This window comes from Camellia sinensis, chromosome 11, assembly GCF_055761805.1.
Source record: "Camellia sinensis isolate YWXY chromosome 11, ASM5576180v1, whole genome shotgun sequence".
Taxonomy (NCBI): domain Eukaryota; kingdom Viridiplantae; phylum Streptophyta; class Magnoliopsida; order Ericales; family Theaceae; genus Camellia; species Camellia sinensis.
The window spans coordinates 26161528-26449885 of NC_138971.1; positions in this window are offsets into that span (position 1 = coordinate 26161528).

Consider the following 288358-nt stretch of genomic DNA (forward strand, 5'->3'; position numbering starts at 1 on the left):
CTACAGGGTGCCTTGGCCAGAGAGATAGTAGGAGCTTTGGGTATTCTTAGAGCTGGGAATCAGGCAGCTGAGGCAGGGCCTTCTTTCTTGAAAAGGGAGTTCTTCCGGTCAAATCCGGATGAGTTTGTCGGGGATCCGAAAGAGCCACTGAAGGCTGATGAGTGGCTAGAGCAAATGAATAAGACGTTCGAGATGCTTGGCATCAAGGACGGAGCACTGAAAGTGACCTTGGCATCTTTCCAATTGAAGGGAGATGCGGGTTAATGGTGGAAGTACGAGAAGGCTCGTGTTGGTGGTACTTGGGAGGCGTTTATAAATGCTTTTCAGGAGAGGTTTTTGTCTGCAGCAGCTAGGGAGAAGCTGAGGGATCAGTTTAGCCGGCTTAATCAGCAGGGCTTGTCAGTGGCCGAGTTTGAGGCTACCTTTACTAGTTTGTCCAGGTTCGCACCTGAACTAGTGGCGTCTGAGGAACGCCGTTGCTTTGAGTTTGAGCGGAAGTTGAGGCGGGGCCTCAAGTTGAGGGTTGGTGGGTCTTACATTCGGGAGTATAGACACCTAGTGGACGCTGCAGCTCATATGGAGCTTATGATGCAGGAGGAGGATGAGGGGCAGAGAGGCTCCAAGAGGAGCCAAGATGGCCAGGGTGATGGCAGGAGGCAGAGGGGTCCTAACCCTCAGCAGTCGCAGGGTGGTGTTGCTAGATCGACCTTCCCAGTGCCGAGTGCAGGCTCCGGGAGAGGTGGTCAGGGGGATTTCACTTGTTACAAGTGTGGCCAGCTGGGTCACAAAGTTTCTGTTTGCCCGCAGAAGGGTGGGGGTCAGAGAGCTGCTTCTTCTTCAGCTAGACCGCAGAGTCAGAGTTTGGGCAGGGGGCAGCCCTTGTCTTGTTATCAGTATGGACAGCCTGGGCACCTGAAGAGGTTTTGCCCACAGTTGAGTGCCACTTCAGGAGCGTCTGGTTCTAGGCAGACGCAGGGTTTTCAGCCAGCTTAGTCTGTGCAGGCCTCGAGGGCCAATCCGGGAGCTTCGTCATCCCAGTCTGTGCAGCAGTCTTTTACTCTGAGAGGTGAGCAGGTAGACCAGGGGCCTACGGGGCGCGTGTATGCTGTTACCGCGCAGGATTTAGTACCGGCTCCATCAGTAGTGAGAGGTACTTTTCTGTTTTGCAACTCGGTTGCTAATGTGTTGATAGACACGGGTGCATCTCATTCTTTTGTATCTGCTGCATTTGCATCGGTTTTGGAGTTGGAGTTAGCACAGTTAGCATCTCCTATTTGTGTGGTATCGCCTTTGGGTGGTGAGTTGATCTTGAAACAGGGTGTTAGAGGTTGTGATATAGAGGTCGCCGACTATAGGCTTCCTTTTCCGTTTGTTGTCATGCCCATGAAGGGTTTTGATGTTATTTTGGGTATGGACTGGCTATCGTCATACCGGGCTGTTATCGATTGCTACCGCCAGAGGGTCACTTTATGTACCTTGAGTGGGGAGTGTTTCCATTTCTTGGTAGACCGGGTTGGTAGTGTTCTGCCACCGGGGTATGATTCGCGAGGGCGAAGTGAGCTTAGTGGTCTACTTGCTAGCTTTGAGAGTGCTGAGTATAGTGAGACCCAGATTGTGTTGCCGAGGGTGGTTTGTGAGTATTCGGATGTTTTTCCCGAAGATCTTGTTAGTTTGCCACCTCACCGAGAGATAGAGTTCTCTATTGATTTAGTGCCCGGCACGGCGCCGATTTCTATGGCACCTTACCGTTTTGCTCCAGCAGAGTTGGTTGAGTTGAAAGTTCAGCACCAGGAATTGCTCGATAAGGGCTTTGTCCGCCCTAGTGTTTCGCCATGGGGAGCGCCGGCCCTCTTTGTTAAAAAGAAAGATGGTGCCTTGAGATTGTGCATAGACTACCAGAAGTTGAATCGGGCTACGGTTAAGAATAAGTACCCTATGCCCCGTATAGATGATTTGTTTGACCAGTTAAAGGGTTCCCGTTGTTTCTCTAAGATAGACTTGAGATCGGGTTACCACCAGTTGAGGGTCAGGGATGAGGATATTCCGAAAACGGCATTCCGTACGCGGTATGGCCATTATGAGTTTCTGGTGATGCCATTTGGGCTTACCAATGCACCGGCAGTCTTTATGGACTTGATGAACTGGATTTTCCGAGAGTTCTTAGACCGATTTGTGGTCATCTTCGTGGACGACATCCTTATCTATTCGCCTTTAGAGGAGGAGCATAAGGAACACTTGAGAGCGGTGCTTGAGTTGCTTAGAGCCCATAGGCTGTATGCCAAGTTTGGGAAGTGTGAGTTCTGGCTGAGGGAAGTCAAATTCTTAGGCCACGTGGTATCCGGGAAAGGGGTGTCTGTTGATACATCCAAGGTTGAGGCAGTGCAGGATTGGGCACAGCCTAAGAGTGTGTTTGAGATCCGCAGTTTTCTGGGATTGGCTGGGTATTACCGTCGGTTTGTGAAAGATTTCTCCAGGTTAGCGTCACCGTTGACGAGACTGACTCGGAAGGGAGTCAAATTTGTGTGGAGTGAGACTTGTGAAAAGTCGTTCCAAGAGCTGAAAGTTAGATTGACCACCGCTCCGGTGTTGATTATTCCGGAGAGAGGGTTGGGTTATGCGGTTTATTGTGATGCCTCACGAGAGGGTTTGGGTTGTGTGTTGATGCAGGAGGGAAAAGTGGTAGCTTATGGCTCACGTCAGTTGAAAATACACGAGAAGAATTACCCCACACACGACCTAGAGTTACCAGCAGTGATCTTTGCCTTGAAAATCTGGAGGCACTACCTTTATGGTGAGAAGTTCGAGGTGTTCTCGGACCACAAGAGTTTGAAGTATCTGTTTACACAGAGAGACTTGAATTTGAGGCAGAGGAGGTGGATGGAGTTCATCGAGGATTATGATTTTGAGTTGCATTATCATCCGGGAAAGGCCAACGTTGTGGCCGATGCCCTTAGTAGGAAATCCATTAGTGATGTAGCTTGTATAGCCATCCGGGAATGGGAGATATTGGGTGCACTTGGTGAGTTTGATTTGCTACTGGGTGAATCTGTTGAGGCTGCGGCCTTGTTTTCTGTTGTTGCGCAGCCTACACTTGTGATTAGAGTGTTAGAGGCACAGAAAGGTGACCTTGAGGTAGAATCCCTCCGAGAGAAGATCTTCAGTGGGAAGGTTGAGAAGGGTTTGACGGTGTATCCCGACCAGAGTGTGAGATACCGAGACCATTTGTTTTTACCGGAGTCTTGCCGAGAGGAAGTACTCCGAGAGTTTCACCATTCGCGCCTTGCGGTGCATCTGGGAGGTACTAAGATGTATCAGGATTTGAGTCGCCAGTTTTGGTGGCGAGATATGAAAAGAGATGTGGCTGTTTTCGTATCGAAGTGCCTTACTTGCCAGCAAGTGAAGGCCGAGCATCAGAGGCCAGCGGGTTTGTTGCAACCCTTGCCTATTGCCGAGTGGAAGTGGGAGCATGTCACTATGGACTTCGTTGTAGGTCTTCCGAGGACTCAGCGGGGTAGTGATGCTATTTGGGTGGTTGTAGACCGGTTGACTAAGTCGGCGCACTTTATTCCTATGCGTGTGAGGGATTCGGTGGATCACCTTGCCGACTTGTATATTCGGGACGTAGTGAGATTACACGGGGTCCCAGTGACGATCATCTCAGATAGAGATCCTCGTTTTACTGCCAGGTTGTGGCAGAGTTTGCAGAGTGCCTTGGGCACTAAGTTGACCTTTAGTACGGCCTATCATCCTCAGACTGACGGGCAGTCCGAACGTACTATTCAGATCCTCGAGGATATGCTTCGGGGTTGTGTCCTTGACTTCAGTGGGACGTGAGAGAGGCACTTGCCCTTGGTAGAGTTTGCCTACAACAACAGTTTTCAGTCTAGTATCGGTATGGCACCGTTTGAGGCCTTGTATGGCCGACCGTGTAGGTCTCCAGTTTGTTGGGCCGAGGTGGGTGATGTACCTTTGTTGGGTCCGGAGTTGGTTAGAGAGACGACGGAGAAAGTTGAGCTTATCCGTAGGAGGCTGGTTACAGCCCAGAGTCGGCAGAAATCTTATGCTGACCGTAGGAGGAGGCCTTTGGCGTTTGAGGTAGGTGATCATGTCTTTGTGAAGATATCACCTAGGCGAGGTCTGATGAGGTTTGGGAAGAGTGGGAAGTTATCCCCTCGGTTTATTGGTCCTTTTGAGATCCTTGAGAGGATTGGCGAGGTTGCTTATCGGTTAGCCTTACCGCCGCAGTTGTCCGGAGTACATGACGTGTTTCATGTGAGTATGCTTCGGAAGTATGATCCAGATCCATCACATGTGTTGGATTGGACCGATTTAGAGGTAGATGAGGATGCCTCGTATGAGGAGAGACCGGTTCGGGTCTTGGATAGGCGGGATCAGGTCCTGCGTGGCAAGACCATTCCTTTGGTGAAAGTCTTGTGGAAACATCACGGAGTGGAGGAGGCCACTTGGGAACGTGAGTTGGAAGTCCGCGAGAAATATCCGGACTTGTTTGTTGTTATGTAATCTTGTACTTACATTGTGAACTGTTGTTAAACTTAAGAGCTTTTATATATGTCTTAAGTTGTGAAACATTGAAAATGTTTTGGGTCGTTGGAAGTATGTTTTGGAACTTGCCTCATATGGAAGTTGATTGTGACACTATATGTGTTGAATGTATTGTTGAAATTGGAAAGATAATGCGTAATGTTAATGCATGTTGAAAGTACATATGTTGTTTACATATTGTGAGATGCCTCTTGTTAAATGGAGGGAATGACCGGTAATGGGTCGAAGTGTTGAATGTTAAAGTGTAACATTGTTTAAAAAAAAAAAAACTTGTTTTTGAAAACTTGTGTTTAATTTCGGGGATGAAATTCTTTAAGGGGGGGAGGTTATAGCGATCCCGGGTTTACCCTTGTTGAACAGTGATCTAGACATGTGCTCGTGGATGTTGGTAGTTGTTTATTATCTTGTTTGCATCCTCTTTACTTCATATTTGAGTTATAGGATGTGTTGGACAAGTTTGTTACAGGTTGGTTGTGTTTGGGAGCGTAGTGTTGCTGCCCAGACTTTTGGCCATTCGCTCGAGCGAGGAGTTGGTCGCTCGAGCGAGCGTTGAGTTCGTGTCTGGTGGGTCGAGCCGGAGTAGCTTCGGTCGAGCGAGCGCTTGCACCTGGTTCTGGACCTGAGAGTTGTGTTTCTTGGCTCGAGCGAGCTTTTCTTGGCTCGAGTGGTCTGGTTTGTTCTTCGCTCGAGCGAGGAGTTGGTCGCTCGAGCGTGCTTCTGGTTGCAGACCTGAAGGTTTGAGTTGTTGGCTCGAGCGAGCATTCTTTCGCTCGAGCGCACTTTTGAGTTTCTGGCTCGAGCGAGGGTTTCTTGGCTCGAGCGAGAGTTTCTGTGTCCGGTCGCTCGAGCGACAAAGGCTTTGCTCGAGCGAGCGTGTTTTATATCAGCGGACAGTAGCGTTTTTGAACTTAACTTTTTCATTTTCTTTTTCTTCCAAAGCCTAGATCCGAGACTCTCTCTCTCTACACTTATATTCTCTCTAAAAATTGATCTCCCTAGAGTGTGAATCTAGCCTAGGGCCTTTGTTAAAAAGATAGAGGGCATTGAGAGCTTTGTTTTAATCTGAAAAAGTTTGGATTTAGAGCACGTTGGTCTTCGAGTCTTCATCTCCTTTTTGGCTCAAACTTCGAGGTAGGGATATCCTACTCCTCTCTATGAGTTTTGTCTTTAAATTTTGGCATTTTGAGATGTTGGGGTTGGTTTCGTAATTTTGTGAAAGTTTGGGGGCTTTTGTGTAATTTTACAAAAGTTGGGGTTTTGTTCATAATAAACCTGAATGCATGTTTGGCATAGAGAAATGGAATAAATGTTAAGTCTGAAAATGGGACCTAAGGGTTGAAATGTTAATTATGGGAATTGACCTAATTACATTGTTTAATTAATTGGAATAATTAATTGAGAAGAATGAGGAAATGAAATGTTGATTGAATATCCATTGTGCCTTTATTTTCTATTTAGAAATAACTGCTTTGGGCTATCGGTGGAGGGTAGTCGTGATTGTTGTAGACAATGCATGATGATTAGGCAAACTGAAACTAATCAATGGAACGTGTCATGTAACTTGACGGTTGATAGAATACATTAACTATGTGTATTGTGTGAATGTATATAGAACCAATGTGTTTGTATACGTTACGTGTAGAGGAAGAGATGGGGGATGTACTCCGCGGTTTAGGGGAAGATGGGGGATGTACCTCTAAACCGGATAGTGTTGGGAGAAGATAGGGGATGAACTCCGTAGATACAGCTCATATGCTTGTCTAGAGAAGTGAAGATAGAGCTTATATGCTTATCTTTGTGAAATGTGGATATAGCTTATATGCTTATCTGTGGATATTGTTGAGATACATATCTGTTGTAGAATGTGGATATAGCTTATATGCTTATCTGTGGATATTGTTGATATACATATCTATTGTAGAATGTGGATATAACTTATTTGCTTATCTGTGAATGTGGATATTGTTGTTATACATATCAGTTGAGAATGTGGGTAGTGCTTATATGCCTATCCGTTGAAAAAGGGAAAATGAAAGGAAACTTGGACTTGTAGGTCGTATGACATAAATATGTGATTTATGTGATTGTATCAGTGTTGGCCATCTATCAATTGCTAATCTTTTAGTCATTGTTCAAGGTTGGTTTAGTATATTTCTACTGGGCTATGGCTCACCCTATATGGGAATATCATTTCAGGTACAGGAAGCATGCCACCTCCAAGGACATAGCTTGGGAGGCTAGAGGCGGACCTAATGTTGTCGTTTTACTTTTTGATGTATTACATGTAAATTCAAGCCAAGGGCTTAAGGTGTATGAGTTAGTACTCTTTTTGTTGTAACCAAGTGTTAACTTGGAAAAGCTGTAAGCCCGTAGGGCATTTGCTTTTGTTGTTAACATGTAATACTTATGTAATGGAACTCTCATGAAATGAATGAATGTGGAACTTTGTTATTAACGCATGTCTTATTTAATGGGTTTAATGTTATTATTTTGACGGCGTTACAAGCCAGTGCTACCCCCATTTAAATCTCGGTGTTCTCAGAATCCACTTTTCCACACTGCTCAACTTCAGCTGATGGGTCAGTCTGCTCCTCGGCAACATCATCCGTGAATAACTGCAGGCCAAAGAAGATCTGAAACCCTGGCAAGCGACGCTTCTCTGCATTCAACCATGGCTCTAGGAAGCCAAAGAATGGAAAATCCTCCCCCTCCCGGACAAAATGTCTGTTTAGGGTACCCTGGATGGGTCGATGCATAACTCAAAATGCCTCCCTGCCTGCTTAACTCTGGCTCTCCCAGCCATCTCCTTGCCTTTCCTTACCCAATCCTCTTTGGTGGGCAGATAACCCAAACCAAAGGTATGTGGCTTGTGCGGCACTTTAGCCGATACTGCAATGCCTTTCCGGCCACTCTTTCCTAATCCCATCCTAGGGATATGCTGGAGCTTGTTCATGAGGTACACTGACTGTGCGCTGACATATAACCCCTCATCAACAGCTAAGATGTTCTGTACGACCCGGGCCTCGGCTAGGGAAAAACCTGATAGGAACACATCCTCCGTGCCATGCTCGATTTCCAAAACCGGTGTAAACACTTCTGGCGACAGATGGATTGACGAATTCCCAAAAACAATGGCCACCCCTTTACGATGGGGTATTTCAATATTTGATGCAGGGTGGAAGAGACCTCCTTTACCTGGTGTAGCCACGGCCGCCCTAGGAGTAGATTAAATGTCGCGGGAACGTCCAAGACATGAAAGTCAATCTCATGATGTCCTGGACCAACCTTGGTCGGAATCTGCACAGTCCTCGTCACTTCTCTGCTAGTATTGTCATAAGCCCTTATCACCTAGGTAGTTGGCACAAAGTCCACGGGCTTCAACCTGATTGCATATGCCATCCTCGACGGGCACACGTTAATGGCAGATTCCGTGTCGACAAGAACTACCGGTACCCACTTGTCTCTACACTTCACAGAGATATAGAGCGGTTTGTTATGGTTTGCGCCCTCAGGCGGCAGTTCCTTGTCAGAAAAGGTCAATGTCGGGGAAGCTCCTCCCAGAAAAACCAATCCCACCAGCTGCTCAGGCGTGGTATCTATTGAAAGTTTGACCTTCTCCATAGCTGAAAGGACAACTTTTCTATGGACTCGTGAAGCCGTAAGCAGTCCCCAGATGGAGATGTCTACCTGTATCTTCTTCAGCTGTTTCAGTACAGCCTTCTCTTCGAGTAATTTATCCTTCTGCTTGTCTGTCTCCCTATCCTTTCCAGACGTTTCTGGTTGATCTAAGTACGGGGGCTTGAAATACTGCCCGCTCCTAGTCATGTGATCAACTTCGCCAATGTACCAGGTATTATCCGGCTGGTTACTCCCCCAGTTTTTATCTCTGTGGGCAAGACATAGATCATTATCTTTCCACCACATGCCATCGGCAGCCGACAAACACTTGTCCAGCTCCGTCACAACTATTCTTGTGCTCATAGCACCTTCTATTCCCGTGTCTACAGCAAGCTCTGCTCTTGTGCACACAGCACGTTCTGTCCCCGTAGGGGCTTTGGCCTTTCTGACCCTCTCAGAATCTTTGATCCTTTCTCGCTCAAACTGCTTTAGCGCAGCTCGCTGTTCAACATCTCCTATATTCAAATTGCTCAGATCCTGAGCGAAATTCTTAACACCGGCGTTCTCCGGTGATGCATCCAGATTCCCGTCCCTTTCGGCCATAGTTGATGTCCTCGTCCCTGACGGACCCTATTCTAGCTGAAGTTCTTCAAAAATATCCGACTGGTCGTCAAGCCACCCAGTAGACTCCGTTGCCATATCCGAACCAAACTAGTTAACTGTCACGTCTCTCAAGTCTTGTTCGTTGAAGAATTAAAGGTTCGCGATGTCCTCCTCCAGATCTGCCAAGTCATCTAGCCCCAGATTGAGTCCATCCTCCCGGACTACACAAATCTCTGCCCCTACTGGCAATTCCACATTCGGCCTAGCTTGGCCTACTGATGTAATGTAACCGCTCGGGTTGTACATGAAGCTTGCAGACCTCTCAGGCTCTGTATTTGCATTCTCGTCTGCCTCTGCAATTGACCCACTTTTATCTTCGACGGCTACCACCACCGTTTCAGGTTGGATTTGGGAGATGTCCAACACGCACAAGTTAATGCTGTTAGGAATGAACACGTCCGTCTTAGGTAGGTGAGAAGGGGTGATATATATACTAGGGTCGTATGGCACAACCCCAGTTTGGATCATATTGATGCGTTTGGGAGGTGGAGCTTGGTTATGTGGTGGGAGAGGGTTAGTTGTGACATTCGGTTTCTCCGGAGGCACGATCACCCTGTTGTCGACGAGATCCTGAATCTCGTGACCCAATCAAAAGCACTGGTCGCTATCATGACCATGCTGTCGGTGAAACGCATAGTACTTCGCCGGGTTATGGAAAGGGGGAAGTTTTTCTAGTAATGGCCGCGACTCTAGGGGCTTCAAGTGCCCTTTTCTGATTAAAACCCCCAAAGCTTTGGACAGGGGCATATATAGTGGAGTGAAGGTTCTTTGGCCTTTGGGTGCGTATCTGGCTGTTTGCGAGCTACTACCGGACGCACCGGTGAATGGCGTAGCTGCAAGGGCTCTTGGGGTATTGGTGGTGGTAACCATACTCACATCTGAAGATCTAGCAGCCGCAACACTGCTCGTGCTTGCATTCGTACTGCGGTTGAATGTTCTCTTGGGCAGTTCTCTCTCAATATCAATGAGGCCCTACTTCATAGCGTTTTTGATCTGTACCCCTATCTCATGTAAATCTGCAAAGGTGGGGAGGGGGAGAACGATCATCTTCTCCATAAGCTTGGGCTGGAGGTTATGCACAACCATCCGAATCTGATCTTTGTCAATAGGCCTGATGGTCATCATTGAGGCCTTAGCCCTCCATCAGGTTACAAAATCGGAGAAGCTCTCCTTCGGTTCTTGCCTGGTGGTTTCGAGATCATGAGTTGTGACCTCGATCTGTGTATTATAGGAGTATTAAGCTATGAAGGTCTCGGCCATCTCCTCCCAGTTTCTCTTGATGGAGTCTTCCAATTTCGCATACCAGATGGTCGCTACACCTGACAAGGTCCGGCCAAACAAAGAAAGCTTATGCAATCTGGATAGGCCCATTGGCCTCAGTATATCTGAAAACAACCGTAGGTGCACCATAGGATCCCCAAACCCGTCAAAGCGGTCGATGTGTGGCATTTTAAACCGATCTGGCAACGTCACGGCCGAGTCGGTATACCCATCCTCTATATCTGGAATGGACTTCACACCCTGGGATTTCTTGAACAGCTTTTCAAGCTTGCTCACTTTTAACGCTGTGGGGTCCATCTCAAACTTAAAGGGAGAATCTGGTAGGTTGGTAGGTGTTTTGGATAGCTGAGGTAGAATTGGGGGTGGAGGTGGCCCCGTTGGGTTGTCTGTATCCTCCTAGACATTCTGGACATTCGCCGTCTCCCCGGGTATTGGGACTCTTGGTGGGAGAGGAGCTTGGTGTGAAGCAGATGCTCTAGTTTGCCATTGTAGCCTAGCAATTAACTCTACCTGTTGAGCCATGACCTCAGCCTATTGTTTGGAAAATTTTGCTTGACGAACAGCGTCCTGCTGCATAGTTTTCATACTTTCTTAGAGTTTATGCATCATTTCCTCCATTCCTGCTATACTGCCCTGATCTAACTGAACTGCCGGTATATCTGCCTCTACAGTAGACTTGGAAATCTCAACCTGACTGCTCAAGTACCACTGATCTGGGTACCGCGGTACCGATACACTGTGCCTCACTGACCTCCGTCTAGCAACCGTGGGTAAAGAGTAGAACACTGGTCGTCCGCCTATTAGATCCTCAGATCGATGGAGTCTGCGACCTCTAGTCCAAAGTGCTTGGGGAATATCTGCTTGGTCGGAAGCAATTGTGCTAAACTACCTAGCAAAAAGATAAATAAAGCAATATAAGGAAACAAACAACCAGAAAAACGGACAGCATAACGGCTTAAATAATCACAAAACACAGTCGGTATGACAACACACAGTTGGCATTTGTAAGCTGAATATACTGTTCTCAACTACTGATCCTTGTTTCCAAACCACTGCCCCAAATCTGAATCTGATACCCGCGGATATAATTGATTATCAAAACACTGATGCCCTCAGGCCTGATGCCTAGACTTGCAAACTGATGCATGCATTCCTGTAGAGGCGCACTCTAAAAGCACATAGCAAGCAAGTGAGAGCCAAAACACCCCTATGGAGGGGTAGGGTTTCTCTGTTCTAGTTTCGTCAAGAACAAGGGTTTTACTACGCACACAGTGGTTTCAAACAACCTATAATCGGGTAAGCAACCTGTCCTAGTTTAGAATGGTCACTACAGATTCCGATATGCACTAGGTTGAATGGTCAAAAAGGGTGCCTCGGTAAAAACCGGGGTTTGTGTTCCCATCGTGGCAGAGCGCATAACCGGTCAGACTTATGGCACGCTTCTCAAAGCGAGCCTTCAGCAAACCGTTCAGGAATAACAGATGGCAAACACGGTGTCCTAGGCGCACCAATGCAAATGTAATGCCAAGAAACACATAAGTGTGAACAAAATAAGATATCATGAGTTCGAGTCAAGTTCTCTAAATCCCCAGCAGAGTCGCCAGAAACTGTAGACGCGCCTTGTGGGGCCTCATGCTACAGTTCAGACTCAAATGTCACAGTTCTGAATCTAATCTCGCAAACTGCAATGCAAGACCGATAAATCACGAAAGAGTCCAAATCCGGCAAATCATTTTGGAAAACTGATTTTTAAGAAAGAAGTGCCAAACATGGATTGCTTTGCTAGATACAGAGCTGCCACCTAAATATTTTATTTTGGGGGGATTTAGGAAACCCTGACTCATTGCCTAAGGCTACGTGTCCGTCATCACCAAAGTTGCCTCGGCTCGGGAACTTGGGTACGATTGGGGAAGGTCATCTATGAGCACCCTCACTCACCCGATCAAAGATCGGCCTGTACTAAGCATGATATTTTGTTTTGAAAACACATGTGTTCTTATTCCGGTGTATTAGCCTGGAATTACTATGTGATGCGCACAACACACAAGTATAGACTAGATCGCCTAAGTTGGAACAAAACATTTCATGTTTGTTTGTTTGAAAATGATTTGATGGTGTTACTCGCAAGAAGGCTAAGACGTGAATTTGCTACCCTCGAGTGGGCTTTGAAAAATATGATTTTGCCACTCTTAAGTGGGCTTAAAACACACATTTTGATGAATTGTTCCAATTTGAGTAATCTAACCTTCACCCACAGGCATTCAGGCAGTTTATATCACTTAAGCAGATAGCCTCATGGCAAGCATGCTAACTTGGTAACACTTACACTCATGCAAGATGTTAAAGCATAAAAGCTTACCTAGTACTCCGAGCAAAAACAAGAGACTAGTTAGAAATCATGCATGATCCTAGTTCATGTTAAGATGGCTAATGCAACACATGCAAAATGCAACTAGAATAGGCTCGGCTAATCTAAGAATGGCATGTGAAATGCGATAACTCGATACACGTATTCAAGTTAGAATTGACATACTATGCAATTAGTATATGCGCTGTGCCCGGTGCGTGCAGTACGAATGAATGTATGCAAACATGCTAACATAAGTATGATAATTGAAACATGACCTAAAACTAACCATCAAAAGCAGGTAAGTAAAAGGGGAAAAGACGTGGGGATGGAAGACATTCACACACGCACGCACACTTATTACAAATTCGCCTTCTCGACGGAGGGTCCGAAAGAATAATACAAACTGAATAATAAATCAACTATCCTAGCTAATTAATTATTACAAACTCTTAATTAATTAACAAATTAATTACAAAACAATCTAAGTATGAAACTAAAGAGGTCGCCGCAGCTTCACCTCAGAATGATTGACTGATGCATGTTCAGTTGGCTCGCTCGGAAACCCGTTGTCATGCCGCATGTTGCCTCTGCTTGCACTGTTTTGCATCTCTGAAAATTGTGAAAATCCTTAGGATGCTTTTGAAACACTCCCTGAGCACTGTGGGAGGTCACCGACAAACGATGGAGTCACCGGCCATGGGAAAATGGTCATCGACCAAAAGTGGAGCTCTCGGCCAGATTAAGTTAGCCGGCCGGCACTGAAGATGGCCGACCGGCCATCCCTTTTTGCAGAATGCTGTTTTTGCTGCAGCAAAGGACAGACAGTGCATGGCAAGGCGTTTACAAGACAATGTGTGCACGACCACCCTCCCTATCATACTATGAACTCATGGGAGTGTGGCTCTCGACCCTCAGACCACCAATCACGCATTTCAATGCATGATGGCCAAAGGTGCCAAGTGTGCAAATCAATGTGGAGTGAATGCCACAAAACACATGAATGCCTAGAACTCTATCATGTTTGACCAAGAGTGTCGGCGACCGAGGATTGAGGTACGTTTCGTCACTTCAAGTACGAACGTCCCTCGTTCCTCGTGTTTGGTTTGACACCCCAAACTGAACACAATGCAATGCATGTATGCCAAGTACAATGCAATATGGAAAAGCAATGCTATGCAACCTAAGCATGCCAAATGCAATAGAACATAAGTATGCACACAAGACTAAGGTAGCAAGCATGCCAAATGCAATGCAACCTAAGCATGAAATTTAAGGTAATGTAACATGGGCACGCCAAGTATACAACAATGCTAAGTAATGCAATTAGCTAAATAGCATGCGGCGTACCAAACATGCAAACATGATACAATACAAGCATGCAAATATCATGAAAGCAAACATGCTCAATGGCCTTAAACTGAAATGGGCAGACCTCAGCCGTGCCAAAACGGTGGCCAAAGTGCCAAGAAATGATGGACAAAACACACCCAAACATGCGCATGTAAAGGTCCAACACATAGGCACAAAAATGGTCGACTCTTAAGTACATTTAAAAGAGACAAATATGGACAAGTAACAAGCATGATAAGCTCTAAAAATATGCAAGGGATGATGCCAAATCAACCAAACCACGTAAGTAAAGCATACAAAGGGGCCTAAAACTTGAGACTAGCCAAGGGGCTCAAGCCATGGCTATATGAAGCAAGCCCCAAAGGGCCAAGGTCACCTGAAACAATCCCGAGGCAGGTCCAAGCAAGACCAAAAGTGAGCTCAAAGCTAGCCAAAATAAGCTAGAATACAATTCCAAAACAATGGGGCATGGAATGCTATCAAAGAGGTGTTATACTACGCCTAACACAACCAAACATGGCATGATTTAAGCAATGGAAAACAAAGTTATGGCATGTTGAAACAAACTCAAAAACCCACTTAGATGGTATCTAAATGGTCTAAGCATAGAGGCATGCACAATGGTCCAATCTTGAAGCATAAAACACAAACCTTCTAATGCATGGAGAATGTTATGAATGTGAATGCATGGCCACATTATATGGACTGAAATCTCATGTGAAATGATGCCAAATCATGAAAATGAGCCAAGTAATGTAATCATGCGACTTAGGCCTTCAAAGCTAACAAGCTAGGATGAACTAAGGCTATACAAAACATGACATATATGATCAAAATGACACCAAACAGAGATTTAACATGCTAAAGTCTGACTAAAAGTTCCTTTGGGTCGAGTCAAGATATGCAAGCATGATAGTCCAAATGCAAGATACATGTTATAGCAAATGAGAGGATTGCAAGACAAGTGTATGGAGTATGCATGAGGCCATCAAACCAACATGAAATAGAGGTACAACATGACCAAACAACACCAAATACTGGCTAAAATGGAGTTAAAACAAACTAAGTAAATATACTACCATTATGACCCCTTAAGGCAAGCAAATGAGACATAAGGAGAGAGGGGTGTCCATTCCCTATACAAGAACTCAAAACCACTTCTCCACCACTAAAAATCCTCTGGATTTTAGTGGTGAGAAGGTTGAAACAAGAAAGGTTCCAAAGCCAAAAGGAAAAGGCACAAAATGAGGCCAAACAAAGCCTAAGGGGGGGTAGACAACCCCCAACACAAAAGTGACCTTAATGAAACATCTCAAGCATGAAAATACAAAACTTTTTTATGTAGGACACTAAGCTTAAAACAGCATGCAAGTATTGCTAAAAGCTTAAGTAAAAATGGGGAATAAAATAGTAGTTTCTCACCCTTGAAGAACACTTTAAGAACACCAACTCCAGCACCTCCTTTTGATCAAAACCAACTCAAAAACTCTGAAATCAACTCCTTAGCACCTCAGTAACTAAAGGATAGTGTAACACTAGGTGCCTTAGTGCAAAAATATGAACAAAAACACCCTTTAGAACACTATTACACACACAACTATTTAGAGAGAGGAGATATAGAGAAGGAGTGATATATATGCTCTATATCAGATTCCTGAACCCCTAAAAGGGGAGGGGAGGCCCTCCTCTTATAGAAAATCAACTTCTAAGCTTCTTAGAGAAGCTAAGTGTAAGGATGAAATCCCTCCATACACGTGTATGGAGGGCAGAGTCTGTACTCACCAGCTGGCATGCACAATGCCTGAAAAAGGCAAAGAAAAGGCCTCGGCCAGAAAATGTGGCCAATCGACCAAAACAATGGCCGGCCGACCAAATACAGTGCTGATCGACCAATACATTTGGCCGGTGGCAAGAAAACAAGGCCGGTGGCCTCAAGGCATGGCCGGTGGGTTGAGAGATGGTGAACAAGGCACTTCCTGCCCTTAGGTGCAAAAATTACAAGTCCTTCATCCTTAACCAAGCACAAAATAGTCAAGTTGAGAGATCTTAAGGCAAGGCGCACAGCCGAGACTTCCTAGAACTCAAAATGAACACAAACATGGATGATCATCGAGTGTTCAAACGATGACGTCCAAGTCTTGAGGACGGTCAAAAATGGGGTGTCTACAAAGTGTTGGACCTTGGTTTGTTTAACCTAGTTCATCTCTTGGAAAACTTAATTCTAAATATTGTTTCTCACGGACTAGGAGTCAACATGCTCTTGAAAGTTTTTTCAAAAGGTTAACCGCGTTTTAAGTGGGACCAATGTGATCCCTCTAGTTTTCCTGGGAACATTCTTGACCATGTTCGATTCTAGGTTTAATGGTGAGACTAGTTTTGAATTAACTTTTCAACTGTGGAATTTTCTAGTGTTAAGCTTAATTTTTGGAAACACAAAGTGATATTTTGTTGTATTTTTTAGAAATGGCAACTGTTATCAATACTGCTACTATTGGTAATGTTGGTGGGGTTCTGAACCCCAGGGCAATTGGCTTGCCAACCTTTACTGTGGTGACCTCTATTGTCAATTCTGTTATTGTTCCTACTATTCCAGGAGGTCTGCTCAACCATCACGAGTGCTCAAAAAAGTCCACGTGAGTGAATTTCAAGAGGTGGCAGTAGAAGATGTTGTTCTACCTGACTACTCTAAACCTTGCAAGGTTTTTGAGTAATGATCCACCAGTCGTAGAGGAGAATGATCAAGACAAACAGAAGCTCATGGCTCTAGATGCTTGGAAACAATCAGACTTCCTTTGTCAGAACTATATGTAGAATTGCTTGGTAGATTCATTGTTCAATGTGTTTTATGCCAAGAAGTTGGCAAAGGAGCTGTGGGATGCTTTGGACAAGAAGTACAAGATCGAGGATGCTGAGGCAAAGAAATTTGTCGTTGGCTGGTTTCTGGACTTGAAGATGGTGGACTCAAAAAATGTCATCAGTCAGGTCCAAGAGTTCCAAGTAATTCTGCACGAGATTCATGTAGAGGAAATGTTCTTGAGCTAATCATTCTAGGCAACTATGCTGATTGAGAAGCTACCTAACGGTTGGAAAAACTTCAAGAACTACTTGAAGCATAAGCAAAAGGAGATAATAGTCGAAGAGCTCGTTGTCAATCTCCGGATTGAGGAAGACAACAGAAAGAAAGGAGAGAGTACCTCCACTGTGAAAGCAAATGTGGTCAAGCATGGCCAGTTCTCAGGGGTGAGGAAAAAATCACTGACAGGCAAAAGCTCATAGTTGAGGGCAAGAGGTAGTGTCTCCAAGAGGCCAGTCTACAGGCCTCAAGAACCTACTTTTAGATTCAATAGGAAGTGCTTTAACTATGGAAGCGATGGGCATCAGGCAGTTGACTGTCCCCAGAAGAAAAGACCCTATAAGAAGTACACTCCACAAAACAAAAGTTGTGCCCACATGGCTGAAATGGAGGATCTATCACAAGATGTGGATGACCTGCATTTAGCAGCTGTCGTCTCCGAAGTAAACATGATGGGGTCTAACCTGAAGGAATGGTGGGTGGACACTAGGGCCGCTAGCCACATCTATGCGGAGAAGAAGATGTTCACAAACTTCGAACCAGTTTCAAATGGTGAGAAGTTGTTCATAGGGAATTCTGTCACTTCAACTGTTGAGGGAAAGGGCAAGGTGGTCTTGAAGATGTCTTCAGGAAAAGAGCTGACTCTGAACGATGTCCTATTTGTACTGGACATTCGTAAGAACCTTGTCTCAGGATCACTCTTGAGAGTAAGCATGGCTTCCGCATGGTATTTGAGGCTAATAAGGTCATGTTGACCAATAGTGGGGTTTATGTGTGGAAAGGGTATATGTTGGGCGGCATATTTAAGCTCAATGTAATGACTCTTGTCCCGAAAATTAATGAGAAACTTCTTCTTTTGCTTATATGCTTGAGTCTCCTAATTTATGGCATGGTAGACTAGGTCATGTAAATTTTGACTCTCTGCATAGATTAATCAAATTAGATCACATACCATCTTTCAAGATTAATTCAAATCACAAGTGCGAAACTTGTGTAGAAACAAAATTGACATGGACTTCATTTGGTTCTATTAAAAGAAGTACTTAACCTTTGGATTTAGTGCGTAGTGATGTATGTGACTTGAAAGTTGTACAATCACATAGTGGCAACAAGTACTTCATCATTTTTGTTAATGATTGCACTAAATACTATTATGTGTGTTTGCTTAAAAGCAATGATGAGGCGATTGATAAATTTATTATTTTCAAGAATGAAGTTGAGAATCAATGAAGCCGAAAGATCAAGGCTTTACAAATTGACAGTGGTGGTGAGTATGAATCCCTGTTTGTCAAGACTTGTGCTCAATTTGGGATTATTCACCAAACCACATCGCCTTATTCCCCTTAGTCAAATGGAGTTGCTGAGCGGAAAAATAGGACGTTAAAGGAAATGATGAATGGAATGTTGATAAGTTCTGGGTTACCACAAAACTTGTGGGGGGAAGCGATTCTGTCCACGAATTACATTCTCAATAGAATACCTCAAAAGAGTGTAGACAAGACTCCATATGGGTTGTGGAAAGGACACAAGACTCCATAGTGTGGCTTTTACCAGTGTTCATGAGACTACTAAGACCCCTGAGGTTGAGTTTAATTTAGAGTCTAAAATGACGGCAATGTTTACCAAACAGTTTTTTTAAAAAAAAAAATTAAAGAAAAAGAAGCTAAATTTCAAGAACTCTAGTTCAAAAGATAAGGGTAATGAAAAATTCAAATCTTTTCCACCAAAAGTTGCTTCTAATACTGAGAAGAAGACTGTGAAGGGGCAAGGTGTCAAGTGTTATGAATGTCAAGGGTTTGGACATATTGCACTTGAATGTTAATAAAAAAACAACCGCAAGAAAGTATATACTGTGACTTGGGATAATGAAAGTGGGTCAAAGAAAGAACCTGAAGAAACTGAATCCGGTGAAGACGGAGATAGTACCTACATGGAATTTTGGTCTACTGTCACTCAACCATCTCCTAACCCAGTTGAGTTTGCTCGTGGTCAGAGACTGTACCGTGCTCCTACCTTTGATGGAAGTGATTACTTATTCTGGAAGATGTGAATGAGGATGTGTCTTAGAGCTTACGAGCCTAAAGGTTGGCAAGCAATTGTGAAGGATGCTGAAAGTACTGACAATCTGAGCAATCAAAGTGTTTTAACTACCATCCGTGAAACAATTTCTGAAGAAGAACAACAATGAATTGTTCACTGCACAAACGCCAAAGATGCATAGGACATTTTTACCCAAATGCATGAAAGAGAAGAGTCATTTGCATAACCATCCATCAACTTTCATGCCTTAGTTGCTCGATTGGATGAGGTTAAGGAGAAATAAAAGCAAAAAGAAGATGATGAAACCTTAGAAGACAATGATGACATTGTAGGTGATGACCTTCAACAAGATTATGAAAAGCTTTACAATGAATCCCTGAACTTGTCTAAGATCAATGACAAACTCATTCTCAAGTTCAAAACATTTGAAAGTAAGAATGTCAAGCTAAAGGGAGAGATTGCAATAGTAAAAAAGGATGTCATCAAGATCTCAAATGATAGGCAAGATCTATGTGGAAAACTTCTATCTTGTGAGACCAAAAGGAATGAACTTTTGAAAATCTATGCCACAAATGAAGTGAAGATTCAAATCCTTGAGATGTCACAAGCTGCATTAGAAGAGATGGTCAGTCAAAAAGAGGAAGAGCTCAAAGATGCTAGAGCCACAATTGCTATGTAAAACAAAGGGTCAAAGACTTTGGAAGACATCCTTGTGTCTCAACAGATGAGTTGTGACAAAAGTGGGATAGGCTATGGTAATGCAACAGTTCAAAGGGATAGGCCTCTACATCACATGACATTAAAACTCAAACAAATGGAAAGCTGAAGGTTCAACAGGGTGATCCCTCTTTTCATCAACCTAAAGGGGGTAAGATCAACCAAACGAGGTAAAACCTATTTTCGTTTGTCATCATTGCAGTAGGTATGGCCACATTCGTCCTTACTGTTATGAGTTGTTTGGTAAGGTGTCTTAAAAAATTAGAAATTCTAATACTTCATGGGTTAAGAGACAACCTTACATTTCTAGGCGAAATGGTGCTCATAACGCAAAGACAGTTACCAAGACCGCTAGTCCTATTTATGTTAATACCAAAAAGCTATGGGTGAGAAAAGTGGCTTAACTTGTTTTGTTGTTCACACTGCACTGAAAGCACATGACCCACACATGTGGTATCTCTATAGTGGGTGCTCTCGTCACAAGTCAGGTGACAAATCCTACTTCACATCTCTTCAAAAATATGAAGGAGGAATTGTTACCTTTGGAGATAGTGGCACTTCTAGAGTCATTGATAAGGGCTCTATAAGTGTGGCCGGTCTTCCAAAGCTCGAAAATGCCTTACTTGTTATTGGCCTTAAAGAGAATCTTTTGAGCATCAGTCAAATGCGCGATTCCCACCATGAAGTATTATTTTCAAAAAATAAATGTGAAATTTTGGATAAGAAGGGAAATACTATCATGCATGGGGTTTGCACATTTGATAATTGCTATGGGATTGTTTCCATAAATGATCTCACTTGCCACTCAGCCATCATAAGTAATCTTGACCTATGGCATCAAAGATTGGATCACATGAATTTCAAAGACCTAACTAAGATTGCCAACAAAGAGCTTGTGAGAGGAGTACCCAAAATGGGTAAGAAGGTGAACCATGTGTGTAGGCCATGTCAACTTGGGAAGCAAACTCGTACTGCTTGTAAAAAGTTGAATAGCTTCACAACCAAACGCCCTCTTGAACTGGTTCATATGGATCTTATGGGACCCACTCGTACTGAAAGCATTGTAGGTAAAAGATACATATTTTTAACTGTTGATGATTATACTCATTTTTCATGGGTTAATTTTTTAAGAAAAAAATCTGATACGTTTGATGCTTTCCAGGCCTTAGTCCTTAAAATCCAAAATGAACAGGGTGTTTCTATTGGGCGTATCATAAGAATCCAAACTGATCATTGTCGTGAATTTGAAAATAGTTCGTTTTCGGATTTTTGTGATATGCATGGAATTAAGCATAAGTTTTCAGTACTGATTACTACACAGCAAAATGGAGTTGTTGAGAGGAAGAACATGGTTGTTCAAGAGATGGCTAAGGTCATGCTCCTCAGCAAGAAAGTTCCTCCTAAGTTCTGGGCTGAAGCCTTAAATACCACGGTTTATGTTGTAAATTATGTCTATTTAAGGCCCGGCACTTTACAAACTCCATATGAATTGTGGAAAAGGTTGAAACCTAATGTAAAATATTTCAAAAATTTTGGGAGTAAATGTTATACTTTCAAAGATAGAGAGCTGTTGGGAAATTTGACTTCGAAGTGATGAAGGTATTTTTTCTAAGGTATTCAACCACTGGTAGAGCTTTTCGCGTCTATAACCTATGTACTTTATCTCTAACGGAATCAATCAATCTGGTTATAGATGACACAGGTTCTCCTATGCAACAATACATGAGGAAGAATATGGTGAGTCTTCAATCTTAGATACTGAACCACAAAGACAAGGAGAAGCACAAGGTCAAGCCCAAGAAGGTGAGCCGACACCAGCTTCAATGGTAAGTTTAAGTCCAAAAAGTGCACAAAGAGATACCAGCGCTGATGCTCCTATCACTACTAGTCCAGAGTTAAAACCATCAGCAAGGGTAAAACTGAATCATCCAGCTCAATAGGTGATTTGAAGTATCTCGGACAGAATGAAAACACGGAAACAAATTCGGGAAGAGGTATCTCATAAGTGCTATGTGTCGTTAATTGAACCTAAAAATATAAAAAGGCCTTACTAGATGATAGTTGGGTTAATGCTATGCATGAAGAATTAGGTCAATTTGAACGTAATAAAGTTTGGACTCTTGTTTCAAGGCCTAGAGATATGAATATGATATGTGCCATGTGGATCTTCAAAAATAAATCTGATGAGAATGCTACTGTGGTTAGGAATGAAGCGAGGTTGGCTGCTCAAAGGTATACACAAGTAGAGTGCATTGATTATGATGAGACGTTTGCCCCAGTTGCACATCTCAAATCTATTCATATTTTACTTGGTGTTTCATGCTTTCTTGGCTGTTCTAGGACTATTTTGGGTTGTCATGGTCATATCACTCATGTTTTGTATAGCTATAGTATAAATGCTTTGGCTAGCCTTGGGTTTTGAGGCCCCTACCATGCCATGCATGTGATGTTTCCATGCTTTGCCATCATCTTGAATGTTATTTCAGTCCATGAAATGTGGTCATACACCTACATTTGACATGCTTTCAATGTCTTAGAGAGTTTGTGTTTTATGCCTCATGAATGGATCATTGTGCATGCCTCTATGCTTAGGTCTTTGGGATGCCATCTCAGTGAGTTTTTGGGGTTATTATGCCATGTTATAACTCTGATTTTTGTTGGTTGAGTCATCCCATGCTTGGTCTTAATAGGTGTAGTGTAATCCACGTTATTTGCGTTGTATGCATCATGCCTCATACTCACCATGCTAGCTTGTTTTGGCTTACTTCCATACATGTTTTAGTCTCATTTTAACATGTTCTTGGACTGTTTTGGGTTTCCTTTGCCATATCCTTCATGGTTTGTATAGCTGTAGTGCAATTGGCCTTGCTAGCTTTGTGTTTTGATGCTTCAGAGCATGTAGCATTGCCATATTCCCACTTCATTCATGCTTTAAGTGTCTTTGAGTGTTGTGCATTATTGCCTAGTTTATGACTTAGCTTGTATGCTTGCGTGCCTAGGTATTTGAGCCTTCATCTCAGCATGTTTAAGTCTTTGTTTAGATCTATTTAACCTCTGTCCATGTTTGGTTCAATCATTTGTGCCATGTATTGCATGCCCTTTGTGTAGTCCCTTTGATGGCTTTGTGCCTTAAGTCCTCTTGCATGCCTTACTTGTGTTGTTTGAATGATTGGGTATCATTTCACACTTGATTTCAGAGCCTTTAGTGTTGTCACACTTCCATGTTTATCGCTTTTTTATCATGATTGAGGTTTGTGTTTTGAGGTCTAGTTGTTAAGCCATTGCATTGTGCATGCATGTATATACTTTCATGCCTTAGTTTTGATGCATTTTGGCCACTGATTTGGGCATAGTTGAGGTCTATCCATTTTGGTTTAAGTCCACCCTTGCATGTTGTTACATGCTTGTCTTGCATATTGTTGTATGCTTGCTCCATCTTTGCATATTGTTGCATGTTTGTCTCGCATGTTGTCGCATGCTAGTTCAATTACATGTTGCTTGCATGCTTGCCTTACATCGTATTCTATGCCATGTGCATTAGCATTGTGCATGCCATTAGCCTTGCTAGGTTGTTCATATTGCATTAGCATCGTGGTTGGCACATCTTGCATTGCATCATTGTTTGGATTATGTCTTAATCTGAGCACGAAAAACAAGGGACGTTTCATACTTCAAGGGATGAAACATGTCTCAATTCTCGGTCGCTAACGCTCTTGATGACACATGATAGAGTTTTAAGCTTTATGTGTTTATTCGTGCATTCATTTCACATTGATTTGCACATGTTGGATCTTTGGCCATCATGCATCGGGATGCGTGATTGATGGTCTTGGATCGGACTACGCCTCTCCCTTGATGTTTTGAGGTGATATGGGGTGGCATAGTGCATACATACCCTTGGGAGACCCTCAATTTTCTCTATTTTGTGCTCTGCTGCAGCTCGGTGTCACAGCACATCAGTGGCCGGTAGTCCTTCATTCTTGGCCAGCAGTGTACCATCTTTGGTCGGCAGGTGGTCGGCAGCATCTCTGCATGGCCGGCAAGCCACTGATGCATTCCCCAGACTGGTTTTGGTAAGTTCCAACAGCAAGGTCTCAAGGACACCCTGCAGACAGAGCCTCTAAAGAGCAACCAGAGAGCTTACCGGGATGGGAACCGAGCATGCATGTTCACCTTCTTCAACTTGCCGAGGCAGCATTGTTCAATTGCTTACTTGTTAGTTAGCATTTGATTTTGTAATTTAATTAAGTTTTGGAATAATTAGTTATAGCTAGTTATTCATTCGGTTATGTAATAGTTAATTAGCTTGTTAGTTAGTTAATTAGTTGGCATGTATTATTCATTCGAACCCTCCGTCGAGAGGGCGAATTTTGTAATAAGTGTGCGTGCGTATGTGCATGTCTTCCAACCCCACGTCTTTTTCCCTTTTACTTACCTGCTTTTGATGGTTAGTCTTAGGGCATATTTTATTTAGCATCCTTATGCTATGCATGTTTGCATCATTCATCTGTATTGCATGCACTGGGCTCGGCATATCATACTAACTACATTATATTTTAATTCCAAGTTGAATACATGTATCAAATGTTGCATCTCATATGCCATCTTAGAATAGCCGAGCCTATTTCTAGTTGCATTTTGCATGTGTTACATTAGTCATCTTAACATGAACTAGGATCATGCATTGATTACTAACTAGTTTCTATTTTGGCTCGAAGTACACTGTAAGTGTTTATGCTTTAGCATCCTTGCCTGAGTGTGAGTTTTGCCATGACAGCATGCTTGCCATGAGGCTATTTGCTTAATTGTTTTAACTGACTGAATGCCTGTGTGTGAAGGTTGGATTACTTGAATTGGAACGATTCATTGAAATCCATGTTTTAGCCTACTTGCGAGTAACAAACTTCAAACCATTTCTAAACAAACGGATATGCGATGCTTTGTTCCAAATTAGGCGATCTAGTCTATACTTGTGTGTTGTGCGCATCACATACTAATTCTAGCTAATTAACCGGAATAAGAACACATATGTTTTCAAAAACAAGATATCATGCTTAGTACAGGCCGATCTTTGATCGGGCGAGCGAGGGTGCTCATAGATGACCTTTCCCAATTGTGCCCAAGTTCTCGAGCCGAGACAACTTTGGTGATGACGGACACGTGGCCTTAGGCAACGAGTCAGGGTTTCCTAAATTTCTCCAAAAAAAAATAATATTTAGGTGGTGACTCTGTATCTAGCAAAGCAGTCCATGTTTGGCACTTCTTTACAAAAATCAGTTTTCCAAAACGATTTGCTGGATTTGGACTCTTTAGTGATTTATCGGTCTTGCATTGCACTTTGCGAGACTAGATTCAGAACCGTGACATTTGAGTTCAAACTGTAGCATGAAGCCCAAGGGCACGTCTACACCAAGCCTATTCTAAAGAGTCATCTTCTTGCAGTCAAACACATCATTAAGTATGTTAATGGGACATTGGGGTATGGGATTTTGTTCTCGACTAACACTACTGCCGAACTCACTAGTTTTTCTGATACCGACTGGGTAGGGTGTGTTGATGATCGTAAAAGCACATCTGGAGGGTATTTTTACCTTGGGAATAATTTGGTTGCTTGGCATAGAAAAAAGAAAAATACTATCTCTCTTGTGATCGTTGAGGCTGAATACATTGTTGCAGGTAGTTGTTGTGCACAAATGTTGTGGATGAAGCAAATGCTTCATGACTATGGTATAGACCAGAACATTATCACCCTTTTCTCTGATAATACAAGTGCCATTAACATTTCTAAAAATCCCATCCAACACTCTTGCACCAAACACATTGGCATTCGTCATCATTTTATTCGAGAGTTAATGGAAAAGGGCCTTGTTATTCTTGAGCATGTACCCACTGAGCATCAGAAGGCTGATATTTTTACAAAACCCATTGATCTTCTTAGGTTTGAGTTCTTTAGAAAGACCTTGGGCGTAGTGCTCAGTAACTAGAGTGTGTCCTCTTGCATGAGTGGGTGTTACTATATGACTGTTCGTGTGCTTGGATGTTATAATCTCATTACCATTGATTCTTGTCATCTTTGCGTTGAGACTTAATGAACACCTCTCATGTTGCTTGCAAGATTTCATTTATCTTTGTTCATAGTTCATTTTGAATACTCATGCTCATTGACTTCATGATCTCATTTTGTACACATCCTTGAGATAAACTGTTGCAGGGGTTTCCGCATAAGTGATCAAAGTTCTCTGTGGACCTCTAACAGTGTCTCTTATACATTTTTAAAGGAATTGACTTATACTGGCATTTCATGGGGGATGTTGAGTCTCTTAACCATCCACCATCTTGTTTCACTTCCCCGGTTTCTCCCTCCCCTCTTTGGTGTCTGGGCATTAGGAAATGGCTACCTCAGAAGCACCAACTAGGCCATCTTTATTGTTTTCATGCTTCACTAGTTTGGTCTCCATACTCTTGAGCGTGCATGCCACCCGTGAGTGCCCACAAGCAAGAAAAGTAAAAAATCATATGAAAAAAAAAAGGACTCATTGATTGAGGGGGAGTCTATGTTTTTACTCAACAAATACCATTTGAAGTCTAGTGGTTTGACTTTTCTCAGTGATGTTTAGTAACTCTTGCCAGAGGTCCAACTATTCGATCACTACAAGGATTAACTCTTGCTCTGTTGCCTCTCAAGGATTGCACACACGCACATTCATTTTGTGAGCTCTCATGTTTGTCTTTGAGTTGTGTATTCCTATGCAGCTTATGCTCATTGATCGATGTTTACCTAATTTGTTCATGATACTATGCTTCAAAATTGCAATTTGTGGGCTTCATGGTTTGTGAATTATCTTATCTTAGTTTCACATTCTTGCTATTGTGCTTACCTCTTTTTGTTCCAAGTCCCACTTGACAGCGTGAGTTGGTTTTATTTGCTTAGAAGGGTGCATTTTGGCTTTGTTGTTTTTTCTTTCCCTCTCGAGCGTGAACTCTTGTGCTCGCGCAGCGATTTCTCTTTTCCAACACTTTTTTAAAGGCACCAAACTTCTGAGGGGTTGTTTTTTGCGCACAAGCACATGAATCTTGGCTCAAGCAAAGCCACAAGCATACAGAAGCACACTCGAGCGTCAAACCCCTTGCTTGAGCAGACTGCAGTGTTTTAAAAACTCAGCCCTTGACCTTTCAATCCATTTTTCCCCAAATTTTCATCTTCTCTCTCCTAGGGTTCCATTAGTGCTCTCCACTTTCCCATTTGAGCTTTACATTGGCATGTGCGTCCTTGTCTTCATCGTTGTTTCTGACTACATCGTTTTCTTAGGTTTGTATTTCTTCTTTTTTTCATTTTTGATTTTGTTTATCTCTTTGTCGCTCTCGGTGTGTTTTTTTTTTTTTTTTTGGTGTCTTGGCTAGGTCCTTGTTTTTTTGGCCTTTACGTGTTTACACTCTCCCCAGAGTTTCTTTTTAGTTTTCATGTGTACTGGGTTGACTGGTAGTTGGATGTGCTTGGGACTTGTTTGGTTATGCAATGGTTTTATTCCTCTTTTATCATTCTTCTGTTTTTTTTTTTTTTTTTTTGTATGTCCATTGTTGTTACTAATTCTTGATAATGCTTAGAATTTTCCATCTATAGCTTTGAGTTACTACTGGGTTTGCTTTTGGTTCTTATTGGAATCATTGTGTTTTGTTTTTGGTAATATAAATAATGCTCTATTGGGATGTTGGTACCTCATAGTTTTTTGGGTTTGCATTTTGTTATTACTAACTGTGTTGCTAATTTTGTTTTTTATGCCTCATGGCTTTGCCTCTGGTTTTGGTTTGAGGGGTGGTGTTTGTCTTTGGTTGTCCTTGGGTTTAGATGTGCCTACTTCTAAATGCTGAAAGTCTACGGCTATTCGCCCACATTTTAACTCCTTCTGCTTTTCATCTGTTGAAAAAGCCAATTCTTTTAGAGAGTTTTACACTTCTAGGACTGTCCATCTTAAGCGTTATGTCCAGCCTAACACTTTTGAGTCTATACCCATTCGACTATTGTTTGATCCTTTGGGGGTTGACTTGGTTCTCTCTTTCTCCAGCCGTCAAAACCTTGACTGGGTCCGGGAGTTTTATTGTAACATCAACGGCATTGAGGATATTGGCCCTTCTTTTAAGACCTGGGTTAGGTCTAAGTCCATCACCATTACCCCCAATCTTATCCGTGAGCTACTAGGCATAGGACATGTCTTTCCGTATCACTATCCCTTCTTTATCCGACCCACCTATGACTTCAACGAGGTGGCCACTGCATTGTGTGGTACATCCTGTATTTGGATTAAGGAGGCCTTGATTAAACAACATGAACTCCTTCCTCGATTCTGTGTGCCCAACTTAATTGTCTGTGCCAATATCATCGTCACCACCCACAGTTCTGAGATCAATCAAGAACAAGGCTATGTTCTCTTTTGCATAGATCACCACCTCCCCATCAATCTTTCCACCCTTGTTATTCAAAAGATGATTGTTGCATTTGAGAGAAAATCTTTAGGGCTCCTTTATGGTTTCCTTCTTAACCATCTTCTTACCAAACTTGAGGTTTGTAACGCCCAAAATTTCTAGCCCAAATGATAATACAACAATCATGGCTCTTTCAAGGAAAACTGAATATAAATCTCCAAACTTACATTACATGATACAATCGTTCTTCATGCAACAATACATTAATCCAAGAACAAGTAAATAAACAAATAAATACCCCTAAGGGTTTACAAGTTTCCAAGGTTAGAGCCTGGTTACACTAAAAGGTTATTCAAACCCACACAAACGCAGCCCTTGGCTTACACACAGAGTCACAGCAGAATGAGAGCATTGTACTCCCAACAAACATACTTCCACGCCCCTAGTTGGATAGGATCATCATATCTTTTCCTATACAAAAATCCCGTAGGTTGAGCATAAAACCCAGAAGAAAATTCTTAACAAAGTATATACATTTTATACAAGTCTCAAGAGATGAAATGCACATGCCATGCTATGCCCTTTTTGAAGATAAATCACATTTTCTTCTTTTAAAAACCATCATCCTCAATGATATCATGCAATTTCAATTATTCAAAACTTAACAATTTATTTCAAGGGTGGTAAATACGACTTTGGTAATCCCTAGGTCGATGTTTGTAAGTAGACTATACAAGTGCTACCAATTTGTCATTTTTACCGGTATTAACTGGAAGGCTCGACGCCTATCTGCGTGGGTTTTCGGTCTTTCACCTCGTACTCTCAGGCTAACTTATTCAATATCATCTACACCACCTATCAAGACTTACCAACGTATTTACCCGAAAACCATTCCATGAAAACTTGTTTCTCAACATTCTTTTCCCAATGCAAGTTTTCAAATCAACTTTCAAAGTTTAATGTAATCAAATGAATTGATATGCCAATAACACAAGATGAATATAAATACTTTTATTCCAATTCATCATCTAAGGAATAACACAATTCCCTCTTCTCAAGTATCCTAAACAATTAGCCATTTCAAGACTAATTCAATGTTTTGAACAATAATTCTCATATTTCCTGAAATTCATTATTTATATAAATATAAATAAGAAAATTTCCAAAGATCCATTTATTTTGACACACAAAATAAATATAACAATATCATTCATGGATTTTCAGTCTCTTATAAAAAAATCCCCAAATTCTAGGTTTTCTCACTTGGATGGCCGAATGGATATCTTTAATGCTCAGCTTACTAATCTTGAGACCTCCACTGATGCCTGGCGCACTGCCTTGGAGGCCTCTTCCAGCCGCATTGAGGAGTCTGTTGCTCAGTCTTCCCAGCCTATTGCTTAGATCTTGACTCTGCTTCAGCTACAACAGCCTCCGCCGTCGCCAGATCTTTGATGCCTGTTTCTCTCTACTTGGATAATATTGGTTGGTTGTTCCTTTGGTTATTTACTTTGGTTTCGAACTGCTAGACATTTGTGTTTGCTAAACCACTGTTGGGCATGAATATTAGGGTGTATTGTAATAGATAGTTTTGGATATAGGGTTGGACATTTTGCTTATTCATATCTATTTATCTTTGTTGTCTTATTTCGTTCCACAATTTTGGTTTGTGTGGTATTTTTGTATTTTCCATAGGTGGATTGTTCAAAATGTTTCTAAGTGTTTCTCAATCAATTGAGCTTTTGTGGTTTTTCCATTTTTGTTTTTGCTAAGTTGGAGCTTGTGTATGTCTTGTTTAGTGTGTCTAGTGCATGTGTTTGTTAGGAAAAATTGTTAGAAAAATTTTATCTAGAAATTGACAAAAGGGAAGATTATTAGGTCCCTACTTTTTGCCAATTCCGCGAACAAACTTAGCTTAATTGAGTTGTAATGTTTCCTCTATTTTTGGTCTTCCCGCTTTGACTCGTCTGCAAAAATACCGTGAGGTGTGATTTTATGCTCAAGCATAAGTTCTAGTGCTCAAGCGTGAACCGTGGTTTGAAACACATGTTTTAGCATCACCGCTTGTGCGGAGATCGCGATTTCAGGTTCTATAAAGCGGTGGTTTGCTTCGAATCTAGGGCACGGGTTCCAGATCTTGTTTAAAGGTTCTACGGTTTTCTTCTAGGCTACTTTCCTAGTTTTCTTTGATGTTTGATTGAGTATTAAACTCACATGGTTTAATAAGCATACATCAAAGAGTTTGGTTGTTTGAGTGTTCTTCTTCAGTGGAATTTGGAGATTCAAGCGTGGAGAATTCGAAGGAGTTCGAAGTTGTGCACAGTCGTTGATTCGACATGGATGTTGTGGATTTAACATCATTCTGATCAATTCTGAGACGAAGGTTGCGGTGAAAGAGATACAGATTGTTGAAGACAAATTGGCAGAGTTTGGGTAATTTGTTTGGTAAATTTGTATTCTTTCTTTCATAGTGGACTGATTTGTGGCTTTTAGCCCGTGGCTGTTTAATCACAATTAGAGGTGCTCCAATTGTGGTTTTTCCACGTAAAAATCTATTGTGTTGATTTATTGATTTGGAAGCAACAATCTAAATCACTTTCGTATGTACTAGATGATTTAGATTGTTTGGGTATTGTTACAATTAATCTTGATCTGAATCATGAATCACTTAGGTTTTTCAAACATGTTGATAATATACATGCATTTAGCCGAGCATAGCATGGGTTTGACGCAACATAAAGTTCTAAAACCAATTTAATTAAAGAGAAAATTAATCCCACATTGGGGGTAATTAGTTGTTAATAAGGTGAGTAAAAGACCTAAGTGAATCCTATGGAGGTAGAAGGGCAGAATAATAGTTAGGTGTGCCATTGCTATTTATTTGGAAATAGATTTATTGTAATTATGTCTTAATATAGATGGGAGAACTTTGAACTTAGGTGTGCCATTGACCTTGCCAGGCCCCCTTTAATTCCTCCAGTGCATGAAACCTGTATATTCAAATAGACTCATTTAATTTTTTTTTTTATTTTGGGATTTTTATTGATAAATCCTATTTAAGAGTGTTCTAACCCAAGAATTCCATGAAGGAAATTTATAGCCCACTTAGACTCATGTATTTATACTTTTATTCCATAGGGTCCATTTTTTTCTTAATTTACACTATTTTCTTAGACTCTTATACCTTTTGAAAAATCTAGAAATCCCCTAGATGTTGATTTGTGATTATGTATCAATTTTAAGCAGAATATAACAATCCCAATCAAACAATCAAACAATCAGGACAAAGAGACACAAAGATTTTACGTGGAAAAACAACAATTGGACACCTCCAACTGTGATAAAAAAACCACGGGCAACAGCCACAAAACAATCCACTAAGAAGATTTAAAGGAATTACACAAGTATACTCTCAATTACCTAGCGAATCCACGCCTAATTGAACCAACCTCTATGTGCCTCTTCCAACTTATCTTCACCTCGGAATTGTCTTTACGATGAGCCACCTCGGAATCCACCAAAGCTTCAGGCTCGAATTCTTCAGAATCCACCGAAGAACAACTCTCTCTTTTGTATAGAAAACAAAACCTTTGATGTACTCTCTTTAAACCATGAGTTGAAGAACTCTTCTCAAAAACATCAAAGAAAACTCCCAAAGTATCCCGAGATATAAACCCTAGAACCCAAAAAGTAAATCTGGAGTAGTAATCCTAAAATCTGACCCAACACGCGAATTTATAGAATCTGTCCCGCGATCTCCGCTCGAGCCCCCAAAAGCCCGCTCGAGCGGCTTCAGCAAAATATGCGCGTGATATAACAGAGGTCCGCTCGAGCGCCAGAAAGCCCGCTCGAGCGCGAAATCACATGTCTCAGCTCGATCCCCGTCATAATCAGCGAAGTGGCAATCTTGAAAGCATTATCATCACACACTTCTCTGAATGGCACAATTCGGGTTGGATTCGCATCTAAACACTCATAGCCTCACTGAAATAAAAGTGCGAAAAGAAATACAACTGAAAGGAGTTTTGTCAAACGGGATTGCCAAGAATAAAACCTAACACCCTTATATTTAATATTGATATATATTACACAAAAAATTAAACATGGTTTTTTATTGATTGTTATTATGTTTTGATAGTTCCCTTTCATCAAGATATTGACTGTCATTATATTCGCATTAATTTGAAATGAAATTTTGTCATTGTGTCGTTTATTGGTATTAATATTATTCACACCTATATAATATTGAATGGTAAATATGTTTTTGCCGTGTTCATTACCATTGTGATAAAAATGATGTTAAGATTCACATCAACATTACATCAAATTACACAACCATAAGCCTCAACTTTCATTTTGACTATAAACGTGATGCGAATGTTCATACCAAAACATACGAATGTGAATGTTCACATGAATTCTGGAATATAGATAAAGACACTATGATCATGGTGACATGTGTGAAAGTTCGCATTGGGGAAAAAAATAGACAATATTAAGTAAGAATTGATACTTTTCAATGGTAATCTTCATATTATATCCACATACAAATGTTAATGTTCACAATGTTATATCAATATGATCATGGTGACATGTGTGAAAGTTCGCACTGGGGCAAAAAAATGGACAATATTAAGTAGGAATGGATACTTTTCAATGGTAATCTTCATATTATATCCACATACAAATGTTAATGTTCATAATGCTATATCAATAAGATCATGGTGACATGTGTGAAAGTTTGCACTGGGGCAAAAAAATGGACAATATTAACTAGGAATTGATACTTTTCAATGGTAATCTTCATATTGTACCCACATACAAATGTTAATGTTCATAATGTTAATGTCGAGATTCACGTTAACAACCCCGTTTTGAATATAAAAATGATGTTAATGTTTACATTGTAACTTACAAAGTACAAAACATGACAGCATCAACAATGCATTAACTACACACCACTATTTTTTTTTTTGGTATTAGACATGATGTGAATGTTCACATCACAACACTAGCTACACACATAGAAAATAATATATCAAACCACTATTTTAGTATTTTTTGAAAAAAAAAATAGAGAGTTCATATCCTTTTAACACCATCAACACCAATAGCAACAATCACAAAAAGGGAAAAAGTAACATATTATCACTGCTTGAAAATAAGAATGTTCACATATTGTGAACATTCATATCACTACATTATTTACACACATGGACAATATATCAGGCCACAATTTCATTATTTTTTGAAAAAAAAAAAAACAAACAAACAGGGGGCTTATATTTTCGAACACCATCAACAACACACCAACAACAACAATCACAAAGGAAGGAAAATGATAACAACAATATGAATAACATAGACAATAATATATCAAACCACTATTTTAAAAGAAATAAAAAATAATAAATAAATAGAGGGTTCACATCCTTTGAATACCATCAATACCAACAGCAACAACAATTACAAAAATGGGAAAAGTAACATATTATCACTGATTAAAAATAAGAATGTTCACATATTGTGAACATTCACATCACTACACTATTTACACACATGGACAATATATCAGGCCACAATATCATTATTTTTTGGAAAAAAGAAAAAAATTAGGGGCTTATATCTTTGAACACCAACAACAACAACAATCACAAAGGAAGGAAAATAACAACAACAATATGAATAACATGTTCGACTGATGGTTATTGTTCACAGTTTTGATTCTTCAATTCAGAGTATTGTTCCAAATGATCAACAGTGGTGATTCCGACAAAAACAGGGAACCACGGAAGAGCAAACCACACTTCTTCCAATGTAAACCTTCACAGCGGTGAGATGAAGTGGAATAGCAATGGGTGGCAACGGTGGGTGGCGAAGTATAACGGTGGTGACACGATGTGAAATCTAGGGTTATAGCTTGGGAGTTTTTTGGCCTAACGATGGGTTTTTTCAGGGGAATGAGTGTTTTACGGAGTGAAGATATGGCAAATAGGAATGGTTTGTTCTCAAAATGGAGAGAGGGTACTTTGGTCTTACTACACTAAATGGGACCTAATGAGATAATCAAAAATGATTTGGGTTTTATGGTATAAAAGTGTTAGAAATGGGATTTATGAAAATAGCTCCTTTTTATTTTTTTTACGTTCAACCCATCTATGAATTGTTCTCATTCCAGGAGCTCAATTCTCAAACATGTTTCTTGAATGTTCACTAGTTGTTCTAAAGATTCATAGATCTCGTAATGTGGATTTATTTAGGCTGTGAAATTTATATTGTTGGACAGCTTGATATATATTGTTGCGGCTAGTGGTGATCTAACATGGTATCAGAGTCCAGGTTGGGCGACATATTGGGTTCAATTCTCTCCAATTGCAATTGGTTCCTATTTACATTCTCTCTTCTCTGTATGTAAGGATGTCTATAGCTCTATGTGTTGGGTGTGATAGAGGGTTTCAGAGAGCTTGATATACATTATAGAGCACATTTCCCCATGTCAAGTGAAGATGCAAACCCAAAACACAATGATAAGGTCACTAACAGTTATAAACAACGAGTTTATATCAAAACCCAAACCAAAACATCATAATTATACATAACAGAAAATAGTATGTACACAAAAGGTGGAATACTGGTAAACATGCATCTTATGGGATGCTAAATAAATTTCAATTACCTGATGTTTGTGATCCTATGAAGTTTAGATCCCCATATGAAGGCAATAGTGTTGTAGGAGATGTAATCAATTCTTCTTGGATAACTTGTTTTTTAACGAATGCTTCTAATAGAAGGTGTTAATCATGTTGTTTAATTTTGATGATGTCTAAAATATTATTTGAAAATTTTGGATTTTTTAATATACATATTCTATATTATTTGACACAAAACATTATCTGTTTAAAATATAGGTTGTATGATATATTTATTAAAAATATTATTTAAATGGAAATATTTTGAATATATTACTATTCACTTTTTCACAAATTTAAAATTGATTAGTTGTATTATTTTTAACAAAATTGATTGATTGGTTGGCTGATCACTATTCACTTTTTGATAAATTCAAAATTGATTAGTTGTATTATTTTGACAAAATTGATTGATTGGTTGGCTAGTCACTATTCACTTTTTGTCAAATTTAAAATTGATTAATTGTATTATTTGGACAAAATTGATTGATTGGCTGCATTATTTTGACAAATGTGATATTGATGAATTATTTCCTTTTTCAATATATTTACACCGGATGATTGGTTATTTTTATTTGAGTCTATTTAATAATACCTTACATGTATATAATATTAAAATTATATAAAAGGCAATAGCAATGGAATTTGCATCATATTAATATAATATTTTGAAATAGGATAAGCCATATATCTTGTCATGGAAATTAGCAAGCACTTTATAAAATATAGTTTGAACTTCTTCTAATAAATATATGAGATTATTTCATTTTTACCCATATACTTTATCACGATTTTCAATGACCCCCCCCCCCAGACTACTCTTATTTTCACGCGTACCCCTATACTATTTAAGTTACTATCAATTTTTCCCCTACCGTTAGATTTGAAATGGAAAAAGTTAAAAAAATTACATTTTGGGCCCAAATTTCAAAAGAAAGATACAGACTCACCCAGCAAACCACCACTAGCAACTGCCACTTCAAGCCCTTCTATCTCCTTCGTCATCACTCTGTTTTTCCTTATTTTTACGTCGTTGGATTCAACTCATGGTCTAGTTTTCGTATCACATCTCACATGTCTCGTTCTTCCTCTTTTTACAAGCTATCGGAGCTCCAAAAGTTGATAAAAAAAAAACAGAGACTTTTCTTCTCGTTTTTGACTTTTCTTCAAGCCATCATTCGGACTTCATATCTTGTAACGCCCTCAAAATAAACCCATCAATCATATATTCTTGGCATGCTCAGACATAAGAGAATAAAGCATAATCACATTTCGTCAGAGTATTCATTACAAAATATACATGTTCACAACAAAAGTAAATGCCCTACGGGCTTACAACTTTCCAAGCCAACACTTGGTTACAAAAAAAGTGAGTACTAACTCAAAACAGATAATGAGCCCTTGGCTTGATACACATGTAATACAAAAATGTAATCACAAAAGATGCCCCAGCCACTAAGCCACTCAAGCTACGTCCTTGGAGGTGGCATGCTACTTGTACCTCAAAATGATGTCCCATATAGGGTGAGTCAACGCCCAGTAGAGATATGCTAAACATAATACGAGCAATAACTAAAACATTAGCATTTGATAAATGTTTAACTCACATTAATCAATTAATAACCCATTTTAATTACATGACAAATGTGTCCATGTTTCATTCCACTTTCCATTTCTTATCCAATTTCTCAATTCATGACTATGGCTCAGAACTTGGCCAAACAATTTAAATGTGATTACATCTCATATCAACAGTGCTTCCATTTCAATTGTGAAAACAACATAAATTAAACACTTCCTACTTCACAATAGATACACATAATTGTTGTATCGATGGAGTCGATCCCCTATCTCCTCCCCAACAATATCCGGTTTAGGAGTTCATCCCCTATCTTTCACTAAACTATGGAGTACATCCCATATCTCCTCCCACACAACACAATGTATATAAACACATATCATATACATAATCAACCAATACATGAATTTGATGTACTATTCCAACCGTCATATTCGATGACATATTCAATTGATTAGTTAGTTTGCCTAATCATCATGCAATGTCTACAACAATCAAGACTATCCTCCACCAATAGCCCAAAGCAATTATTTCTAAATAAAAAATAATGACATCAACAGATAATTTATCAACAATATTCAAAGGTGAGTGATTAATAAATCCAACTCCACTATTCCATCTCATATTATGCCAATTTCATTGATTCCAACTTAATTTCACGTTTCCATAATTTCCCAAATTAATTACATGGATTAATTTGTCATAACAATTTAGGGCTTTTTCCCTATTTTCTCAATATTGACCCAAAGGCCCAAAATAACTTCAATAACATTAATACTATCATTTTAAGACCCAAAATACACATTTATGAGCCAAAATAACAAAACCCCTCTTTATACATTTAGAAACCCTAACACCCAAAATCACCCAACTTCAACATTAACTCAAAATGACTAAATACTTATGTCAAAGACCATAAAAATGAGTAGTTATCCCTACCTCAAGAGATGAAACCCAAAGGAGATTATGAAGAAATCCCGAAGTGCTCCAAATCATGAAATTTTCAGATTCATAGGAAGCTCACACCAAGCTCCACACTTTTTGTAAAGGCTCAAGGGTAGGAGATCACTCTAACTTGATCAAATCCTAGAGAGACGGTAGAGTTTTAGAGTGAGGTGCTCTCCAACGGTGATTTTCGAAAAGTAAGAGAGAGAAAGGAAATCAAAAAGTGATCCAAAAAGGTGAAACTCGGACTGATATAAAAGTCACCCCGCTCGAGCGTGGAAATCCCCGTTCGAGCGTCAGACACAGACTCACGCTCGATCGTTAAAACGGTCGCTCGAGCGTCAGATGCACACTCACAAAAGTTTTGCAAACGATGGTCCCTGCTCAAGCATCAAACTCCCCACTCAAGCGGAGGAACAAAATCAAAAGGTCACGCTCAAGCGTCAAAACTCCCATTCGAGCATACGAAGACCTGCAGGGAAAAATACTAGGAGATGGAAATTCACGCTCGAGCGTCAAAACGCCCGTTCGAGCGGAGAAGCAACAACAAAGGGCCCGTGCGAGCGTCAAAAGCCTCGCTCGAGCATGGAGGCCAAATTCTGGGCGTCAACTTTTGGTTTCAAAGCACAACCAACCTGTTTCAAACCTGCCCAACACAACCCAAGACTCAAATACAAAGAGTAATGGATGGAAATGAGAATGAGACAACAACACATCCACGGAACCGAGTCCGGAATACAATAAATAAAGAGAGGAAAAACCAGGATCGCTATAACCACCCCCCCTTAAGGAATTTCGTCCTCGAAATTAAGTACAAGTTTTCAAAAATAAGTTTTTCTCAATTCTCAACAGTATTACAACTCAACATTCATCAACTTGGCCCAATATCGGTCATCCCATCTCTTTTCAAGAGGCATTTCACAATATATACTCAACATGCATTATTAGCATGCTTTCCCTTGAAATTTACCAATCTCAACACATATTTCATAGTTCTACGTCATATTCAATGTTCATGATATACTTCCATTTCTGCAATACATTCAACATATGCAATGTTACATTAAAATTCCATTTCAAGGCAAGTTTCAAAATACTTCCATAAATCAAAACATATATAATGTTTTACAACTCAAGACATATTTAATGCTCTTAAAGTTTATCAATATTACAAAATCCCAATGCATGGTTAAACATTTACAAACGAGTCCGGATATTTTTCACGGACATCCACCTCACGTTCCCAAGTGGCTTCCTCCACTCCATGATGTTTCCACAAAACTTTTACCGAGGGGATGGTCTTGCCTCGCAAGACTTGATCCCGCCTATCTAAGACCCAAACCGGCCTCTCCTCATACGAGGCATCCTCGTCAACCTCTAAGTTGGTCCAATCCAATACATGCGATGGATCTAGCTCGTACTTTTGAAGCATACTAACATGAAATATGTCATGCACTCCGGATAACTGCAGCGGCAAAGCTAAACGGTATGCAACCTCCCCAATCCTCTCAAGGATCTCAAATGGACCGATAAACCGAGGGGACAACTTCCCACTCTTCCCAAACCTCATCATACCCCGCCTAGGTGATATTTTCAAAAATATATGATCACCCGCCTCAAATGCCAAAGGCCTCCTCCTACGGTCGGCATAACTCTTTTGGCGACTCTGGGCTGTGACAAGCCTCCTACGGATAAGCTCAACCTTCTCCGTCATTTCCCTCACCAACTCTGGACCTAACAAAGGTGCATCACCCACCTCGGCCCAACAAACTGGAGACCTACACGGTTGGCCATACAAAGCCTCAAACGGTGCCATATCGATACTCGACTAAAAACTGTCGTTGTAGGCAAACTCCACCAAGGACAAGTGCCTCTCCCACGTCCCCCTAAAGTCAAGGACGCAACCTCGAAGCATATCCTCATGGATCTGAATAGTACGCTCGGACTGCCCGTCAGTCTGAGGATGATAAGCCGGGCTAAAGGTCAATCTAGTGCCCAAAGCACTCTGCAAACTTTGCCACAACCTAGCAGTACAACGAGGATCTCTATTAGAGACGATAGACACTGGGACCTCGTGTAACCTCACTATGTCCCGAATATACAAGTCGGCAAGATGATCTACCGAATCTCTCACGCGCATAGTGATAAAGTGCGCCGACTTAGCCAACCGGTCTACAACCACCCAAATAGCATCACTACTCCGCTGAGTCCTCGAAAGACCTACAACGAAGTCCATAGCGACATGCTCCCACTTCCACTCGACAATAGGCAAGGGTTGTAACAAACCCGCTGGCCTCTCTAATGCTCGGCCTTCACTTGCTGACAAGTAAGGCAGTTGGACACGAAAATTACCACATCTTTCTTCATTCCCCGCCACCAAAACTGGCGACCCAAATCACAATACATCTTGGTACCTCCCGGATGCACCGCAAGACATGAATGGTGAAACTCTCGGAGTACCTCCTCTCGGCAAGACTCCGGCACAAACAAGCGGTCTCGGTATGTCACACTCAGGTCGGGATACACAGACAAACCCTTCTCAGCCTTCCCATTGGAGATCTTCTCTCAAAGGCATTCTACCTCAAGGTCACCTCTCTGTGCCTCTAACACTTGATTCACAAGTTTTGGCTGTGCAACAATAGAAAACAAGGCCGCAGCCTCAACGGATTCGCCCAGAAGCAAATCAAACTCGCCAAGTGCACCCAACATCTCCCACTCCCGGATGGCTATACAAGCTATATCACTAATGGATTTCCAGCTAAGGGCATCGGCTATAACATTGGCCATACCCGGGTGATAGTGCAACTCGAAGTCGTAATCTTCAATGAACTCCATCCACCTTCTCTGTCACAAATTCAAGTCCCTCTGTGTAAACAGATACTTCAAACTCTTATGATCTGAGAATACCTCGAATCTCTCACCATAGAGGTAGTGCCTCCAAGTCTTCAAGGCAAAAATCACGGCTGCTAACTCTAGGTCATGTGTAGGGTAATTCTTCTCGTGTATTTTCAATTGACGTGAGCCATAGGCAACCACTTTCCCCTCTTGCATCAACACACAACCCAAACCCTCTCATGAGGCATCACAATAAACTGCATAACCCAAACCCCTCTCTGGAATAATCAAAACAGGAGTGGTGGTCAATCAAACTTTTAACTCTTGGAACGACTTTTCACAAGTCTCACTCCATACAAACTTGACCCCTTTCTGTGTCAATTTAGACAACGATGAAGCTAGCCTGGAGAAATCTTTCACAAACTGGCGGTAATACCCAGCTAATCCTAAAAAATTGCGAATCTCAAAAACACTCTTAGGCTGTGCCCAATCCTGCACTGCCTCTATCTTGGATGTATCAACAAACACCCCTTCCCCAGAGACTACATGGCCTAAGAATTTCACCTCTCTTAGCCAGAATTCACACTTCCCAAACTTAGCATATAGCATATGGACTCTAAGCAACTCAAGCACCACTCTCAAGTATTCCTCGTGCTCCTCGTCCGAAGGTGAAAAAATCAAGATGTCATCTACGAAAACGACTACAAAACGATCTAAGAATTCCCAAAATATTCGGTTCATCAAATCCATAAACATTGTCGGTGCATTAGTGAGCCCAAATGGCATCACTAGAAACTCATAGTGGCCATACCGTGTACGGAATGTCGTCTTTGGAATATCCTCCTTCCTGACCCTCAACTGATGGTAACCCGATCTTAAGTTTATTTTAGAGAAACAACGGGACCCCTTCAACTGGTCAAAAAGGTCATCTATACGGGCATAGGGTATTTATTCTTAACCGTAGCCCGATTCAATTTCCAATAATCAATGCAAAGTCTCAAGGAACCATCTTTCTTTTTAGCAAAGTGGGCCGGTGCTCCCGACGGCAAAACGCTAGGGCGAATAAAACTCTTATCTAGCAACTCTTGCAGTTGAATCTTCAACTCACTCAACTCGGCTGTGGCAAAATAGTAAGGTGCCTTAGAAATCGGCGCTGTGCCAAGCACTAAATCAATAGAGAACTCTATCTCTTGATGAGGTGGCAAATTTACAAGATCCTCGGGAAAGACGTCCGAGTACTCACAAACCACTCTCGGCAACTCAACCCCGGTCTCATCACACTCACTACTCATAAGGCTAGCGAGAAGGCCACTAAGCTCACTCCACCTTCGCGGATCATACATCGGCGGTAACACACTACCAACCCGATCCCCTAAGAAGTGGAAACAATCCCTGCTCAAGGTACATACTGTGACCCTCTGGCGGTAACAATCAATAACAACCCGGTATGACGATAGCCAGTCCATACCCAAAATCACATCAAAACCCGACATAGCCATAACTACAAAAGAAAATGAAAGCCAGCGGTCGGCGACCTCTATATCGCAGCCCCGATACCGTTGTTTCATAATCAACTCACCCCCAACAGGTGATACAACACAAATAGGAGATGCGAACTGTGCCAACTACAAACCCAAAATAGATGCAAATGCAGCAGATATAAAAGAATGGGATGCACCCCTATTAATCAACACACTAGCAATCGAGTTGCAAAATAAAAAGGTACCTCTCACAACAGATGGAGCCGGTACAAGATCCTACGTGGTAACAACATACACGCACCCTGAAGGCCCCTGATCTACCTACTCACCTCTCGGAGCAAAGGACTGTAGCATAGACTGGGACGATGAAGCCCCCTGATTGGCCCTTGAGGCCTGAACTGACTGAGCTGGCTGAAAACTCTGCCTCTGCCCAGATGCACCAGAAGTGTCACTCAACTGCGGGCAAAACCTCTTCAGGTGCCCCGCCTGACCACACTGGTAACAAGAGAGCGACTGGCCTCTGTCCTGACTCTAGCTCTGAGCTCGAGCCGAAGATGAAGTTGCTCTCTGCCCTCCGCCCTTCTGCGGGCAAGCTGGAGACTTGTGGCCCAGCTGACCACATTTGTAACAGGTGATGTCTCACTGACTGCCTCTCCCAAAACCCGAACTCAATACTAGAAAGCTCGATCTCACAAAAGCTCCCTGGGACTGCTGAGGGTTAGGACCCCTCTGCCTCCTACCGTCCCCCTGACCATCCTGACTCCTCTTGGAGCCCCTCTGTCTCTCCTCCTCCTCCTACATCATGATCTCCATATGGGCCGCAGCATCCACAAGGCGCCTATAATCCCGGGTCATAGAACCATCAACTCTCATCTTGAGCTCGTGCCTCAGCTTCTTCTCGAACTCAAGGCAACGACGTTCCTCAGACGCCACAAGCTCAGGTGCGAACCTAGATAGACTGGTAAATGCGGCCTCAAACTTGGCCACTGATAAACTCAGCTGCTTGAGCTGACAAAACTGGTCTCTCAGTTTCTCCCTGGCAGCTGGAGATAGAAACTTTTCTTGGAAAGTATCTACAAACGCCTCCCACGTGCCACCAATACAACCCCTCATGTTCTTCCACCACTGACCCGCATCCCCCTTAAGCTGGAAAGATGCCAAAGTCACCTTCAAAGCCCCATCTTGGATGTCAAGCATCTCAAACGTCTTCGTCATCTGTTCGAGCCATTCATCAACTTTCAGTGGCTCTTTCGGATTCCCCACAAACTTGTCCAGATTAGATTGGAAAAACTCCCTCTTCAAAAAGGAAGGCCCTGCATCAACAACCTGGGCCTGAACTTGATTCTCGGCTCTGAGAATGCCTATGGATTCCCTTATAGCTCATGCTATCTTGCGGGCTAAGGCACCTATGGCCTACTGACCCGCTGGCTCGGCCACATTTGCCTGACCAACACCCTCCTACTGCGCCGGAATATCATCCGGTAAAGGCATCTCTTGCCTACTACGCCTACCATGTCTACCTCCACGTCCTCGTCCTGACATCCTAATAAAGGTAACAAAGAACATTAGCACATTCACAAATGTGCCGAAGCTATAACACTCGCGTCCTAATGCACAGACAACTGTAATTCACTCCATGTAAGCACATAATCGTGTAAGCACTTACAAATTTCATTTCCGGATAATGATAGTCCCGAGGCGTTACTAGAGTTCCGGTTAGAAACAACATTGATCAAGTGCTTTTCCAACAAGACTCACAGAAACCCAAGGGTCCAATCAACATCCTAGAAACTAAATCCCATACCCAAGTAGTCACATAAGCATGTTATCACATAAGCACATAACATTACATCTAAGTCTCTAACAAGCGACACAAACCCATTGTGTTATTAAACACTTCCCACATACCCAAAGTATTCAAACCCAGTACGCTTTGATACAAAGTTGTAACGCCCTCAAAATAAACCCATCAATCATATATTCTTGACATGCTCAAACGTAAGTGAATAAAACATAATTACATTTCATCAGAGTATTCATTACAAAATGTAATACATGTTGACAACAAAAGTAAATGCCCTATGGGCTTACAATTTTTCAAGCCAACACTTAGTTACAAAAAAAGTGAGTACTAACTCAAAACAAATAATGATCCCTTGGCTTGATACACATGTAATACAAAAATGTAATCACAAAAGATGTCCCAGCCACTAAGCCTCTCAAGCTACGTCCTTGGAGGTGGCATGCTACTTGTGCCTGAAAATGATGTCCCATATAGGGTGAGCCAACGCCCAATAGAGATATGCTAGACATAATATGAGCAATAACTAAAGCATTAGCATTTGATAAATGTTTAACTCATATAAATCAATTCCTTACCCATTTCAATTACATGACAAATGTGTCCATGTTTCATTTCACTTTCCATTTCTTATCCAATTTCTCAATTCATGACTTTGGCTCAGTACTTGGCCAAACAATTTAAATGAGATTATATCTCATAGCAACAGTACTTCCATTTCAATTGTGATAACAACACAAATTAAACACTTCCTACTTCACAATAGATACACATAATTGTTGTATCAATCACAAACAAGACACTTCCGTACTTCATATATGACACACAAATTTGTTGTATCAATACTTCAATAGATACACATATTTGCTGTATCGATGGAGTCCATCCCCTATCTCCTCCCAAACAATATTCGGTTTAGGAGTCCATCCCCTATCTTCCCCTAAATCGTGGAGTACATCCCCTATCTCCTCCTACACAACACAATGCATATTAACACATATCATATACATAATCAACCAATATATAAATTTGATGTATTATTCCAACCGTCATATTCGATGACATATTCAATTGATTAGTTTTAGTTTGCCTAATCATCATGCATTGTCTACAACAATCAAGACTATCCTCCACCGACAACCCAAAGCAATTATTTCTAAACAGAAAATAATTACATCAACAGATAATTTATCAACAATCTTCAAAGGTGAGTGATTAATAAATCCAACTCCACTATTCCATCTCATATTATGCCAATTTCATTGATTCCAACTTAATTTCATGTTTCCATAATTTCCCAAATTAATTACATGGATTAATTTGTCATAACAATTTAGGGCTTTTTCCCCATTTTCTCAATATTGACCCAAAGGCCCAAAATAACTTCAATAACATTAATACTATCATTTTAAGACCCAAAATACACATTTATGAGCCAAAATAACAAAACCCCTCTTTATACATTTAGAAACCCTAACACCCAAAATCACCCAACTTCAACATTAAATACTTATGTCAAAGATCATAAAAACGAAACCCAAAGGAGATGATGAAGAAATCCCGAAGTGCTCCAAATGAAGAAATTTTCGGATTGATAGGATGCTCACAACAAGCTCTACACTTTTTATAAAGGCTCAAGGGTAGGAGATCACTCTAACTAAATCAAATCCTAGAGAGAAGGTAGAGTTTTAGAGTGAGGTGCTCTCCAATGGTGGTTTTCGAAAAGTAAGAGAGAGAAAGGAAATCAAAAAGTGATCCAAAAAAGGTAAAACTCGGACTGATATAAAAGTCGCCCCGCTCGAGCGTGGAAACCCCCGCTCGAGCATCAGACACAGACTCACGCTTGAGCGTCAAAACGCCCGCTGGAGCGTGGGATGCACACTCTCAGAAGTTTTGTAGACGATGGTCCCCGCTCGAGTGTCAAATTCCCCGCTCAAGCAGAGGAACAAAATCAAAGGGTCACCCTCGAGTGTGAAAACTCCCGCTCGAGCGTACGAAGACCTGAAGGGAAAAATACTAGGAGATGGAAATTCACGCTCGAGCGTCAAAACGTCCGCTCGAGCGGAGAAGCAACAACAAAGGGCCCGCTTGTGCGTGAAAAGCCCCGCTCGAGCGTGAAGGCCAAATTCTGGGCATCAACTTTTGGTTTTAAATCATAACCAACCTGTTTCAAACCTGCCCAACACAACCCAAGACTCAAATACAAAGAGTAAAGGATGGAAATGAGACTGAGACAACAACACATCCATGGAACCGAGTCCGGAATACAATAAATAAAGAGAGGAAAAACCAGGATCGCTATATATCTTTCTTGATTCTTGACAGTTCTACTTCATTCTTTTGCCATTCTCTTCACCTCACTTCCTACTTCGCCCTACACTACATTGCTTTCTCACATCTCTGTGTAATGGGTGGTTTTGGTATGCCAAAAGTTGTCCAAAAACTAATTTTCAAATTTTCAAATCATTCATCTTTGGTTTCTTTCTTCTCTATCTCCCTCATTCTTCTGATTCTTCTTCACTTATAACATGATGTGGAATATGGTTCTAGGTGGTAACGAAACTGGTGATGGTGGTGGTGGAGGTGGTGGCGGTCCGGCGATGGCGGTGAAGTTGGTGGTTCGAATAATGATCTTCTTCTTCTTCTTCAATTATATACATACATATCATCTTTCCCAATGGAATTTTCTCAGCACCATACACATTACATGCACTCAACCACTTACCTTGTCAATTGAACTCACTAATTAAAATGTTGAGAGAAATCTTTATGGGGACTGAACTTCCTTGACGCATGAGGACTACTACCGACAATGCCTCCTTCACTTTTCCCACGACACGAAGTGCTCGAATGATATTGTTGAAAGTGATATTTTTCGGGGCATATGCAATCTCAACCATAACTTCACCAACATCACCGCCTGAACCACCAACTTCACCGCCACAGAATCCCATTACCTCTACCATGAGCATTTCCATTACCACCACCTTACAGCACAAAACCCACCCTTTTCACAACCAAGTTCCATTACCACCACCATAAGCATTACCATCACCACTACCTTACAACACCAATCCCACCACCATTGTCGAACCGCCACCACCACCATCACCAATTCCGTTACCACCTAGAACCATGTTCCACATCATGTTATAAAGAAGAAGAAGAATGAGGAAGATGGATAAGAAAGAAACAAAAGATGAATGTTTTCAAATTTCTGAAATTAGTTTTCGGACAACTTTTGGCATACCAAAACTGCCCATTACACGAAGAAGTGTGAAAGCAAGGTAGTATAGGGCGAAGTAGGAAGTGAGGTGAAGAGAATGGCAAAAGAATCAAGTAGAACCATCAAGAATCACGAAAGATATGAAGTTCGAAAGATGGCTTGAAGAAAAGTCAAAAACGAGAAGAAAAGTCTTATTTTTTTTTTTATCAACTTTCGGAGCTCCGATAGCATGCAAAAAGAGTAAGAATGAGATATGTGAGATGTGATATGAAAATTAGATCGTGAGTTGAATCCAACGACGTAAAAATGAGGCACAATAGAGTTATGATGAATGAGATAGAAGGGCTTGAAGTAGTGGTTGCTGGTTGTGGTTTGCTAGGTGGGTCTGCATTTTTCTTTTGAAATTTGGGGCCAAAATGTAATTTTTTTAAAATTTTTCCATTTCAAATCTAACAGCAGGGGCAAATTGATAGTAACTTAAATTGTATAGGGGTACGCGTGAAAATAAGAGTAGTCTGGAGGGGTCATTGAAAATCGTGACAAAGTATAGGCGTAAAAATGAAATAATCTCAAAATATATTCATGGTGCGTATTTATTATATGATATATTTATAATAGGATAAAATATAATATGTAATTATGGTGATTGCAGGAGAAGATTTATTCTTTTCAAATCCTTGAAGATGTTTCATTTTGCTTGCATAAAGAAAAAGAAAAAGGTGCAAGTTGGCACAATTTTCATGTTGCGTTTGACTTCAAAGAACACCATAATAATGGAGCATTGTGTTGCCTCCACTTGATCTGAAGTAACGCCTGTCTCTCCAATAGGTATATATTTTGGTATAAATAGAAGTGTTTTGTGTGAAGAAAAATCAAAAACTTGAAGAGAAAAAAATCTGTCCCAAAATTTTGAGTGTGTTGTATTCTACTCTTTGTGAGAAAATTATTGTAAAAGAGGGTTAAAGTACCTCTTATTTTTATTCATTATTTTGTGAGAATTTTTGTAAAGGTAAGGCATTTATTGTTAAGTGAGGCTCACTCGATAAAAGTAAGACCTGTGTAAATTCCACAAGCTTGGTGAAGCCTTGGTGGTGTATTGATTCATTTTGATAGTGAAGAAATTCTCAAGGAGGTTTCATGGGAAATGAACGTAGGCCCGGTGTGTCGAACCACTATAAATCTCAATGTTTGATTTTCTCTCCCTATCTCTCTTACTTTTATATTGATAATTATTGTTTTTTTATTCTAAATATTGTGCTTATTATTTTTTTATTGTAAATTATTTTTTAATAACCCAATTCGCCCCCTCTTCGGTTGTCTAACTGGAATAACAATTGATATCAGAGCCTAGACTCTATTTTGTGTAACTTAACCGTCCTAGAGTAGATCATGGCAACCCCTAGTTATTCCTTTCCTGAGGGACAAGCATCTAATAGGCCACCACTATTTAGCATCACAAATTTTAGCTATTGGAAAACTAGGATGACCATATTTGTTTGATTTAATGATTATGAATGCTGGAAAATTATTTGCAATGGTCCAAAAATTTCTACCAAAATCGTAGATGGCCTTAAGGTACCAAAACCTGAAAATGAGTGGAATGAATCAGATACTAGAATGGCCCAAATCAATGTCAAAGCCATAAACATGTTGTACGGCGCCTTAGATGCCAACGAGTTCAACAGAATTTCCACATGTAAAACTGTAAAAGAAATTTGGGATAAACTTATAGTGACTCATGAGGAAACCGAACAAGTTAAAGAATCTAGAGTAAGTTTGCTAGTCCATAATTATGAACTCTTTAAAATGAAGCCTCATGAAACTATTCCTCAAATGTTTACTCACTTTACTGATATTATTAACGGTTTAACTTCTCTTGGCAAAATATATACTAATGCTGAAATTGTAATAAAAGTGCTTAGGTTATTGCCAAAAAGTTAGTAGAAAAAAGTCATTGCCATTACTGAAGCCAAGGAATTATCAAAGCTAGGTGCAGATGAGTTAATGGGATCTCTCTTAACTCATAAGCTCATAATGCAAGAAGGAAATGAAGAGAAGGACAACAAGAAGAAGAAAGGAATAGCCTTCAAATCCACCTCGAAACATCAAGAGGATGAGGAAGATGATTCGGATGATGAAGAGGAAATGGATTTCATTACTAGGAAGTTCAAAAGGTTTGTGAAAAAGAAACAAGGCATGCAAAAAATTTTCAGAAAAGACTTCAACAACAGGGATTTTCAAATGGGAGAAAATCACAAAAAATTTGAAGTTACTTGCTACAAATGCGACAAACCTAGACACTACAAATCAGAATGTTCGAAACTTAAGAAATAATTCAAGAAGGACAAGAAGAAAGCCATGATTACAACATGGTGGAGAAGATAGCAATGAAAGCGACTCAGAAACTGAAGTTTGCAAAAATGAGGATGCTAACCTATGCTCAATGGCACTTGGAAATGAAGATGAGTGCATGTTCGAGGCACATGACCGGAAATAAAACTATGTTTGCCACACTCCAACCAAAGGATGGCAAATATGTGACTTTCGGTGACAATAGCAAAGGTAAAATCATTGTTGTAGGTAGTATTGGTAAAAATCATTATCCTATTATTGAAAATGTTTTACTTGTTGAAGGTTTAAAACATAACTTGCTTAGCATTAGCCAACCGTGTGATAAAGGTTATAGAGTTATTTTTTAAAAAAACTCATTGCACTATTGAGAACACCCTAGAAAACAAAACCTTATTTGTAGGTTATAGACATGAGAATGTATATGTGTTTGATTTGCATGATTTGTCTTTGCATTTTAATATTAAATGTTTATCTGTAATAAATGATAATGGTTTTCTTTGGCATAGAAGATTAGGACATGCTCACTTTGATTTAATTTCTAAACTTTCACAAAATGAGTTAGTCATTGGTTTAACAAAAATTGTTTTTGAAAATGACAAACTTTGTGATGCATGTCAATTTGGAAAACAAACTAGAATTTCTTTCAAATCCAAAAACATTGTTTGAACTACTAGACCTCTTGAACTCTTGCATATTGATTTATTTGGACTATCTGGAACATTAAGTTTTGGAGGAAAATCTTATGCTCTTGTTTGTGTTGATGATTATACTAGATATACATGGGTTTATATTTGACATACAAAAATGAAGCTTTTTATAATTTCTCAAAGTTATGCAAAAGAATTCAAAATGAAAAAAGTCTTAATATTTGTAGTATTAGATGTGATCATGATAGATAATTTAAAAATGATGATTTTATTATGTTTTGTGATGAGTTTGGAATTTATCATAATTTTTCTACCCCTAAAACTTCTCAACAAAATGGTGTGGTTGAAAAAAAAAATAGAACTCTTGAAGAAATGGCCCATACTATGTTTTGTGAAAATAATTTGCCTAGATATATTTGGGCGGAAGCCATTAACACTGCATGTTATGTTGTAAACGGTGTTATGATTAGACATATTCTTAAGAGAACCCCTTATGAAATTTGGAAAGGTAGAAAACCTAATATTAGTCACTTGCGTGCATTTGGTTATAAATGCTTTGTATTGAATAACAATAAAGATAACTTAGGAAAATTTGATGCTAAATCGGATGAAGGTATGCTTCTTGGTTATTCAATTTCCAGTAAAGCATATAGAGTATTCAATAAAAGAACTCTACTTGTTGAAGAATCGGTGTATGTTGCTTTTGATGAATCTAACAACATTATTTCCAAAAATCTTGTAAGTAATGATATTGCAGAAAATCAACCAAGCATGTAGAGCATTTACATAAAAGAAAATGAAAAAAATCCATTACCCGAGAATGAAGAAGAAATGACAATAGAGAAACTTCAAGAAATATATGCTCTTCCAGAAAACAACTCAAATCTACCAAAGAAATGGAAGTATGCTCATGGCCACCCCAAAGACCTTATCATAGGTGATGCGGCGGATGGTATAAAAACTCGTTTCTCTATTAAAAATGTTTGTGGTAAATTAGGGTTTGTTTCACAAATTGAACCAAAATCGTTTTTAGAAAATGAAAATGATGAAAACTGGATTTTAGCAATGCAAGAAGAATTAAATCAATTTGAAAGGAATGAAGTTTGGTTTTTGACCCCTCGACCTAAGGATCATCCCGTTATTGGTACAAAATGGGTTTTTCGAAATAAAATGGATGAATCCAGAGTTGTTATTAGAAACAAAGCTAGATTAGTAGCTCAAGGTTATAATCAAGAAGAATGCATTGATTTTGATAAAACTTTTGCACCAGTTGCTAGATTTGAAGCTATTAGAATGCCACATGTTTTTGCATGTTTTAAAGATTTTAAATTATATCAAATGAATGTTAAAAGTGTTTTTTAAATGGGTACATTTCAGAGGAAGTTTATGTTGAACAACCTCCCGATTTTGAAAATCATAAATACCCGGATCATGTTTTCAAACTTTCAAAAGCCTTATATGGCTTAAAACATGCTCTTAGAGCATGGTATGAAAGATTGAGTAATTTTCTACTTAACAAAGGTTTTTCTAGTGGAAAAATTGATACAACTTTTCTTATAAAAACCAAAAAGGAGGATATGCTAATTGTTCAAATTTGTGTTGAGGATATCATTTTCGGTGCTACTAATGAAATTTGTACAAAGAGTTTGCTAAAGATATGCAGGGTGAATTCGAAATGAGTATGATGGGGGAGTTAAATTACTTCCTCGGTCTACAAATTAAACAAACCAAGGATGAAATCCATTTAAATCAAACAAAATATATCAAGGATCTACTCAAAAGGTTTGAAATGGAATCATCAAAACCTGCAGCAACTCCAATGAGCACATCAATAAAAATTGACAAAGATGAGCAAGGTAAGCCGATAGATGAAAAGAAATATCGTGGTATGATCCGTTTCTCACTCTATCTTACTACTAGTAGACCCAATATAATGTTTAGTGTTTGTATGTGTGCACATTTTCAATCCGCACCTAAAGAATCACACATCATTGCAATCAAGCGTATTTTCAGATATCTTGTTGGCACTCCAAATTGGGGATTATGGTATTCTAAGGGAAGTACCTTTGAACTTTTTGGTTACTCGGATGCCGATTTTTCGGGATGTAGACTTTATCGAAAAAGCACATGTGGTACTTGTCATTTTCTTGGACACTAACTCACTTCTTGGTTTTGCAAAAAACAAAACTCAGTGGCTCTGTCAACTACTGAAGCAGAATACATTGTCGTTTTTGGGTGTTGTGCACAATTGCTTTGGATGGAACAACAACTTCAAGATTTTTGACTTCACTATGATCATATTTCTATAAAATGTGACAACACAAGTGCCATTAACCTTTCAAAAAATCCTATTCAGCACTCAGGCACTAAACACATTGAAATAATGCATCATTTTCTAAGAGATCATGTACTCAAAGGTGACATTGAACTCGAATTTGTGCCTTCAAATCGTCAATTAGCTGACATATTTACCAAGCCTCTTAATGAAGAACAATTTTGTTATATTAGAACTAAACTTGGTATGATGAATACTCCTACATGATGTTTATTTTTTAAAAAATATAAATAAATAAAACTAAAACTAAAATTAAAATCAAAATAAAATTAAAATAAAAAATATTTTATAAATTCTCTCTCTCGCTTTGGTTCTCTCTCTCTCTCTCTCTTCCTCTCATCCTCAGATACCATCTTCATCCTCACCATTGTCCACCACTGGCTCCACCACCCACAACATCATCCATCATTTTCATCACTACCATCATCCACCCAAATCCCTCACCGATCTACCGAGATCCATCACTACTCTACACAAAATCTTCATCACCAATCTTTGACATCATTTTCGATTCATCAAGATCAATTACTGATCCATCAAGATCTGTTACTGATCCACCAAGATCCTTCACCGATCTACAAAAATTCATCAGCAATCTCCAAACATTCATCCCCGATTTTCTCCATTCTTTCTGATCATCAACATCATCGCCGATCAACATGTTTAAATTATTTTTTCACTTTGTTATATTTCTTATGTGGTGTTATGTGATAGAAACTCTATTGTCATACATGTGCTTTCAATTATCAAATATCTTATGTTGCAAAACTATCAAATAATTTGTTGATTTTTATTTTGTGTCAAATCCATACAAATATTGCCATCATAAAAAATGGGGAGATTGTTAATCATGTTGTTTAATTTTGATGATGTCTAAAATATTATTTGAAAATTTTGGATTTTTTAATATACATATTCTATATTATTTGACACAACATATTATCTGTTTAAAATATATGTTGTATGATATATTTGTTATAAATATTATTTAAATGGAAATATTTTAATATATTAATATTCGCTTTTTGACAAATTTAAAAGTGATTAGTTGTATTATTTTCACAAAATTGATTGATTGGTTGGCTGGTCACTATTCATTTTTTGATAAATTTAAAATTGATTAGTTGTATTATTTTGAAAAAATTGATTGATTGGTTGGCTGGTCACTATTCACTTTTTGACAAATTTAAAATTGATTAATTGTATTATTTTGACAAAATTGATTGATTGGTTGTATTATTTTGACAAATGTGATATTGATGAATTGTTTGTTTTTTTGATATACTCACATAGGACGATCGGTTATTCTTATTTGAGTGTATTTATAATCCCTTCAACAATTACAAAACTTTTAGAAGGGGTATATATATATATTTTTTATCTGATATGTGTGTGTGTATATATATATATGATATGATATTCAAAAGTGCGAATTGAATTTTATATTCAAAATATTGTTTCAACTTGTCTGCAAAAGTTCGACAAAGAGAGAAATACCTTACATGTATATAATATTAAAATTATATAAAAGGCAATGGCAGTGGAATTTGGGTCATATTAATATAATATTTTGAAATAAGATGAGCTAGATATCTTGTCTTGGAAATTTGCAAGCACTTTATAAAATATAGTTTGAACTCCTTTTAAAAAAAAATCTTCATCGTACATATTTATTATATTATATATATATATATAAATAATAATATCACCATAAGTTAAATTATCATATTCTATAATATCATTAGGGTGACTAAGTACATCTTTAATTTTATGGGCAAAAAGACTGGGTAATCCATTAATGAATTTTTCTTTCCAAAATGACTTGGTACAATCATCTCTAAGCATGACTCTAGAAGTAAAAACATCTTTACACCCTCGAAAATCACTTAAAGTAGGACAGGTGAGATTACTAAGTTGATCATGGATACGAGAATGAATATTAGTAGGTGTTCCAATAAAATGTTTAACTATGGTATATATTAAAGTATTAATACCATCAGGTATAGTGGAACCTATTTCTTCATCAAAAATGGGAAATCCTTCATCATTCATTTGAACAGCATATTGGATTGATTCTCGTTGATCAGTAGTAAGATATTTGTCCCACCAAGTTTTGAGGGTACTAGTAAATCCAGTAGTAATTAAAAGAATTATTTTTGGTTGAGTGTAATCAGGATAATTATTAAGATAACTATTAGAAACCATAGATAAATGATTGAGTTTGAGAAGCATTTGGTGTTCACTAAGATCATCAATATTCCATTCATATAATTTTTTAGCCGAAATAGAAAATTGATTACTAATATTGGTTTCTTCAAATTGGAGATCAGGAGGTGTGGGTTTATTATACCATTTTTTTGTGAGAGTAGCAGAATTAACTTTGGAATGTGTAATTTTATTAAGATGAAAAGGTTGAAATTGTTGGGCTAGATGATTAATCTCATTATCACTAGATGTGTCAGACGGAATGGGAAATTCTAAAGAAGGTTGTTGTGTTAAGACAATAATTCCCTTAGTGTAGGAGGTAGATGTGTCTTTACTAGTGGATGTAGATAATTGATTAAATATTTTTTCAATAGCATCAACAGTGGTATGGTCCTGAGTATTTAAACTCAAGCGTTTTCTATTACTAAGAAGATTAATAAGAGGTTTATCTAAAGGTTTACTAACAGAAGTATGACTAACTGAATATTCGTCAAAAGATGTTTCAGTCTTATCAAGTTGTTTGCCAATAGTTTTTAAACATTGATTTGTATAGTTATTTTGTTTAATTACTTTTTTAACTTCAGAGGATTCATCACCAGGGAGTCTGAATGGAGAAGCTGGGACAACAGTGCCATTATGTTCAATAAGTATTTTCTCTAAAGGGGGATGACTAGCGGAGACAACAGTATTGGAAGAAGTTTTTCATTTTGTTTTTAAAATTACATTTATGTTTCGGTAGTAATTTTCTAAATAATCAAAGAATTTAATTTCAATATTATGTTCTAGGATAAAGTTATACCAGATTTTGGTAATTTTAGATTGTTGTGTTGTATCATAAGTATTTCTGTAATGTTGTCATTTCAACTTATTTGCATTGGATTTAAATTCAGCATGAAACCTATCAAGATCTGGGGTAAAAGGTTTACTTAGAGTTAATAATTGTGGATTAATAGGAGGAACAACTTCAAAATCTGTTTGAGTGGTTGAATCTTGAGAAACAGTATCTTCTTCTTCAAGATGTGTGTAGGTAGAGTAAACTGGTTTACTAATTTGAGAGGTAGGGGAATTATCTATTCCTTTCATTTTACTATGATGAGATTGGGAGGTGGATTCATTAAGGTGAAGTTTTCTGTCTTTTCTAGTGAATAAAAGGGTATCAAAAATTTCATCATCATCAGTTTCTGTAGGTAAACTAGATGTACTACGTCTAGTAGATTGACTGTAGGTTCTATTAAATCTAATATGGACAGATCCATTAGTAAATTGTTGAATATGTTGAATATCTTGGTCATTAGATGATTGTTGGTTTTGGAAATAATTTTCATTGATAGGGACCCAATCCTTAGGAAGATTAATGTCTTTCCATTGAATCATTTTTGGAACAGCAATATTAGTTACAGTTGTACTACCTTGGATTAATAAAGTTTTATCCTTTGGACTTTTGGTTAAGGCTTGAACATTTAAATTAGTTTTAATACATTTGTAACAGATTCGATAAATTAAAGCAATGTTATGTACACGTTCTAACATATTTGTAAATTCTCCGAATAGTTGAATATTCAATGTTAAAGCTATTAATATGTGAGGATCACGTAAACTTAATGTAAAGTCAGGGAAACAATTAAAATGGACAGGACCTTTATGGAGGCCGGATTCCATCATACCCATTACACTTGTATTATAATTAATAAATCGAGCATCTATTAAACATAATAAAACAGAAGTATTTTTACCTTGTTGAGTTAATGGATTGATTCCTACTTGTATTAACCCTAAATGAATAAAATTATGACCAGCTTTGAGATGTTTTCTAATAGCATCTTTGGATAATAATTGGCAGGTTTCTCTTGGTTTACTTAGAACATAAACTTGTTCAACAATTTTGACTTGTAAATCAACATTAAATGTAGATTGTAAAAAACTAGTTTTATATATTTCCTTAGTTTTAACTTTAGGGATATTCCATCCTAAATCAATTTTAATATCTTGATACTCATGTTCTTCTTCATTTAATACTAACTCTATACTAGGTATAGGAAAAAAAGTTGTAGATCTAGAGCTAACTGAGAAATTACTTTTGAATAACTGACTCATTGTGATGTTATCAGATTAAATTCAATTTTCCAAATTGCAATTAGAACTTATCAGGTTTTCACATACGGTGTGTTCACTCATACCGTTTCTAGAAACCCCTATATCCTTCAATTGCCTAAACCTAGGGACTTACTCTGGATTGGGACGAAAGGTGGGTGGCTACTAACAAGGTGGAAAACAAGAGATAAGTTAACTGAGAATAAGGAAACTGGAATTTAATGGAACAAAATCACATGGGAAGTTTAGACAGAAGAAATAGCTCAAAACATCATAGATTATCAACAACATGGCTCTGATACCAAAAAGAGGGTGGGGGCGGCACATATAATTAAATACAAATAAACATATAAAATACAAATAACTTTAATTAAATACAAATAAATATACAAATAACTTTAAAATACAGAATACTCGACTTACAATTGTTTACTAGAGTGAAGCAAATAATTCTTCAAAATACATAGCTTGAAAATACATTTCCAAAAATTAAAATTACAGAGATTTTTCTGGAGATACTAGAACTCTCAATTTTTCTAACTCTGCCTTATTCTTGACTGAAAAGCCTCTTTTATAGATAAATGAGTTACTGTGAGCCTTGTGAAGGAATCTGACTGTGAAAGAAGCGCACGGTAGCTGTCTGCAACTTTCGGTGAGTGACTAAAGTTGAAGGTTGCCTTTCATTGTTCGGAATTTGTCGGTTGGATGAATTATGATGAATAATGAATAGTAATGTTGACTTTTTGATGAATAGTGAACAATAAATTTGACTTTTTCACTATTCATTTGAGGCATGTGACCAGGGGAATGAATATAGATATATATATATATATATATATCAGCAGCTTTTCTCAACAGAAGAGTATTAATTGAAGCTTATAATTATAGCTATATAGAATCCAATGACTGAATTAAGCATATGGTTCCTGAGCATCTTGAAACTGGGGCCCATAAGGATCCTGGTTAGTTGAACTGGAAGAAGTGTGTGCACCATTTGAACCTTCTTCTAAACTATCTTTATCAGATCATGACTTGGCTTGGGCCATGAGTAGACGGGCTATCTGCAGAAGCTCATCTTTGGATGACTTGGATTTGACTTTGGGCTTAGCCCGAGATGATGACTTTACTTTGGATTTGGATTGATCAAACGTGGGCTTTGCTGATTTGGGCTTTGCTGACTTGGGCTTGGAAAAACTAGAAGTTGGGCTTCCAACGTTGACTGGAGAAAGTTGGCTTCCTTGTGTTATTGAAGCAGTTGGGTTCTGCTGAGCTTTAATCATGGCAGGAGTAGAAGCATAGAGGTTGACTGGAAACTCAACTTGAACTTGTTTAATGATGCGTGGAATTTTAAAACTATCCCACCATTTAACAGAGTGTCGACGAAAGATTAAATCATCAGAAATATCATATTGCCATTTAAATATCCACGGGACTTTGTATTTGGATATAAAAATGAGCAGTGGAGGAAATTTCTTTCGTTGTGGACTGAACGAGAAAACAGTAGAAAAATAATTGACTTGTTCAATCATAATGGAGGGGAAGATATCATTAATAGCCCCATATTGAGTCCACCAACGATGAAACCAAGTGGGGAATTCTGACTTGAATTTATGATCAAATTAGAGGAACCAAAAGTGACTGTTTGACTCATTTTGATACAGGAGAACTTTGAACCAGGCATATATATATATATATATATATATAATAGAATATAATATGTAATTGTTGTGATTGCAGGAGAAGATTTATTCTTTTCAAATCCTTGAAGATGTTTGATTTTTCCTGTATAAAGAAAAAGAAAATGGTGAAATTTGGCACAATTTTCATGTTGCGTTTGACTTCAAAGAACACCATAATGATGGAGCATTGTGCTGTCTCCACTTGAACTGAAGGAGCGCCTGTCTCTCCAACGGGTATTTTTTTAGTATAAATAGAAGTGTTTTGTGTGGAGAAAAATCAAGAACTTGAAGAAGAAAAAAAAACTGTGTGCTCCAAAATTTTGAGTGTATTGTATGCTGCTCTGTCACTTTTAGATCTAAGTGTAGTCTTTGTTCTTACACTTTCATATCTACTCTTTGTGAGAAAATTATTGTAAAAGAAGGTTAAAGTACCTCTTATTTTTATTCATTATTTTGTGAGAAATTTTTGTAAGGGTAAGGCATTTTATTGTTGAGTGGGGCTCAATAGATAAAAGTAAGACATGTGTAAAATCCACAAGCACGGTGAAGCCTTGGTGGTTTATTGATTCATGTTGATAGTGAAGAAATTCTCAAGGAGGTTCCATAGGGAGTGAACGTAGGCCTGGCGTGCCGAACCATTATAAATCTCAGTGTTTGATTTTCTCTCCATATCTCTCTTACTTTTATATTTATAATTATTGTTTTTTTTATTCTGAATATTGTGTTTATTATTATTTTTTTTATTGTAAATTATTTTTTAATAACCTAACTCACCCCCATCTTGGGTTGCCTAACTGGGATAACAGAAAGGCCAATGGAATGTCGAGGAATTTCTATAGTGTCTCCCCATAAGCATATACTGATTATTGACCTTTATGCGACAAGGGTTCTCAAGTTTGGCAAGAATAGTTGCACTTTCCTACCAAAAGATGTAAAAGAAAATATACCCGTCTAACTTATAATAAAAAATGTAAAACAAAAACAAAAATAATAGATAACTTGTATAACTCATTCTAGGAAGCGCATTTGAAGGGATATGGGACACCATAACCACTCTAGAGTTAATCAAAAATTTTACTAAATTGTAATACCATTTTACCCTCTTTTCCATAGTCAACAGAAATCTACAAGCTAAGAAAGCAGATCAATAGATGAACAGTATATCCTTGACTTGGTTGCATAACTTAATAGTTCATGTCCAACTCTAGATCTAATGGAATGTATATTCTGAAATTAAGAACTAGAAATCAATGTTCTATACCAAGTTTGTGTTTGGGAGTTACATATCAGTCTATGTTACTATGGACTTGGGAATTGGTGTTGGCTATAGGTATGTAGGTATTGGTTGCTCACTTCCTAACGGCTTAAGCTTTTGGGACAAATGGTGACTTAACATAGTACAGAACTTAGGCTGAGAGAGACCTTGAGTTAAAATCTCTCTGTTGGCATTTGGTATTCGGTCCTCATTTGGTGTTTTCTTCTCTATTTGGTTGTCTAGTTCTCTTTTTGTTTGCCTTTCCATCTGCAAGACGAGTTTGAACGTAACGGAGGGTTTCAGATAACTTGATATACATTGTTGGGTAGTTTAAGCTTTTGGAACAATTGGTACTAAATAGTATTAAGTTCGTCAAATTCGTATGTCATAAGGACATCACGATGCAACAAGATTTTATATGTTTAAATACTTCTTTCTTTTAGGATAGAATGATGTTGAACAATTAACACAGAGATTTTTATTGCATACAATGGGGGGCTCATGGATATTTATATACTAGTAAACTTGACTACGTAAGTCATACTTGTTAGATGCATGTCCAACTAAATTTATCAGCCAGAAATCCCATGCATTTCTTAAATGTTTAGTGTCTGACATGGGTACTTTACAAATTATGTAACATAGATGCCAATGAATGAGGCCGTAGATGTTCTACATTGATTAGAATCACAAACTCCCAATATCATCATACTTGCCAAAAGATATCATCTGCTGCTGGATTACATTTGAGCACTATACGTATCTTTTCAGCTTCAATGAAGTAACAGAGTACCATAGATGATCATGTCACATACTCACGGCTTGCCAATTAGCACTTCATACAGGCTAAGAGTACTTCCATGGGTAAGTGTTGGATGTAATGAGTGCTTGTTTTTTTATACTCTTACTCGTCCACTACAAAACAAAAATTCACATTTGTGACATTGAAATTCAAAAATTGTAGTGAGAGATCTTAAATGAAATGAAATTTTATCCCCTAGATTCTAATTGGCCCAGGTAAATTGTTTAATTATCTTCACCACTCCATTTAAAATGAGCCAAATACCATCTTGCTACAAACCCTTCCTAAATTATTGAAGAAAAAAAAATCATATTTGCAATTTGGCACACCTACAACCACTACTCAACCTACAATTATGGCAACACCTTGCGTGGAGCTTCCAAACTGTGACCAAACAACCATGGCATACCCAAAACCGAGTATAGAAGCCACCCACAACCATGGACAGAGAGGTTAAAGAAAATGAAGAGAGTGAGTGAAAGAGACCAAAGCTCAAAACATGTGCTTTAATGGCACTAGCTATATTTGGAGAGAGAAAAATAAGTAAGGAAATGAATCAAGAGAGGGAATTCATGATCACACTATCTAGAGAGAGAGAAAGGGGGGCGGAGAATTCAATGGAGTATTGTGTTTATAATCACTTGCGAGTGGAGATCAAACAAGAAGTTTGTGGCTTTAGACATTGTAGACACCCCATTTTTGACTGACCTCAAGACTTTGATGTTATCGTTTGTGCACTCGATGATTGCGCATGTTTGTGCTCGTTTTGAGCACCCGAAGGTCTCGGCTGTGTAGAGACCCTCATTCCCCACCTTAGCCTCGAGAACGAGCATTTGTATAATCTTGTTGTGATAAACTTGCATTAGTGAATTTTCCCGACTTGCTTTGTCTAGAATAAGATTCTTGTCTTGGTTTGTGCTCATGTGAATTACTCGTTAGGTCTTGTTCCTCTTGGTAAGTCTAGCCGAGGTCACTTTAAAACTAAAACCATCTTGAAACCACTTAGGTTTACCTTTGTTTCTGTCCTGGCATATTGGTCGAGATGTCATTTTCAAGGCCGAGGTGTATCATCTAGGCCGAGATGTTAACCTTGAACCCAAGTGATCTTGTTCCTGGATTGGTACGACCTAGACCGAAGTGTGGCACAGCTAGGCCAAGTGTTGTTCGTTCTAGCCGAAGTCATAGATACCTTACCTACCGGAGTCGACGGTTTCGCCCGATGTCGGCGTCTTGCCAGAGCGCCCATACCGTTTTACTTGTTGAACACTCTATCGCCATGCTTTTGCCTGGCCTGTCAGCCATCTTTTTGAGGAAACCCAACCAGTCACTACCACGTGTCCCAACTGAGGATTAAGTCTGAAACCAGCCAAAGAACCTATCATTTTTGTATCAAGTCCTTGTCTTTTAGAGAGAGAAGCTCTAGGAAGAAGAAGAAGTTGTAGAGTGAGAAAGTAGATCCTTGAGATTGATTCCTAGAGATCAAACCGTTAGATTTGTGTCTTGAGGTTAGATTCTTGATCTTCTCTTGTGATTCTTTATGATCATCTAACTACATCGCATGATTGAATTTGATTTGCTAGCCATGCATCGATTAAAAGTCTGATTTTAGAAAGAATAAGTAGTGTTCATGAGTTCTTGAATAAAAGCCTTGTTTAATCCGAAAGTTTACATCAAGATTCATGCTTTTGTGTTTGTTTTCGTAAGATCTTCGAGTTTGGGTACCCAGGTCCATGTTTTGAAATTCATAGCATGAAATCCCAGATTTCGTAGTGACAAATCAAGATTGAGCATTCATGTGTTTCATGTTCTCCATGTTCTTCAGCAAAGGGAAACCCAGGTTTCCCGGCTTCATTTCCTTGGGTAAGGCCGCTGGGACCACACCTTGGCAAAGAGGTGTGGGACCTCGGCAATAGCCTGGTTGGTACCCAACATATTTTCCCAAAAGGAGAAACAGTATTTGTCTTGGTTCGACTTGGCTTTGATGAATGCTGAAATCATTTGCATACATGTAAAGTTTGTTGTTAGTGCATTCAATGGGATCCCTTGTGTATTTGTAGGCCTTGGACCTTTGCCTGTAACCCCGACATTGCAGAACTAGGTGAGTGGTATTTTTAATAAAGATATGTTCTTAAAGTTTTCATAAAGCTTTGCCTCGTTTTGATAAAAGTATTTGTTAGGCGTGAATGACCTCTCTATTTTATGTGACAAGTATAAGCCTTGTTTTGAATGGCAAGTTATCAAGTGAGCTTTGTTTTGGATGACAATCTTTGAAAGTCCGTACGTGCCAGGGGACTTTAAGCATTTGTGGCACAAGTCCGTACGTGCTAGGGGACTATAAGCATTAGTAGCACAAAGTTTGGAAGTCCGTACGTGCTAGGGGACTATAAGCATTAGTAGCACAAAAGTTTGGAAGTCCGTACGTGCTAGGGGACTATAAGCATTAGTAGCACAAAGTTTGGAAGTCCGTACGTGCTAGGGGACTATAAGCATTAGTAGCACAAAGTTTGGAAGTCCGTACGTGCTAGGGGACTATAAGCATTAGTAGCACAAAGTTTGGAAGTCCGTACGTGCTAGGGGACTATAAGCATTCGTAGCACAACCTTGCAAATATCATCCTTGGAACTTGGAAGCCTCGAAAGACTTGATTGACAAAGCTTGTTAGATTTGTAGAAGAACTTGATTCATTCCACGTTTTGATATAAGCTATGTTTATGCATTGTATTGTTAAGGATCTCGGATGTCATGCATGCAAACCCCTTTATTTCTTGTACTATTCACTGAGTCCCCAAGCTCACCCTCTCTCTATATATGTAGGTGATGAGCAAGAAGGCGATGAGGCCTAGATGTTTTGCCGATGTGTTTTTGGATGTATTGCCGATGTTCCTCGGATTCATATTTTGTGGCGTCTTGAAGATTATGCTTCTCGACTTATGCTTTTGTTGTTTTGTCATATGTCGGCTTGAGAAGCCTTTTGGTCAAGATGTATTTCGTATTTTATTTCTTTATGTATTCAAGTTCTAAAGCTATGTAAAGATGTATTCCATTTCATTTGACTTATGCACTGCTCTTATGGACCACTTGTATCTTGAATTATTGTTTCCGCATTTGTGAGCCCCCTATATAAATACTCTGATTGTGTGTGAATTTTGTAAGTTGGCCTTTGGTAATTACGGATTACTGGCCATCACGGCACCAAACTACTAGGGGCGGTTTGGGATCGTGACAGAATGGTATCAGAGCACGTGTTCCTTATTGTACGTTATTCTCACACTTTGAGTCCTAAAGAGCATAGGATGTTCCTTAGAAGAATGCTAGGATTGCATCATGTTGCTTGCTACTTGACAATGTGTCCTTCATCTCGGCGTGACTATTTGTTACTTGCATACCTGTTATTTGATCGTTTTGTTTTAAAGCCACATTTTGCATACTCTTAGCATCATGAGGAGGGGGAGACCACCAGTTGGCCGAGATCATTCCGAAGGCAGACTGGACAAATTGGAGAGATTGGTCGAAGGTCTGGTCCGTGAACTGAGACAACCTAGACCTTAAGACACTAGTACTACTTCTACTCAGGCCGAGCAGACAAATGGCCGACATGCAGTTCCGCCTCCGCCCCCTCCAGTACCGCAAGTGCCTCCGCAGCAGGCCTTATACGGGGACGGCACCATAGCTTTAATCAGAGAGTTCAAAAAAATGAAACCGCCGAGGTTCTCTGGGGGTATTGAACCGATGAAGGCCGAAGCATGGGTCTTGGAAATGGAAAAGCTATTTGAGATCTTTCCCAGTACCGATGCCCAGAAGGTGTCATTAGCAACATTTACCTTAGATGACGATGCACGAAGATGGTGGATGATGACCCGAGAAAGCAACCCAGGTCTGACTTGGGCCAGATTTTTAGAACTGTTCTACAACAAACACTTTCCCCTCAGCGTTAGGGACCGCAAGACCACCGAGTTCCAGACTCTAACACAAGGCAGCAGGACAGTGGCAGAATATGATCGTGCCTTTACCGAGCTGGCGAGGTACGCGCCTCATATGGTCGATGATGAATATAGGAAAGCCAGGAAGTTTGAAAGTGGACTGCGTGGGCTAATTCAGGATCGAGTCAACATGCTCAATATGCCGACCTACGCCGGAGTGTTGGACAAGGCCATCCTAGCAGAGGCTAACTTGAACCGATATCAGAATTCAGGAGAAAATCAAAAGAAGAGGCAGAACTATGATAATCGCCGAACTCCTTTTAACGCCAAGAAGAAGGCGAGCGTGGGTAGCTCCAGCAACTCGAACCAGGGAGATAATGCTAAGCCGACGTGTACTAGTTGTGGGAAACCGCATTCTGGAGTTTGCCGTTGGGTATCAGGGGCCTGTTTTGAATGTGGTGAAATGGGTCATCGCGTGAAGGACTGTCCGAAGACAAGGACGGACGATAGCAAGAAGGATGGAAACACCTCAGGCTCCGCACAGAGAAATAACATCGGGAGGACCCAGGCAAGACAGGGCAGAGTTTTTGCATTGGTACCAGGAGACACCCCGAATGCCGAGACAGTAGTGTCAGGTATACTTTCCATCTGCTCTCAAGATGCATACATATTGATTGATTCAGGATCTACACATTCATTTATATCTGTTAAGTTTGCTGAGAAGTTAAATAGAGAACAAGAACCCCTCGACTATGTATTATATGTGGCCACTCCATCTGGGAGAACTATGATTGTTGCATCCATTTTTAGGGCGTGTACTATTGTGATTGAGGGTGTGGAATTGCTAGTTGATTTGATGCCGTTAAACATGACTCACTTCGATGTCATACTGGGGATGGACTGGTTGGCGGCGAATCACGCCTCTATTAACTGTGTTTCGAAAAATGTTACATTGAAACCCCCAAACCAAGCCGAAGTTGTTTTCCAGGGTAAAGGAGTGGTACCCCCACCTTACCTAATCTCATCCATGAAAGCCTATAAATTGATCCAAAAAGGGTGCCGAGGTTATCTATGTAGCATACTGAGTGATTTGGAGGGAAGTATAGAGTTAGCCGACATACCTGTTGTTAAGGAATTCCCCGACGTCTTTCCAAACGAGTTGCCTGGCCACCTTGTTGATAGGGAAATAGAGTTTACTATTGACGTCATATCGGGAACCCAACCTATCTCAAAACACCTTATAGAATGGCCCCAGCCGAGCTTAAGGAGTTGAAGCTGCAGCTACAAGAATTGTTAGATAAGGGTTTCGTTAGGCCGAGCACTTCGCCATGGGGAGCACCTGTTCTGTTTGTCAAGAAGAAGGATGGCACACTTCGTCTTTGTATCGACTACCGAGAGCTGAACAAGGTAACCATTAAGAACAAGTATCTATTGCCGAGGATCGACGATTTGCTTGATCATCTTCAAGGGGCACGAGTCTTTTCTAAAATTAACCTCAGGTCGGGTTACCATCAGCTAAAAGTTAAGGCCGAAGACATCGAGAAGACTGCTTTCCGGACAAGGTATGGCCACTACGAATTTTTGGTAATGCCTTTCGGAGTGACCAATGCTCCTGCAGCGTTCATGGATTTGATGAATAGGGTCTTCAAGTCGTACCTAGACGAGTTCGTGGTTGTTTTCATCGACGACATATTGATCTATTCCAAGGGTGGAGTTGAGCATGAGAAGCATTTGAGGCTAGCCTTACAAGTCCTGAGAAACAAGAAATTATATGCCAAGCTTAGCAAGTGTGAATTTTGGCTTTCCGACATTTCGTTTTTGGGCCATGTGATTAATGAAGAAGGTATTTCAGTCGACCCAAGTAAGATTGAAGCCGTCGTGAATTGGCCGACGCCGACTAACGTGTCCGAGGTTCGTAGTTTTCTGGGTTGGGCCGGCTATTACAGGAAATTTGTGAAGGATTTCTCAAGGATTGCAGTACCATTGACACGACTTACTCAAAAGGGAGCGGCGTATGAATGGACCAAGGATAGGGAATCCGCTTTTCAAGAGTTAAAGGCGAGGTTAGTTACAGCACCGATACTTGTTTTACCGTCAGACAAGGAGGAATTTCAGATCTATAGTGACGCTTCACATAAGGGATTGGGCTGTGTGTTAATGCAAGCAGGTAAGGTTATAGCATACGCATCTCGTCAGTTGAAAACCAATGAAAAGAATTACCCCACCCATGATCTAGAACTGGTAGCTGTGGTTTTTGCTCTGAAAATATGGCGTCATTACTTGTATGGAACTTCTTGCCAGGTTTTCACAGACCACAAGAGTCTGAAGTACTTGTTCACTCAAAAGGAGTTGAATATGAGGCAGAGAAGATGGCTTGAACTACTAAAGGACTACGACATGGAAATTCAGTACCATCCAGGTAAGGCGAACTCCGTAGCCGACGCGTTGAGTAGAAAGTCAGCTGGAAATTTGGCGTGCCTGGCAATGATTTCGGTGGAGCCGACCATAATTGAGGAAGTGAAGACCAGGCAGATGGAGGATAAATTCCTCAGGAAGGTGATCGATGAATTCGTCACCAAGCCGAGGCCAGGATATACCATTGAAAATCAAGTGCTTAAGTTTGAAGGAAGATTGTGCGTGGCCGACGTCCCAGAGTTGAAATGAAAAATTTTGCAAGAGGCCCATAACTCCAAATTTGCCATCCATCCAGGAAGCACCAAGATGTATCAAGATGTGAAGCGGACTTTTTGGTGGCCAAATATGAAGAGAGAAATAGCCGAGTTTGTGTCCCAATGTCTATATTGTCAACAAGTGAAAGCAGAGCACCAGAGACTAGCAGGACTTCTCCAACCCTTGTCAATTCCTGAGTGGAAATGGGAACACATCTCTATGCATTTTGTGATTGGTTTGCCAAGGACGCAAAAAGGTATGAACTCGATTTGGGTTATAGTCGACAGATTCAGTAAGTCAGCACACTTTTTGCCCATCAAGACGACATTCAATGCCGACCGACTTGCTGAATTGTATATGAATGAGATCGTTAGACTTCATGGTGTGCCGATGTCCATTGTCTCAGACCGAGATCCGAAGTTCGTTTCTAGATTTTGGCAGAGCTTACAAGGAGCCTTGGGAACCGAGTTGAGGTTTAGCACAGCCTTTCACCCCCAGACCGATGGGCAAACAGAAAGAATGATTCAGACACTTGAAGACATGCTCAGACTATGTGTATTGGACCTTAAGGGAAATTGGGAAGTACATCTACTGTTAGTAGAGTTCGCTTACAACAACAGCTATCAAGCTAGCATTGGCATGGCACCGTACGAAGCTTTGTATGGGAGGAAGTGCAGATCGCCGATATGTTGGACCGAAGTGGGAGATAATGTTCTGATTGGTCCCGAACTGGTTCAGGATACAACCGAGAAGATCAAGCTCATTCAGCAGAGGATTAAGACTGCATAGAGCCGGCAAAAGAGTTATGCTGACCAGAGAAGGAGAGAGTTAGAATTTGAGATTGGGGATCATGTATTCTTAAAGGTCTCGCCGATGACAGGGGTTTCAAGATTTGGGAAGAAAGGTAAGTTAGCACCCCGATATATTGGGCCATTTGAAATTCTTGAGAAGGTCAACCCCGTTGCCTACAAACTTGCTCTGCCACCAGAATTAAGCCAAGTCCACAACGTGTTTCATGTTTCGATGCTGAGGAAATATAACCGAGATCCACTGCACATAATCGATTATTCTGGGATTGTGGTCGATGAAAGTTTAGGCTACGAAGAAAAACCGGTGAGAGTTATCGACAGACAAGAGAGACAATTGAGAAACAAATCGATACCTATGGTGAAGATCGAATGGGAGAAGCACTATGGCAAGGAGGCTACATGGGAAAAATAAGAGGAGATGAAAATCCGTTATCCAGAGTTATTTGTAGAGCAAGGTAACTTAAGTTTGGGGACCAAACTCCTCTAAGGAGGGTAGACTGTACAGACCCTCATTCCCCACCTTAGCCTCGAGAACGAGCATTTGTATAATCTTGTTGTGATAAACTTGCATTAGTGAATTTTCCCGACTTGCTTTGTCTAGAATAAGATTCTTGTCTTGGTTTGTGCTCATGTGAATTACTCGTTAGGTCTTGTTCCTCTTGGTAAGTCTAGCCGAGGTCACTTTAAAACTAAAACCATCTTGAAACCACTTAGGTTTACCTTTGTTTCCGTCCTGGCATATTGGTCGAGATGTTATTTTCTAGGCCGAGGTGTATCATCTAGGCCGAGATGTTAACCTTGAACCCAAGTGATCTTGTTCCTGGATTGGTACGACCTAGACCGAAGTGTGGCACAACTAGGCCAAGTGTTGTTCGTTCTAGCCGAAGTCATAGATACCTTACCTACCGGAGTCGATGGTTTCGCCCGATGTCGGCGTCTTGCCAGAGCGCCCATACCGTTTTACTTGTTGAACACTCTATCGCCATGCTTTTGCCTGGCCGGTCAGCCATCTTTTTGAGGAAACCCAACCAGTCACTGCCACGTGTCCCAACTGAGGGTTAAGTCTGAAACCAGCCAAAGAACCTATCATTTTTGTATCAAGTCCTTGTCTTTTAGAGAGAGAAGCTCTAGGAAGAAGAAGAAGTTGTAGAGTGAGAAAGTAGATCCTTGAGCTTGATTCCTAGAGATCAAACCGTTAGATTTGTGTCTTGAGGTTAGATTCTTGATCTTCTCTTGTGATTCTTTATGATCATCTAACTACATCGCAAGATTGAATTTGATTTGCTAGCCATGCATTGATTGAAAGTCTGATTTTAGAAAGAATAAGTAGTGTTCATGAGTTCTTGAATAAAAGCCTTGTTTAATCCGAAAGTTTACATCAAGATTCATGCTTTTGTGTTTGTTTTCGTAAGATCTTCGAGTTTGGGTACCCAGGTCCATGTTTTGAAATTCATAGCATGAAATCCCAGATTTCGTAGTGACAAATCAAGATTGAGCATTCATGTGTTTCATGTTCTCCATGTTCTTCAGCAAAGGGAAACCCAGGTTTCCCGGCTTCATTTCCTTGGGTAAGGCCGCTGGGACCACACCTTGGCAAAGAGGTGTGGGACCTCGGCAATAGCCTGGTTGGTACCCAACATATTTTCCTAAAAGGAGAAACAGTATTTGTCTTGGTTCGACTTGGCTTTGATGAATGCCGAAATCATTTGCATACATGTAAAGTTTGTTGTTAGTGCATTCAATGGGATCCCTTGTGTATTTGTAGGCCTTGGACCTTTGCCTGTAACCCCGACATTGCAGAACTAGGTGAGTGGTATTTTTAATAAAGATATGTTCTTAGGAGACCTCTAAAGACTTGATTGACAAAGCTTGTTAGACTATAAGCATTAGTAGCACAAAGTTTGGAAGTCCGTACGTGCTAGGGGACTATAAGCATTAGTAGCACAAAGTTTGGAAGTCCGTACGTGCTAGGGGACTATAAGCATTAGTAGCACAAAGTTTGGAAGTCCGTACGTGCTAGGGGACTATAAGCATTCGTAGCACAACCTTGCAAATATCATCCTTGGAACTTGGAAGCCTCTAAAGACTTGATTGACAAAGCTTGTTAGATTTGTAGAAGAACTTGATTCATTCCACATTTTGATATGAGCTATGTTTATGCATTGTATTGTTAAGGATCTCGGATGTCATGCATGCAAACCCCTTTATTTCATGTACCATTCACTGAGTCCCCAAGCTTACCCTCTCTATATATATGTAGGTGATGAGCAAGAAGGCGATGAGGCCTAGATGTTTTGCCGATGTGTTTTTGGATGTATTGCCGATGTTCCTCGGATTCATATTTTGTGGCGTCTTGAAGATTATGCTTCTCGGCTTATGTTTTTGTTGTTTTGGCATATGTCGGCTTGAGAAGCCTTTTGGTCAAGATGCATTTTGTATTTCATTTCTTTATGTATTCAAGTTGTAAAGCTATGTAAAGATGTATGCCATTTCATTTGACTTATGCACTGCTCTTATGGACCACTTGTATCTTGAATTATTGCTTCCGCATTTGTGAGCCCCCTATATAAATACTCTGATTGTGTGTGAATTTTGTAAGTTGGCCTTTGGTAATTACGGATTACTGGCCATCACGGCACCAAACTACTAGGGGCGGTTTGGGGTCGTGACAGGCTGAGTGCCTTGTCTCTGGGCCTCTAAATCATATGTGTTTTGGCCTTGTTTTTGGGCCAAACCTTGGTGCCACTTGCCTGGATGGGAGGAGGGTCTTGCCAGCCACTTTTTGCTATTGTCGGCCACTTTTCCTCCTTGCCAGCCACTTAAAGTGGTCGGTTGGCTAGGGGAGGTGGCCGGCCAGCCACCTAAAGTGGTCGACTGCCAATTTTCTCCTTTTTCAGATATTTTTTATGCCAGCTGTACCAACTGTTGATCACTGAAAGCCTCTCCCATACACGTGTATGGAGGGATGAAAGCAAGCTTTATGCTTGCATTTCTATATAAGCGGAGGTCCCCCCCTATTTTGAGGGTTCAGAAAATTTGTGAGAAAAATTTTACTCTCTCTCTCTCTTCTTATTTAATGGTTGAAAGTGAGTTTTCTTTACATTTTTGCATACAACCCCTTAGCCAACTTAGGCTACCTTGGAGCTGAGGTTCTTGGAAGTCTTATTTGAGCTTTTAAAAGCTGGTTTTGGCTCAGAAAGTGGCCATTTGTTGTTGTGCTTCAAGGGTAAGAACTTAACTCTTTTAAGCTTCGTTTTAATTCATTGTTTGGCCACCTTTGTGTGCTACTTTGAAGCTGGTTTTAACCTCTAAAAAACTCTGGTTTCAAGGTTTCAAAAAGATGGTTAGAGCCTTGTTTGGTTAGGGGGTGGTTTCCTCCTTTTGCTCTTTGGCTTGTAAAGCCTTTTGAGCCAACTTTCAAAGCTTTTGAAATAATATTTTCTTGGCCTTTTAACCACTGAATTCTAGGGGAATTTCAGTGACAAAAAGTTTGTTTTGAGGTCCAAAATAGGAAGGGGTGGCCTCCCCTCCTTGTATCTTGTTTGCATGTGTAGATGGCCTAATATTTGAGCAAGCTTTTCTACCCTTTTGTAGCTTAGTTCAAGCATGTTTTTGGCTTTATTTTGACATGCTTCAACTCTGTTTTTGGTTGGTTGGAATACTTCTTGCTTGCTTTTTGTACTTGTAGTGCAATCATGCTTACTAGTTTAGCATACTTGATGATTTAGCCTATCATTCTAGCTTGTGTTAGTTTGATTCCAGCATGTTTTTGCTACTGATTTAGCATGCTTTAGCTCTGTTTTGAACTGTCTTGGTTATATGAGATTCATCTTGTAGGGTTGTAGTGCAAAGACCTTCACTAGCTTTGTGTTTTGAGGCTTCTAACATGTTGTGCTTGAGATGGTTGCACGCCATAGCATCATTTCACATGTAATTTCAGTGCATGTAGCTCTGTCACACTCTCACATATTCCACTCTTTCATAGCTTTTGAGAGTTGTGCTTTATGTCTTGCTTGCAAGCCAACATGTGCGCATGATTTTATAGCTTTTTGTGCTTCAATTCCAGCATGATTTAGCTATTATTTTGGCATGTTTAAGCTTTGACCAGAGTTGGTTTGGTCATTCAAGTTTGATATTGCATGTCTTTGGTGTAGCACTCTATACTAGCTTTGTTGATTTTGGATTTTGAGCTTGTATTGCATGCATTGCTTGCAAGATTTAGTGTCTTTAGCATGCCATTTCAGCACTGAAAGTCAGCCACCTCCCCCTCTTCTTAACTTTTCAATTTGCTTTGAAAGTGGTATGAAGCCCGTTGTTGGCTTGAGTATGAATTTGAGGCTCTCATGCGTAATGGCTTTAATCCTCTCTTGAGGGTTTCTACTAGCCAACAACATGAGACCTCTTTCATGCTCAAGGCACTTGTGGCTTAGGCTATCTTTCCAATTAGAGGACTTTCGCATTGGACTTAACTAATTAAAGAATGGCTTGGAAATGCTAAAATGAGTAAAAAAAATTGAATCAAGTAAAAGATGACTAAGATAAGCATGTTGTTTGCATTGCATGTGTTTGGATCGGACGTTAATCCAAACACAAGAAATGTGGGACGTTTCATACTCAAAGTGATAAAACGTGCCACGTTTCTTGGTCGCCGACACCCTTGATCATGCATGATAGGGTGGCGGCCATTCGAGTCTTATGTGCGCATTCATTAAGCTTGTACAAGCTTGACTCTTTGGCCATCATGCATGAAAATGCTTGATTGGTGGCTTGAGAGCCAAGTGCCACACTACTTTGAGTTTGAGACATGATGTGGAGAGTGGCAGTACACACATTTCCTTGCAAAATACCTTGATGTGCCTTTGTTGTTCTCTGTTGCAGCAAAAACAGGAGTTTGGAAAAATCAATGGCCGACCGTCCACCTGAAGTAGCCGACCAGCCACTCAAACTAGCCGTCCAGCCACCAGTCCATTCTTGGGCACAAGTGTTCCTATTTTGGAGCAAAAGCAGTCTGGTAATTGGTATGATGTTCAGAGATCAAGGGAAATAAAAACAGAGGCAACAGAGATTAAGGCGATGGATTTTCGGGAGGATGCAATCGAGCATGCATATCTCCCTCGCCTGTGAGGCCACTTTATCGCTTTATTAGATAGTTGTAATTAATTAATACATGTGATGTAATTAATTAGTTTGATCTGTTTTGTAATATTTTAATTAGCTTAGCGTAGTTAGTTAATTTATTTTAGTTGTGTTGTAATTAATTAGCGACAATAGTTAATTAGTTCGTTTGTATAATCAGCTTAGCTTAATTAGCATAGCTAGTTAGCTTATTCATTCGGACCCTTTCTCGCGAGGGCGCAATGTTGTAATAAGCGCGCGTGTGTGTGTGTGCATGTCTTCCAACCCCATATCTTTCTCCCTTTTATTTACCCACTTTCGATGGTTAGATTAGGGCACGTTTCAATTAGCATGCCTTATGCTTTGCATGTTTGCATCATTCATTTGTATTGCATGCACCGGGCTCGACGTATCATTCAAACTGCATCGTATTTCAACACTTATTTGAATACGTGTATCAAATTGTTGCATTCATATGCCATCTTAGATAGCCGAGCATATTTAGTTACATTATTGCATGTGTTGCATTTGGCATTTTAGCATAGCTAGGATCATGCATATTTCTAACTACCTTTTGTTTTGGCTCAGAGTACACTATAAGTTTTACGCTTTAGCATACTTGCATGAGTGTGAGTGTTGCCATGTTTCGCATGCTTACCATGAGGCTATTTGCTTAAGTGATTAACTACATGAGTGCCTATGGGTGAAGGTTTTGTTGCTTGAATTGGAACAATTCGATGATTGGGAGTTTTAAGCCCACTTTACAAAGTGGCAACATCATGTTTTAAGCCCACTTGAGGGTGGCAAATCCGCGCTTTAGCTCACTTGCGAGTGGCACTTTCAAACCATTTTTGAAAACAAACATGAGTTGATTTATTCCAAGTCTTGCGACATAGTCTATAGTTGTATGTGTGCGCCACATAGTAAAGTTAGAATAATAATCAGAAAAAGAACACATGAGGTTTATAAAACAACATATCATGGTAGTAGAGGCTGATCTTTGATCGGGTGAGCAGGGGTGCTCATTTCAGGACCTTCCCCTCTCGTACCCAAGTTCCTGAGTCGAGGCAACTTTGGTGATGACGGACACGTGGCGTTTGGCACGAGTTAGGGCTTCCTAAATTTCCCAAAAATAAAATATTTAGGTGGCGATTTTGTAATCTAGCAAAGCAATCCAGTTTTGGCATTATTTGATCTAAAATCAATTTTCTAAAATGATTTGCCGGATTGGACTCTTTGGTGTTTATCAGTCTCACATTGCACTTTGTGAGATTAGATTCAGAACCATGACAGGAGTCTGAACTATAGGAGACTAATTCGCGCCTCTCCGAAAGGGAGGCTCGCGACGATAGTCGCGTCTACAGACATCAAAGATAAACTGCATAAGAATTTGGGTTCAAGCTCACTTTTCCTAAATCTTATATTTGAAACTCCTGGTCTAATGGATTGTTTAATCTAAGAGGGTTGCTTGTGGTTTTTCCCACAAGGATGGTTGTTCCTAGGGTTTTCCATGTATATTGCCTGTGTATTTTATTATAATTGAATTTGTGTGGTTGCCTTTGTGAAAAATCTAAAAATCCCCTAGTTATTGATTTGTGATTATATATAAATTTTAACCAGTAAATAGCAATCCTAATCAAACAATCAAAAACAAATTGACACAACAATTTTATGTGGATAAACCACAATTTGAGCACCTCCAATTGTGATAAAAAAAAAACCATGGGCAAAAGCCACAAAACAATCCACTAAGATGACAAAAGGAATTACACAAGTGTACTCTCAATTACCTAGCGAATCCACGCCCGAATTGAACCGACCCCTATGCGCCTCTTCCACCATGGTCTTCACATCAAAATCGTTTTGTCCAACATTGAATCCATAATGCCGATGTCGAATCCACGACGATGAGCCACTCCAGAATCCACCAAAGCTTTAGGCCCAAATTCCACGGAATCCACTAAAGAACAACTCTCTCTCTCTCTCTCTCTCTCTCTCTCTCTTTTGTATTGAATAAATAAAACAAACAAACCCTTGACATAATCCACTCAATTCATTATTTAAACTCTCACAGATGTCAAAGGAAACAAGTAAAGAAGCTCCAGATGAAAACCCTAATACCCAAGAAGAAGATCTGGAAGCCGTAACCCTAAAATCTGATGAACCACATATTTATAGAAAATAGATCCGCGATCTCCACTCGAGCGCTACTCGAGCGCTACTCGAGCGAACTGACTAAAATGCGTGTTTCAAAATAGGGTCTATGCTCGAGCACAGGAATGGCCACTCGAGCGAAAAAAAAAAAAAAATCCCAGGAATGGCCACTCGATCCCTGTAACCAGCCCGCGGGGGACCTCGCTACAGCTCGGGCTCGACTTTTCGTAGTCGCGGTTCTAAGTCTGAACCAAAGAGTCTAAATCCGGCAAATCGTTTTGAGAAAACAGATTTTTGAAAGAAGTGCCAAACATGGACTGCTTTGCCAGATACAGAGTCGCCACCTAAATATTTTATTTTGGGAAATTTAGGAAACCCTGACTCGGTGCCAAAAGGCCACGTGTCTGCCATCACCAAAGTTGCCTCGGCTCGGGAACTTGGGTACGATTGGGGAAGGTCACTTCGTGAGCACCCCCGCTCGCCCGGTCATAGACCGGCCTCTACTAACCATGATATCAATTTTTGAAAACATTGTGAGTTCTTATTCCGGTTATTAGCCTAGGTTACTATGTGATGCTCACAGCATACAAGTATAGACTGGATCGCCTGAATTGGAACAAAACATTTCATGCTTGTTTTTGAAAATGGTTTGCTACCCGCCGGTAGGTTTGAAACATTTTGATGATTCATTCCAATTCAGATAACCCAACCTTCACCCACAGGCATTCAGGCAGATATATCAGATAAGCACATAGCCTCATGGTAAGCATGTTATCATGGCATCCACTCACACGCATGCAAGGATGCTAAAGCATAAAGCTTACCGAGTACTCCAAGCCAAAAACAGAAACTACATTAGAAATCATGCATGATCCTAAGTATACAAAAATGATTAATGCAACACATGCAAAATGCAACTATAGTAGACTCGGCTATTCTAAGATGGCATATGAAATGTTACAACTAACATGTATTCAACTTGGAATTGAAAATACAATGCAGTTAGTATGATGCGCCGAGCCCGGTGCATGCAAAACAGATGAATGATGCAAACATGCTGTCATACTGTATGCTAATTTAAACATGCCCTAATCTAACCATCAAAAGCAGATAAATAAAAGGGAGAAAGACGTGGGGTTGGAAGACATACAACACACTCACTCACACTTATTACAGTTGTGCCCTCACTCGGAGGGTCCGAATAAATATACAGTCCAAATATTACAGTCCCCAAATAAAAGAATATTACAGTCCGAAATATTACAAAATTCTAATTAATTAAAGAATTAACTAAGAAAACAAGTAAAACTGGCATGCAAGCCAGGGACTGCCTTGTTTCTGGTGGATCATGCATGTCCCGACTGTCTTGCGCGGAAATCCACCGGAATGCCCCAATTAGCCTCTGTTTACACCTGTTATTTTTTGAAAAGCGTGCCAAGTCCCGGAAAGTTGCTGATTCCTGGTTTTGCTGCAACAGAGAGCAGGAAAGGGGCATAGCAATGTATTTGCACAAATATATGCATGTCTCGATCCTCGTGCCACCAATCACGCATACCGAGGCATGATGACCGAGGAGTCGAAATGCACAACTCAATATAGGATGAATGCACATGAAACTACAGCTAAAACCTAACTCCATCATGGATAATCCGGAGTGTCGGTGACTAGGGAATTGAGATATATTCTGTCACTCGGAGTACGAAATGTACCTCGCTTCCCGTGCCCGGGCTAACTCCTATTCCGGACACGATGCAATATGCATGATATGCATGAAATGCAACTAAGATGCAATCCTAACATACACAATGCTATGGAATGACCTGCCTCGAAATGCGTGCACACGGGTACGCAAACCGAGACGATGATATGTGTCTTGAAGTACGTGCACGCGGGCACGCAAACCGAGACAATGATAAATGCAATGAAAATGAGATGCCTCGAAATGTGTGCACACGGGCACGCAAACCGAGGCGATGGTAAATGCAATGAAAATGAGATGCCTCGAAATGCGTGCACACGGGCACGCAAACCGAGGCGATGGTAAATGCAATGAAAATGACTAAAATGGCATGGAAAACATAACATGGACTTATACTAACATGAGGGAACCTCAGCTACACTCACATAAGAAGCCGGCTGATGAAAATGAAGTGCTTCGAGATGCGTGCACACGGGCACGCAAACCGAGGCAATGGTATACGCAATGCAAATGACATGCAAACATGATATGGGCTGATAACAACATGAGCGAGCCTCAGCCACACTCACACAGGATGCCGTAGGATAAAAAATGGAGGTGTCTCGAAATGCGTGCACACGGGCACACAAACCGAGGCGATGCATACGCAATGCAAATGACATGGAAATGACAAATGGGCTTACACCAACATGAGTGAGCCTCACCCACACTCATATAGGATGCCGATGGCAGAAAATGAAGTGCCTCGAAATGCGTGCACACGGGCACGCAAACCGAGGCGATGACAGAATGATATGAAAATGACATGGAAATGACAAATGGGCTTATACCAACATGAGAGATCCTCAGCCACACTCACATCGGATGCGGTAGGATAAAAAATGAAGTGCCTCGAAATGCGTGCACACGGGCACGCAAACCGAGGCAATGCTAAAATGTGATGAAATGTGGCAAAAATGATGTGCAAGCATACTAATGGAATTTCAGCACTAAAATATGGGGGAAAACAGTTCCGAAATGAAACGAAATGACATGAAATGCAAGGAAACGTCCCGAAATGCAACATTAGGCACCCGAAATGGCCTATAGCTATGCCAAACATGCACAATATGGATATGCAATGCAAAGACAGAAGCTAGACGGTCCCAAAAGATGCACTTTCACAGTTATGAACATGGCCAAACAGCAAATATAGGTAGGGGAAAAATAGTATGCAAGAATACGGTATTTTCAAGAGGTAATGAAGCAAGTGATATAAACAAAACCCAAACTGGAAAATTTCCTTCTACAACACTGAAGATGGACGAAAAATATGAATATTTACAGTATATGGAAGCCTCAAAATCAGTATACAAATATGCTAAAAATATGATGCAAAACAAGGCTCAAAAGGTGCTATAACATGAAGTATGCAAAATAATCACCAAATAGCAAAAGACCCTTGATAAACTATGTAGAATGGACCAAAATAAGAACTTTTACAGAACTGTAAAATGGCCAAAAACCTAAGCATGGTAGGCTAACAAAACATGCAAGAAAACGAACCGAAAGTGAGATATAACATGAAGTGGCTTATGGAGGTCCCAAAACATGAAAGACCATAAACAAAACATGAAGAATGGACCAAAACAAGGACCTTTTCAGAACTGTAAAATGGCCAAAAACCTAAGCATGGTAGGCTGCCATTGCATGTAAGAAAGGGGAAGAAAAGAGGGGTATAACTACAAGTGACACATGGAGTCACCAAACAATGTTGAGCCCTTCTCCAATATTGAAGAGGGGCTCAAAATAAGCCTTATATCATTTTATAACATGCTCAAAAACAGATTGCTCATGGGCCAAAAATAGCATGCAAAAACATGACATACAAGATGATCAATGAAGCAAGTATATTATGGAGGGCTCAAACAAGGTTGAGCCCTTAATGAGAAGTGAAGATGAGCTCAAAATATGTCCCTTTTCAGTTAGGGCCGGAGCTTGAAACCAAAAAGAAGTGGGGCTTAGAAATAGATCAAGGAAAAGCGTCAAAAGGTTAAAAGTGTAACTTACCCTTGAAGATTCAAGCTTTTGTTGCTTCTTGGATGGATTTGCAGCTTCTTTTGCCTTCTAGAAACCTTCCTTGCTGCTGGAAGTGATGTGGTGGTGGTAGAGCTTGGTGGTGTAGAAGGAATGAAGGTTAGGGACTTAGGGTTTTTTGAAGAATTGAGAGGGAAGAAGATGGAGTTGGCTATGGAGCTTTTAAGAATAATTTTTCTAACCATTACAAAGAAGGCCACCAGTTGGTTATAAGGGTTCAAAATGGGGTGTAAAGGTGGGGGAGAAAGAGGGCAAAACTCCCCCACAAAATATCCCCCGGATAGAGAAAATATCTGGGGGATATTGCCCCACAGCTGTAAAGGGCACAGTGCAAGGAAGCAGGCCGGCCTCACACTTTTGCTGGAGGTGGCCGGCCGGCCACACCTCCTAGCCGGCCGGCTAGGGGTCAAAAGGGTGAAGGTGATTTTCTGGCCGGCCAGCTATTGGGGAGGTAGTCCTATGTGTGTACAACACAACCATGTAGTTGAAATTCCAAGAAAGTGGGCCCAAGGGGTTCAACAATGGCTCGAAAAGAGGGGGTCAAAAGGGTCAAGTTGACTTACTGGCCGGCCATGAACTTTTAGGGGCCTCTCATGTGTGTACATCACAGATATGTGGTTCAAAGTTCAAGAAAAAAGGTCCAAGGGGTTCAACATTAGCCCGGAAGAAAGGGGTCAAAAGGGTCAGGTGACCTTAATGGCCGGCCATGAACTTTTAGGGGCCTCCCAAGTGTGTAGATCACAGATATGTGGTTGAAAGTTGGCAACACTAGCTCCAAGGTATTCAACATTAGCCCGGAAGTGCGAAAAACGAGCGCCGGGAGGCTCCGGAAGAGAAATAACTGGTTGCTGCAACAATTGCTGGCCTCCCACCCTTCAGTGACCTTCCCTGTGATAAAACAGAGGTACCTGCCAAAAATGAACGAAAACCGTTGCAAAACGAACGTTCCGGGGCCAAAACACGCAGTTCGGGGTCCCGAAAATGGGCTGTTAAGCACCGAAAATGGTATTCGACCTCGAAGTGGGTTTCATAGCCCCCAGTGTCCCTCAAAAGGGATGAAATAAGATGTATGCCAAAAATCAGAGCAATAAGAGATGGTTAAGCGGTCCCGAACCGAGGCACACGACCTGACGGCTCCGAAAACCGGGAACCGGACTCCGAAATGGGCAAAATGGCCTACGGCCACCAAATGCAGCCTACGGACATTGAGAGATGGTCCACGGGACCTCTCCCTTCCCTCAGGAAAAGAAACAGAGAAAATCGAGTCTGGCTCGCAAACCGAGACAAGGCACAGAAAAGGGTTCGGAAGTCCGGAGGCAGGGCTCACGGCCGCGACTCTGAAACTTCTGAACGAGCATATTATGCAACATCACCTAACGCTCAACTGGTGACGTCTGAGTCTTAAGGTCGGTCAAAAATGGGGTGTCTACAGTTGCCCCTCTTTGACAGAACTCGGAAGTCACAAGTGACGGGAGTGAATGTCAAAGCCCAGAGACGACCCATTTTTGACAAGGCCGAAGACTTAGACAAACATACTGGATAAACAGAGATGCGCCCGCAGGCATGCCCGCAGGCAGGGGGGGCAAAATGCAAATGATATGCAAGAAGTCGAAGGTAACCCAATGATCGTGCAAATGCAGCAAGCGGTAATGAAGCAAGTATTCGCAAACAGATGCAACAGTTTTAAGCAAGAATGCAAAGTAACAACTACATTTCATGCAGTTAAGAATGCGGAGGATTATTCAATCCCCGCCACGGCTCACACGGAGAAGATACAATACCTGCGCGATTCGTCTGGTCGCACCAGCTTCAATTGAACCGTACATACAATATCGTGCCTGCAAAAGAGAGAAATTGCAACAAACACAATATGCTAACAATATGTATTTAATGTGACTTCGAAAATTCGACACATGCAGTGCCGGTGAGTGAATGCATCGCAATGCAAGAATGGAACATGCGTGACAACGCATGCTCAAACACGGAAGTATGATTAACATCAAGAAACGTGCATGTTAATGCAGGTATGTTCATGAAAATGGAAGATAATGTAACACGAGCAGGAATCAGGGCGCTTGTTTGTCATGAAACAACGAGTATGGAAATGCGCGTTTTGGCGAGGACGACTCGACCATGGCCTCCGATCTGCTTCCTTGAAAGGTTACAACTCATTCAAAAAGGATACACTTTGATTTTGATGAGTGAAGATAAGACACATGTCAGAACTTGAAACCGAAGTCCCGACGGAGCAATTTCGCGACCGGAAGTGTACTTTTCTTGAACTTTTTCAGGTCCCGGGAACTCCGATCTTCCTCAAAATTTGCAGAGAGCTAGGTGAGCATGTGAGGATGATGGCCGGCCGTTTATCTTCCCAAGGGGAGGTGGCCAACCGGTTTCCACAAAAGTAGATGGCTGGCCGGCCATTTCTGCAAAAAGCAGATGGCTGGCCAGCTAGAAATAGAGGCCGGCCGGCCATGCCCTTTTTCCGGGGGCATTTTGGTCTTTTTCCCTCCTTTTTGATGCTCTTGCAATCCAAGGCTTGAGGCCTATAAATGGCAGCCGAACCTCACTTCATTTCTTGCCTCTTTCAACACTTTTCTCTCCAGTTTTGAGTTTTACGCACGTTTTCCAACGCCCCGCGCAAATTGTTTTCGCAAAAACACTCAGTTTTAAACACTTTGGAGCGATTAAATTTCGGCTTCGGAGCTTCCTTTTGCATTTTCACCACTTGAGGTAAGTTTATCTTAATATTTGGAGTATTTTCTCAGGAGTTGACTTTTGTTGACTTTTTATTTCCCGAGAGTTGACTTTTGTTGACTTTTTCCAATTTTGGCCCATTTTGCTCATTTTTGCTCCCCTTTTGCAGATTCCTGAAAATGGCGGGTAATTCTTCCCATGGCGGAGGTTTTCCAGGTGCCGGAGATGATTTCGATCCCATGACTCTACCTCCGAGGACCCGACCCTTTATTCCTGAGAGGTACCGTCCGGCAGCTCACGTCCTCCCGCGTGCCGTCTTCCGTCATTTTACCAGCTTCGACGAGCGAGCACCCGTGGATCTACTTCTCAGAGAGCCGGAGCAGCATCTTTCTCACGAGGCCCGAGAGGTATTTACCTTATCTTCTGTATTTTACATTTCGCACCTTTGCCATGCTTGAATATGTAGTTTAGCTTATGACATAGTACTTTGCTTACATTTTGAACATGTAATTTCAACACTTGAATTTCTGAACACTCGGCTCATTAATTAATTGCGAACACACAGCCCACATTAGAACACATGGCTCAAACACTGATTTGTCGAACACAGCCCGAATTCGAAAGTGAACACACAGCTCACACTTTAAATGGAAGTCGAACACGCAGCCCAAACTTCAAATTTTCTGAACACGCAGCCCGGATAGATGGTGAACACGCAGCCCACAATTTAACTGAAAGTTGAACACGCAGCCCAAAATTCAAATTTTCTGAACACGCAGCCCAGGTAGATAGTGAACACGAAGCCCACAAATTAACTGAAAGTTGAACACGCAGCCCAAAATTCAAATTTTCTGAACACGCAGCCCAGGTAGATAGTGAACACGCAGCCCACAAATTAACTGAAAGTTGAACACGCAGCCCAAAATTCAAATTTTCAGAACACACAGCCCAGGTAGATAGTGAACACGCAGCCCACAAATTAACTGAAAGTTGAACACGCAGCCCAAAATTCAAATTTTCTGAACACGCAGCCCAGGTAGATAGTGAACACGCAGCCCACAAATTAACTAAAAGTTGAACACGCAGCCCAAAATTCAAATTTTCTGAACACGCGGCCCAGATAGATGGTGGATACGCAGCCCACAATTTAACTGAAAGTTGAACACGCAGCCCAAAATTCAAATTTTCTGAACACGCAGCCCACAAATTAACTGAAAGTTGAACACGCAGCCCAAAATTCAAATTTTCTGAACACGCAGCCCAGGTAGATAGTGAACACGCAGCCCACAAATTAACTGAAAGTTGAACACGCAGCCCAAAATTCAAATTTTCTGAACACGCAGCCCAGGTAGATAGTGAACACGCAGCCCACAAATTAACTGAAAGTTGAACACGCAGCCCAAAATTCAAATTTTCTGAACACGCAGCCCAGGTAGATAGTGAACACGCAGCCCACAAGTTTACTGAAAGTTGAACACGCAGCCCAAAATTCAAATTTTCTGAACACGCAGCCCAGGTAGATAGTGAACACGCAGCCCACAAATTAACTAAAAGTTGAACACGCAGCCCAAAATTCAAATTTTCTGAACACGCAGCCCAGGTAGATAGTGAACACGCAGCCCACAAATTAACTGAAAGTTGAACACGCAGCCCAAAATTCAAATTTTCTGAAGGTAGATAGTGAACACGCAGCCCACAAATTAACTGAAAGTTGAACACGCAGCCCAAAATTCAAATTTTCTGAACACGCAGCCCAGGTAGATAGTGAACACATAGCCCACAAGTTGACTGAAAGTTGAACACGCAGCCCAAAATTCAAATTTTCTGAACACGCAGCCCAGGTAGATAGTGAACACGCAGCCCACAAGTTAACTGAAAGTTGAACACGCAGCCCAAAATTCAAATTTTCTGAACACGCAGCCCAGGTAGAGAGTGAACACGCAGCCCACAAGTTAACTGAAAGTTGAACACGCAGCCCAAAATTCAAATTTTCTGAACACGCAGCCCAGGTAGATAGTGAACACGCAGCCCACAAATTAACTGAAAGTTGAACACGCAGCCCAAAATTCAAATTTTCTAAACACGCAGCCCAGGTAGATAGTGAACACGCAGCCCACAAATTAACTGAAAGTTGAACACGCAGCCCAAAATTCAAATTTTCTGAACACGCAGCCCAGGTAGATTTTGCAAGTAGCTTATTTCACTTCATCGGCACACAGCCCAAACTTCATTCCATTGGCACACAGCCCTTTTTCATTGCATTGGCACACAGCTCATTTCATTTCATTATTGACAGTGTACGGGGGTATGGTTCCACTGCCGCGAGGGATTGGTACGCTGAGCTCCCGGAGGGCGTCAGAGACTTGGTAGATTTGGCGGGGTTCGGCCCCTTCTGTGTCGGGTTGTCACGTTGTCCTGCCAGGAGGACGCTGATGGCAGCCTTGGTAGAGAGATGGTGGGACACCACCAATTCCTTTCATTTCTCTGCTACCGGGGACATGACCATGACCCCTTTTGACTTTGCTGTATTGACCGGCCTTGACGTCGGAGGTTGGTCCATCCCCTACGACGAGGACATGGGCGAGTGGGAGGCCGCCTGGATGTATTTATTGGGGGCTCACCCACCTGTTGACAGGGTCTCTAGGAGAGTCAGATACACTTGGTTCTCCTCCCATTTCCGGCGGGCGGAGATGGTGCCTGAGACTCCCGAGGAGACGGAGCAGTATGCCCGTGGTTTCTTGATGTTCCTCTTCGGGACTACCCTGTTCGCCGACAGAGGGAACACCATTGGGCTATACCTGCTGAGCGCTCTGGTTGACCTATCACAGGTCAGTAGATATGATTGGGGTGGCGCTGGCCTGGCTACCCTTTACTTTTACATGAGCGCGACCTCCCGCGGGCGGGGTGATTTGCTTGGCGGCTACTGGAGAGCCTGGGAGGTACTTTCTGTCCCCTTGATTTACATTTCTGCTTCTCATTACTTGTACATTGCACCCACAACGCACTTTTACAGTCTGTATTTTGCTCTCAGCATTTCGTACTTACATTCTGCACTGCTTCTCTCAGTTATGGGTTTATGTATACTTCCCATCATTAGCCCCAGAGCTGGAGGTGGTAGGGATTCCCGTGACTCCATATTCATTGATATTCGAGGGCCCGCACCGGTCGAGGCCTCGAGAGACCCTCCTTCACCTGCGACAGTATTTCGACACGGTGCGACATTCAGAGGTACCTCAGAACTTTCAGTTCTTTTCATTTTCATCTTTGATTTGCACTGTATATTCTTGATTTCTGATCGGTTTATGCATTTGTCATCCGCAGATTACATGGCAGCCTTGGGCACCCCTGGGTGATGATCTCCGACTTCAGTATACCGGAGCATCAGGCATCTCCCAGTATAGAGTCCTGCTTGAAGGGCCGGTTGGCAGGGCATGGTTCCTGGGGGAGCGCTTTCTGCGCCAGGTATGTGGGTATCTTTCTCAGGATATTCCCGCAGCACCCCCAGCTAGTATGCGGACCGCTGACAGGCTCTCTTACTCAGAGGTAGTTGGCGCCATGCTGGGTACTGAAGCCTTACTATATACTGAGGAGGGGGACTACGCCACCTACCGTCACATATATTTGATGCCCCCATTGACGGAAGCTCGTATCCCGATGATGAGGCCTGCCGGTACGTCATCCTCGGATCAGGCTCAGGCTCGAGCTACAGACATCCCTTCTTCTAGCAGGGCTGGCGCATCTAGAGGTGGGAGTAGACCGTTTCCTCCGACTCCATCGATTCATCCTCATGTCGGATGGCCAGATATGCCTACTGAGTTGATGGCGTGGAAGTATGGGGCTAGCTCTCCGACTCTGATTCCACTAGAGCCTCCGATGCCCAGTGATCGATACGCCATTAATCCAGACTCACCGCCGGTATGCTCCACTTCTTTTCATTTATCATTCAGATGTTTAGACACTCTTCTGTTCACTGATGATTATGAACTCGTTTTTGCAGCCATCGCGAGGATACATGGAGGAGGTGGTTGGACTGGTGGCCATACTCGAGGGCATGGTCCTACGCAGGGAGGCACAGTTGTCTGTTGCGGGCATTCAGGTACCCTTCAATTTTCTGGCATTTATCATACTTCTGATGACATGCTGATTTCTACTGCATCGATAGACTATTTGTGTAGAGCACATCTGACACACACCCCTCTTGTACACTGTATTTACATGCATTCACTTCATGTAGCCTTTGCTTGTATCTGCATCGGATGTATATATTTGAACTGATGCATTTGAATTGAACTTTTTGTTTTCAGATGCCCTCATGGTCCGGCCAGCCGCAGACTAGGCCATCCGGGCCTCATTGGGGAGCTGGGCCATCTCGGCCTTCCAGAGGATCTGGGCCATCTAGGCCTTTCCGAGGAGCTCGAGGAGGGCATGTTCGCAGACGCAAGGCTCGTGTTGTGGAGGTGGAGCCTGATGAGGAGGAGGAGGAGGCTACCGACCGTCAGTTCGAGACATCTGTTGAGGAGGGAGGCTCCGGTTTTGGCTCGGGGAACAGAGGCGAGGCTGAGGAGGATCCTGAGGATGACGGCTCCGACTCAGATGATGGTGTGGAGGTCGTCCCGCAAAAGAGGACGAGGCGTGCTTCTCGTTCCCGCTCCCGAGGACTTTGATGTTGTTATTTCCTGCTTCATTTTTTCTTTTTGCTAGTAGTTTGTAGCACTTTGCACATTGTTAGGCAGTTTTATTTTTTGTAAAACTTGTACCTTTGTATGTTGTAAAGCATGATGAAATGAAATAGCTTTTGAAAAGATGTTTGTATTTTTAGCATCGTATCGCATCAATTTATTTTGCACAAAAATGGAAATGCGCATTGTGTAATCACCCAGTCAGGTAGTGAACCGACGCAACAAACTAAGCAACTCAACTTACTAAGATATAACAGGACCTTAGAAAGTTTACAACTCGATAAGCAAAATGCAATAACGTAAATAAACAAGGCTTTAACAAAAATTGCTTAAACAGAGAGCAATGACTCAAAAACACAAAACACGTCCGCTCGACAAACAACTCGATAAGCAAAACAACTCAATAATCAAAACACCTCAACAAAGACAAAGTGTACTTCTGACGATCGGAACGCATCCGAAACGGAGGGAGATGAAGGCCTTTGATTCTCCCGCTGCCTGGAAATGCTTGGAACTCTCCCTCGAAGGGTAAAACAGGGTCAAGGAGATACACTGCAGCATTGCCAGCCATCCTTGGGAGCTGGCCGGCCATTTTTGGTGGAGAGAGACAGCTGGCCGGCCATTTCTGAAAAAGTAAATGGCTGGCCAGCCAGAAAAAGTAGCTGGCCGGCCATTCAGTCTTGCAGCCACCAGATTTTTGACACGTGTCCCCGTGAATAGTGTTTTTCATTCTATATAAGCCTCAACTTCGGGAACATTCATTTTATCTTAGTTTTAGGCAAAGATGGAGGCATTTCTTGCGGAAAATATCATATCTTGGATCTCTTCTCTAGATGGCTCGGAAAAGCTGAATTTCCGGAGTTTCGGCTTGAATGCACTATTCACGCTGAGCCGTACTCCGTTACATCTCCCTTTTCTACATGCCGCGGCAAGGTTCTGGAATCCAGTGACGCATGTTTTTAGCTTTGGCGGTCAAGAGATGTGCCCCACTTTCGAAGATTTTCAAGTTTTGATGGAGTCCGAGTGTTCTGAAGTGATCTTGCCCCAGTTCCGTTTTGGTCACGCCCAGGCTTTAGGGCGGATGTGTGGGCTCACAGCGCATGACGCTTGATCTCTGATCTGCAGTGGAGAGCTGGACATCCTCGGCTTGATCCACCGTTTTTCCGACGCTGGTGACCGCAGCAACCATTATTGGCAGGGTTTCCGGCAACACGCCCTCTGTTTATGTTTGTTGTCTCACTTTCTGCTTTCCTCGGGCTTCAGCGGGGCTAGCATTCGCCTGATTGATGTCGCCCAAGGTTTGAGAGAAGGAAAGAGCTGTATTGCCATGACCTTGGCCAAGACATTGATGGGTTTAGATTCTGTCTATCGCCGGGAGGCGACTAGGTTTGCCGGGAGTCCACTGCTACTACAGGTAATGTTTCCCACCCGACCTCACATATATATATTTGCTCACATCACTCGGCCCTCAGGCTCGGTTTTTCTCACAAAACCCTTTTCTTACTTTTCTCTCATCGTACATCTCTCTATTCTTTATTCTCTCATTTTCCATCCCTCCCCTAGGTATGGTTAATGGATAAATTGCAGGTTGTGGACTCTTGCCCTGCTTATTCAGCTCGAGGCTACTTCTTTCGGCAGCGCCTAGTCAATGCTCTTGACGAAAGGTGGTGGTTCGATTGGATGTGCAATTTGTCTGCAGACGGCATTGCTTGGCGTTGTCCTTGGCTCAACCTCCCGGCAATGAGCTATAGTATGTCTCGGCTGATTGGGATCCAACTGATTGGTCTAACCCATTGTGTATTCTATTTTCCGTTCCGGTTTCTGCGTCAGTTTGGCCATGATCAGACCTGTCCACCGGAGGGGATTGAGTACCCAGCTGCTTTCCCGATCCGGGGTGCACAGCTTGCCCGATATGCCACGGCATGGAGGACGAGAGAGCTCCTGGCCCCCGCTTCTTCTTTCAGTTGCACTTTGTCCGATGAGTGCGTGGATTGGCTCAATGAGGAGGCACAGGTTGGGCCCAGCTTGGCATCTGATGTTCCGTCCAGCTCTGGGAGGGGACGCAGAGATACTTGATTCAACTATGCCCCAAATTTATTGCTTTATTAGTATTTTCAAGTTTTCTTTATGAATGTACTCAAAAAAAGCAACTTCAATTGTAATGCAAGAGCAGGAGAACTCTATTTTGAAATCAATGAAATTGAAAGTTATGGTACTGAAAATTTTCCGCTTTTGGTCCAAAAATGGTCTTAGTCGTAAAAAGATTGATTTGAACAAAGTCAACTTTTATTAAAACTTTTCAAAACTATTTTCGATGTGGATCAGAATTGGACACGTCGGAGATCTGTCACTGAGATGCACAACCCCAGATCCCCGCAACTGGAAAGTTGCCCCTAGTCTGAAGAACAATGCGGCACTGCACGGCAACGGAAAGTTGCCCCTAGTCTGAGTAACTTTGCGCCGTCGCGGCAACGGAAAGTTGCCCCTAGTCTGAACAGCACTGTACCGGAGATCACGATAAATGCTGATGGATAGAGATGACTAAGATGATCAAGATGGACAGAGTTGATCGGGAAAAAGTTTATGGCTGAACTTCAAGGTGAAGTTGCCTACGTATCCCAAAGATGGGAATCAAGCCTTACGTAGTTCAGGCTAAGGTTCACTCGAGTATTTTCACTCTCCTTTTGCGCTCTAACTTTTGCCAAGGCCGCCCTTTGCGGGTTTTCAACCTTGCGAGCTCAGTTTTTATATTTTCTAATTTTTTGTGCTCTGAATTTTGCCTAGGTCGCCCTTTCGGGTTTTCGGCCTAGCGAGCCTCTCAAGGATAGTATTTCTTCAACTTGTCCATATTGACCGGTTGTGAGAACTCCAAGCCATCTAGATCCATCAGAACCACACCCCCACCTGACCAGATAGCTTTGATGATGTAAGGACCAGTCCAATTGGGTTTGAACTTGCCCCTTGGGTCGTGGATGGGAGCTCGGTTGTCTTTGAGCACCAAATCTCCTTCTTTCAGATTCCTGGACTTAACTTTCTTGTTGAAAGCCCGGGCAATTCTGCGTTGATAGCCTTGGATGTGGTACAGTGCTTTCAGTCTTCTTTCATCAAAGAGCATGAGTTCTTCGAATCTGCTTTGCTGCCAATCTGCCTCGGCTATTTGGCATTCAGCCAATACTCGTAACGATGGAACCTCAATCTCAATGGGTAGAACAGCCTCCATTCCATAGACTAATGAATATGGAGTTGCCCCAGTAGAAGTTCTGATTGAAGTCCTATAGCCCCACAGAGCAAACGGCAGCTTGTCTGGCCAATCTCGATAGGTTTCCACCATCTTCTGCAGTATATGCTTGATATTCTTGTTGGCGACTTCAACCGCTCCATTGGTCTGCGGCCTGTATGTAGATGACTTGTGAAAAGCCACATTGTATTTCTCCAACAAGTCTATCACTTCTTTCTTGAAGTGGGAACCATTATCTGAAATTATCTCGTTTGGCACCCCGTAGCGACAGATGATGTTGTTCCTGATGAACTTTGCGACATGCGACGCCTTCAACACTGCGTAAGATTGGGCCTCGACCCACTTTGTGAAATAATCTATCGCTACTAGGATAAACTCATGCCCGTTTGACCCCTTCGGGGTAACAGCTCCGATCACATCAATTCCCCAGACTGAAAAAGGCCATGGTGAAGTCATGTTGTACAGTTTTGACGGCGGGATGTTCATGCGGTTTGCATGAATTTGACACTTGTGGCATCGCCGAACAAAGCTAATACAATCCTCCTCCATGGTTGACCAGTAGTAGCCCTGTCTGAGGATCTTCCTGGCCAGCATTACTCCATTCATGTGTGCACCGCACTCTCCCCCATGGATGGCTTCCATCAGGCGTTTTGACTCTTCAGCTTCTACACAGAGCTTATGCATTCCAAGATGACCCCTTTTGTACAAATTTCCCCCGCAGATAACGAATTGAGCAGCCATTCTTCTGACAGCCCTCTTATCTTTGGCATTTGCCCCTAGTGGATATGTCTCCTTTTCCAAGAAGTTCCAGATGTCGTAGTACCAGGGGTTGCCGTCTTGAACCTCATCTATGGCGGAAATCGACTCGTATGCCGGCACGAACTTCTGATCAATAATGACTGGACGCATCCGGACTCCGGACGGGATGTCTATCATAGAAGATAGAGTTGCTAGTGAATCTGCGAACCTGTTGTTCTCTCTTACGAGGTGGGTGAAATTTAGCTTTTCAAACCGAGGAATTAGCGAATCCAAGGTTTGGTGGTAGATTATCATCCTTTCCTCTTTGACCTTCCAATCTCCTTTTGCTTGAGACACAACAAGGTTCGAGTCCCCAATGACGTCCACTCGTCTTGCCCCCAGTTCCAGGGCTGCTTCCAGGCCAGCAATACATGCCTCGTACTCTGCTTCATTGTTGGAAACTTTGAACCGGAGCTTGAATGCTAAAGGGATACGGGAATCATCAAGCGCTATCAGCAACACCCCTATCCCATACCCATACTGGTTTGACGCTCCGTCAAAGTACATTGTCCAAGTTTCATTTTCGACGTGCAGAATGGCTTCATCTGGGAATAGATACTCAATCGCTTCATCCCCCTCAACCGGGTGATCGGCAAGGAACTCCGCTACCGCTCTGCCTTTTACTGATTTGCGCGTTACACACTTCAAATCAAATTCGGAGAGCAACAGCAGCCATCGAGCTAGCCTACCCGTAAGTGCTGGTTTCTCGAAGAGATATTTGATGGGATCCAAACGCGAAACCAACATTACTGAGTGGGCTAACAGGTAGTGCCGCAGTTTGCTGGTTGCCCATACCAAGGCCAAACAAGCCTTCTCCAGCGGCGTATAGCGGGTCTCGTAATCCAACATCTTTTTGCTCAGATAGTAGATGGCTCTTTCCACTTTGTCTTCTGACTCCTGCGCGAGCATGCAGCCCATGGTAGTCTCAGTTACCGAAAGGTACAATATCAATGGTCTCCCCGGCTCTGGCGGCGACAACACGGACGGGTTCTGTAGATACTCTTTGATCTGCTCAAAAGTTGCTTGACATCGGCCGTCCCATTGGAATTTCTTTCCTTTCTTCAGGGGACCAAAAAGTGGTTCACAAGTCAAGGTTAATTTAGAAATAAACCGTCTTATGAATTGCACTTTACCCAGAAAGCCTCGCACCTCCTTTTCAGTCCTTGGTGGTGGCATTTCTAAGATGGCCTTGATTTTGGAAGGGTCGACCTCGATGCCCCTTTGTGTGATCAGAAACCCTAGCATCTTCCCTGCTGTAACACCAAACGTGCATTTCTGGGGATTCAGTCGCAGTCGAAACTCTTTGATCCTTTGAAAGAATTTTTGTAAGGCGGTGTAGTGGCCTTCTCTATCTTTGGACTTGACAATCATGTCGTCCACATACACCTCGACCTCCTTATGGAACATATCATGCAATATTGTAGTCGCTGCCCGTTGATACGTAGCTCCAGCATTTTTCAACCCGAATGGCATCACTCTATAACAATATGTACCCCACGGGGTAGTGAACGCAGTCTTCTCCCGGTCTTCGGGTGCCATCACTATCTGGTTATAGCCTGAGAAACCATCCATAAACGAAAGCAAGGCATGTCCTGCCGTTAAGTCTACCAATTCATCGATGTGCGGCAAAGGGAAGTCGTCTTTCGGACTGGCCCTGTTCAAATCTCTGAAGTCTACACAGACCCGAATTCTGCCGTCCTTCTTCGGTACCGGAACTATGTTGGCCAACCAAGTTGGATATTCAGATACCAGCAGGAACCCTGCGTCAATTTGCTTGGTGACCTCTTCCTTAATCTTGAGGGCCCAGTCCGGGCGAATCCTTCTGAGCTTCTGTTTGACAGGGCGGGCCTCTAGATCAAGAGGGATCCGGTGCTGTACAATCTCAGGATCGATTCCAGGCATGTCTTCATAGGACCACGCGAAAACATCTTTGAAATCTTTTAATAAAGCGACTAAGCGCTCGCGCTCCTCTGAAGACAACGTGGACCCGATCTGGACAGCCGCGGGTCCTTCTCAGTACCAACATTCACAGTAGTGATTTCATCCATTAAAGGTTTAACAAATCTTTCCTGCTCTTGATCAATTAATCGTTGCAAAACTGGGGGAATTTCTTCCTCGCTGTTTTCATCAAAATTTTGAAAATCCTGATTTAAGCAATAAACCAAAGGCACAGAAAAATACTCGGAAACCACATCCACATCATTCTCATTAAATACTTCCAAGCCGTCAGATTCCTCTGTTACAACAGACTCAAAAGAAAATGAAAAAGACGACCTAGACAGGACTGTGGTATCCGGGTTATCACCCCCAGGAATACCGGACTCAGACTCAGTCGAGCTGGAATCTGATTCCGACGCAGAAGATTCGGTAGAATCAGATTCCGGCTCACTACCTGACCCGGAACTGCTAGATAAAAAGCCTTCTTCATATTGCCAGATGAGAGAAGGTGCGATAGATGCATCCAAGATCGGCGCTGGAAAGCCCGCAGCTATTTCATCTCCAAGCACAGAAACTGAAGAGTTATCCCCCAAGCACTCTTGGCCGATCGGAGGATCTGATAGTAGACTCGCCAGTGCTACCCCCATTTCAAGCTCTGTACTCTCAGAATCCACTGCTTCACACTGCTCAGTCTCAGTTGGTGGGTCTGTCTGCGCTTCGGCAACGTCATCCCCAGATAATTGTATGTCGAAGAATATTTCAAAACCAGGCACGCGCGTCCCCTCCGCGTTTAGCCATGGCTCCGGGAAGCCGCAGAATGGAAAATCTTCCCCCTCCCGGACGAAACGTCCGTTTAGGGTACCCCAGATGGGCCTGTGCATTAAATCAAATGGCTTCCCGGCCTTCTTTGCCCTGGCCCTTCCGGCCATTTCTTTCCCTTTCCTTACCCAATCCTCCTTGGTGGGCAGATAACCCAGTCCAAAGGTGTGGGGGTTGTGCGGCACTTCGGCCAATACTGAGACGCCTTTCCGGCCGCTTCTCCCTAATCCCATCCCAGAGGTATGCTTTAGCTTATTCATGAGGTATATGGATTGTGCACTAACATACATGCCCTCATTCGCAGCCATGACATTCTGCACCACTTGAGCCTCGGCCAAAGTGAACCCCGACAAAAACACATCCTCCGTGCCGTGCTCAATCTCCAAGACAGGTGTTGACACCTCCGGCGGCGGGTGGATTGATGAATTTCCGAAAACTATCGCTACCCCTTTCCCGTGGGGGTACTTTAGCATCTGATGTAGAGTGGAAGAGACTGCTTTGACCTGGTGCAACCACGGTCGCCCCAAAAGTAGGTTAAAGGTTGCGGGAATGTCCAAGATATGAAATTCAATGCTGTGTTGTCCTGGACCAACCTTGGTTTGAATTTTAACAGTCCCCATCACTTCTCTGCTGGTATTATCGTATGCTCTGATCACTTGGGTGGTTGGGACGAAGTCCACGAGCTTCAACCAGATCGCATATGCCGTTCTGGTCGGGCAGACATTAATCGCAGACCCGGTATCAACCAGTACCACCGGTATCCACTTATCTCTACATTCCACAGAAATATAGAGAGGTTTGTTATGGTTTGTGCCCTCAGGCGGTAGCTCCTTGTCCGAAAAGGTTAATGCCGGGGAACCTCCTCCCGGAAAAACCAGCCTAACCAGCTGTTCAGGGGTGGTGTCTATGGAGAGTTTGGACTTGTCCATAGCAGATAGGACAGCTTCTCTGTGTACTCGTGATGCCATTAGCAGTCCCCAGATGGAGATGTCTGCTTGTATCTTCTTTAATTGTTTCAGCACAGCTTCATCCTCAATCTGCTTCTCCTTTTGTCTTTCTGCTTCTCTATCTTTCCCGGATGCTTCGGGTTGGTCCAGATGTGGGGGCTTGAAGTACCGCCCACTTCTTGTCATATCGTCCACTTCATCGAGGTACCAAGTATCATCCGGCTGGTTATTCCCCCAGTCTTCATCCGTGTGGGCAAGACACAAGTCGTCATCTTCCCACCACATTCCACTGGCAGCCAACAGACACCTGTCTGGTTCCGGTCCACTCGCACTCTCAGTGCTCTCTGTCCATATGCTCGCAGCATTGTTTGTCTTTGTGCACACAGCACTTTCAGTCCCCTCAGGGCCTTTTGCTTTTCTAATTCTCTCAACCTCCTCAAACTTTTCTTGTTCTAGCTGCGTCAGTACAGCTGTTTGTTCAACAGTTCCTACATCCGTAATGCCCATATCACGAGCGGAATTCTTTACACCGGCGCTCTCCGGTGGTACAACTTGGTTTTCGGCCGTTCCGGCCACAACTGATATTTCTGCCCCTGCCGGGCTCTGTTCTGATTGGGCTTCCCCCACTGCATCCGGTTGATCTTCGAGCCATCCCGTGGCCTCCTCTGATTCCTCATAATCATACCAATTAATTGACGCCTCCCCCAGTTCCTGGTCATCAAGAAGTTGCAGGTTGGCAAAGTCCTCCCCTGCAGTTGTCAGCTCATCTGTCCATAGCCCAGATCTATCCCCCCGGATCATGCATAGCTCTCCCGTCTCTGGCAATTCTAGACTTAGCCCAATTCGGCTCGTTGGTAGGATGTGCTTGCTTGGATCATAGGCTCTCCCGACAAAATTCTGTCCAGTTTCAGATTCAACAATCTCATTTCCTCCCAAAATCTGCCCTGCCCTGTCTTCGACGGTCACCACCACCGGTTCTGTTTGGGTTTTGGAGATGTCCACCATGCACGAGAAATCAGTGCAATCTGGAAGGAGCACCTCTGGCTTGGGTAGGTGGGTGAGAGTAATGTAGATGCTAGGATCGTAAGATGCGACCCCAGTCTGGATAAAGTTAATTCTTTTGGGAGGAGGAGCTTGGTTATGTGATGGGAGAGGGTTGGTTGTAACATTGGGTTGATCGGGAGGTGCGATCACCTGTTTGTCAATAAGATCTTGGATCTCATGACGCAGTCTGTAACAACGGTCGGTGTCATGACCGTGTTGTTGGTGGTATGCACAGTATTTTGACGGGTCGTAAGAGGGTGGGAGTGGATTCGGTAATGGCTTTGGTTCTAGGGGTTTTAAATGATTCTTTCTGATCAGTATTCCTAGAACTTTCGTCAGAGGCATGTATAGTGGGGTAAAGGTTCTTTGGCCTCGTGGTTGGAATCGGTTGTTGGCTTTTGTGTTGCTTCCGGACGCGCCGGAGAAAGGTGTGGCAGTCATAGGTCTTGGAGGGGGAGGGGGAGTGGTGGTGACCATACCAACTTCCGAGGCTCTCGTATTTGCAGCGCCGCTCGGGCCTGCATTGTTATTGCGATTGAAGGTCCTCCTCGGTTGTTCTCTGTCTTGGTCAAACAGACCTTGCCTCATAGCATCTTCTATTTGCACCCCCATATCATGTAAATCTGCGAAAGTAGGGAAGGGGACTACAATCATTCTTTGCATCAGCCTCGGGTGGAGATTGCGCACAATCATCCGAATTTGATCTTTGTCAGTAGGCCTTAAAGTCATCGTTGACGCCTTTGCCCTCCATCGGATCACAAAGTCCGAGAAAGATTCCTTGGGCTCTTGTCTCGTCGTCTCAAGATCACGGGTCGTGATCTCGATCTGAGTGTTGTATGAATATTGTGTGACAAAGGCCTCAGCCATCTCATCCCAATTCTTCTTCACTTCATCTGGTAATCTTGCGTACCAATGGGAGGCCACACCTGACAGGGTTCGGCCGAATAGTGAGAGCTTCTGTGGTCGTGTAAGGCCCATTGGCCGCAAGACATCTGCAAACAATCGGATATGGACCATGGGGTCGCCAGTCCCGTCAAAACGGTCTATTTGTGGCATTTTGAACCTATCGGGGAGTGTCACGGCCTCCTCGGTATATCCATCTCCGATATCCGGCATAGCCTTGGCCCCTTGGGATTTCTTAAAGAGTTTCTCCAATTTGCTCAATTTCAGAGCCGTATGATCAACCTCGACCTCGGATGGAGAGTCCGGGTGATTGGATGTATGAACCTTGGACAGTTGTGGTGGAATCAGGGGCGGAGCTGGCCCCGTTGGAAGACTTGTGTCCTCTTGTAAAATTTGGACAGTTGGTACAGTGTTCTGGGTATTCGGAGGAATATTCTGAACAACGGGTGCCTGCTCAGGTATTGGGGCTCCTGCCGGAGGGGGGATTGTTTGTGAAGGAGACGCCGTATTCTGTTGTTGCAGTTTGGCGATCAGCTCAGCCTGTTGGGCCATGACTGTGGCCTGCTGTTTGGAGAATTCCGCTTGACGGGCGGCATCATCGTGCATTTGCTTCATACTCTCCTGCATCTGGCGCATCAAAGCCTCCATCCCTGATGTATTCGGTTGATCCATCTGTCTAACTGGTATGTCTATTTCTACAGCAGTAATTGAGACCTCAGTCCTGTAGTCCTCTGATAAAGTAACCCACTGTTCTGACAATCTTTGTTCTGATGTACTGCGCCTTTTTGGCTTCCTTCTGGTAACAGGGGGTAGAGAACGGAACACTGGCTGTCCGTCGATTAGATCCTCAGATCGGTGGAGTCGACGACCTCGTGTCCAAGGTGCTTGGGGGATGCCTGTTGGGTTGGAAGCAATCGTGCTAAAACTGACCTAGCAAAAGATAAATAAAGCGAAAAGGAAATAAATAAAGAGATAAACGGACAGCATAACAGCTTAAAATAAAATGCAAGACGCACAGTCGGGCATAATCAACACACAGTCAATAAGCTGAAATACACACTGGCCTCGAACACTGATCATTATCCCTATATCATTGTTCCCTGAAACAGAATCTGATATCCGCAGATAATTAATCCTCAAATACTAGCTGATGCCCGCAGGCTTGATACCCGTAATACAAAACTGATGCCCGCAGGCCTGATGTCGACAATACTGAACTGATGCCCGCAGGCCTGATACTGTCAATACTGAACCGTAGCCCGTAGGCTTGATACTCAAACTCATATACCGATCTGATGCCCGCAGGCCTGATACTGACAATTCTGAACTAAAGCCCGCAGGCTTGATGCCCAAACTCATATACTGATACATGCATTCCTGTAGAGACGCACTCTAAAGCACATAACAGATAAGTGAGAGCCAAAACACCCCTATGTTGGGGTAGGGTTTCCCTGTCCTATTGTGTCAGGAAATAGGGTTTTACTACGCACGCAGCGGTTTCAAACAACCTATAAACGGGTAAGCAACCTGTCCTAATTTGGAATGGTCACTATGGATCCGAATATGCACTAGGTCGAATGGTCAAAGAGGGTGCCCCGGTAAAACCGGGGTTTGTGTTCCCATACTGGCAGAGCCCACAACCGGTCAGCCTTATGGTCATGCCTTGACAAGACAAGCCTTCGGCAAACCGTTCAGGAATAGCAGATGGCAAACACGGTGTCCTAGGCGCACCAATGCAAATGCAATGCAAAGAATCACGCAAGTGTAGCCAAAAACAGATATCATGAGTTCGAGTCAAGTTCTCTAAATCCCCAGCAGAGTCGCCAGAAACTGTAACCAGCCCGCGGGGGACCTCGCTACAGCTCGGGCTCGACTTTTCGTAGTCGCGGTTCTAAGTCTGAACCAAAGAGTCTAAATCCGGCAAATCGTTTTGAGAAAACAGATTTTTGAAAGAAGTGCCAAACATGGACTGCTTTGCCAGATACAGAGTCGCCACCTAAATATTTTATTTTGGGAAATTTAGGAAAGCCTGACTCGGTGCCAAAAGGCCACGTGTCCGTCATCACCAAAGTTGCCTCGGCTCGGGAACTTGGGTACGATTGGGGAAGGTCACTTCGTGAGCACCCCCGCTCGCCCGGTCATAGACCGGCCTCTACTAACCATGATATCAATTTTTGAAAACATTGTGAGTTCTTATTCCGGTTATTAGCCTAGGTTACTATGTGATGCTCACAGCATACAAGTATAGACTGGATCGCCTGAATTGGAACAAAACATTTCATGCTTGTTTTTGAAAATGGTTTGCTACCCGCCGGTAGGTTTGAAACATTTTGATGATTCATTCCAATTCAGATAACCCAACCTTCACCCACAGGCATTCAGGCAGATATATCAGATAAGCACATAGCCTCATGGTAAGCATGTTATCATGGCATCCACTCACACGCATGCAAGGATGCTAAAGCATAAAGCTTACCGAGTACTCCAAGCCAAAAACAGAAACTACATTAGAAATCATGCATGATCCTTAGTATACAAAAATGCTTAATGCAACACATGCAAAATGCAACTATAGTAGGCTCGGCTATTCTAAGATGGCATATGAAATGTTACAACTAACATGTATTCAACTTGGAATTGAAAATACAATGCAGTTAGTATGATGCGCCGAGCCCGGTGCATGCAAAACAGATGAATGATGCAAACATGCTGTCATACTGTATGCTAATTTAAACATGCCCTAATCTAACCATCAAAAGCAGATAAATAAAAGGGAGAAAGACGTGGGGTTGGAAGACATACAACACACTCACGCACACTTATTACAGTTGTGCCCTCACTCGGAGGGTCCGAATAAATATACAGTCCAAATATTACAGTCCCCAAATAAAAGAATATTACAGTCCGAAATATTACAAAATTCTAATTAATTAAAGAATTAACTAAGAAAACAAGTAAAACTGGCATGCAAGCCAGGGACTGCCTTGTTTCTGGTGGATCATGCATGTCCGGACTGTCTTGCGCGGAAATCCACCGGAATGCCCCAATTAGCCTCTGTTTACACCTGTTATTTTTTGAAAAGCGTGCCAAGTCCCGGAAAGTTGCTGATTCCTGGTTTTGCTGCAACAGAGAGCAGGAAAGGGGCATAGCAATGTATTTGCACAAATATATGCATGTCTCGATCCTCGTGCCACCAATCACGCATACCGAGGCATGATGGCCGAGGAGTCGAAATGCACAACTCAATATAAGATGAATGCACATGAAACTACAGCTAAAACCTAACTCCATCATGGATAATCCGGAGTGTCGGTGACTGGGGAATTGAGATACATTCCGTCACTCGGAGTACGAAATGTACCTCGCTTCCCGTGCCCGGGCTAACTCCTATTCCGGACACGATGCAATATGCATGATATGCATGAAATGCAACTGAGATGCAATCCTAACATACACAATGCTATGGAATGACCTGCCTCGAAATACGTGCACACGGGCACGCAAACCGAGACGATGATATGTGTCTCGAAGTACGTGCACGCGGGCACGCAAACCGAGGCAATGATAAATGCAATGAAAATGAGATGCCTCGAAATGTGTGCACACGGGCACACAAACTGAGGCGATGGTAAATGCAATGAAAATGAGATGCCTCGAAAAGCGTGCATACGGGCACGCAAACCGAGGCGATGGTAAATGCAATGAAAATGAGATGTCTCGAAATGCGTGCACACGGGCACGCAAACCGAGGCGATGGTAAATGCAATGAAAATGACTAAAATGGCATGGAAAACATAACATGGACTTATACTAACATGAGGGAACCTCAGCTACACTCACATAAGGAGCCGGCTGATGAAAATGAAGTGCTTCGAGATGCGTGCACACGGGCACGCAAACCGAGGCAATGGTATACGCAATGCAAATGACATGCAAACATGATATGGGCTTATAACAACATGAGCGAGCCTCAGCCACACTCACATAGGATGCCGTAGGATAAAAAATGGAGGTGTCTCGAAATGTGTGCACACGGGCACACAAACCGAGGCGATGCATACGCAATGCAAATGACATGGAAATGACAAATGGGCTTACACCAACATGAGTGAGCCTCAGCCACACTCATATAGGATGCCGATGGCAGAAAATGAAGTGCCTCGAAATGCGTGCACACGGGCACGCAAACCGAGGCGATGACAGAATGATATGAAAATGACATGGAAATGACAAATGGGCTTATACCAACATGAGAGATCCTCAGCCACACTCACATCGGATGCGGTAGGATAAAAAATGAAGTGCCTCGAAATGCGTGCACACGGGCACGCAAACCGAGGCAATGCTAAAATGTGATGAAATGTGGCAAAAATGATGTGCAAGCATACTAATGGAATTTCAGCACTAAAATATGGGGGAAAACAGTCCCGAAATGAAACGAAATGACATGAAATGCAAGGAAACGTCCCGAAATGCAACATTAGGCACCCGAAATGGCCTATAGCTATGCCAAACATGCACAATATGGACATGCAATGCAAATACAGAAGCTAGACGGTCCCAAAAGATGCACTTTCACAGTTATGAACATGGCCAAACAGCAAATATAGGTAGGGGAAAAATAGTATGCAAGAATACGGTATTTTCAAGAGGTAATGAAGCAAGTGATATAAACAAAACCCAAACTGGAAAATTTCCTTCTACAACACTGAAGATGGACGAAAAATATGAATATTTACAGTATATGGCAGCCTCAAAATCAGTATACAAATATGCTAAAAATATGATGCAAAACAAGGCTCAAAAGGTGCTATAACATGAAGTATGCAAAATAATCACCAAATAGCCAAAGACCCTTGATAAACTATGTAGAATGGACCAAAATAAGAACTTTTCCAGAACTGTAAAATGGCCAAAAACCTAAGCATGGTAGGCTAACAAAACATGCAAGAAAACGAACCGAAAGTGAGATATAACATGAAGTGGCTTATGGAGGTCCCAAAACATGAAAGACCCTAAACAAAACATGAAGAATGGACCAAAACAAGGACCTTTTCAGAACTGTAAAATGGCCAAAAACCTAAGCATGGTAGGCTGCCATTGCATGTAAGAAAGGGGAAGAAAAGAGGGGTATAACTACAAGTGACACATGGAGTCACCAAACAATGTTGAGCCCTTCTCCAATATTGAAGAGGGGCTCAAAATAAGCCTTATATCAGTTTATAACATGCTCAAAAACAGATTGCTCATGGGCCAAAAATAGCATGCAAAAACATGACATACAAGATGATCAATGAAGCAAGTATATTATGGAGGGCTCAAACAAGGTTGAGCCCTTAATGAGAAGTGAAGATGAGCTCAAAATATGTCCCTTTTCAGTTAGGGCCGGAGCTTGAAACCAAAAAGAAGTGGGGCTTAGAAATAGATCAAGGAAAAGCGTCAAAAGGTTAAAAGTGTAACTTACCCTTGAAGATTCAAGCTTTTGTTGCTTCTTGGATGGATTTGCAGCTTCTTTTGCCTTCTAGAAACCTTCCTTGCTGCTGGAAGTGATGTGGTGGTGGTAGAGCTTGGTGGTGTAGAAGGAATGAAGGTTAGGGACTTAGGGTTTTTTGAAGAATTGAGAGGAAAGAAGATGGAGTTGGCTATGGAGCTTTTAAGAATAATTTTTCTAACCATTACAAAGAAGTCCACCAGCTGGCTATAAGGGTTCAAAATGGGGTGTAAAGGTGGGGGAGAAAGAGGGCAAAACTCCCCCACAAAATATCCCCCGGATACAGAAAATATCTGGGGGATATTGCCCCACAGCTGTAAAGGGCACAGTGCAAGGAAGCAGGCCGGCCTCACACTTTTGCTGGAGGTGGCCGGCCGGCCACACCCCCTAGCCGGCCGGCTAGGGGTCAAAAGGGTCAAGGTGATTTTCTGGCCGGCCAGCTATTGGGGAGGTAGTCCTATGTGTGTACAACACAACCATGTAGTTGAAATTCCAAGAAAGTGGGCCCAAGGGGTTCAACAATGGCTCGGAAAGAGGGGGTCAAAAGGGTCAAGTTGACTTACTGGCCGGCCATGAACTTTTAGGGGCCTCTCATGTATGTACATCACAGATATGTGGTTCAAAGTTCAAGAAAAAAGGTCCAAGGGGTTCAACATTAGCCCGGAAGAAAGGGGTCAAAAGGGTCAGGTGACCTTAATGGCCGGCCATGAACTTTTAGGGGCCTCCCAAGTGTGTAGATCACAGATATGTGGTTGAAAGTTGGCAACACTAGCTCCAAGGTATTCAACATTAGCCCGGAAGTGCGAAAAACGGGCGCCGGGAGGCTCCAGAAGAGAAATAACTGGTTGCTGCAACAATTGTTGGCCTCCCACCCTTCAGTGACCTTCCCTGTGATAAAACAGAGGTACCTGCCAAAAATGAACGAAAACCGTTGCAAAACGAACGTTCCGGGGCCAAAACACGCAGTTCGGGGTCCCGAAAATGGGCTGTTAAGCACCGAAAATGGTATTCGACCTCGAAGTGGGTTTCATAGACCCCAGTGTCCCTCAAAAGGGATGAAGTAAGATGTATGCCAAAAATCAGAGCAATAAGAGATGGTTAAGCGGTCCCGAACCGAGGCACACGACCTGACGGCTCCGAAAACTGGGAACCGGACTCCGAAATGGGCAAAATGGCCTACGGCCACCAAATGCAGCCTACGGACATTGAGAGATGGTCCACGGGACCTCTCCCTTCCCTCAGGAAAAGAAACAGAGAAAACCGAGTCTGGCTCGCAAACCGAGACAAGGCACAGAAAAGGGTTCGGAAGTCCGGAGGCAGGGCTCACGGCCGCGACTCTGAAACTTCTGAACGAGCATATTATGCAACATCACCTAACGCTCAACTGGTGACGTCTGAGTCTTAAGGTCGGTCAAAAATGGGGTGTCTACAGTTGCCCCTCTTTGACAGAACTCGGAAGTCACAAGTGACGGGAGTGAATGTCAAAGCCCAGAGACGACCCATTTTTGACAAGGCCGAAGACTTAGACAAACATACTGGATAAACAGAGATGCGCCCGCAGGCAGTGGGGGCAAAATGCAAATGATATGCAAGAAGTCGAAGGTAACCCAATGATCGTGCAAATGCAGCAAGCGGTAATGAAGCAAGTATTCGCAAACAGATGCAACAGTTTTAAGCAAGAATGCAAAGTAACAACTACATTTCATGCAGTTAAGAATGCGGAGGATTATTCAATCCCCGCCACGTCTCACACGGAGAAGATACAATACCTGCGCGATTCGTCTGGTCGCACCAGCTTCAATTGAACCGTACATACAATATCGTGCCTGCAAAAGAGAGAAATTGCAACAAACACAATATGCTAACAATATGTATTTAATGTGACTTCGAAAATTCGACACATGCAGTGCCGGTGAGTGAATGCATCGCAATGCAAGAATGGAACATGCGTGACAACGCATGCTCAAACACGGAAGTATGATTAACATCAAGAAACGTGCATGTTAATGCAGGTATGTTCATGAAAATGGAAGATAATGTAACACGAGCAGGAATCAGGGCGCTTGTTTGTCATGAAACAACGAGTATGGAAATGCGCGTTTCGGCGAGGACGACTCGACCATGGCCTCCGATCTGCTTCCTTGAAAGGTTACAACTCATTCAAAAAGGATACACTTTGATTTTGATGAGTGAAGATAAGACACATGTCAGAACTTGAAACCGAAGTCCCGACGGAGCAATTTCGCGACCGGAAGTGTACTTTTCTTGAACTTTTTCAGGTCCCGGGAACTCCGATCTTCCTCAAAATTTGCAGAGAGCTAGGTGAGCATGTGAGGATGATGGCCGGCCGTTTATCTTCCCAAGGGGAGGTGGCCAACCGGTTTCCACAAAAGTAGATGGCTGGCCGGCCATTTCTGCAAAAAGCAGATGGCTGGCCAGCTAGAAATAGGGGCCGGCCGGCCATGCCCTTTTTCCGGGGGCATTTTGGTCTTTTTCCCTCCTTTTTGATGCTCTTGCAATCCAAGGCTTGAGGCCTATAAATGGCAGCCGAACCTCACTTCATTTCTTGCCTCTTTCAACACTTTTCTCTCTAGTTTTGAGTTTTACGCGCGTTTTCCAACGCCCCGCGCAAATTGTTTTCGCAAAAACACTCAGTTTTAAACACTTTGGAGCGTTTAAATTTCGGCTTCGGAGCTTCCTTTTGCATTTTCACCACTTGAGGTAAGTTTATCTTAATATTTGGAATATTTTCTCGGGAGTTGACTTTTGTTGACTTTTTATTTCCCGAGAGTTGACTTTTGTTGACTTTTTCCAATTTTGGCCCATTTTGCTCATTTTTGCTCCCCTTTTGCAGATTCCTGAAAATGGCGGGTAATTCTTCCCATGGCGGAGGTTTTCCAGGTGCCGGAGATGATTTCGATCCCATGACTCTACCTCCGAGGACCCGACCCTTTATTCCTGAGAGGTACCGTCCGGCAGCTCACGTCCTCCCGCGTGCCGTCTTCCGTCATTTTACCAGCTTCGACGAGCGAGCACCCGTGGATCTGCTTCTCAGAGAGCCGGAGCAGCATCTTTCTCACGAGGCCCGAGAGGTATTTACCTTATCTTCTGTATTTTACATTTCGCACCTTTGCCATGATTGAATATGTAGTTTAGCTTATGACATAGTACTTTGCTTACATTTTGAACATGTAATTTCAACACTTGAATTTCTGAACACTCGGCTCATTAATTAATTGCGAACACACAGCCCACATTAGAACACATGGCTCAAACACTGATTTGTCGAACACAGCCCGAATTCGAAAGTGAACACACAGCTCACACTTTAAATGGAAGTTGAACACGCAGCCCAAACTTCAAATTTTCTGAACACGCAGCCCAGATAGATGGTGAACACGCAGCCCACAATTTCACTGAAAGTTGAACACGCAGCCCAAAATTCAAATTTTCTGAACACGCAGCCCAGGTAGATAGTGAACACGCAGCCCACAAATTAACTGAAAGTTGAACACGCAGCCCAAAATTCAAATTTTCTGAACACGCAGCCCAGGTAGATAGTGAACACGCAGCCCACAAATTAACTGAAAGTTGAACACGCAGCCCAAAATTCAAATTTTCAGAACACACAGCCCAGGTAGATAGTGAACACGCAGCCCACAAATTAACTGAAAGTTGAACACGCAGCCCAAAATTCAAATTTTCTGAACACGTAGCCCAGGTAGATAGTGAACACGCAGCCCACAAATTAACTGAAAGTTGAACACGCAGCCCAAAATTCAAATTTTCTGAACACGCAGCCCAGATAGATGGTGGATACGCAGCCCACAATTTAACTGAAAGTTGAACACGCAGCCCAAAATTCAAATTTTCTGAACACGCAGCCCACAAATTAACTGAAAGTTGAACACGCAGCCCAAAATTCAAATTTTCTGAACACGCAGCCCAGGTAGATAGTGAACACGCAGCCCACAAATTAACTTAAAGTTGAACACGCAGCCCAAAATTCAAATTTTCTGAACACGCAGCCCAGGTAGATAGTGAACACGCAGCCCACAAGTTAACTGAAAGTTGAACACGCAGCCCAAAATTCAAATTTTCTGAACACGCAGCCCAGGTAGATAGTGAACACGCAGCCCACAAATTAACTGAAAGTTGAACACGCAGCCCAAAATTCAAATTTTCTGAACACGCAGCCCAGGTAGATAGTGAACACGCAGCCCACAAGTTAACTGAAAGTTGAACACGCAGCCCAAAATTCAAATTTTCTGAACACGCAGCCCAGGTAGATAGTGAACACGCAGCCCACAAGTTAACTGAAAGTTGAACACGCAGCCCAAAATTCAAATTTTCTGAACACGCAGCCCAGGTAGATAGTGAACACGCAGCCCACAAGTTAACTGAAAGTTGAACACGCAGCCCAAAATTCAAATTTTCTGAACACGCAGCCCAGGTAGATTGTGAACACGCAGCCCACAAATTAACTGAAAGTTGAACACGCAGCCCAAAATTCAAATTTTCTAAACACGCAGCCCAGGTAGATAGTGAACACGCAGCCCACAAATTAACTGAAAGTTGAACACGCAGCCCAAAATTCGAATTTTCTGAACACGCAGCCCAGGTAGATTTTGCAAGTAGCTTATTTCACTTCATCGGCACACAGCCCAAACTTCCTTCCATTGGCACACAGCCCTTTTTCATTGCATTGGCACACAGCCCATTTCATTTCATTATTGACACATGTATTCATTCTGAATGCAGGGTAGTTCTCGCAGTGTACGGGGGTATGGTTCCACTGCCGCGAGGGATTGGTACGCTGAGCTCCCGGAGGGCGTCAGAGACTTGGTAGATTTGGCGGGGTTCGGCCCCTTCTGTGTCGGGTTGTCACGTTGTCCTGCCAGGAGGACGCTGATGGCAGCCTTGGTAGAGAGATGGTGGGACACCACCAATTCCTTTCATTTCTCTGCTACCGGGGACATGACCATGACCCCTTTTGACTTTGCTGTATTGACCGGCCTTGACGTCGGAGGTTGGTCCATCCCCTACGACGAGGACATGGGCGAGTGGGAGGCCGCCTGGATGTATTTATTGGGGGCTCACCCACCTGTTGACAGGGTCTCTGGGAGAGTCAGATACACTTGGTTCTCCTCCCATTTCCGGCGGGCGGAGATGGTGCCTGAGACTCCCGAGGAGACGGAGCAGTATGCCCGTGGTTTCTTGATGTTCCTCTTCGGGACTACCCTGTTCGCCGACAGAGGGAACACCATTGGGCTATACCTGCTGAGCGCTCTGGTTGACCTATCACAGGTCAGTAGATATGATTGGGGTGGCGCTGGCCTGGCTACCCTTTACTTTTACATGAGCGCGACCTCCCGCGGGCGGGGTGATTTGCTTGGCGGCTACTGGAGAGCCTGGGAGGTACTTTCTGTCCCCTTGATTTACATTTCTGCTTCTCATTACTTGTACATTGCACCCACAACGCACTTTTACAGTCTGTATTTTGCTCTCAGCATTTCGTACTTACATTCTGCACTGCTTCTCTCAGTTATGGGTTTATGTATACTTCCCATCATTAGCCCCAGAGCTGGAGGTGGTAGGGATTCCCGTGACTCCATATTCATTGATATTCGAGGGCCCGCACCGGTCGAGGCCTCGAGAGACCCTCCTTCGCCTGCGACAGTATTTCGACACGGTGCGACATTCAGAGGTACCTCAGAACTTTCAGTTCTTTTCATTTTCATCTTTGATTTGCACTGTATATTCTTGATTTCTGATCGGTTTATGCATTTGTCATCCGCAGATTACATGGCAGCCTTGGGCGCCCCTGGGTGATGATCTCCGACTTCAGTATACCGGAGCATCAGGCATCTCCCAGTATAGAGTCCTGCTTGAAGGGCCGGTTGGCAGGGCATGGTTCCTAGGGGAGCGCTTTCTGCGCCAGGTATGTGGGTATCTTTCTCAGGATATTCCCGCAGCACCCCCAGCTAGTATGCGGACCGCTGACAGGCTCTCTTACTCAGAGGTAGTTGGCGCCATGCTGGGTACTGAAGCCTTACTATATACTGAGGAGGGGGACTACGCCACCTACCGTCACATATATTTGATGCCCCCATTGACGGAAGCTCGTATCCCGATGATGAGGCCTGCCGGTACGTCATCCTCGGATCAGGCTCAGGCTCGAGCTACAGACATCCCTTCTTCTAGCAGGGCTGGCGCATCTAGAGGTGGGAGTAGACCGTTTCCTCCGACTCCGTTGATTCATCCTCATGTCGGATGGCCAGATATGCCTACTGAGTTGATGGCGTGGCAGTATGGGGCTAGCTCTCCGACTCTGATTCCACTAGAGCCTCCGATGCCCAGTGATCGATACGCCATTAATCCAGACTCACCGCCGGTATGCTCCACTTCTTTTCATTTATCATTCAGATGTTTAGACACTCTTCTGTTCACTGATGATTATGAACTCGTTTTTGTAGCCATCGCGAGGATACATGGAGGAGGTGGTTGGACTGGTGGCCATACTCGAGGGCATGGTCCTACGCAGGGAGGCACAGTTGTCTGTTGCGGGCATTCAGGTACCCTTCAATTTTCTGGCATTTATCATACTTCTGATGACATGCTGATTTCTACTGCATCGATAGACTATTTGTGTAGAGCACATCTGACACACACCCCTCTTGTACACTGTATTTACATGCATTCACTTCATGTAGCCTTTTCTTGTATCTGCATCGGATGTATATATTTGAACTGATGCATTTGAATTGAACTTTTTGTTTTCAGATGCCCTCATGGTCCGGCCAGCCGCAGACTAGGCCATCCGGGCCTCATTGGGGAGCTGGGCCATCTCGGCCTTCCAGAGGATCTGGGCCATCTAGGCCTTTCCGAGGAGCTCGAGGAGGGCATGTTCGCAGACGCAGGGCTCGTGTTGTGGAGGTGGAGCCTGATGAGGAGGAGGAGGAGGCTACCGACCGTCAGTTCGAGACATCTGTTGAGGAGGGAGGCTCCGGTTTTGGCTCGGGGAACAGAGGCGAGGCTGAGGAGGATCCTGAGGATGACGGCTCCGACTCAGATGATGGTGTGGAGGTCGTCCCGCAAAAGAGGACGAGGCGTGCTTCTCGTTCCCGCTCCCGAGGACTTTGATGTTGTTATTTCCTGCTTCATTTTTTCTTTTTGCTAGTAGTTTGTAGCACTTTGCACATTGTTAGGCAGTTTTATTTTTTGTAAAACTTGTACCTTTGTATGTTGTAAAGCATGATGAAATGAAATAGCTTTTGAAAAGATGTTTGTATTTTTAGCATCGTATCGCATCAATTTATTTTGCACAAAAATGGAAATGCGCATTGTCTAATCACCCAGTCAGGTAGTGAACCGACGCAACAAACTAAGCAACTCAACTTACTAAAATATAACAGGACCTTAGAAAGTTTACAACTCGATAAGCAAAATGCAATAACGTAAATAAACAAGGCTTTAACAAAAATTGCTTAAACAGAGAGCAATGACTCAAAAACACAAAACACGTCCGCTCGACAAACAACTCGATAAGCAAAACAACTCAATAATCAAAACACCTCAACAAAGACAAAGTGTACTTCTGACGATCGGAACGCATCCGAAACGGAGGGAGATGAAGGCCTTTGATTCTCCCGTTGCCTGGAAATGCTTGGAACTCTCCCTCGAAGGGTAAAACAGGGTCAAGGAGATACACTGCAGCATTGCCAGCCATCCTTGGGAGCTGGCCGGCCATTTTTGGTGGAGAGAGACAGCTGGCCGGCCATTTCTGAAAAAGTAAATGGCTGGCCAGCCAGAAAAAGTAGCTGGCCGGCCATTCAGTCTTGCAGCCACCAGATTTTTGACACGTGTCCCCGTGAATAGTGTTTTTCTTTCTATATAAGCCTCAACTTCGGAAAATATCATATCTTGGATCTCTTCTCTAGATGGCTCGGAAAAGCTGAATTTCCGAAGTTTCGGCTTGAATGCACTATTCACGCTGAGCCGTACTCCGTTACATCTCCCTTTTCTACATGCCGCGGCAAGGTTCTAGAATCCAGTGACGCATGTTTTTAGCTTTGGCGGTCAAGAGATGTGCCCCACTTTCGAAGATTTTCAAGTTTTGATGGAGTCCGAGTGTTCTGAAGTGATCTTGCCCCAGTTCCGTTTTGGTCACGCCCACGCTTTAGGGCGGATGTGTGGGCTCACACCGCATGACTCTCGATCTCTGATCTGCAGTGGAGAGCTGGACATCCTCGGCTTGATCCACCGTTTTTCCGACGCTGGTGACCGCAGCAACCATTATTGGCAGGGTTTCCGGCAACACGCCCTCTGTTTATGTTTGTTGTCTCACTTTCTGCTTTCCTCGGGCTTCAGCGGGGCTAGCATTCGCCTGATTGAAGTCGCCCAAGGTTTGAGAGAAGGAAAGAGCTGTATTGCCATGACCTTGGCCGAGACATTGATGGGTTTAGATTCTGTCTATCGCCGGGAGGCGACTAGGTTTGCCGGGAGTCCACTGCTACTACAGGTAATGTTTCCCACCCGACCTCACATATATATATTTGCTCACATCACTCGGCCCTCAGGCTCGGTTTTTCTCACAAAACCCTTGTCTTACTTTTCTCTCATCGTACATCTCTCTATTCTTTATTCTCTCATTTTCCATCCCTCCCCTAGGTATGGTTAATGTATAAATTGCAGGTTGTGGACTCTTGCCCTGCTTATTCAGCTCGAGGCTACTTCTTTCGGCAGCGCCTAGTCAATGCTCTTGACGAAAGGTGGTGGTTCGATTGGATGTGCAATTTGTCCGCAGACGGCATTGCTTGGCGTTGTCCTTGGCTCAACCTCCCGGCAATGAGATATAGTATGTCTCGGCTGATTGGGATCCAACTGATTGGTCTAACCCATTGTGTATTCTATTTTCCGTTCCGGTTTCTGCGTCAGTTTGGCCATGATCAGACCTGTCCACCGGAGGGGATTGAGTACCCAGCTGCTTTCCCGATCCGGGGTGCACAGCTTGCCCGATATGCCACGGCATGGAGGACGAGAGAGCTCCTGGCCCCCGCTTCTTCTTTCAGTTGCACTTTGTCCGATGAGTGCGTGGATTGGCTCAATGAGGAGGCACAGGTTGGGCCCAGCTTGGCATCTGATGTTCCGTCCAGCTCTGGGAGGGGACACAGAGATACTTGATTCAACTATGCCCCAAATTTATTGCTTTATTAGTATTTTCAAGTTTTCTTTATGAATGTACTCAAAAAAAGCAACTTCAATTGTAATGCAAGAGCAGGAGAACTCTATTTTGAAATCAATGAAATTGAAAGTTATGGTACTGAAAATTTTCCGCTTTTGGTCCAAAAATGGTCTTAGTCGTAAAAAGATTGATTTGAACAAAGTCAACTTTTATTAAAACTTTTCAAAACTATTTTCGATGTGGATCAGAATTGGACACGTCGGAGATCTGTCACTGAGATGCACAACCCCAGATCCCCGCAACTGGAAAGTTGCCCCTAGTCTGAAGAACAATGCGGCACTGCACGGCAACGGAAAGTTGCCCCTAGTCTGAGTAACTTTGCGCCGTCGCGGCAACGGAAAGTTGCCCCTAGTCTGAACAGCACTGTACCGGAGATCACGATAAATGCTGATGGATAGAGATGACTAAGATGATCAAGATGGACAGAGTTGATCGGGAAAAAGTTTATGGCTGAACTTCAAGGTGAAGTTGCCTACGTATCCCAAAGATGGGAATCAAGCCTTACGTAGTTCAGGCTAAGGTTCACTCGAGTATTTTCACTCTCCTTTTGCGCTCTAACTTTTGCCAAGGCCGCCCTTTGCGGGTTTTCAACCTTGCGAGCTCAGTTTTTACATTTTCTAATTTTTTGTGCTCTGAATTTTGCCTAGGTCGCCCTTTCGGGTTTTCGGCCTAGCGAGCCTCTCAAGGATAGTATTTCTTCAACTTGTCCATATTGACCGGTTGTGAGAACTCCAAGCCATCTAGATCCATCAGAACCACACCCCCACCTGACCAGATAGCTTTGATGATGTAAGGACCAGTCCAATTGGGTTTGAACTTGCCCCTTGGGTCGTGGATGGGAGCTCGGTTGTCTTTGAGCACCAAATCTCCTTCTTTCAGATTCCTGGACTTAACTTTCTTGTTGAAAGCCCGGGAAATTCTGCGTTGATAGCCTTGGATGTGGTACAGTGCTTTCAGTCTTCTTTCATCAAAGAGCATGAGTTCTTCGAATCTGCTTTGCTGCCAATCTGCCTCGGCTATTTGGCATTCAGCCAATACTCGTAACGATGGAACCTCAATCTCAATGGGTAGAACAGCCTCCATTCCATAGACTAATGAATATGGAGTTGCCCCAGTAGAAGTTCTGATTGAAGTCCTATAGCCCCACAGAGCAAACGGCAGCTTGTCTGGCCAATCTCGATAGGTTTCCACCATCTTCTGCAGTATATGCTTGATATTCTTGTTGGCGGCTTCAACCGCTCCATTGGTCTGCGGCCTGTATGTAGATGACTTGTGAAAAGCCACATTGTATTTCTCCAACAAGTCTATCACTTCTTTCTTGAAGTGGGAACCATTATCTGAAATTATCTCGTTTGGCACCCCGTAGCGACAGATGATGTTGTTCCTGATGAACTTTGCGACATGCGACGCCTTCAACACCGCGTAAGATTGGGCCTCGACCCACTTTGTGAAATAATCTATCGCTACTAGGATAAACTCATGCCCGTTTGACCCCTTCGGGGTAACAGCTCCGATCACATCAATTCCCCAGACTGAAAAAGGCCATGGTGAAGTCATGTTGTACAGTTTTGACGGCGGGATGTTCATGCGGTTTGCATGAATTTGACACTTGTGGCATCGCCGAACAAAGCTAATACAATCCTCCTCCATGGTTGACCAGTAGTAGCCCTGTCTGAGGATCTTCCTGGCCAGCATTACTCCATTCATGTGTGCACCGCACTCTCCCCCATGGATGGCTTCCATCAGGCGTTTTGACTCTTCAGCTTCTACACAGAGCTTATGCATTCCCAGATGACCCCTTTTGTACAAATTTCCCCCGCAGATAACGAATTGAGCAGCCATTCTTCTGACAGCCCTCTTATCTTTGGCATTTGCCCCTAGTGGATATGTCTCCTTTTCCAAGAAGTTCCAGATGTCGTAGTACCAGGGGTTGCCGTCTTGAACCTCATCTATGGCGGAAATCGACTCGTATGCCGGCACGAACTTCTGATCAATAATGACTGGACGCATCCGGACTCCGGACGGGATGTCTATCATAGAAGATAGAGTTGTTAGTGAATCTGCGAACCTGTTGTTCTCTCTTACGAGGTGGGTGAAATTTAGCTTTTCAAACCGAGGAATTAGCGAATCCAAGGTTTGGTGGTAGATTATCATCCTTTCCTCTTTGACCTTCCAATCTCCTTTTGCTTGAGACACAACAAGGTTCGAGTCCCCAATGACGTCCACTCGTCTTGCCCCCAGTTCCAGGGCTGCTTCCAGGCCAGCAATACATGCCTCGTACTCTGCTTCATTGTTGGAAACTTTGAACCGGAGCTTGAATGCTAAAGGGATACGGGAATCATCAGGCGCTATCAGCAACACCCCTATCCCATACCCATACTGGTTTGACGCTCCGTCAAAGTACATTGTCCAAGTTTCATTTTCGACGTGCAGAATGGCTTCATCTGGGAATAGATACTCAATCGCTTCATCCCCCTCAACCGGGTGATCGGCAAGGAACTCCGCTACCGCTCTGCCTTTTACTGATTTGCGCGTTACATACTTCAAATCAAATTCGGAGAGCAACAGCAGCCATCGAGCTAGCCTACCCGTAAGTGCTGGTTTCTCGAAGAGATATTTGATGGGATCCAAACGCGAAACCAACATTACTGAGTGGGCTAACAGGTAGTGCCGCAGTTTGCTGGTTGCCCATACCAAGGCCAAACAAGCCTTCTCCAGCGGCGTATAGCGGGTCTCGTAATCCAGCATCTTTTTGCTCAGATAGTAGATGGCTCTTTCCACTTTGTCTTCTGACTCCTGCGTGAGCATGCAGCCCATGGTAGTCTCAGTTACCGAAAGGTACAATATCAACGGTCTCCCCGGCTCTGGCGGCGACAACACGGACGGGTTCTGTAGATACTCTTTGATCTGCTCAAAAGCTGCTTGACATCGGCCGTTCCATTGGAATTTCTTTCCTTTCTTCAGGAGACCAAAAAGTGGTTCACAAGTCAAGGTTAATTTAGAAATAAACCGTCTTATGAATTGCACTTTACCCAGAAAGCCTCGCACCTCCTTTTCAGTCCTTGGTGGTGGCATTTCTAAGATGGCCTTGATTTTGGAAGGGTCGACCTCGATGCCCCTTTGTGTGATCAGAAACCCTAGCATCTTCCCTGCTGTAACACCAAACGTGCATTTCTGGGGATTCAGTCGCAGTCGAAACTCTTCCCTGGTGTAGTGGCCTTCTCTATCTTTGGACTTGACAATCATGTCGTCCACATACACCTCGACCTCCTTATGGAACATATCATGCAATATTGTAGTCGCTGCCCGTTGATACGTAGCTCCAGCATTTTTCAACCCGAATGGCATCACTCTATAACAATATGTACCCCACGGGGTAGTGAACGCAGTCTTCTCCCGGTCTTCGGGTGCCATCACTATCTGGTTATAGCCTGAGAAACCATCCATAAACGAAAGCAAGGCATGTCCTGCCGTGAAGTCTACCAATTCATCGATGTGCGGCAAAGGGAAGTCGTCTTTCGGACTGGCCCTGTTCAAATCTCTGAAGTCTACACAGACCCGAATTCTGCCGTCCTTCTTCGGTACCGGAACTATGTTGGCCAACCAAGTTGGATATTCAGATACCAGCAGGAACCCTGCGTCAATTTGCTTGGTGACCTCTTCCTTAATCTTGAGGGCCCAGTCCGGGCGAATCCTTCTGAGCTTCTGTTTGACAGGGCGGGCCTCTGGATCAAGAGGGATCCGGTGCTGTACAATCTCAGGATCGATTCCAGGCATGTCTTCATAGGACCACGCGAAAACATCTTTGAAATCTTCTAATAAAGCGACTAAGCGCTCGCGCTCCTCTGAAGACAACGTGGACCCGATCTGGACAGCCGCGGGTCCTTCTCAGTACCAACATTCACAGTAGTGATTTCATCCATTAAAGGTTTAACAAATCTTTCCTGCTCTTGATCAATTAATCGTTGCAAAACTGGGGGAATTTCTTCCTCGCTGTTTTCATCAAAATTTTGAAAATCCTGATTTAAGCAATAAACCAAAGGCACAGAAAAATACTCGGAAACCACATCCACATCATTCTCATTAAATACTTCCAAGCCGTCAGATTCCTCTGTTACAACAGACTCAAAAGAAAATGAAAAAGACGACCTAGACAGGACTGTGGTATCCGGGTTATCACCCCCAGGAATACCGGACTCAGACTCAGTCGAGCTCGAATCTGATTCCGACGCAGAAGATTCGGTAGAATCAGATTCCGGCTCACTACCTGACCCGGAACTGCTAGATAAAAAGCCTTCTTCATATTGCCAGATGAGAGAAGGTGCGATAGATGCATCCAAGATCGGCGCTGGAAAGCCCGCAGCTATTTCATCTCCAAGCACAGAAACTGAAGAGTTATCCCCCAAGCACTCTTGGCCGATCGGAGGATCTGATAGTAGACTCGCCAGTGCTACCCCCATTTCAAGCTCTGTACTCTCAGAATCCACTGCTTCACATTGCTCAGTCTCAGTTGGTGGGTCTGTCTGCGCTTCGGCAACGTCATCCCCAGATAATTGTATGTCGAAGAATATTTCAAAACCAGGCACGCGCGTCCCCTCCGCGTTTAGCCATGGCTCCGGGAAGCCGCAGAATGGAAAATCTTCCCCCTCCCGGACGAAACGTCCGTTTAGGGTACCCCAGATGGGCCTGTGCATTAAATCAAATGGCTTTCCGGCCTTCTTTGCACTGGCCCTTCCGGCCATTTCTTTCCCTTTCCTTACCCAATCCTCCTTAGTGGGCAGATAACCCAGTCCAAAGGTGTGGGGGTTGTGCGGCACTTCGGCCAATACTGAGACGCCTTTCCGGCCGCTTCTCCCTAATCCCATCCCAGGGGTATGCTTTAGCTTGTTCATGAGGTATATGGATTGTGCACTAACATACATGCCCTCATTCGCAGCCATGACATTCTGCACCACTTGAGCCTCGGCCAAAGTGAACCCCGACAAAAACACATCCTCCGTGCCGTGCTCAATCTCCAAGACAGGTGTTGACACCTCCGGCGGCGGGTGGATTGATGAATTTCCGAAAACTATCGCTACCCCTTTCCCGTGGGGGTACTTTAGCATCTGATGTAGAGTGGAAGAGACTGCTTTGACCTGGTGCAACCACGGTCGCCCCAAAAGTAGGTTAAAGGTTGCGGGAACGTCCAAGATATGAAATTCAATGCTGTGTTGTCCTGGACCAACCTTGGTTTGAATTTTAACAGTCCCCATCACTTCTCTGCTGGTATTATCGTATGCTCTGATCACTTGGGTGGTTGGGACGAAGTCCACGGGCTTCAACCAGATCGCATATGCCGTTCTGGTCGGGCAGACATTAATCGCAGACCCGGTATCAACCAGTACCACCGGTATCCACTTATCTCTACATTCCACAGAAATATAGAGAGGTTTGTTATGGTTTGTGCCCTCAGGCGGTAGCTCCTTGTCCGAAAAGGTTAATACCGGGGAACCTCCTCCCGGAAAAACCAGCCTAACCAGCTGTTCAGGGGTGGTGTCTATGGAGAGTTTGGACTTGTCCATAGCAGATAGGACAGCTTCTCTGTGTACTCGTGATGCCATTAGCAGTTCCCAGATGGAGATGTCTGCTTGTATCTTCTTTAATTGTTTCAGCACAGCTTCATCCTCAATCTGCTTCTCCTTTTGTCTTTCTGCTTCTCTATCTTTCCCGGATGCTTCGGGTTGGTCCAGATGTGGGGGCTTGAAGTACCGCCCACTTCTTGTCATATCGTCCACTTCATCGAGGTACCAAGTATCATCCGGCTGGTTATTCCCCCAGTCTTCATCCGTGTGGGCAAGACACAAGTCGTCATCTTCCCACCACATTCCACTGGCAGCCAACAGACACCTGTCTGGTTCCGATCCACTCGCACTCTCAGTGCTCTCTGTCCATATGCTCGCAGCATTGTTTGTCTTTGTGCACACAGCACTTTCAGTCCCCTCAGGGCCTTTTGCTTTTCTAATTCTCTCAACCTCCTCAAACTTTTCTTGTTCTAGCTGCGTCAGTACAGCTGTTTGTTCAACAGTTCCTACATCCGTAATGCCCATATCACGAGCGGAATTCTTTACACCGGCGCTCTCTGGTGGTACAACTTGGTTTTCGGCCGTTCCGGCCACAACTGATATTTCTGCCCCTGCCGGGCTCTGTTCTGATTGGGCTTCCCCCACTGCATCCGGTTGATCTTCGAGCCATCCCGTGGCCTCCTCTGATTCCTCATAATCATACCAATTAATTGACGCCTCCCCCAGTTCCTGGTCATCAAGAAGTTGCAGGTTGGCAAAGTCCTCCCCTGCAGTTGTCAGCTCATCTGTCCATAGCCCAGATCTATCCCCCCGGATCATGCATAGCTCTCCCGTCTCTGGCAATTCTAGACTTAGCCCAATTCGGCTCGTTGGTAGGATGTGCTTGCTTGGATCATAGGCTCTCCCGACAAAATTCTGTCCAGTTTCAGATTCAACAATCTCATTTCCTCCCAAAATCTGCCCTGCCCTGTCTTCGACGGTCACCACCACCGGTTCTGTTTGGGTTTTGGAGATGTCCACCATGCACGAGAAATCAGTGCAATCTGGAAGGAGCACCTCTGGCTTGGGTAGGTAGGTGGGAGTAATGTAGATGCTAGGATCGTAAGATGCGACCCCAGTCTGGATAAAGTTAATTCTTTTGGGAGGAGGAGCTTGGTTATGTGATGGGAGAGGGTTGGTTGTAACATTGGGTTGATCGGGAGGTGCGATCACCTGTTTGTCAATAAGATCTTGGATCTCATGACGCAGTCTGTAACAACGGTCGGTGTCATGACCGTGTTGTTGGTGGTATGCACAGTATTTTGACGGGTCGTAAGAGGGTGGGAGTGGATTCGGTAATGGCTTTGGTTCTAGGGGTTTTAAATGATTCTTTCTGATCAGTATTCCTAGAACTTTCGTCAGAGGCATGTATAGTGGGGTAAAGGTTCTTTGGCCTCGTGGTTGGAATCGGTTGTTGGCTTGTGTGTTGCTTCCGGACGCGCCGGAGAAAGGTGTGGCAGTCATAGGTCTTGGAGGGGGAGGGGGAGTGGTGGTGACCATACCAACTTCCGAGGCTCTCGTATTTGCAGCGCCGCTCGGGCCTGCATTGTTATTGCGATTGAAGGTCCTCCTCGGTTGTTCTCTGTCTTGGTCAAACAGACCTTGCCTCATAGCATCTTCTATTTGCACCCCCATATCATGTAAATCTGCGAAAGTAGGGAAGGGGACTACAATCATTCTTTGCATCAGCTTCGGGTGGAGATTGCGCACAATCATCCGAATTTGATCTTTGTCAGTAGGCCTTAAAGTCATCGTTGACGCCTTTTCCCTCCATCGGATCACAAAGTCCGAGAAAGATTCCTTGGGCTCTTGTCTCGTCGTCTCAAGATCACGGGTCGTGATCTCGATCTGAGTGTTGTATGAATATTGTGTGACAAAGGCCTCAGCCATCTCATCCCAATTCTTCTTCACTTCATCTGGTAATCTTGTGTACCAATGGGAGGCCACACCTGACAGGGTTCGGCCGAATAGTGAGAGCTTCTGTGGTCGTGTAAGGCCCATTGGCCGCAAGACATCTGCAAACAATCGGATATGGACCATGGGGTCGCCAGTCCCGTCAAAACGGTCTATTTGTGGCATTTTGAACCTATCGGGGAGTGTCACGGCCTCCTCGGTATATCCATCTCCGATATCCGGCATAGCCTTGGCCCCTTGGGATTTCTTAAAGAGTTTCTCCAATTTGCTCAATTTCAGAGCCGTATGATCAACCTCGACCTCGGATGGAGAGTCCGGGTGATTGGATGTATGAACCTTGGACAGTTGTGGTGGAATCAGGGGCGGAGCTGGCCCCGTTGGAAGACTTGTGTCCTCTTGTAAAATTTGGACAGTTGGTACAGTGTTCTGGGTATTCGGAGGAATATTCTGAACAACGGGTGCCTGCTCAGGTATTGGGGCTCCTGCCGGAGGGGGGATTGTTTGTGAAGGAGACGCCGTATTCTGTTGTTGCAGTTTGGCGATCAGCTCAGCCTGTTGGGCCATGACTGTGGCCTGCTGTTTGGAGAATTCCGCTTGACGGGCGGCATCATCGTGCATTTGCTTCATACTCTCCTGCATCTGGCGCATCAAAGCCTCCATCCCTGATGTATTCAGTTGATCCATCTGTCTAACTGGTATGTCTATTTCTACAGCAGTAATTGAGACCTCAGTCCTGTAGTCCTCTGATAAAGTAACCCACTGTTCTGACAATCTTTGTTCTGACGTACTGCGCCTTTTTGGCTTCCTTCTGGTAACAGGGGGTAGAGAACGGAACACTGGCTGTCCGTCGATTAGATCCTCAGATCGGTGGAGTCGATGACCTCGTGTCCAAGGTGCTTGGGGGATGCCTGTTGGGTTGGAAGCAATCGTGCTAAAACTGACCTAGCAAAAGATAAATAAAGCGAAAAGGAAATAAATAAAGAGATAAACGGACAGCATAACAGCTTAAAATAAAATGCAAGACGCACAGTCGGGCATAATCAACACACAGTCAATAAGCTGAAATACACACTGGCCTCGAACACTGATCATTATCCCTGTATCATTGTTCCCTGAAACAGAATCTGATATCCGCAGATAATTAATCCTCAAATACTAGCTGATGCCCGCAGGCTTGATACCCGTAATACAAAACTGATGCCCGCAGGCCTGATGTCGACAATACTGAACTGATGCCCGCAGGGCTGATACTGTCAATACTGAACCGTAGCCCGTAGGCTTGATACTCAAACTCATATACCGATCTGATGCCTGCAGGCCTGATACTGACAATTCTGAACTAAAGCCCGCAGGCTTGATGCCCAAAATCATATACTGATACATGCATTCCTGTAGAGACGCACTCTAAAGCACATAACAGATAAGTGAGAGCCAAAACACCCCTATGTTGGGGTAGGGTTTCCCTGTCCTATTGTGTCAGGAACTAGGGTTTTACTACGCACGCAGCGGTTTCAAACAACCTATAAACGGGTAAGCAACCTGTCCTAATTTGGAATGGTCACTATGGATCCGAATATGCACTAGGTCGAATGGTCAAAGAGGGTGCCCCGGTAAAACCGGGGTTTGTGTTCCCATACTGGCAGAGCCCACAACCGGTCAGCCTTATGGTCATGCCTTGACAAGACAAGCCTTCGGCAAACCGTTCAGGAATAGCAGATGGCAAACACGGTGTCCTAGGCGCACCAATGCAAATGCAATGCAAACAATCACGCAAGTGTAGCCAAAAACAGATATCATGAGTTCGAGTCAAGTTCTCTAAATCCCCAGCAGAGTCGCCAGAAACTGTAACCAGCCCGCGAGGGACCTCGCTACAGCTCGGGCTCGACTTTTCGTAGTCGCGGTTCTAAGTCTGAACCAAAGAGTCTAAATCCGGCAAATCGTTTTGAGAAAACAGATTTTTGAAAGAAGTGCCAAACATGGACTGCTTTGCCAGATACAGAGTCGCCACCTAAATATTTTATTTTGGGAAATTTAGGAAAGCCTGACTCGGTGCCAAAAGGCCACGTGTCCGTCATCACCAAAGTTGCCTCGGCTCGGGAACTTGGGTACGATTGGGGAAGGTCACTTCGTGAGCACCCCCGCTCGCCCGGTCATAGACCGGCCTCTACTAACCATGATATCAATTTTTGAAAACATTGTGAGTTCTTATTCCGGTTATTAGCCTAGGTTACTATGTGATGCTCACAGCATACAAGTATAGACTGGATCGCCTGAATTGGAACAAAACATTTCATGCTTGTTTTTGAAAATGGTTTGCTACCCGCCGGTAGGTTTGAAACATTTTGATGATTCATTCCAATTCAGATAACCCAACCTTCACCCACAGGCATTCAGGCAGATATATCAGATAAGCACATAGCCTCATGGTAAGCATGTTATCATGGCATCCACTCACACGCATGCAAGGATGCTAAAGCATAAAGCTTACCGAGTACTCCAAGCCAAAAACAGAAACTACATTAGAAATCATGCATGATCCTAAGTATACAAAAATGCTTAATGCAACACATGCAAAATGCAACTATAGTAGGCTCGGCTATTCTAAGATGGCATATGAAATGTTACAACTAACATGTATTCAACTTGGAATTGAAAATACAATGCAGTTAGTATGATGCGCCGAGCCCGGTGCATGCAAAACAGATGAATGATGCAAACATGCTGTCATACTGTATGCTAATTTAAACATGCCCTAATCTAACCATCAAAAGCAGATAAATAAAAGGGAGAAAGACGTGGGGTTGGAAGACATACAACACACTCACGCACACTTATTACAGTTGTGCCCTCACTCGGAGGGTCCGAATAAATATACAGTCCAAATATTACAGTCCCCAAATAAAAGAATATTACAGTCCGAAATATTACAAAATTCTAATTAATTAAAGAATTAACTAAGAAAACAAGTAAAACTGGCATGCAAGCCAGGGACTGCCTTGTTTCTGGTGGATCATGCATGTCCGGACTGTCTTGCGCGGAAATCCACCGGAATGCCCCAATTAGCCTCTTTTTACACCTATTATTTTTTGAAAAGCGTGCCAAGTCCCGGAAAGTTGCTGATTCCTGGTTTTGCTGCAACAGAGAGCAGGAAAGGGGCATAGCAATGTATTTGCACAAATATATGCATGTCTCGATCCTCGTGCCACCAATCACGCATACCGAGGCATGATGGCCGAGGAGTCGAAATGCACAACTCAATATAGGATGAATGCACATGCAACTACAGCTAAAACCTAACTCCATCATGGATAATCCGGAGTGTCGGTGACTGGGGAATTGAGATACATTCCGTCACTCGGAGTACGAAATGTACCTCGCTTCCCGTGCCCGGGCTAACTCCTATTCCGGACACGATGCAATATGCATGATATGCATGAAATGCAACTAAGATGCAATCCTAACATACACAATGCTATGGAATGACCTGCCTCGAAATGCGTGCACACGGGCACGCAAACCGAGACGATGATACGTGTCTCGAAGTACGTGCACGCGGGCACGCAAACTGAGGCAATGATAAATGCAATGAAAATGAGATGCCTCGAAATGTGTGCATACGGGCACGCAAACCGAGGCGATGGTAAATGCAATGAAAATGAGATGCCTCGAAATGCATGCACACGGGCACGCAAACCGAGGCGATGGTAAATGCAATGAAAATGAGATGTCTCGAAATGCGTGCACACGGGCACGCAAACCGAGGCGATGGTAAATGCAATGAAAATGACTAAAATGGCATGGAAAACATAACATGGACTTATACTAACATGAGGGAACCTCAGCTACACTCACATAAGGAGCCGGCTGATGAAAATGAAGTGCTTCGAGATGCGTGCACATGGGCACGCAAACCGAGGCAATGGTATACGCAATGCAAATGACATGCAAACATGATATGGGCTTATAACAACATGAGCGAGCCTCAGCCACACTCACATAGGATGCCGTAGGATAAAAAGTGGAGGTGTCTCGAAATGCGTGCACACGGGCACACAAACCGAGGCGATGCATACGCAATGCAAATGACATGGAAATGACAAATGGGCTTACACCAACATGAGTGAGCCTCAGCCACACTCATATAGGATGCCGATGGCAGAAAATGAAGTGCCTCGAAATGCGTGCACACGGGCACGCAAACCGAGGCGATGACAGAATGATATGAAAATGACATGGAAATGACAAATGGGCTTATACCAACATGAGAGATCCTCAGCCACACTCACATCGGATGCGGTAGGATAAAAAATGAAGTGCCTCGAAATGCGTGCACACGGGCACGCAAACCGAGGCAATGCTAAAATGTGATGAAATGTGGCAAAAATGATGTGCAAGCATACTAATGGAATTTCAGCACTAAAATATGGGGGAAAACAGTCCCGAAATGAAACGAAATGACATGAAATGCAAGGAAACGTCCTGAAATGCAACATTAGGCACCCGAAATGGCCTATAGCTATGCCAAACATGCACAATATGGACATGCAATGCAAAGACAGAAGCTAGACGGTCCCAAAAGATGCACTTTCACAGTTATGAACATGGCCAAACAGCAAATATAGGTAGGGGAAAAATAGTATGCAAGAATACGGTATTTTCAAGAGGTAATGAAGCAAGTGATATAAAAAAAACCCAAACTGGAAAATTTCCTTCTACAACACTGAAGATGGACCAAAAATATGAACATTTACAGTATATGGAAGCCTCAAAATCAGTATACAAATATGCTAAAAATATGATGCAAAACAAGGCTCAAAAGGTGCTATAACATGAAGTATGCAAAATAATCACCAAATAGCCAAAGACCCTTGATAAACTATGTAGAATGGACCAAAATAAGAACTTTTCCAGAACTGTAAAATGGCCAAAAACCTAAGCATGGTAGGCTAACAAAACATGCAAGAAAACGAACCGAAAGTGAGATATAACATGAAGTGGCTTATGGTGGTCCCAAAACATGAAAGACGCTAAACAAAACATGAAGAATGGACCAAAACAAGGACCTTTTCAGAACTGTAAAATGGCCAAAAACCTAAGCATGGTAGGCTGCCATTGCATGTAAGAAAGGGGAAGAAAAGAGGGGTATAACTACAAGTGACACATGGAGTCACCAAACAATGTTGAGCCCTTCTCCAATATTGAAGAGGGGCTCAAAATAAGCCTTATATCAGTTTATAACATGCTCAAAAACAGATTGCTCATGGGCCAAAAATAGCATGCAAAAACATGACATACAAGATGATCAATGAAGCAAGTATATTATGGAGGGCTCAAACAAGGTTGAGCCCTTAATGAGAAGTGAAGATGAGCTCAAAATATGTCCCTTTTCAGTTAGGGCCGGAGCTTGAAACCAAAAAGAAGTGGGGCTTAGAAATAGATCAAGGAAAAGCGTCAAAAGGTTAAAAGTGTAACTTACCCTTGAAGATTCAAGCTTTTGTTGCTTCTTGGATGGATTTGCAGCTTCTTTTGCCTTCTAGAAACCTTCCTTGCTGCTGGAAGTGATGTGGTGGTGGTAGAGCTTGGTGGTGTAGAAGGAATGAAGGTTAGGGACTTAGGGTTTTTTGAAGAATTGAGAGGGAAGAAGATGGAGTTGGCTATGGAGCTTTTAAGAATAATTTTTCTAACCATTACAAAGAAGGCCACCAGCTGGTTATAAGGGTTCAAAATGGGGTTTAAAGGTGGGGGAGAAGGAGGGCAAAACTCCCTCACAAAATATCCCCCGGATACAGAAAATATCTGGGGGATATTGCCCCACAGCTGTAAAGGGCACAGTGCAAGGAAGCAGGCCGGCCTCACACTTTTGCTGGAGGTGGCCGGCCGGCCACACCCCCTAGCCGGCCGGCTAGGGGTCAAAAGCGTCAAGGTGATTTTCTGGCCGGCCAGCTATTGGGGAGGTAGTCCTATGTGTGTACAACACAACCATGTAGTTGAAATTCCAAGAAAGTGGGCCCAAGGGGTTCAACAATGGCTCGGAAAGAGGGGGTCAAAAGGGTCAAGTTGACTTACTGGCCGGCCATGAACTTTTAGGGGCCTCTCATGTGTGTACATCACAGATATGTGGTTCAAAGTTCAAGAAAAAAGGTCCAAGGGGTTCAACATTAGCCCGGAAGAAAGGGGTCAAAAGGGTCAGGTGACCTTAATGGCCGGCCATGAACTTTTAGGGGCCTCCCAAGTGTATAGATCACAGATATGTGGTTGAAAGTTGGCAACACTAGCTCCAAGGTATTCAACATTAGCCCGGAAGTGCGAAAAACGGGCGCCGGGAGGCTCCGGAAGAGAAATAACTGGTTGTTGCAACAATTGCTGGCCTCCCACCCTTCAGTGACCTTCCCTGTGATAAAACAGAGGTACCTGCCAAAAATGAACGAAAACCGTTGCAAAACGAACGTTCCGGGGCCAAAACACGCAGTTCGGGGTCCCGAAAATGGGCTGTTAAGCACCGAAAATGGTATTCGACCTCGAAGTGGGTTTCTTAGGCCCCAGTGTCCCTCAAAAGGGATGAAATAAGTTGTATGCCAAAAATCAGAGCAATAAGAGATGGTTAAGCGGTCCCGAACCGAGGCACACGCCCTGACGGCTCCGAAAATCGGGAACCGGACTCCGAAATGGGCAAAATGGCCTACGGCCACCAAATGCAGCCTACGGACATTGAGAGATGGTCCACGGGACCTCTCCCTTCCCTCAGGAAAAGAAACAGAGAAAACCGAGTCTGGCTCGCAAACCGAGACAAGGCACAGAAAAGGGTTCGGAAGTCCGGAGGCAGGGCTCACGGCCGCGACTCTGAAACTTCTGAACGAGCATATTATGCAACATCACCTAACGCTCAACTGGTGACGTCTGAGTCTTAAGGTCGGTCAAAAATGGGGTGTCTACAATCCCCAACATAGTCAACGAAGCGGCAAACATGATACAATTAACACCACAAACTTCTCTGCAAGGCACAATTCGGGTTGGATTCGCATCTAAAAACTCATAACCTCACTGAAATAAAAGTTGAACAAACTTACAACTGAAAGGAGTTTTGTCAAACAGGATTGCCAAGAATAAAAACCTAACACTTTGGATTCATTGACAATACTTTGAATTGTTATGTTGAATTGGTTCCTATTATTGCTTGATCTAAATTTTTAATGGCTTGTAATACCTAGGGTTTGGCCTATTCACTCCCCTCTTGGCACAAACATTGTATGCATCCTCCTTTTCATTCTCTATTGTCTAAACTAAAAAGAAGCATTCTTAGTTTCATAGAATTTGTGTACTCCTACAAAGTGAAAGACATTGTAAAAGATAAAGTTATGACAACCAAAAACATTCAAGAGCATACAAAAAATTCTTACCAATGAAGCCATGTAGTTGCCGTTGCACGATTCTATGGGCCTGGAGCAATGCAATAGGCAAATTCCAACCTTTCCACATTGAAATATGTAACCAATTTTGGGGGACAAATGTTTGATTGAAGAAACTTGTAATAATTTAGGAAATTCACCTATTTTAAACCTTTCCAATCGCACAAGGGCGCATGAGATACGAAGTCAATTGCTTCATCCACAGATTGCATCAAGGTATTTGCAGTAGTTTGCGTGATCCTTCCCTCATCAAGCATTTCTTAATAAGCAGCTTGATCACCTATGATGAAATGTCTTTTCTTAAATTAATAATGGAAGTTAAAATCGGATTAAGAGAAGCTTTAAAATATGACATAGGCTAATGGGTGCTAACATTAATTTGATTAGGATGGAAAAGAATTTAACTAGTTCTGTTATATGTTTAAGGTAACAGTCTACAATATAAATCACCAAATTCCAGAATCAATAAAATTTCTAAAAAGTTAAAGAGAAAATTATCGATATTTTACTTGTGTTAGCGAATGACAAAGGTTGGGCGCAAATTATTACAGTACGAACAAAAGTAACAATTGAAAACCATAGAAATTCAAGGATAACCACGTCACTTGTAATGTACTCAAGAAGTTTATAATTTTATGAAATAAAATCCATTCTATGTAGAAAACCACCATATTTTAGAAGTAACCCAATATCCAAATGGTTCACTTGTTCAAACAATGGTTAGGTGATTCCCCATCAGTAATATAAAATCGTAGTTTTGGGATTTTCTACCCTAATTGTTCTTTCCCGGATGAGAGAATATTTTGAGGAGTTGCATTTTGTCTTTATCTTAAATCTCTACAGTTTTTAATCCTCTCGTACTCTTCTTCCTACCTTTTCTCGAGTGAGCCTTTGGCCCACAGCTCTAATTCTTCAAATGAATTAACCAAGACCCATAACAAACCCAATGGTAAGTAGATTATAGTTTCCTAAAGCTATACTACATCCTTTTTTTTCCCATTAAGTGATTCTCTGGCTGTGAACATCGAAAATTCCTTTACCCTAGCCTATTATTAGAATCTTATGATTCCCGATTCGATTCACAATTTTTACAAATCAATACAAATCTATGAGCGAATTTATTTTGGAAGTGAATCTTTTATGATTCGCACAACTCACAATTGATTCACGATTGAATTCACTTTTTACGATTCATTCAATTCTTGAAACTATCATGTCCAACATATTTCAATTCTTTTTTCTCCTTTTTTTTAGTTTAATGACATAATACAACTAATAGTATAGTACGAAAATAGCCAATATATTTACATGATTTGTTGCTATTTTGAAAATCAAGGAGTTTTAATAGGATCCAATTAGATTTAGTCAGACCCAACGTGTTTTTAACCTTTTTTTTTCTTAAAAAATTCATAATGTTTATTCTGAAGATATTAAGGTTAAAGTAACTTGCACGGTGAATTATCTATTTTTATTTTATTTAAATAAATATACTTCAATTGTTTATTTGAGAGAAAACTAACTTAGAGAATGACTAGCCAACCACCCCTTTTATATTGATAATAGGTAGCTTACGATGGAAACCTTGGAGGCACAAATAAGGAAATAACAAAATAAGGAATAACAGATAATAGAATAAGAAGGTCCTACGACACTAATTAAGAAATCAAAATATAATCTAAATAAGGAAACAAATAATAGAATGATCCTAACATATATTTTAATACTCCCCCTCAAGCTGGTGCAAAGATATCTCTCATGCCTAGCTTGCCATGAATATCATGAAATGGTTTATAGCCAACTCCTTTGGTAAGAATATCGGCAAGTTGTTCACCAGACTTCACAAATGGAGTATATACTGTGCCACTAGTGAGCTTCTCTTTGATGAAGTGACGATCAATTTCAACATGCTTTGTCCTGTCATATTGAACAGGATTGTGAGCTATGTTGATGGCAGCCTTATTATCATAATATAGCCCGCATGGAGTCTTTCTAGTCAATTCCCAAATCATGTAACTTGATCCACAAGAGCTCACACACACTGTGTCATAGTTCTAAACTCAACTTCCACACTAAACCCGGCAACCATATTCTGCTTTTTATTTCTCCAAGTAACCAATTGCCTTCAACAAAAGTACAATACCCTGAAGTGGACCACTTATCAATTATTGATCCTGCCCAATCAGCAGCTATATAAGCTTCTACACCAAGATGATCATGTTTGGAAAATAAAGACCTTTTTCCGTTAAAAGATTTTAAGTATTTCAAAATTCTCATAACTATCGCCAAGTGTATGCATAAATTGGCTAACCACACTAATGAAAATAGCAATATCATGATGAGAATGGGCTAAGTAAATAAGCTTACCCATTAGTCTCTGATAACCCCCCTATCAACGGCTGCTCCCCCACTATCATCATATAGTTTCATATTAGGTTCCAGTTGTGTGTCATAGGCTTTACTTCCAAGCATCCTTGTTTCCTTCAACAAGTCAAGGATATATTTTATATTTTCTCTAATAGATAAAAATCTCATCTTTGGACCTAGCTACTTCAATCCCGAGAGAGTACTTCAGGTTCCCTAAGTCTTTAATTTCAAACTCACTGGCCAAATACTTCTTCAACAAAGGGATTTCCTCAATATCATCTTTTGTAAGCAGTATGTCATCCATATATACAATGAGAGATGTAGTCTTACCATAAGAGGAAAGTTTAACAAATAGTGTATGATCAGCCTAATTTTGTTTGAAGCAATATTTTAGCATCGCCTGAGAATGTTGCATACATGTCCATGTAATTAGATGTTGTGGAAAGAGAAAGTTTTATTTATTTATTTATTTATTTTTAATACTTTCAATTTACTTAACAAAAAAAATTATCTACAATCTTTTGGTGCCAAAAGAAAAAACCTAGGATGGGGATGCATTTCTAGCTTATCTTTATGACGTTCTTATTTTCCCTATTACCTACAAATAAAATGAAACAATTAATTTACTATTGCTCCATAGCATACTTTTTGAATGTGCATGTACCCTTCTAACCAAATTCACTCATGTAAATCCTATGCCACTTTAAAACGAGAAAACTGGGATGGAGATACATTACTAAATTATCAATATGATAGTCTTATTTTCCCTATTACCTACCAATTAAAATGAGATAACTAATTTAATATTGTACCCTAGCATACTTATTTTAAATTATTATTCATGTCATCGTCATGCCAAATACCAATTACAAAGGTCACTTTCATGTTATTTTCCCAATTAGTAGTTGGAGAAATTATTCATTACTCTTAAAATAATATATAATTCTATTTATTAATTAATACTTTTTATGTTGTCTCTTAAAATTTTAATACAAAAGTGGTGAATCTTTCAATTTAAGCCACAACTAATAATCTGAAATACCATATGAACTTTGTTTTAAAAGTACTGAGTATTTGAGGCTTATTTTTTGCTAATGTATTTGTTGGGGGACCTTACATGTGTAATGATGGGTTCCATAACCCCATCAAGCTATCAATTTTTTTTTAAATTATTTAAATTTCTAATATTTTATTTATATAATTTAATTATATTAAAAAATTAGGGACCCATTAAATAAGGAATTATATTTGTTAGACACCTTGCCATGTTGCGCCGACGCCCTTGTGGCTAAGTGCCTTAGGGTGTGATGAGTGGAAGGTCTGGGGTTCGAGCTAATGAATTAGTGGTGGCCCTTTTAAGTTGTAACCTAACATCACTAACATACTAACATTCTATTTTTGACAGGGACGGGGGAGGAGGGAAACAACTGGCCATGTTTAGTTTGCTTTTGAAAAACTTGTTTCAGAATCTTTTTTTTTTCAAAAACTAAAAATTAGTTTTTTGAAACAATTTAAAATATATATATATATATATATATATAAAACACTTAGGGTCTGTTTAGTAATGTTTATATTTACTCTTTTCAGTTCATATTTATAGAATTTTTGAAAATTGTAAACAAAAACTCATTTGGTTTATGCTTTTGTTTTCAAAAGGTTATAAACAATTTATAAAATTTACTAAATTTTGTAAACACAAAAAAGTTGATTTTGTTTTTTGTTTATTTTTTTTTTCTTTCATTTATTCTTATTTCTCCCATTCATTCTAACTACCACCATTGCTCTTCCGTCCCGATCTACCCTGTAACACAATGCAACACATAGTGTCCTGCTCCTCCTATTTCCTACATGCAAACATACTCACCAAGCGAAGCCAACCCATTGTGGTAAAACCACTTCCCATGAGCTCCAGGTTTTTCAAACCCGGTTAGCTCTGATACCAAGTTGTCACGTCCCAAATTTTTAATTACTCGGAAACATTACCAAAAGCCTTTAGTTTAGGTCAATTATATATATATATATATATATATATATCCATTACCCTTGAGTAATAGAAACATAATAATAGCTATTCTCTCTCTCACAATGAATACAACAATAACAATAATACATGCCAAGCTTTCACTATGGAGTTACAAATAAATAATTACAAACATCAATGTACAAAATTCATTTCCTTCACATCTACCATGAGATTACACATAAGAAATACATGGATTCCATAACTCTTCAACTAATAAATCCGAATTTCCCTTCCTGAAAAAAATAATAATAAAAAAACAACGAAAGGTGAGCACTAATACCCAACAAGAGATCTCATAGTTCTAAAGTTATAACTATCACATAGATAGAAATGATCATGCATGCAGGGTGATACCATATAGTAAGGTGACGTTTTGTAAGTTCAAAATATTATACGTAGAGTATCTTTTTCTTAAAATTTCATTTGACACTTAAGAAAACACCTTGCCATAAATCTTTGTTTCTCACCATTAGGAAGCCATAAATTCTCTTTGAAAACAAGTACACTTAAGAAAGAACATCATCTTAAATTTACTAACCCGATTCAAAATTATTCATCATTTCATTTTCATTTTAGTATTCCACATTTCATTTTCGTTTTTCCCTTATACAATTTCCAATTACTATAACTACATAACACCAAAATCCAAATTTTCTTCATATTCAAAAAGACGATCCTCATACACTTAACTCCCACTTGTCTAACAATTACATCACATTAACATTTACATTATCGTTTAGAGTTCAAACACAGCACAAGAATAACAAAACCCTTTTTAATTCAATTTCTCAATTATTTACAAAACAAAACTCATAATCTTCCCTTATAGTCACAAGTAATCCAGTGAGTTCATCATCACCAACCTCTAATCCAATTACCCCTTCATTTTCCATTCCATGAGTCACACACTTTACCAATCATAAGCCAAAAGGAATGCAAAACCTCAAGCTTCACCGATCACAAGCTAGAAGGAATGCGTAACCTCACGCTTTACCAGTCACAAGCCGGAAGGAATACGAACCTCACGTTTTACCAGTCATAAGCCGGAAGGAACGTGGAACCTTAACATATCCCAACATACCATACGCTTTACCGTGCGCTACTTCGGAAGGAAAGCGGAACCTATTTTAAGGGCCACACTTTGCCAGCTCAAAATACAACAGGAAACGGACCTCGAAACAACATTACATTCCATATATTTTCTCGAGTCATCCGTCATTGTGAGTAGTGGGCAAAGCTGACACATCATTCATTATTCCCATAACACATTTGTTCCACTATTCCTGTAACACGTTAGTTCAAAACACATCCGCCATATGTTAAAATTCCATTTACATAACAAGTACACATTATGTTCCACCACCTTTTGTATCATCCATCAAGTCATTCATTGTTTTCGTTACAAAAATATAATAGCACATCCATAGAGGCATAAAGATTCATCTTTAAAGTGTTCACAATTCTTGGGTTCAAATTATTTCTTTACTCTTCCATATTATTACCAAGTCTTCAAATTCAATTTTCACAACACATTGATTATCAATTACTACATGAGGCTATAAATTAAATTTCCAACACTAATTTCTTTGATACAACTCATTCATGTAACACCGTCATATTTCACAATCTCCCATTTATCATTACTCACACTCATCTTAACCCAACCTAGGCTTAACACAATTTAACATAACTCAATGCAATTCAACATAACACAATGAAATTCTTAAATATTCACTTCATCATTTTATCACAAATCTCATATCATCCATACCATTAACAATTTATTTATCCAAATTTGGTTTCATATTACAACATAGTTTAAAAGATCAATAGTAAGAGTTCAATCGCAACTTTTACATTAATTTCCAAACACTTCCAAAAATCAATTAAACTTGTATATGTGCATTTTAATACCTCAATTTCTTGATTCTACTTTCACTTTAGGCAAAACCATCAATCGTCTTCATGTACCAAGCTAGGGTTTTAAGAGAGATTAAAGCTTTTCACCCAAACACTTTCTCTCTCTCTTTTTTTTTTTTTTCAACTCTTCTATTAATTATACACCCAAATTCATAAGCCCATAATCATAACCCAACAAGTGAACCCCAACATCTCAAACCCTAAACCCGCAATCACATGATTTATCACAATATGCTTAAAAATATAAATTTTGTATTTATATAAAGAAAATACCAGAAAACTATCTATAAATGAGAGTATTGAAGGAGAACTAGAAACCCTTACCTCTTGAAGCGAAGAGAAGACAACCCAAAAATCACTGGTGACAAAACCATGAACTATTAAGACCAAAAGGAAGCCGTTGATGAGATCTACAATATTTCTCAAAGGACCAAAGTGAAAAGATCACTGTAGGTGAGTAGATCTAAAGATTTAAGTGAAAAAGTTTGAGTTTAGAGAAAGAGAAGAGGAACTCACTATGTAGAGAGAGAAAAGAGAAGGAAAAGTGAAATGAACAAGTGTTTGGAGCCTATTTATAGTAGCAAGGTAATAATAGAATAATAGCCCCAACGTCAATGAAACGAATAAGTCAAAACCCCCCAAAGTAGGGCCCAAAACTGAATCAAAAATCTGGAAATTTACTCACAGGGGTCGACCCTTTAGACAGATGTGTCGACCCTTTAGGAAGAAAAGCTGAGACACTAATGTGTGCAGAGGATAAGGGTCGACCCTTGAAACCAGTGGTGTCGACCCTTTATTTCAGAATGCACCCAGAACAAAATAGCAAGGGAAGGGTCGACCTTAGGGACTCAGGTATCGACCCCAAAAACCAGCAAAGGCACTAAGAGCAAGGCAACAAGGTGGTGTCGACCTCCAGGAAGGCAAGGTTAGACCCCAGAACAAATTTTCCAAATTTCCAAAGAACTTTTCAATGTAAACAAGTGTGAACGAACAATCCCAACATGTTTAAATCAAATTGTACACCTTCAAAACCAAGATACAACAACTCCAAATACTCCCAAAAAGAAAATAAAGGAATTAAATACACCCTCCAATAGATTAAAGGATACAAGTGTTACATCTAATATACTATATTACCTTTAATTTTTATCAATCTTTTATTTGTAAAGCTATAAACCAACCTATCCATGCCTTCGATATGATATAAGGTGGGCGATGGACGGTAAATTCGCTTCAAACCTATCTCGTTGCCATTCATTCTCATTGTTATTGGCTACCATCACCAATAATGAAATCATATGTCAACATATTCGGCTATCACATCCCTCAAACCCCAACCAACTTCCATTGCCACCAACCATCTCTTTCTAGCAGTAACCATCTTTGACCACCACTTTTTATTAAAAACCACATTCAACTACCATTTTAGGCAGTTAATTGACCATCATCTCCAACTATTAACAATCACTTTTGACCAACACTTCTTGCGGCCAATAACCACCTCTGGCCATTGCCAATTGTCTCTTATCGATGGCAACCACTTTTGCCCATTACCTTCTGTTCCCCACAGCCACCTTGGGCCTACCTATCACACGGGTGACCTGGGTTCGATCCCTGGCAATGGCACCAAAAATTGATGGCTTACTTTAGTGTAGCAAAAACAATTTTAATATTTGTAAACCTCGCAATAGCAAAAACAATTTTAACATTTATAAAACTTGCAATTTTAGATATATTACTCAACCAACTCTAAAAAATTAATGGTTAAGATCATCAAAATAAGACTCGAAGTGAGTCTCATCGAAAGAACAACAATGACTGCTATACAACAACCACCCTATTTTCAAATCTCACTCAAATAAAAATGCTAACTCTAATTTTTAGAGGGATTAACAATCCCATAAAATTTTCAATTCCATTATTTTTTTACAACTAAAAAAAATTTATATGAACGAGAGATAACAATCTAAAAGAGATACATCTATTGGTTACTAATTCAATGCCACAATCAAAAAGGGATATAACATTGGGGAATTACATATTAGTGGAAAAGATTAAAAAAAATATTTATGTAAAGTGAAAATGTTCATAATTTTAATTATTAATATTTATAATATTTATCAATTTTTTTTATAGATATTTTTTACTTTTTCTGTAAATATTTTTTTGTCTTCTCCAGTGATACATAATTCTCCAATATAGAATTACCAAGAATTTTTTAAACAATAGATATATCAAGTTACTCACATATTATAGGTAGGGGTGTGTGCGGTGTGATTTGATGCAATTTGAGAGTAAAATTATAAACCACACCACTATTGGCGGATTAGCGAATAATCAAACCACTGTTTGGACAGTTTTGGCTGTCTCAATTTGCTAGTTTATTAAAGAATAATTTAAATAATTATCAAGCATCTGCATAATATCTAACACTAACTTGCATAATAATTTCATCTATATAACACTAACTAATTTTGCATAATATTTTTCATATATATATAACACTAATTTACAATAAATTTCATATCTTAAATGTTTCTCATACTACTTTTTATTTTAATATTTCATTAGAGCTAAAATATAAATAAACAAATAAATAAATGGGCAAATTGTGACAGTAGTCCCTTTGCATTGGTCCTTGTGTCATTAGGGTCTCTGCAATTTCAATTGTCTTGATTTTGACTATGAATTTATGATTTTATTTCGATTTGGTCCAATTGATTGCAACTCTTTACATTTTTTTTTTGAAAAATATGCATATAAATGACATGTGTCATATTTTTTAGAATAAAATTATAAATTTACTAACCTCATTGAGTTAACCCCAACCAATTCAACAATTATTTTTATTCAAAAATACTAACAACATTATCAATTGAACCAAATGTTGGAAAAAATGGTTTTTTGGTTATTTTAATTTGAAATTAAAGTAGGTTCCAACCATTGGTTGAGGTGGGATTAAATGGGTTTAGATTCTTTGTAACAAGGTCTTTACACTACAAAAGGAATGACCAAAAACCATTAAGAATTGAATGAGAAATTGTCTCATAAAGATGGCCTCATGAATGAGGTATTTGAAATTATGTATAACTACCAATCCTACATTGATTGTAAAGGAAAACTTTGATGGGATTTTAAACCTCAAGATCATGAGAAGGGCATGAACCCTTTAGGGCATCAAAAATTTTCGAAGGAATGGAGTTATGGATGCTTCAAGAATGGGCTTGGGCCAAGACTATGGTCCGAGTTGGTTATGGAAAAATTGCCACATGCGCGCACACCGCCCATTCACCCAGGCCGGGCCGGGTCTGGGTCCGTGGATCTTGGATCTTGGGGCTTGAGGCTTGATGGAATGGGTTAGGTTTGGGCTGGGCCAGTTTGGTAGTCTACCAACCTAATCTTTTTGGGCCAAGTCTACTGCAGATATACACACTTGTGCATACAGAAAATATATTTTATATATTTTTTCTTTTTGGGCCAAGTCTACTGTAGATATACACACTTGTGTATACAAAAAATATATTTCAGATATTTTTTCCCATCAGTTTTTGGTCTATTAGTCCAACAGTTTTGTAAGAGTAATGGCCATTAGTTGCCAGCCTTCATGGGCATTAGTTGCTAGGCTTCATCGCTGGAGGCTCCTCCTCTCTCCCCCATGGTGTATAAAAAGAGACCCATCTCCCTTGGTTTTGGTATAGAACGTTTTCCTTCCAATTATACAATCAGTTTGCTTGGTCTTATAATAATCTTCCTATGTGAGAGAGTGTTACCATTGTCAGTTCACCAAAGCTATCAGAAAGTGCTTCTACGTTAGCCGGTCTAAACCATCACAATCCCAATCAAACAATCAAAGACAAATCGATACAATGATTTTACGTGAAAAAACAACAATTGGAGCGCCCCCAATTGTGATAAAAAAAACCATAAGCAAAAGCCACAAAACAATCTACTAAGAAGACATAATTGAATTATACAAGTGTACTCTCAATTACCTAGCGAATCCACACCCGAATCAAACCAACCCCTATGTGCCTCTTCTAGCTCCGTCTTCATCTCGGAATTGTCTTGCCCAACGTTGAATCCACAACGCCGATGTCGAATCCACGATGATGAACCACTCCGGAATCCACCAAAGCTTTAGGCTCAAGTTCCCGGAATCCACCGAAGAATAACCCTCTCTTTTGTATTGAATAAATAAAACAAAACCTTTGATATAATCCACTCAATTCATGATTAAACTCTCACAGATATCAAAGGAAACATGTAAAAAAGCTCCAAATAAAAACCCTAATACCCAAGAAGAAGATCTGGAAGTCATAACCCTATAATCTAATAGAACAACATATTTATAGAAAATAGGGTCGCGATCTCCACTCGAGCACAGGAATGGCCGTTGTAACGCCTAGAAAATTGGGCAGGGTATATCTATTTATGCTACAAAACCCACCGGATAGACAAACACATATGTAGCTAACTATTTCATACATCCATTTCCATTAAATCACAAATGCTAAATACATGCTATTCACATCTCAATGCCCCAGTTCCAATCTCAAGCATACATTTTACAACAAGTATGAAATGGAAGCCAAACAGATAATAAGTGCCCTACAGGCTTACAAATTTATCCAAGACAATTCTTGGTTGCACAAAATGGAGTTTCAACTTAACGTAAATACGGCCCTGGGCTTACATTCAACAAATAACAATAAAACAAAAATAAAACCTCAGCTCCGAGTCCTCCCATGTCAATGTCTTGGTAGAGGCATAGCACCTATACCTGAAATGGTTTCCCTTATAGGGTGAGCCACAGCCCAGTAGAAATATACTACATAACATATGAACCATGACAAGACTAAAGAGGAGTATGCTCATGCCATGCTCATGATAAAACAATTTATCTCTTTTTTTATAAAGCATGCAATACTAAGATGCAATAAAAGATATAAAATTATTTCCATTTTAAATCATATATGTTACATGAATACAGGCTCTGTGAATCTCTAGGTGAGTGTCTGTAAGTAGGCCCTAATGCACTACAACTGTCATTTTTACCAGTAAACTGGAAGGCTTGACACCTAACAGCGCGGTTCTACACCCCTACCTAGATTCACCAAGTATTCATCTTTTCGCAAACAGATACATTTCCAAAGGTTTCTCAAATACAAATACATTTCTAATGAAATGAATATAATGCAATGTCCAATGCAACAAATGAGGAATGTTGTTCAATTTACCTAAGTCTCATGCATTTCTACAACGATCATGGCTATCCTCCACCGATAGCCTAAAACAGATATTTCTAAACAGATATTTAAATAATTAAATTCCAAATTTTTTTTCGATAAATACAATCTATTCCATATCTCATCAAATATGAACAACTACAATAGTTTTCATATCACAATCACGTCCAGTAACCTCTCAAGGTCCATTTCTAACCGTGTCGATTTTATTCTAACAGATACATTAAGCAAAATAATACCGTTAATTCCCAAGAAAACGTCATTTTTTTTCCAAACTCATTCTCGAAGCATTATTCAATTATGACAGCTTATTTTGATCGGAAGCCCCAAAAGTTAAGTGTAATTCCTTTGTTTTCTTTAAAAATGCTCTTTTGGTTACAAACTAGTAAAAATTTCAAAACCAATCGAATCAAAGTCCATTTTTTTTTCAAATTTAAAAAATAACTCTTTTATAACCTTACAAACATATTCCAAGTTTACACTTTCACAATTTGGGCATGAACTTTTTATTTTTCTCAAAATTTATCTTTTAAGCAAATAAATCACAATTTTTTCAAAAATTCTAATTAAATTATATACAACTCTAAGCTCCCTATAATCAAGTAAAAGTGCATAAAGAAGTGTAGGAAAAATCCCTACCTCAAGCTAGAAGAGGAAATAGGCAAAAACCCCAATTTTCGACTTTGTTGGATTTCGATCTCCACCGATCAAAACGTTGCTCTCACCAAGCTCCTCACTTTGATCTTAAGAATTATGGTCTAAAACCTAATAGATTTTGGTGGATCAAAGAGGTCTTGTGATAAATCTAAAAGAAATTTGAGAGAGCAAGAGAGAGAGAGAGAGAGAGAGAGAGAGAGAGAGAGAGAGAGAGAGAATGCTGCTCAAGAACCAAAAAAGAAGAAAAATGAATGAAGTGAAATGAGGAGAGGGATGGGAAATGGAGTAGCCCCACATGGGCTGCTCTTCTATCGCCATTATTATACTTTATTTTATTATATTAAAACATCAATGAACAATACAACAAAAAACACCTTTGGCAACTAAATTTTTAGTCGCCAAAAGTCCTTTTTTAGTCGCCAAATGTCGAATTTTCACTTTCCCGACAAAAACTTTTAGTCGCCGGTTTTGTCGCGAATACATGGTCGCAAATACCTTTGGCGACTAAAAAACTGTTAATCGGCAATATACAGGTCTTTAGCGACGAAAGAATTTGTCGCCAAATGCAATTCCATTTTTGGAAATTATACATTTCGCGACTAAATTTTTAGTCGCCAATATTGATTTTTTTTTATTATTTAAACATTTGCCGACTAAACTTTTTGTCGCCAAAAAGTATACCTTTCGGCAACCACAGACTTTAGTCGCCAAAACCATTTTTCAGAAAAAAAAAAAAAAATTGCCTTTGCTGGTCCCAAGTTTCAAACCTGCAATGTCCCAACATTCTCAACCTTTACTAACACTTTCTCCCCACTACGCCACTACAACATCACATTAATATTAATGCAACATTTATTATTTATATACTATGTTGACTGGTATTAATACGAAATTATATATATATAAATAATTATTTTTATTTAATATATTTTATGTAAAAAATAAATTATTTACTAAAAAAATAGGATAGCACTTTTGGCGACTAAATCTGAATTTTAGTCACCAATTCTCCATTTTTTGGCTACTAATTTGTTTTCTGTCGCTAAAAGAATTGCATCCCGCCTAAGGATAGCACTTTTGGCAACTAAACTGAATTTTAGTTTCCAAAACCTCTACTTTGGGCGACTAAACTGCATTTTAGTCGGCAATTCTTGACCTTTAGCTACTATTTTTTTTTGTAGCCAAAAAGCTTCACTTTCAGCGACTAAACTGTTTTTAGTCAGCAAAGCACCTATAATCGGCGACCAAACTGCCGTTTAGTCGCCAAAACCATCACTTTTGGTTACTAAATCATTTTTAGTCGCCAAAAATCGTAACTTTTGGCTACTAAACAACCTTTAGTCGCTAAAACCCCTATATTCAGCAACTAAACTGCCTTTTAGTCGCTAATACCCTTATATTTGGCGACTAAACTCTTTTAGTCAGCAAAAGTGATCAATTTTAGCGACTAATTCCATTTTAGTCGCCAATTCTACTACTTTCAGTGACGAAAAATGCAGTTTTGGTCGCCAAAAGTGCTTTTTGTTGTAGTGGAATGTACATATGTATATATATATCAATTAAAAGTATATTTTAACATTATTAATGATAAAAAGATATAATATTTTCTCACCACAAAATATATTTCGTTTAATGGTACACACCATAAAATCAACTATCAAATATTTATTATCATCACATATAATAAATAATAACAACGCCCAAGGTGGTTATTACCAATCACAATTTAAAAGGACCAAACAGTTAAACGTGAGTCATTTAATAAACTCAATTTAAATTAAATCTAAGTCATGGGTCTCACCCATAAGTCAAATATGGTCCAATTATATACCAAAATAGACCCAACAAATTTATCTCAAATCATGGTCCGAGCACCCAAAACTCAATTTTAAATTCTACTATAAATTAAACTGAACACCAATCAGTCCATGAGTTTTTTCATAAAATAATTACTCATCATTAAATTCTAAATTTTTTACCCAACGTGCTACACTCATATGGGAACAACATATAAAAATTTCATAATTTTACAAGATTGGGAACTATTTTTAAAAAATACAAAACCGAACTGTTTTCACACAAAATTTACACGGTAATCAAATTAGAAAATTTGCTCAATTAAATTATGCACTAGCTATTTTTTTATAAAAAATTGGGTCATTACAACTGCTCAAGCTGACTGACTAAAACACGTGTGACTAAACAAGGTCTATGCTAGAGCGCATGAATGACCGCACGAGTGGAAAAATACAACTCTTAGTACTTTTTGCAGGTGAGTGAAATTTCCGACAGGTTGTGATCTCCGCTCTAGCGCAGGAATGGCCTGTAGACGTGCCCTTGGGCTTCATGCTACAGTTCGGACTCAAATGTCACGGTTCTAAATCTAGTCTCGCAAAGTGCAATGCAAGACCGATAAATCACCAAAGAGTCCAAATCTGACAAATCGTTTTGAAAAACTGATTTTTTTAAAGAAGTGCCAAACATGGATTGCTTTGCCAGATACAGAGTCGCCACCTAAATATTTTATTTTTTTTTGGAGAAATTTAGGAAAACCTGACTTGTTTCCTAGGGCCACGTGTCCGTCATCACCAAAGTTGACTCGGCTCGGGAACTTGGGTATGATTGGGGAAGGTCTTCTATGAGCACCCCCGCTCGCCCGATCAAAGATCGGCCTGCAGTAAGCATGATATCTTGTTTTTGAAAGCACATGCGTTCTTATTCTTGTTAATTAGCTAGAATTACTATGTGATGTGCACAACACATAAGTATAGACTAGATCTCCAGATTTGGAACAAAGCATCGCATATCCGTTTGTTTGGAAATGGTTTGAAGTTTGCTACTCGCAAGTAGGCTAAAACACTGATTACAATGAATCGTTCCAATTTAAGGAATCCAACCTTCACCCACAGTCATTCAGGCAGTTAAAACAATTAAGCAAATAGCCTCATGGCAAGCATGCTGTCATGGCAAAACTCACACTCATGCAAGGATGCTAAAGCATAAACACTTACAGTGTACTCCGAGCCAAAACAGAAACTAGTTAGTAATCAATGCACGATCCTAGTTCATGTTAAGATGGCTAATGCAACACATGTGAAATACAACTAGAAATAGGCTCAGCTATTCTAAGATGGCATATGAGATGCAACATTTGATACATGTATTCAACTTGGAATTAAAATACAATGCAGTCAGTATGATGCGCCGAGCACGGTGCATGCAATACGAATGAATGATGCAAACATGCATAGCATAAGGATGCTAAATAAAATATGCCCTAAGACTAACCACCAAAAGCAGGTAAGTAAAAGGGAGAAAGACGTGGGGTTGGAAGACATGCACACACGCATGCAGACTTATTACAAAATTTGCCCTCTCGACGGAGGGTCCGAATGAATAATGCATTCCAACTAATTAACTAACTACCAAGCTAATTAACTATTACATAATCGAATGAACAAATGGCTACAACTAATTATTACAAAACTTAATTAATTAACAAATTAACTAATTAAATTACAAAATCAAATGCTAACTAACAAGTAAGCAATTGAACAATGCTGCCTCGGCAAGTTGAAGAAGGTGAACATGCATGCTCGGTTCCCGTCCCGGTAAGCTCTCCGGTTGCTCTTTAGAGGCTCTGTCTGCAGGGTGTCCTTGAGACCTTGCTGCTAGAACTTACCAAAACCAATCTGGGGAATGCATCAGTGGCCTGCCGGCCATGGAGAGATGCTGCCGACCACCCACCGACCAAAGATGGTACACTGTCGGCCAATAATGAAGGACTGCCAACCATTTGTAGGGCACTGCCGGCCACTGATGTGCTATCACACCGAGCTGCAGTAGAGCACAAAATAGAGAAAATGGAGGGTCTCCCAAGGGTATGTATGCACTATGCCACACCATATCACCTCAAAACATCAAGGGAGAGGCATTGTCCGATCCAAGACCATCAATCACGCATCCCGATGCATGATGGCCAAAGATCCAACATGTGCAAATCAATGTGAAATGAATGCACAAATAAACACATAAAGCTTAAAACTCTATCATGTGTCATTAAGAGCGTCAGCGACTGAGAATTGTGACACGTTTCATCACTTGAAGTATGAAATGTCCCTTGTTTCTCGTGCTCAGATTAAGACTTAATCCAAACAACGATGCTAATGCAATTTGAACAACCTAGCAAGGCTAATGGCATGTACAATGCTAATGCACATGGCATACAATACGATGTAAGGCAAGCATGCAAACAACATGTAATGGAACTAGCATGTGACAACATGCGAGACAAACATGCAACAATATTCAAAAATAGAGCAAGCATACAACAATATGTAAGACAAGCATGCAACAAGATGCAAGGATGGAGAAAGCATACAACAATATGCAAGACAAGCATGTAACAACATGCAAGGGTGGACTTAAACCAAAATGGGCAGACCTCATCTATGCCCAAATCAGTGTCCAAAATGCATCAAAACTAAGGCATGAAAGCATATATAAGCATGCGCAATGCAATGGCTTTACAACTAGACCTCAAAACACAAACCTCAATCATGATAAAGAAGCGATAAACATGGAAGTGTGACAACACTAAAGGTTCTGAAATCAAGTGTGAAATGATACCAAATCATTCAAACAACACAAGTAAGGCATGGAAGAGGACCTAAGGCACAAAGCCATCAAAGGGACTACACACAGGACATGCAATACATGGCACAAATGATTGAACCAAACATGGACAAAGGTTAAATAGGTCTAAACAAAGACTTAAACATGCTGAGATGAGGGCTCAAATACCTAGGCACGCAAGCATACAAGCTAAGCCATAAACTAGGTAGTAATGCACAACACTCAAAGACACTTAAAGCATGAATGAAGTGGGAATATGGCAATGCTACATGTTCTGAAATGAAGCATTAAATGATGCCAAATCATCTAAATAGCTTAAATATAGCATGCATGAAGCATCAAAACGCAAAGCTAGCAAGGCCAATTGCACTATAGCTATACAAAGCATAAAGGATATGGCAAACGCAAAGCTAGCAAGGCCAATTGCACTATAGCTAGAATATGTTAAAATGAGACTAAAACATGTATGGAAGTAAGTCAAAACAAGCTAGCATGGTGAGTATGAGGCATGATGCATACAAGGCAAATAAGGTGGATTACATACACCTATTAAGACCAAGCATGGGATGAATCAACCAACAAAAATCGGAGTTATATCATGGCATAATAACCCCAAAAACCCACTGAGATGGCATCCCAAAGACTTAAGCATAGAGGCATGCACAATGATCCATTCATGAGGCATAAAACAAAAACTCTCTAAGACATTGAAAGCATGTCAAATGTAGGTGTATGACCACATTTCATGGACTGAAAAAACATTCAAGATGATGGCAAAGCATGGAAACATCACATGCATGGCATGCTAGGGGCCTCAAAACCGAACGCTAGCCAAAGCATTTACACTATAGCTATACAAAACATGAGTGATATGATCATGGAAGCCCAAAACAGTCCAAGAATAGCCCAAAATAAGAACAAAATCATGCTGGAGCAAAGCCAAAACATGCTGGAATGATGAGTCAAAACAACATGTACGTAAAGCTAGTAAGCAAGATTTGTTCTACAAGTATATGGAGCATGCAAATGATGACCAAACCCACTTTAGATAGAGTTATGTCATGGAAAAACATCACCAAAACATGTTGAAATGGGCTCAACATAAGCTAGGCAAACATGCTACTTTGATGAGCCACAAATGGGATTAGACTACACATACAAGAAGCATGCAAAATATGACCAAACCAGCCATGGACAGAGTCAAGGCAGGTCCTAAAAGTCACAAAAAAGGGGCCTGAACCAAGCCTCAAAAGTAAAGGGATACATGCTCCTTTGATAGGCCAATAACACAAGCAAACAAAAACAACAAGAGAGGGGGCCACCCCCTCTGATTTAAGACTTCAAAACCACATTCCTACCACTGAAAATCCACTAGATTTCAGTGGCTAAAAGGCCAAACAAAACCTAGCTCAAAGGCCTTAAAGCATGGCTCAAAACAAGACCAAACAAAGCATACAAGAAGGTTGTACACCCGTAACACCAAAAGACCTGAAACAAACTTTAAAATCACTTAAATACAGAACTTTTTTTCAGTTGAAAGCAAGGCCTAAAACAATATGAAAGGATGGCCAAAATGAGGTACAAAAAATGCTAAAAAGGGGAAGAAATTCAACCTTGAAGACCAACTTCGAAACCTGCAATCTCAGGGGCCAGAAACCAAGTTTTAGAGCTCAAGTAATCCCCTCAAGAACCTCAGCTCAAAGATGGTGGTGTATCTCTATGTATTGTAGTGCAAAAGTGCAAGAAAAATGGACTTTAGAGCACTATTCTATGCAATATCGAGAAAGAGAGAGAGAAATATAGAGAGATAGAGATACAACTCCATCAAAACTTTATTCAACCTCTGATATAGAAGAAGGCTCCTTCCTTATATAGAAGAATACAAGAAGAAGCTTGTTAAACAAGCTTGGCAAGAGCTTCATCCCTCCATACATAACACATATATGGAGGGGAGAGGAGTGAAAACTGGATGGCTCAAAAGATCTGGCATGAAACCTGTTGAGACAAGGGGTCTGCCGGCCATCAGTGGTGGCCGGCAGTGGCTCATCTATGGCTGGCAGGCATCATCAATGGTCGGCAGTGGCAAAGGCATGGCCGGCAAGGCCAAAAAGGGGCCGGCAGTGCCTTCCACAAAGCATGCATAAAGGGCCAATACAAGGTCCAAAAATGGGGCAAAAAGGATATAGGGTTTGGAAAGTTCAAACCTGTGACGTTCCGTTGTGAAAGTCGAGTACTCGGCGATCAATCGAACTAGTTGTTGGGTGTACCTGCAAGCACAACCAAGTCTTGAGGACGGTAAAAAATGGGGTGTCTACAGTTGCCCCTCTTTGACAGAACTCGAAAGTTACAAAGCAACGGGAGTGAATGTCAAAACCCAGAGACGATCCATTTTTGACAAGGCCGAAAACTCAGGGAAACATTCGATATAACCATGCAGAGATGCGCCCGTAGGCTGGGGCAAAATGCAAATGACATGCAAGATGCAAGAGCATAACTTATGATTGTGTAAAGAGAGCTGTAACGGAGCAATTATATACAATAAATGCAACAGTTTCAAGCAAGTGAATAACGGTCCTACATATTCCAACAGAAAGGATGTAAGAAAATTATGCAAATCCCACCACGCCTCGCGCGGAGTGAATACAATACCGTCCGGTTCGTCTGGTCGCGTCAGCTTCAAATGAACTGTATATACAATATCGTGCCTGTAAAAGAAAGAGACTTAACAGGTACAATATCGTTAGAAACATGCATAGCAATGCAAGTGAAAAGTGAGTGACAACGGAAGTGAAGGGATGCAAGACAATGCAATCCTGAGGGCGCAAAACAACGCGGGTGGAACATGCGTAACAGCGCAAGATAGAGACATGTGCGTAACAGCGCAAGTTGAAACATGCGTAACAACACAAGTTAAAGATATGCGTAATAGCACAAGTAAAACAAGTAAAACATGCGTGACAGCGCAAGTTAATGAAGTAGACATGCGTAAAAGCGTAAGTAAGACATGCGTAATAGCACAAGTAAAACATGTGTAACAACGCAAGTAGAAGAAATAAAACATGCATGACAGTGCAAGTTAAAGAAGTAGACATGCGTAACAACGCAAGATGGGTGTGCATAGCAATATAAATAACATGCGTGACAGCGCAAGATAGATGAAGTGCGTAACAGCGCAAGTAATGAGAAATGCGAAACAACGCAAGTTAGATGAGTGCAAAACAACGCAAGTTAGTGGGGTGCGAAACAATGCACTTAACGAGTGTAACAGCGCAAGTTAGAGGGGGGTGCAAAACAACGCACTTAACGAGCGTAACAGTGCAAGTTAGAGGGGGGTACGAAACAATGCACTTAACGAGCATAACAGCGCAAATTCATGGGGGTGCGAAACAACGCACTTAACGAGCGTAACAACGCAATTTAAAGGGGGGGTGCGAAACAACGCACTTAACAAGTGTAACAGCGCAAGTTAAAGGGGGTGCGAGATAATGCACTTAACAAGCATAATAGCGCAAGTAGATGAAGTGCGGAAGGGATACAAGCATGACAACACAATGCAATGTACTGACAAGTAGAAGGAAGGTGCGCAAGACAGAGCGAATGATATGTAAGGCACTAACAAGTGCAAGTGAGGTGCACAAGATAGCGCGAACAATGCATTAACAGGTGCAGGAGGGTGCAGTGCGCAAGATAGCCCGAACAATGCACTAACAGGTGCAGGAGGGTGCGCAAAATAGCGCGAACAACGCACTAACAGGTGCAGGAGGGTGTGCAAAGTAGCGCAAAACAATGCACTAACAGGTGCAGGAGGAGGATAGTACAGTAGGTACAAAAGGGTATAAACTCCAACCATGATGGAATCATGAGAGGAGGAAAACAAACAATCAGGCGCATATAAAATGCAACCTGAGGCAAATTCCAAACACACTGAAATCATGTGAGGAAGAGGGACACTCAAACCACGCTGGATTCGTGAGAAAAAGGTCAACAATTCCAAACATGCTGCAATCGTGTGAGGAAGGAACAACTCTAACCACACTGAATTTGCGAGAAGAGGTCAAAAACAATTTCAAACACGCCGTAATCGTGTGAGGAAGGAACAACTCTAACCACGCTGAAATCGTGAGAAGAGGTCAACAATTCTAAACACGCTGCAATCGTGTGAGGAAGGAACAACTCTAACCACGCTGAAATCATGAGAAGAGGTCAACAATTCCAAACACGCTGCAATGGTGTGAGGAAGGAACAAAAAGAGAAACATAGGGACATATTCCCGTGTTTCGAAATGGAAAGAGAAGCATAGGGACGTATCCCCGTGTTCCTCGAAGGAAAGAAAAACATAGGGACGTATCCCCGTGCTTCAGAAAGAAAAGGGAAACATAGGGACGTATCCCCGGTGTTTCAGAAAAAGAGAGAAATGTTGGGACGTATCCCAGTGTTTCGAAACAAGGGAGAAACATAGGGACGTATCCCGGTGTTTCAGAAAGAAAAGAGAAACATAGGGACGTATCCCCGTGTTTCCTGAAAAAGAGAAACATAGGGACGTATCCCCGTGTTTCGGAAAGGTATGAGCATTGGAACATATTTCAAATGCTCTAAACCGAAAATAGAGAAACATGGGGACGTATCCCAATGTTTCAAAATGGTACGAGCATTGGAACGCATTCCAAATACTCTAAACCAAGGAGAGAGAAACATAGGGACGTATCCCAGTGTTTCAGAAAGAAGAAAAGCGGACCTCTCAGTGTATCACACGTGAGAGGGAAAAGGTTGAAACCTCTCAGTGTAGCATACGCGAGAGGGGAAAGGAAGCATCTCTCAGCATAGCACACGTAAGGAAGGAAAGGACTGTGCAGGAAAATGCAGTCATCCAAACGCGTATTAAACACGAGGAAAAAAAGATAGGCCTAAATGCATGCCAAAAACGGGAGGAGAGAGGTATCAGTTAAACTGAATCAGAACGTCTCTAAATGAACAGTACATACAATACTGTGCAAAATTAAGAAAGAAATAAGATAGGTATACTGCAAAACAATGCATGGCATTCAAGGAATGCAATAAACAAGCATAGCGGCACTTCAGAAAGCACCTCACTGGGTGAGTGGCGATAAACCGCTCTACTCCGATGGGGATCTCCCCATCTGTGTTCCTTGAACACTTACCTTCAGCTTGCAGTACAAGGGTTCTGGAATATTGACGAGGAGCAACATCTACTGGGGAAACCACGGATGCCGCTTTTCTGCCTGAGCATACTCACAACTTTCCCTATTCTTCAACGGGTTGACAGAATAGGTTGGATCAGTATCCAAAATTGAAGTGCATACATGATGCCTCAACTTATGGGGCTTCTATATAGATTTCAAGTTGGGGATACACCCCTGGGTATTTAAACCAGACTTTAGTCTCAGAAATTCCAAACCTTTGTGTTCTAGGCAACAGCCGTTTGAACTCTAGTTTCCACCATCGCAATTGGTCTCCTAGGAACTCATTGCAAACACAACAAAGATGCCTCTGGCAGGGATTGGTACTCCGAGAGAGCACTTCTGATTGCCATTCCGGCACAAAAAAAGTCGACACAGTATTCTATTCACTTCGAACACATAGCTCGTACAGTACACTCCTCATTCTGAACATGCAGCTCATAACACAGTACTCAGTTTATTCTGAACACGGCTCATTCTGAACAAACAGTTCAATCTAAACATACGGAATGCAATAACGGGACATACAGAAGTTGAAACAAACTCGAATGCTCCAAATTTTCCCTCTTTTCTTTTGCTTTGTAGTCCGAAACCCATATAGCTTCAGATAGGTCCTGGTTCTACTATTCTCATATGACCTGTGGTGGAGCCCTGCGGTTTATGAGAGAACAAATTCTGTTTTGCACAAATGTGGAGAACGGCACAGCACTCCGAGCACAAAATGATATTTTTTTTTTTTTTGAAATTGAAATAAGAAAAGGATTCTCAACTGGGTATTGAGCCTACAACTGACCACAGCCAAAACGACTCAACGACAGAAAACAAAAGGTAAACAACCTAAACACATCTAGAAACAGTCGAAATGACTCAAAACACGTACACAACACAAGACTCAAACGTGCACAGGGAGCCTGTTTCTCTGGGTATTGTTTCCCATCCTTTCTCATTTGTGATTCTCACATCACTCGGCCCTCAGGCTCTGTTTTTCTGAAAAGCCTTTTTCTCACTTTTTCTCTCAACGCACATCTCTCTATTCTTCAATCTCTCATTTTTAATCCCTCTCCTGGGTGGTTGATGGATGAACAAGAAGTTGCAGGCTCATATCCCTAGCATTCTGCTAGATTCTCATTCTTCTGCAGACAGCTAGTGAGTTTCTCCCACAGAGGGGTTGCACTACATTTGGGTGTGTAGCAAATTTGCAGCTGACATCAGTGGACGATGTTCTGCTGGGGAGTTTGGATGTAATTAGATCTGTCCAGATGAGGGAGTGGAATATCTTGATCCATTCCAAATTCGTGCTTCACACTTGATTTGATACCTCGCTGCTTGGAGGATGAGAGAGCTTTCAGCTCTTTGCTGTTAACTTCAGTTATGCCTTGTTCTGGCAGATAGAGCGCCCTTTCTGGCGAGTATGTTGACAACGGGGAAAAGACAGAACACCTGACTCAACTGTGCCCCTAGTTCATCATTTTGGCCATTTTTGTTTTGTCTTTCTACTAAAACAGTTTTAATCAAGATAAGAGTTAGATTAACATACTTGTTCAACTTTCTAATTAAAAATCATGCAAGTTAGGGTGTGAGCACTGAAAATTTTCCCTTTTTGGGTCCAAGAAATGGTCCAATTTTGGAAAAATTGAATAATTTTTGAGAAAATTAGTCAACCTCAGTAAAAATCCTCAAAAAAACTGTTTTTGCAAATGGCCACTGCTCAATGAGCACGGAACTTACCCTTGAGATGCACAACCTCGGATCCAAAACAATGGAAAATTGCCCTTTGTTTGAATGGCACTGCATGGCACCAAATCTAGCAGCGAAAAGTTGCTCCTTGTTGGAATGGGAACTCACAGTAACAGAAAGTTACCCCTTGTCTGAATAGTGCCACAGCATACTGTAACCAGTCTCATAGTGATGATCACAACCGAACTCTCAGATACAGAGAAGACAAGATGATTAGAACCATTACATGGACATAGTCGAATTCGAAGTGTTTATGGCTAGACTTCAGAATGAAGTTGCCTACGTATCCCAAAAATGGGAATCAAGCCTTACGTAGTTTGGGTTTAAGGTACACTCAGGTATTTAACATCTCCTTTTGCGCTGTAACTTTTGCCAAGGCTGCCCTTCCGGGTTTTCAACCTTGCGAGCTATGTTCATATTTTCTTATGAATATTTTCATTTATTTTCTTCTTTTTTTCATCTTTTCTTTTCTTTTTATTTTTTTCTTCATTCTTTTTTCATTCTTTGCATTTTTCTTTTTTTTTTCTTTTTCTTCTTTTTCTTGCTCTAACTTTTGCTTGGGTCACCATTCCGAGTTCTCGGCCCAACAAGCCTTTCAAGGGTAAAAAGTGTAGCTTTGTCCATGCCAAATGGTTTTAGGATCTCGAAGCTGCCCGAATCCAGGAGAGTGGCCGTTGTTCACTGATGATGTAGGAGTTCATCCAATGGGGTCTGAATTTGCCCCTAGTGTTGTGGATTGGAACTCAATTGACCTTCAGCAATACTTTCTTCTTTCCTCCCTTCTGGGATTTGGCATTCTTGTCGATCTTTGTTAGCTTGAGAAACATCCCAATTTTTTACTCTTCGAGCACATCTGACATTTCTTGCCCCTAGTTCAAGGGCTGCTTCTGATCTAGCTTTGGAAGCTTCTTTTGATAACATCTGATCTTCTTGATCTGAGTTTCTTGCCCCTTAGTTTGAGGGCTGCTTCAAAACTAGCCACACAGGCCTCACATCGTGGTTGGCCATTGAACGTTCTGAATCCAAGTCCAAGGTTTGAAAGCAAGGGGTCGAGTCTCAAGGCTGAGAGCGATCCTAGGCTGCACAATCTCAAGAGCGATTCCACACAGGTCTTCGCAAAACCACGCAAAACATTTTTTGAAATCTTTTAAGAAAGTAACAAATCGCTCGTGCTGAAGACAATGTAGAACCAATCTGGATCAAGCCAGGACCCTTCTCAGTACTCACATTAACAAGCATGATCTCAATCATTAACGACTTAGCACGCCTGTCTTTCTCTCAGATGATCAAATTTTGCAAAACCCGAGGAATTCCTCCCTCTTCGTTTTCATCACAGTGTTTCAAAAAAGTTTTAAAAAACTTAGGTCAATGCAATAATTTAAAGGCACAGGAAAACAGGTGAAAAGCACTGCCGTCTCATTCAAATCTGTTGGCACAACTGGCTTGAAGCAGAAACAAACACAAAAGCGTGAAAACCACTACTGTTTCATTCAGATCTTCTGGTACAACTAGCTCCATGACATAAACTGACTGAAAAGAAAGTGAAAAGACAAATGCGAAACAAAATAGTGATATCCGAGGTAACACCCTCGAAATCACTCGACTTTTGTACAACAGGACTGACTCGATACAATAAGACAGACCCTTAATCAAAATGACTGACTCAAAACAAAGAGACAGGCTCAAAACAAAACCACCGAACTGACTCAACACCTAAGTCATAAACTACAAAAACCAGCATTCGTAAATGCTCAAAATAATGCATGCCACACGCCATATCTGAAGTAAACTGGGCACCGGCCGTAGGTGGTTCATTCCCAGATCACATCACATTATCCTCCAGATTCACTAATCCAGTGACGATGGACTTTGCTGAGCTCAGTGGGAGGACAACCCCGTTGTCAAACAAATCCTGTACCTCGTGGTGAAGATAGTAGCAATTATCAGCGGTATGACCAGTTTGTTGATGGTACGCACAGTACTGGATAGCGTCATGGCTAGATGGAAGACGGCTAGGAAGAGGTCGAGGCTCGAGGGGTTTAAGATGTCCCTTTTCAGCAAGGATCTAAAGTGCCTTAGACAAAGGCATGTAGAGGGCTTGAAAGACCATGTGACCTCGGGGCAGATACTTCAAGTTTTGTGCATTTTTACAGGATGCACTAGCAAAAGTATCAGTAGGTATAGGCTTGGCTTGCTGATTTTTTCTAGGTGCAGAATTAGGGTTGGAGGGAACGGTTCTGGTATGATGACCCGTCTCTCGATTTTCCCTTTAGCTTGAACTACCCTCGGTCTGAGTGGGGAAAGTGCCATTCATAGTTTTTGCAACAACCATGAGCACTTGTTGTTTGAAAGTCCCCCAGCTTTCAAAGCCTCAACAGCCTGCAGAAGTTGTTCGTAGGGATCATTGTCTACCCCCATCTTGTTCTTTCCACTAGCCTCAGCTTGGTCGAAGGTTTGGGTTGCTACATCAGAGCGGAACCCGGTTATTGTTGACATGCCATTGTCTATACTTAGGATATGTTCAGGTTGGCTGAGTTCAATTACAATCTGCCCCAAGAGTGGAGGCTCTTCCTGCATGAAGCTTCTGGTATGTGACTGTAGACACCCCATTTTTGACCGTCCTCAAGACTTGGACGTCACCGTTGGAACACTCGATGATTATCCATGTTTGTGTTCGTTTGGAGTTCCCGGAGGTCTCGGCTCGCGCGCCTTGCCTCAGGATCCCCGAACTGGACCGTTTAGTGTCCGGTTTCACACCAAACACTTGTGTTTTGCCTTTGAGAGGCAGGGTAGGGCTTGTAGACCATCCCCACCCACCACCGGCAGTGGCTAGAAGCCACCAGCTGGTTTTTGCTGCCACCGGCAATGTTTATTGCCGGCCGGCACTATTTGTTGCCGGTCAGCACTATTGTGTGCCGGCCGGCACTCTTTTTGGCCAAGATGGCATTTTTGCCGGCCGATTACTGTGTATCTGCTTTTGCAGATATTTTAAGACAGCTGTCTTGCTTTTGCTCCCCTCCATACACGTGTATGGAGAGATCTCCCTCTTATGAAGCTTGCCTTGTAAGCTTTACAAGACAAGAAGAGGGAGTCTTCTCTCTTGTGGCTAGAGGAGGGGGACTTGGAGAGAGGTTTTAGATATTTTGAGAGCAAGAATAGCCATTGTTAAGCTCTGGTTTTAGGGTTTGAGTTAGATACACTTCCTATCTCTCTTTCCCTCTCTTTTGTGCACTAGGTGTTTTGTGTCTTACTATTGCACACAAACACCTAGTGTTTCACCTTCCTCTTGGAACTGAGGTTCTAAGAGACTGATTTTGAAGTTTTGGTGTTGGATTCAAGCTAAAGGAGGCCATTGGAGCACCATTTGTAAAGGGGTCTTCAAGGGTGAGAACCTAGTCTCCTTTTTCCCCATTTTTGCATTGATTTTCTACCTATCTTAGAGATGTTTTGTGCTTATTGTATAATACAAAAAAGTTCTTTTTTTAGGCCGTCTTTATTGTTTATTAAGAGTGTTTTGTTGTTTGAGGGTGGTTGACCCCCCTTAGGCCTTGAAAGGCCTCATTTTGAGTCATTTTGTGCTAGCTCCGGGATTTTGGTGTTGGGGTCTCTTCACCACTGAAATCTTGAGGGATTTCAGTGGTGAAGATGATGCCTTGAAGTCCCAAGAAGGAGAGGGCCACCCCCTCTCCTTGTTGTCCTTGAAAAGGGCATGTTTTGGCCTCTTGAGAGAGCATTATGCTTGAGTGTGTGTTGAGCATGTTTAGGCTGTTTTTCATGCTTATATATCCATAATATAACATGATTTTAAATTGTTTTTGGTACTCCATGCATGCTTAGCATAGTTGCCTTGTAATGCCTTGTTATGCCTTAACATGTCTTAGGTTGTTAGCCTTTGTTGGAGCATGTTTTGGGCTTAGTCTTGTGAAGATTTTGTGCATGTTTTACCATGTTCTAGGTCTATCCTAGGTTGTTTGGGTTGATTTTGGCATGCTTGATATAGCTCCTTTGTATTTGGGCTTGTTGGCCTTGAGTATATGCATGTGTAGCATGACATCTTTGCATCGATTTGGTGATTTGGGGTCCCCCCACATGTTATTTCAGTCCCATTTCCATGCTTGTTTGATTATCTTGCATGCCTCTTTAATGCTTTGGAAGCTTGTGTAGCAATGCTCCATGTTTTGGTGTTTATGCATGCCTTTGTTTTTTAGTCATTTAGATGCCATCTAAGTGGTCCTTAGGTCTTGTATTAATGTCCCAAAACTCTGTTTTTGGTCAATAAGCTCATGCCATGCTTGGTCTTGCTAGGTGTAGTCCAATGCTCCATTGGTTTGTTTTGAGCATTTGGGCCATTTGTTGCATGCTTGGCTTGATTTATTGCTTGGTTTGGCACCATGTTTTAGCATGATTTCAATGCTTATGTTGCACGCTAATTAGTCCAGGATTCCTCCTTTCAAATGTGTTTGAGGGTTGTCCAACTTGTGCCCAAATGTTGGCCCTCAACTATGTGCATGTGTGTATGTATTTGGCCCCTCATGTTTAGGCATTTTGGTCACTGTTTTAGGCCTATTTTAGAGTTGCCTAATTCATGCATAAGTCTATCTTTACATCCATTTGCATGCCCCTATGTTTTCTTGTATGCTTGCATAAGTTAGTCACCATGCCATGTTGCATCCTTAGCTTGCATACTTAGGTTGCATTGCATCTTGCATGCATGCCTTGTTCCTTGACTTGATGATAGGAATTGGGCCTTGTTTGGTTCGATTTGGTTTGCATGCATTTGAAATCAAAGTTGCATACTTGGTTCTTTGGGCCATCATGCATGGAAATGCGTGATTGGTGGTCCGAGAATCGAGGCACATGCCCCTTTGAGTCATTATCATGATAAGGGACATGGTTGGTGCATATATGCCTTGAATTGTGCTGCCATGCTTTGCCTTGCCCTCTGTTACTGTCATTTGCAGATTCTGCAGGAACACTCTGCCGACCGGCAGTGTTAGGTGCCGACCGGCAATCCATTCTCTGCCGACAGCTTCATTTTGTGTCGGTGGCCATACTACACTGCCGGTGACAATTCCATCCAGCCGGTGGCACTCCCCAGTGCCCAAGGACGCAGTCCTGAGGTTTTGACAGCCTCCAGAGGAGTGAAGGAAGGAACATAGAGGCAGCCTATGCATGGCGGCGCATTTCCCGAGGTGGGTTTATTTGTTTTCTTAGCTTAATTTAATTTGTTAATTAAATTAATTAATTTGTAATATTTAATTAGCTTGCGTAGTTAATTAATTTGTAATATTTATTTGGTCCCTCCGAGTGAGGGCAAATCTGTAATAAGTGTGGGTGAGTGGTGTGTATGTCTTCCAATACCCACTTCTTTCTTCCCTTTTATTTACCTGCTTATGATGGTAGATTAGGGCATTTTAAAGTTAGCATACTTTATGCTATGCATGTGTGCATCCATGCATTTGTATCACATGCATTAAGCTCGGTACATCACGCTAACTGCATTTGTACTTCAAATTCAAGACTGAATATGTGATAGTTGTTCATTTTCACATAACATGTTTAGGATTAGCCGAGCTTATCTAGTTGCATCTTGTATGTATTGCATTAGTCAAATTGACATGAACTAGGACATGCATGTTTGCTAACTAGTTTATTGTTTTGGCGCGGAGTATGATGTAAGTATTTTCGCTTTAGCATATCGCATGCGTGTGAATGTTGCCATGACAGTATGCCAGCCATGCGGCTAAGTGCTTATGTGTTAAACCGTTTTAATGCCTGTGGGTGGAGGTTGGATTGCTTGAGTTGGAAAAACTTGTTGAAATCTATATTTTAGCCTACTTGCGAGTAGCAAATTCCAAAACATCTTTTCAAAATTGAACGGATATGCAATGCTTATTTCCAAATTAGGCAATCTAGTCTATACTTGTTTGCTGCGTGCATAACATAGTAATTCTAGGCTAATAATTGGTTTAAGAACACATAAAGTTTTCAAAAACGGATATCACGGTTAGTAGAAAGGGGGTGCTCATAGCTGACCTTCCCCGATCGTATCCAAGCTCCCGAGCCGAGACAACTCCGGTGATGACGGACATGTGGCCTTCGGCACCGAGTCAGGGTTTCCTAAATTCTCCCATAAAAAATATTTAGGTGGCGACTCTGTATCTGGCAAAGCAGTCCATGTTTGGCACTACTTTTTCAAAAATCTGTTTCTCAAAACGATTTGCCAGATTTGGACTCTTTGGTTCAGATTTAGAACCGCAACAAAAATCGCGAGTCCGAACTGTAGTAGCGAAGGCCCCCCTCCGCGGGCGCGTCTATAGTGACATGGTCGACGGCGAAGCCGATATTCCAAAGGCTAGATCAGCCATAGTCTGCTGAAGATCGCCGATCATTCCCATTAGCTCAAAAGTGGTGGGCTCACGGATTTGAAATAATTGGGGTTCCCAGATTGGATGCGCAGCAGGCGACCTAGGCGGGTGTGGTATGTCAACATTGGTCTCACCCTGCGTGGTGATTCCTTGGTTGAGTGTCGTTGTCATGACCACATTTTTTTCCAAATTTTGTGTCATCACAAGCTTGCTGAACTAAACAGAGGTGATGTGACTGGTGGCTGAAGGATTTGATGAACTGGCGAGCCTTGGCTGGCCCTTTTTTGTCTTGCCTTAGCGAAGGAGAACACTGGTTGCCCTGAACCGAATCTCTAAACTGAAAAAGAAAACATGTAGCATCTCAGCCCAATTTCACCAGAACAGGCATAAGCATAGCTGAATAACTGTATTCGACCACTAATCACTGTTCCCCAAATTACTGCCCCAAAACCGAATCTGATACCCACAGATATAATTGATTCTCAAAATATGGATGCCCGCAGACTTGATACTCAGACTTGCAAACCGATACGTGCATTCCCTGTAGAGGCCAACTTAAAAAGCACATAGCAAGCAAATGAGAGCCAAAACACCCCTATGTTGGGGTAGGGTTTCCCTGTCCTATTTTGTCTGGGGCTAGGGTTTCACTATGCACACAACGGTTTCAAACAACCCAAAAATGGGTAAGCAACCTGTCCTAGTTTGGAATAGTCACTATGCATTCCGATATTGTAGACACCCCATTTTCGACCGTCCTCAAGACTTGGACGTCACCGTTTCAACACTTGGTGATTATCCATGTTTGTGTTCGTTTGGAGTTCCCAGAGGTCTTGGCTACGCGTCCTACCTCAGGATCTCCGAACTCGACCATTTTGTGTCTGGTTTTGCACCAAACACTTGTGTTTTGCCTTTGAGGGGCAGGGAATGCCTTGTGAGGCATCCCCACACACCACCGGCAGTGGCTAGAGGCCACCGGCTGGTTTTTGTTGCCATTGGCAATGTATGTGGCCGGTCGGCACTCTTTGTTGCCGATCGGCAGTCATTTTTGTCAAAATGACTACTGTTCATCTGCTTTTGCTGATATTTTAGGACAGCTGTATGGCATTTTGTTCCCCTCCATACACGTGTATGGAGGGATGGCTTCCTTGTTAGCTTACCTTGTAAGCTTTACAAGATTGGCTCCTCTATAAGAGGAGCCCTCCCCTCTTGGCTTTTGGTTAGACATTTTAGAGACAAAAAATATAGAGGAGAGATCTGGTTCTAGGGTTAGTATAGTTGTAGCTATTCTATCTCTCTTTTTCTCTCTTGAGTGTTCTAGGTGCATTTGTTCTTACTATTGCACACAAACACCTAGTGCTTCACATTCCTTTGGCTACTGAGGTTCTAAGGGGCTGGTTTTGGTGTTTAGGAGCTGGATTCAAGCCAAGGAGAGCTGTTGGAGCATCATTTGTGAAGGTGATCTACAAGGGTGAGAAACTTCCCTTTTATTCCCCATTTTTGCATTGCTTTTCTACCCATCTTAGAGCTGTTTTTGTGCTTAGTGTATAACCTAAAAAAGTTCTTTTTTTTATTCCTTTTGATTGTTTATTAAGAGTGTTTTGTGGTTTGGGTTTGTTTGACCCCTCCCAAGCCTTGTAAGGCTCCTTTTTGTGCTATTTTTGTGCAAGTTTCGAGACTTTGGTGTTTGGGCCTCTTCACCACTGAAATCTTGAGGGATTTCAGTGGCGGAGATGGTGCCTTGAAGTCTCCAAAAGGGGAGGGCCACCCCCTCTCCTTGTTGTCCTTGAAAGGGACCCTTTTTGGCCTCTTGAGGGAGCATCAGTTTAGAGTGTGTATTGATCATGTCTTGGCTATTTTCCATGCTTATTATGCCATGATATAACCTTGTTGTGTGTTGGTTTTGGTACACCATGCATACTTAGCATACCTACCATGTAATGCCTTGTTATTGCCTTAACATGCCTTAGGTTGTTAGCCTTTGCTCTAGCATGTTTTAGGTTTAGCCTTGTGAAGGTTTTGTGCTCATTTTGCCATGTTTTAGGTCTGTCCATAGTTGTTTGGGCTGATCTTGGCATGCGTAGTATAGCTCCTTTGTATTTGAGCTTGTATGTTTCAAGTATGTGAATGCGTAGTATGTGTTGCTTGCATCATTTCGGTGGTTTGGAACCACCCTACATGTTATTTCAGTCCCTTTGACATGCTCATATGTTTACTTTGGATACCTCTTTGAAGCTTTGAAAGCTTGTGTAGCATGTTCCATGTTTTGGCCATTATACATGCCTTTGATTTTGAGCCACTTAGATACCATCTAGGGGGTCCCCCTTGCATGGTCTAGGTCAGCCTTGAACCTATTCTAAGCCCCTTTGACTTGCTTCAAGCACTTAGGCCATTTGTTGCATGTTTAGCTTGACTTGTTGCTTAGTTTGGCACCATGTTTTAACATGATTTTCAGAGCTTATGTTGCATGCTAATTGTCCATGATATCCATTTTTAAGTGTGCTTGAGAGTTGTCCAATTTGCGCCTAAGTGTTGACCTTTATCATGTGTATGTGTGCATGTGTATTTGGTCCCTTATTATAGCACTATGGCCACTGTTTTAGGCCTATTTAGAGTTTCCTAAATCATGTATAAGTCCACCTTTTCATCAATTTGCATTGCCTCATGTTTGCTTGTATGCTTGCATAAGTGTCTTGCCAAGCCATGTTGCATCCTTAGCTTGCATGCCTAGGTTGCATTGCATCTTGCATGCATGCCTTGTTCCTTGACTTGGTGATAGGAATTGGGCCTTGGTTCGTTTGTTTGGTTTGCATTTCATTTGATATGAAAGTTGCACACTTGATTCTTTGGGCCATCATGCATGGAAATGCGTGATTGGCGGTCCGAGAATCGAGACACATGCCCTTTTGAGTCACAAACATGATAGGGGACATGATTGGTGCATACATTGCTTGAATTGTATTGCCATGCAAGTTTTGTCCTCTCCTGCTCTGAGTTGCAGGTTCTGCAGGCATTCTTTGCCGACCAGTAGTATACATTGCCGACCGGTAGTAAATCACCAGCCAATGGATTCATTTTGTGTCGGTGACCACAATTCACTGCCGGTGGTAATTCTACTCAGCCGGTGGTGATTCCCAGTATCCAGAGAGGCATCCTTGAGACTTTGGCAGTCTTCAGAGAGGCAGAGCAGGGAAAACAAAGGCAGACTATGGATGGTCGTGCATTTCCGAGCAAGACCCGAGCATGCGCTGCATCCGGCTGTCCTCTCAAGGCGGTTTACTGTTTTTCCTAGCTTAGTTGGTTTGTTAATTGATTAGGCAATTTCTAATTTTTAATTATCTTGCGTAGTTAATTAATTTGTAATATTTATTCGGTCCCCCCGAGTGAGGGAAAACTTGTAATAAGTGTGGGTGAGTGGTGTGTATGTCTTCCAATCCCCATTTCTTTCTTCCCTTTTATTTACCTACTTATGATGGTAGATTAGGGCATGTTTAAATTAGCATACCTCATGCAATACATACGTGCATTCATACATTTGACATGAACTAGGACATGCATGTTTGCTAACTAGTTTGTTGTTTTGGCACGGAGTACGATGTAAGTATTTTCGCTTTAGCATGTTGCATGCGTGTGAATGTTGCCATGATAATGTGCTTACCATGTGGCTAAGTGCTTATATGAGATAAACTGTTTGAGTGCCTGTGGGTGAAGGTTGGATTGTTTGAGTTGGAATGACTCATTGAGATCCGTGTTTTAGCCTACTTGCGAGTAGCAAATTCCAAAGCGCTTTTCCAAACGAAGGGATATGCAATGCTTGTTTCCAAATTAGGCAATCTAGTCTATACTTGTTTGCTGCGGGCATAACATAATAATTCTAGGCTAACAAATGGAATAAGAACACATAATGTTTTCAAAAATGGATATCACGGTTATTAGAGGCTGGTCTTCAGACCGGGCGAAAGGGGGTGCTCATAGCTGACCTTCCCCGATCGTACCCAAGCTCCCGAGCCGAGACAGCTCCGGTGATGACGGACATGTGGCCTTCGGCACCGAGTCAGGTTTCCTAAATTCCCCTATAAAAAATATTTAGGTGGCGACTCTGTATCTGGCAAAGCAGTCCATGTTTGGCACTTCTTTTCAAAAAATCTGTTTCTCAAAACGATTTGCCGGATTTGGACTCTTTGGTTCAAGATTAAGAACCGTGACACAAATCGAGTCCGAGCTATAGTGACCCCAATCAATGAACGAAACGGGACTCACCCTCCCGGGGCGTTCGGGGGACGTCTACAGTTTCTGGCGACTCTGCTGGGGACTTTAGAGAGCTTGACTCGAACTCGTGATATTCTATTTTGATTTCGTTTATGTGTCTCTTTGCATTGCATGTGCATTGGTGCGCCTAGGACACCGTGTTTGCCATCTGCCATTCATGAACGGTTTGCCAGAGGCTTGTCTTGTCAAGGCATGACCATAAGGCTGACCGGTTCTGGGCTCTGACAGTATGGGAACACAAACCCCGGTTTTACTGGGGCACCCTTTTCGACCATTCATGTCACACCCCAAATCCGGGCATGACCGGCCGTGGCCCACAGGGACTTAGCCCAAGGCACACGTAAGCCTAAACACGAATCCAATCATATTGAACGACTGAACAATAGTCCAATAATAAATAACCAAAACTCAATCCAGACATGTCACAATTATAAACGGCAAAATCAACCGTAATCACAAACCATCCAAACTTATGGGATATAAACAACCCACATATAAAAAAATAATCCTAAATGAACTTCGATAAGAATAAATATAACTATGCACAAATTTGACATAACACTCTAAACTAAAGGAATGCCCTAGAGGTCCATGCAATTGAGTCCCTGCTACGCCATGAGTCCACTCTAAGTCCTTCTAACACCTGGAAATGGTAAACAACTAAGTCAGCTGATAGCTCAGTGAGTAGCAACATGGATAGTAAATACAGTTTTGAAAACAGGGTTCAATTCCAAAATAAGATATATATCACAGAAACTAGATTGGCATACAGTTTGGTAAATACAATCTGTTTCAAAAAGATGGTTCCACAGTTCAACACTTAAAATACTCATGTCTCGCAAGAACATGATAAACAACATTTTCCACTTAAAACAGATTATAACATGAACACCAATAATTTTCTGGGTACCAATAAAAACAAATAATCTGCCACACATTTCTCAGGCTATAAGCCCCGTTGGATCCAATACCGAACTAAGAGTCATCCTCAGGGTGGCACCTGGGCCTTTTCTCAAAGACGATCCGATTGAAGGTCACCTAGTTGTTTTTAAAGGTCTGTTCCTTACAATCGTTGAGCACTAGAGTCATCACGGCCCAACCCGGATCTGTTCCCTAGTGGCCAGAGTCACCACACACAGTGGAATAATTTCCCTGGACTAAATACACACATGGTCCCAATAATCAATACATATCAGTTTCGCAAAACATGGTAGTTCATCATTATAAACATGAGACCAAAACAAATAGTTTACAGTATGCCAAGTTCACACATGTTTCAGAAATAATTTGATTCCATTGATAATATAATAATTTATCAAAACAGTTTAGTCTTAAAACAACAATTTAATTTTCCAACAGTTCAGGGTAGGGGAACATTTATAAAAATATGTAGCATGAAACTACTCACCTGAAACCGAAATAATATAATCCTCGAATAGAGTGTAAAAGTTCAACTAGTGCCCTGAACCAAGTATAAAAACTACACGTCACAACTAATTTAAAAATACTAAAGAATACGAACTAAGTAACCCCAAACTAAAGCGCACTAACACGGCTCAACCCAACTCACCGTTACTCTTAAAAATTATCTAAGTTCATGTTCTTCAAGGTTTAAAATCACCCAAGACATGGGTTCCGGCTGAAACTTAATTAAATGTGACTTTGAGATAAAACAGAGTTTTAAACAATTTTCCCAATCTATTCGCTAACTTTGAAAATTACAAAACCCACTCCACGCTATTCGAAAAATTCCAAAAACCTCCAGATATCAACTAATATATCCTAAGTTTCAAACCCAATTGGTTTCACTTGATTTTCTTATCAAAATAATTATCTACAATTTATTATATCCAAATAGGTTGTTTTCTGCAGCACTTTAAAGAAATTGACGGTTCTCTTAATATACACGATCAATCAATGCAAGGCCAAAAACGTACGAAACTAGACTCGTAACCGGTTCTAATGACACTAATTTGATAATTTTTGGATTTATACCCAAAGAGAACAACACTCCCGAATTTACTGTTTCGGACTGGTTTCCTGGACAGATTTGAATACCTCAATTTATATGGATTTCGACTCCCAAAAATTATGAAAAAAATCAGATATGCAATTCAATATGTAATTGATCTACTGTAAAAATTTCAATTCAAAATTCCTCCGTTTGATATGATTCCTCAAAATTTAAAGTTTATGTTTTTAGGATCAAGAATTTCCATCCACCATTGCAACCCAAAACTTCCCAGCAATCCATTTACACAAGAAAATCCATTATTAAATACTAATACCTCTCTCTTTAACTCCTTCACAGCATAACCAAACCACCAATTAAATATAAGGAAATAATAAAACACACACCTGCATACCCAACAATTTGTCTGCCACAGGTGACCACTCTTACGCACAAACCAACCGAGATACACTTGTGATAATTTGACTACCCAATTAACTCTCTTGTTACAATAGTATAAGTATGTATGCAGGTATATCTATATAGAATAATCCCAAAACAAACCAGCCACACAACCCTCACAACGGCACAAGGAATAAAATAAAGAGAATAAGAACAAAAAGGAAGATAGTGAGGAAGATTACCTTGCTAGAGACACCACAAAATTGAAACAAGCTGTCTCTTTCCCTCTCCCTTTTCTCTATAACTCACGGCTGCTACTAGGGTAGTTAAGAAAAGGATTGATATCTCACCATTAGGGTTTTATCCACCTATAATAAATTTTCAAAATGACCCCTTACTAACTAGTTTATTATTATTATTATCATTGTTATTATCATTAAGATTATTATCAATAGTCTTAAAAATTGTGGACTTCCATAAAAAAATTATTTATAGTTTAAAAATTAATTAAAGATCCCCCAAATATTTAATTTGCACAAAATTATTATTATTATTTAATTATTTACTTAATTTTTTTTTTTTTATATATTCGGGTTCTCACATTCTCCCCCACTAAAAAAAGTTTCGTCCTCGAAACTAACCTGAGTAAATCATGAGAATAGATGTGGGTACTTCTCGCGCATCTCGTCCTCGCATTCCCAAGTCGCCTCTTCAACTAGATGATTACGCCACAGTACCTTAACCAATTTAATGACTTTTGTACGCAACCTTTTCTCTTTCGAATCCAAAATCTGAACAGGTATCTCCTCATACGAAAAATGCTCTCTAATCTGAAGCGGCTCATAATCTATCACATGCGACGGACTGTGCACATATTTCCTCAGCATAGACACGCGAAACACATTATGCATTCCTGCCAACCTAGGGGGTAGAGCAACACGGTACGCAACCTCACCAACCTTCTCCAATACCTCAAATGGACCAATGTATCTAGGACTCAACTTTTCTTTCTTTCCAAACCTGATCACTCCTTTCCATGGTGATACTTTTCTGTGTAGCATCCTCCACCAAATCAAGTCCCAACATTAGCCTCTTACCAACCTCATACCAGCACAAAGGAGACCTACACTTCCTCACATACAAAGCCTCATAAGGAGTTACTCCCAAACTAGAATGATAACTATTATTATATGCAAACTCCATGAGCGGCAAATAATCATCCCAATTACCTCTCCACTCCAAAGCACAAGCCCTCAACATATCCTCAAGGGTTTGAATAGTCCTCTCTGATTGCCCATCTGTCTAAGGGTGATAAGCTGAACTAAAATTTAACCAAGTACCCATAACTGACTGTAACGCACCCCAAAACTTAGACACAAAATGAGGGTCCCGATCTGACACTATTGACACAGGTGCACCATGCAATCTAACAATCTCCTTCACATATAACTGCGCAAATCGAGCTAGAGAATAGTTTATCCATACTGTAATAAAATGTGATGACTTGATTAATCTATCAACAACTACCCAAACTGCATTGTGATTACTACTAGTACGAGGTAATCCGCACACGAAATCCATGGTAATATGATCTCACTTCCACTCTAGTATAAGTAAGGGTTGTAGTTTTCCCGCAGGTTTCTGATGTTCTACTTTAACCTGTTGACACACCAAACACTGAGCCACAAATTCTACAATATCTCCCTTTATACCATTCCACCAAAAATGTTCACAAAGATCCCGATACATCTTAGTACTTCTAGGATGAATGTTACAACTATAACTAGAACTATGTGCCTTCGTCATAATCTTCTTCCTCAAATCACCACCAGCAGGAACACAAATTCGGCTACGGAATTTAAGCAACCCATCATCACTAACCACAAAGTCTATATGTTTACCCTCTGTCATCTCTCTTTCAATACGCTCACACTGGGGGTCAATCTCCTGAGCTAAACAAATACGTTCTCTCAAGGTCGGCTGAACTATCAATTGACTACAATAAGCCCTATCACCAGGCGTAACAACCTCAAGCCTCAAACGTCTCATGTCTTCCACCAAACAACTCTCAATAGAAAAAGCTGCTACATCTCCAACTGCGACCTTCCTACTCAAGGCATCTGCTACCACATTTGCCTTCCCCGGATGATATAAAACATTCACATCGAAATCTTTTAGTAACTCAAGCCATCTTCTTTGCCTCAAATTTAGTTCCTTTTGTGTGAAAATATATTTCAAACTCTTATGATCAGTGTAAATCTCACATGACTCTCCATACAACTAATGTCTCTAGATCTTAAGAGCGAAAATCACTATTACTAACTCCAAGTCGTGCATAGGATAGTTTCTCTCATGTATTTTCAACTGTCGTGACGCATAAGTAATTACCTTCCCATGCTGCATGAGCACACATCCTAAACGCCATCGTGAAGCATCACTATAAATCACAAAACTACCACCACCTGTAAGTAAGGCAAGGATTGGAGCTGATATCAACCTTTGTTTAAACTCTTGGAAGCTACACTCACAATCATCATTCCACTCAAACTTTAACTCTTTCCTAGTGAGGTTTATAAATGGCAAAGCAATACAGCAGAATCCTTCCATAAACTGTCTATAATATCCAGCAAGCCCTAGAAAGCTACGTACATCTGTCACAGAAGTAGGTCACGGCCAATCAATAATTGCTATCACCTTCGTGCTATCCATAGATACCCCATCTTTACTCACTACATAGCTCAAAAAGGATACACTGCTCAACCAGAATTCACACTTCTTAAATTTTGCATACAGTCTCTTCTTCCTAAGGATCTAAAACACTACCCTCAAATACTGCTCATGCTCCTCTTTACTCCTCGAATAAATTAGGATATCATCAATAAATACTACCACAAATTTATCCAGTTGGGGTTTAAATACTCAGTTCATTAAATCCATGAATGTGGCTGGTGCATTTGTGAGACCAAAAGGTATCACCAAGAACTCATAATGCTTATAACGGGTTCTAAAAGCAGTCTTAGGAACATCCTCATCCTTTACTTTCAACTGGTGATAGCCTAACCTCAAGTCAATCTTAGAGAATACTTGAACTCCCTACAATTGGTCAAATAGGTCAACAATACGTGGCAAAGGATACATATTCTTCACTGTGACTTTGTTCGGTTCTCAACAATCAATACACAACCTCATAGACCCATCATTCTTCTTCACAAACAACACATGTGCTCCCCAAGTTGAAACACTAGGCTTAATAAAACATTTCTCTAACAACTTCTATAACTAAGTTTGAAACTCCCTCAACTCCAATGGTGCCATTATATAGGGGACTTTAGAAATAAAGTGTTGTGTTGGGACCAAGTTAATGAAAAATTCTACCTCGCGATCTAGAGGAAGTCCAGGTAGATCCTTTGGAAAAACATCAACACAATCACTCACTACAGGCAACTCCTCTAACTTCTATTCTGACAGTTCAATACTCACCACACAAGCTAAATAACCATGATACCCTTTACTTAACATTTGATTAGCCTAAAAGGAAGAAGTAAAACAGATAGAAGACCCTTTCTTATCCCCCTGAAAGAAAAACTCAAGTTGTCCCAGCATAGCAAAAACTACTCCCATTCTAAAACAATCAATAGAAGCATGATGCTTCGTCAACAAATCCATCTCCAAAATCACATCAAAATCCTTCATCTCTAAAGAAATCAAATCCACTAGAAAAAATCCTACCATCCATCTTTATCTGACAAGATCTACAGACATCTCCCAATATTACTATTTCTCCAAATGGATTACACACAATAATACAAACATCAAAGGCTCTCCAGGAATAGACAATCCAAGTAGATATCTAGGTACTAACTCTTAATCTCCAAAATTAAATCAAGAAAGATTCAACACAAGTTTAAACAAAACGAACTAAGCCAAACACTACTAAGGACTATAGGGACTTGGACCTCGTCTAAATGATGAAATGCAAGATATGTAACTCGATAACTACAGCTCTGATACCACAATTGTCACACCCCAAATCCGGGCATGACCGGCCGTGGCCCACAGGGACTTAGCCCAAGGCACACGTAAGCCTAAACACGAATCCAATCATATTGAACGACTGAACAATAGTCCAATAATAAATAACCAAAACTCAATCCAGACATGTCACAATTATAAACGGCAAAATCAACCGTAATCACAAACCATCCAAACTTATGGGATATAAACAACCCACATATAAAAAAATAATCCTAAATGAACTTCGATAAGAATAAATATAACTATGCACAAATTTGACATAACACTCTAAACTAAAGGAATGCCCTAGAGGTCCATGCAATTGAGTCCCTGCTACGCCATGAGTCCACTCTAAGTCCTTCTAACACCTGGAAATGGTAAACAACTAAGTCAGCTGATAGCTCAGTGAGTAGCAACATGGATAGTAAATACAGTTTTGAAAACAGGGTTCAATTCCAAAATAAGATATATATCACAGAAACTAGATTGGCATACAGTTTGGTAAATACAATCTGTTTCAAAAAGATGGTTCCACAGTTCAACACTTAAAATACTCATGTCTCGCAAGAACATGATAAACAACATTTTCCACTTAAAACAGATTATAACATGAACACCAATAATTTTCTGGGTACCAATAAAAACAAATAATCTGCCACACATTTCTCAGGCTATAAGCCCCGTTGGATCCAATACCGAACTAAGAGTCATCCTCAGGGTGGCACCTGGGCCTTTTCTCAAAGACGATCCGATTGAAGGTCACCTAGTTGTTTTTAAAGGTCTGTTCCTTACAATCGTTGAGCACTAGAGTCATCACGGCCCAACCCGGATCTGTTCCCTAGTGGCCAGAGTCACCACACACAGTGGAATAATTTCCCTGGACTAAATACACACATGGTCCCAATAATCAATACATATCAGTTTCGCAAAACATGGTAGTTCATCATTATAAACATGAGACCAAAACAAATAGTTTACAGTATGCCAAGTTCACACATGTTTCAGAAATAATTTGATTCCATTGATAATATAATAATTTATCAAAACAGTTTAGTCTTAAAACAACAATTTAATTTTCCAACAGTTCAGGGTAGGGGAACATTTATAAAAATATGTAGCATGAAACTACTCACCTGAAACCGAAATAATATAATCCTCGAATAGAGTGTAAAAGTTCAACTAGTGCCCTGAACCAAGTATAAAAACTACACGTCACAACTAATTTAAAAATACTAAAGAATACGAACTAAGTAACCCCAAACTAAAGCGCACTAACACGGCTCAACCCAACTCACCGTTACTCTTAAAAATTATCTAAGTTCATGTTCTTCAAGGTTTAAAATCACCCAAGACATGGGTTCCGGCTGAAACTTAATTAAATGTGACTTTGAGATAAAACAGAGTTTTAAACAATTTTCCCAATCTATTCGCTAACTTTGAAAATTACAAAACCCACTCCACGCTATTCGAAAAATTCCAAAAACCTCCAGATATCAACTAATATATCCTAAGTTTCAAACCCAATTGGTTTCACTTGATTTTCTTATCAAAATAATTATCTACAATTTATTATATCCAAATAGGTTGTTTTCTGCAGCACTTTAAAGAAATTGACGGTTCTCTTAATATACACGATCAATCAATGCAAGGCCAAAAACGTACGAAACTAGACTCGTAACCGGTTCTAATGACACTAATTTGATAATTTTTGGATTTATACCCAAAGAGAACAACACTCCCGAATTTACTGTTTCGGACTGGTTTCCTGGACAGATTTGAATACCTCAATTTATATGGATTTCGACTCCCAAAAATTATGAAAAAAATCAGATATGCAATTCAATATGTAATTGATCTACTGTAAAAATTTCAATTCAAAATTCCTCCGTTTGATATGATTCCTCAAAATTTAAAGTTTATGTTTTTAGGATCAAGAATTTCCATCCACCATTGCAACCCAAAACTTCCCAGCAATCCATTTACACAAGAAAATCCATTATTAAATACTAATACCTCTCTCTTTAACTCCTTCACAGCATAACCAAACCACCAATTAAATATAAGGAAATAATAAAACACACACCTGCATACCCAACAATTTGTCTGCCACAGGTGACCACTCTTACGCACAAACCAACCGAGATACACTTGTGATAATTTGACTACCCAATTAACTCTCTTGTTACAATAGTATAAGTATGTATGCAGGTATATCTATATAGAATAATCCCAAAACAAACCAGCCACACAACCCTCACAACGGCACAAGGAATAAAATAAAGAGAATAAGAACAAAAAGGAAGATAGTGAGGAAGATTACCTTGCTAGAGACACCACAAAATTGAAACAAGCTGTCTCTTTCCCTCTCCCTTTTCTCTATAACTCACGGCTGCTACTAGGGTAGTTAAGAAAAGGATTGATATCTCACCATTAGGGTTTTATCCACCTATAATAAATTTTCAAAATGACCCCTTACTAACTAGTTTATTATTATTATTATCATTGTTATTATCATTAAGATTATTATCAATAGTCTTAAAAATTGTGGACTTCCATAAAAAAATTATTTATAGTTTAAAAATTAATTAAAGATCCCCCAAATATTTAATTTGCACAAAATTATTATTATTATTTAATTATTTACTTAATTTTTTTTTTTTTATATATTCGGGTTCTCACAATTCAACCTAGTGCATATTCGGATCCGTAGTGACCATTCCAAGTTAGGACAGGTTGCTTACCCGATGTTAGGTTGTTTGAAAACTGCTGTGTGCATAGTGAAACCCTAGCTCCTGACAAAATAGGACAGGGAAACCCTATCCCAATATAGGGGTGTTTTGGATCTCTCTTACTTGCTATGTGCTTTTAGAGTGTATCTCTACAGGAACGCATATACCAGTTTGCAAGTCTGGGCATCAGGCCTGTGGGCATCAGCATCAGTATTTGGGGAATCACTTTACCTGAGGGTATCAGTTTACAGGCAGATATTTGGGAAACAGTGATCAGTATTGAGTACATTCATCCTAGTATGCTCAAATCCGTTCCAGTGAAATTGTGCTGAGATGCTGTCTGTTTTCTTTTTTGCTAGGTAGTCCTGGAACTATAACTTCAGAAGGCTCCGCTATCCCCGGGGTACATTGGACTAGTGTCGATAGACTTTGTTAGGTCAGAAATTCAATTCAAGGGCAACCAGTGTTCTTTCGCTGAGGCAAGGCAAAGAAAGGCCAGTCAGGGCTCACCGGTTTGTCTGATCCGTCAGTCGCCAGTCATATCACCTTTGTTCAGACTCAGCAGACCATGATGGCCCAGAGTTCGGAAGAATTTGTGGCCGTGATAGCAGCGTTAACTCAGGGAACTGCTATGCAAGCTAAGAGCAGTATTGAAATGCAGCATCCATCTGGGGCATCTGTCTCACATCCAGCTTTGGGACCCCAGCCAAACTTTGACCCACTTCCGCCAGTTGAAGATTTGCAGTGTCCGAATCCTCGAGAAAGGTTGACTCAAGCTCAGGTGTTCAGACCCCTGGTACAGCCTAATGAGAGGCTTTATTCCCTTGATGTTAATGAGCTCAATCCGACTGCAGTGAAAATTGCAAACCTTGAAAAGCACTTCAGAAAGGCACAGGGCCTTAATTCCATTCCCGACATTGAGGATGGGCACACTGAGTCTACCGTACGCCTCCCAGACAGATTCAAAATGCCATATATTGACCGTTTCGACGGGTCTGGAGATCCAATGGTACATATCCGACTTTTCTTGGATGTCCTGAAGCCAATGGGTCTGACTAAGCCACAGAAACTCTCTCTGTATAGAAGAACCCTATCGGGTGTAGCAGCCACTTGGTACGCTATGTTGGAAGATAAAGTGAAGCAAGACTGGGAAGAATTGGCTGAGGCCTTTGTTGATCAGTATTCCTACAATACCCAAGTTGAAATGACCATGAGAGAGCTTGAAACAACCCGCCAGAACCCAACAGAGCCTTTTGTGGAATTTGTTGCGAGGTGGAGGGCAAAGGCAGCACAGATGACAGATCGCCCTTCTGAGAGGGATCAAGTGCAGATGATGGTGCGAAACCTCGAGCACGATATGTTGCAAAAGTTGATAGTCGCTCCACTATTCACTTTCAAAAGTTTGCATGAACTGGGGGTTCAGGTCGAGAATGCGTTCAACAGTGGGATGATTCCCAGAACAAGTGAACCGACGAGGAAGGTTTTTGCAGGGAGTACCAATGCTGGTAGTAGTGTCATTCCCAAACCCATCGAGATCAATGTAGTCGCCACAGCCAACCCTTTTTCCAAACCAAGCCTACAAATAGCCGGCCCAGCCCGAGTTCAGGGCAGAACTTTCACTCCCCTCTATATGAGCCTGACTAGCGCACTAAAAGTCTTGATGGAAAGAGGGCATCTCATACCCCTCGATCCTCAACCTCTGCCTGACCCACTTCCAGCCAGACATAATCTCTCTAAGTACTGTATGTACCATCAGCAGCGCGGTCATGGCACCGACCGTTGCTACCGCCTTCGTCATGAGGTCCAAAATCTCATCAACAACCGGACGATAGCTCCACCTTCAGCGCCCAATGACCAAGTACCTTATCTACATCTCAATCTGATCCACACACTGGCCGTCCCTTACGAACCTAGCGTATACATCACCCCGGCCCATCTACCCAAGCCTGAGGTGTTTATCCCGGAAGGCATGGACTTATGCATGATGGGTGCATCTGAACCCCAATTATCTCAAACCCATGAACCCACTACTTCTGAGCTGATGTGGATGATCGAAGATCTTCAGAGAAATGTGGCAGATCTGGCCTTTGGAGTTTTGGCTCCGTCATCAACCGCATCACATACCAGTGAGTTCATGTCAAAAGGCTCCTCAGGACGGGTTGCATTGGGAGAAGGCCAATCTTTTAGCAAAGTGGAGACCAGTGATAAGAACAAGGCATGGGGAAGCGTTAGTCCCCATGAACACCTTCAGTGGGATATTGAGGCTTTGAAAGCCGAAGGGCTGAACAAACAGCAAGTACTCGCAGTTGTTGCAAAAATTGTAGATGACACTTTTGCCACTCAGAATGAGAGCAGTCTGAATCAAGGGGCAATCCGGGAGAAGGGCCGCTGTACCAGGAATGTTCCTTTCAGCTTAAACCCTTGCTCAGAAAAGATCAGCAAACCCAGTCAGCGCGTACCAATCCCTTTGCTGGTGCATCTAGTAAAACTACACAAACCTCCAAACACCCACCTCGAGGCCAGAGGGTATTCGCACCACTGTACATGTCTTTAACAGCGGCCTTGAGGGTCCTGATTAGAGAGGGAGATCTGAAACCCCTGGAGCCGCGACCATTGCCAGATAGACTTCCTTTCTCCCATGATCCGACCAAGTACTATGCCTTTCATCAGCAAGTCAGCCATGTCATTGATGGTTGTTTCCGTCTTCGCCATGAAATACAAGATCTGATTGACAATAAGGTCATCGTCGCACCAACTCAACAAAGTCTATCGTCATTGGATCAGTGAACCTGGGGGATAATGCGGTGAGATCGGGGGATGAACAACCTGCTGGCGGTGCTCAGTTTACTTCAGATGTGGCATTTGACACGCACAGTTTTGAGGAATGTGCGAACACTAGTTTTTGTACTTTCTGACTTGGGTATTGGGTCAGTTTTGTTGTTTTGTATATGGTCAGTATTTTTGTACTAATTCGGTCAGGTCTGTCTTATTGTATCGAGTCAGTCCTGTTTTGTTAGAGTCAGGTGATTCCGGGGGTGTTACCTCGGGCATCACTATTTTGTTTTGTGTTTGTCTTTTCGCTTTCTTTTGAGTCTGTTTCTGCCATGGAGCCAGTTACACCAACAGTTATGAATGAAACAACTGTGGTTTTTCATGCTTTTGTGCTTACTTCTGCCTTGTGTCAGTTGTACCAGAAAGTCGAATGGAACGATAGTGCATTTCACCTGCTTCTCTGTGCTTTTAAGTCATTGCGTTGACCTAAGTTTTCCGAAGCTGTTTTTGAACATTGTGATGAAAACGAAGAGGAAGGAATTCCTTGAGTTTTTGCAAAAAATTGATCATTTGAGAGAAAGAGAGGCATGCTAAGCCTTTAATGACTAAGATCATGCTTGTTAATGTGAGTACTGAGAAGGATCCTGGCTTGATCCAGATTGGTCTCACACTATCTTCAGCGCGAGCGACTAGTCGCTCTCTTAAAAGATTTAAAAAAAAAAAATGTTTTGCGCGATCCTGCGACGACCTGTGTGGAATCGCTCTTGAGATTGTGCAGCCTAGGATCGCTCTCAGCCTCGAGACTCGACCCCTCATTTTCAAACCTTAAACTTGGATTCAGAAGGTTCAACGATCAACCACAATGTGAGGCCTGTGTGGCCTGATTTGAAGCAGCCCATGAATTAGGGGCAGGGAAGTCAGATCAAGAAGATCAGATGTCATCAAAAGAAGCTTGCAAAACTAGATCAGAAGCACCCCTCGAACTAGGGGCAAAAGATGCTAGATTGTGCTCGAAGAGCCGAAGATGGATCATTCCACAAATCAATGAAGATCGGCAAGAATGCCAAATCCCAGAGGGAGGAAAGAGAGAGTATTGCTAAAGAAAAACTGAGTTCCGATCTACAACACTAAGGGCAAATTCAGCCCCCATGGGATGGACTCCTGCATTGTCAGCAAACAACAGTCACTCTCCTGGATTCAGACAGATTCGAGATCTCAAAACCATTTGACATGGACAAAGCTACACTTTTACCCTTGAGAGGCTCGCTGGGTCGAAAACCCGGAAGGGCGACCCAGGCAAAAGTTAGAGCAAGGAAAAAAGGAAAAGAACAAAAAGTAAGAAGAAGAAAAATGCAAAGAACAAAAAAGAAATGAAGAAAAGAAGAACAAAAAAGAAATAAAAAAGAAAGAAAAGAAAAGGAAAAAAAAATGAAAGAAAAGAATTGAAAAGAAAAGAAAAACAGAGCTCACAAGGTTGAAAACCCGGAAGGGCGGCCTCGGCAAAAGTTAGAGCGCAAAAGGAGAGGTTAAATACCCGAGTGTACCTTAACCCCGAACTACGTAAGGCTTGGTTCTCATCTTTGGGATACGTAGGCAACTTCATTCCGAAGTCCAGCCGTTAAACACTTCAAAATTGACTGTGCCCATGTAATGGTTTTGATCATCTTCGCTTTCTCTATATCCGAGAGTTTGGTTGTCATCGTTACTCTGAGGATTGATTGCAATGCGCTGCGATGCTATCCAAACAAGGGGCAACTTTCCGTTGCCATACAGTGTGCCGCGGTGCCATTCAAACTAGGGGCAACTTTCCGTTGCCGTGCAGCTCTTTTCAAGCAAGGGGCAATTTTCCTTCGGATCTGAAGTTGCGCATCTCAAGAGTAGGCTTCGTGCTTGTTGAGCATTGGCCGTTTGCAAAAACAGTTTTTGAGAATTTTTACAGAGGTTGACTGATTTTGTCGAAAAGTATTCCATTTTTCTTTCAAAACTAGACCATTTCTTGGATCCAAAAAAGGAAAATTTTCAGTGCTCATAGCCGGACTTGCATGATTTTAAATCAGAAAATTGAACAAGTATGTTAATCTGACTCTCATTCTGGTCAAAATTGTTTTAATGGAAAAGTAAAAACAAAAAAATGGTCAAAATAATGAACTAGGAGCACAGTTGAGTCAGGCTTCCTGTCTTTCTCCCGTTGACAATGCATCTGCCAGAAAGGGCACCACTAAAGCTGACCGCAAAAGGGCAGAAGGCTCTCACATCCTCCACGCAACGAGGTATCAAGCCAAGTGCGAAGTACTAACGGGAACAAATCAAGATATTCCACTCCTTTGTTTGGACAGATCTAATCACGTCCACACTCCCCAGTAAGAGCATCGTCAACCAATGTCGATTGCAGATCTACTGCACATCCAGCCGCATCGCAACCCCTCTATGGGAGAAAGTTCACTATTGTGAGCAGAAGAAGAGAATCAAAAGCTGGTAGAATGCTTGGGGCAGGAACCCATAACTTCCTGTTTATTCATCAACCACCCTGGAGAGGGATGAAAAATGAGAGATTAAAGAATAGAGAGATGTGCGTTGAGAGAAAAAGTGAGGAAAAGGGCTTTTTCAGAAAAACAGAGCCTGAGGGCCGAGCGATGTGAGAATCACAAATGAGAAAGGGTGGGAAACAATACCCTGGGAAATAAGCTCCATGTGCACATTTGAGTCTTGTGTTTTATTTTGTCTGTCTCGATTCTTGTTTTGAGTCGCTTCGAGTGTTACTCGATGTGTTTAGGTTGTTTACCTTTGTTTTTCCCTTGTCGAGTCGTTTTGGCTGTGCCCAGTCGTCGGCTCAATACCCGGTTAAGAACTCATTTCTCAATTTCCAAAAAATCATCTTGTGCTCAGAGTGCTGTGCCATTCTTCACATTTGTGCAAAACAGTATTTGTTCTTTCATAAAACTGCAGGGTCCACCCCCGATAAGTGTGAACGGTAAAACAAGGACCTATTTGAAGCTATGTAGGTTCCAGACTGCAAAGCAAAAGAAAAAAGGAAAATTTGGAGCATCTTAGGGTGTTCCAGCTTTGGCAAGATCCGAGACTGCATTTCAGGTGCACCTTCCTAGACCTCGCCATTTCTCTGGAGTATGAGTGTATCTCGACCCCAAGTGTAAGCCTGCTTCAAGTCAAAATGGCGATTAAAGCGGCAGCAGATGTTATCTCTTGCCAACATAAACAGGGTGTGCCCTTTTTGAGCTGAGTGTGTTACAAAGTCCTCCGAAAGGTAAATCAGTGGCACCAGAGTACAAGTTTGATGCCTTTCCATTGCATAGAATGTGCATTTTCATATACACTTCTTTGACATGCGCGCATCGTTATGATTCATGCATAGAATATGATTGCTTTCGATTCTGCACGGAATTTGCTTTTAATATTGCATAGAATATGCTCCTGCTTCTTGCATAGAAAATGCTCATATCTTTCGCATAGAAAATGCACTCTTCCATACTTGCATAGAAAATGCACCTCATTTGCATAAAACATGCATTCACTTGCACTATCTTGTGCACTTACACTTTGTATCTCACTAGCACTGTCTTGTGCATCTTGTGGTTGTGTCTCACTCGCACTATTTTGTGCATTGCATATCAATCGCGCTGTTTAGCGTATCGCCCTGTTTAGTGCATTTCATTTCAATCGCGCTGTTTAGCGTATCGCCCTGTTTAGTGCATTTCAAATCAATCACGCTGTTTAGCGTATCGCACTATTTAGTGCATTTCATTTCAATCACGCTGTTTAGCGTATCGCACTGTTTAGTGCATTTCAATCACGCTGTTTAGCGTATCGTACTGTTTAGTGTATTTCAAACGCGCTGTTTAGCGGATCGCACTGTTTTGTGCAATGCATATCAATCGCGCTGTTTAGCGTATCGTACTGTCTTGTGCATTTCAAATCACTCGCGTTTTCTTGCGCATCGCACTATTTTGTGCAGTTAAATCAATCGCACTGTTTAGCGTATCGCACGTTTTGTGCAGTTAAATCAATCGCGCTGTTTAGCGTATCGCACTGTCTTGTGCATTTCAAAATCAATCGCGCTGTTTAGCGTATCGCACCGTCTTGTGCATTTCAAAATCAATCGCGCTGTTTAGCGTATCGCACCGTCTTGTGCATTTCAAAATCACTCGCGCTGTTTAGCGTATCGCACTGTCTTGTGCATTTCAAAATCACTCGCGTTGTTTAGCGTATCGCACTGTTTAGTGCACTTCAAATCACTCGCGCTATTTTGTGTATCGCACTGTTTTGTGCAGCTACATTCGCGCTATTTTGCGCACCTCAATCGCACTGTTTTGTGCAGTTTATCATTCACGCTATTTTGCGCATTGCACTGTTTTGTGCAGTTTACATTCGCGCGATTTTGCGCATTGCACTGTTTTGTGCAGTTTACATTCGCGCTATTTTGCGCACCTCAATCGCACTGTTTTGTGCGGTTTATCATTCGCGCTATTTTGCGCATTGCACTATTTTGTGTAGTTTACATTCGTACTATTTTGCGCATCGCACTGTTTTGTGCAGTTTACATTTCGCGCTATTTTACGCACCTCAATCGCACTTTCTTGTGCATTTCAAATCACTCGCACTGTCTTGTGCATTTCAAATCACTCGCGCTTTCTTGCGCATCGCACTGTTTTGTGCACCTTACTTGCATTTTGCATGCATCCTATCGCGCTATCTTGCGCACCTTATATGTACTTGTTAGTACATTGCATTGTTTTGAATACAAACCGGCTTCGCGTAGCGTATAAGTCCAATTGTCAAAGTCTTCTTTCATATCATTTTGCATCCATTTTTGCATTGTCATGCATGTTGCTAACAACATCGTACCTGTTGAGTTGTTTTCTTTACAAGAACGATATTGTATGTACGGTTCATTTGAGGCTGGTGCAACCAGACGAGCCGCACAGGTATTGTATCCTCCGAGTGAGACGTACAGAGAATTACATAATTCTCTTACATCCTTTCTGCATTGTAGTGTAGTCTGGTGTATGTTAGCTTAAAACTGTTGCATGTGTGCTTCGGTTCAGCTTTCTTTGCATGATCATATGTAATGCTCGGCTTCGTGCATTGTCTTGCATTTTTCCCCTGCCTTCGGGCGCATACCTTGTTTGTCTTGCATGTCTGTCTAAGTCTTCGGCCTTGTCAAAAATGGGTCGTCTCTGGGCTTTGACATTCACTTCCGTCATTGTTATGACTTTCGAGTTCTGTCAAAGAGGGGCAACTGTAGACACCCCATTTTCGACTGTCCTCAAGACTTGGACGTCACCGTTTGAACACTCGGTGATTATCCATGTTTGTGTTCGTTTGGAGTTCCCGGAGGTCTTGGCTACGCGCCGTGCCTCAAGATCTCTGAACTCGACCATTTTGTGTTTGGTTTTGCACCAAACACTTGTGTTTTGCCTTGGAGGGGCAGGGAATGCCTTGTGAGGCATCCCCACACACCACCGGCAGTGGCTAGAGGCCACCGGCTGGTTTTTGTTGCCATCGGCAATGTATGTGGCCGGTCGGCACTCTTTGTTGCCGGTCGGCAGTCATTTTTGTCAAAATGACATTTTTGGCCAGCCGACTACTGTTCATCTGCTTTTGCAGATATTTTAGGATAGCTGTATGGCATTTTGTTCCCCTCCATACACGTGTATGGAGGGATGGCTTCCTTGTTAGCTTACCTTGTAAGCTTTACAAGATTGGCTCCTCTATAAGAGGAGCCCTCCCCTCTTGGATTTTGGTTAGACATTTTAGAGACAAAAAATACAGAGGAGAGATCTGGTTCTAGGGTTAGTATAGTTGTAGCTATTCTATCTCTCTTTTTCTCTCTTAAGTGTTCTAGCATTTGTTCTTACTATTGCACACAAACACCTAGTGCTTCACCTTCCTTTGGCTACTGACGTTCTAAGGGGCTGGTTTTGGTGTTTTGGAGCTGGATTCAAGCCAAGGAGAGCTGTTGGAGCATCATTTGTGAAGGTGATCTACAAGGGTGAGAAACTTCCCTTTTATTCCCCATTTTTGCATTGCTTTTCTACCAATCTTAGAGTTGTTTTTGTGCTTAGTGTATAACCTAAAAAAGTTCTGTTTTTTATCCCTTTTGATTGTTTATTAAGAGTGTTTTGTGGTTTGGGTTTGTTTGACCCCTCCCAAGCCTTGTAAGGCTCCTTTTTGTGCTATTTTTGTGCAAGTTTCGAGACTTTGGTGTTTGGGTCTCTTCACCACTGAAATCTTGAGAGATTTCAGTGGCGGAGATGGTGCCTTGAAGTCTCCAAAAGGGGAGGGCCACCCCCTCTCCTTGTTGTCCTTGAAAGGGACCCTTTTTGGCCTCTTGAGGGAGCATCAGTTTAGAGTGTGTATTGATCATGTCTTGGCTGTTTTCCATGCTTATTGTGCCATGATATAACCTTGTTGTGTGTTGGTTTTGGTACACCATGCATACTTAGCATACCTACCATGTAATGCCTTGTTATTGCCTTAATATGCCTTAGGTTGTTAGCCTTTGCTCTAGCATGTTTTAGGTTTAGCCTTGTGAAGGTTTTGTGCTCATTTTGCCATGTTTTAGGTCTGTCCATAGTTTTTTGGGTTGATCTTGGCATGCGTAGTATAGCTCCTTTGTATTTGAGCTTTTATGCTTCAAGTATGTGAATGTGTAGTATGTGTTGCTTGCATCATTTCGGTGGTTTGGAACCACCCTACATGTTATTTCAGTCCCTTTGACATGCTCGTATCTTTACTTTGGATACCTCTTTGAGGCTTTGAAAGCTTGTGTAGCATGTTCCATGTTTTGGCCATTATGCATGCCTTTGATTTTGAGCCACTTAGATACCATCTAGGGGGTCCCCCTTGCAAGGTCTAGGTCTACCTTGAACCTATTCTAAGCCCTCTTAGCCTCTTGAGGCTTGGTTGGCTTGGTCATGGGTCAAGCCCCTTTGACTTGCTTCAAGCACTTAGGCCATTTGTTGCATGTTTAGCTTGACTTGTTGCTTGGTTTGGCACCATGTTTTAACATGATTTTCAGAGCTTATGTTGCATGATAATTGTCCATGATATCCATTTTTAAGTGTGCTTGAGAGTTGTCCAATTTGCGCCTAAGTGTTGACCCTTATCATGTGTATCTGTGCATGTGTATTTGGTCCCTTATTATAGCACTATGGCCACTGTTTTAGGCCTATTTAGAGTTGCCTAAATCATGTATAAGTCCACCTTTTTATCAATTTGCATTGCCTCATGTTTGCTTCTATGCTTGCATAAGTGTCTTGCCAAGCCATGTTGCATCCTTAGCTTGCATGCCTAGGTTGCATTGCATCTTGCATGCATGCCTTGTTCCTTGACTTGGTGATAGGAATTGGGACTTGGTTCGTTTGTTTGGTTTGCATTTCATTTGACATGAAAGTTGCACACTTGATTCTTTGGGCCATCATGCATGGAAATGCGTGATTGACGGTCCGAGAATCGAGACACATGCCCTTTTGAATCACAAACATGATAGGGGACATAATTGGTGCATACATTGCTTGAATTGTATTGCCATGCAAGTTCTGTCCTCTACTGTTGTGAGTTGCAGGTTCTGCAGGCATTCTTTGCTGACCGGCAGTATACATTGCCGACCGGTAGTAAATCACCAGCCGATGGATTCATTTTGTGCCGGTGACCACAATTCACTGCCGGTGGTAATTCTACTCAGCCGGTGGTGATTCCCAGTATCCAGAGAGGCATCCTTGAGACTTTGGCAGTCTTCAGAGAGGCAGAGCAGGGAAAACAGAGGTAGACTATGCATGGCCGTGCATTTTCGAGCAGGACCCGAGCATACGCTGCATCTGGCTCTCCTCCCGAGGCAGTTTACTGTTTTTCCTAGCTTAGTTGGTTTGTTAATTGATTAGGCAATTTCTAATATTTAATTAGCTTGCGTAGTTAATTAATTTGTAATATTTATTCGGTCCCCCCGTGTGAGGGCAAACTTGTAATAAGTGTGGGTGAGTGGTGTGTATGTCTTCCAATCCCCATTTCTTTCTTCCCTTTTATTTACCTGCTTATGATGGTAGATTAGGGCATGTTTAAATTAGCATACCTCATGCAATGCATGCGTGCATTCATACATTTGCTTTGCATGCACCGGGCTCGGTACATCATGCTAACTGCATTTGTATTTCAAATTCCAAATTGAATACGTGCATCAATTGGTTGCATTTCACATGCCATGTTTAGGTTAGCCGAGCCTACTCCAATTGCATCTTGCATGTGTTGCATTAGTCAACTTGACATGAACTAGGACATGCATGTTTGCTAACTAGTTTGTTGTTTTGGCACGGAGTACGATGTAAGTATTTTCGCTTTAGCATGTTGCATGCGTGTGAATGTTGCCATGATAATGTGCTTACCATGTGGCTAAGTACTTATATGAGATAAACTGTTTGAGTGCCTATGGGTGAAAGTTGGATTGTTTGAGTTGGAATGACTCATTGAGATCTGTGTTTCAGCCTACTTGCGAGTAGCAAATTCCAAAGCGCTTTTCCAAACGAACGGATATGCAATGCTTGTTTCCAAATTAGGCAATCTAGTCTATACTTGTTTGATGCGCACATAACATAGTAATTCTAGGCTAACAAATGGAATAAGAACACATAACGTTTTCAAAAATGGATATCACGGTTAGTAGAGGCCGGTCTTCAGACCGGGCGAAAGGGGGTGCTCATAGCTGACCTTCCCCGATCGTACCCAAGCTCCCGAGCCGAGACAGCTCCGGTGATAACGGACATGTGCCCTTCGGCACCGAGTCAGGGTTTCCTAAATTCCCCCATAAAAAATATTTAGGTGGCGACTCTATATCTGGCAAAGCAGTCCATGTTTGGCACTTCTTTTCAAAAAATTTGTTTCTCAAAATGATTTGCCGGATTTGGACTTTTTGGTTCAAGATTTAGAACCGTGACACAAATCGAGTCCGAGCTGTAGTGACCCCAATCAATGAACGGAACGGGACTCATCCTCCCGGGGCGTTCGGGGGACGTCTACAGATATGCACTAGGTCGAATGGTAAAAAAGGATGCCTTGGTAAAAATCGAGGTTTGTGTTCCCATTCGTGGCAGAGCCCGCAATCGGTCAGCCTTATGGCACGTTTTTTCAAGCAAGCCTCCGGCAAACCGTTCAGGAATAGCGTACGGCAAACACGGTGTCCTAGGCACACCAATGCAAACGCAATGCAAAGAGACACATAAGTGTAATCAAAACAAGATATCATGAGTTCGAGTCAAGTTCTCTAACTCCCCAGCAGAGTCGCCAGAAACTGTCGACGCGCCCTTGGGCTTCATGCTATAGTTCAGACTCAAATGTCACAGTTCTGAATCTAGTCTCGCAAAGTGCAATGCAAGACCGATAAATCACTAAAGAGCCCAAATCAGAAAAATCGTTTTGGAAAACTGATTTTTGTAAAGAAGTGCCAAACATGGACTGCTTTGCCAGATACAGGGTCGCCACCTAAATATTTTATTTTTTGGGGGGGAAATTTAGGAAACCCTGACTCGTTGCCTAAGGCCACGTGTCGGTCATCACCAAAGTTTCATCGGCTCGGGAATTTGGGTACGATTGGGGAAGGTCATCTATGAGCACCCCTGCTCGCCCGATCAAAGATCGGCATGTACTAAGTATGATATCTGTTTTTGAAAACACATGCGTTCTTATTCTAATTAATTAGCTGGAATTACTATGTGATGTGCACAACACACAAGTATAGACTAGATCGCCTAATTTGGAACAAAGCATCGCATATCCGTTTGTTTGGAAATGGTTTCAAGTTTGCTGCTCGCAAGTAGGCTAAAACACGGATTTCAATGAATCGTTCCAATTCCAGTAATCCAACCTTCACCCACAGGCATTCAGGCAGTTAAAACAATTAAGCAAATAGCCTCATGGCAAGCATGCTGTCATGCCAAAACTCACACTCATGCAAGGATGCTAAAGCATAAACATTTACAGTGTACTCCGAGCCAAAACAGAAACTAGTTAGTAATCAATGCATGATCCCAGTTCATGTTAAGATGGCTAATGCAACACATGCAAAATGCAACTAGAAATAGGCTCGGCTATTCTAAAATGGCATATGAGATGCAACATTTGATAGATTTATTCAACTTGCAATTGAAATACAATGCAGTTAGTATGATGCGCCGAGCCTGGTTCATGCAATACGGATGAATGATGCAAACATGCATAGCATAAAGATGCTAAATAAAATATGCCCTAAGACTAACCATCAAAAGCAGGTAAGTAAAAGGTTGAAAGATGTGGGGTTGGAAGACATGCACACACACATGCACACTTATTACAAAATTTGCCCTCTCGACGGAGGGTCCGAATGAAAAATACATTCCAACTAATTAACTAACTAACAATCTAATTAACTATTACATAACCGAATGAATAACTAGCTATAACTAATTATTACAAAACTTAATTAATTAACATATTAACTAATTAAATTACAAAATCAAATGCTAGCTAACAAGTAAGCAATTGAACAATGCTGCCTCGGCAAGTTGAAGAAGGTGAACATGCTTGCTCGGTTCCCGTCGCGGTAAGCTCTTCGGTTGCTCTTTAGAGGCTCTGTCTGCAGGGTGTCCTTGAGACCTTGCTGCTGGAACTTACCAAAACCAATCTGGGGAATGCATCAGTGGCCTGCCGGCCATGGAGAGACACTGCCGACCACCTGCCGACCAAAGATGGTACACTGTCGGCCAAGAATGAAAGACTGTCGGCCATCTGTAGGGCACTGCCAGCCACTGATGTGCTATGACACAGAGCTGCAGCAGAGCATAAAATAGAGAAAATTGAGGGTCTCCCAAGGGTATGTACGCACTATGCCACCCCATATCACCTCGAAACATCAAGGGAGAGGCATAGTCCGATCCAAGACCATCAATCCCGCATCCCGATGCCTGATGGCCAAAGATCCAACATGTGCAAATCAATGTGAAATGAATGCACGAATAAACACATAAAGCTTAAAACTCTATCATGTGTCATCAAGAGCGTCGGCGACCGAGAATTGAGACACGTTTCATCACTTGAAGTATGAAACGTCCCTCGTTTCTCGTGCTCGGATTAAGACTTAATCCAAACAACGATGCAATGCAAGATATGCCAAACACGATGCTAATGCAATATGAACAACCTAGCAAGGCTAATGGCATGCACAATGCTAATGCATATGGCACACAATACGATGTAAGGCAAGCATGCAAACAACATGGAATGGAACTAGCATGCGACAACATGCGAGACAAACATGCAACAATATGCAAAGATGGAGCAAGCATACAACAATATGCAAGACAAGCATGCAACAACATGCAAGGATGGAGCAAGCATACAACAATATGCAAGACAAGCATGTAACAACATGCAAGGGTGGACTTAAACCAAAATAGGCAGACCTCAACTATGCCCAAATCAGTGCCTAAAATGCATCAAAACTAATGCATGAAAGCATATATAGGCATGCACAATAATGGCTTAACAACTAGACCTCAAAACACAAACCTCAATCATGATAAAGAAGCGATAAACATGGAAGTGTGACAACACTAAAGGCTCTGAAATCAAGTGTGAAATGATACCAAATCATTCAAACAACACAAGTAAGGCATGCAAGAGGACCTAAGACACAAAGTCATCAAAGGGACTACACAAAGGACATGCAATACATGGCATAAATGGTTGAACCAAACATGGACAGAGGTTAAATAGGTCTAAACAAAGACTTAAACATGCTGAGATGAAGGCTCAAATACCTAGGCACACAAGCATACAAGCTAAGCCATAAACTAGGCAATAATGCACAACACTCAAAGACACTTAAAGCATGAGTGAAGTGGGAATATAGCAATGCTACATGTTATGAAATGAAGCATTAAATGATGCCAAATCATCTAAATAGCTTAAATATAGCATGCATGAAGCATCAAAACACAAACCTAGCAAGGCCAATTGCACTACAGCTATACAAAGTCTGAAGGATATGGAAAAGGCAACCCCAAATAGTCCTAGAACATGTTAAAATGAGACTAAAACATGTATGGAAGTAAGCCAAAACAAGCTAGCATGGTGAGTATGAGGCATGATGCATACAAGGCAAATATGGTGGGTTACGCTACACCTATTAAGACCAAGTATGGGATGACTCAACCAACAAAAATTAGAGTTATATCTGGAATAATAACCCCCAAAACCCACAGAGATGGCATCCCAAAGACCTAAGCATAGAGGTATGCACATTGATCCATTCATGAGGCATAAAAAACAAACTCTCTAAGACATTGAAAGCATGTCAAATGCAGGTGTATGACCACTTTTCATGGACTGAAATGACATTCAAGATGATGGCAAAGCATGGAAACATCACATGCATGGCATGGTAGGGGCCTCAAAACCCAAGGCTAGCCAAAGCATTTACACTATAGCTATGCAAAACATGACTGATATGACCATGGAAGCCTAAAATAGTCCTAGAATAGCCCAAAATAAGAATAAAATCACACTAGAGCAAAGCCAACACAAGCTGGAATGATGAGTCAAAACATCATGCACGCAAAGCTAGTAAGTAAGATTTGTTCTACAAGTATATGGAGCATTCAAAAGATGACTAAACCCACATTAGACAGAGTTATGCCATGGAAAAACATCACCAAAAACCTGCCGAAATGAACTCAACATAAGCTAGGAAAACATGCTACTTTGATGAGCCGCAAATGGGATTACACTACACATACAAGAAGCATGAAAAATATGACCAAACCGATCATGGATAGAGTCAAGGCAGGTCCTAAAAGTCATAGAAAAGGGCCTAAACCAAGCCTCAAAAGTAAAGGGATACATGCTCCTTTGATAGGCCAATAACACAAGCAAACAAAAACAGGAAGAGAGGGGGCCACACCCTCTGATTTGACACTTCAAAACCACATGCCTACCACTGAAAATCCATTGCATTTCTGTGGCTAAAAGGCCAAACAAAACCTAGCTCAAAGGCCTTAAAGCATGGCTCAAAACAAGGCCAAACAAAGCATACAAGAGGGTTGTACACCCCTAACACCAAAAAGACCTTAAAAAAACTTCAAAAGAACTTAAATACAAAATTTCTTTCAGTTGAAAGTAAGGCCTAAAACAATATGCAAGGATGGCCAAAATGAGGTACAAAGAAATGCTAAAAAGGGGAAGAAACTCACCCTTGAAGAGCAACTTCGAAACCTGCAATCTCAGGGGCCAAAAACCAAGTTTCGGAGCTGAAGTAACCCCCTCAAGAACCTCAACTAAAAGATGGCGATGTATCTCTACGTATTGTAGTGCAAAAGTGCAAGAAAAATGGAATTTAGAGCACTATTCTATGCAATATAGAGAGAGTGTGAGAAATATATATATAGAGAGAGAGAGCTGCAACTCCTGCAAAACTTTATTCAACCTCTGATATAGAAGAAGGCTCCTTCCTTATATAGGAGAATACAAGAAGAAGCTTGTTAAACAAGCTTGGCAAGAGCTTCATCAGTGAAAACCAGCTAGCTCAAAAGATCTGGCATGAAACTTGCTGAGACAAGGGGTCTGCTGGCCATCAATGGTGGCCGGCAGTGGCTCATCGATGGCCGACAGGCATCATCAATGGTCGGCAGTGGCAAATGCATGGCCAGCAGGGCCAAAAATGGGCCGGCAGTGCCTTCCACAAAGCATGCAGAAATGGCCAATACAAGGTCCAAAAATGGGCCAAAAAGGATATAGGGTTTGGAAAGTTCAAACCTGTGACGTTCCACCGTGAAAGTCGAGTACTCGACGAGCAATCGAACTAGTTATTGGGTGTACCTGCAAGCACGACCAAGTCTTGAGGACGGTCAAAAGTGGGGTGTCTACATGGTCGCTCAAGCGGAAAAATAAGTTTAACTGCAATTTTGCTTTTTGCTTTGGGGACGCTACCGCTTGACCTCGCTAGGGCGTTGCCCCGAACCCGTCACGGGCCCAACATAGTCAGCGAAGTGGAAAACAAGAAAGAATTAACTTCTGAAACTTCTCTGCAAGGCACAATTTGGGTTGGATTCGCATCTAAAACTCATAGCCTCACTGAAAATAAAAAATCAAATAAAATTACAACTGAAAGAAGTTTTTTCAAACGAGATTGACAAGAATAAAAACCTAACAGTGTGCATGTTATTTCTTTAACTTTCTAATTTAGCCCTCAAACAAAATTCACAAATGGATCTGTCCAACCATATGCTACTAACAACTTCATGAGTAAAAAATTTAAAATGACTTTTATTTTCATTTTTCATATTTTAATTGATATAAGTTGATCATAAGATATTGTGAATGTTCGTAAAATTGAATAAGTACATGATATTAGTGTAGAATGGAAAGCAGAGAATAATAGAATCGTCCTGTGTGATTGATCCAAGTAAATTGTATCCAAGCTATTTTGTGGTGCTAAGCTATTGCCTCATGATTTATCCAAGTATATTGTAATTGATGAAAAGTCGTATTGTGATTAGCAGAGTAGATGAGGTCAATAATAATTTATATTAAATCATGAAAAAATAAGATATAATAATTGGTGATTGATGAGTGACGTTGGTATGTGGTGCCATGGATAATCAAATAATTTTGTATTATATTGTGATTAGTAGAATAAGTGGAGTCAATAATTTTATATTTGGTCACAGAAAAACAGGACATAGTGATTCGTGATTGGAGATTGATGAGTAACATTGTTACGTGATGTCATGGATTATCAAATAATTTTGTCTCCTATTGTGATTAGTATAATAAGTGGGGTCAATAATTTTATATTAAGTCATAGAAAAACAGGACATAGTGATTGATGATTGATAAATAGCATTAGTCCGTAATGTTATGGATCACTAAATAATTTGTCATATGTTTTGATTAATAGAATAAACAGGGTCAAAAATTTTGCATTAGGTCATAGAAAATGAGGACTGTAACAGTTGTAATTGGAGGACCACTCAAGCAGTCATTTGGTCGCTCGAGCGAAGATCCTCAGCTCTCAGTAGTTTGCCAGTTTACAGGTAAGACTCCTTAGCTCTCAGTAGTTTGCCAGTTTACAGGCAAGACCGCTCGAGCGTAGAATGTAAGCTTCTAGTAATTCCACTGTAGCTCTGCAAACTTCTGGGATTTCTTGTTTTTCATTCGAGCAGTGGAAAGGTTGCTCGAGCGACCCATTCGAAATTGTGTTGTTTACACGAGTGATGAAATGTTCGCTCGAGCGGTCCGATGGGGACAACTGACTTAAAAGTTGATCTTCACTCATTTTTCTTTCACTTTTACATATCCACACTCTCTCTCTAACCCTATTTTTCCAAAAACCCTAGTCCGCAAACCCTAATTTTTTCTAATTTTAACCCACGATCCACTCTAAATCTTTCAAGGAAAGGCTAAAGGAAGCTTAGATCTCCATTTCTACCGATTTCTTCGCAATATTTTCAACGTTTCAAGTGTGATTTGCAACCCTAGCTTTCAATCTCGAGGTAAGGGTGTCTTTAACTTACTATATCTTCAATTCGAACAACATATGTGGTAATTTCATTAATTATTCATATACATACAAATATAAACATATATATATAGATATATAAGTCAATATATGTATATTGTTGAGATTGTGGTTGAAGGTATTGGGCGGAAGTGAGTAATTCTTAATATTTATATGGGGTTTTATGCTTATTATGGATTGTTGTTGTTGGTATTGATTGGTAACATCAATTTCATAAGGATGAGATATCCCTAAATTCTTCTCTAACCCTAGTTTTGAAATTTGTTCAATAATAAGGGGTACAATTTGAAATTGAGTACGTTTACTTGATTTTGATATGAAAGTGCAAGCTCAAAGCTTTTCCTGATATAAATCTTGATGATGATGAGGATTGTTAATGAGGTATCCTCCATTAAAGATGTGTGAAGTAGTGAATTACCATAAAATGAAATCATTCTAGAGAAACTTGAAGATTTACAAATTCATGCATCATATGCATTCCTGATTTCTTTGAGCACTATTATGATATAATTGTTGAAAAGCGAAAGGAGGTAAATAGTCTATGTGTCCAGGTACTGAGTTGGCTTGAGTTTTGAGTTGTGTAATGTATTTGGTACCCGCGCGGGGAGTCAAGGTGCCCAATTGCCCTGTCTGCGCATATCTCCGGACGAATGTGGGAAAATGTTTTTGGGTGTCCACAAGCCCACCATTTTTGGAGTTGGCAAATGTGGAAGGGAAAAATGGTTTCGGGTGCCCATCACCTCGCCGTTTCTGCAGTCGAAAAATATAGGACTATTTTCAGTACATAAAATCTATAGCTATGTATGTATTTTAAATTTTTGACTCTTACTTGGAAGGTCATAGTATATTTACCGCCCGTGGAAAATTTTGGAGAGGTTGAATAAATCTCAAGCATTGCATGCATGTTTTCATCCATACACATGGACATTTATACACATTTTCATTGTCACGCCCTCAAAATAAAGTATATGACAACCATTCATATGGTCCATGAACATAGAAGAAATATTACATTTCCATTCATCAGAGTTTCCTTTGCAAAAGATATTACATGCATTACATTTTCATAAACATTAATCTTGAAACTATAGCATGTAACTCTAACTTCTAAACCACAAAAATAAGTGCCCAAAGGGCTTATAGCTTTCCAAGTGAACACTTGGTTACAACAAAAGAAGAGTTCTAACTCTTTGCATGTAAAACCCTTGGCTTGATAATCTACATTTAACATCAAACGAATAACAAAAGGGAGTCTTCAACTCCAAAACCTCCCAAGCAAGATCTTGGAGGCGGCATATCACCTGTACCTAAAAAGTGGTGTCCCAAGTAGGGTGAGCCAAAGCCTAGTAGAGATATGCTAAACAACATATGAGAATTAACTATAACATTAGCAATCAATAAATGTGTAACACTTGTCAACCGACTTACATCCTTTCCATAACCAATCAACATTTACATCCATATTTCAATCCACTTCTGTTTATTTACATTTACTTATCCAAACCAATTCATAGGCAAAGTTCATCATCATTTAAACAATTCAAAATGAGACAACAACTCATTTATCAACACGTCAATCATAAACATTTATTCATACCCTTCCATTTCTTGCCATTTTACGGAACTACGTTCGACGGAACTGACACCCAAATATATATAAGATTTCGGGACTTTCACCTTGGATACTCTGGCCAACTTAATTATCGATTGAGTCCATCCCCTATCTCCTCCCAAACAATGGAGTCCATCTCCTATCTCCTTCCAAACAAAGATACATATACAATGTATTTAAACACGTTGTCATATACAATGACCAATTAAATCACATATTCAATGTTTTACTCCAACCGTCATATTCAATGACATAATCCAATTGATTAGTTTCAATTCACATAATCATCATGCAATTTCTACAACAATCATGGCTATCCTCTATCGATAGGCCAGAGCAGATATTTCTAAACAATAAATAAATCTATCAACAGATAATTTATCAACCTTTCCCGTAGGTGAGTGATTTATTAGTCCAACTACACCATTTAATCACATGTTACTTCAATTCCATAATTTCCAAGTCAATCTCGTTATTTATACAAGATAACTCATTTAATCAAATTAGGGCAAATCTCCCCCTTTGTCAAATATTATGCCTAGGACCAAATTTCATCAATTCTTCTCAAGTCATAACATGTTCAAGACCTCTCATGCCCATAAGGAACCCAAATAGAAAACCCCTCTTTTATATATATAGAAACCAACAAAAATTCACCAAAAACCTTCCCAAATCACACCATTTATATAAGATGACAATATCGATGTTAAAACCCATATAGGAGAGTAGAACATCCTAACTTCAAGCTTAGAAAAGGAAGAATGAAGAAAAACCCAAAAGTCGACGGAGGAGAAACGACTTTTTGCTCCAATCAAAATGAAGCTCTCGACAAGCTCTACAATGTATCTCAAAGGAGGAAGGTGAGAAGATCACTCTAGGTGAGTAGATCTAGAGATTTAAGTGAAAAAGTTGAGTTTTAGAGAGAGAAGAGAGGGATCACGGTTTGAGAGGAAAAAGGGAAAGAAAATCATGAGAGAAAAGATGGTTTGGGCCTATTTATAGTAGTGAGGAAAAGCCCAAAAGTCAAATAAAATAATGGGCCCAAAAACCCCCCTAGATAGGGCCTATTCGGAACTCAAAAATCAGAAAAAAACACGCAGGGGTCGACCCTATCTTCCAGCACCAACACACAGACATAAAAGAGTCGACCTTCTTCCAGTCTGGTATCTACCCTATCTTCCAGCAACTAACACACATACATAAGAGGGTCGACCCTCTCCCAGTTTGGTGTCTACTTTATGTTCCAGCAACACTTCCAGAACTTCACCAACAGATAAGGGTCGACCCTAGAATGGAATTTCTAAGTCTCCAAGGAACTTTTGACAAGAATAAGTGCGAACAACAAGACCCAACAAGTTTAAATCAGATTATACTCCTCCAAAACCAACCCATAACAACACCAAAGATTCCAAAAATAGAATAAAGGGTTCAAATACACTTACCAAAAGCTTTAAAGGACACAAGTGCTACAACCTCCCCACCTTAGGAAATTTCGTCCCCGAAATTTTAAAGTAGGTATTTAAAGCCATGATTAAATCAATCCCAACAATAATAATCGATCAATTTCATCACCATGACCCATTTACCGGTCATTCCATCTCTTCACAAGAGAACAAATCCACAACCTATATCACCAATATGCGTATCCCGAGATTTAACACATTTCAACACATACATCTCATGTTTCCAATAATATACAATGCTTATGACAAGTTTACATTTCCAAATCTTGAATAACATATGCAATATTCAAATTTAACTTGTGTCTCCATAACATACTCAACATTCACAATGTATTACAATCTCAAAACATATACAATGTTCTTATAGTTCATCAACAAAACAAAGTTTTCAACATATACTCAAACATTAAAAAATAGGTCCAAATATTTCTCTCGGACCTCCAATTCTCGTTCCCAAGTTGCTTCCTCAACTCCGTGATGTTTCCACAACACTTTGACCATGGAAATCGTCTTGCCTCGCAAGACTTGGTCCCATCTATCCAAGACCCTCACCAGTCTCCCCTCATACGAGGCATCCTCATCTACCTCTAAGTCGGTCTAATCCAACACATGTGATAGGTCTGGCTCATACTTCCGAAGCATACTAATATGAAATACGTAATGCACTTTGGAAAGTTACGGAGGCAACGCCAAACGATATGCAACCTACCCAATCCGCTCAAGGATCTCAAAAGGGCCAATAAACCGAGGGGATAACTTCCAACTCTTCCCAAACCTCGTCAAACCTCGTCTAGGTGATATTTTCAAAAAGACCTGATCGCCCACCTCAAAAGACAAAGGTCTCCTCCTACGGTCGGCATAACTCTTTTGGCGACTCTGGGCTGTAACCAACCTCTTACGAATAAGTGCCACTTCCTCTGTCGTTTCCCGAACCAATTTTGGAACCAACAGAGGTGCATCACTCACCTCAGCCCAACACACTGGAGATCTACACAGTCGGCCATACAAGGCCTCAAACAGTGCCATACCAATACTCAATTGGAAACTGTTATTGTAGGCAAACTCCACTAAGGGCAGGTGTCTCTCTCACGATCCCTTAAAGTCAAGGACACAGCCTAGAAGCATATCCTCAAGTATCTAAACAGTGCGCTTGGACTGCTCGTCAGTCTGAGGATGGTAAGCTGTGCTAAAAGCCAATCTAGTCCCCAAGGCACTTTGTAAACTCTGCCATAACTGGGCAGTGAAACGCAGGTCTCTATCTGAGACAATCGACATTGGTACCCCGTGCAACCTCACTATGTCCCGAATATACAAGTCAGCAAGGTAATCTACTGAATCTCTTACGCGCATAGGAATAAAGTGCACCAACTTAGTCAACGAGTCCACTACCACCCAAATGGCATCACTACCCCATTGAGTCCTCGGAAGACCCACGACAAAATCCATCGTGACATGCTCCCATTTCCATTTGGCTGTAGGCAAGGGTTGTAACAAATCCGCTGGCCTCTGATGCTCAGTCTTCATTTGCTGACAAGTAAGGCATTTCGATACAAACACTACCACATCCTTCTTCATACCCCTCTACCAAAACTGGCGACTCAAATCATGATACATCTTTGTGCCTCCCGGATGCATCGCAAGGCGTGAATGGTGAAACTCTCAGAGTACTTCCTCTCGGCAAGACTCCGACACAAACAAGTGGTCTCAGTACCACTCGGGTCGGGATACACAGTCAAACCCCTCTCTACCTTCCCATTGGAAATCTTTTCCCGGAGGGATTCTACCTCGAAGTCACTCTTCTGCGCTTCTAATACTCGGTTCACAAATGTAGGTTGTACAACTACTGAAAACAAAGCAGTAGACTCAACAGACTAGCCCAAACGCAAGTCAAACTCACCAAGAGCACCCAACATCTCCTATTCCCGGATAGCTATACAAGCCACGCTACTGAAGGACTTCCTACTTAGGGCAGCGGCCCCCACATTGCCCTTTCCTGGATGATAGTGCAACTCAAAATCATAATCTTCTATGAACTCCATCCACCTTCTCTGCCTCAAATTCAAGTCCTTCTGTGTAAACAGATACTTCAGACTCTTATGATTAGAAAATACCTCAAACCTCTCACCGTACAGATAGTGCCTCCAAATCTTTAAGGCAAATATCACAGCTGCTAACTCTAGATCATGAGCAGGGTAATTCCTTGTGTGTTTTCAACTACTGCGAGCCATAGGCTACTACATGTTATCTGTAGCATCTCATATGCCATCTTAGAATAGCCGAGCCAATCTTAGTTGCATTTTGCATATGTTGCATTAGCCATCTCAACATTAACTAGGATCATGCATTGATTACTAACTAGCTTCTGTTTTGGCTTGGAGTACTCGGTGAGTGTTTATGCTTTAGCATCCTTGCATGTGTGTGAGTGACTGCCATGATAGCATGCTTGCCATGAGGCTAACTTCTTGAATGCCTGTGGGTGAAAGTTGGATTATTTAAATTTGAACAATTCATCAATTGTGAGTTTAAAGCCCACTTGAGAGTGACAAATCACCATGTTTTCAAAGCCCACTTGAGGGTGGCAAAATCCGCATTTTAGCCTATTTGCGAGTAGCAAATCGCTTTCAAAAACAAACATGAGATGTTTGGTTCCAACTTAGACGATCCAGTCTATACTTGTATGTTGTGCGCATCACGTAGCAGTTTTAGGCTAATAAACCGGAATAAGAGCACATATGTTTTCAAAAACAAGATATCATGTTTAGTAGTGGCCGATCTTTGATCGGGCGAGCGGGGTTCCTTATTACATGACCTTCCCCAATCGTACCCAAGTTCCCGAGACGAGGCAACTTTGGTGATGACGGACACGTGGTCTTAGGCATGAGTCAAGGTTTCCTAAATTCCCCCAAAATAAAATATTTAGGTAGCGACTCTGTATCTAGCAAAGCAGTCCATGTTTGGCACTTCTTTCTAAAAAATCAGTTTTTCAAAACGATTTTTCGAATTTGGACTATTTGATGATTTATCAATCTCGTATTGCACTTTGTGAGATCAGATTAAGAACCGTGACATTTGAGTTTGAACTGTAGTAAGCCCAATGGACAAAACAGGATTTTCCCGGGACGTTTGGGGACGTCTACAGTTTCTGGCGACTCCGCTGGGGAGTTAGAGAACTTGACTCAAATTCATGATATCTTGTTTTGACTACACTTATGTGTTTCTTTGCATTGCATTTGCATTGGTGCACCTAGGACACCGTGTTTGCCATTTGCTATTCCTGAACGGTTTGCCAGAGGCTCGCTTTGAGAAGCATGCCATAAGGCTGATCGGCTACGGGCTTTGCCACGATGGGAACACAAACCCCAGTTTTTACCGGGGCACCCCTTTTGACCATTCGACCTAGTGCATATCGGAATCCATAGTGACTATCCCAAACTAGGACAGGTTGCTCACCCAATTATAGGTTATTTGAAACCGCTGTGTGCGTAGTGAAATCCTAGCTCCTGACAAAATAGGATAGGGAAACCCTACCCCTCCATAGGGATGTTTTGGCTTTCACTTGTTTGCTACATGCTTTTAGACTGTCTCTACAGGAATGCATGCATCAGTTTGCAAGTTTGGCATCAGGCCTACGGGCACCAGTGTTTTGAGAATCAGTATATCCGCGGGTATCAGACTCAGATTTGGGGCAGTGATTTGGGAAACAATGACCAGTATTTGAGAACAGTATATTCAGCTTACACGTGCCAACAGTGTGTTGTCATGCCGACTGTGTGTTGTGTTTATTTAAGTCGTTTTGATGTCCGTTTCTGGTTGTTTATTTCCTTATTTTGCTTTATTTATCTTTTTGCTAGGGTAGTTTAGCACAATTTCTTCTGACCAAGCAGATATTCCCCAAGCACTCTGGACTAGAGGTCGTCGACTCCATCGATCTGAGGATCTGGTAGACGGACAACCAGTGTTCTATTCCTTACCCCTGGTTGTCAGGCGGAGGTTGAGAAGATGCAGTGTATCGGTACCGAGATTACCAGATCAGTGGTCTTTGAACAGTCAGGTTGGGATTCCCGAGGCTACTCCAGAGATAGACATATCGGTAGTTCAGATAGATCAGGGCAGTAGGGCAGGAATGAAAGAAATGATGCGTAAGCTCTAGGAGAGCATGAGAACCATGCAGGAGGACGCTGCTCGTCAAGCAGAATTTGCCAAACAGCAGGCCGCCGTCATGGTCCAACAGGCAGAGCCAATTACCCGGCTAAAGCAGCAAGCCGGAGCATCACCTTCACACCAAGCTCATCATCCACCAAGAGTTCCCAGGGAGACGGCGAATGTCCAGAATGTCTAGGAGGATACAGACATCCTAATAGGGCCGACTCCGCCCCCGATTCTACCCCAACTATCCAAGGCACCCACTCCTATCAATCAGCCGGATTCTCCCTTCAAATTCGAGGTGGATCCCACGGCACTAAAAGTGAGCAGGCTTGAAAAGCTGTTCAAGAAATCTCAGGGTGTGAAGTCCATCCCGAACATCGACAATGGGTATACCGATGTAGCCGTGACGCTGCCAGACAGATTTAAGATGCCACATATTGACCGCTTTAACGGGTCCGAGGATCCCATGGTTCACCTACGGCTCTTTTCAGACATATTAAGGCCGATGGGCCTCACCAGACTACAGAAGCTTTCTTTATTCGGCCGGACCCTGTCGGGTGTGGCGGCCATCTGGTACGCAAAACTGGAAGACGATGCTAAGAGGAATTGGGATGAGATGGCTGAGGCTTTTGTCGCTCAGTACTTCTATAATACACAGATCGAGATCACAACCCGTGATCTCGAGATGACTAGGTACGAGCCTAAGGAGACTTTTTCTAACTTCGTCACCCAGTGGAGGGCCAAGGCCTCAATGATGACCACTAGGCCCACTGACAAAGATCATATTCGGATGATTGTGCGCAATCTCCAGCCCAAGCTTATGCAGAAAATGATTGTTCTCCCCTTCCCCGCCTTTTGTGATCTACATGAGATGGGGGTACAAATTGAGGATGCTATGAAACACGGTCTGATTGACCAAGATAGAGAGCAACCCAGGAGAACCTTCAACCGCAACACCAATACAGGCACAAGCAATGCCGCAACTGCCAGAGCTTCAGAAGTAAGCATGGTCACCACCACTCCCCCAAGAACCCTTGCGGCTACACCATTCTCCGGTGCGTCCGGAAGCAGCTCGCAAACAACCAAACACCAACCTCGAGGCCAAAGAACCTTCACTCCATTATATATGCCCCTGTCCAAAGCTCTGGGGTTTTAATCAGGAAAGGGCACTTGAAGCCCCTAGAGTCGCGGCCATTGTCGAATCCACTCTCCCCCTCCCACAATCCTGCCAAATATAGTGCCTTTCACCAACAGCACGGTCATGACACCGACCAATGCTTCCGATTACGTCATGAGATTCAAGATCTCATTAATAATAGGGTGATTGTGCCTCCTGAGAAACCCAATGTCACAACTAACCCTCTCCCACCACACAACCAAGCTCCACCTCCCAAACGCATTAACTTTATCAAGATCGGGGTCATGTCATACGACCCCAGCATATATATCACCCCATCTCACCTACCTAAGCCGGAGGTGTTCCTTCCTGACAACACTGACTTGTGCATGTTGGACATCTCCCAAACCCAACCCGAACCAATGGTGGTGGCTGTCGAAGACAGAATAGGGATGATTTCGGAAGAAAGTGGCATAGTAGATTCAGGGACTGAGGAATTTGGGAGCTTTGCTACGGAGGTGTACAATCTGAGTGGCTACATTGCGTCAGTGGGTCAGATTAGGCCAAATGTGGAATTGCCGGTGGGGGCAGAAATTTGTGTACTACAAGGGGATGCACTTGATCGGAGGATGGATGACATAGCAGTTCTAGAAGGGAATATTATTGATCTTCAGATTTTCAACGAACAAGATCCGGGGGACATGACAGTCAACCGGTTCGATTTTGAGGAGTCAGTAGAGGTCACAGGGTGGCTTGACGACCAACCGGATATTGTTGAAGAATCTCAGCTGGAAAAGGGCCCGTCAGGGGCAAGGACATCAATTGTGGCTGGAAGGACGGGGGATCAGAATACATCACCGGAGAGCGCCGGTGCCAAGAATTTCGCTTAGGATTTGGGCATTTTGGATACAGGGAATGTTGAACAACAAACTGTACTGACACAGTTGGAACAAGAGGGAATCGAAGACTATGAGAGAGCCAGAAAAGCCAAGGCCCCTGTGGGGACTGAACCTGCTATGTGCACAAAGATAGAGTGTGCTGTGAGCACCTGGACGGAAAGTACTTCGAGTACAGGGATAGTTACAATGGAGCCAGACAGGTGTCTGTCGGCTGTCGATGGAATGTGGTAAGAGAACGATGATCTATGTCTTGCCCACACAAATAAGGACTGGGGGACCAATCAACCGAACGATACCTGATATATTGGCGAAGTTGACCATATGACTAGGAGTGGGCGGTATTTCATGCCCCCACACCTAGGTCAGCGAGAGGCATCCGAGAAGGACAAGGAGGCGGAAAAGCAGAAAGAGAAGCTACTTGAAGAAGAGGCCATGCTAAAACAGTTGAAAAGGATACAAGGAGACATCTCTATTTGGGGATTGCTTATGGCTTCACGTGAGCATAGACAGGCTGTCCTATCCGCAATGGACAAGGCCAAACTCTCGATAGACACCACGCCTGAACAACTGGTGGGCTTGGTTTTTCCGGGAGGAGGTTCCCCGTCATTGACTTTTTTTGACAAGGAACTACCGCCTAAGGGCTCGGATCACTACAAACCTCTCTACATCTCTGTGGAGTGTAGAAACAAATGGATACCGGTGGTTCTTGTCAATACCAGATCTGCCATCAACGTGTGCCCGGCAAGGACAGCATATGCAAACGGGTTGAGGCCCGCAGACTTTGTGCTGACAGCTCAGGTGATAAGGGCATATGATAACACAAGTAGAAAAGTAATGGGGACGGTGAAAATTCAGACCCAGGTCGGTCCAGGATAGCATGAGATTGACTTTCACGTTTTGGAAGTTCCTACAACCTTTAATCTAGTCTTGGGACTGCCACGGCTGCACTAGGTGAAGGCAGTTTCGTCCACCTTGCACCAGATGTTGAAATACCCCCATGGGAAGGGGGTGGGCATTGTTTTTGGAAATTCATTGATTCATCCACCTCCAGAAGTATCTACGCTGGTTTTGGAAATCGAGCATGGTATGGAGGATGTGTTCTTGTCGGGTTTTACCTTAGCCGAGGCTCGGGTCGTACAGAACATCTTGCCTGTTGATGAGGGGTTGTATGTTAGCGCGCAATCAGTGTACCTCATGAACAAGCTCTAACACATCCCCAAGATGGGATTAGGGAAAAGTGGCCGGAAGGGCATTGCAGTATCGGCCGAAGTGCCGCACAACCCACATACCTTTGGCTTGGGTTATCTACCCACCAAAGAGGATTGGGTGAGGAAAGGTAAGGAGATGGCTGTGAGAGCTAGAGCGAAGCAGGCAGGAAGGCCTTTTGAGTTGATGCACTGATCCATCCAGGGTACCCTAAACGGATGCTTCATCTGGGAGGGAGAGGACTTTCCATTTTGTGGCTTCCAAGAGCCATGGCTGAAGGCCGAGAGGAGGTGCCTGCCGGGGCTTGAGATCTTCTTTAACCTGCAGCTATCTGGGGATGATGTTGCCGAAGAGAAGACAGACCCATCAGCTGAGGTTGAGCAGTGCAAGAAAGTGGATTCTGAGAACGTCGAAATCGAAATGGGGGTAGCGCTGGCTTGTCTACTCTCAGATCATCCGATCGTACAGAAGTGCTTGGGGGATAACTTCTCGGGGTCTATGATTGGGAATGAAGCGGCTGCGAGCCCACCGTCAAGCATTTTGGATGCATCCATCACACCCTCTCTCATCTGGCAGTACGAGGAGGGATTTTTGTCAAGCAGCACCGGGTCAGGTAGTGAGCCAGAATCTGATTCCACTGAGTCTGTAGAGTCAGAATCAGGTTCCTGCTCGTTTGAGTCTTAGTCCGGTAATCCTGGGGGTGATAACCTGGATACCATAGTCCTGTCTAGGTAGTCTTTTTCTTTCTCTTTTGAGTTTGTTGTAACAGAGGAATCGGACGATTTGGATGTGCTTAATGAGAATGGAATGTCCGTTGTTTCTGAGTACTTTTCTGTGCCTTTGATTTATTGTATTAATCAGGACTTTCAAAATTTTGATGAAAACGACGAGGAAGAAATTCCTCCAGTTTTACAACGTCTAATTGATCAAGAGCAGGAGAGATTTGTTAAACCCTTGGGTGATGAAATCACTGCAGTTAACGTTGGTACTGAGAAGGACACGCGGCTAGTCTAGATCGGGTCCACGTTGTCTTCAGAGGAGCGCGAGCGCTTAGTCGCTTTATTAAAAGATTTCAAAGATGTTTTTGCGTGGTCCTACGAAGACATGCCTGGAATCGATCTTGAGATTGTACAGCACCGGATCTCTCTTGACCCAGAGGCCCGACCCGTTAAATAGAAACTCAGAAGGATCCGCCCAGATTGGGCTCTCAAAATTAAAGAAGAGGTCACAAATCAAATTGACGCAGGGTTCCTGCTGGTATCTGAGTACCCAACTTGGTTGGCCAACATCGTTCCGGTGCCGAAGAAGGATGGCATGATCTGGGTATGCGTGGATTTCATGGATTTGAATAGAGCCAGTCCGAAGGATGACTTTCCTTTGCCGCATATCGACGAGTTAGTAGACTTTACATCAGGGCATGCTTTGCTCTCATTCATGGATGGATTCTCAGGCTACAATCAGATTGTGATGGCACCCGAAGACCGGGAGAAGACTGCTTTCACCACCTCATGGGGGACCTACTATTACAGATTAATGCCATTTGGGTTGAAAAATGCTGGAGCTACATATTAACGGGCCGTGACCACAACATTTCACGACATGATCCACAAAGAGCTTGAGGTGTACGTAGACAACATGATTGTCAAGTCCAAAGAAAGAGAGGGCCACTACACCGCCTTGAAAAAGTTCTTCCAAAGGATCAGAGAATTCCGATTGCGGCTGATTCCTCAGAAGTGTACGTTTGGTGTTACAGTAGGGAAAATACTGGGGTTCTTGATTACACAGAGAGGTATCAAAGTCGACCCTTCCAAAATCAAGGCCATCTTAGAAATGCCACCACTGAGGACTGAAAAGGAGATGAGAGGCTTTCTGGGTAAAGTGCAATTCATAAGACGGTTTATTTCAAAATTAACCTTGACTTGTGAACCACTTTTTGGTCTCCTAAAGAAAGGAAAGAAGATCCAATGGGACGGCCGATGCCAAGCTGCTTTTGAATAGATCAAGGAATACTTACAGAACCCAGACATGTTGTCACCGTCTGAGCCGGGGAAACCATTGATTTTGTACCTTTCAGTGACTAAAACTACAATGGGCTACATGCTTGCACAGGAGTCCAAGGACAAGGTGGAGAGAGCTATCTACTACCTGAGCAAGAAGATGCTGGATTATTAGACCTGTTACACTCCACTGGAAAAGGCTTGCTTAGCCTTGGTATGCGCAACCAGGAAGCTGCGGCACTACCTGTTAGCTCACTCTGTAATGTTGGTTTCAAGATTAGATCCCATTAAATATCTCTTCGAGAAACTGGCACTTACGGGTAGGCTAGCTCACTGGTTGTTTCTGCTTTCCGAATTCGATTTGAAGTATTTGACTCGCGAGTTAGTAAAGGGGAGAGCGGTAATGGAGTTCATAGCCGATCACCCAGTTGAGGGGGATGAAGCAGTTGAGTACTTATTCCCAAACGAGGCCATTTTATATATCAACCAGTACGGTTATGGGATAAGGGTGTTGCTGATAGCACCCGATAATTCTCGTATCCCTCTAGCATTTAAACTCCGAGTCAAAGTCTCGAACAACGAAGCAGAGTATGAAGCCTGCATTGCTGGTTTACAAGCTGCCCTAGAACTAGGGGCAAAATGGTTGGACGTCATCGGGGACTCGAACCTTGTTGTATCCCAAGATAAGGGAGATTGGAAAGTCAAAGAAGAAAAGATGAGAATGTACCACCAGACCTTGGACCTACTAATTCCTCGGTTTGAGAAGCTGAACTTCGCTCATCTACTATGAGAAAAACAACAGGTTCGTAGATTCACTAGCAACTCTATCCTCCATGATAGACATCCCTTTTGGAGTCCGGATGCGTCCGATCATCATTGACCAGAAGTTTGCACCGGTCTACGAGTCAATTGCTGCCATAGAAGAGGTTCGAGATGAGAACCTCTGGTATTACGATGTCTGGAACTTCATGGAGAAAGAAGCGTATCCACCAGGGGCAAATGCCAAAGACAAATGCAATCCAAAGAATGGCTGCTCAATTCATCATCTGCGGAGGAAAACTGTACAAGAGAGGTCATCTGGGAATGCATAAGTTGTGTGCTGAGGCAGAAGAGTCGAAACGCCTGATGGAGGCCATCCATGGAGGAGAGTGCAAAGCGCACGTGAATGGGGGGATGCTGGCCCGAAAGATCCTCAGATAGGGTTACTACTGGTCCACCATGGAGAAGGATTGTATCAACTTTGTTTGGCGATGCCACAAATGTCTGATTTATGCAAACTGCATGAACATCCCACCGTCGAAGCTGTACAATATGACTTCGCCATGGCCATTTTCAGTTTAGGGGATTGATGTGATCAGGGTTGTCACTCCAAAGGGGTCCAATGGGCATGAGTTCATTCTGGTCGCGATAGACTAATTCACAAAATGGGTTGAGGCCCAATCTTATGGGGTGTTGAAGGCGTCGCACGTTGCAAAGTTTATCAGGAATAGCATCATCTGTCACTATGGGGTCCCGAACGAGGTTATCTCAGATAATGGTTCCCACTTAAAAAAGGAAGTAATTGACTTGTTGGAAAAATACAATGTGGCTTTTCATAAGTTGTCCACATATCGGCCGCAGACCAACGAAGCAGTTGAGTCCGCCAACAAGAACATCAAACACATTTTACAGAAGATGGTGGAAACCTACCGAGACTGGCCAGATAAGTTGCCATTTGCTCTGTGGGGCTACCGGACATCAATTAGAACTTCTACCGGGGCAACTCCGTATTTATTAGTTTATGGGATGGAGGCCGTTCTACCTATTGAAATTAAGGTTACGTCATCAAGAGTGCTGGCTGAGTGTCAGATAACCGAAGCAGATTGGCAGCAGAGCAGATTTGAAGAACTCATGCTCTTTGATGAAAGAAGACTGAAAGCACTGTACCATATTCAAGGTTATCAGCGCAGAATTGCCAGGGCTTTCAACAAGAAGGTTAAGTCCCGAAATTTGAAAAAAGGAGATTTGGTGTTCAAAGACAACCGAGCTCCCATCCATGACCCTACGGGCAAGTTCAGACCCAATTGGACCGGTCCCTACATCATTAAGTCTATTTGGTCAGGTGGAGTTGTCATTCTGACGGACCTAGATGGCCTAGAGTTCTCATAGCTGATCAACATCGACAAATTGAAGTAATATTGCCCCTGAGAGGCTCGCTAGGCCGAAAACCTGAAAGGGCGACCTAGGCAAAAGTCAGAGCACAGAAAATTTGAAATTATAAAAACTGAGCTCGTAAGGTTGAAAACCCGTAAAGGGCGGCCTTGGCAAAAGTTAGAGTGTAAAAGGTGAGGTTTAATCCATGAGTGAACCTGAGCCGAACTACGTAAGGCTTGATTCCCATCTTTGGCATACGTAGGCAACTTCATCCTGAAGTCCAGCCATAAACTTTTCCCCGATCAACTTTGTCCATTTGATCATCTCGGTCATCTTTGTCTATTCAGCATTCAAGAGCTTCGGTTGTGATCTCCGGTGCAGTGCTATTCAAATTAGGGGCAACTTTTCAGTTGCTGGGATTCGGGGTTGTGCATCTCAGTGACAGATCTCAGGCGTGTCCAGTTCTGATCCATATCGAAAATGGTTTTGAAAAGTTTTAATAAAAGTTGATTTTGCTCAAATTAACCTTTTTACGACTTAGACCATTTTTGGACCAAACGGAAAATTTTCAGTACCCACAATCTTCAATTTTATTGATTTCAATACAGAGTTCTCCTGCTCTTGCATACAAATTGAAGTTACTTTCCATTACATTCATAAAGAAAACTTGAAAGTTCGATTTAAAGCAAATAAATCAGGGGCATAGATAAGTCAGGTGTTCCTGCACCCCCTCCCAGAGCTGGTCGAAGCCTTTGATGCCAAGCTCGGCCCAACCCGTGCCTCTTCATTGAGCCAATCTACACACTTGTTGAACAAAGTACAACTGAAAGTGGGAGCGGGGGCCAGGAGCTCTCTAGTCTGCCATGTTGTGGCATAGCGAGCAAGCTACATACCTCGGACCGGAAACGCAGCTCGGTATTCTATCCCCTCTGCCAGGCAAATCTGATGATGGCCAAACTAGCGCTGGAACTGGAAAGGAAAGTAAAACACGCAGTGTGTAAGGCCAATCAACTGAATCCCAGGCTACCGAGACATGCTATAGCTCATTGCCGGTAAATTGAGCCAAGGACAGTGCCAAGCAATGCAGCCTACGGACAAATTACACATCCAGTCGAACCACCATCCCTCATCAAGGGCATTGACTAGACATCGTCAGAAGAAGTAGCCGCAAGGTGAATATGCTGGGCAAGAGTCCACAACCTGCAATTTGTCCATCAACCACACCTGGGGAGGGACGAAAATGAGAGATTAAAGAATAGAGAGGTGTATGTTGAGAGAAAAGTGAGAAAGGGTTTTGAGAGAAAAACTGAGCCTGAGGGTCGAGTGATGTGAGCAATATATATGTGAGGAAGGGTGGGAACATTACCTGCAGCAGTAGTGGACTCCCTGCAAATCAGGTCGTCTCCCGGCGATGGAAAACATCCAAGCCCATCAATGTCTCGACCAATGTCATGGCAATGCAACTCTTGCCCCCTTTTAAGCCTTGGGCAACTTCGATCAAACGAATGCTAGACCCGCTGAAGCCTGGGGCAAGCAAAAAGTGAGATAGCATGCACAAACAAAGGGCATGACGCCGAAAACCTTGCCAGTGGTGATCACTGCGGTCACCAGCATCGGAAAACCGACGAATCAAACCCGGAATGTCCAGCATCCCGTCATAAATCAGTGACCGAGCGTCACGCATACTGAGCCCACACATTCGTCCTAAGGCTTGGGCATGGCTGAAACGAAGCTGGGGCAAGATTTTTTCATTGCGCTCGGATTCCATCAAAGCTTGGAAGTCTTCGAAAGTAGGACATATCTCTTGCCCGCCAAAACTAAAGACATGTGTTACCGGATTCCAAAACCTTGCCGCGGCATGGAGGAATGGAAGATGCAGCGGAGTGCGACTCAGCGTGAATAGTGCATTTATGCCGAAGCCCTGGAAGTTCAACTTTTCCGAGCTGTCTAAAGTAGCAATCCAAGCTGTGAGATTTTGGACGAGAAATGCCTCCATTTTGATGCAAAACTGAGATGGAATAAAAGAACCACGAAGCTGGAACCTTTATGGAGGATACGGCACTGTTCGGGAGACACGTGTCAAAAATCTAGAGGTAGCCGGGCCAACTGGTCGGCCGACCACTTTTGCTAGTCGGCCAGCCAGTTTTTCTGGTTGGCCGACCACACAACTGGTCTCCAAGGCAGAAAACTGGTCTGCCAGCTTTCTTTGTTGGTCGGCCATGGAGGGAAATTGGGTTTTGGCCTTTCCCTAGCTTCTAGAAGAGAGCTCCTAGCCTTTCCATGTGTTGGGAGTGTTGAAGGTCCGAGTTTACCTCAGTTTCGGATGCGTTCCGTCGCCCGGTTTGTCCGAAATGCATTTGCTTATCGAGTTGTTGTTGAGTTTTGCTTATCGAGTTGTTAATTTTTGTTTATCGAGTTGTTAAGTTTGCTTATCGAGTTGTCGAGTTTTGTGCATCGAGTTGTTACTCTTTGTTTAATCAACATTGTCGGGGTTTGTTTATCGAGTTGTAAACTGCTAAGGTTTTGTTGTTTCTTAATAAGTTAAGTTGTTTAGTTTGTTGCGTCGGTTCACTACCTGACTTGGCAATGTACAAATGCTCCATTTCCATTCAATCTCATTTTTGTGCAAAATGATGCGATGCGATGCGATGCTAAGAAAACAAAATACAACACTTTTTGAACAAAAAGCTGTTTCATTCCATTATGATCCTTCTGTTACAAAATTTTACAATAGGGTACAAGTTTTAAAGAAAATAAAATTGCCTAAAAGCTAATGTGCTACAACTACTAGTAATAAAAGAAAATAAAGCAAGAACATCTGAATCAGTGCTATCAAGCGCAAGACTGAGAGGCCCTCTTCGGCTGAGCAACCTCTGCGCCATCACCATCCACATCGAAGCCACCGCCCTCGGAATCCTCCTCGGCATCACCTCTGCCCTCAGAACCGGACCTAGAGTCATCTTCTCTGCCTGCAGATGTGTCTGATTGAGGGTGCACAGACTCCTCCTCCTCACTGGACTCCTCATCATCGCTGATAGGCGCTCTACACCTGCCTCGGCTGTGAGTCGAATCCCCTCTCCCAGCTCCTCATGAAGGCCTGGAGGGCCCAGCCTATAGCGGTGGCATTGGAAAAAAAAGAGGGCAATTTGGATATATTAGCCGACATGTATACTAGATACATAGACAAGAAAGCTACATGGAATGGGTGTATGCAGATGCGATATATGAATGTGGTGTGTGTCAGATGCACTCTACACATGCAGTCAACCAATGCAGTGAAATGGTCAAATTCAGCATGTCATTAGAAGTATGATAAATGCAAGGAAATTGAAAAGTACCGAAACACCGGCGATGAACAGCTGCGTCTCCCTCCACAGGACCATGCTCTCGAGTGAGGCCACCACTACGAGTAACCCGTCACAATACTCGATGGGAGGCTGCAGATACAAGTGCAAGTTATCAATGAATGAATAAATGTCCAAATATCTGAGTGATAAATCAAAACTGTAAAGCATACTGGTGACGAGTCAGGGTCTCTAACGTATCGATGATCAAGCAATGGAGGCTCCAATGGAATCGGGTAGGATGTCCCATACCGTCAACCTGCCAGCTCGGTCGGAAGATCTGGCCACCCAGCATGCTGGTAAGTCGGGGGAATCGGGGGAATCTGTCCAGCCACACCTCTCGATGTACCAGCCCTGCTACTCGAAGGCATATCTACAGCCCGGACTCGACTCAACGGTGATGCACTAGTAGCCCTCCTCGTAGGAGTACGGATACCTGTCAATGGGGGCATTAAGTACGTATGGCGGTAGGTTGCGTACTCCCCTTCCTCCAAGAGCAAAACTGCATCAGTGCCCATCATAGCCTCCTCGACCTCCCGGGGAGTGAGCCTCTCAGTGGACCGCATATCCTCTGGAGGTGCTGTCGGGATACCTTGATCAGGGACGCCCATCGTCTAACGCATAAAGCGATCCCCCAGAAACTAGGCCCTGCCCACTAGCCCCTCAAATAAAATCCGGTATCAAGAAGAAGCCCACGCCCCAGGGATTCGAAAACGGATATCTCCTCCCAAAGGCCTCTAGGGCTCCCAAGTGATCTGCGGTTAACAAGTGCACAAACTGATTAGATGTCATAAATATGCAAGATGAACCAAAGCACTGCCAAAGAACTGAGAGTTCTAAATTACCTCGGTCGCCCGCACAACATCAAAGAACTGCCGAAGGTAGGGTAGAGTCTCCTGAGCCCTCGGCCGACACCTACCCTCGAATCTGCTAGAGTAGGGGATCTCCAGAGGTGCCTCCACCTCCAGCTCTGGGGCTAGCGTCAGAAAGTATGCATAAATCCACAGCTGTGAAAAGTCAGACAGTGGCCGTCAGAATACAGAATGTATACAGAGAATACAGAATGCTGAGTGCAGAATAAAGAATACAGAATGTAAGGTATGCCGTGTGCAGTGTACAAATAATGAAAAGCGGAGATGTGAATCAAGAGGGAAGAATGTACCTCCCAAGCTCTCCAGTAGCCGCCTACTATGTTCCCCCGCCCGCGGGAGGTCGCGCTCAAGTAATAGTAAAGGGTAGCGAGGCCGGCGCCACCCCAATCATACTGGCTGACCTGTGATAGGTCTACCAAAGCACTAAACAGATAAAGTCCAACAATGTTCCCCTTGTCAGAGAACAAAGTGGTCCCAAGGAGGAACATCAAAAACCCTCAAGCGTACTGCTCTATCTCCTCGATAGTCTCGGGCATAGTCACCCTGTACTGCATGGGAAACCAGGTGTACCTGACTCTACCCGATGATCTGTCGATCGGCGGGCGGACTCCCAGTAGATAAATCCAAGCCGCCTCCCACTTGCCCATATCTGCATCATAAGGGACCGGTCGGCTGGCTACGTCAGGGCCAGTCAGCATGGCAAAGTCAAATGGGGTCATCGTCAGATCCCCGAAAGTTGAAAAGTGGAACGAGTTGGTGGTGTCCCACATCTCTCCACAAGTGCCCCAATCAAGGTCCTGCTCGTCGAGTAACGTGATAACCCTGCGCAGAAGGGTCCAAATCCTGCATCATCCATGATATCGCGAACGGTATCTGGGAGCTCCGCATACCACTCCCTAGCGACGATCGAGCCATAACCTCACGTAGAACGGAAAGATATCTACATTCAGAATGAACATATGTATTCAGTTTAAAATGAAATGTATGAGCTGCGTGCAAATGAAGCTGATTGAACTGTATGTTCGAAATTGAAGTAGATAAACTGTGTGTTCAGAAATAAAGTAAACATATGGACTGCATGTTCAGTATGAGCTGTGTGCAAATCAAATCAGACACTGCGTTATGGACTGCCTGTTCAGTATGAGCTGTGAGCAAATCAAATCAGACACTGCGTTATGGACTACCTGTTCAGTATGAGCTGTGTGCAAATCTAATCAGACACTGCATTATGGACTGCCTGTTCAGTATGAGCTGTGTGCAAATCAAATCAGATATTGTGTTGTAGACTGCGTGTTCAGTATGAGCTGTGTGCAAACCAAATCAAACAATGTGTTGTGGGCTGCGTGTTCAGTATAAGTTGTGTGCTAGAAGAATGGGCTGCGAGCCCGAAGAATGAGCTGTGTGCTAGAAGAACGAGCTGTATGCCAAAAGAACGTGCTGTGTGCCCGAAGAAAGAGCCGTGTGCCCGAAAAATGAACTCTGTGCTCGAAAATGAGCTACGTGCCCAAAGAACGAGCTGTGTACCCGAGACTGACTTGTGTGCCTAAAAATCTGTTGTGTGCCTGAAAATGAGCTACGTGCCCAAAGAATGAGCTGTGTGCCCAAAAATGAGTCATGTGCCCGAGACAATTTGTGTGATAAGAATGAACTGTGTGTTCAGAACAAGCTGTGTGCCAACTTAACAAAATACTGTGTTGTGAGCTGCGTGCCGAATAAGCAGAAGTATGGTGTGTGAATGTGTTTAGAACGAGCAGATAAAAAAATACATAGCGAAAGCATGGAATGTGCAGGAAATGCAAAAGACATTGCAAAAAATGTAAAAGTGAAGTACGTACCTCTCATGCCTGATGAGAGAGATGAGACTCTGGCTCCCGTAGTAGCAGATCTGCGGGTGCTCGTCTATCAAAGTCAGTGAAGTGATTGAAAGTGGTCGGAGCTAGGACGTATGGTAGACACCCCATTTTTGACCGCTCTTAAGAATTGGGCACTACTGATGTTTCATTTGGTGGAGAAAGGTGTACAGGGCAAAAGTTCAGTTTCTTCGGCAAGGAAAGAGTCAAATCTCAACTTCATACCCCATTTTGGACCAAAGCTATTTTGAATGGTTATTAGACCTTAAAACCCTCTCTTTCAAAACATTTTTGAATTAAAGTTTTTACAATGTTCCGAGGCTCACATTTTGTTAAATGTTGCGCTTTTCGGTAAACCGAGTCAAGACAGAGTGGAAATGAATGAAAGAGAGATGAAATCTTTGAAAAATCTTTCAAAACACCTTGTTTAGGGGTTTGGAGTTGAAGAAAAGAGGAGAAGAGAGAAGAAAACTAGTTTGGGAGAAGTTCAGCAAGAATCTAGGTAGGAAAGAGAGGAGCAGACCTCTCTAAATCGAGCTTATTCATTTACATACTTGGATTTAAGATATGAGGCCATCACCGTTGGAAAGCTTACTTCTGGGGCTTCATTTTGCACTAAAGAATCTCCTAAAGCCAAGTCCGGATGGCAGAGATATGGTTGGTTGAAGTAGGGCATCAATCCGGTTTGACCAAATCTGCGCGGCTTCACCAAAATAGGCATAACTTTTTGCACAGATAGAATTTTAATGCGAGGTTTGCGCCATTGGAAATATAACTTCTGGGGCTTCATGCTAGGGGTGGCCGACCACCTTGACCATTTTTACCTGGTCGGCCAACCAGGTCAAGTGGTCGGCCGACCACTTGAACTGGTCGGCCAGCTCCCATCCTGTTTGTCTCAGTGAATGTGTTCTAACTGTGCCAGCTAGGAGGCATTTACTGCATCCTCCATATGTATGGAGGATCTTGGCCCTTGTTTTGAAGCTTCTTTGAGAAGCTTTAGACCTTTTGTTCTATAAGAGAAATCATATCCCTCACTTGAAAGGGTTCAGAAAATTGTCAGGTCTAAACAATATGTCTCTCTTTATATCTCTCTTTTAGCTCTAAATTGCTTGGTTCTTGGCCCCTTTGCACCACCTCTCATAGCCTAACAATTCCATCATCAACCTAAAGTCCTTGGAGGGTATTTTCAGAGGTTCAAGGTTGGGTATTTGGGTCCAGAGGCTGCTGGTTTCTGCTGGTCTTCAAGGGTAACCATTTTTTCCCTATTTGAGCATTATTTTGATCCATCTTTTAGCTATAATTTAAAGCATTTTTTAGGTTTGACATAAACTAAAAAGTGTCTTATTTTGAGTCTCTCTTGAAGTTTGTTTAAGGACATTTTTCTGTTAGAGGTCATCTACCACCTTGTATGCTCCATCCCTCTTTTAAGGCTTATTTTACTTCATATCTTAGCCTTACTTGCAAGCATTTTTGAGCCTTGACATAAAATGAGAAAAGTCTTCTTTTGAGGTTCTCTTGAAGATTGTTTAAGGTCATTTTTCTGTTGGGGGTCGTCTACCCCCTTGCATGCTTGTTTGCATCTTTATTTTGAGCCTTGCATCTAGGCCTTGGTATTGTGCTTTGTTTGGCTTTCTAGCGACTGAAATCCAGTGGATTTTCAGTGGCTAGCATACTATTTTGAGAGCCAAAATCAGTGGGGGTGACCCCCTCTCTCCTTGCCTTGTTTGTTGGCCCTTTTGCCCTTACAAAGGAGCTCCACTTTGCATGTTTTGAAGCCATGTTTTAGGCCCTATTTGGTGAGTTTTAAGGTCTGTATGAACTCTGTCCGGAGCCCATTTTTCCATATAAAGTGTCTATTATGCATGTGTAGAGCAATCCTATTCAAGGCCTTTCAAAAGGGCTTTCACTTGCATGCTTTCTAGACTAATTTCAGGACCTTTTTGGTGAGTTTTAGGGTCCTCATAATGTCTGTCCAGAGCTGGTTTTGCCATTTTGTATGTCTATCTTATATGTGTGGAACAACCCCTTGCATGGCCTTGTAAAGGAGCACATCATTTTTGCATGCATTGACTGAGTTTCCATGGGTTTTTGGGCATATTTCAACATGGCATACTTTTGTTTTTGGCTGGTTCGGTGAGCCCTCATGTGCTTCACATACTTATAATGTAAATAATGGTTCACTAGCTTATTTCGCATGCTTTGTTGACCCTTGATTTTAGCTCTTTTTGGCCTTGCCTTAAACTGGTTTTGTGCATATTTTGGGCTGCCCTAGCTCTATTTTGGGTCTCATGGTCAAATGGTGTTTGTTTTGCATGCTTGTGGTTCAACCCACTTGCTTAACTTTGAGTTTTGAGGTCCATTCCATGCATATACTGAGATGTGTTCATGTTTTGGGCCCATTATACATCATATTTCAGAGCTTGTATGAATGCCATATTTCCATGTTTCATACTCTTTAAATGCGTTTGAGAGTCGGGCTTGTATGCCTCATTTACCGACCATTGAATGAGCTCCCTTTCTTTGTATTCCGAGCCGTCATTCTAGGCCATTTCCCCACTATTTCAGACCTCCCTAGGGTCTGTTTGGGGTTGGTTTTCCCATTTGTGCATTGCTTTGTGTACCTCTAGTGTAACGCACTTCACTAGTTTTGGTATTCGGACCATCTAGCATGCATTGGGTAACATATTTCCATGATTCGGGACCATTGTACATCTTGTTTCAGAGCTGGAAATTGCATGTTTGTAGGCCATCTTTCATCCCTTGCCATGTTTTCGTAGAGTGGCATTTGATGCCTCAGGTTCGCTCCTTTGCATTTGTGCATGTTTGCATGTATTTCGGTTGTCTTATTTCCATATATGGCCCCTGATGTGAGTGTGGCTGAGGTCCACTCATATTGGTGTAAGTCATCTTGCATTTGTATATGCCATTTAGTTCATGTGTGCATGATAGTCTTCGTAAGTGCATTGTGTATGCCATGTTATGTCACGTGCATTGTGTATGCCATTTTAGCCCATAGCATTGCGTATGGTAGGTTGCATGTTAGTCGCATTGTGTATGCCATCTCATTGCTTTGTGTTTGGAGTAGGGTTTAGTCTGAACACGGGAAACGAGGGACACTTCGTACTCCAAGTGATGAAACGTGCCTCGATTCTCGATCGCCGACACTCTTGACTGTCCATGATAGAGTTGTTGGCTTTACTTGCTTATATGTGCATTCATTTCACATCGAGTCGTGCAATTCAACTTCTCGGCCATCATGCATCGAGATACGTGATTGGTGACACGAGGATCGAGTACTACACTCCCTTGAGCTTGTGCAAGGACGGGGAGAGTGGTCATGCACACATTTGTTGAAAATACATTGCATTTTCTCTCTTTTGCCTCTGTTGCAGAAAAACCAGAACCAGAGGTGGAAACTAGTCGGCCGACCAGATTTTCTGGCAAGCCGATCACCCTCTTTGGTCTCCACCACAAAGGGTGGTCGGACAGGTGGTCTCCCATGCTATTAACTGGTCGGTGGCCTTCCCAAGGTGGAGTTTCAACCTTCTGGAGCTTTGTGCAAGTTTCTGAGATCAATTGCAACAAAGGCGAGGCGAGGCGTCGCGATGGAATTTCCCGACAAGGCGATCTGAGTATGCATGCATCCTTCGTCATTCGGAACAGAGCTGAGGTAGTCCATTGCACGTAGCATAGCATGCTAGTTTACTTTGCTTACCTAATTCATTTGTTAAGTAATTAGTATTGTGTAATAATTCGTTATTTATTTTGGTTGTGTAATATTCTTTCAGACCCTCCGAGAGAGGGCCAATTGTTGTAATAAGTGTGTGTGTGTGTGATGTATGCCTTCCAACCCCACGTCTTTCTCCCTTTTATTTACCAGCTTATGATGGTTAGTTTAGGGCATGTTTCAATTAGCATACTTATGATAGCATGTTTGCATTCATTCGTCTGTCTTGCATGCACCAGGCTCAGCGCATCATACTAACTGCATTGTATTTCAATTCCGAGTTGAATACTTGTTAGTTATAACATTTCACATGCCATCTTTAGAATTGCCAAGCCTATTGTAGTTGCATTCCTGCATGTGCTGCATTAGGCATTTCAGCATAGTTAGGATCATGCATGGATTTCTAACATAGCTTCTATTTTTTCTTGGAGTACTCGGTAAGTGTGTATGCTTTAGCATCCTTGCATGCATGTGAGTGACTGCCATGATAGCATGTTTACCATGAGGCTAACTGCTTATGTGATATATCTCCCTGAATGGCTGTGGGTGATGGTTAGATTATCTAAATTGGAATAATGCATTGACTGTGAGTTTTAAGCCCACTTGAGAGTGGCAAACCATCACGTTTTCTAAGCCCAATCGAGGGTGGCAAATCCACGTCTTAGCCTACTTACGGGTAGCACCATCAAACAATTTTCAAAATAAACAAACATGAGATGTGTTGTTCCAATTCAGGCGATCCAGTCTATACTTGTATGTTGTGTGCATCACATAGTAAATCTAGGCTAATAACCAGAATAAGAGCACATAATGTTTTCGAAACTCGATATCATGGTTAGTAGAGGCCGATCTTTGATCGGACGAGAGGGGGTGCTCACGAAGTGACCTTCCCCAATGATACCCAAGTTCCCGAGCTGAGGCAACTTTGGTGATGACGGACACGTGGCCTTAGGCACAAGTCAGGGTTTCCTAAATTTCCCCGAAATAAAATGTTTAGGTGGCGACTCTGTATCTGGCAAAGCAGTCCATGTTTGGCACTTCTTTCTAAAAATCTGTTTTTCAAAATGATTTGCCGAATTTGGACTCTTTGATGATTCATCGGTCTTGCATTGCACTCTGCGAGATTAGATACAGGACCGTGACATTGAGTCCGAACTGTAGTGAGCCTCAAACGAACAAAACAGGATTTCCCTCCCGAGACGTTCGGGGACGTCTACGGTTTCTGGCGACTCTGCTGGGGATGTTAGAGAACTTGCCTTGAACTCATGATATCTTGTTCTGATTACACTTATGCGTTTCTTTGCATTGCATTTGCATTGGTGTGCCTAGGACACCGTGTTTGCCGTACACTATTCTTGAACGGTTTGCTGGAGGCTCGCTTCGAGAAGCGTGCCATAAGGCTGACCGGTTGCAGGCTCTGCCACGACGAGAACACAAACCCCAGTTTTACTGGGGCACCCTTTTTGACCATTCGACCTAGTGCATATTCGGAATCCATAGTGACCATTCCAAGCTAGGACAGGTTGCTTACCCGATTTTAGGTTGTTTGAAACCGCTGCGTGCGTAGTAAAACCCCAGCTCCTGACAAAATAGGACAGGGAAACCCTACCCCTTCATGGGGGTGTTTTGGCTCTCACTTGTTTACTATGTGCTTTTAGAGTGTGTCTCTACAGGAATGCATGTATCAAGTTTACAAGTTTGGGCATCAGGCCTGAGGGCATCAGTGTTTGGCGAATCAGTTATATTTGCAGGTATCAGATTCTGTTTTGGGGCAGTGATTTGAGAATAGTAATCAGTGGTCGAATACAGTTATTCAGCTATACTTACATCTGTTCTGGTAAAATTGGGCTAAGATGCTGCATGTATTCTCTTTAGGGGGGGTCAAAGAGTCAGTTCAGAGCAACCAGTGTTCTCCTTAGCTGAGGCAGGGCAGAAAGAGGCCAGTCGAGGCTCACCGGCCCATCAGATCCGTCAGTCACCAGTCCAGTCCATCTGGTCCGTCAGTCACCAGTTACATCACCTCTGTTCAGTTTAGCAGATTTGTGATGACGCAAAGTCCAAAAGAAATTGTGGTCATAACAGCAGCATTGAGCCAGGGCCAGGGAATCACCATGCAGGGTGAGACTGATGTTGAAATGCAACGTCCACCTAGGTCACCTGCCGCACGTCCGATCTGGGAACCCCAATTATTTCAAGCTCGTGAGCCCACCACTTTTAAGTTGATGGGAATGATTGGCGACCTTCAGAGGTCTGTGGCTGATCTGGGCTACGGAATGTTGGCCCCGCCACCAATCACATCGTATGCTGGGAATTTCATGCCAGAGGAGCCCCCGCTACTGGGGTGAATTGTAATTGAGCTGAGCCAACCTGAAGCTATCTTGAGCTCTGGCAATGATATGTCAACAGCAGCCGGACTTCGCACTGGTCAAGCAACCCAAACCTTCCACCATGCTGAGGCTAGAAGAAAGAACAAGATGAAGGTGGACACTGATCCCTATGAACGACTTCAGCAAGCTGTTGAGGCTCTAAAAGCTGAGGGGTTGCATAAGTAACAAGTACTCGCAGTTGTGGCTAAGATTGTGGATGACATCTTCCCCACTAAGGCCGAGAGCAGTTTAAGCCAGAGGAAAAATCGAGATGGGGACCGTCGTACCAGAACAGTTCCTTCCAATCCTAACCCTGCACCTGGAAAAGATCAGAGAGCCAAGGCAGCACCTGCCGATCCTTTTTCAAGTGCGTCCAGCAAAAGTCAGCAAACCTCGAAGTATCCGCCCCAAGGTCGCAGGATCTTCCATGCCGTCTACATGTCTTTGTCTAAGGCCCTTCAAATCCTCGTCAAAAAAGGGCATCTCAAACCCCTCGAGCCTCAGCCTCTTCCGAGTCCCCTTCCAGCTAAGCATGATGGTACCCAGTACTCTGCATACCATCAACAAATCGGTCACAGCACCGACAACTGCTTCCGTCTTCGCCACGAAGTGCGAGATTTGATTGACAATGAAGTCATCCTCCCGCCAAGATCAGCAAAGTCTGTCACCACCGGGTTGGTGGATTTCGAGGATAATGTAAGTATGTGATTAGGGGTTGGACCACTGGCGGGCGGCGCACGGTTTACCTCGGATTTGGCGTATGGCACGCACTATTTTGAGCATTTGTGAATGCTAGTTTTGTAGTTTCTGACTTGGGTGTTGAGTCAGTTCGGTAGTTTTGTTTTGAGTCTGTCTCATTGTCTTGAGTTAGCCTTTTTGATTAAGGGTCTGTCTTGTTGTATCGAGTCAGTCCTGTTGTACAAACGTCGGGTGATTCCGGGGGTGTTACCTCAGGCATTACCATTTTGTTTTACGTTTGTCTTTTCGTTTTGTTTTGAGTCTGTTTCTGCCTGGAGCCAGTTGTGCCAATAGATTTGAATGAACAGCAGTGATTTTCACACTCTTGTGTTTGCTTCTGCCTTGTACCAGTTGTGCCAGAAGTTCTGAATAAGATGGCAGTATTTGACCCGAACTGTGTCTTTTCTGTGCTTTGAAATCATTACATTGACCTGAGTTTTTTCAAAACTTTTTGAACATTATGATGAAAACAAAGAGGAAGAAATTCCTCGGGATTTGCAAAAAATTTGATCAATTGAGAGAAAGAGAGGCATGCTAAGCCCTTAATGAATAAAATCATGCTTGTTAACGTGAGTACTGAGAAGGATCCTAGCTTGATCCAGATTGGTTTCACATTGTCTTCAACGCGAGCGACTAGTCGCTTTCTTAAAAAAAATATTCAAAAAATGTTTTGCGCCGTCCTGCGAAGACCTATGCAGAATCGCTCTTGAGATTATGCAACTTAGGATCGCTCTCAGCCTCGAGACTCGACCCCTCTTGATTTCAAACCTTGAACTTGGATTCAGGATGTTCCAAGGCCAATCATGATGTGAGACCTGTGTAGCTAGATTTGAAGCAGCCCGCGAACTAGGGGCAAGAAAAGTCAGATCAAGAAGCTTGTAAAGCTAGATCAGGAGCACCCCTCGAACTAGGGGCGAAAATGTCAGATGTGCTCGAAGAGTCAAAGACGAAGATCGGCAAGAATACCAAATCCCAGAAAGGAGGAAAGAAGAAAGCATTGCTTAAGGATAACCGAGTTCCTATCCACAACACTAGGGGCAAATTCAGCCCCCCATTGGATGGACTCCTGCATCGACAGCGAACAATAGCCATTCTCATGGATTCAGATGCCTTCGGGATCTCAAAACCATTTGACATGGACAAAGCTACACTTTTACCCTTGAGAGGCTCGCTGGGCTAAAAACCCGGAAGGGCGACCCAGGCAAAAGTTAGAGCAAAGAAAAGAATGCAAACAAAAGAGGGGAAAAAAAAGAAAAAATGCAAAGAATGAAAAAAAAAGAAAGAGAAGAAAATAAATGAAAAGAATTGAAAAGAAAAGAAGAAGAAACCTCGCAAGGTTGAAAACCTAGAAAGGGCGGCCTTGGCAAAAGTTAGAGCGCAAAAGGAGAGGTTAATACCCGAGTGTACCTTAATCCAAACTACGTAAGGCTTGATTCCCATCTTTGGGATACGTAGGCAACTTCATTCTGAAGTCTAGCCGTAAAACACTTCAAATTCGACTTTGTCCATGTGTTGGTTCTGGTCATCTTTGTCTTCTCTGTGTCCGAGAATTTGGTTGTAATTGTCACTGTGAGGACTGGTTGCCACGTGCTGCGGCACTATTCAGACTAAGGGCAACTTTCCGTTGCCGTGCAATGCTGCGGCGCTATCCAAACATGGGGCAACTTTCCGTTGCCATGCTGTGCCATTTAGGCAAAGGGGCAATTTTCCGTTGCTTCCGATCCGAGATTGTGCATCTCCAGAGTAGGTTCTGTGCTCGTCGAGCAGTGGCCGTTTGCAAAAATAGTTTTTTTTGAGAATTTTTACTAAGGTTGACTAATTTTCTCGAAAAGTATTCCATTTTTCTAAAAGTAGACCATTTCTTGGACCCAAAAAAAGGAAAATTGTCAGTGCTCATACCCTGACTTGCATGATTTCAAATCAGAAAATCGAACAAGCGTGTTAATCTAACTCTCATTTTGGTTAAAATTCTTTTAACAGAAGCAAAAAACAAAAATTGGTCAAAGTGATGAACTAGGGGCACAGTTGAGTCAGGCTTCCTGTCTTTTCCCCGTTGTCAATACATTTGCCAAAAAGGGCACAATACTTGCCAAGAAGGGCACTCTACCTGCCAGAAAAGGGCACAGTTGAAGCTGTCAACAAAGGGGCTGCAAGCTCTCTCATCCTCCGAGCAACGGGGTACCAAGCCAAGTGCGAAGTACGAATTGGAATGGATCAAGATACTCCACTCCTTCATCCGGGGCATCGACTAGACGTCACCAAAAAAAAGAGAATCTAGCAGAATGATAAGGATGTGAGCCCGCAACTTCTGGTTTATTCATCAACCACCCAGGGGAGGGATAAAAAATGAGAGATTGAAGAATAGAGAGATGTGCGCTGAGAGGAAAAGTGAGGAAAGGACTTTTTTCAGAAAAACAGAGCCTGAGGGCTGAGTGATGTGAGAATCAGAAATTAGAAAGGGTGGGAAACAAATACCCGGAGAAACTGGCTTCTCGCGATCTGAGAGTTCTCTCGTCTTTCCAATACGTTTGAGTGTCATGTCCTTTGCTTTCTCTCGATTCTTGTTTTGAGTCATTTCGACTGTCACTCAGTGTGTTTAGGTTGTTTTACCTTATTTTTCCTTTGTTGAGTTGTGTTTTGGTTGTTCTACCTTTATTTTCCGTTGTTGAGTCGTTTTGGTTGTGGTCAGTTGTAGGCTCAATACCCGGTTGAGAACTCATTCTCAATTTCAATTTAAAAAAAAAAAATCGCTTTGTGCTTAAAGTGCTGTGCCATTCTCCATGTTTGTGCAAAATGAGATTTTGTTCTTTCAAAAACTGCAGGGTTCAACCCGGGTCATGTGAAAACAGTAAAACTAGGACCTATCTGAAGCTATATAGGTTCTAGACTTCGAAGCAAAAGAAAAAAAAAAACGGAAAATGTCAGGCATCAGAGTTTGTTTCAACTTCTGCAAGTTCCGTCATCGCATCCTGTATGTTCAGAATGAGCTGTATGTTCAAAATTAAAAGACTATTGTGTTATGAGCCATGTGTTCAAATCGAGCACTGTTGTGTTATGAGCTGCGTGTTCAAAATTGAAAATGTATGAGCTGCGTGAAATGTGTGAGCGACGTGTTCAAAATGAACTGAATGAGCTATGTGTTCATAAATGAAAATTTATGAGCTGCGTGTTCAGAATTAAGAATGAGCTGCGTGCAAATGAAAATATATAAGCTGCGTGTTCAAAGTGGAATGTGTGAGCTGCGTGTTCAAAATGAAGTGAATGAACTATGTGTTCAGAAATGAAAATTTATGAGCTACGTGTTCAAAATTTAGAATGAGCTGAGTGCAAATGAAAATGTATAAGCTGCATGTTCAGAATTGAAATGTGTGAGTTGCGTGTTCAAAATGAAGTGAATGAGCTGTGTGTTCAGAAATGAAAAGTTTGAGCTGCGTGTTCAGATTTAAGAATGAGATGCGTGCAAATGAAATGAATGAGTTGTGCGCTCAAAAGTGAAGTGTATGAACTGTGTGTTTAGTATGAGCTGCGTACAAACAAAAAATGGGCTGCGTGTTCAGATGTTCAAAAGTTTGGGCTGCGTGTTCAACTTTCAAAGAAATGTGTGCTGCGTGTTCACATTCAAAAATGGGCTGCGTGTTCAGAAGTTCAAAAGTTTGGGCTGCGTGATCAACTCTCAAACAAATGTGTGCTGCGTGTTCAGAAGTTCAAAAGTTTGGGCTGCGTGTTTAACTTTCAACAAATGTGTGCTGCGTGTTCACATTCAACAATGGGCTGCGTGTTCAGAAGTTAAAAAGTTTGGGCTACATGTTCAACTTTCAAACAAATGTGTGCTGCGTGTTCACATTCAAAAATGAGCTACGTGTTCAGAAGTTCAAAAGTATAGGCTGCGTGTTCAACTTTCAACAAGTGCGTGCTGCGTGTTCACAATCAAAAATGGGCTGCGTGTTCAGAAATTCAAAAGTTTGGGCTGCATGTTCAACTTTCAAACAAATGTGTGCTGCCTGTTCACATTCGAAAATTGGCTGCGTGTCCAGAAATTCAAAAGTTTGGGCTGTCTGTTCAACTTTCAACAAGTGTGTGCTGCGTGTTCACAATAAAAAAATGGGTTGTGTGTCCAGAAATTCAAAAGTTTAAGCTATGTGTTCAACTTTCAAAAACTGTGGGCTGTGTGTTCACGACAACAAGTTTGAGCTGTGTGTTCAGATTTCAAGAAAATGTGGGCTGTGTGTTCACCGCAAGAGTTTGAGCTATGTGTTCAGATTTCAAGAAAATGTGGGCTGCGTGTTCACGACAAAAGTTTGAGCTGTGTGTTCAGATTTCAAAAATGTGGGCTACGTGTTCATGCCAAAAGTTTGAGCTGCGTGTTCAGAAATTCAAGTGCTTGAGCTGTGTGTTCAAAAATGCAAACCAAATGATGTGTTATGGACTGAGGGTTAAGATTGAGCTGTGTTATGAGTTGTGTGCCTAAAATGAGCTGTGTGCCCCAAATGAGCTGTGTGCCCGAAGAATGAGCTGTGTGCCCCAAATGAGCTGTGTGCCCGAAACGAGCTCTGTGCCCGAAGAATGAGCTGTGTGCCTGAAGAATGAGCTGTGTGCTCGAAACGAGTTGTGCCCGAAAATGAGCTGTGTGCCCGAAAACGAGCTTTGTGCCCGAAAATGAGCCGTGTGCCCGAAATGAGCTGTGTGCCCGAATGAGCTGTGTGCCCAAAAGAGTTATGTGCCCAGATAAACAGAGTGCTGTGTTTCGAGCTACGTGCCAAATAAACAAAATATTGTGCTGTGAGCCGCGTGCCAAACAAACAAAGTGTTGTGTTGTGAGCTGTGTGCCAAATGAATGGAATGCTATGTCGTAAGCCGTGTGCCAAGTCTTGCATTGTGCATGCATTTTATAACGCTATCTTGCGCACCTCATTCGCACTGTTTTCTGCATCTCATGCATTTTGCGTACATTTTATTTCGCGTTATTTTGCGCATCGTGCTATCTTGCACACCTCAATCGCACTGTTTTGTGCAGTTTACATTCGCGCTATTTTGCATATCACATTGTTTTGTGCCGTTTATCATTTGCGCTATTTTGCGCACCTCAATCGCACTGTTTTGTGCAGTTTACATTCGCGCTATTTTGCGCATCGCACTATTTTGTGCAGTTTATCATTCGCACTATTTTGCGCACCTCAATCGCACTGTCTTGTGCTTTGCATATCACTTCGCTCTATCTTGCACACCTTACCTGCACTTGTTAGTGCATTGTATCGCGCTATCTTGTGCACCTTATCTGTGTCGCACTGATTTTGTGCATTCACCCTGCTCGTACTGTTTTGTACACCTTTAGCATCGCACTATTTTGTGCATCTATTTAGCACTGTTTTGTGCATTCACTCTACATCGCACTTTTCTTGTGCGCATTGTATTTTTGTATCATCCGCACTATCTTGTGCACTCCCTGGTCCAGGAGACCTTAAATCCTCTGGTCTAGGAGACCTTAAATCCTACATCTTTATTCGCACTGTCTTGTGCACCCTCCAGTCTTGGAGACCGTAAATCCTCTAAAGGTGCAAATCTTTTGGTGTTTGTCGTGCCCGAACGACTTCCAGTGGTCTGGTATAGCCACCTGCCTGTGTTAGCGGTGAGTTCCTAGGAGACCAACTGAGACGGTGGAAACTAGAGTTCGAATGGCTTGTGCCTAGAACGCAAATGTTCGGGATTTCCGAGACTAAAGTCTGGTTTAAATACCCAAGGGTATATCCTCGGCTTGAAATTTGTATGGCAGCCCCATAGATTGAGATAGCATGTGTATGCGCCTCAATTCTGGATACCGAATCAACCTAGTCTGTCACCCTGTTAGAGAATAGGGAAAGCTGCGACCATGGCCAGGGAGAAAAGTAGTACCTACGGTTCAACCAAGAAGAAGGGGAAGATTCCCACATCAGCATGAGGTAGGACATTGCCGAGGTAAGTCATTGCCGGTTGCCCCTGTAAGGTACCTTCCCTTCCTAGCTTTTACATTGCATTTTAGTTACTACATTGCATTGCATAAATCCTGAATTTTCAAACCGGCTTCGCGTAGCGTATAAGTCCACTTTTCAAACAGGCTTCGCGTAGTGTATAAGTCCAATTATCAAAATCTTCCTGCATTACATTTTGCATCCTGCCCCTGAACTACGCTGGTTTGATTCCTTGCAAAGGGATACGTAGGTAGCCTGCGGGCACAACCATTTATTTGTCTATACTTTGTTTGTTTGTCCAAGTCTTCGGCCTTGTCAAAAATGGGTCGTCTCTGGCCTTTGACATTCACTCCCGTCACTTCTTGACTTCTAAGTTCTGTCAAAGAGGGGCAACTGTAGACACCCCATTTTTGACCGCCCTTAAGAATTGGGCACTACTGATGTTTCATTTGTTGGAGAAAGGTGTACAGGGCAAAAGTTCAGTTTCTTTGGCAAGCGGAGTGTCAAATTTCAACTTCATACCCCATTTTGGACCAAAGCTATTTTGAATGGTTTTTAGACCTTAAAACCCTCTCTTTAAAACATTTTTGAATTAAAGTTTTTATAATGTTCCGAGGCTCACATTTTGTTAAATGTTACGCTTTTCGGTAAACCGAGTCAGGACAGAGTGGAAATGAATGAAAGAGAGATGACATCTTTGAAAAATCTTCAAAACACCTTGTTTAGGGGTTTCGAGTTGAAGAAAATAGGAGAAGAGAGAAGAAAACTAGTTTGGGAGAAGTTCGGCATGAATCCGGGTAGGGGAGAGAGGAGCAGCCCTCGCTGAATCGGGCTTATTCATTTGCATACTTTGATTTAAAATATGAGGCCATCACCGTTGGAAATCTTACTTCCGAGGCTTCATTTTTCACTAAAGAATCTCCTAAAGCTAAGTCCGAATGGTGGAGATATGGTTGGTTGAAGTAGGGCATCAATCCGGTTGGACCAAATCTGTACAGCTTCACCAAAACAGGCATAACTTTTTGCACAAATGGAATTTTAATGCAAGGTTTACGCCATTGGAAAGCTAACTACTAGGGCTTCATCCTAGGGGGTGGCCAACCACCTTCACCCTTTTGACCTGGTCGGCCAACCAGGTCAAGTGGTCGGCTGACCACTTGAACTGGTCAGCCAGCTACCATCATGTTTGTCTCAGTGAGTGTGTTCCAGCTGTGCTAGCGGGGAGGCATTTGCTGCATCCACCATACACGTGTATGGAGGATCTTGGCCCTTGGTTTGAAGCTTCTTTGAGAAGCTTTAGACCTTTTGTTCTATAAGAGAAACCATATCCCTCACTTGAAAGGGTTCAGAAAATTGCTAGGGGTAAACAATATATCTCTCTTTATATATCTCTCTCTTTTGAGCTCTAAATTGCTTGGTTCTTGGCCCCTTTGCACCACCTCTCATAGCCTAACACTTCCATCATCAACCTAAGGTCCTTGGAGGGTATTTTCAGAGGTTAAAGGTTGGGTTTTTGGGTCCAGAGGCTGCTGGTTTCTGCTGGTCTTCAAGGGTAACCATTTTTTCTCTTTTTGAGCATTATTTTGATCCATCTTTTAGCTATACTTCCAAGCATTTTTGAGCTTCGACATAAACTGAAAAGTGTCTTATTTTGAGCTCCTCTTGAAGATTGTTTAAGGTCATTTTTCTGTTGGGGGTCATCTACCCCCTTGCATGCTTGTTTGCATCTTATTTTGAGTCTTGCATCTAGGCCTTGGTTTTGTGCTTTGTTTGGCCTTCTAGCCACTGAAATCCAGTGGAATTTCAGTGGCTAGCATACTATTTTGAGAGCCAAAATCAGAGGGGGGTGACCCCCTCTCTCCTTACCTTGTTTGTTGGCCCTTTTGGCCTTACAAAGGAGCTCCACTTTGCATGTTTTGAAGCCATATTTCAGGCCTTATTTGGTGAGTTTTAAGGTCTGAATGAACTCTGTCCAGAGCCCATTTTTCCATATAAAGTGTCTATTATGCATGTGTAGAGAAATCCTATTCAAGGCCTTTCAAAGGGGCTTTCAGTTGCATGCTTCCTAGACTAATTTTAGGACCTTTTTGGTGAGTTTCAGGGTCCTCATAACCTCTATCTAGAGCTGGTTTTTCCATTTTGCATGCCTATCTTATATGTGTGGAACAACCCCTTGCATTGCCTTCTAAAGGAGCACATCATTCTCGCATGCATTGACTGAGTTTCCATGGGTTTTTGGGCATATTTTAGCATGGCATACTTCTGTTTTTGGCTAGCTCGGTGAGCCCTCATGTGCTTCACATACTTGTAGTGTAAATCATGGTTCACTAGCTTATTTCGCTTGCTTTGTTGACCCTTGATTTTAGCTCTTTTTGGCCTTGCCTTAAACTGGTTTTGTGCATATTTTGGACTGCCCTAGCTCTGTTTTTGGGTCTCATGGTTGAATGATGTTTGTTTTGCATGCTTGTGGTTCAACCCACTTGCTTAACTTTGAGTTTTGAGGTCCATTCCATGCATATACTGAGGTGTGTTCATGTTTTGGGCCCATTATACATCATATTTCAGAGCTTGTATGAATGCCATATTGCCATGTTTTATACTCTTTAAATGCGTTTGAGAGTCGGGCTTATATGCCTCATTTACCGACCATTGAATGAGCTCAATTTCTTTGCATTCCGCGCCATCATTCTAGGCCCATTCCCCACTGTTTCAGACCTGGCTAGGGTCTGTTTGGGGTTGGTTTTGCCATTTGTGCATTGCTTTGTGTACCTCTAGTGTAACGCACTTCACTAGTTTTGGTATTCGGGCCATCTAGCATGCATTGGGTAACATATTTCCATGATTTGGGACCATTGTACATCTTGTTTCAGAGTTGGAAATTGCATGTTTGTAGGCCATCTTTCATCCCTTGCCATGTTTTGGTAGAGTGGCATTTGATGCCTCAGGTTCGGTCCTTTGCATTCGCGCTTGTTTGTATGTATTTCGGTTGTCTTATTTCCATCATATTGCCACTGATGTGAGTGTGGTTGCGGTCCACTCATATTGGTGTAAGTCCATCTTGCATTTGTGTATGCCATTTAGTTCATGTGTGCATGATAGTCTTCGTAAGTGCATTGTGTATGCCATGTTCTGTCATGTGCATTGTGTATGCCATTTTAGCCCATAGCATTGCGTATGGTAGGTTGCATGTTAGTCGCATTGTGTATGCCATCTCATTGCTTTGTTTTTGGAGTAGGGATTAGTCCGAACATGGGAAACGAGGGACGTTTCATACTCCAAGTGACGAAACGTGCCTCGATTCTCGATCGCCGACACTCTTGACTGTCCATGATAGAGTTATTGGCTTTACTTGGTTATATGTGCATTCATTTCACATCGAGTCGTGCAATTCAACTTCTCGGCCATCATGCATCGAGATACGTGATTGGTGACACGAGGATCGAGGACTACACTCCCTTGAGCTTGTGCAAGGATGGGAAGAGTGGTCATGTACACATTTGTTGAAAATACATTGCCTTTTCTTTCTTTTGCCTTTGTTGCAGAGAAACCAGAAACCAGAGGTGGAAACTAGTCGGCCGACCAGATTTTCTGGCAGGCCAACCACCCTCTTTGGTCTCCACCACAAAGGGTGGTCGGCAGGTGGTCTCCCATGCTATTAACTGGTCGGTGGCCTTCCCAAGGTGGAGTTTCAGCCTTCTAGAGCTTTGTGCAAGTTTCTGAGATCAATTGTAAACAAAAGCGAGGCAAGGCGTCGCGATGGAATTTCCTGACAAGGCGACCCGAGTATGCATGCATCCTTCATCATTCGGAACAGAGCTGAGGCAGTCCATTCCACGTAGCATAGCATGCTAGTTTACTTTACTTACCTATTTCATTTGTTAAGTAATTAGTATTGTGTAATAATTCGTTATTTATTTTGGTTGTGTAATATTCTTTCAGACCCTCCAAACGAGGGCGAATTGTTGTAATAAGTGTGCGTGTGTGTGATGTATGCCTTCCAAACCCATGTCTTTCTCTCTTTTATTTACCAGCTTACGATGGTTAGTTTAGGGCATGTTTCAATTAGCACACTTATGATAGCATGTTTGCATTCATTTATCTGTCTTGCATGCACGAGGCTCGGCACATCATACTAACTGCATTGTATTTCAATTCTGAGTTGAATACTTGTTAGTTGTAGCATTTCACATGCCATCTTTAGAATAGCCGAGCCTATTGTAGTTGCATTCCTGCATGTGTTCCATTAGGCATTTCAGCATAGTTAGGATCATGCATGGATTTCTAACATAGCTTCTATTTTGGCTGGGAGTACTCGGTAAGTGTTTATGCTTTAGCATCCTTGCATGCGTGTGAGTGACTGCCATGATACCATGTTTACCATGAGGCTAACTGCTTATGTGATATATCTACCTGAATGGCTGTGGGTGAAGGTTGGATTATCTAAATTAGAATAATACATTGACTGTGAGTTTTAAGCCCACTTTAGAGTGGCAAACCATCACGTTTTCTAAGCCCACCCGAGGGTGGCAAATCCACGTCTTGGCCTACTTGCAGGTAGCACCATCAAACCATTTTCAAAATAAACAAACATGAGATGTGTTGTTCCAATTCAGGCGATCCAGTCTATACTTGTATGCTGTGCGCATCACATAGTAAATCTAGGCTAATAACCGAAATAAGACCATATAATGTTTTCAAAACTCGATATCATGGTTAGTAGAGCCCGATCTTTGATCGAGCGAGCGGGGGTGCTCACGAAGTGACCTTCCCCAATCGTACCCAAGTTCTCTAGCCGAGGCAACTTTGGTGATGACGGACACGTGGCTTTAGGCATGAGTCAGGGTTTCCTAAATTCCCCCGAAATAAAATATTTAGGTGGCGACTCTGTATCTGGCAAAGCAATCCATGTTTGGCACTTCTTTCTAAAAATCTGTTTTTCAAAATGATTTGCCGGATTTGGACTCTTTGATGATTCATTGGTCTTGCATTGCACTCTACGAGATTAGATATAGGACCGTGACATTGAGTCCGAGCTGTAGTGAGCCCCAAACGAACAAAACGGGATTTCCCTCCCGGCACGTTCGGGGACATCTACAGTGCTCCTGAGGATGATACCTCTCGGGGTCGAAAGGCCGAACTCTCGGAGGCAGTGACATGATGTCCGGCTCATCCCTGGCATGCGGAGGACCTGCACCATGATGAAAATGATCTGCCATCTGAAGAAATCTGCAAAAATGAGCGAAATGAGCCAAAATTGGAAAAAGTCAGCAAAAGTCAACTCTCGAGAAAAGAAAAAGTCAACAAAAGTCAAATCCCGAGAAAATGTGCCAAATTTTGAGAGAAACATACCTCAAGTGGTGAAAATGGAGAAAGAAGCTACGAAATCAAATTTTAATCGGTTCAAAGTGAAGAGAACTAAAAGTTTTCGCGAAACAACTTTGCGTGGGGCATTGGAAAGCACGTATAAAGCACAGATTTGAGCGAGAAAGTGGTCTAGGAAGGGAGAGTAACTGATTTCGGCCTAGGGGATGTGAGCAAAAGTGTTTTGGACAAGTGGATTTAAAGATCCGAGCATAAAAGAACCAAACTGCCCCAGTTTTTGTAAACTGGTCGGCCGACCAGGTTTTCTGGCAGGCCGACCACCCCCTGGAAAAAAATTGGTGGGTGGCACTAGTAGGTGGTCGGCCATCCTTCCTGGCTGGTCTCCCAGGTCCCTTTGTTCTCCCTGTGAATTTTGGTGATGATTGGAGTCCCTGGCTCTCGAGAAAGTACAAGAAAAATTGCACTCTTCGGCACGAAATGTCTCTGCGGTAACTTCAATTCAAGTCTTCGACGTGTGGCACGTCGTTGCTTGCCAAGAGCAAGGTGTATCCTTTTTGAGTACGTTGCGACCCCTCCGACAGGTAAATCGGAGGTTGCGTTTGACTGGCTCTCTTCGAAGCTTGCACTTCTTTACTCAGCATTTTGTTTCAAGCATGCTTTTGAAGTTGTACTTATCTTGCGTTGTTATGCACACCACTTGCATTGTTGTGCACGTTTCATTGGTATTATCATGCCCCCATGCTTTGCATGCGTCGTCGCGCATGTTTTACTTGCATCGTTATACACTTTGCCATCGGCACCATACGTGTCCGCATTTGACATAGCTCTCAACATATGTTGCTAATTTATTGTGCCTATTAAGTTCCTTTCTTTTACAGGCACAATATTGTATGTACGGTTCATTCAAGAGAAGTTTCGGTTCAGTTCATTCATACATTTTCTCCTCTCGCATGCGGTACATTAGGACATCTTCAGTTTCGAACACTCGGATGAGTTCTGGTGATCATTCATACCTTTTCTCCTCTTGCATGCGGTGCATTAGGACGTCTTCGATTTCAATCACTCGGATGAGTTCCGGTGTTCTTCCATACCTTTTCTCCTCTCGCATGTGGTGCGTTAGGACGTCTTTGATTTCGAACACTCGGATGAGTTCCGGTGTTCTTTCATACCTTTTCTCCTCTCGCATGCAGTGCGTTAGGACATCTTCGGTTTCGAACACTCGGATGAGTTCTGGTGTTCTTTCATACCTTTTCTCCTCTCGCATGCGGTGCGTTAGGACATCTTCAGTTTCGAGCACTCGGATGAGTTCCAGTGTTCATTCATACCTTTTCTCTTTTCGAATGCAATGCGTTAGGACATCTTCAGTTTTGAATACTCGGAAGAGTTCCGGTGTTCATTCATACCTTTTCTCCTCTTGCATGCGGTGCATTAGGACGTCTTTGGTTTCGAGCACTCAGATGCGTTTCGGTGTCCATTTGTTCGCTTTCTCCTTTTCGTTTGATACGTTGAGAGTTGTTTCATTTGAGACTTCAGGTGTTCTCGGTAGTCGCTTTTAGCCTTCTCCATGTGAGACGCAGTGAGAATTGTATAATTTTCATACATCCTTTCTGCATGGAATGTGGTTTGGCTCGTGTTTACTTGCTTTGCATAACATTCGCTTAAACTATTGCATTTATTGTGTATATTTTCTTCATTACAGCGTGCTTTGCATGATCATAAGTTATGTTCGGCTTTGTTCATACCCCTTTGCATTTTTCCCCTGCCTGAGGGCACATCTGTTTGTTTATCTCGCCTATTTGTCTAAGTCTTCGGCCTTGTCAAAAATGGGTCGTCTCTGGGCTTTGACATTCACTCCCGTCACTTATGATTTTCGAGTTCCGTCAAAGAGGGGCAACTGTAGACACCCCATTTTTGACCGACCATAAGACTCAAACGTCATCGATTGAGCGCTCAGTGATTGCACATGTTGTCCTCGTTTCGAGGTTTTGGAGTTCTTGGCTGAGAGCCTCACCTCCGGACCTTGGGGCCCTTTGTGCTTTGCCTTGATTTGCGGATCAAGTCTTGCTTTCTCTTCCCGGAGGGAGGGAGAGGTCTTGTAGACCATATCTCAGTGGCCATAGGCGACTTTTCGTGGTCGCAGGCCACTGTTCGCGTTTGGAGACCAGTTTTTTATTTTCAGAGCCGTCGGCCGCGCGCCTCGGTTCGAGACTGCTTAACATTCTCCGTTTGGCACGGTTTTTGGCACACACCTTGTTTCCTCTATCTAGAGGGACACGGCAGCCCAGGAGACCACCTTCGTGGTTGCACGCCACTTTTGGTGCTTAGTAGCCTGTTTTCGTGGCACCCGGTTGCGCATTTTGACCCCCGAACCCTCGTTTTGCATCCGCCTTGGTTCATTTTTGGTATGGACGTTGTTTTCATTGTTTAGGAGGTGGTACAAGGGTGGGAGACCACCTTTTCTCCTTGGAGACCACTTTTCTCCTACCAGCCGGTTTTCTTGTCAGGAAGCTGGCCTCCTTGGTCTTTGAGCCACATTTACTGGTCTCCCACCATACCACTAGCTTGCATTCAATGTGGAGACCATCAAATGGGGCTACCGACCACCTTTCATTGAGTTGAACCTTTTGAACTAGTCGGCTGACCAGGGGAAGTGGTCGGCCGACCACCTGAACTGGTCGGCCTGCCTCTCCCAGTTTTGTCTATGTGAGTTGTTGCCAACTGTGCCAGTTGGAAGGCACAGGCTGGATCTTCCATACACGTATATGAAGGATCTTCAACCTTGGTTTTTAGCTTCTTTGAGAAGCTTTGGTCCCTTTTGTCTATAAAGGAGGGCCTCCCCCTCCTTTGTGAGGGTTGAGACGTTTGTTGAAGGCATACAATACATCTCCCTCTATATCTCTCTATTTTGGCTCAAAAAGTGTATTGTTCTTGCACCTTTGCACACCACCTCATAGCCTAGCCCTTCCATCATTGCTTGGAGCTTCTTAGAGGCCATTTGTAGGGGTTAAGGAGTTGGGTTTTGGGTCCAGAAGTTGCTGTCTTGCTGAGCTTCAAGGGTGACACACTTTTTCCCTCTTTTAAGCTTTATTTTGATCCATATCTTAGCCTTATGTGCATGCATATTTGAGCTTTGTTGTCAACTGAAAAAAGTCTTTTTTTGAGGTCCTTTTGATGTTTGTTTAAGGTCATTTTGTTGTTGGGGGTCATCTACCCCCTTCCATGCTTCATTTTGCCTTGTTTTGAGCCATGCCCTAAGGCCTTTGTGTTAACCATTGCTTGGCCTTTTAACCACTGAAATCTAGTGGATTTTCAGTTGTTAACATGTGTTTTTGAGACCCAAAATTAGAGAGGGGTGACCCTCTCCCTCGTTGTCTTGATCACTAGCATTTTTGGCCTTACAAAGGAGCTTTCATTCGCACACCTCCAAGACTTGTTTTAGGCCCTTTTCAGTGACTTTTAGGGCCTGCCTAGGCTCTGTCCAGAGTTGGTTTTGTCACCTTGGGTGTGTCTCTTGCATGTGTAGAATAACCCCTCTTATAGCTTATCAGAGGAGCACGACATTCTTGCATGCATTGATCATGTTTCGGTGGGTTTTTGGGCTTTCTTTGGCATGTCATGTCTCTGAATTTTTCTGGTTTAGTGGCCTCTTGAATGCTTCATTTGCTTGTAGTGTAAACCATGCTCACTAGCTTCCATTGCATGTTGTTTTGGCCATTGATTCTAGCATATTTTGACCATGTTCTAAACTGATTTTATTCATGATTTGGGCTGCGTTAGCTCTGTTTTGAGGTCCCATGGTCGAATGATGCTTGCCATGCATGTTTGTAGTGTAATACCCTTGCCTAGTTTCGAGTTTTGAAGCCTCTTGCATGCTTAACTTGAGTTGTTTTCATGTTTTGGCATCATTGAACATGTTATTTTAGAGCTTATACTTGTGCCATATTCCCATGTTTTCCACTCTTTAAATGCGTTTCAAAGTTGTGCTTGTATGCCTCATTTTTGGGCTATTGCATGAGCTTCACTTTTCTGCATTGCAAGCCATCATTTTAGTCCATTTTGCCACTGTTTTGGGTCTGCATAGGGACTACTTGGGGTTGGTTTAATCATTTGGGCATCGCTTTGCATACCTCTAGTGTAATGCACTTCACTGGTTTCGGTAATTGTGCCATCCAACATTCATCGGGTGAGTTGTTTGCATGATTCAGGACCATCTTGCATGTCATTTCAGAGCTAGAACATGTGTCATTGTATGCCATATTTCATCCTCGTCATGCTTTGGTAGAGTTGTACTTTGTTCCTTAGGTTTGGTCCCTTGCATTTGTGCATGTTTGCATGTACCTTGTTGCCTCAGTTTCATCATATTGGCCACTGATTTGGGTGGGGCTGAGGCCCATCCATTTTGGTTTAAGTCCATTTTGCATTGAGTATGCCATTGTAGTTCATAGCATTTAGTATGCCATATTGTCGCATGATTGATCATTGCATTGTGCATGCCTTGTTCATCTCATTGTGTATGTTAGTTTCCATGTGCATTGCATATGGTAGTGTCATGATCATTGTGCATGCCATGCAGTTTTAGCATTGTGTATGCTAGGTGCATGTTTGCATGGCTAAGTGGCATTGCATTAGGATTTCCTGCTAGAGTTGCATCGGTGCATGCCATGTCTGTCGCATTGTGTTTGGGATAAGAGTTAGCCCAAACATGGGAAACGAGGGACGTTTCATACTCGAAGTGATGAAACGTGCCTCGATTCCCGGTCGCCGGCACTCTTGACTACACATGATGGAGTTTAGGCATTTATGTGTTCATATGTGCATTCATTCTATATTAAGTCGTGCAACTTCACTTCTCGGCCATCATGCATCGAGATGCGTGATTGGTCGCCCGAGGATCGAGACCCACACTCCCTTGAGCTTGTACAATGATGGGGAGAGTGGTCGTGCACACATATGTTGAAAATACCTTACCATGCCTCTCTCTTGCTCCTTGTTGCAGAAAATCAAAAACCAGAGGCAGAAACTGGTTGGCCGACCAGCGTTTCTGGCAGGCCGACCACCCCTTTTGGTTTCTCCCACAAAAGGTGGTCAGCAGGTGGCCTCCAAGGCCAACAGCTTGTCGGCAGCCTTCCCACAGATTCCCAGGGTGGAGTTTCAGCCTTCTGGAGCCTTGTGCAGTGTTCTGAGGTTAATTGCAAACAAAGGCAAGTCGGGGCCTCCCGAGGGATTTCCGAACAAGGCAATTCAAGCATGCATGCATCCTTTATCATCCAAGGCAGAGCTGAGGCAGTCCACATTCATGTAGCTTGCATGCTAGTTTAATTACTTACTTAGTTAGTTTGTTAATTAATTAGAGCTGTGTAATAATTAGTTATAATTTATTATTCATTTTGGTTGTGTAATAACTAGCTTAATTAGATTAGCTTGGATTAGCTAGTTGGTTCTATATTATTCATTTGGACCCTCCGTCGAGAGGGCGAATTTTGTAATAAGTGCGCGTGTGTGTAATGCATGTCTTCCAACCCCACGTCTTTCTCCCTTTTATTTATCTGCTTTCGATGGTTAGTTTTAGGGCATGTTTCAATTAGCATCCTTATGCTTCGCATGTTTGCATTCATTCATCTATCTTGCATGCACCGGGCTCGGCGCATCATACTAATTGCATTGTATTTCAATTCCAAGTTGAATACATGTTATCTGTAGCATCTCATATGCCATCTTAGAATAGTCGAGCCTATCTTAGTTACATTTTGCATGTGCTGCATTAGCCATCTCAACATGAACTAGGATCATGCATTGATTACTAACTAGCTTCTGTTTTGGCTTGGAATACTCAGTGAGTGTTTATGCTTTAGCATCGTTGCATGTGTGTGAGTGACTGCCATGATAACATGCTTTCCATGAGGCTAACTGCTTATGTGATATACCTTCCTGAATGCCTGTGGGTGAAGGTTGGATTATTTAAATTGGAACAATTCATCAATTGTGAGTTTCAAAGCCCACTTGAGAGTGGCAAATCACCATGTTTTCAAAGCCCACTTGATGGTGGCAAAATTCGTATTTTAGCCTACTTGCGAGTAGCAAACCGCTTTCAAAAACAAACATGAGATGTTTTGTTCCAACTTAGACGATCCAGTCTATACTTGTATGCTGTGCGCATCACATAGCAATTCTAGGCTAATAAACAGGAATAAGAGCACATATGTTTTCAAAAACAAGATATCATGTTTAGTAGTGGCTGATCTTTGATCGGGCGAGCGGAGGTGCTCATTATATGACCTTCCCCAATCGCACCGAAGTTCCCGAGCTGTGGCAACTTTGGTGTTGATGGACACGTGGCCTTAGGAACGAGTCAGGGTTTCCTAAATTCCCCCAAAATAAAATATTTAGGTGGCGACTCTGTATCTGGCAAAGTTGTCCGTGTTTGGCACTTCTTTCTAAAAAATTAGTTTTTCAAAACGATTTGCCGGATTTGGACCCTTTGGTGATTTATCAATCTCGTATTGCACTTTGCGAGATCAGATTAAGAACCATGACATTTGAGTCTGAACTGCAGTAAGCCCAATGGACAAAACAGGATTTTTCCGGGACGTTCGGGGACGTCTACACTCCCTTAAACTGGAAAGATGCCAAGGTCACCTTCAAACCTCTGTTTTCGATGCCAAGCATCTCAAACGTCTTTGTCATATGTTCCAACGACTCGTCAGCCTTCAGTGGCTCTTTAGGATCTCCCAAAAACTCGGCCGAATTTGATCGGAAGAACTCCCTCTTCAAAAAAGAAGGCCTTGCTTGAGCTACTTGGGCCTGGACTTGATTCTCAGCCTTGAGAATGTCCATAGATTCCCTCAATGCTCCGGCCATTTCGCGGGCTAGAGCACCCATGGCCTGCTGACCAACCGGTTCGGCCACGTTGGCCTGACCAACTCCCTCCTCCTATGTTGGAATCTCATCTAGTATAGGTATCTCCTGCCTCCTAGGCCTACCACGCCTACCACCATGACCTCGTCCTGACATGCTAATAAACGTGACGGAAGAAATTAGCACATTTACAAATGTACCGAAGCTATCTCACTCGCGTCCTAATGTAATGGACAACTGTAATTCATTCCACATAAGCACATAATCACATAAACACTTACGAATTTCATTTCCAGATAATGACCGTCCCGTGGCGCTGCAAGAGTTCCAGTTAGAAACGGCAGTGATCAAGTGCCTTTCCAACAGAACTCTCAGAAACCCATGGACCTGATCTATATCCTAAAAACTAAATCCCATACCCATATAATCACATCAGGACGTTATCACATAAACACTTAATATCATACATAAGTCTCTAACAAACGAGACAAACCTATTGTGGTACTAACCACTTCCCACGTACCCAAAGTATTCAAATCCGGTACGCTCTGATACCAAGTTGTCATGCCCTCAAAATAAAGTATAAGACAAACATTCATATGATCCATGAACATAGAAGAAATATTACATTTCCATTCATCAGAGTTTCCTTTGCAAAAGATATTATATGCATTACATTTTCATAAACATTAATCTTGAAACTATAGCATGTAACTCTAACTTCTAAACCACAAAAATAAGTGCCCAAAGGGCTTATAGCTTTCCAAGTTAACACTTGGTTACAACAAAAGAAGAGTTCTAACTCGTTACATATAAAGCCCTTGGCTTGATATTCTACATTTAACATCAAACGAATAACAAAAGGGAGTCTTCAACTCCAAAATCTCCCAAGCTAAGATCTTGGAGGCAGCATATTACCTGTACTTGAAAAATGGTGTCCCAAGTAGGGTGAGCCAAAGCCCAGTAGAGATATGCTAAACAATATATGAGAATTAACTATAACAGTAGCAATCGATAAATGTGTAACACTTGTCAACCAACTTACATCCTTTCCATAACCAATCAACATTTGCATCCATATTTTAATCCATTGCCGTTTATTTACATTTACCTATCCAAACCAATTCATGGACATAGTTCATCATCATTTAAACAATTCAAAATGAGACTAGAACTCATTTATCAACACTTCAATCATAAACATTTATTCATACGCTTCCATTTCTTGCCATTTTGCGGAACTACATCTGAGGGAACCGGCACCCAAATATATATAAGATTTTGGGACTTTTACCTTGGGCACTCTAGCCAACTTAATTATCAATGGAGTTCATCCCCTATCTCCTCCCAAACAAAGACACATATACAATTTATTTAAACACACTGTCATATACAATGACCAATTAAATCACATATTCAATATTTTACTCCAACCGTCATATTCAATGACATAATCCAATTGATTAGTTTCAATTCACCTAATCATCATGTAATTTCTACAACAATCATGGCTATCCTCCATCAATAGCCCAAAGCAGATATTTCTAAAAAAATAAATAAATCTATCAACAGATAATTTATCAACCTTTCCCGTAAGTGAGTGATTTATTAGCCCAACTACACCATGTAATCACATGTTCCTTCAATTCCATAATTTCCTAGTCAATCTCGTTATTTATACAAAATAACTCATTTAATTCAAATTAGGGAAAATCTCCCCCTTTGTCAAATATTATACCTAAGACCAAATTTCATCAATTTTTCTGAAGTCATAACATGTTCAAGACCTCTCATGCCCATAAGGAATCCAAATTGAAAACCCCTCTTTTATATATATAAAAACCAACAAAAAATTCACCAAAAACCTCCCCAAATCACACCATTTATACAATATGACAATATCTATGTTAAAACCCATATAGGAGAGTAGAATATCCCAACCTCAAGCTTAGAAGAGGAAGAAGGAAGAAAATCCCAAAAGTAGACGGAGGAGAAACGACGTTTTGCTCTGACCAAAATGAAGCCCTCGACAAGCTCTATAATGTGTCTTAAAGAAGGAAGGTGAGAAGATCACTCTAGGTGAGTAGATCTAGAGATTTAAGTGAAAAAGTTGAGTTTTAGAGAGAGAAGAGAGGGATCACGGTTTGAGAGGAAAAAGAGAAAGAAAAACATGAGAGAAAAGATGGTTTGGGCCTATTTATAGTAGTGAGGAAAAGCCCCAAAGTCAAATAAAATAATGGGCCCAAAAGCCTCCTTGGATAGGGCCCATTCGAACCTCAAAATTTTGAGAAAAACACGCAGGGGTCGACCCTTAGACAAGAGGGGGTCGACCCTATCTTCCAGCAACCAACACACAGACATAAGAGGGTCGACCCTCTCCCAGTCTGGTGTTTACCTTATCTTCCAGCAACTAACACACAGACATAAGAGGGTCGACCCCCTCCCAGACTGGTGTCTACCCTATCTTCCAGCAAATAACACACAGACATAAGAGGGTCGACCCTCTCCCAGTCTGGTGTCTACCCTATCTTCTAGCAACACTTCCAGAACTTCACCAACAGGTAAGGGTCGACCCTAGGAAGTCTAGTGTCGACCATAGAATGGAATTTCTAAGTCTCCAAGGAACTTTTGACGAGAATAAGTGCGACCAACCCAACCCAACAAGTTTAAATCGGATTGTACTCCTCCAAAATCAACCCATAACAATACCAAAGATTCCCAAAATAGAATAAACGGTTCAAATACACTTACCAAAAGCTTTAAAGGACACAAGTGCTATATTCATTATCATATTTCTAATGATACATTGCATGATCATATGTCTTTCAATTGGTTATATAACTTGTTAAATTACTGAGCTTTTGCTAACCCCCAAGCTAACCAATTTTAGGACATGAAGAGGAGGTACTTATGAAGTGATGATTTGATAAGAAGAAATTGTAGCGATCCCGGTTTCGATCATTCTTTTATGTTTTGCCATTTCAACTAGGCTGGTCGGGGATCGATCTGCCCGATTAGTTCGCAGCGGTCCAGGGGGCAGCGCCCCTTGGCGGGGTTGAAGGGCAGCGCCCCCGAAGCAAAAATGCAAAATGCATTCGAAGTTCCTTGTCCGCTCGAGCACCGTTTATGCACTCGAGCAGAAAATGTTTGGTTTTAGAAGTTTTACATGTCTGCAAAAGTACTGGATTAGTGTATTTGATACTCGAGCGAGGCTTTCCACGCTCGAGCGGACCATGTTATATCAGTTCGTGAATCTGATATTTCAGATCACTTTTTTAGTCCTCTCTCTCTCTCTCTTAAACTCTCCAGAATTCCAAATCGGTAGCTTCTCTCTCTAGAAGTCATCTTCTCTCTTTGATTTATCCAAATCCATTGGGATTTAGACCTAAGTTCTTCACCAAAGTTGGTTGTCATCTCGGGGGCTTCGTTGTGTACGGTGAAGATCGAGTTTCGACACCGTTGATTTTGGGGGTTTCATCGCATTTTTTCTTCAAAACTTGAGGTAGGGATTTTCTTAGTGTTATATATATTTTTGCAAGATCTATATGATTTTCAAAATCATCTTTTGATAGCTTTGAAACTTGATTATTGATTCAAGAAGTTGAGCGATTTGGAAAGTGGGTTTGTCTCTTGTTTTTTTAAAATGATCTTATGGGTTTTGATCTTTGTTGATTGAAGAAAAGATGACTTTTGAAAGCTTTCTTTCAAAAGATTTGAGTTGCATAGTTTTGGTGAGTAAAACTAGAATTTGGGGATGTTTTTTAAGAGACTGGAAATCCATGAATGATATTGGTATATTTATTTTGTGTGTCAAAATAAATGGATCTTTGGAAAATTTCTTATTTATATTTATATAAATGATGAATTTCAGGGAATATGAGAATTATTGTTCATTTTGGAAATTATTGTTCAAAACGTTGAAATAGTCTTGAAATGGCTAATTAGGATACTTGAGAAGAGGGAATTGTGTTATTCCTTGGATGATGAATAAGTATTTATATTCATCTTGTGTTATTGGCATATCAATTCATTTGATTACATTAAACTTTGAAAGTTGATTTGAAAACTTGCATTGAGAAAAGAATGTTGAGAAACAAGTTTTCATGGAATCGTTTTGGGGTAAATACGTTGGTAAGTCTTGATAGGTGGTGTAGATGATATTGAATAAGTTGGCCTGAGAGTACAGGGTGAAAGATCGAAAACCCGCACGGATAAGTGTCGAGCCTTTCGAATAATACCGGTAAAAATGACAAATTGGTAGCACTTGTATTGTCTACTTGCAGACACCTACTTAGGGATTACCAGAGTCGTATTTACCCCCCTTGAAATAAATTGTTAAGTTTTGAACAATTGAAATTGCATGATATCATTGAGCATGATGGTTTTCAAAAGATGAAAATGTGATTTATCTTCAAAAAGGGCTTAGCATGGCATGTGCATTTCATCTCTTGAGACGTGTATGAAATGTATATACTTTGTTAAGAATTTCCTACTGGGCTTTATGCTCACCCTACAGGATTTTTGTGCAGGAAAAGATATGGTGAACTCAGCCAACTAGGGGTGTGGAAGTATGTGTGTTGGGAGTACAATGCTCTCATTTTGTTGTGACTCTGTGTAAGCCAAGGGCTGTGTTTGTATGGGTTTGAATAACCGTTTTGTATAACCAGGCTCTAGCCTTGTAAACTTGTAAACCCTTGGGGTTGTTTATTTATTTATTTACTTGTTGTTGGATTAATGTATTGTTGCATGAAGAACTATTATATCATGTAATGTAAGTTTGGAGATTTTTAAATTCGGTTTTCCTTGAAAGAGCCATGATTGTTGTAGTATCATTTGGGCAAGAAATTTGGGGCGTTACAACTTGGTATCAGAGCTACCAGGTTTGAATACTTGGAGCTCATGGGAAGTGGTTATTTAACCACAATGGGTTCATTTAGCATGCTTAGGAAGTGTTATGCATTTTGTGACTATGTGATAACATGTTTATGTAACTAAATGGGTATGGGATTGGACTGTTGGGATGTTGTTTGGGCCTGTTAAATTCCTTGAGGTCTTATTAGAAGGGTACTTGATCAATACTCATTCTACTAAGAATTCTTGATTTTTCGTGGGACGAATCTCATCATAAGAGTATAATTCGTATGTGTTTACATGACTAAGTGCTTATATGGAGTGAAATTGAATTGTGTATATGGTAAAGAAATATATGGAATTGTTGTAGTCGAACGTGTGAGTCAAGTTACGAGCACATATGAGTTAATGTGCTAAATTAGTTCTCTTGTGTCCTTTATTAGGATGTCAGGAAGGGGTCAAGTCCGTAGCGGTAGAGGCAGAAAGGCGTGGTAGGGCTCGCTGAGGTGTGCATGAGGTATCGGTCCAAAGTGTCCCGATGCAAGAAGAAGGGTTCGGCCAAGCTAATATGGCCGAACAAGCAGGCCAAGCTAATATGGCCGAGCAGGTGAGACAAGCAAGTCAAATTGCAATGGGGGCCCTGGCTTGAGAAATGGCAGGGGCTTTAAGGGAGTCTATGAACTTGTTGAGGGTGGAGAATCAAGCCCGAGAGAACACCGTGGAGTCAAGGGCGAGTTTCCTTACTAGAGACTTCTTGCGGGCCAAACCGGATGAGTTCCATGGTGGTTTCGAGCCCAAGAAAGCGGATGAGTTTCTCGAACAAACTGTGAAGACATTTGAGATGCTTTACATCGAAGATAGTGAACGAAGAGTGACTCTAGCGAGTTACTACCTTAAGGGAGACACGGGTCAATGGTGGAAATATGCCAAGGGTAGAGTGGAGCTGACATGGGAAGCTTTTGCGGTTGCTTTCCAAGGTAAGTACATACCTCCCACTGCTAGGGAGAGATTGATGCAAGAGTTTAATGACCTCAAACAACTTGACATGCCCGTGGCCGAGTTTGAGGCAGTCTTCTCTAGTTTATCCAGATTTGCACCAAAGTTGGTGGCAACGGAAGAGCGTCGTTGCATTGAATTTGAAAAGAAATTGATAACAAAACTTACATTCAAGCTTGTCGAAAATATGATTCGGGAATATGACCGTCTTGCGGAGACGATGACACACGTTGAAATTTCCATACAAGCCGAGGAGGAGAAGCTTCGGAGTTCAAGGTCTAGGGGCCAAGAGTCTCAAGGAGACTATAGGCAGAACAAGAAGAGCAAGAACACCTATCCATCCCAGTCCCAACCATAGCAGTCTAGATCCACTTTTCCTTTGCCTAGTGCGGGTCTGGGAAAAAGTGCATCGAGTAGCTTCTCGTGTTTCAAGTGTGGCCAACTGGGTCACAAATCCTTCTCATGTCCACAAAAAGGAGGAGGGCAGTTAATGTTACCACCACCTAACCAATCTCAAAGTCAGTCTCAGCCTCAGAATAAAGGTCAGGGGTTTAATTGTTATGAGTGTGGTCAACCGGGGCATATGAAGAGAACTTGCCCATAGTTGGGAGGTGCATCTGGTGCATCAAGGTCAAGGCAGACTCGGAGCCACTAGCAGGCTCAATCAGTCCAATCATTGTGAGTTAATTAGGGAGCCACTTCGGCTCAGTCAGTACAACGGGCCTATGCTCCGAGAGCGGAGCAAGTTAATCAGGGGCCACAGGGGCGTGTGTATGCTGTTACCATGCCAGAGCAGTTGCTAGAATCCTCAGTTGTGAGAAGTATTTTTTTTTGTGTGTAATTCTTTGGCTAATGTATTGATAGACACGGGTGGGTCTCATTCATTTATATCTACTGCATTTGCTTTTGCATTGGGGTTAGAGATAGCACGGTTAGTGCCTCCACTCAGAGTAGAGTCACCTGTTGGGGGTACAATTAATTTAGACAAGGGTTGTCGTGATTGGGAAATAAAAGTTGTCGGGCGTCAACTTTCGTGTGCTTTTGTGTTGCTAGATATGTTGAGTTTTGATGTCATTTTAGGCATGGACTGGTTGTGTTGTTACCAAGCTGTGATTGATTATTACCGTCAGAGTGTTACGGTGTGCACTTTGAGCTGTGATCGTTTCTATTTTCTGGGGAACCAAGTTGATAGAGCCTTGTCGCCAATTGTTGACCCTCGTAGGAGGAGCAAACTTAGTGGCCTTCTTGCAACTCTCTTGGATAGTGAGAGTGATGGGGCTCATGTTGTGTTACCAAGGGTAGTTTGTGAATACCTGGATGTCTTTCCAAAAGATCTTACTAGTTTACCACTTCACTGGGAGATCGAGTTTCTATTGAATTAGTGCCTGGCACGGCACCGATTTCCATGTCACCATATAGATTTGCACCCACCGAATTGCATGAGTTGAAGATTCAACTCCAAGAAATTTTAGACAAGGGCTTCATTCGCCCTAGTACATCGCCTTGGGGAGCACCGGCTCTCTTTGCGAAGAAGAAGGATGGGTCATTGAGGTTGTGTATTGATTATTGCAAGTTGAATGGAGTTACAGTTGAGAACAAGTATCCTCTACCCAGAATAGATGATTTGTTTGACCAACTTAGAGGGTCTCGTTGCTTCTCAAAAATAGATTTGAGGTCGGGGTACCATCAGTTGAGAGTCCGGGAGGAGGACATTTTGAAAACGGCCTTTCGTACGAGTTATGGCAACTATGAATTCCTTGTAATGCCTTTTGGGTTAACCAATGCGCCTGCTTCCTTTATGGATTTAATGAACCGAATTTTTCGGAATACTTGGACCGTGTTGGGGTCGTCTTTGTGGACGACATATTGATTTATTCAACCTTCGAGGAGGAACAAGAGACTCAATTGCAGGTAGTGTTGGGTTTACTTAGTGAGCGCCTTTTGTGTGCCAAATTTGAGAAATGCAAGTTTTGGTTAACTGAGATGAAGTTTTTGGGGGCATGTAATGTCTAGAGAGGGAGTAACTGTGGACTCCTCAAAGATAGATGCCGTACAAGATTGGGAACAACCTAAGAATGTTTTTGAAATCCGGAGCTTCTTAGGATTAGCGGGGTATTATCGACGTTTTGTAAAGGACTTCTTAGACTAGCTGTACCTTTGACTAGGTTGACTAGAAAGGGTATCAAATTTATATGGAGTGAGGCTTGTGAAAAGTCATTCCAAGAGCTTAAGACTAGATTGACTACCGCACAAGTTTTGATAATTCCAGAAAGGGGTTTGAATTACACTGTCTATTGTGACACGTCCGGGGATGGACTTGGTTGTGTCTTGATGCAAGAGGGAAAAGTTGTGGCCTACGGATCACGACAATTGAAAACTCACGAGAAGAATTACCCCACCCATGATTTAGAATTAGCGGCGGTGATTTTTGCCTTGAAAATTTGGAGGCATTACTTGTATGGTGGGAAGTTTGAGGTTTTCTCCGATCATAAAAGTCTAAAATATTTGTTTTCTCAAAAAGACTTGAATTTACCACAACGGAGGTGGATGGAATTTACAGAGGATTATGACTTTGAGTTACACTATCATCTAGGGAAAGCCAATGTGGTGGCCGATGCTTTGAGTCGAAAATCTGTGAGTAGTTTGGTAGGTGTGGCCATTTGGGAATGGGATATGCTAGATGTTATTGGCAAGTTTGATTTGCATTTGGGTGAGTCTAGAGAGAGTGCTACCTTGTTTACTTTGAGTACTCAACCTACCTTGGTTAGTAAGGTCATAGAGGCACAACGAAGAAACCGTGATGTGGAATCAATCTGTGTTAAGATTTCCAATGTGAAGGAAGAGAAAGGTTTGAACGTTCACTCGGATCTGAGTGTACGTTACCTAGACCGTTTGTTTGTACCAGAATCTTATAGAGAGGAAGTACTTTGGGAGTTCCATCACTCACACCTTGCGGTACACCCGGGAGGCATTAAAATGTATCATGATCTTAGTTGTCAGTTTTGGTGGAGGGGTATGAAACGGGATGTCGCTTTATTTGCATCGAAGTGCCTTACTTATCAACAAGTGAAGGCCGAACACCAAAGACCAGCAGGTTTGTTACAACCCTTACCGATAGCCGAGTGGAAATGGGAGCGTGTTACCATGGATTTTGTAGTTGGGCTTCCTAGAATACAACGAGGCAATGATGCTGTTTGGGTGATTGTTGATAGGTTGACTGCGTCAACACATTTCATTCCGATGTGCACCAACGACTCAGTTGAACGCTTGGCAGAGTTGTATATTAGAGAGATAGCTCGACTTCATGGAGTCCCTATGACTATTGTTGGATAGGGATCCTCGTTTTACTGCCCAGTTATGGCAAAGCCTTCAAGAGGCGTTGGAAACTATGTTGACTCTTAGCACTGATTATCCTCAAACCGATTGACAGTCGAAACGTACCATTCAGATTTTGGAGGACATGCTTAGAGCTTGTGTCCTTGATTTTAAGGGGCCTTGGGAAAGGCACTTACCATTGATTGAGGTTGCTTACAACAATAGTTACCAAGCTAGTATTGAGATGGCACCATTTGAGGCCTTGTATGGCCGACCTTGTAGATCACCGGTTTGTTGGGCCAAAGTGGGTGATGCACCGTTACTGGGTCCGGAAATTGTTAGAGAGACAACTGAGAAAGTTGTTCTCATTCAGAAGAAGTTAGCTATGGCCCAAAGTTGACAAAAGAGTTATGCCAATAAGAGGAGACGACCTTTATCTTTTGAAGTTGGTGACCATGTGTTTCTAAAAATCTCACCAAGGCGGGTTTGATGAGATTTCCTAAGAGTGGTAAATTATCTCCAAGGTTCATTGGACCTTTTGAGATCTCAGAGCGAATTGGAGAAGTGGCATACCGCTCAGCTTTACCGCCACAACTTTCAGGGAGTTCACAATGTATTTCATGTATCTATGCTTAGGAAGTATAAACTCGACCCTTCCCACGTTCTTGATTGGGTTGACTTGGGGGTAGATAAGGATGCCTCTTATGAAGAACGACCGGTTCAACTATTAGATATCCGGGAGCACGTGCTACGGGGCAAAACCATACCATTGGTAAAGGTGTTGTGGAGACACCATGGAGTTGAAGAAGCGACATGGGAACGGGAGGCGGAAGTCCGCTCCAAATATCCAGATTTCTTTGAAAATGCTTAAGTTGCTTTTCTTTGTAATATTCCCTAGTGTTGAGGGAAACATATTTAAAGTTCTTAACCACGTGTTGATATGTGCGTTGTTGTTTTAAGCATAAGGTTGTTGAGAGTTGCCATTACTTTTTAGGAAATTTCATGTTTTTGCATATTTAGGAGGTTGTTGTTAATAAGATAACCATGGTGGAAATGGTGGAATTTGGTTGAGAGTTAGTATTGTGATTTGAAAATGAAATAGCGTGGCTTTGATCGCTAGAAACCCCTTTGTTTGGGTAGTTTGATTTGAAATTTCGGGGACGAAATTCTTTTAGGGGGGAAAGTTGTAGCGATCCCGGTTTCTATCCTTCTTTTATGTTTTGCCACTTCGATTGGGCCGGTCGGGGATTGATCTGCCCAGTCAGCTCACAGAGGTCGAGGGGACAGTGCCCCTTGGCGGGTCCAAAGCTAGCGCCCTGGCGAGATCGAGGGGCAACGCCCCCGAAGCAAAAATGCAAAATGCATTCGAAGTTGCTTGTCCGCTCGAGCGGCTGTTTTTGCACTCGAGCGGAGAATGTTTAGTTTCAGAAATTTGACCTGTTGCAAAAGTACTGGGTTAGTGTATTTGATGCTCGAGCGGAGTATTTGACGCTCGAGCGGGGCTTTCCACACTCAAGCGGACCATGTTATATCAGTTCGTGAATCTGATATTTCAGATCACTTCTTCATTCTCCTCTCTCTCTAAAACTCTCCAGAATTCCAGATCGAGAGCTTCTCTCTCTAGAAGTCATCTTCTCTCTTTGATTTATCCAAATCCATTTGGATTTAGACCTAAGTTCTTCACCAAAGTTGGTTACCATCTCGAGGGCTTTGTTATGTGCAGTGAAGATCGAGTTTCGGCACCTTTGATTTTGAGGGTTTTATCTCATTTCTTCTTGAAAAATTGAGGTAGGGATTTTCTTAGAGTTATATATATGTTTTTGCAAGATCTATATGATTTTCAAAATCATCCTTCGATAGCTTTGAAACTTGATTGTTGATTCAAGAAGTTGAGCGATTTTAAAAGTGGGTTTGTCTCTTGTTCTTTTAAAATGATCTTATGGGTTTTGATCTTCGTTGATTGAAGAAAAGATGATTTTGGAAAGTTTTTTTCCAAAAGATTTGAGTTGTATAGTTTTTGTGAGAAAACCTAGAATTTTGGGATTTTTTTTAAGAGGCCGAAAATCCATGAATGATATTGTTATATTTATTTTGTGTGTCAGAATAAATGGATCTTTGGAAAATTTTCTTATTTATATTAATATAAAAGATGAATTTCAAGAATATGAGAATTATTGTTCAAAACGTTGAAATAGTCTTGAAATAGCTAATTGTTGAGGATACTTGAGAAGAGGGAATTGTGTTATTCCTTGGATGATGAATTGCAATAAAAGTATTTATATTCATCTTGTGTTATTTGCATATCTATTCATTTAATTACGTTAAACTTTGAAAGTTGATTTGAAAACTTGCATTGAGAAAAAATTGTTGAGAAACAAGTTTTCATGGAATGGTTTTGGGGTAAATACGTTAGTAAGTCTTGATTGGTGGTGCAGATGATATTGAATAAGTTGGCTTGAGAGTACGGGGTGAAAGACCGAAAACCCGCATGGATAAGTGTCGAGCCTTCCGGTTAATATCGGTAAAAATGGCAAATTGGTAGCACTTGCATAGTCTACTTGCAGACACCGACCTAGGGATTACCAGAGTCGTATTTACCGCCCTTGAAATAAATTGTTAAGTTTTGAACAATTGAAATTGCATGATATCATTAAGCATGATGATTTTCAAAAGATGAAAATGTGATTTATCTTTGAAAAGGGCTTAGCATGGCAGGCGCATTTCAACTCTTAATACTTGTATAAAATGTATATACTTTGTTAAGAATTTCTTACTGGGCTTTGTACTCACCCTACGCGATTTTTATGCCGGAAAAGATGTGGTGATCCCACCCAACTAGGGGCGTGGAAGTATGTGCGTTGGGAGTACAATGCTCTCATTTTACTGTGACTCTGTGTGTAAGCCAAGGGTTGTGTTTGTGTGGGTTTGAATAACCATTTTGTGTAACTAGGCTCTAGCCTTGCAAACTTATAAACCCTTGGGGGTATTTATTTGTTTATTTACTTGTTGTTGGATTAATGTATTGTTGCATAAAGAACTACTGTATCATGTAATGTAAGTTTGGAGATTTATATTCGGTTTTCCTTGAAAAGGCCATGATTGTTGTATTATCATTTGGGCTAGAAATTTGAGACGTTACAGAAACCCTTTTGAAGCACAAATCTATCTCTTTTGGAACCTTGTTGAATTTGGATTTAAGACTCTTTTGTATTTATAAGTCGGGTTTGTGCTAGTGTAACAAAGAAATCATTTTTGTTTTTTTTTTTTTTAAGGGAGTCAATCTGTGACTTGTCTAATTGTGCATGTTCTTTCTTTTGAACTATTTTGATTTGTCCTAAATGTTCCTGAGATGATATTGTAATTGTTAGGTTTTTATTGTTGGCAACCCCGTTTGACAAAACTCCTTTCAGATGTATTTATTTTCGCACTTTTATTTCAGTGAGGCTATGAGTTTATTAGATGCGAATCCAAACCCGAATCGAACCATGCAGAGAAGTTTGTGATGTTAATGCTTTCAAGATTGCCACTTCGCTGATTATTACGGGAGTCGAGCTGCCCGGTCAGCTCGCGGCCGAAGCAAAATGCAAAATTGCATTCAAAATTGCATGTCCGTCGTTGCTCGCTCGAGCCAAGGAGTTCTCGTTCGAGCTAGGGCTCGCTCGAGCCAAGGAATGCGCGCTCGAGCCAAGGATTGCGTCCATACAAAAACCTGAAAGAGTGTATTCCTCGCTCGAGCCAAGGATTCGTCGCTCGAGCGAAGGCACTAGTAGAAATCATGAAAAATACACTCCTCGCTCGAGCCAGGAAAGCTTCGCTCGAGCGAGCCTCAGAATCCGGATTTCTCAAGGAGTTTGTTTTCTTCCCAATCTAGGATTACTTTTGGTTCTCTATAAATACTTGGTTTTCTCCCAAAACTAGGTGATTGATTTGAAGTCCTCCAGATCTTCTTTTTGGTTCTTAAGGATTATTTCTGGGGATATTTTGTTTGTTTTCTTTGATGTTTTTTTTTTGAGTCTTCAACTCATGATTTAAAGAGAGTACATCAAAGGTTTGTTTGTTATACACAAAAGGGAGAGTTGTTCTTCAGTTGTGGATTCTGAAGAATTCAAGCCTGAAGCTTTGGTGGAATCCAGAGTGGCTCATCAGAAAGACAATTTCGTGGTGAAGATGGGGTTGGAAGAGGCACATAAAGGTTGGTTCAATTAGGCGTTGTGGATTCGCTAGGTAATTGAGAGTATACCTGTGTAATTCCTTTAATTCTTCTTAGTGGATTGTCTTGTGGCTGTTGCCCATGGTTTTTTTATCACAGTTGGAGGTGTCCAATTGTGGTTTTTTCCACGTTAAAAGTGTTGTGTCTCTTTGTCTTGATTGTTTGATTGTTTGATTGGGATTGTTATATTCTGCTTAAAATTGATACATAATCACAAATCAACATCTAGGGGATTTCTAGTTTTTTCAATTGGTATCAGAGCAGGTCGTTCTTTTTTTTATAAAAAATTATTTTAGAACGAGATCTTGTTTGATTTGTGATAATGGATACAATTCGTGAGGGAAATTCTATGGTTCGACCACCCCTACTTGACGGATCCAATTATTCTTTTTGGAAAGCTCGGATGAGATCTTTTTTAAAATCTATTGATGAAAAAGTTTGGTAATCTATCATGAATGGGTGGACTGAACCAACAATTACTGTTGATGGAGTTACAATTCCCAAACCAATTGATAAGTGGGACACAACTGATTACCAAAATAGTAGCTGGAATAGTAAAGCTATCAATTCTCTCTTTTGCGCTGTCACACCTGAAGAATTTAGTCGTATTTGCAATTGTGAAGTCGCAAAAGAGGCTTGGGATATCTTACAAACTATTCATGAGGGCACTCCTTCTGTTAAACGCTCAAAACTTCAAAGGCTCACATCTAGTTTCGAAAACCTTTCAATGAAAGATAGTGAGACCTTTGATGAATTTTATGCGAAGTTGAGTGACATTGTAAATTCCAACTTCAATTTAGGTGAAAAAATTCCAGAATCCAAAGTTGTTGGAAAAATTTTGAGATCCTTGCCCGATCGGTTCCAACCAAAAGTTACAGCTATTGAGGAGGCTCAAGATGTTGACAACCTTAAGCTGGATCAGTTGGTTGGAAATCTCCAAACTTATGAGGCACACAGGAATTTCAAAACGAAACAAAAAGATATTGCTTTTAGTAGTGCTCATAAAGTTAAAGAGGATTCTGATGAGGATTGTGAGATAGATTCCAAGATTATGGCTGCCTTTGTTAAACAATTTAAAAAATCCTTTTTGAAAAAGAATCCTAATCTTTTGGAATCTACTCATACTCATAAATCTAAAGGCAAAGATAAACTCAAAATTAGTCCTATAGCCAAGAAGGAGAAAGGAAAGATACAAGGGAACTCTGAAAGCGTCCAATGCTATGAATGCCAAGGATTTGGCCACTTTGCTTCAGAATGCCCCACTCGTTTGAGGAAGAAGAAAGCCCTCACCGTCACTTGGGATGATGAATCAGAATCTGATAAAGATGAAAGTGACAACGGAGATGAAGGCGAAGAGGGTCATAAACAATTTCTTGCTTTCATGGCGGCTTCCGAAGCTGAAGGCCAAACAGATTCTCCGAAGATGTCAGTTGAGAATATCACTGATGATGAATCCTCGGAGAGTGATCATGAAGAGCTTGAGCAAGCTTATGAAAAGTTGTATAAGGAGTCTCTTAACTTATTCAAATTGAATGACAAACTCACAAAGAAACTCAAAACATATGAAGATGAGAATGTCAAACTAAAGGAGGAGATTTCCGAGGCCAGGATTAATGCCATCAAGGTAGCTGATGATCGACAAGTTCTTTGTGCAAAATTGCTGACTTGTGAGACAGAAAGGAATGAGTTACTGCAAACCCATGCCATGTATGAAGAAAAGATTGAATCTCTCGAGATGTCACAAGTTGCTTTGGAAGAACTAATGATCAAGAAAGAGGAAGAGCTCAAGTATGCTATGGCTACCATTGGTCTTTGGAACAAAGGATCAAAGACTTTGGAGGATATTATTGGATCTCAACAAAAGAGTTGTGACAAGAGTGGCATTGGCTTTGGTGGTAAGAAAGAGCAAAAACAGAGTGCTTCAACATCTCATGATACAAGAACTCAAGGAAAAGGAAAACAAAAAATTCAACAAAATGATGGACTTCTCAAACTTCCTAGAGTTGGTAAGGTAAAAGAAAAGAAGGTACACCCTGTTTTTATTTGTCATCATTGTGGTATGCACGGTCATATTCGCCCTTATTGTTATAAGTTGCATGGGAGAGTGCCTCAAAAGGGTAGAAATTCAACTTACATGTCTAGGCGGAATACCAAGATTCATGAGGGTGTTCACTACACCACGACACTTACCATGACCACTAGACCTGATTTTGTTAAGACCAAAAAGATTTGGGTGAGAAAACTTGATTTGTGTTAATTTGTTTATTTGTTTTAGCTTTTGGGGTTTTGTGTGTTGTTTTTAATTAAAAAAAAAACATGTGTGCTTGTTCATTTTTTTTGTCTTGCTTTATTTTTGAAAAAAAAAAAAAGAAAAAAAATCCCAAAAAGATTTTCTTAGTATGGTTTTGCAAGCTTGAAATTTTTTGAGTAGTCCTTGGTGCATATTGGAATTAATGAGAATATCCATTACATGTTAATATATGTGTGCTTTCTGTGGTCATTACTCGTTTTGGAGTATGTGTTTTTTGATTAGTATGTCTCATTCTGTACACACTCTTGGATTAGCAAATTTTGGAGTCTTCCGCCTTAGTGATTATTTTTTTTGGACTTCTGGCATTGTATCTTTTGCTTTTCTAGAGGAATTGACCTATACTAGCATATCTTGGGTGATGTTGAGTCTCTTAACCACCTACCATCCTTTTGCATCTCCATGGCTTTCCCCTTAATTCTTTGCAGTCTAGCCATGAGGAAAAGGCTACCTCAGAGTCACCAACCAGGCCATCCTTATAATATCCATGCTTCTCTGGTTCGGTTTTCCATACTCTTGAGCGTGTCAGCCACCAATGATTGTGCAAAAGAAAAAGTAAAAGAAAAAGAAAAAAGAAAAAGAAAGAGAAGTAGACAAAATATGCAAAAGAAAGAAAAAAAAATGTGCAAAAGAAAGAAAGAAAGAAAAAAAGAAAAGATTCATTGATTGAGGGGGAGCCTCCGCCTTTACTCACCAAATACCCCTTGATTCCTAGTGGTTTGACTTTCCTTTGTCGTACTTAAGATTCTCTTGTTGGAGGTCCAACTTTCAGATCACTACTAGGATTGAATCTAGTGTTTGTCGAACTCCAAGAGTCACACACACACTTTTATCATGGGATCTATGCTTTTCACATAATGCATCACTCTCTTGCATGAGGAATCTTCTACAAACTGTGCACATTGTGTTTTCTTGTAATGGTGCTTCTTGGATAGTTTTGTGTGTTTTAAGGTACAAATCTGAAATTCCTTACTTGCTCCACCATATTTCTTTTTATCATTTTTTTTCTTGTTCACTGTTTTCAGTGTTTGTGGTTGCTTTTAGTGAGGGGGAGTTTGGTTCATCTTTGCATGAGGCTTGGTAAGGAAGTTTGGTTTCTCATTGCAAGAGTTGTTTAGCATGAACACTTTGATATCTTTGGCAAGGGAGTTGGCCATATGTTTTGCATATTGCTATGCACTATTTGCTCTTCTTGTATGTTCATGGCATTTATATCGTCATAACATTGCTTGTGTGGTTTATAATCTTGCTTTTGTTGTTTGAGAGTTGTTTTTCATGAGTCTTAGTTTTCATCTATTCATGTTTTCCATCTCATGTTTCAAGATAATCGTGTCATATGTCTATTGCTTTTTCATATACTCTTGTGGGACTAATAGTTGTTTTGGAGATTGTGGCACTAATAACTGTTTTGCAGATCATGACCTTGAGAAAGAAGTTGGCTTTTGTTGGCTGTAATGGGTTGGGGTGTTTAGGATTTTATTTGTTAGATGTGTTTTGTCACGGCATTGCCAAAGGGGGAGATTGTTAGGTTTTTATTGTTGGCAACCCCGTTTGACAAAACTCCTTTCAGATGTATTTATTTTCGCACTTTTATTTCAGTGAGGCTATGAGTTTATTAGATGCGAATCCAAACCCGAATCGAACCACGCAGAGAAGTTTGTGATGTTAATGCTTTCAAGATTGCCACTTCGCTGATTATTACGGGAGTCGAGCTGCCCGGTCAGCTCGCGGCCGAAGCAAAGTGCAAAATTGCATTCAAAATTGCATGTCCGTCGTTGCTCGCTCGAGCCAAGGAGTTCTCGCTCGAGCTAGGGCTCGCTCGAGCCAAGGAATGCGCGCTCGAGCCAAGGATTGCGTCCATACAAAAACCTGAAAGAGTGTATTCCTCGCTCGAGCCAAGGATTCGTCGCTCGAGCGAAGGCACTAGTAGAAATCATGAAAAATACACTCCTCGCTCGAGCCAGGAAAGCTTCGCTCGAGCGAGCCTCAGAATCCGGATTTCTCAAGGAGTTTGTTTTCTTTCCAATCTAGGATTACTTTTGGTTCTCTATAAATACTTGGTTTTCTCCCAAAACTAGGTGATTGATTTGAAGTCCTCCAGATCTTCTTTTTGGTTCTTAAGGATTATATCTGGGGATATTTTGTTTGTTTTCTTTGATGTTTTTTTTGAGTCTTCAACTCATGATTTAAAGAGAGTACATCAAAGGTTTGTTTGTTATACACAAAAGAGAGAGTTGTTCTTCAGTTGTGGATTCTGAAGAATTCAAGCCTGAAGCTTTGGTGGAATCCAGAGTGGCTCATCAGAAAGACAATTTCGTGGTGAAGATGGGGTTAGAAGAGGCACATAAAGGTTGGTTCAAATAGGCGTTGTGGATTCGCTAGGTAATTGAGAGTATACCTGTGTATTCCTTTAATTCTTCTTAGTGGATTGTCTTGTGGCTGTTGCCCGTGGTTTTTTTATCACAGTTGGAGGTATCCAATTGTGGTTTTTTCCACGTTAAAATTGTTGTGTCTCTTTGTCTTGATTGTTTGATTGGGATTGTTATATTCTGCTTAAAATTGATACATAATCACAAATCAACATCTAGGGAATTTCTTGTTTTTTCAGTAATCTTGGGAATAGTTCAAAAGGGAAAGAAATGTGATGGATGCTATTTTATTTTATTTAGTTCTATTAGCTTTTTGTGTGTTGTTTGCCGGGAATGCCCAAGTGAACAAGATCAAGGAGGTTCTTTCTCCAGGCGTTAAAAGGGCATAGTGATTAGTAATTTTGTCTCATCTTCTCTTCAAGTAAAATTATGTGGTGTCACCAATACCCAATAAACTCATATTGGGTGAATCCTAGTTTCTAGTGCCACATATGAATTGAAAGGTAAATAGTGAGATATTATTAGACATTGATATTGATGACGTGTATCAACATTGTAGTGAAATTTTTTTCCTCAATAAATTTATGAGCACATAGATCAAACATAGATATCTCACAAGAAATAATGCACACATGATGTGGGATCACATGTGGAACCCAATATTTATGAGATATTTATATTTGACTTTTGACTTTTACAAAACTAGTGAAAACCCGTGCTATGCACGGGATGTGAAAAAATTAATAAAATATGTTTATATAAAATAATATAAATAGTTAGACTTTTGTATGTAAATTATGAAAATAAAAAAAAATATTGGAACCTACAATTTAAGTTTCACAATATTATCACAATTTATGTATCAATTCTTAATTTGTCACAATTTTAATCATGTAACTGTCAACCCCTTTACTAGTGTTGTAAATTTGGACGAGTTAAATCCAAACAACTCCAATCAAACTTGTAAATTTTTTAGGATTGGGCAACATAATTTTTAGTTCGGTGAAAACCTATGTAAAATTCAAAATTTTGAATAGATTTGAATGGACTTGGACAGAGACGCCAAATAACCTGAGCAATATAAATATAAAATTATTTACTAATTTAATTTTTAATAACAAATAAGATTAATTAAAAATTTAATATTAATGAACAAAAGAAAATACAACTTTTAGAAATGGATCATCAAATAAGTTGATATTAAAAAAAATAAAATTTATAATGGCATAAAATAATTTAAATATGATTTTTCAAAAATTATTTTTAATTTAAAAATTACAATAAAATAGTTAAATATAATAAAATTAAATTTCCTACAAAATAAAAGTATCTGGATAAAAAATAAAAAATAAAACAAGGTAAGAAAAAAATTTAAAATGATATTCTCATAGATGACTAATAAATTATGACATATAACCCTCATTTTTTTAAAAATAAAAAAAGATATTTCACGAACCATTACCTTTATTAGAAAAATAACATTTCTTTCTATTTGTTTTAGCAAAAGTCACTTTTTTGCAATTTGAGACCAAAAAAATTTTATTTTTTATTTTAGTTTGTTTAATTGACAATTGAGATTAAAAAAAATATATATAACAGAATCCATCGTGTTTCGTAAGTACTAAAAAATTCTAGATAAACAATAAGAAAAATATTTGATACTCAAAATAAACACCCACAATGATGTGGTATATCATATGTGTCAACTCTTGTCTTACTAAATTCTGAATGACATAGGACCTAACTCTCTTACCACATCATTATGGATAAAGTGTAGGTATGGTGCATTGTTGAAATAATAAATTATAACATAGTTTCCCAACTATAACTTTTAATATGTATAAAAATAAAAATAATAATAATAATAATAAATAAATAAATAAAGCCATATTACACTAGCAGTCCCTATAATTTGTGCAACATCCGCATCCTTTAATCTATTGCAGAGTGTTTTTAATTCCCTTATTTTCATTTTTGGGAGTCTTTGGAGTTGTTGAATGTTGGTTTTGGAGGAGTATGATCCGATTTAAATTCGTTGGGTTTGTTTGTTTGCGCTTGTTCTTGTTAAAAAGTTGTTTGGGAACTTAGAAATTTTATTCAGGGGTCGACACCAGCCTTCCAAAGGGTCGACCCTTACCTGTTGGTAAAGTTTTTGGAAGTGTTGCTGGAATATAAGGTCGACACCAGTTTGGGAAGGGTCGACCCTCTTATATTGCGGAATCTGTGTGTTAGTTGCTAGAAATTAGGGTCGACCACCTCTTGGTCTAAGGGTCGACCCCCTTGCTTGTGCCAGATTGCTTTTCTACCTGAAGGGTCGACTCCCCTACTTGAAGGGTCGACCCCTGCGTGTTTTTTTTTTCCGGATTTTGGGGTTCGAATGGGCCCTACCTTTGGGGGGTTTTGGACCTATTATTTTATTGACCTTAGGGTTACTTTTCTACTACTATAAATAGGCTCCAAACATATTTCATTTCTCTTTTTCTCCGCTTTCCTCTCTCTTAAACCGTGAGTTCTCTTCTCTCTCTCTAAAACTCAAGCTTTTGGACTAAGACCTCTAGATCTACTCACCTAGAGTGATCTTTTCACCATGGTCCTTTGAGAAAAAGTGTAGATCTCATCAACGACATCCTTTTGGTCCAAATGGTCCGTGGTTTCGTTGTCTTTGATTTCTAGGTTGTCATCTCTTGGCTTTAAGAGGTAGGGGTTTCTAGTTCTCTTTCAATACCCTCATTTATGGATAGATTTTTGGTATTTTCTTTATATAAATACAAAAGTTTATATTTTTATACATATTGTGATGAATCATGAGATTGAGAGTTAGGGTTTGAAGAGAGTTGGGTTTATTTGTTGGGTTACGATCTTGGGTCATGAGTTTGGGTGTAAAAGTAATAGAAGGGTGGTTTGAATTCAAGGTGCCCAATTGCCCTGTCTAGGCTTATCGCTGGATGAATGTGGGAAAAATATTTTTGGGTGTCCACACAATTCTGCCGTATTATAGCCAGTAAAAGTGGAAAAATGATTTTTGGGTGTCGACATAGTCCTGCCGTATTGTAGCCGGTGAAAATAAAAAAAATGATTTTTGGGTGTCCACACAGTCCTGCCATATTGTAGCCGGCAAAAGTGGAAAAATTGATGGTTTTCGAAAATGTTTTGGGTGCCCACGTCCTGCCATATAATAGCCGGCAAATGTGGGGGATGGTTTTTAAAAAGTTGAAAATGGTTTTTGGAAAAAGAAATGGTTTATGAGAAAATAATTTTTGGGAGTTCACTTCTCGCCGTATAATAGCCAGCAAAAGGTGGAATGTGTTATGAATTGGGTGCCCGCTATCTCGCCATATCAAGCCAGCAAAAGTTGGAATGTGTTGTGAAGTGTGTTGAGGTCAGTGATGATATGTGTTACTTGTGATGAACTTGTGAAATTACCATTTGATGTGTAAATTGATATGGAATGGAAATGCATATAGAAATTATTTGAAAAGAATGGATAATGAAATGGTAATTGGATAAAGGATTGGTGATAAAGAACTCACCGGGTTGTTTGTATCTATAATGAAAAATTAAGAGTTTTGTTTTTTGATTAACTGAGAAATTGAATTAAAAGGGTTTATTATTTTTGGGATATGTTGAATTATGATTGATAACACACATGCGGATATGATGTAGTTATGATATGTTGAATTATAATTGATAATGCAAATATGGATGTGATGTTGTTAGATAAGTAGGAGTTGAGTGTAGGATAACAATTATTGACTATAAAAGAGATTTGGATTTTTACATTGAGGAGTTACAACAAATATGAATAGATTGGTGGGAATAGCATGTATGTGGGATGTTTTGGAGTATTAAGGCAACTTGAACTTGAGGTTATGACGTTGTAACAATTGTTACTAGAAAAATGGGAGAATGGGGATAAAATGAGGAATGTTAAGATGGAAATTAAATTAGGAATATTTTGGAATGGGTTAATAAATGTAAAATGATGTTGATCCTTAAATACATTTGTTTTCTGATAAAAAGGGATAGTTTTTTTTTATGGTTAATGGTTTTCCTTAAATGTTCAAATAAATTTTGAAAAAAAGGGTACTCTACATATGATATTTTGAAATTACAAAACATTACTTTACTATATGGTATCACCTTGCATGCATGATCATTTCTATCTATAGGATGGTTATTGTTTTAGAACTAAGAGATTCCTACGGGGCAATTGTGCTCACCCCTCATTGTTTTTTTTTTTTTTTTTTTTTTACAGGAAAAGAATTCGAGTTGATTCCGTAGCGAGAGATTGGCATGTATTATTATTATTATTATTATTATTCTTGTTGTACTCATCATGAGAGAGAACATGTACTATTATGTTTCTATTACTCAAGGGTAATAGATATTTTTAATTAAAAAAAAAAATTGGACCTAATTTATAGGCTTTCGGTAATGTTTTTCGAGTAATTAAAATCGGGGTGTGACAATTTGGGACTTGCATCACTTGGTCTATGACCTTTCAATTGTAATACATTTGACTATGAATTTTGAATCTCGTTCCAAATAAGGACAATTAAAGACAATGTTACTTCATTTGAAGGGCAAAGTCGTCATACAACTTATTTTGTATTGGTAAACATATGTTTTTGAAATATAATGGCCTTTTTTTTAATTAATAATGTTGAAACTTTTTTAGTTATAAAGTTCTGTTTAGTTTGGTTTTCAGAATCTATTTTCAGAGAATATTTCTAAGAAACTGAAAATTAAATTGGTGAAAAAATTTAAAAACACATTATTTTTATATAATTTCATCTTAGGGCACTTACCAATCAGTCCTATTAACTAGACTTATTTACCTACCGGCCCTAACTGTAGACACCCCATTTTTGACCAACCTTAAGACTCAGATGCCAGCGATTGAGCGCTCGATAATAGTGCATGTTGTGCTCGTTTCGAGTTTCCGGAGTTTTGGCCGAGTGCCTTGCCTCTGGGCCTCTAAACTCTTTGTGCTTCAGTTCGGTTTGCGGACCAAGCCTTGCTTTCCTTGCCTGAGGGAAGGAGAGGTCTTGTAAACCCCTTCTTGTGGTCGTAGACCACTTTTCGTGGTCGTAGGCCACTTTTCCCGTTTGGAGACTAGTTTCTAGTTTTCGGAGCCTTCGTCCACGCGCCTTGTCTCGGGACAGCTTAACGTTCTCCGTTTGGCGTGATTTTTGAACCACACCTTGTTTCCTTGGCCTAGAGGGCCACTGTGGTTTGGGAGACCACTTTTGTGGTCGTAAACCATTTTTGGTGCTTGTCAGCTAGTTTTCGAGGCTCGCGGCTGCGCGCTTTGCCTCTTGAACTTTCGTCTTGCATCCGTTTTGGTTTGTTTTTGGTACAAACCTTGTTTTCCTTGTTTGGAAGGTGGTACAAGGGTGGGAGACCAACTTCTCTCCCCGCAAACTACTTCTCTTCCTGCCAGCCAGTTTTCTGGTCTGACAACTAGTCTCTCGGATCTTTGTACCATCAAAAGTGGTCGGCCACCACACCATTTGCTTGTTTTCATGCTACTGACCTTCTCCCACCAAGACCGACCACTTTTATTTTGGGGAGACCACTTAAAGTAGCTACTTTTTGTCACCTTTTTGGAGATATTTTTAGCCAGCTGGTACAGCTGGAGAGCACTAGAACCATCCTCTATACACGTGTATGAAGGGATGGCCTTGAACCCTTAGCTTTTTCAAGAAGCTTGAGCCTTGCTTCTCTATTAGAGGGAGGCTCCCCCTCCCTCCTCCAGGTTCAGATTTTGTGCATTGAGATATACATACACATATATCTCTATATCTCTCTCTTGGTCTCATATTTGTGCCTTGAAGTGCAGTTTTTCCATACTTTAACACACGAACACACACTCAAACACCATCCTTTGGTTGCTGAGGCTACTTGAGGTTTGTTTTGGAGTTTTTGGGCTGGTTTTGGTTCAAAAAGTGTGCTGGAGTTGCAGTCTTGAAAAGGTTCTACAAGGGTGAGCTTTTAACCTTTTAAACCCCTATTCTTGCTTAAACTTTTGGACCCTTTTTCATGCTGCTTTAAGACTAACTTCCTGCTGCAAAAAGTTTTGATTTTTGGTCCTTAAAATCTTTGTTTAAGGTCACTTTTCTGTTGAGGGTTGTTTACGCCCTCCTAGGCCTTGTTAGGCCTTGCTTTTGTGCCTTCTTTTTAAGCCTTTCGGACTACATTGGTTCGGCCTTCTCACTGTTGAAACTCAGAGGAAGTTCAGTGGTGGGAAGGGTGTTTTGAGGTCCCAAAAAGGAGAGGGTCATCCCCTCTCCTTGTGTCTTAAATACTTGCTTTTTTTGCCTCATGTGTGAGTATGTTTGTTAAGCTTATGTTGGCCATATCTTAGCTTGTATTTGGGCTTATTTTAGCATGGCATGCCACTATTTTTATTTGGTTTTGTCACTCCATGCATCCCTAATACACTTGTAGTGTAAATCTCACAAACTAGTCTTGTATGCTTCATGAAGTAGCATGTCATTCTAGCTTGTTTTGTTTCCATTTCAGCATGTTTTTGGTGATGTTTTGCCATGTCATACCTCTATTAGGGTTTGGTTTGGTCACCTCATGCATACTCCATGCACTTGTAGTGCAATTCCAAGAAATAGCATAACATGCTGTAGACACCCCATTTTTGACCGTCCCTAAGACTTGGACATCATCATTTGAACACTCGATGATCATCCATGCTCGTGTTCGTTTTGAGTTCCAGAAGGTCTCGGTTGCGCGCCTTGCCTTAGGATCTCTCAACTTGACTGTTTTGTGCTTGGTTGTGAACCAAGGACTTGTGGTTTTTGCACCTAAGGGTAGGAAGTGGCTTTTGGCCATCCCCTTAACCCACCAGCAATGGCCTAAGGCCACCGGCCTTATTTTCTTGCTATCGGCTAAAAGTGTTGACCGATCGGCACTATATTTGGTCGGCCGGCCATTGTTTTGGTCAATCAGCCACATTTCCTAGCCGAGGCCTTTCCTTTGTCTTTTTCAGGCATTGTGCAAGTCAGCTGTGCTAGCTGGTGAGCACAGACTCTGCCCTCCATACACATGCCTGGAGGGATTTAAACCAACCCTTAGCTTCTCTTGGAAGCTTTGAATTGGACTTCCTATAAAAGGAGAGCCTCCCCTCCCTTTCCAGAGGTTCAGCCAACTAATATAGAAGATATATATCACTCTCTCTCTATATCTCCTCTCTCTTTATAGTTGTGTGTGTAATAGTGTTCTAAAGGGTGTTCTTGTTCATATTTTTGCACTAAAGCACCTAGTGGTACACTATCCCTTAGTTACTGAGGTCCTAAAGAGTCGATTTCAGAGTTTTTGAGTTGGTTTTGATCAGAAGGAGGTGCTGGAGTTTGTGTTCTTGAAGTGTTCATCAAGGGTGAGAAACTACTCTTTTATTCCCCATTTTTGCTTAAGATTTTAGCAATACTTGCATACTGTTTTAAGCTTAGTGTCCAACTGAAAAGAGTTCTGTTTTTATATGCTAAATATGTTTGTTTAAGGTTACTTTTGGGTTGGGGGTTGTCTACCCCCTCTTAGGCCTTGTTTGGCCTTATTTTGTGACCTTCTTTTTGAGCTTCAAAACCTTTTTGTTTTGACCTTCTCACCACTGAAATCCATAGGATTTTCAGTGGTGGAGAAGTGGTTTTGAAGTCTTGAATAGGGGAGGGACACCCCCCTCCCTTTGTGTCTCATTTGCTTACATTGTTGGCTCACCATAGTAGCATGTTTGCTTAGCATGTTTTGGCCCCATTTCAGCAAGTATTTGGTGTTATCTTGACATGTTATACCTCTGTTTTAAGCTAGTTTGTTGGTCTCTTGCATACACCATGTACTTGCCTTGTAATCCCTTCTATTGCCTTAACATGTATCTTGCATTTGGACCATCATGCTTGCATATTTCGGCTCAACTCCAAGGAACATTTAGTCATGTTTCACCATGTTTAAGCTCTATTTGGTGTTGATTTGATCATATATGCATTGCTTTGTATAGCCTTAGTTCATCCTAGCTTGTTAAGCTTTGTGCACCGAGGTGCTAGCATGCATTGTTTTGACTATTCTCATGATTTGGCATCGTTTGAAATCACATTTCCGTCCATGTAGTGTAGCCACACACTTATGTTTGCCATATTTTCAATGCTTTGAAGAGTTGTTGTTCTGTGCCTTAAGATTGGGTCATCGTGTATGTCTCCATGATTAGGTCTTTGAGATGCCATCTCATTGGGTTTTGGGGTTTATTTTGACATATTATAACTCAGTTTTTCATTGCATAATTCCTGCCATGTTTGGTTATGATAGGCATAGTGTAATGCTCCCTTTGTAGCCTTGCATGCCCCTTGTTCGTACCAATCTTTTTAGCATGTTTTGGCCTCATTCCATGCATGTTCTAGCCTTGTTTTGGCCTGCCCTAGGACTGTCTTAGGTCACTTTGGCCCTTTGGGGCTTGGTTGATATGACCATTGTGAGAGCCCCTTGACTAGCTTTGGGCCAATAACATGCTATGTTTCACTTGTGTATATGATTTGGCATCATTCTTCACATGATTTCAGAGCCCATTGCATTGTCATGTTCTCATGTCTATCCCATTTTGCTCATGGTTGAGGATTGTGCATCGTTGCCTAGCTTGTGGATCCATGTATGTGCATGCATGTCTCCCTTTCTGGTACCTTGATTTGGGTGTTTTGGCTACTATTTTTTGTGCGGCTGAGGTTTATCCATCTTTAGTGTAAGTCCATGGATCATGCATTTGTGTATTGTTGTATGCTTATCGCATTGCATGTTGTTGCATCCTTATGGTTGGTGTCATTGTTGCATACCTATCACCTTGTATATTTCCATATCTAGGTTGCATTGTAGTATTGCATACTTGTTGCATTGCCATGCTGTTTGCATGTTAGGTTGCATCACATTGCACTTGGCATGCTCATGTTACATTGCCTTACATTCCCATGTTGCATTGTGCTTGGGTTGCATGCATTGCATTATGTTTAGTTTGGGGTGTCAAACCAAACATGAGGGCCAAGGTACGTTTCGTACTTGATGTGACGAAACATGCCTCAACCCTCGGTTGCCGGCGCTCTTGATTAAGCATGATAGAGTTCTAGGCATTCATATGCTTTGTTGCATTCATTCCACATCGATTTGCACACTTAGCACCTTTGGCCATCATGCATTGGAATGCGTGATTGGTGGTCCGAGAGTCAAGAGCCACACTCCCTTGAGTTTATAGCATGATAGGGAGGGTGGTTATGCACACATTATCTTGTAAATGCCTTGTCATGCACTGTCTATCCTCTGCTACAGCAAAAACAAAATTCTGCAGGAAGATATGGCCGGTCGGCCATCTTCAGTGCCGGCTGACTACCAAAATTTGGCCGAGAGCCTTACAAATGGTCGATAACCATTTTCCAATGGCCGGTGGTCCTATCTTTTGGTCAGTGACACCCCACAACACTCAGGGAGCAGTTCAACAACATCCTTGGGACTTGTACAGTTTTCAGAGGAGCAAAACAGTGCAAACAGAGGCAACATGTGGCATGGCAACGGGTTTCCAAGCGAGGCGATCGAGCATGCATCATTCAATCATTTCGAGGTGGAGCTACGGCGGCCTCCTTTTGTAATTAATTTGTTAATTAATTAAGGGTTTGTAATAATTAATTAGCTCGGATAGTTGATTAATCATTTGGTTTGTATTATTTATTTGGACCCTCCATCGAGAGGGCGAATTTGTAATAAGTGTGCGTGCGTGTGTGAATGTCTTCCAACCTCACGTCTTTCTCCCTTTAACTTAATCGCTTACGATTGTTAGTTCTAGGTCATGTTTTAATTAGCATACTTATGATAGCATGTTTGCATCATTCATTTGTATTGCATGCACCGAGCTCGGCGCATCATACTAATCGCATAGCATTTCAATTCTAACTTGAATACGTGTATCGAGTTGTCGCATTTCACATGTCATTCTTAGATTAGCCGAGCCTATTCTAGTTGCATTTTGCATGTGTTGCATTAGCCATCTTAATATGGGCTAGGATCATGCATGATTTCTAACTAATTTCTTGTTTTGGCTCGGAGTACTAGGTAAGTGCTTATGCTTTAGCATCTTGCATGAGTGTAAGTGTTACCGTGATAGCATGCTTGCCATGAGGCTAACTCCCTGAATGCCTGTGGGTGAAGGTTAGATTACTTGAATTGGAACAATTCATCAAAATGTGTGTTTTAAGCCCACTTGAGAGTGGCAAAATCATATTTTTCTAAGCCCACTCGAGGGTGGCAAATCCACGTCTTAGCCTACTTGCGAGTAGCACCTTCAAACCATTTTCACAAACAAACATGAGATGCTTTGTTCCCACTTAGGCGATCTAGTCCATACTTTTGTGTTGTGCACATCACATAGTAATTCTAGCTAATTAATCGGAATAAGAACACATGTGTTTTCAAAAACAAAATATCATGCTTAGTACAGGCCGATCTTTGATCAGGCTAGCGGGGGTGCTCATAGATGACCTTCCCCAATCGTACCCAAGTTCCCGAGCCGAGACAACTTTGGTGATGACGGACACGTGGCCTTAGGCAATGAGTCAGGGTTTCCTAAATTCTCCCAAAATAAAATATTTAGGTGGCGACTCTGTATCTGGCGAAGCAGTCCATGTTTGGCACTTCTTTCTTAAACATCAATTTTCCAAAACGATTTGCCGAATTTAGACTCTTTGGTGATTTATCGGTCTCGCATTGCACTTTGCAGGATTAGATTCAGAACCATGACATTTGAGTCCGAACTGTAGTAGCATGAAGCCCTCGGGGCGCATCTACAGTTTCTAGCGACTTGCTGGGGATTTAGAGAACTTGACTCGAACTCATGATATCTTGTTTTGATCACACTTATGTGTCTCTTTGCATTGCATTTGCATTGGTGCACCTAGGACATTGTGTTTGCCGTATGCTATTCCTGAACGGTTTGCCGAAGGCCCGCTTTGAGAAGCGTGCCATAAGGCTGACCGGTTGCAGGCTCTGCCACGACGGGAACACAAACCTCGATTTTCACTGAGGCACCCTTTTTTTGACCATTCGACCTAGTGCATATTCGGAATCCATAGTGACTATTCCAATCTAGGACAGGTTGCTACCTGATTATAGGTTGTTTGAAGCCGTTGTGTGCGTAGTGAAACCCTAGCTCCTAACAATAGGACACCCCAACATAGGGGTGTTTTTGCCCTTACTTTCTTGTTATGTGCTTTTTGAGTTGGCCTCTACGGGAATGCACGTATCAGTCTGCAAGGTTGGGTATCAGGCCTGTGGGCATCAGCATCAGTGTTTTAAGAATCGGTTATATCTACGGGTATCAGATTCAAATTTTGAGCCAGTGATTTTGAGAATAGTGATCAGTGGTTGAGAACGATTCATTCATCTTGTGTTGGCCAACTGTGTGTTGTCTTTATTTAAGCTGTTGTGCTATCAATTTTTCGGTTCATTATTTCCTTATTATGCTTTATTTATCTTTTTGCAAGGTAGTTTAGCACCATTGATTCCGACCAGGCAGATATCCCCCGTGCGCTCTGGGTTAGAGGCCGCAGGCTTAATTGATCTAGGGATCTGATAGACGGACACGCAATGTTCCTTTCTTTACCCCCGGTTACCAAACGGAGGTCAAGAGGATGCAGTGTATCGGTGCAGCGATCGCCAGATCAGTGGTTTACCCCATCAGTGGACAGTCAGGCTGAGGTCTTAGTTTCTACTGCAGGGATAGATATACCAGTTATTCAGCTAGATCAGCATAACATGGTAGGAATGAAGGAGATGATGCATTAGCTCCAGGAAAGCATGAAAACTATGCAGCAAGACGCTACCCGCCATGCAGAATTTGCCAAACAACAGGTCGAGGTCATGGCCCAACAGGCAGAGTTGATCGCCAGGTTACAGCAGCAAACCGGAGCATCTTCTTTACACCAAGTTCCTCCCCCACCAGGAGTTCCAATACCCGGGGAGACACCAAATGTCTAGGGAGATACGGACATTCCGACGGGGCTGGCTCCGCCCCCAATCCTACCCCAGCTATCCAAAACACCTACCAACCTACCAGATTCTCCCTTTAAGTTTGAGGTGGACCTCACAGCATTAAAAGTGAGCAAGCTTGAAAAGCTGTTCAAGAAATCCCAAGGTGTGAAGTCCATTCTAGATATAGAGGATAGGTATACCGACTCGGTCGTGACGTTACCAGATCAGTTTAAAATGCCACACATCGATCGCTTTGACGGGTCTGGGGATCCTATGGTGCATTTACAGTTGTTTTCGGATATACTGAGGCCGATGGGCCTATCCAGATTGCAGAAGTTTTCTTTGTTTAGCTGGACCTTGCCAGGTATAGCGGCCATCTGGTATGCAAAACTGGAAGATTTCGTCAAGAGAAACTGGGAGGAGATGGCTGATGCCTTCATAGCTCAATACTCCTACAATACATAGATCGAGGTCATAACTCGTGATCTTGAGACCACCAAGCAAGAACCGAAGGAGAGCTTCTCCGATTTTGTGACCCGATGGAGGGCCAAGGCCTCGATGATGACCATCAGGCCTGTTGACAAAGATCAGATTCTGATGGTTGTGTGCAACCTCCAGCCTAAGCTTATGTAAAAGATGATCGTTCTCTCCCTCCCCACCTTTGCAGATTTACATGAGATAGGGGTGCAGATCGAAGACGCTATGAAGCAGGGCCCTATTGATAATGAGAGAGGACAGCCCAAGAGAACATTCAACCGCAGTACGAATGTAGGCACAAGCAGTGCTGCAGCAGCTAGAGCTTCATATGTGAGTATGGTTACCACCACCAATACCCCAAGAGCCCTTGCGGCTACGCCATTCACCGGTGCATCCAGTAGTAGCTCACAAACAGCCAGATACGCACCCAGAGGCCAAAGAACCTTCACTCCACTATATATGCCCCTGTCCAAAGCTTTGGGGGTTTTAATCAGAAAAAGGCACTTGAAACCCCTAAAGCTGTGGCCATTGCCAGAAAAACTTCCCCCCTCCCATAACTTGGCGAAGTACTGTGTGTTTCACCAACAACATGGTCATGATACCGACCAGTGCTATGGATTGCGTCACAAGATTTAGGATCTCGTCGACAATAGGGTGATCGTGCCTCCGGAGAAACCGAATGTCACAACCAACCCTCTCCCACCACATAACCAAGCTCCACCTCCCAAACGCATCAATATGATCCAAACTGGGGTTATGCCATACGACCCTAGTATATATATCACCCCTTCTCACCTACCCAAGCCAGAGGTGTTCGTTCCTGACAGCACTAACTTGTGCATGTTGGATATCTCCCAAACCCAACCTAAAACGGTGGTGGTAGCTGTCGAACATAAGAGTGGGTCGATTGCGGAGGCAGACGAGAATGCAAATACAGAGCCTGAGAGGTCTACAAGCTTCATGTACAATCCGAGCAGTTACATTACATCAGCAGGCCAGGCTAGGCCAAATGTGGAATTGCCAGTAGGGGCAGGGATTTGTGTAGTCCAGGAGGATGGACTCAATTAGGGGCTAGATGACTTGGCAGATCTGGGAGAGGACATCGCGAACCTTTAATTCTTCATCAAACAAGACTCGGGAGACGTGACAGTCAACTAATTTGATTCGGATAGGGCAGTGGAGTCTATTGGGTGGCTTGACGACCAGCCGGATGTTTTGAACAACCTCAGCTAGAACAGGGTCCATCAGGGACGGGGACATCAACTATGGCCGGAAGGGCCGGGAATCTAGATGCATCGCCGGAGAGCGCCGGTGTTAAGAATTTCACTCGAGATCCGGGCAATTTGAATATAGGAGATGTTGAACAGCAAGCTGCGCTGAAGCAGTTTGAGCGGGAAAGGATCGAAGATTCTGAGAGGGTCAAAAAGGCCAAAGGCCTTGGGGGGACAAAACGTGCTGTGTGCACAGGAGCAGAGCATACTATGGGCACGAGAACAGAAGGTGCTGTGCGCACAAGAATAGTTGTGACGGAGACGGACAGGTGTCTGTCGGTTGCCGATGGCATGTGGTGGGAAGATGACGATCTATGTCTTGCCCACAGAGATGAGGACTGGGGGAGTTACCAGCCGGATGATACCTGGTACATTGGCGAAGTTGATCACATGACTAGGAGAGGGCAGTATTTCAAACTCCTAGACCTAGATCAACCAGAGGCATCCGGGAAGGACAGAGAGGCAAACAAGCAGAACGAAAAACTACTCGAAGAAGAGGTTGTGCTAAAGCAGCTAAAGAAAATACAAGCAGAAATCTCCATCTGGGGACTGCTGATGGCTTCAAGAGTACATAGACAAGCTGTCCTATCTGCAATGGACAATGCCAAACTCTCAATAGACACCACGCCTGAGCAGCTGGTAGGATTGGTTTTTCCGGGAGGAGCTTCCCTGACGTTGACCTTTTCTGACAAGGAACTGCTGCCTGAGGGCGCAAACCATAACAGACCGCTCTACATCTCTGTGGAGTGTAGAGGCAAGTGGGTACCGGTAGTTCTTGTCGACACCGGATCTGCCATTAGTGTGTGCCCGTCAAGGACAACATATGCAATTGGGTTGAAGCCTGCGGACTTTGAGCCAACTGCCTAGGTGATACGGGCATATGACAGTACAAGCAGAGAGGTGATGGGGACCATGAGGATTCACACTAAGGTTGGTCCGGGACAACACGAGATTGATTTTCATGTCTTGGATGTTCCTGCAACCTTTAATCTACTCTTAGGGAGGTCGTGGCGGCACCAGGTAAAGGCGGTTTCTTCTACCTTGCATCAGATGTTGAAATACCCCCCACAGGAAGGGGGTGGCTATAATTTTTTGGGAATTCGTCAATCCATCTACCGGCAGAAGTGTCTACACCGGTTTTGGAAATCGAGCATGGCACGGAGGATGTGTTCCTATCGGGTTTTACCCTAGCCAAGGCCCGGGTTGTGCAGAACATCTTAGGTGTTGATGAAGGGGTGCATGTCAGCGCTCAGTCAGTATACCTCATGAACAAACTCCAGCACATCGCTAGGATGGGACTAGGAAGAAGTGGCCGGAAGGGTATTGCAGTATCAGTCGAAGTGCCGCACAACCCACATACCTTTGGTTTGGGTTATCTGCCCACCAAAGAGGATTGGGTGAGGAAAGGCAAAGAAATGGTCGGGAGAGCCAGGGCCAAGCAGACCGGGAGGCATTTTGATTTGATGCATCGGCCTATCCAAGGCACCCTAAACGGACGCTTTGTCTGGAAGGGAGAAGACTTTCCATTCTGCGGCTTCCCAGAGCCATGGTTGAACGGTGAGAAGAGACGCCTGCCGGGTTTTGAGATATTCTTTGATTTACAATTGTCCGGGGATAATGTTGCTGAAGAGCAGACAGACCCACCAGCTGAGGTTGAGCAGTGTAAGGAAGTAGATTCTGAGAGCACCAAGATTGAAATGGGGGTAGCACTGGCTAGTCTACTATCAGATCCTCCGATTGTACATGAGTGCTTGGGGGATGATCTCTCAGTGTCTATGATTAGAAATGAAGCGGCTGCGAGCCCATCTGCAAACATTTTGGATGCGTCCATCGCACCCTCCCTCGTCTGGCAGTACGAGGAGGGATTCTTATCGAGTAGCACCGGGTCAGGTAGTGAGCCAGAATCTGATTTAACCGAGTCTGTAGGATCGGAATCAGGTTCCCGTTCGTCTGAGTCTGAGTCTGAGTCCGGTATTCCGGGGGGTGACAACCCGGATGCCACAGTCCTGTATAGGTCATCTTTTTTCTTTTTCCTTTGAGTCTGTTGTAATAGAGGAATTAGGCGACTTGGAAGTGATTAATGAGAATGAAGTGGTTGTGGCTTTTGAGTATTTTTCTATGCCTTTGATTTATTGCATTAATTCAGACTTTCAAAACTTCAATGAAAATGACGAGGAAGAAATTCCTTCGGTTTTGAAATATTTGCTAGAACAAGAGCAAGAGAGGTTTGTAAAACTTCTAGTTGATGAAATCATCCAAATTAATGTTGGTACTGAGAAGGACCCGCGGCTAGTCCAGATCGGGTCCATGTTGTCTTTAGAGGAGCGCGAGCGCTTAGTCGCTTATTAAAAGATTTCAAAGACGTTTTCGCATGGTCCTACGAAGACATGCCCGGAATTGATCCTGAGATTGTATAGCACCAGATCCCTCTTGACCCAGAGGCCCGACCTGTCAAACAGAAGCTCAGAAGGATCTGCCCCGACTGGGCCATCAAGATCAAAGAAGAAGTCACCAAGCAAATTGACACAGGGTTCCTGCTGGCATCTGAGTACCCAACTTGGTTGGCCAACATAGTTTCAATACCGAAGAAGGATGGCAAGATTCGAGTATGCGTGGATTTCAGAGATTTAAACAAAGCCAGTCTGAAGAACGACTTTCCTCTGCCGCATATCCATGAGTTAGTGGACCTCACAGCGGGGCATGCATTGCTCTAATTTATGGATGGCTTTTCAGGCTACAACCAAATTGTAATGGCACCCGAAGACTGGAAGAAGACTGTTTTTACCACCCCGTGGGGGGCCTACTGTTATAGAGTGATGTTGTTTGGGCTGAAGAATGCTGGAGCTACATATCAACGGGCCGCGACCACGTTATTTCATGACATGATCCACAAAAAGGTTGAGGTGTACGTAGACGACATGATTGTCAAGTCCAAAGAAACAGAGGGCCACTACACCGCCTTGCAAAAGTTTTTCCAAAGGATCAACAAATTTCGGTTGCGGCTAAACCCTCAGAATGTACGTTCAGTGTTACAGCAGGGAAAATGTTGGGGTTCTTGATTACACAGAGAGGAATCGAAGTCGACCCTTCCAAAATCAAGGTCATCTTAGAAATGCCATCATCGAGGACTGAAAAGGAGGTGCGAGGCTTTCTGGGTAAAGTGTAATTCATAAGACGGTTTATTGCTAAATTAACCTTGACTTGTGAACACTCTTTGGTCTCCTAAAGAAAAGAACGGAGTTCCAATGGGACGGCCGATGCCAAGCTGCTTCTGAACAGATCAAGCAATACTTACAGAACCCACCCGTGTTGTCACCGCCTGAGCCGGGGAAACCGTTGATTTTGTACCTTTTAGTAATTGAAACTACAATGGGCTGCATGCTTGCACAGGAGTCTGACGACAAAGTGGAGAGAGCTATCTACTACCTGAGCAAGAAGATGCTGGATTACAAGACCCGTTACACTCTGCTGGAAAAGGCTTGCTTAGCCTTGGTATGGGCTACCAGGAAGCTGCGGCACTACCTATTAGCTCACTCTGTAATGTTGGTTTCAAGATTAGATCCCATCAAATATCTCTTCGAGAAACCGGCACTTATGGGTAGGATAGCTCGTTGGTTGCTTCTGCTTTCCAAATTCGATCTGAAGTATGTGACGCGCAAGTCAGTGAAGAGAAGAGCGGTAGCAGAGTTCCTAGCCGATCACGCAATGGAAGGGGATGAAGCAGTTGAGTACCTATTCTCAAACGAGGCCATTCTGCATGTCGAAGAAGAATTTTGGATGATGTACTTTTACGGAGCGTCAAACCAATACGGGTATGGGATAGAAGTGTCGCTGATAGCACCCGATAATTCTCGTATTCCTCTAGCATTCAAACTCTAATTCAAAGTCTTGAATAATGAGGCAGAGTATGAAGCGTGTATTGCTGGACTAGAAGCAGCTCTGGAACTAGGGACAAAACGGTTGGACGTCATCGGGGACTCGAACCATGTTGTATCTCAAGCAAAAGGAGATTGGAAAGTTAAAGAAGAAAAGATGAGAATATACCACCAGACCTTGGACTTGTTGATTCCTCGGTTTGAGAAGCTGAACTTCACTAATCTACTAAGAGAGAAGAACAGGTTCGCAGATTCACTTGTAACTCTATCCTCCATGATAGACATCCCTTTTGGAGTCCAGGTGTGTCCGATCATCATTGATCAGAAATTTGTGCCGGCTTACGAGTTGATTGCTGCCATAGATGAGGTTCAAGATGAGAATTTCTGGTATCACGATGTATGGAGCTTCCTGGAGAAAGAAGCATATCCACCAGGGGCAAATGCCAAGGATAAAAGGGCAATCAAAAGAATGGCTGCTCAGTTCATCGTCTGCAGAGGTAAACTATACAAGAGGGGTCATCTCGGGATGCATAAGTTGTGTGTTGATGTAGGGGAATCGAAGCACCTGATGGAGGCCATCCATGGAAGAGAGTGCGGAGCACACATGAACGGGGTGATGCTTGCCCAGAAAATTCTCAGACAAGGTTACTACTGGTCCACCATGGAGGAGGATTGTAATGGCTTTGTCCAACGATGCCACAAATGTTAGATCCATGCAAACCGCATGAACATGCTACCATCAAAGTTGTGCAACATCACTTTGCCGTGGCCATTTTCAGTCTGGGGGATTGATGTGATCGGGGCTGTCACTCCGAAGGGGTCCAATGGGAAAGAGTTCATTCTGGCCGTGATAGACTATTTCACAAAGTCGGTTGAGGCTCAATCTTATGCGGTGTTGAAGGCTTCACATGTTGCGAAGTTCATCAGGAACAACATCATCTGTCGCTACGGGGTCCCAAACGAGATTATTTCAGATAACGGTTCCCACTTCAAGAAGGAAGTGATTGACTTGTTGGAGAAATACAACGTGGCTTTTCACAAGTCATCTACATAATCGGCCGCAATCCAAGGGGGCTGTTGAGGCCGCCAACAAGAATATCAAGCACATTTTGCAGAAGATGGTGGAAACCTACCGGGACTGGCTAGATAAGCTGCCATTTGCTCTGTGAGGCTACCGGACTTCAATTCGAGCTTCTATTGGGGCGACTCCGTATTCATTGGTTTATGGGATGGAGGCCGTTCTACCTATCAAAATTGAGGTTCCGTCATTACAAGTACTGGCTGAGTGCTAGATAGCTGAGGCAGATTGGCAGCAGATCAAGTTTGTAGAACTCATGCTCTTGGACGAGCGAAGGCTGAAAGCAATGTACCATGTTCAGGGTTATCAACGAAGAATTGCAAGGGCTTTCAACAAGAAAGTTAAGTCCAGAAATTTGAAGGAAGGAGATTTGGTGCTCAAAGACAACCGAGCTCCCATTCATGACCCTAGGGGCAAGTTCAGACCCAATTGGACTAGTCCTTACATCATCAAGTCTATTTGGTCTGGTGGAGCTGTCATTTTGATGGACCTAGATGGCCTAGAGTTTTCCCAACCGATCAACATGGACAAGTTGAAGAAATATTTTCCCTGAGTGGCTCGCTAGGCCGAAAACCCGAAAGGGCGACCTAGGCAAACGTTAGAGCACAGAAAATTTCAAATTATAAAAACTAAGCTCGCAAGGTTGAAAACACGCAAAGGGCGGCCTTGGCAAAAGTTAGAGCGCAAAAAGGAGAGTGTCAATACACGAGTGAACCCGAGCTGAACTACGTAAGGCTTGATTCCCATCTTTGGGATACGTAGGCAACTTCACTCTGAAGTCCAGCCATAAACACTTCCCCAATCAGTTTTGTCCATGTGATCGCCTTGGTCATCTTTGTCTATTCAGCATTCAAAAGCTCGGTTGTAATCTCCGGTGCAGTGCTATTTAAACTAGGGGCAACTTTCCAGTTGCTGGGATCCGATGTTGTGCATCTCAGTGACAGATCTCAGGCGTGTCCAGTTCTGATCCATATCGAAAATGGTTTTGAAAAGTTTTAATAAAAGTTGATTTTGTTCAAATTAATCTTTTTACAACTTAGACCATTTTTGGACCAAACGAAGAATTTTCAGTACCCACAACCTTCAATTTTATTGATTTCAAATACAGAGTCCTCCTACTCTTGAATACAAAATTGAAGTTGCTTTTCATTACATTCATAAAGAAAAATTGAAAGTTCTGATTAAAAGCAAATAAATCCTGGGCATAGTCAGGTGTTCCTGCATCCCCTCCCAGAGCCGGTCGAGGCCTCTGATGCCAAGCTGGGCCCAATCTGTGCCTCTTCATTGAGCCAATCTAAGCACTCATCAGAGAGGGTGTAGCCGAAAGTAGGAGCGGGGGCCAGAAGTTCTCTCATCCTCCAGACTACGGCATACTGAGCTAGCTGTACGCCTCGGACCGAAAATGTAACAGGGTACTCAATCCCCTCTTCTGGGCAAGTCTGATCATGCCCGAACTGGCATCGGAACCGGAATGGAAAGTAGAAGACACAGTGTGTCATGCCAGTCAACTGAATCCCGGGCTGATGGGTCATGCTGTAACTCATTGTTGGCAGGTTAAGCCAAGGGCAGCGCCAAGCAATGCGGTCCGCGGACAAACTACACATCCAGTTTTACCACCATCCTTCATCCAGTGTATCGACTACACATCGTCGGGAGAAATAGCTGGGAGCTGAATATGCCGGACATGACTCCACAACTTTTAACTTGTCCATCAACCACACCTGGGGAGGGATGAAAAATGAGAGAATAAAGAATAGAGAGATGTACGTTGAGAGAACAAGTGAGCAGAAGGTTTTGAGAGAAAAATTGAGCCTGAGAGCCGAGTGATGTGAGGTACATATGTGAGATGGGGTGGGAAACATTGCCTGCAATAGTAGTGGACTCCCCACAAACCTAGCCGTCTCCCAGCGATGAAAAACGTCCAAGCCCATCAATGTCTCGGCCAATGTCATGGGAATGCAACTTTTTCCCTCTTTCAAGCCCTCGGCGACCTCAATCAAACGAGTGCTAAACCCACCGGAGCCTGGGGCGAGTAAGAAATGAGATAGCATGCATAAGCAAAGCATGTGTCGGCGATGACCTTGCCAATGACGGTCGCCACGATCACCGGCATCAGAAAACCGACAAACCAAGCTCGAAGTGTCCAGCTCTCCGTTGTGAATCAATGACCGAGCGTCGTGCAAAGTAAGGCCGCACATCCTTCCTAAGGCTTGGACGTGGCCAAACCAGAGTTAAAGGAAGATTTCTTCATCGCGCTCGGATTCCATTAAATTTGGAAGTCCTCAAAAGTGGGGCACATCTCTTGGCCACCAAAGCTAAAGACGTGTGTCACCGGATTCCAAAACCTTAATGCGGCATAGAGGAACGAAAAACACAGCGGGGTGTGACCCAGTGTGAATAGTGCATTTATGCCGAAACCCCAAAAATTCAGCCTTTCCGAGCCATCCAAGCTGGCAATCCAAGTTGTGAGATTTTGGGCAAGAAACTCTTCCATTTGGAGCAAATTAGTGTTGAAATGAGAAAAACTACGAAGCTGAGGCTTTTGTAGAAGATAAGGTGTTAAGTGGAAGACAGGTGTCAACATTCTGGAGGTGCTTGCCATTTTTGGCCGATCGACCGAAAATAGTGCCGACCGACCATCCATTTTGGCCGATCGGCTAAAAATGTTGGCCGATGGCCATTTCTTGTGGCCGGTGGCCTTTCCCTTTGGCCGATGGCCTTTCTTCTTGTTCCCTAAGCTGATTATGTTGGGAACATACTGAGAACTTGAGATTAGCACCACTTCCAATGCCTTCTGATGATGATTTTGCAAAGTCGCGCCTGCGTTACTTCGATTTGTTTATCGAGTTGCTGTACATTTGCTTATCGAGTTGTGTTTCACATTCTTTAAGTCTTTGCTTTGCTTATCGAGTTGTATTTACACTTGGTTAGCTTATCTAGTTCTTTATTTTGATTATCGAGTTGTTTTTGTCATTACTCGGTTCACTACCTGATTATTACGATGCAAATGCTTAATTTTCAAACAAAAAATTCAAATCTTATTTACATTGTTGTGTAATGCGATGCGATGTGATGCATAAAATATACAAATGTAACACCTTTTGAACAAAATAGTTGTTTCATTTCATCATGTCTTCTACAAAAACTACATAGCTTTGAGAAAATAAAACCTGCCTGAGGCAGTACAATGTGCTCAAACTACCAATAAAAAGAAAAGTAAAGAAAAAAAGGAAAAAGAAAAGCAACAAAATGTCTGAACCAAGCAAAGAAGAAGAAAAAGTAACAAAATGTCTGGATCAATATCAGTCATCTCAAGTGCGGGAGTCAGTCCTGGTTCTCTTCCCGGACGAGGGTCCAGGGTCACCACCGCCATCTCTATAGTCAGAATCTGAGTTGTCTCTGGCCTCGCCATAGGACGATGCCGCCTCCTCATCGGAATCATCGAGGGAGGGCTCTCGCGAACTGCTCTCAGCACGGGTGCGCCTGTGTCTACCTCAGCTGTGGATAGTCATCCTCCGCCTGACTCCCCCTCCTCCTCAAGCAGGAACAGATGGTCTAGCTGGAGCACCTCCCGAGGCCGAAATCTGGAACGAGGCCTGAAAAGGAGAAATGGCAAATGCATCAGTTATCCTACGCAAAGCAGAGTATGAATACCCAATACAGTGTATGAGTACAGTGTATGAATGTTGTGAGCAATGTATCAATACAGAAAACAGTGTATGAGTACAGTGTATGAATGTTGTGAGCAGTGTATTAGTACAGAATACAGTGTATCAGTACAGTGTATGAATGTCGTGAGCAACGCTGTGAGCAGTATGTAGGTTACAAGGTATCAGTGCAATGAGTGCTATGTATCAAGTGCCGCGTTGATAGTGTGATGCATCAGATTATGTACGAAACAGATTAGGCAGGGTTTGAGACTGCGGTTGAAAGAACTTACCAGGATATTGCAAATGGTCAACAAGTCAATGCATTGCTGCAGCATCCCCACCGCTGAGGCTATCAACTCCAGGGACTGAAGAGTGTACTCAACGGAAACCTGCAAAAGTGTTGAAGTCATTAGTATTCTACAAGATATCAAATGAATCAAAATGACTATACAGAATGCAAAGTCTAGTAATACATACCGGGGTCGAGCCATAGACTCTGACAAGCTCATAATTAACAGGAGGAGAAGCGAAAGGGATCTGATAAGTCTCCCCACCCTGCCCTCGGCATGTGATCGTCGTGGGCAGTGCTAGCCACTCAGCACCCCATCCCCTCTGAGATCCACTCCTACCACGGGCCTGAATCGCCCTCGATGCTCCTACTCCTGTCGGCGCCGCAAGCCTCTCCCTCTTGACTCGGCGAGCACCGGTCAGAGGCCGCATGAGATAAGCCTGAATGAACTCGGCGTAGTCGCCCTCGTCTCTAAAGCGCTCCGAGTCCCAGCCGATCGTACAATCCATCATCTCCTCAAAGGTATACCTCTCAGTATGCCTCATATGGGTGGTAGGCGGCCTCGGGACTACCTGCTTCGGTAAGTCGAGGGTCTGCTACAAGAAGCGCTCACCCAAGTACCATGCCCGGCAAACCGGTCCCTCCAGCAAGACCCTAAACCGGGCAATCTCTCGAGCATCGGCATACCGCTCCCGAACTATGTCAGGCAACGGGGCCCAAGGCTGCTAGGTGATTGGCAAATAATACACAGTTTGTTATCTACTATTATTAAGAGTACGATATAAAGTGAAGCTTAAACAAACTGTAATGTTTGAAATACCTCGGTTGCGGTGATGGTGTCAAAATAGCGACGGAAGAACATGAAGGACTCCCGTGGCCTCCGCTCGCATCTCACATTGAAGCGGTAGGAAAACGGAACCATAGGGGGCATCTCCTCATCCGGCACTGGGAAAAGCCTAGAAAAGTAGGCATACACCCATAACTACCGAATGCAACAGAACAGATATGAGTATGCTTATCAGATAAAGCAGTATACAGGTGAAGTAGAGTGTAGTATGTGCAGTGTATTGTGCAGTGTGTGCAGCGTGCAACCAGTGTAAAGTGGATTGCATGTGTGCAGTGTGTGTGGTATACAAATGATGTAAAGCAGAATTGTAAAATAGAAGAGGGAAAGCGTACCTCCCAGGCTCGCCAGTAGCCTCCAAGCAACTGCCCGCTAAGGCAGGAGAATGAGCTCATATATCCGTAAAGGGTGGCCAAGCCCGTGCCACCCCAGTCGTAGCCGCGGATCCATGTCCCATCCACAAGTGCGCTCAGTAGGTAGAGGGTGACAGTGTTCGCCCGATCGGCGAAGACCGTGGTCCCTAGCAGGAACATGATGAAGCCACGGGCATACTGCTCCTCCTCCTCTCATGTAGTAGGCGCTTAGATCCGAAAGTGATCCTCGAACCATAAGTACCTCACAAACCCTGCCCAGGCAAGAGGTGGCTGAGTGCCGAGCAAGTATAGCTGAGCGGCATCCCACTCGTCCATATCTGTGTCAAAGGGGATCGGATCACCCCCTACTCCGATGCCTATGAGCATGGAGAAGTCAAAGGGAGTCATCGTCATCTCCCCGGTAGCAGAAAGGTGGAGGGAGTCGGTGGTGTCCCACCACCTCTCCATCAAAGTAGCAAGAAGGGACCTGCTCACAGTGAGGTGCGTGAGTCCCATGCAGAAAGTCCCAAAACCGGCTTGGTCGACAATATGACGGACCGCGTCGGGCAGCTCCATATACCAACCTTGGGCGACAGTGTTCCCATACCCCCGAAAGGCATGGGAATCTCCCTGTGTTCAAAATAAACAGTTACGAAGCAGTGTTAGAAATACAGTGTTGAACACACTCAGAATTGATAAAGATGTAGTGTGTGTGAATGTGTTTGAATACGTTCAGAGTTGATGAAAATGCAGTGTGGGTGCATGCGTTCAACTTTACATAAATACCAGGTGTGGGTGTGCTCACCGTGAACTCAATATATGATGAATCAGTGTGTTTGGGTCACTCAGTTGAAAATGCAGTGTGTGTGCATGTGTTTGAATGTGTTCAGAATGGATAAAGATGCAGTGCGGGTGCATGTGTTCAAGACTACACAGACTTCGGGTTTGGATGTGTTCACAGTGAACTATAGCGTGTGATGTATCAGTATGTCTGGGTTAAGCAGTTAAAGAACAGTATTGACTATTGCAGTTATACATTCTACATTGCAGAAAATGAAACAGAGGAGGAGTATACCTCAACGACACCGTAGGACAAATGCGACTCAGGCTCGCGCAGAAGAAGCTCCAATGGTGCACCCCACGCATAGCTCCTAAAGTAGCGGATGCCATCGGGAGGAAGCATATGAATCGCCGGCCTGTAGGTCACTAGGTTGAATGGTCGGATGTGAAGACGTAGAAGCTCGACCTTGGGGTCCACGTCCATCTTCGGGGGAGCCCTACCACCTGGAACGTCGTCTGCCATCTCAAGAAAAGTGCGAAAATGGCCGAAAGCGTCAAAAATGGGCGAGAATGTGAAGAGTCAACCCAAAAGTCAACCTCGAGAGGGTGAAAAATGGGAGAAAAGGTCGAAGTGTGGAAAAGGCACGAAAACCAAGTATGACTCGGGGGAAAAAAACCTCAAGTGGTGGAAACCGAGAAAAGGTCACCAAAACCAAATTTTGTTTGGTTCAAAGTGTGCGAAACGGGAAGGGTTTCGCGAATCAAACAACGAAAAAGCGTCGAAAACAAGAGAAAAATGAGGATTGAAGGTTAGAAAATCACCTAGAGAGAGAGAAGAGGGATTTCCGAGCTAGGAGGAAGTGAAAATATAGGGTTTGAGGCCCTATATTTAAAGACTCGTGGCTAAATGTCAAAACTGCCCCGACACTGCCCTTTTTGGCCGATCGCCAAATTTTTAGCCGGTCGGCTAAATACTTGGCCAATGGCATCATTTTGTGGCCAATAAATGGCCGGTGGCCTCCCCTTGTGGTCGATGTACCCCTCACACCCTTTTCTGGGTCAGTTGTGCTGGTTGGTACCCTTGTTTCTCAAGACAATGCAAGAAAGTATGCTTTAGAAGCTTAACTGGCCTTTGGTTGACCCCGAACCGTGTCCTCTGTGCGCGACACCCGATACGCATGAGGTGTATCCTTTTTCGTATCCTTTTGTACTTGGCAAAATTCAAGAATAACTCGAGAACTATTTTTGAACGTGTCGCATTACGATGTTTCGTCATGTTTATAATAAGCACGCTTGTAATGCATCTTTTCGTTCTTGCATTAAGCATGCTTCGTCTTACTTTTGAATTGCATCTCAACATCACGAATAACATGCCTTTACCATGTTTCCGTTGAATAAGTGTCCCTCTCTCTAGGTTGCATTGTTACACACATTGTATGCGTTGTCGCGTATGCTTTACTTACATGTGTTTATGGACCCTTCTCGCATTGTTACACACATTGTATGCGTTGTCGCGTATGCTTTACTTACATATGTTTATGCACCCTTCTCGCATTGTTACACACATTGTATGCATTGTCGTGTATGCTTTACTTACATGTGTTTATGCACCCTTCTTGCATTGTTACACACATTGTCTGCGTTGTCGTATATGCTTTACTTACATGTGTTTATGCACCCTTCTCGCATTGTTACACACATTGTATGCGTTGTTGCGTATGCTTTACTTAGATGTGTTTATGCACCCTTCTCGCATTGTTACACGCATTGTATGCGTTGTCGCATATGCTTTACTTTCATGTGTTTATGCCTTTCTTGCTTTACAAATTGTATGCGTTGTAACACATGCTTTACTTACATGTGTTCATGCTTTTCTTTCTTTACACATTGCTATACGTTGTCGCGTATGCTTTACTTACATGTGTTTATGTTTCAAATTGCATTGTTATGCATCCTACCCGGCTTGCGTTGTCGCGCATGCCACGTCCTTGCATTGTTATGCACCACCATCGGCTTGCATCGCCGCGCATGCCCTCCTTGCATTGTTATGCTTGTTTCAAATCGCATTGTTATGCGCATACTTAGGTTGCATTGTTATGCACCCCTTTCGCCTACATTGTCGTGCACTCTTCACATGCGTTGCCACGCACGTCCCTCTGCATTGTTATGGGTCACACTTAGGTTGCATTGTCTTGCATCCATTCTGCTTTGTTATGCATCGCACTTAGGTTGCATTGTCTTGCACCCCCTCACTTGCATTGTCACGCACTTTTCACTTGCATTGCTATGCATGTTTCTAACGATATTGTACCTGTTAAGTTTCTTTCTTTTGCAGGCACGATATTGTTTGTACGGTTCATTTGAAGCTGGCACGATGAGACGAACCAAACAGTATCGTATGTACTCCGCGTGAGACGTAGCGAGAATTGTATAATTCTCTTACATCCTTTCTACATGAAATGTAGTTAGATTTGTATATGCTTGTTTAAAATTGTTGCATGATATGCTTCGGTACAACTTTATTTGAATGATCATAAGTTACGTTTGGCACCGTGCATGTCATTTGCATTTTGCCCCTGCCTTCGGGCGCATATCTTTATCTTTCATGTCTTGTGTGCCTGTCTAAGTCTTTGGCCTTGTCAAAAATGGGTCGTCTCTGGGCTTTGACATTCACTCCCATCATTGTTATAACTTTCCAGTTTTGTCAAAGAGGGGCAACTGTAGACACCCCATATTTGACCATCCTTAAGACTTGGACGTCATCGTTTGAACACTCGATGATCATCCACGCTCGTGTTTGTTTTGAGTTCCTGAAGGTCTCGGCTGTGCGCCTTGCCTTAGGATCTCTCAACTTGACTGTTTTGTGCTTAGTTGTGGACCAAGGACTTGTGGTTTTTGCACCTATGGGTAAGAACTGGCTTTTGGCCATCCCTTTAACCCACCGGCCATGGCCTGAGGCCACCGGCCTTGTTTTCTTGCTATCGGCTAAAAGTGTTGGCCGATCGGCACTGTATTTGGTCGGACGACCATTGTTTTGGTCAATCGGCCACATTTCTTGGCCGAGGCCTTTCCTTTTCTTTTTTTAGGCATTGTGCATGCCAGCTATGCCAGCTGGTGAGCACAGACTCTGCCCTCCATGCATGGAGGGATTTGAACCAAACCTTAGCTTCTCTTGGAAGCTTTGAATTGGACTTCCTATAAAAGGAGAGACTCCCCTCCCTTTCCAAAGGTTCAACCAACTAATATAGAAGATATATATCACTCTCTCTATATCTCATCTCTCTTTATAGTTGTGTGTGTAATAGTGTTCTAAAGGGTGTTCTTGTTCATATTTTTGCACTAAAGCACCTAGTGGTACACTATCCCTTAGTTACTGAAGTGCTAAAGAGTTGATTTCAGAGTTTTTGAATTGGTTTTGATCAGAATGAGGTGCTGGAGTTGGTGCTCTTGAAGTGTTCTTCAAGGGTGAGAAACTACTCTTTTATTCCCCATTTTTGCTTAAGCTTTTAGCAATACATGCATACTATTTTAAGCTTAGTGTCCAACTGAAAAAAGTTCTGTTTTTATATGCTAAATATGTTTGTTGAAGGTTACTTTTGGGTTGGGGGTTGTCTACCCCCTCTTACGCCTTGTTTGGCCTTATTTTGTGACCTTCTTTTTGAGCTTCAAAACCTTTTTGTTTTGACCTTCTCACCACTGAAGATTTCAGTGGTGGAGAAGTGGTTTTGAAGTCTTGAATAGGGGAGGGACACCCCCCTCCCTTTGTGTCTCATTTGCTTGCATTGTTGGCTCACCATAGTAGCATGTTTGCTTAGCATGTTTTGGCCCCATTTCAGCAAGTATTTGGTGTTATCTTGACATGTTATACCTCTATTTTAAGCTGGTTTGTTGGCCTCTTGCATGCACCATGTACTTGCCTTGTAATCCCTTTTATTGCCTTAACATGTATCTTGCATTTGGACCATCATGCTTGCATATTTCGGCTCAACTCCAAGGAACGTTTAGTCATGTTTCACTACGTTTAAGCTCTTTTTGGTGTTGATTTGATCATATATGCATTGCTTCGTATAGCCTTAGTTCATCGTAGCTTGTTAAGCTTTGTGCACCGAGTTGCTAGCATGCTTTGTTTTGACTATTCTCATGATTTGGCATTGTTTGAAATCACATTTTAGTCCATGTAGTGTAGCCACACACTTATGTTTGCCATCTTTTCAATGTTTTGAAGAGTTGTTGTTTTGTGCCATAAGATTGGGTCATCGTGTATGTCTCCATGATTAGGTCTTTGGGATGCCATCTCATTGGGTTTTGGGGCTTATTTTGACATATTATAACTCCATTTTTCATTGCATAATTCATGCCATGTTTGGTTATGATAGGTGTAGCGTAATGCTCCCTTTGTAGCCTTGCATGCCCCTTGTTTGTGCCCATCTTTTTAGCATGTTTTGGCCTCATTCCATGCATGCTCTAGCCTTGTTTTGGCTTGCCCTAGGACTGTCTTAGGTCACTTTGGCCCTTTGGGGCTTTGTTGATATGGCCATGGTGAGAGGCCCTTGACTAGCTTTGGGCATGGAGCCCATTAACATGCTATGCTTCACTTGTGTATATGATTTGGCATCATTCTTCACATGATTTCAGAGCCCATTGCATTGCCACTTTCTCATGTCTATCCCATTTTGCTCATGGTTGAGGATTGTGCATCGTTGCCTAGCTTGCAGATCCATGTATATGGATGCATGTCTCCCTTTTTAGTACCTTGATTTGGGTGTTTTGGCTACTGTTTTTGGTGCGGCTGAGGTTTATCCATCTTTAGTGTAAGTCCATGGATCATGCCTTTGTGTATTATTGTATGCTTATCGCATTGCATGTTGTTGCATCCTTATGGTTGGTGTCATTGTTGCATACCTATCACCTTGTGTATTTCCATATCTAGGTTGCATTGTAGTATTGCATACTTGTTTCATTGCCATGTTGTTTGCATGTTAGGTTGCATCACATTGCACTTGGCATGCTCATGTTACATTGCCTTACATTCCCATGTTGCATTGTGCTTGGGTTGCCTGCATTGCATTGTGTTTGGTTTGGGGTGTCAAACCAAACATGAGGGCCGAGGGACGTTTCGTACTTGAAGTGACGAAACGTGCCTCAACCCTCGGTTGCCGACGCTCTTGATCAAGCATCATAGAGTTCTAGGCATTCATATGTTTTGTTGTATTCATTCCACATCGATTTGCACACTTGGCACCTTTGGCCATCATGCATTGGAATACGTGATTGGTGGTCCGAGGGTCAAGAGCCATACTCCTTTGAGTTTTTAACATGATACGGAGGGTGGTTATGCACACATTGTCTTGTAAATGCCCTGCCATGCACTGTCTGTCCTCTGCTGCAGCAAAAACAAAATTCTGCAGGAAGATATGGCCGATCGGCCATCTTCAGTGCCGGCCGACTACCAAAATATGGCCGAGAGCCTTACAAATGGTCGATAACCATTTTCCAATGGCCGGTGGTCCTATCTCTTAGCCGGTGACACCCCACAACACTCAGGAAGCAGTTCAGAAACATCCTTGGGACTTGTGCAGTTTTCAGAGGAGCACAACAATGCAAACAAAGGCAACATGTGGCATGGCAATGGGTTTCCAAGCGAGGCGATTGAGCATGCATCATTCAATCATTCCGAGGTGGAGCTGCGACGGCCTCCTTTTGTAATTAATTTTTAAATTAATTAAGGATTTGTAATAATTAATTAGCTAGGATAGTTGATTAATCATTTGGTTTGTATTATTTATTCGGACCCTCCGTCAAGAGGGTAAATTTGTAATAAGTGTACGTGCGTGTGTGAATGTCTTCCAACCCCACATCTTTCTCCCTTTTACTTAATCGCTTACGATGGTTAGTTCTAGGTCATGTTTTAATTAGCATCCTTGTGATAGCATGTTTGCATCATTCATTTGTATTACATGCACCGGGCTCGGTGCATCATACTAACCGTATAACATTTCAATTCCAACTTGAATACGTGTATCGAGTTGTCGCATTTCACATGCCATTCTTAGATTAGCCGAGCCTATTCTAGTTGCATTTTACATGTGTTACATTAGCCAACTTAACATGAACTAGGATCATGCATGATTTCTAACTAGTTTCTTGTTTTGGCTCGGAGTACTGGGTAAATGCTTATGCTTTAGCATCTTGCATGAGTGTGAGTGTTACCATGATAGCATGCTTGCCATGAGGCTAACTGCTTATGTGATATAACTGCCTGAATGCCTGTGGGTGAATGTTAGATTACTTGAATTGGAACAATTCATCAAAATGTGTGTTTTTAGCCCACTTGAGAGTGGCAAAATCATATTTTTCTAAGCCCACTCGAGGGTGGCAAATCCATGTCTTAGCCTACTTGCGAGTAGTACCTTCAAACCATTTTCACAAACAAACATGAGATGTTTTGTTGCGACTTAGGCGATCTAGTCTATACTTGTGTGTTGTGCGCATCACATATTAATTCTAGGTAATTAACCGGAATAAGAACACATGTGTTTTCAAAAACAAAATATCATGCTTAGTACAGGCCGATCTGTGATCGGGCGAGCGGGGGTGCTCATAGATGACCTTCCCTAATCGTACCCATGTTCCCGAGCCGAGGCAACTTTGGTGATGATGGACACGTGGCCTTAGACAACGAGTCAGGGTTTCCTTAATTCCCCCAAAATAAAATATTTAGATGGCGACTCTGTATCTGGAAAAACAGTCCATGTTTGGCACTTCTTTCTTAAAAATCAATTTTCCAAAATGATTTGCTGGATTTGGACTCTTTGGTGATTTATCGGTCTCGCATTGCACTTTGCGGGATTAGATTCAGAACCGTGACATTTGAGTCCGAACTGTAGTAGCATGAAACCCTCGGGGCGCGTCTACACATGCATCATGCTTTAACATGTCATTCTAGCATGCTTTTGGCTTAACTTCAAGAAGCTTTTGTCCATGTTTAACATGCTTTAGCTTTGATTTGTGTTGTTTTGGCCATGGATGACTTACTTTGTATAGCAATAATGCATTCTAGCTTGTTAGCTTTGTGCATCAAGTCAACAAGTATGCATTACTTGGATATTTGAGTGATTTGGCATCATTTGTAATGTGATTTCAGTCCATGCTTCATGGTCATGCACTTGCATTTATCACTCATTCAATGCGTTGGAGGGTTTCCCTCTTTATGCCTTAACATGAACCATTGCGTATGTCTTCATGCCTAAGCTTGCGAGCTATCATTTCAGTGCTTATTTGGGGTTATTTTGCCATGATATAACTCTAATTTTTGTTGATTAAGTCATCCCATGCTTGGTCTTAATAGGTGCAGTATAATCCACCTTATTTTCCTTGAATGCATCATGCCCTATGCCCTTCATGCTAGCTTGTTTTAGCTTCCTTCCATACATGTTTTAGTATCATTTTAACATGTTCTAGGACTTTTTTGGGTTTCCTTAACCATATGCCTCATGAATTGCATAGTTGTAGTGCAATTGGCCTTCCTAGCTTTGTGTTTTGATGACTCATGCATGCTATCTTTGAGCTATTTAGATGATTTGGCATCATTTAATACTTCATTTCAGAGCATGTAGCATGGCTATGTTCCCAGTTCTTTCATGATTTAAATGCTTAAAAGGGTTGTGCATTATTGCCTTGCTTATGGCCTAGCTTGTATGCTTGCATGCCTTGACCTTTGAGCCCCTAACTTAGCATGTTTTGGTCACTGTCTTGACTTATTTCAGCTCTGTCCATGTTTGGTTCATGCATTTGTACCATGTATTGCATGCCTCCTCTATAGTCCTCCTTATTAGCTTTCATGCTTTAGGACCTTTGCATGCTATACTTGTGTTTGATTGAATGATTTGGCATCATTTCTTACTTAATTTCAGTGCATTTAGTGTTGTTACACATCCGTATTTGTCACTCCTTGAGCCTTCTCAAGGGTTGTGCTCTTAGGCCTACTTGGTTGGCCAATGCATTGTGCATGCGTGCCTTGCGTTTTGTGCCTTTATTTTGATGTTATGGCCACTAATTTGGATATGGCTGAGGTCTGTCCATTTTGGTTTAAGTCCATTAAGCATTGTGTATGCCATGTAGTTCGTCGCTTTGAGTATGCCATGTTATTTGCATGTTGGTTCATTGCGTTTGTGTATGCCATGTCCATTTGCATTGTGTATGATAGTTGTCATTTGCATTGTGTATGCTAGTTGCTGTTAGCATTGTGCATGCAATAGCATAGTTTGCATGTTATTAGCTTTGTTAAGTTAATCATGTCACATTGTATTAAGTGGGCCATGTTGTTCTTTGCATTGTGCATTGTGCATGCCATTAGCCTTGTTAGGTTGTTCATGTTGCATTGCATGTTTATATTGCATATTTGCATGCTTGTGTTGCATTGCATTTTTGCATACTCCATGTTACACAGCATTGTGCACGCCATGTTGTGTGTTGCATTGTGTTTGGAATAGAAGTTAGTCCAAACACGGGAAACGAGGGACGTTTCATACTTAAAGTGATGAAACGTGCCACAATTCTTAGTCGTCGACGCTCTTGATCATGCATGATAGAGTTCTACGCATTTATGTGTTTATTTGTGCATTCATTTTACATTGAATTGTGCAACTTCGCTTCTCGGCCATTACACATTGAAATCTGCGATTGGTGGCCTGAGGGTCGAGAACCATACTCCCTTGAGCTTATGATTGGAAGGGTGGTTATGCACACATACCTTGCAAATACATTGACATGCCCTTTCTTGCTCTCTGCTATAGCAAACTAGAGGAATGCAGCAACAACTGGTCGGCGAGCCAAAAAAACTAGCTGGCCGACCACTTTTTCTGCCCTGCAACAACAAAAAGTGGTCGGCAGGTGGTCTCCCACACCATCAACTGGTCGGCCACCCTCCCACAGGTCCCCAAGGTGTGTTGGAAGCTATCTGGAGCTTGGTGCAAGTTTCTGAGAACAAATGAAAACAGAGGCAAATCGGGGCATCGCATTGGATTTCCGAAAGAGGCGAACGGGAATGCATACACCCTTCCCCCTCTGAGGCCCTCCTGATTTACTGCTTTACTTAGCTAGTTTACGCTTTGGTTTGTACCTAATTAGTTAATGCGTTAACTATTCAATTTGTTTTGTAATAGTTAGTTAACTAGGTTTAGTTAATTAGCTTTGTTGTGATATAATAATTAGTTTAATTAGCTTAAATTAACTAGTTAGCTTCTTATTCGGACCCTCCGTCGAGAGGGCCAACTGTTGTAATAAGCGTGCGTGTGTGTGATGCATGTCTTCCAACCCCCATTTATTTCTCCCTTTTTACTTAACCGCTTATGATGGTTAGTTTTAGAGCATATTTTGTTTAGCATACCTTATGCTTCGTATGCGTGCATGCATTCATTTGTCTTGCATGCACCGGGCTCGGCACATCATACTAACTACATTGTATTTCAATTCCTATTTGAATAGATGTACCAAGTTGCATTTCATATGCGATCTTAGAATAGCCGAGCCTATTTTAATTGCATTCTCGTATGTGTTGCATTAGCCATCTTAACATGAACTAGGAGCATCCATGATTTCTAACTAGTTCTCTGTTTTGGCTCGGAGTACGCTGTGAGTGTTTATGCTTTAGCATACTGCATGTATGTTATTGATTACCATGAAAGCATGCTTGCCATGAGGCTAACTGTTTATTTGATATAACTGCCTGAATGCTTGTGGGTGAAGGTTGGATTACTTGAATTGGAACAATTTATTAAATCCCCGATTTAGCCTACTTGCGAGTAGCAAACTCCAAATCATTTTCACAAACGAACATGCAATGTTTTGTTCCAAATTATGCGATCTAGTATATACTTGTATTTTGTGTGCATCACGTAGTAAGATTAGCTAATTAACCGAAATAAGAGCACATGTGTTTTCAAAAACAAAATATCATGTTTAGTACAGGCTGATCTTTGATCGGGTGAGCAGGGGTGCTCATTGCATGACCTTCCCCTCTTGTACCCATGTTCCCGAGCCGAGACAACTTTGGCGATGACGAACATGTAGCCTTAGGTATGAGTCAGGGTTTCCTAAATACTCCCAAAATAAAATATTTAGGTGGCGACTCTGTATCTTGCAAAGCAGTCCATGTTTGGCACTTATTTATAAAAAATCAGTTTTCCAAAACGATTTGCCGGATTTGGACTCTTTCGTGATTTACCAATCTTGCATTTCACTTTGCGAGATTAGATTCAGAACCATGACATTGAGTCCGAACTGTAGTAGCTCTGAACAAAATGAGATTCGTGCCCTCGCAGGCACGGATATCGGAGAGTTCCCAGGGCGCGTCTACAGTTTCTGGCGACTCTGCTGGGGACTTAGAGAACTTGACTCGAACTCATGATATGTTGTTTTGACTACACTTATGTGTCTCTTTGCATCGCATTTGCATTAGTGCGCCTAAGACACCGTGTTTGCTGTATGCTTTTCCTGAACGGTTTACCGAAGGCTTGCTTTGAGAAGCGTGCCACAAGGCTGACAGGTTGCGGGCTCCGCCACGACGGGAACACAAACCTCGATTTTTACCGAGGCACCCTTTTTGACCATTCGACTTAGTGCATATCGGAATCCATAGTGACTATTCCAAACTAGGACAGATTGCTTACCCGATTGTAGGTTGTTTGAAACCGCTGCGTGCGTAGTGAAACCCTAGCTCCTGAAAAAATAGTACAGGGAAACCCTACCTCACCATAGAGGTGTTTTGGCTCTCATTTGCTTGCTATGTGCTTTTGGAGTGTGCTTCTACAAGAATGCATGTATCAGTTTGCAAGTCTGGGTATTAGGCTTGAGGACATCAGTGTTTGAAATCAGTTTTACCTGAGGGTATCAATTTACAGGCAGAATTTGGGGTAGAATTCAGTAGAGAGCACAGTCATTCAGCTATGCTTATATCTGCTTTGGTGAAATTGGGCTGAGATGCTGCCTGTTTTCTCTTTTGCTAGGTGGTCTTGGAATCGTAGCTTCAAAAGGCTCCAATATCCCCCGAGTACACCAGACTTTTACTAATAGACTTTGTTAGGTCAGAAATTCAGTTCAGAGCAGCCAGTGTTCCTCCGCTGAGGCAAGGTAAAGAAAGTCCAGTCAAGGCTCACCGGTTCATCTGATCCGTTAGTCACCAGTCACATCATCTCTGTTCAATTCAGCAGACTCATGATGACGTAGAGTTCAGAAGAAATTGTGGTCATGACAGCGGCATTCAACCAGGGAATCACCATGCAGAGTGAGACCGATGCTGGAATGCAATGCCCGTCTAGGGCACCTGCTACACATCCAGTCATGGAACCCCAATCATTTCAAACCCGTGAGCCTACTTCTTTTGAGCTGATGGGAATGATCGGCGATCTTCAGAGATCTGTCGCTGATCTAGCCTTCAGAATGTTGGTTCCGCCATCGACCATACCACATGTCAAAAATTTCATGCTGGAAGAGCCCCCACTCTTGCGGCGAATTGTAATTGAACTCAGCCAACCTGAAGTCATCCCAAGTTCGGGCAATGACGTGTCAGCAACAACTGGGCTTCGCACTGATGTAGCAACCCAAACCTTCGACCAAGCTAAGCCGAGTGGTAAGAACAAGGTAAAGGAAGATATTGATCCCTATGAACAACTCTTGTGGGCTGTTGATGCTTTGAAAATCGGGGGACTGAACAAACAGCAAGTGCTCGCAGTTATTGCAAAAATTGTGGATGACACTTTTGTCACTCAGAATGAGGGCAGTTCGAGCCAAGGGGAAAATCAGGAGAAAGGCCATCGTACCAGAAACGTTCCTTTTAACTCTAAACCCGCACTCGGGAAAGATCAGCAAACCAAGCCTGCACCTGCCGACCACTTTGCTAAAGCATCCAATCCAAACGCTAGAACTTCGAACTATCTACCTCGAGGTCAGAGGGTCTTCCATGCTCTCTATATGCCTTTGTCCAAGGCTCTTCAAATCCTTGTTGAAAAAGGCCATCTAAAACCTCTTGAGCCTCGGCCTCTCCCGAATCCCCTTCCAGCTAAGCATGATTGTACCCAATACTGTGCATACCATCAACAAACCGGCCATAGCACCGACAATTGTTTTCGTCTTCGCCACGAAGTATAGGATTTGATTGACAATGAGGTCATCATCCCACCAATCTCAGCAAATTCTATCGTCACTAGATCAGTGAACTTGGGGGATAATGTGATGTGATCAAGGCGTGAACCACCTGCGGGCGGTGTTCAAGTTTACTCCAGATAGAGCGTATGGCACGCACTGTTTTGAGCGTTTGCGAATGCTGTTTGTTTTGCGTTCTGGCTTGGGTATTGAGTCAGTTTTGTTATGTTGCTTGGAGTATGTCCCGTTGTTTTGAGTCAGTCTTTTCTTACTAAGTCAGTTGGGTCTGTCTTGTTATATCGAGTCAGTCCTGTTGTATAAGAGTTGAGTGATTCCGGGGGTGTTACCTCAGAATATCACTATTTTGTTTTGTGTTTTTCTTTTCACTTTCTTTTGAGTCTGTTTCTACCGTGGAGCCAGTTACACCAGAAGATCTGAATGAAACAGTAGTGGTTTTCATGTTTTTGTGCTTATTTCTTCTTTGAGCCTGTTGTGCCAGCAAGTTTAGAATGAAACGGTAGTGCTTTTCACTTACTTTTCTGTGTCTTTAAATCATTGCATTTGACCTGAGTTTTTCAAAACCTTTTGAACATTGTAATGAAAACAAAGAGGAATAAGTTCCTCGGGATTTGCAAAAATTTGATCAACTGAGAGAAAGAGAGGCATGCTAAGCCCTTAATGAATGAGATCATGTTTGTTAATGTGAGTACTGAGAAGGATCCTGGCTTGATCCAGATTGGTTTTACATTGTCTTCAGCGCGAGCAACTAGTCGCTTTCTTAAAAGATTTCAAAAAATGTTTCGCGCCGTCCTGCGAAGACCTGTGTGGAATTGCTCTTGAGATTGTGCAGCATAGGATCACTCTCAGCCTCAAGACTCGATCCCTTTTGTTTTCAAACCTTGAACACTAATTCAGAATGTTCAACGGTCAACGTCAAAGGAGGCCCGTTAAGCCAA